At 39.8% G+C, this 243,793-nt stretch overlaps 2 protein-coding genes across 6 annotated transcripts in view; both read right to left on the bottom strand.

Moving 5' to 3' along the window:
* Positions 1 to 346: 346 nt before the first annotated feature.
* On the bottom strand, positions 347 to 122,172 carry map3k5 (mitogen-activated protein kinase kinase kinase 5). Of its 3 annotated transcripts, XM_041805066.1 has the most exons (31): positions 121,232 to 121,348; positions 89,722 to 89,853; positions 81,573 to 81,712; positions 73,992 to 74,015; positions 62,503 to 62,696; positions 57,986 to 58,154; positions 55,428 to 55,534; positions 47,245 to 47,415; positions 43,763 to 43,875; positions 40,841 to 41,000; positions 39,842 to 39,995; positions 39,626 to 39,733; positions 37,217 to 37,269; positions 34,280 to 34,375; positions 31,975 to 32,056; positions 27,510 to 27,643; positions 24,433 to 24,560; positions 23,754 to 23,890; positions 20,337 to 20,442; positions 15,121 to 15,278; positions 12,850 to 13,027; positions 11,511 to 11,528; positions 10,061 to 10,238; positions 8,162 to 8,330; positions 7,881 to 8,066; positions 6,879 to 6,984; positions 3,954 to 4,197; positions 3,745 to 3,857; positions 2,765 to 2,886; positions 2,491 to 2,567; positions 347 to 1,499 (listed from the first exon to the last, which is right to left on the bottom strand). In XM_041805066.1, exons 3-31 carry the CDS (start codon positions 81,693 to 81,695, stop codon positions 1,439 to 1,441), a joined length of 3,669 nt encoding a protein of 1,222 aa, XP_041661000.1. In that variant the 5' UTR covers positions 81,696 to 81,712; positions 89,722 to 89,853; positions 121,232 to 121,348; the 3' UTR covers positions 347 to 1,438. The 3 variants fall into 3 exon arrangements, with proteins under 3 accessions (XP_041661000.1, XP_041660999.1, XP_041661001.1); XM_041805065.1 differs by lacking the exon at positions 89,722 to 89,853 and having other exon boundaries at positions 121,232 to 122,172; XM_041805067.1 differs by lacking the exons at positions 347 to 1,499; positions 2,491 to 2,567; positions 2,765 to 2,886; ... (1 more) ...; positions 3,954 to 4,197; positions 89,722 to 89,853 and adding an exon at positions 5,340 to 5,520 and having other exon boundaries at positions 121,232 to 122,172.
* Positions 122,173 to 242,061: 119,889 nt separating this feature from the next.
* The window catches only part of tfap2b (transcription factor AP-2 beta), an 18,597-nt gene continuing 16,865 nt past the window's right edge, over positions 242,062 to 243,793 (bottom strand). For all 3 annotated transcript variants that reach the window (XM_041805493.1, XM_041805494.1, XM_041805492.1), the window contains exon 7: positions 242,062 to 242,890. In XM_041805493.1, the coding sequence (XP_041661427.1) occupies positions 242,599 to 242,890 (292 nt within the window). In that variant the 3' untranslated portion in view covers positions 242,062 to 242,598. The remainder of the gene's footprint in view (positions 242,891 to 243,793) is intronic.

Raw genomic sequence — 243,793 nt, 5'->3', positions numbered from 1 at the left:
TTTTCTTTTGTAGTAAAAAAAAATAATGACCCATAAAAAATAGCTTGGAGAACCACTGCCAAGAAAATTTCTGCTCCAATATAAATCCTTTAATAGGATTTTTATTTCATCAGGTTGGATGAGATGGCATGTAAGTGGCTGCACAACTATTTAACAAACAGAACTCAAGCTATAGTAGAAACTGTCAAGTCATCTTTTATGGAGATTAGCACAAGAGTACCATAGAGATCTATCCTTGGGCTACAATTATTTACATTGTATATCTCAAGTCAAACAGAAAAATCTCAGATTCATCTTTACATTGATGACACATCATACCCCATAAGAAAAAAATCTCCCACATTTCTTTCAGTTTCAAGATGAAAAGTTTTATTTGAACAATTTGACACAAAAAATCTTGAATAATTTCAGATATGAAACAAAATGGACGCACTTCCATGATTATTTCGCAAATTCTGACATCAGGTTTTAAAATAAAAAAAAGTCAAGGCTCCTCTGTATGAAACTTTTTTTTGCATTTCAAAATTTTCATCACAACATATTACATCCAATTGAATCATCATATCTACACAAGCGAGATTAGCACAATTTTGTCAAAGAACAACAATAAAAACATGATGTGAGAATTACTAACTCAATACGATGTCATTTGATTTGTGACACTACAAAAACAATATTTTACAATTAATTTCTAAAATGTGTTCATTATAGACTCGGTCCAATCCACATGGAGCGTATTTATGTTAAACATATTCTCTAGGTACATAAATGTCTTTCACATATTAGTCTGTATAACACAATATTTACATGATAAAATTAAAAAAAGATTAAAAAAGAAAATATGGAAAAGGTTTAAATAAGTCTGGATTAAAAAAACAGGGCATGCACTGACGTCCTTCAAATTATCATAGCGATTAAATTAAAAATACATTTAAATAAAGTAGTGATAAGACGTCTGTGATAAAAACGGAATAGTACAGATGGTTTTTGAATGTAGTCTTTGTGTCTCAGGCTTGTATCAGAAAACGGTCAGGCTCCAGTTTTGTAAACAGTAAATCTCATAAGAACAGAAGAAAAGTCTTGACTGTTTTCAAGATTTCATCCATAAATTTTCACACAAATTGTCCCATAAAGACAGTTTGACCTGTAACAAAATGCTGTGTAATGTCTGTCAGCTGTAGCAAAACTAGTGGCACTTCTCAGAAATAGTTGCTTTCAAAGTGGCCTTCTCTCCCAAAATCTTGTACTCCAAAAGTATCAAAATCCTCTGACAAGAGCAGTCGAATAGTTTCTCTTTCATGTTGGTTGAAGTATGCTCTGCATGCTCAGCAAACTCCTTAAAGTGTGGCTCCTTTGAATACTGAGGTAAAGAGGAGAATACTGAGCTGTTGGGAAAAAAAGCTTGGATGTCTCGGAGTGGTTTTTACCACGTAAGGCCTCAGGTTGGCTTCTGCCTGTAGTCGGTGATGGCCTTCCATAGTTTACACAGGATCCCACCTCTGACAAGACACCAAAAAGATGTTGATAGTTTTTAATAGACAACATTTTTATAGGACTCAATGAGAGTGATCTGGATTTCTTTTAACAAACCTTGTCATGGCTGATTCGGGTAAATCTTTAACTAACTGAACTTTATTGAAGACTTTTCTAAAACGGACATGCCCTTAATAGGTAGATCAGGCACTCATGGTTTCGCCTTCTTTAGTGCAGAAATCTCTTCCAATTTTAGCCCTTGCTGTGACAGAGTGCCACTTCAGTGCTGAGTTCTCTTTTATGAGCCAAGAGTAACAACAGGGAAACAGACTGATACAAACACAGCGGCAGGATTTCTGAAATGTCTCAGAATATTCATTTCATATTCATTAAGTCATGTGAGGGCAAAAAGAGCTAAGGACAGAAGCAGCTACCACTGACCACTGTGTGGAGCTGTAGCATCGGGAATGTTAATTTTCCTAAATGACACAGGTTTACATCACCCAACAATAGGGATGAGAATAGAAATCCAGTACGGACATAATATCCCTATCAACACAATTGATATCTACTTTACTGAATTACAACTTTTGAGATTTCTTTTCTTAAAAATGAACAGATTCACTTTATTTTTTATTTTATTTTTTAGAGTGGCTCTAATACACTGTCATCATAACGGACAGCTTATACATAGATCTTCTGGCAACAATCTGTTAAGTAAGTAGGTCTATTATGCTGGGATATTGCAAATGAAAAAAAAGATTGGGACTCACTGAGTTAGAGTCACATTCAGTTGAACTTCTTCATTCAAAAAATTAAATTAAAAAGTAAAAACATGTAAGTGGCAACCAAGGCTATCAGCTTCTCATTAGTGGACAGCAACAAGAAACTGTTCTTGACTACCAGGCTCCATAAGTGTGTGACATCAGGTGAAAGCTATGAATATTTAAATGACTGAATACAGAAGTGAGACCATCACTTATCTGTCATCTAAAGCCAAAAAGAAAAAGCCTGTACCTCAGTCTTAAACTCTTCAGGTCATCTCTTGTTACATCGTGGAGGATGTCATTCAGTGTGTACTGCTCATTCAGAATCTAAAAAAAAAAAAAAAACAAAAAAAAACAACACATGAAAAGAGGAGTGTAAACACATTGCTATGTCTTCTTTTACTGCAACTGTGCAATGCTTTACCATGTACTGGCCTCACGGGAATGCAGAAAACACTTAAACAACCATAATCTGCTGGTCTTGATTCATCATTACTTAAAAGAGACTCAAATCAGAGACTCACTCTATCTATGGAGTCCTGGTCAGCGCCGTAAAGCCTCAACCAGTCGGTCAGATCAGGGTCTTCATGTCTCTCTGCTGGTTGACTCGTCTGTCCCTCTGGACAATCTGATGATGAGGAGACGTCTGTATGGGAATACAATAAAATACTTCAGCCAAAGTTTACTCATTCACACAAGACACTCAAAGATTGACATGGGAACACATAGCAAAGGTCTTGAACAAAAGTGTAGATTTAAACACTTTAAACGTGAATACAATCCCTCAAGTACGACGATCAGAAGTTGTAATTGTTTGGTAAAGCCTTGTTTTTCAAATGTTTTTGACCATGGATTTTATGAGGTTTTGTTTACGTTTATATGCTTGGTTTGGAGATGGTTTTGAACTATTTCAAAAAGGGCAGCAATTCATTTGAGAAACAAGCCCCATGAAGTGTTTTAACATTGATCATGACTTCATAAATACATGTTTAACAGAGTATGTAATGCTCTCCTTTCAAACCAGTTAATGTTCTTAGCACACATTCATTTCTTTAAGAGACGGACTATTTGTTGAAAGATTTTGTCCATTTTTAATAATCAATATCATCAAATGAGAAAAGACGAGATGCATGCAATATTTTATTGGCCTTTCCACAATCAAAGCCTTAAACCACATCAGCAAATTAAAAATCACACATTTCATAATTATAGCTTTGCCAATATCCACCGGCCATTCCACAGCTTGTTTAAATATTCAGCAAGTCATCATTTTATAAATTATAGTGATCTTGAGGGCAAAAATGTGTTAGGCAAACTCAGTGAAAAATAGATATTATTTTGCACTGCCTGATTACTTAGTGATTTTTTAACTAGAGATCAGCCGTGGGAGAAAAACGAGCGCCCTCTACGAGCAATAGTGGATGTAAAATGTAAAGAAAACTGGTAAAAGTAACAGAAACTATGCTACAGTCCTGTATGTACTAAAAAGGAGAGAAGTTTCTACCTGCGGGCTCAGATCGCAGCCTCAGCAGTCTGATCTCCTGCTCTCTCTCCTCCAGCACTTGCTGCAGGATGGCCTGATACTCCCTCTCCTTCTCCAGCAGCTGTTCCAGCAGCCTGAGATAAAAACAAGGACATACAGGATGATTTATTCCTAAAGCTAAAAACAAATCCTCATGCTGCTCTACTTTATGTAAACTCAGGAAGTCTTACCTGCTGGTCTCCAGCTTCATCCGGCCCAGCTCCATGCTCACTGACCGCTGTGCATTATGGGATTCATGTGAGACAGTGGAGCTGAGTGTGCTGACTCCTGATGTTGCCACCGTGTCGTCATGAGCGGCGACAGGCAGCGGGCGGCTCTGGTGGGTGGAGTTCCTCTCAGGCTCTGCGTCGTCATCCACATCCTCCTGCTCGGCTGGGTCGCTCTCTGACGCCAGGCTAAAGTGAGGACGCAGCTCTGAACACACATAAAAACAAAACATGATTTCACAGATTCAATTATGGAGACAACCAAATGGATTTCAAACAGTTTACTGAATTAGAATAATTTACAACATAAATTTTAAATCCCATCTCAATCAATGTGTTTATGCTCACAGCAACGGTTAACTGAAAATTCTCCGTCATTGACAGAATTTTTTAAAGGATAAAGGGAAATTTTGAAGGCTGCCCATCAAACGGACCAACTGGAGTAATGAGGATGATTCAGTGTGTTAGCACACTCAGACAGATGCACATACCTTTTTTTATTTTGCACACATGGCCCAACATGGAGGTTATCAAATTTATTTTAAAATTACTACTGACGAAGTCTGTGGGCTCTCTAACTAACTTAGAGACCAATGATTCTCACTGTGTGGCTCTTGTAAGTCTTCCCCCTAAAACTTTAGAAAAGGGAAATTTTGATCTCAGAATTGATCCATAGCAAGTCACATGAATCAGCTGTTTTACAACACTTATATAGAAGGCTTTAAATGTAAAATTAAATTTTCAGTCTTTATTTGTGGTCTGTATTTTTCCATTGGGTGTGCAGAAAAACATGCAAAATTGAGAAAGGGGACAAAACACTTGACTTTCTGCTTTAACTTAACTACAGTAATTTGAGGTGGTGATTTGTGTAGGTCGTGGTCTCAGCAGTTGTGTGGAGAAGCAGATTTTAATTCAAGATTTTTCCAAAATATGTCTTTCTTTGCCCATCATATCTTGAATTTTTGTCAACTGTGTCAGATGCACTAAAATGTATTTAATTTTCATTTTATTAATTCAACACAAATGTAAAATATTCAGTGATTTTATACTGTATTCAGTAATGACATTTAGTAATAAAATGCTTTTTTAAATTTCTAAGTCACTCATCACTGAATTTAGGGTTTTCTAACTTAAAGGGGACATATTTTACCCTTTTAAGATAAGTTCATATTGGTCCCATTGGTCCCCAAAACATGCCTGTGAAGTCCATTGCTTCAAAAGCATTCCAGTATTGGATTTTTGCATGTATAAAAACCCCTCTATTTCAGCCCTGCTCAGAACGACGTGTTTATGTGTCTGTGGCTTTAATTGTTACAGAGCTGTCTGACTCCGCCCCTCTCAGGAAATGGATGTGGCTTAGTGGATGTGGCTCTCCTGATCCTCCTCTCAGATGGCAGCTGACAGTAGGATCAGGAGAGGAGGGCAGAACTTTCTTCCAAGCGGGGATGGCCAATTGAACCTTGGGTTGCTAACTCCCCACATGACATCATGAGGGGAAAACCTGAGAACGGCTGGTTTCAGCACACATTTTCTAAAAGGTGGAGAAAGAGAGGGAAGGAGAGAATGGATTTTTCTGATTCTTGGGGGGGTTGTGGACAGATCAGGAGCACATATTTTTGTTAGAAAAGCCTGAAAAAGTGATTTTTGCATAATATGTCCCCTTTACTCTCAAATTTTAACCTTATTTAACAAATCTTTTAGTAAATAAATTAGTCATTATAATATAAAGATTAGTTGGTATTTTAACAAATAAGTTGAGGATAATGTATTTTTTTGTAAATTGAACAAAACCATCACTTGACAGAGTTGACCAACCATCCAATGAGGTTGAAAATGGGGAACAAAAGTAATGGTATGAACTAGCTTTAAGACCCAAACAATCATCTGATCTGACTATACATAAAGAAAAATGATTAATTAAAAACCATATATGTAAACATCCCAGATTTTTATTTTAGCCTTTGCACAGATATGTTTTCAACAATTTAGCTGCTCAGTTGAACTAGGTTGAATAACACTATTGTTTGTTAAGACTATTGAACTTGCATCCCTATCAGTTCTGAAAGTGCACTGAGAGGCTGGAGCTACGCCACAGAGGGCTACAGCTGCTGTTGTGGTGCAGCTGTATATGCTTCAAACTGCAAAGTTTAAGTGATCAGCATATTTCACAAACTGTAGATTCAGTCTCACAAATGGCTCTTATTTAAGATAGAAGAAATGTTTTGTTTTATGAATGATTTTTTGTGCATCTGTGTTCAGCCGCTGCAAAGAATCATCCACACATAGAGGCTGAGCCATTGTGCAGCTGTTTCTGGGGAAAACAGTCCTCTTTATTCAATTAATTTATTATGAAAAGAGTGACCTCCTTGTGCAGAGTAAAATATGATGATGGTACAGTAATAATTATGAGATCACACAGCCAACCCTCCATGGATCAGAGGTCTGACTTCATAAATAATACTGACAGCCCTAGTTTTAATCCATGCAGATCTTTTGCCCCAACCTTCCTTTTTTGGAGCCCTGTTCACATTTTGCACTTATGATGCATTTCGGACTTTGGGGCACCAAGTGACTGTACTTCAGTACGTGCTTCATTGCCATGAATTAACATCAAGTTTCATGACAAGATAATGAGCAACAATCTAGAGAAATGTGAGGCACCTGAGCGGCATTTCAAGTGTTTCTGCAAAGGGTCCAAATAGCAAATTTAATATCTCAGTTTTTTTTCTCGTAAATTTGCAAAAAATAAAATATTCTGTTTTCATTTTGTCATGATAGGGTATTGGGTGTTTAAACATTGTAGCATCAGGCTAAATTTAACAGGCAGCACTGCCTCAAGGGAACACTGATAACTTATTTAAGTCTGGCTCCAGACTCCATTGGCATTACCTGGCACCAGGATGGTGATTGCTGTCTGAACAGCTTTCCGGATGATGTTGTCCAGAGCGAACATCCAGTGAGGCTTGATGTTGTGGTTTCGCAGCACTTTGTTCACCTGAAGACATGAACGGTTTCATAGTGAAAATACATTCTTACCACTAATTTTCAGCTTTAATGCCATATATTTAGTTCATTCACATAATCATGTTTGGAATATTTTTTACTTATAGACATTTGTCCTTTAGAGTTTAATATTATACATTTCCTTTCATATGCATTTTTTACCTTTGTTATAGATTTTCTCTGTGCTACCTGCTGCTCATTTGGATTCCCTGAAACTTCAGTTTTCTTGGAAATGATTCATCTTAGTTATTGCACTTTTTGATTCATGCACTGCTAATACATCAATGAAGAGTCCCGGCTGCATCACTCCTCTTCTTCTGCTATAAGATATTTCACCTGATGACCAGCAGGAGGCATCAGAGCTTCATCTTGTTGCACGATTATGCAACAGCCCTTAAACATGAAAACAAGCACTTGCTCTGAAGTCATTCCATCTGCAAAACTTCATTTCTGAGTGAGGAGAGCAGATCGGCTTTATTTTTACATAATGTGCATTAAGTCCTTAATAGATGCCCCTTTCAACACCTCTCCCAAAGGTTTAATATATTTCTCAGTTATTTCTGTGATCTCTGCAGGCAGAGCAGCAACATGGCAGCCTGCTGCTGCCTGCAGCTCCTGTAAAATGACAACAATTATCCTGAAGTGTTCTGCAGTTTATGCAAAGGGAAAGCAGCTCTGCCTGCAAACAGAGAAAGAATAAAAGATAGAAGATCATGTTTCTGTTGCAGGAGAAGTGAGCAGCATGTGAAGAGAGTATTTAGTGAGAGATGAAGCTTCAAATGAACAGCTTGGCTTTTGTTTGTTACTGCTGCTCAGCTGTTCCTGTGTCTTCCCTTTGTCTGCCTGATTCTACACTGTCAGTGTCAGTGTATTGCGTTTCTTACGTACAGCATCCTGAAAGCCGAACAGCACGACCTGCAGCTGACTGATCGCCGTGCTGTCAAAGTCCAGCTCCAGCTTCAGCTGAGACAGGGTGTTGGCAATGATCTTCCTATCCGCCATGCGAACAAAGTCAGCCAGACTGACCACGAGGGTGGAGATGTGCTGCGGCTTCAGCTTCATCTCCTCTGAGCCCTGGAGGAGGACATCATTGTGAAAAGGATGTGGAAGGCATACAATTCAGTTTTAATCTACACTACTAATTAGTGGTGGTGCTTTCCTTAACCCACCTGTGTGAGCGCCTCCATCAGGTTGGTCACCACCTTGTCCCGGTCCTCTGTCAGAATATGATGTAACGTCGCTCGTCTCTCGCTGTCTTTCCGCAGCATAAAGAAACCAGAATCCTTCTCATCAGGGGATGGAGGAGCGCTGTGGTCCTCAAAGTTCTCCACTGGGATGCTGCAAAGAAAGAAAAACCTTAAATCTGTGGATGTAATTTGAACAAATCATTTTCAGCAGCAGGAAGACGCTATGGTAAGGAGTTTTTATGCCTATAAACAAAGAAACAGTGAAGATTAATCTCGATTAACAGGGCTTGTTTATTGTTGCAGTGGAAACACCTGATATTACATGAAAGACAGCGATGTAATGCAGAAGGAACTGCTACTGGAGGCTGCCTTTCTGTTTCTGTTGCTCATTCATGTTTTGTGCTGCTTACTTGTGATGGACCAGGTTTATTCTCTGCCACCCTCATAACTCTCCTGCCCCACCACTGTAATGCTGTGGCGTCACTAAAGATTTGAGGTCATGTAGAGATTTGGCTTGCTGAATGCCCATCCCTACATCTCACTTATTGTTTGAATTTAAGGAATCATCATAAAGTTTATTTACTAAACAGTCAGTGGTTGTTGTGGTTTATTGGATTCCTTTTTTTTTTTTTTTTCCAAGTAGGAGAAACGTCGAAGAGAGGAGACCAAGAACCCAATGGTCACTCTGACTGAGCAACAGAGATCCTGTGTGGAGACGGGACAAAGGTCCAGAAGGACAACCATCACTGCAGCCCTCCATCTATCAGGGCTTTATGCTAGTGTGGCTGAATGGAAAACTTTCCTCAGTGCAAAACCCATGAAAGCCCGTTAGGAGTTCGCAGAAAAGTACTGGAAGGACTCTTAGACTGTGAGACACAAGTTTCTCTGGTCTGATGGAACAAAGATTGAACTGTTTGACCTTATTTCTAAATGTTGTATCAGGAGAAAATCAGGCACTTGCCTGATACAATCCCAACAGAGAGGCATGGTGTTGGCAGCATCATGCTGTGGGGGTGTTTATCAGGTGAAGGAACTGGGAGACTGGTCAGGGAGCCGAATGGAACAAAGTACAGAAATATACAAATTGAAATCCTGCTCTGCAGCACTCAGGACTTCAGACTGGGCTGAAGGTTCACCTTCCAACATGACAATAACCCTAAAGATAGCCGAGAAAAACAGGAGTGGCTTAGGGACTCTGTGAGAGTGGCCCTGCCAGAGCCCTAACTTGAAGCCTGCTGAACTTCTCTGAAGAGACTTAAAAATGTCTGTCCACTGACAGTCTCCATCCAACCTGATCGAGCTTGACAGAATTTGCAGAGAAAAATGGCAAAAAAAAAAAAAAAATCCTCCAATTGAGGTATGCAAAGCTTGATTCAAAAAGACTCCAGGCCTGACTGCTGCCAAAGGTGCCTCAACTAAGTACTGAGCAAAGGGTCTGAATACTTATGCCAGTGTTTTATTTCAGTTTTTATTTTAATAAATTCGCAAAAAAATTCTAAAATTCTGCTTTTATTTGGTCACGATGGGGTACTGAGTGTTGATTCATGCAAAAAATCAATTAAAACAATAGTGGCATCAACCCGTAACATTAAAAAAACTGAATAAAATGAAGATAGTCTGAATATTTTCTGAATGCATTGTACTTAATGATTTTTCAAAGGTTTTAACAATCTGAAAAGGACAGAAACCGCTGATAATTTGCACTTACAGGTATTTTCCTTCAGACTGATTATGTTAGGGGTCTCAACAAAGAGTAATTCTTAATCACAGCAAAATCATAAACAAGCACAGTGTCACTCTAATGTGAGGAAAAAATGCTGATTATTATAACATTATCATCCTGACCTTTTGACAAATTAACCTGAGTCTCTCTTGTCCTACCTAAGGAAGAGCGAGCGTGGCCCCTTGACATCCCTCTCGCTGTAGCACTTTACGCTGGGCTTGAAGATAAAGGGGTTGGTGTTGAGGTCGTTGTCTGGGGAGACGGAGCCATACTCACTGCTGCTGCTCGTGTCCTCCACCACCACTGGCACAGGCAGAGAGATACTCCGCAGATACTCTGATGGACACAAAACATGTAGAGGCATTAAAACCCAGTCCTGCTTGTTGCATTAATGAAGTGCTAACAGGCTAATGTTTGGCTTTGTAGCACAGCAGCAGACCAATCAGAAAATAGGAGCTATTGTTCTATAACAAAGAAGCCAAAGCTTTCAGGAGGAGGAAATTAGTGGAAATTCAGATGGAAAATTGCCTTCCTTTTCAGCAGGAAAAATCAGATAATTCCCTGTCATCAAAGTTAGGCGATGAGGAGTTTTCTTTGATGAATCAGACAGTAAATTACAGTCATTGTATATAAATTATAAAAGAAGTATTATGAAGACATTCAAGCCATGTTGCACAATGTCTATTTTCAGTTCACTGAATGGGTGAAGTCGTGAAAATGAGGCCACATGCAGGAAAAAACCTGAAAACTGTAACCTAGAAACAGTTCAGGTAATGTTCAGATGTAGAGATTATGAAGCAGGCAGTCTCAAGGTGAATGCATCAGGAGGAGGAAGAAGAAGAGGAAAGAGAGACAGAGAAGAAGAAAATGAGAAGGAAGAAGAAATGCGGAAGAAAAATAAATGAAAAGAAAAGACGACAGAAGAAGAGAAGTGGGAAAGGAAAAATAAAAGATGAGTTATAAGAGAAGGATGGAAGAATAAAAATACAAGGAGGAGGAAAAGTCAATGAGAAAAAGAAGTACCTAGAAAATTAAGATAAGAGAAATAATAAAAAAGTAGGAAGAAGAAAACAAGTGAAGAAGAAAATGATAGGAAAAAAGACAAGGAAAAGAAAAGTAGGACAAAGAAATATTAAAAAAAACAAGAAAACAGCCCACATACGTAGAAGAAGGAGATCACCAACAACAGAAAAAGACAAAGGAGGAAGAGGACAAGAAAGGAAAAAGAAGAAGATGAAAAAGAAAACAGAAGAACAGAGGACAGGATGTGAGAAAAATAGAAGAAAAAATAGACCAAAAAGGTGGAAAAAAATCATAACAAGAAGGAGAAAAGAAGACATAAAAAGAAGAGAAAGAAAATAAGAAACGGTGTGGATGAGGAAAAAATGAAGGAAAAATCAGGAGGAAGACAAAATAAATGAAGAAAATAAGAAGAAAAACAAACAAGAACAAACAAGATAATTAAGAACTAAACAAATACATTGATATGGTATAGAAGCAGAAGGGAATAGGAACAGTAGAAATGGGGAGAATAAAATAAACAATAATATGAAAGAAGAGGTGAAGAAGAACAGAAAAGGAAGAAGAGTAGAGACCAAACATCCTCACCTGACCCCGGTGACAGAGCTGTGGGGAACAAACACATAAAAGTGATGTCAGTACTGAAGAACAGAACAGGACATGATTTCATGTGAGAGATGCAGCAAAAACATTCCCAAGAAGAAAAGCTTTTAAGCTTTTTTATCTGATCCTCTGTTCCTGATCCAGATCACATGATAGTTTCACTTCAGCAGGCTGGAAAAAACAATGAGAACCAAACTAGTGAGAATATAGTTATTAACTTTTCCTCTTTCCACAGAGAGCAGGTACAACAGGTGACCCTGAGGACACTTCAGGTATAAACTAAAATCAATATAAAAAGTAAACTCTGTCAGTTTAAATGTGAACGTAATGTGAAGGGCTCAGTGCCAGTTCTTAAAAGTGGTTTCTAGGCAGATAAGATGTTGTCAGGTTTGGTTGCCAAAAATAAAAAGACATCACCTCCCCAGGTTTTATTCTCTGGTGTGATTAGGAGATTATGCAGTTAGTCTTTACGGTGTTGAATGCAATCAGTAAAATGTTCACACTTAATCCCTGAGACAACAGATTACCAGTATAAACTATTATCTATTTTCATATATAAACCAGGAATCAGTTATTTTATCAATCATCTTGGGCTTCGTGTTTTACACTGTTTGGTTGCATGTTTAAAGCTTGTTTTGAACTGGCTTGCATACTGTTGTTTTTTTTATTATTTCAAATGTCAAAATTTGGACTGGCATCTCCAGAGTTTTCAGAAACAAACATTTCTGACACATGAACAACATATTAATAAATGAAATTATAATTTCAACTACATTATGTATTTATTGCTTGTGTTAGTTTTTAACAGCTCTGTATATTCTTGAGATAATTTCACTAAAAAATATAAAAATCCTTCTATATACTTTGTTTTTTTTTTTTCAAAAAATTTTTTTCTAAATTTAACAGAACATTCTAGGGAACCTTTATAGAATTTTGATGAGCTTTCAAACAAATTTCAGCTGGCTTATTTTTTTGGAAATCTGCACAAAAACTTTCCAACATTTAAATGATTACTTTTGCTGTTTACTTTTAGGAACTTTTGTATGCTTACATGTACATTTCTAAGAAAACCTCACTTGGTACTATCCAAATCCTTCACTGTGCTTTTTTTTTTTTTTTTTTTTTTTTTGTGATATATATTTTTGGAAAATTTTTCAAAAGTTTTGACCCATTTTAATTTTAGAAACTTTTGACATTTGTTAGAACTGTTAATTTTAGCTGTCATCAGAAACTTTCACCCTAAAAAATCCAGCTAAAGTTTTATTGTAGCTGTCAGAAAACACCAACAGGGCTGTGGGGCAGATTTATAATGAACTAAACACACCTGTGAAGCTACTCTTTCCCTTCTTTTTGCGACTTGTGACGGTGAGGAACTCGTCAGTGAGCAGGTCGAAGGCGGTGGCACGTCTGTCCGGGTCGGGTTCAAAGCAGCGCAGGATGAAGGCTTTGGCCTCCAGCGACATGGACTCTGGGATCTCTGGGTGGATCTTAAACATGCCCACCTGCAGAGGAAAGACATTGATTTAGTTCACAAAGGACCAATGACATATTTAAACAGAAATTAGAATAAAAGTTTCACACAGAAATAGAGAGCGCATGCATCTAACTTGCAGGGCAAACCCTTAAGTGTATTGTGAGTGTTTACCTGGTGTGCTATTAGACTATGTTTCAAGCTGCAGCTTGTGACAGTACTTGTGAGAAATAAAGTTCAAAGTTCAAACGTCTTCTGACAATAAGGAGGGTAGAAATTCTTGTCACTGCTGTTGAGGAATGTTGACTTTAGATTAGCTCGTAGATGCCCCTCCCTCGAGACATTCCTCCAGGATGAGTGAAGGATCTATGAGGACAGTTTCAGTGTTTGGGAAATCATAGAAAGTGCACACACATCATGTTTAAGATAAAACTGATGTGATTGTATCTGTAGTTGTTTGTCAGTATCTGCTTTGTTCTGTTTCAGGAGGGTGTATTCAGCACAAAAACATACTCCTCCTTGTTTAAATGCACCGCCCTTTAATTAAATCACTTCTTATGGAAAATTCCATTTAATGCTTGGAAAGGAGGGTTGTAATGCTTTCCAGACAGCCTTTAAACATCTTTACTGTCTTTAATGAGCTGCACATGGCTTACAACAATATTTCATTGGAGCTCTTTAGGTTTTCATCCAGAGCAAACACACGGTGTAAAATGAGAGTAGAGAGTCAGACAGAGAAAATGGGATTAAGGACATGAGGGAGTCTCGGTGAGCTGAGCGTGTTTGTTTGTGTTCAAACAAATGTTCGTGCTGCGACATTATTTGGAGTTTCGGCTGGCCTCGATCGGCACGCAGGTGGCAACAAAAAGCAAGAGCAAAACAGCTGATTCACTTGGTTTGTTTACATAAAAAGGGAGACGTCAGAGCTGCTTATCATTTGTGTGATAGCGTTCAAAAGAAGCTTCTTTTAAAAGCATTAGGCAAACACTAGTAACCAATGAACTGGTTGATCTTAAAGAAGCAGGCTGATTCACTGTCTTATCACTAAAACTGCCTTCCTGTTAGTTTTGGAATTGATTTTTTTAGTTTTCTTGTCACTTTTAAAGCTGGATGCCTCCTGGTCACCTCTCTGTGGAGGTCTTCTGGGCACTGGAAGGAGACTTCAGGGTAGACTCAGAACTTGCTGGAGGGATTATATATCTCATCTGGCCTGGGGACAACTCGGAATCCCCCAGGAGGAGCTGGAAAATGTTGCTGGAGAGAGATGTCTGGGTTGACTTGCTTAGCCTGCTGCCACCATGACCCGACCCCAGATAAGCGAAGAAGATGGATGGATGGTGGTGGATTTTACATACAGTTCATTTAATGGAAATTATTTTGCATTACATTAATCCTGCATAGCTGCTTCACTGCTCAAAGTTTGCTAGGACAGGGAGATTAGACTTGGCAGACTACTTTTTAACAGGTTTTCTCCCCTCATTAGGTCATAATCCTGCGTTTAAGAAAACAGCAGTGTATCGTTTAGTGAATAAACAGAGTGGAATGCTGGTTTAAAGGAACTCCTCTGTAAAGACAACAAGCAACCTGTGGAAACGAGCAGTGTGACTTGAAGTCAGTTACTCCGTACTTCACAACTATTAGCAAAACTGTAGGCTGAGAGCTGAACTTCTGTACATGCAGACAGCAGGAGTGCAAACAACACACAGAGAAAACAGACGGTACTAAAAAAGTTACACCGACTGAACTTTGCTAAACACAGTGGAAATCATAACATGGGCAGACAATTGAAGTTTTTTTGATAGTTTGCAATGAAAACAACAAAATGTTCTGGCTTTTCATGTAAATGTCCAAATAAGTGAAATCAACAGGAAGCAGATGGCAAACTGAAATAATTTCAAAAACGGCAAAAATATCAGATCTCTAATAAAACATCAGGGGAGTAATTATCAGCTCTAGCAGACTGAAGCTGTCCTCATCCCCAGCTGCAGCTGTTCACTGGCTCCGTTCATCGACACTCTCTGAAAGATTTCACCACAGAAACAGATGTTCATTTCCTCTCCACGACCTGTTCCCTAAAATAAACCACATTACCCAGTGAGATGATGGGATTTTGGGGTCCCTCACCTTAAACATAGCAGCCTGTGGTTCTCCCAGTTCATAGAAAGGAGGTTTCCCAGTGGCCATCTCTATGATGGTGCAGCCTAGAGACCAGATGTCCGCTGGCTTTCCGTATCCACGAGGGCCTTTGTCTATGATTTCAGGGGCCATGTACTGTAGTGTGCCTGGACAAACACAAACATATGGACAGACGGTGAGCAAGTATTTAGATGTTTATAGTCTGAATATCTGTAATGGCAAAAAGCTAAAATATAATTGACAGTAAGTCAGGAAATTCAGGTGTTTTACTGAAGCAGGATTAAGGTGAGTAAAACTCTTGAAAGTCTTCCTATGCATTAAGTCCTACAGGTTCCTTTTCTGTTTACCAAAAGTTGAGCTCCACTAGTTTTATTTACTCATACTGCTGTAAAAACCGAGGCTAATTTCTGATGGAACAACTTATGCAAAAACATCTGGTACTCCCCCGTTTTAATTTAACACCAGTTAAACTTTGACAAAGGCCAGAATCTGAATCTGAATATGACAGTTTTTCTGATAATCATGAATATGTAGACCTACACATAACAGTTATATAGAACTGTCATCAAACTTTGTAATTCCAATTTAAAAGAAGTTGGGACACTGTAAAACCAAAATACAAACAGAATGCTATGATTGTCAAATCTCATAAACCCATATTTTATTCACAATAGTAAATAAGCTGGCCCAGGCCAAAGGCACTAATGCAACTGGATACCATCAGAGATGCAGGCTTTGAGCTGTGCACTGATAATGAGCTTGACAGCCCCTCCCCCTTCAGTCTGCAAGACACAGTGCCCATGGTTTCCCAAAAGAATTTCCAATTTTGATTCCTCTGACCACAGAACAGTTTTCCATTTTGACCTCAGTCCGTTTTTAAATTAGCTTCTGCTGCATTTGGTGGTGTTTCTGGATTGTGTTCACATATCCAGTGTTAATTTTGGCAGCTATTTTCAATTTTAGTCTTAATTTTAGTCTTTAAGAGAAATGCATTTTAGTTTTGGTCACATTTTAGTCATTTCTATCCTTTTTAGTTTTAGTCTAGTTTTAGTCGAGGAAAACTCAAAACATTTCAGTCTAGTTTTAGTCCAGATAAAGTCCTCACATTTTAGTCTTTACTTTTAGTCTAAGCATTTATTCTCTTGCCTAAATCTGGTACTAAATCATGTTTGCCCCCTGCCAAACCTGGGGTCCCTGCTTTTTTTACAGCTTAGAGGCAGAATAGCTACAGCTGCATTGTTTTTGACAGATTTACCCACAGTGGAGAAATATCACAGATTTTGAATGTCTGACGAAAACTACATTACATTTTAGTCTAATTTTAGTCATCTTGATAAAAACTAAGTTAGTCTAGTTTTTGCCATGGAAAAAAAGGCTGTCATAGTTTTACCTGATGAAATTAACACGGATGGCATCTTCTTTGCATGATACAGCTTTAACTGGTATTTGTGGATGGCACAGGGACCTATGTTGACTGACAGTGATTTCTGGAAGTGTTCCTGAGCCCACGCAGTGATTTCCAGTACAGAATCATGCCTGTTTTTAATGCAGTGAAAGCCCAAAGATTATGAGCATCCAATATTGATCCTTGTCCTTGTCCCTTGCTCTCAGAGATTTCTCTTGATTCTCTGCATCTTTTGATGATATCGTGCATGTAGATGATGAGATATTCAAAGTCTTCAGAACTTTATGTTAAGGACCATTTTTCTGAAAGTGTTCCAAAATTTTTAATTGTGTTTTTTTTGCAGATTGGTTCACCAACCTCTGCCCATCTTTTACGTCTATGAGAGTCTGCCTCTCTTGAATTCTCCTTTTATATCCAGTCATGTCAGTGATCTGTTGCCAATTAACCTATTTAGTTGCTAAATGCTTCCTCAGCTGTTTTCATTAGTAACATTTACTTTTCCTGCCCCTGTCCCGATGTTTTTGAGATGTGTTGCTGCCATCAAATTCAAAATGAGCTAATGTTTTTCATGAAATGTTAAAATGTGAGTTTGGGGCACAGATGACTGAGTGTTTTTAAGTGTGCCCCAGGTCGGCCTGGGTTCGAATCAGGCCTGTGGCACTTTCCCACATGTCTCTCCCCAGCTCTCTCATCTTTATTTCTGATTTTGTCCACTGCCCTCCTCTGTCAATAAACGCGTATAATGCCCCCCCAAAAATCTTTGAAAACAATGTCAGAGTTTTGACATCTGATATGTTCTATTGTGGACAAAATATGGATTTATAAGATTTGCAAATCACAGCAGTCTGTTTTTATTTACTTCTTAGATGGAATCCCAACTATTTTGGAATGGAGCTTTTACTCATTTTATCAGTTAAGGTGCCTTTGGTGTTTATTTAAAGCAAAAACCAATTTTTCTGTTTGATTGATGAATTTCATATATTTAGGAGGGAAAAGATGCACCTTCCCAGAATGCTTTGGGTGTAGCTTAAGTTATCAATCATTAGGGCGTTGCTACTTTTTGACAGCATTTCTCTCTCAGTGTGAATAATCAATACATGAAATGACAACAGTGGTTTACCAGTCAGTAAATGCACATTATCATTTTTTATTGAAAGAGTCCGCAGTTCAAAAGAGCTGTTAAGCAATGACAAGAAAGTGTTCTGCAAAGAGGTGAGTATGAATTAAGAGTAAAACAGCAAGAGTTCAGGTAAATGCTGCTGGATTTTTTTAGGAGTGCATATGTGAAACCGTTTCCTTGTATGAAAAGTGGAGGGACGTAAACACTGACTGAATTACAGGCAAAATATCTGCACCTTTTTTCTATTTGCATGTGAGATCTCAGTCTATGAAATTAGGGATGAAGTTGGGTCAGGTGTCTGAAAAAGTACTGCAGATTGTGTGCAAAAGAACTGAAAACACTTTCAAGGCCACAAAGTCCCTCAGTGTGAGTAAAGGTTCAAGTAATATCAATGGTGTATGAACTGAGCTGATGTAAATGCTCAAAGAATAGCTTGAAGCAAGTCTTTTTGTAAGTTCACTTTGTTCTGAGGTGATGACATAATTCTTACAAGTGACCAATCAGATTCAGAGAGCTTTCTTACAGCAGCAAAGAGCCTAGCCTATGTCTTGTTCTAATCACAGCTGAGTCCAAAGTAACATCTCAGCTCCCTGTTGAAAAGACTCTTTTGTTCTAATAATAGCCTGCTGGGCGGTGTTTGCTGCTTTTAGAAGCCTGTGTGCTGAGCTAAAAGCAGGGCAGGGGAGCGTTTATAGTCGGCCTGGGCTATAAAAAGGAGTAGCCCAGTTTCCTGACAGAGCTCCACCTATCAGGGTAAGTCCCTGTCTGTTCCCATCAGCTGACTGAGGGTGTTATCTGCTACAACTACTATGCTCCTCAAGGGAGAAAACCTGCCCTGATGTGACCGCAGACTCATGTCAAAACAAGAGTCTCTTTATAGAAACAGTCACCTATTAACTGTGATGTCACCTACAGGCCGAGGAGCTGAGAACAGATGACTGCTGTGAAATAATGACAACAGGAGATGAAGTAGTGTCTGTATGAGGTTATTTCACCACTAAGCCTAACTTGTGGCTACAACTGAGGAAAGTTTCGCCCATTGTTTCACAAAAAAGGGGATTTTCATGAAGTTAAAGTTGTTGTTTGGATTGTTTTTAGCAGTCACTGTTTAGATAAGCTCTCCAGTGTATCAACACAGAAGCTAAAGTATGAAAGACTGAGTCAGTATATAAACCTGTTTACAGTGCCCATATGAAGTATTCACCCCATTGGATGTTTAATTAATCAGGGTCAATGTAATTTGGTTTTTTGACAAAAAAAAAGTGCAAAAACAATTTCTACAAAGTTATATCGGTCAAAAAATAACTACAGTAAAATAAGTGACTGCATAAATATTCACCCTTTTTTAAAGTGATTGACCTAATTCTACAGAGGTCCAGCCAGTTGGTGTTAGTAGTCCTTGGGATCACCTGAGTGCGTAGTATAAAGCCACCTATGTTGGATAGTTAATCAGTATTCATAGCTACCATTACACCATGAAGACAAAAGAACACTCCAAGCAACTCAGAGATAAGGTTTGCACATCCCCCTGTGAAGCAAAGTGGTGGCAGTATCATGCCGTGGGGGTGTGTCTCAGCAGCCAGCCCTGGAAGGCTGAGGGTGAAATGAAAATGCAAAATATAGGAAAATCCCAGAGGACAATCTTATTCAGTTTGTAAGAGAATTATGGCTTGAGAGGAGATTCATTTTCCAACAAGACAATGACCCGAAGCATACAGCGAAAGCTACACAGAAATGGTTTAAAGACAACAAGGTGAATGTTCTGGAGGGGCAGAGTCAAAGCAAAGAGACTTCTGTGCAATATAGGATTTGTGGTTAGACTTCAAAGGGGCTCTGTCAGGTTGCTGATCCCTGTGCAACCTGACAGAACTTCAGCGGTTTTGGAAACAAAGAATGACGTAAAATTGCGGTGTCCAGATTTGCAAGCCTGATTTAGACCAATTCCCCTCAGACTCAGTGCTATGACTGCAGCCAAAGGTGCATCATCTAAAACCCAACCCATGGTCATGTATGACATTTATTTTACCCAAAAACATACAGTGTGTCAGTCTATGGTGGGGGTCATCATCTAAATCTTTACAAGGGCCAGCTTTTCTGAATTATTCACTTTAAGGGGCCACACTTTCATGAATTTAAAAAATGTTCTAGTTCACATATTTTTTTTTCAAATATTTTATTTTGTTTCAAATGCATGTCATTTTTCAGATCAGTCCCTATATCGCAGCCAGCCACAAGGGGGCGTTTGAGATATTTAAGTTGAGTATTTCTGTGGCTGTCATGTTGTCTGTCACTGGGTTTAATGCTAATAAGCTCTCTAGTGGTCAATGAAAAACCCAAGCAGAAAAATCACACTCTAAAACACCTGTTTCCACAGAAAACTGCAGTTTAAATCAAGAAAGGATGGACTGATAAATACATGTTTAACATGCATTATATTTGCTAATAAAGGCTGACAGGTGGATTTCTGAAAAATGGATGAAACAAAAAGCCTGAATAAACTGTTTCAGCCTTAATTGTTTTACTTTCATAGCTGTTGGGAGTATCAAAAAAAGAAAAGAAAATGATACCCGATATTTGAAATTGATAATGTTCTGGGGGCTGGATGGGAAGATGTGGGGAGCCTGATGTGGCCCTCGGGCCACCAGTTGTTTATCCCTGCTCTATGGCATCAGCGTCTACCTGTGAATGTCTCCGTGCAGGGGTTGATCCCAGCCAGCCTCTTAGATGTGCCGAAATCTGAGATCTTCAGGACGCCACTGTAGGTGTTGATGAGGACATTATCACCCTGCAGATTGAAAAAATTCATCAGTGAGAATAGATTCACCATTTCCCTCTCTGAGAATCTGAGGCTGTGATGGTTTTAATATTATATAACATGCTCACAAACCCAAACAGCAGGTTACAACACAGTGTGTGGGAGGAGGAGGGAGACATCCCCGCCTAAACAAGGTGATTAACATTTACTGATGATGCTTATATGACCCTGCTGTTAAAGCAGGTAGATGAAGGAGGAGGGGGCTGCTGACCCTAATCACTGTGAGTGATAGAGCTGTTATCAGTGGTTGTTATATGTGTGATGAAGGAAGAGGAGATTTTACATAATAATTCATATGAGAAAGACAGAATAATTGCTTCGGCTAAAGAGCTGTGAAGAAAATGTTAAATAGCAGTCCTGTAATGCATTCAAACCAAATTTAATTTACTGCACAGAGAGTCACAGGAAACGATTTTTAAACAGAGGAGGATTCAATTCAAACATTTAAAACAGAAATTCTGCAGTCCTTGAATTATTTATCTTGCTTTATATAACATACACTCTCTAGTCAATACAAGTGCAAGTAGCACTTCTTCTGCTTTGCTTACTAGTGTTGTTAACCTTGGGTCCACTCAGACTGGGAAATCTGTACTGTGCCAAAGCATGCTTGAGCTGTAAAGTCCAGTTTGTTTGACTAATGGGAATGCTCCATACCACCCTGAAAACAGTACATTTCCTTGGCCCTGGAATGGAGGGAAGATGTGGGCTTTGGCATGATTTTACTGCCTATGCATGTGACTGATATTTCAATCACAGTTATTTTAAACATGATCTGAACACACGCGACCCCAAAAGTCTGGTTCATTTGATCAGTGTGAGCACAAGCATACAGTACTAAAGACATTATGCCAGAGTTCAGTTGAAGACATGGTCTAAGGTAGTGGTTCTCAACTGGTGGGTCAGGGAGCAGTTGTCAGAGGGCCTTGAATGTGTCTGGAAAAAATGGAGTCAAAAGTCTATGAAAAACACGCAACCATGCCATTGATTTTACTCAATTTTATTGTGATAATGGGTAAATTTAAATGTTTTATCCATATTTCATATCATGTATCTCCTTTTCTTGCAGTAAAAGGGTGTTTTTACCATGTTAATGAAGTAATCTCTCAAGATCTCTGGAAAATTGGCTAAAATTTACACATTATCATGGGAAAAAGGGGGGTGTAATACATATCACTCTTGCCCTGTCTCTTGTTCCTGTCCTAAATTCTGTTCCATCTAAGATCTTACATGCAACATCTTTATTTACTAAATTTGCATTTTTGAAAATTTTTGGAAATTTGGGTCGCGATTTGTCATCAAAGATATAGGTGGGCCCTAAGGTTAGACCAGTTGAGAACGACAGGTATAAGGCACAATTCATGTGCACATGAGCACAGAACTCATTCAGATGTGAATGGAATCTGGCTATAATCTCTACATGTGAAACATCAGTGACTTTTAGCTTGTTTGTAACAGACTGAAGTTGCACTATGTAATTTGCATGGTCCCTGTCAAATGAATAAAAAAAAAACAAACAAAAAAAAACAAAACAAAAAACAACAAAGAACCGTGCTGGAGCACTGGGTGCTTGTCAGTGACGGGAGTGGCAGGGGTTATTCTAAATGTCTCCTGTCTCTTTATTAACTGTTGTATCTGTGCAGCGTGGGCCCATTTCATATTAACTCCAGATTAAAGTGCATGTATTTGACTGCAATATCATTACAGTCCCAGTTGGTGTAATGGCCAGGCAGCTGAATACTTTTTATCCATATAGTGTAAACTGATTCTTTGCCTTTTAAACCTTAAAAAAACTTTGTTTCATATCCCATGTTTCTGATGCTCTGTTGCATATTTCTTATTCTCATTTATGGCACACCTGGCTACATAGGCAGGTAGTGGGGGTCCAAGAGTACTCATGAAGCCCTGGATGAAGTCCATCTATGATGTTTTTATGGCCTTGTTTGCATAAAAGTAATGCATATCAGGTTTTATTTTTTAAAGAACTGCATCTGGGTTGTCAAATGAAGGTTGTAGGAAAGAAACGGGACCAGGATATGTCAGCGTAGCATGGACTGATGTAGAAAATAATTCAGAGGATGCTGGCATCCATGCTTGTACTGACAGTGAGCAACCACTTTTCATATTCTCTCACCGGACCCTCTGCGGCAGGTCTAGGAACCAGCTGTAATGAAAGCATTTCATCATATATTGACTTCTGGAGCAAATGCTGCAGTCTGTGAGAATTCAGGGATGAGTGGAGGGACAGTGTATTAAGATTTTACTCGATCAAAGAATGCCAGGTGCTGCTTGACTAATATTGGGTAGCCTTGGTCATGTTGTTGATATGAAATTCAATACCTGCCCAGGAGTTTTATTCTCCTGCTGGGTCTGAATTTTGGAGCAATTTACCAACAGAATTTCCTAGATAATTAAATTCTACGATGGAGTTAGATTGAGTTTAACACCGTCAAATATGGAGCAAATCCTAAATGTCTTTTAACCTTTAAACCTTAAGTCTGCCTTATGTTTTTCCAGTCAACTGTTAGGAATTTAAAGTGTAAAAAGGGATATTAGCTCCATTTCTAATACCTTTTCTGAAACAAATAAACTCAGCTAGTTTTGTTAGAAGGTTCCTTTTACACATGGCTGAAAGAAAACTCAACTTAGCCATAAACCAGTCTTTAAGCAAGACAATGAATAGGGGTCCTCAAATATTTGTCTCTTTTGCAGCTGTCTAAGTAGTTTTTCTCCCAGCTGGTTCCTTTTCACAAGCAAAAACCACAAAAAACAAGAATAACAACATTTTTCAAGAAATTAATCTAGCTATGTTTGCAGACAGCTGGAAATGGCAGTACTTAATACACGGCACAGTCTGTTTCTCTTAGTTTTTCTCATATTGTTGTGATTTGTTTGCAGCTAACCTCCTGCCAAAAACCTATAAATTAAACACGGATCCCTAGATCACTCTTGACAACTTCAACAACTGACAACTGGGTTTCCTGTTGACAAAGTTAAGTGTTTCACAGGTGGGCCCCATGCCCTTATAAGATCAGCCTCTGCAGCCTTCAGTCTGAGTCTTCTCTTTTAACCAAAAGTGCAAACATAAATGTATCTCTTATCAATTCAAGGATCATTCCTGTATTACTGTCATCAGTTCTGACTGAAACGGCTCCTAAATGCAGCCTAGTTGAGCATCCTCAGGCGATTAAAAAGTCGTGATAATTCACTTTGTGTAAAAAAAATGAACCTGAAAGAAGCTGCTGGAAAAAGGAATGCTGATTAAATTTATGATAGTCGTTCACCTTGATGTCTCTGTGTGCGATCTGGTTGTCGTGCAGGTATTTGAGTCCCTCCAGGATCTGTCGGGTGTAGAAGCCGATGGTGGGCTCGTTGTTTTTTAGAGGACCCCACTTTGACCTCAGCAGTGCAGACAGACTCCCTGAAGACCACAGACGGGACATTTTAAGAATATGAATGCACTCAATCTGACCTGAGATCAGTAGCACTGCATTGATCTTCAATCTGCTACTTAGAGCTCACAGTGAGTCTTTGGTGCCTGTCTTTGACTGTAATAGTTCAAATTAATCACGAAAAAAATCAACATTTTTTTCTGCTTTTGATCTAAAATACTTTAAATGTCTGGTTGATGAAAGAATGAGTAAAGACTTAGGTAGAAGAATATCTTACTTCCTTAGCTGTTAGGAATCAGATTTAGGATGTCACTTGCCTATTTTAGAGGGAAAATCCATTTTTCCAGAAACTTTAGTCAACTCTTTGATCCAATTCTGTTCAGTAAAACGTTGTAAACCATGATGATAAGCAGTTAAATCAATTCAAGAATTTTCTTAAGATGATATTGATACTGAAGGATTGCAGTATGTAACATCCAGCCTTGTATTTTTTAAATTTTCAACCTGTTTATATCAAACTATGCATTCCTCTCTATCATTTCCTTCTTTTAGGACCAAAACTTAGTCTCACCTCCAGGCACCTGCTCCATGAAGATCTTAATGAATCCGTTCTCGCTGATGGATCCGAGGTACTGGACGATGTTCTTGTGCTTTAAGTGCTTATGAAGAGCGATCTCCTCGTGCAGCGGCTGAGAATACCTGTGTTAAAAATACATAATGCTTTGGTCATTTTCAAGAATAAAAGACAATGACAAGAAAGTGGTTAGTTCTTACATGTGGTTGAAAAAGTTCTACTCAAGGTCCTCAGTTCTTTCCCTCTATACGGACACACAGGCTTCAGCAGCTTTTTAAAGACCTGCCATTCAGTGAGATTTTGGTAGCTTAAAATGAAATCTTCCTTTGACTCAGTAAACATGACTCATCTGTTGAACATCCCGAGGTCTCGTTTTTTTGTGCAGATGTGAGAAAAACGACTACATTCAGCTATTTGTAGGACAAACACTGGCTTATACAGGACAAATAAAAAGTATTCATCCCCTTGGATTTTTTGCCCTTTTATTGATTTTATAAATCCTATTGGATTGGGATCTGAGCTTTGACTCCGCCACTCCAGAACATTCACCTTGTTGTCTTTAAACCATTTCCATGTAGCTTTCTCTGTATGCTTCAGGTCATTGTCTTACTGGACAATAATCTTCTCTCAACCGTAGTTTTCTTACAGACTGCATAACATTGTCCTCCAGAATATCCCTATATATTTCCTTATTTATTTTCATCCTCTACCTTAACAAGCCTACCAGGGCTGGCTGAGAAGCATCCCCACAGCATGATGCTGCCACCACAGTGCGTCACAGTGAAGACATTTTTGTGGTGATGTGCAGTGTTTGGCGTCTTGTCTGATGGTCAAAAAGCATAATTTTGGTCCCATCAGACCAAAGAACTTTCTTCCACTCAACCACGGAGTCTCCCACATGCCTTTCGGTGAACTCTAGCCCAGATTTAAAGAGTTTTCTTCAACAGTGGCTTTTTCTTAGCCACTCTACCATAAAGCTTTGACTGGTGAAGAACCTGGACAACAGTTGTCTTATCTCATCTCATCTCATCTCATCTCATCTCATCTCAGTGTCTTGGTGGTCCTTCTCACTTGTCTTGCATGCTCACTCATTTTATGAGGACAGTCTGACCTAGGCAGATTTAAACATGTGCCATATTCCCTCCATTTTTTGATGATGGATTTAACTAAACTCCAGAGGATGCTCACTGCCTTGGAAATTATTTTGTATTCATCCCCTGATTTAAACTTGGGTGCTTGGAGTGTTCTTTTGTGTTCCCGGAGTAATGGTAGCCAGGAATACTGACTAACCAGTGACTGGACCTCCCAGACACAGGTATTTTAATACACATTCACTGCACTAAGGTGATCCCCATTTCACTAAGTGTTCCACTACTACTACCACCAATTGGCTGGGCTTTTGTTGAATTAGGTCAGTCACTTTAAAGGGGGTGAATATTTATGCAGTCACTTATTTTACATTACATATTTGTACTTAATAGACATTACTTTGTAAAAATCTGTTTTTACTTTGACATCAAAATGTTTTTTGGTAATTTTTGGGGGGACAAAAAGCCACTTTATTGACCATGTCTGATTTATAAAATCAGTAAAAAAGTAAAACATCCAAGGCAAATACTTTTCATATTAAAAATCTTGATACATAAGAAGCAGTTTACAACGAGCGCCTATATATGCAACTCATTCCATACTTTGAGAAAACTGCTATTTTTTAAATACCCAGGATGCACTATTACCTGATTACTGTCTTGTTAAAAACAGATGATATTTATTGAAATGGACCACCATCATAAACATATAAGGCACATTATCTACAGCAGATGTGTCCATCTCCATGTTAAGAATCACTTTAAATATGTCAAATAAGACAAAGACCTTAAGTTTAGGGTCTTCTTGTAATTTGTTTCAAATTTTGTAATTGGTAATATGCAGGAGAGCAAAAGAAATCTTATGAAGATGGCCATAAACTGCATTAATTTTAAAAGACTAGACCAGATAAACAAAGAGGTTCACTCTTGATGCCTAGCAGTGATTTCCTTCTGCATTCACCTTCCAACATGAATCACAAACTCTGTTTCTCTCTCTCTGTCTTCAGATTTCGATCCACATCTAAATTATTTACCCAGATTCTCAGCATTCTTTGCAGCCGAGCAGCCTGCTGACTCGCTGATGTGATTATTGGCAGAGGAATCATCTCGTCTGTGAGGAAGTCATGCAATCAGAGAAGAACGAGGATGATGCAAGCTTTTTTTCATTTCAGCAGTCATTTAGTTGGATACCAGCCCCGAAATGCAGAGACATTCAGAGACTCTGCTGCTCTGTGCTTTAAGCAGCACTTTTCTTAATGATGCTCAACATTAGTGCTGAACATGATGAGGCATTAGCAGCTCACACACCTGTTTACATTCAAGCTGTGATTTCAGCTTTGCACAGGAGAACAAACAGAGCATTTGCAAGCATTTCTAAAAATATGAAGCGAGTCCTGAGGGTGGCTTCAAATTAAAGGCGTTCATTTTCTTTAAAGCTTGAATGTACTCAGCTAATTCCAAAGCAATCTTAATAATACAATACCCTGTGACAAAATGTGCCATTTGGTGCATTGCTGGCAACAGAGCAAAAGCTGGCAAGTCACCACAGATTTTTAGATTTATCCTTTGGGAACACAGATTTTTCAGCAGTATTTGAAGACTTTGGACTAATGATTCAAGCATAAAGAACTGGTTTATTTAGGTTTATTCTTGAGTAACACCTTTCTCTTAAAAGAATTAAGTTTCACTTCCTCAGGATTTGTTGTTTTCATCTCTGTGTTCACACATGACAGCCTGGGATCAAAAAGGCCCTGGTATTTGCAACAGGCTTGCCATAACTTTTTTCTTTTGGTCATTTTCCAAAACATCTTTAAAAGTGTCCACATATATTCATATCTGATAAAATATACTTGTATTATATCAGTATTTATTTTACCCTACTGCTGTCACTCTTTAATTCTGCAGGTGTGTGCGTGCTGTGGTTCACTACTGGTAAAAAGACAATGGAGAAAATCTTCCGACTGAAATGCTGGTGCTGTTCCTCACCTGCTGTCTCTCTCTGGTATCTCTTTGATGGCCAGTCGGACCTGGTTGCTGAGGTCTCGGCCTGCGTACACGACTCCAAATGTGCCTTTTCCCAAAATCACCCTCTCTCCGTGCTCGTCGTACTCATAGTCATACTGTGAAGACAACAACATTCAACAGTCAGATCATCGGCTAAAGCATTAAAGGGATGCTGATGATTTATGTGACAGTACTGTAAACCTCAATTCCAAAAAAGTTAGGATGCTGTGTAAAATGAGAAAGCAATGATTTGCAAATCTCATAAACCAATTTTTATATACAATAAAAGATAAACAACATATCAGATGTTGAAACTGACATTTTACTATTTCATTAAAAATATTAGCTCATTTTGAATTTAATGGCAGCAGCACATCTTAAAAAAGTAGGAATGGGATCATTAAAGGCTGAAAAAGTGGTACTAATGAAAAACAAATTCGGGAGCATTTTGCAACTAATGAGGTTAAAATGTTCCTCAATGTAAAATTGTCAAGAATTTAAATATCCCATCATCTACAGTACATAACATAAAAAGATTCAGATAATCTGGAGAAATCTCTGTGCGCAAGGGACAAGGCTGAAGGTCAGGTCAGCTCAGGTGGCACTGGATCAAAAACAGGCATGATTCTATTCTGGAAATCCCCACCTGGGCTCAGAAACACTTCCAGGTATCATTGCCTGTCAACACAGTTTGCCATGCCATCTACAAATGTAACTTAAAGCTGTGTTATGAAAAGAAGAGGACATGTGAACACAATCCACTAACGACACTGTCTTCTCTGGACCGTCAGATGAACCAAAATGTGAAATTCTCCTTCAAAATCACAGACACCGTGTCCTGTGGACTAAAGAAGAGAGGGACAATCCAGCTTGTTATCAGCGCACAGTTCAAAAGCCTGCATCTTTGATGGTATAGAGTTGCTTTAGTGACATTAATGACATATGCAGCTTACACATCTATCACTGCTTTTATATTAGTATATGGAGGTTTCAGAGAGACATATGCTTCCACCCAGACAGGAAAAAACTTTGCATATGTCAGCAAGACAGTGCTAAAGCGCAAACCACATCCATCACAACAACATGGCTTTACTGTAGAAGAGTCTGGGTGCTGAGCTGGCCTGTCTGGTCTCCTCACATCCCAGACTTTCACAGACTGTTGTTAAAAGAAGGAGGATGCTATGAAATAGTAAGCATGGCCTTCTCCCTACTTTTTTGAAATGTGTTGCTGACATTCAATTCAAAATTAGCGGAAATTTTCATGACATTATGGATTTATGAGATTTATAAAGCATTTAATTCCGTTTTTATAAACATTTTACACAGCGCCCCAACTTTTTGGAATTGAGTTTGTGCATGCAAGTCTGTTATCATAATAAATGAAAAGCTCTGGTCCTTGTTTGCGCTCTTCATTTTCTTGTTATTACACTGAATTTAAATTAGTTAATTTGCTAATACAAACATCCTTTTTTCTATCCTGATGGGACCTCAGTTTAAGAGGCTAAACAAATGTACTTTTCTTCACAGGAAACATGCAAAGACTTTGTTTTCGGAACAAGTTGTGTTAAAAAGTGAAATGAAGTCTAGAGATCAGCCAAAGTAAACTCTTACTCATGATTCTTTGTTACATCAGACACAGATATACATAAAAAACCAGTTCGTCATCTGATCCCTGCTGCTCTGCTGAGTCAAAAAGGGTGCGGCGGCATTTCGGGATAATGATCTTTTCTTTTCCCGAGGCTCTGCTGGGACGACAGGTGAACACGGCAGCAGGTGCCTGCTCTGTGCTGTCAGAGCTGACAAAGCAAATGAGAAAAATCCAGGTCTGATCCCGGCAGGATACCGTACATTTAGGCGAGGCGTGCAGCTGAGTTTTGATCCAGTTACTGGAATTTAAATTTGGATGAAATCAACTTTAAAAAATTCTTTTTTTTCCAGTGTTGCCAAATCCTCATCATCTGTGATTGAATAATTTTTTTGATGATACTAATCAACAAGATAAAATTTTCCTCAACATTTTAACAGCAGGGCTCATGCACCGCAAAAGCCAACATGAAGTTTACAAAATAAAAGAGAGAAATAAAAAGGAGCACTGATTCTTGGCACAAATGCAAGAAAGTGTTACATAACTGCAGAATGAGGAAAACAAATATTTCGGTAAATCCTCTTGGGAGAAAGCCCCCCCACTGTTCTTTGATCCACATAAGGGGATTTTGACTGTAAGATGATTCAGCATTAAGTTCCTGTGTGAGAGGTTTTACTGCTTCAGCCATTATCAAAGGAATAATGGGAAGAATCTGCTGCACTGAAGGTTCCCAAGAGCACAGCGGTCTTCATAATTCTCCAGTGAAAGAAGTTTGGCACAACCAGAACTCTCCAAGAGCTGGTCATGTGGCCAAACTGAGCAATCAGGGGAAAGAGGCCTTAGTAAGAGAAATGACCAAGAACCTGATGGTCACTATGAAGATGGGACAAAGTGCAAAACAGGGAAGGCAACAGTCTGAAGTAAAGCTTTCAAAGCTTTCTTGAGATACTGTGTTCTGGTTATTGCTGGTGCAGAGCCATAAAAATGTACTTATTGGCTATGCCAAAAACTTACACCCTGTCCTAACAGCATGCAAGCACCAGATGTTGCTTTGCAACATGCAGCAACAGACGCTGTCTGTCCACATTGCATCCTTATATTTGATAACTGATTCTGTTATTCTAAAACTGAAGTGTGATACTTTGACAAGCCTTTGTTGGTGTTGAGCCATATGGTTTTGCGTCTGTGTTGACACAAGTCAGAGTATTCAAACACACGGATATGATTAATTCTGCACTTTCTCCACTGTGTAAAACAAGCTAGCATGCTCTGTTGAGTGACAAAAGGGACAGAAAATCAAGGAAATCTTCCTGTTGGACACTCCCAGGGCCTTGTTGATCTCATGTGTTCCTTGATCCTCATCAACGCAAGCAATAAGAAGGAAAATATAAATGGTGCACAGGTAAAACCAGGCTGTGGCATCACATCACGTTGCCCTGCTTCACACTGCATGGCTCATGACTCAAACAGGAAACAGTTGAATTAAGCTGATTTTGTTGGTGATGTTCGCTAGTTTCCCTTTCTGTTAGGGCATGCTAGGTGCAGATAAAGATGAAACATGCCACTAATAAGTTGAATTTCCAGCCATCTGAGGAATTAGAGCCAGCATATCTAGCTTCAGTTGCTCCAGATGGTTTAGACCACATGGACCGGCCTTCACCCTTCACCCTTCACCCTTTTTGTTCTCCGTCAGGAAAATCACACTTTCCAAAAGCCTGAAGTGAAACGTTGACACAGAAAAATGTGGACTTGATGAGATACGTGCTTATCATGCATCATATTTATTTGTAATAGCTGGCAGGTGGATTTCTGTAAAAAAAATGGATCCAAAATTGAGTCATTCCTGATAAAACTGTTGCAGCCTTGACTGTTTAGGGGTTGATTTGATAGCTGTAGAGATTTAAAGAAAAAAAATACCCTAAAAAACACCAAATATTTTGTCGTCCTCACATTTTTTTTTTCCTTCAAACATCTTTTGGGGACAAGATAGGGAACTTTGGGGCCTGATATAGCCCCCGAGCCGCCAGTTGATGATCACTGCCCCAGGAGATGCTCTGAATCCATCATTTAGACATCTGTCCTTAGCCAGGTTTTCCTGCGTCCAATACTTCAACTTAGAGATTCCAATTCTGAACTCCCCAAAAAAACATCCACCCACTTAAAAGTGCCACTGTAGAAATAGTCATTCTTCTTTATAGGGCTGGGCAATTAATTGCAAACTAGATAAAATCACAATATGGCCTGTTGCATTCTTCAAATCCCAGAAGGTGCAGTATTTTTTTAACCTTAAATTTGTGTCAAAATACAAGTTTAAAACTTTTTTTTTGCAGCAGAGACATTATGCGTAACCTTTGCAATCATTCTCATGTCATGTTTTTAGACTAGTGTCCAAAAAAATCCTATTTTCTTCTTTTTTGTATGTTTTTCTTTCTAAATACGATAAAATTATATCAAATTACAATTCCCTTTGATACACAGTTCATATCTAATTTGCAAAATGAGTCTAAACTATCACAATTAGATATTTTTTCAAAATTGTCCAGCCCTAATGTAATCTAATATTGTGTTTTTTACAATTTAGAATTAATTGTTGCTTGTTTTCGTTATAAAAAACAGTAGATAAGGAAGTTCATAAATAATCGCATATTAAATCGCAATCATAATATTGGGTAAAAAAATCGTAATTAGATTGTTTTCCCAAATCTTTCAGCCTTACTTCTTCACTTATCAGTGCTCAGAAAGTTATGGCTGACCAGTATAGATGCAAAACAATGAAAGTCAAAATAACATGCAAGTTAAAACATAACCAAACTTTTCTATCGGAGCTGATATCGGAGTAAACCTTGTCTCCAGTCCTCTCACCTCTAAGGCGTCGGTGTCACAGTCTCCCTCCTCTGGACCTTTCCAGGCTTCTTCTGTGATGCTGTTGACCAGATCACAAAACCTGACAAAGAAAAAACCAGATCAGTCTAAACAACAGATCAATACACGTCATATCCACTGGACTTTTTTTGGATACCTGGAAAGGTAGATAAATTGGAAATCTACAAAGCAGAGAAAGTAAAACAATTGTGTAGTTTTGGACATGTATCTTAAATAATGGCTTAAAGGATGAAACTTAAGTGTCTTTTCTCAAATTCTGTTTATATTAGAGTTTTTTTGAGTTTTAATGTGCCATTCTGCACGTTATTTGAGATCTATTCAGCCCATATTGTGATAGTGAGTGTTGGTATTTAGCTGATGGTCTTATCCAGACAGGGTTACAGTGTGTTTACATGCACACCTCCCACACACATACATATAATGACCTTTATCACGTCTCTGCACCAAGCTGTGAATTAGCACATCGCCTCGTCTCACTGTCACTCCAAGCATGCCTGCAGGTGTTCTGTCACACACGTGTGCTCCAGCCTGCATACATGCCGATCATACATATGCACAAAAACAATCAGGCTCCATCTCTTCCTTTTTACTACACCTTTCATCTACCTGCTTCCTCAGAGTTTTTCTCACCCCTCCCTTCCCTGCTGTCACTGCCCTGGCTTTGTGATAAAGGAGAGCAGCATCATGACAACAGCAGGCATGACTCACTGACTCTCACACGGCACATAATGGATCTGGAGCATCTGATGTTAGAGTCTGAACACTCTGTGCTTTTTTGAGCAGCAAGTGAGGAACACGGCCATGCAGGAGGGAGACAAGGTGTACTCGAAGTGACAAACAGTGCGAATGTCGCAACCTGAGAACAGCTGACAACAGTGTTTGTAGGGTTTGGTAGAAGTAAACTCACACCTGAGAGTTTCAGTCTGCATAGACAAAATAATATTTTGGAAGAAGAAATGTCAGAGAACCACATGAGTGAGTCTAGTTTAAGGAAATATCAATAAGAGGCCTAAAATAAAAGTAAAGGTAACAAGACTAGGTTGAAACCTAGTATATGGCTGTCTGCATCTATCTGGGATGCCTGCTGAAATGCCTGACTGAACTATGTGTTGTGGATGAGTGATTTTTTTAGGGGTGTGTAATAGTGCTGGCCCTAATGTTGTTGGATTGAGAATTGAAGGAGCCTAAAAGTTTAAAACTTAAATCCCTGTTGGCATGAAACAGCTAACCTGACATGCCAGATCGACTCATATATCCATTGCATGCATATGTTTGACATTCGTCTGGGAAAGCTCCCGTAGAAAGCGTTTGGGAAAGGGTAGGACTTTTCAGAAAATCTTCAGAAGGTGATTGGAGGAACGTTCTGTCCGTGTGATCCCTGCATGCGCTATTCCTGTGCAGGCCAACGCTGCCGTAGATGATTAATGGCAGAGCTTCATCTAAAATTGATGCCAAGGCCAGTCAGAAAACGTGCAAAAACATCCTCTCTGCAAAGACAAGCATTCAGTGTGGCTCTCTGCTCTGGATTTAAAAAATGTGGCCCAGTTCCGATTAAACTGGTGCTTTCCTACAGCTACTTCCGAGCTACTGCAGCAGCAGGCCCTGAATACACCAGAAAACCCCACTGTAATTATTGCAGACCCATGTCTAAGCAGGCCGGGAGAAGAGCGAAAACATCTTTTCTGTCACGGAAAGCTTTCAGCGTTGCCCTCAGCTCTTGATTTAATAAACAAATGTCCAGTTCTGACAAAAGTGCTGCTGTGGCTAAATCTGAGCTAATCACTTTACTAGCATTGTAACAATGTATATAGGCACTCACACAAGAAGTAACCCTTTCCCCCTATCACACACTCGTGCCGAAGCAGGTTGGCAGAAGAGTGAAAACATCTTTCACAACATGAAAAGCTTTTAGGGTTGTTTTAATTCTTTATTTCATACAGAAACTAGTAAAACAGATGCAATGCTAAAGCTATATCCAAGGTATTTACCACAGTGGAGGCAGCCATTACCGACAGCTTTCAGTACAACTAAACCCGCCCATAGCACAACTCTGTATGTATGGCTCTGAAAGTAGAGGCACTCACTCAGTCTCTCAGTCAGACACATGCAGAGCCATGTGTAGGGCTGACCTCAGCAGTCAGCCAAAAAGTCACTGGAAAAGCTCATCATTTTATTTCACACTACTTTACATAAAGATTTAAGGTCTTTACACCTTTATCAGTCTGTTAAAAGGAGCTTCATGATGTCAAACAGAAACAGAATGAAGAGGAACCGACAGACCAACCTTTTACAGTGCATCTCTGTGCAGAAATAAATCTGGAAGTCCTCAGCATTATGAAGGACGTAGAGGAAGGCACTTCGCTCATCAAACTTGGAGATGCTGTAAAGACACAGTTCATAATTAGTTGGACGATCATCACGTGAAAACAGATGCTCAAACAAATGAATGAAGTCTTTCGCTGGACTTATAAAATCAACCATTATGTTTCTGGCATAAAAAAGAGTTTCTTCCAAGCCACTGGACAAATACTCCATCAAAATAGAAGACCAAGGAAAGATTTAACAATGTTCAGTGCTTCAGGTAAGGACAGTTCGTAACAGGACAAAATCTTGATGCAGGACATTTTTTAATGCAAATTGAATTATGGAAAAAAACAGAGAGCTTCAACTCATAAACTAAATGGGAACTTCTTTATCCGCTGAAATGAGCACTTGTCCAATTCTGAGCTATTGCGCCAAGGCTGGTTATGCAGAGACGCCAGACAACAGAGCGACTGTATGTGTGGTCGATTCGTTGCTGGCAGAGCCGCTTTTGTGTCCTGCTGACTGTCTGCAGGCTGAGTGGGCACAGAGAATGAGTAGTTCCCTAGCAACATGTGAGTGCGGCCCTCCACTTCTCCCTCATCTGACTCTGAATTCCTCTGAGGACCGTGGAGAAAAAAAGAGGCACACAGAAGACATGATGAAGAGTGAGTGTGGCAGACTGTCTGTGGTATTAATGGAGCAGTCTGATACAGTCTGTGAGACAAGAAGTCACACTGATGTATACTGTAAGCCTGCATGCTCTTCTATTGCACTGAATAAAATGCATGAGTATACATGATAGTCCTTTTAGACTTCAAGTCCTCATTGGTTGACAAGTTGCAATAAACAAATACATACATAGCCTACCCTTTACTGTTTTTAGAAGCATTTTATATTTTTATTTATAAGATATTGTGGTGGGTCTTATTATGATTATTGTTACCATGTTTAGTAAAATACTGAAGGGTATGGTGCTATTTCATAATGTATCATATTTTATTTTATTCTATATAATTAAATATATATAAACTATAAACTACATGAACAAAGTATTTGGTCACACCTGTTTATCCTTGAATTCAGGTGTTTCAATCAGACCTGTTGCCACAGGTGTAAAAATCAAGCACCTAGCCATGCAGGCTCCATTAACAAACATTTTTGATACCACATGGGCCGTTCTAAAGAGCTCAGTGACTTCAAGCGTCGTTCTATCATGGATGCCACCTTTGCAGCTCAGCAATGAAGCAGAAGAACTGCTAAGGGGCACGGTGTGTAAAAGTTGCCAACACTTTGCTGATGCCATAGCTGAAGAGTTCTGAACTTCCACTGGCATTATGTAATGTAAACTCAAAAACTCTGGGTGAGAATGTATGGAATGGGTTTCCATGGCCAAGCAGCTGCATGCAAGCCCCACATCAAGTGTTGGATGGAGTGGTGTAAAGCACACTGACACTGGACTGTGGAGCAGTGGAAACTTGTGGTGAGTGACAAATCTTGTCTCTCTGCTTGGCAGTCAGATGGAAGGGTCTGAGTTTGGCAGATGCCAGGAGAATGTTACCTGTCTGGCTGCACTGTGCCAATGTGACATTTGGTGAAGGAGGGATAATGGTATGGGGCTGTTTTCAGGGTTTGGGCTAGGCCCCTTATCTCCAGTGAACGACAATCTTAACGCTTCAGCATACTAAGACATTTTAACTATGCTTCCAACGTTGTGGCAACAGTTTGGGGAAAGCTGTTTTCCATTCCAACAGGACTGTGACCCAGTGTTAATTTCGTCGACTAAAACTATGACTAAAAATGTTTGTCGACAGACTTTTTTCCATGACAAAAACTGAACTAAGACTAGCCAAAAACAGATCTTTGATGACTAAAACTGACTAAAAGTAAGTTTAGTTTTCATCAAGATGACTCAAACTAGACTAAAATGTATGTAGTTTTCTTCGAACATTCAAAATCCGTGATATTTCTCCACTGAAGGTAAATCTGCTAAAATACAGTGCATCTAGGCTATTTTGCCTCTCAACTATAAGAAGAAAGGACCCCAGATCAGGCAGGGTGCTTAGAACACACTACCATGACTTGGTACCAGATTCCAGCCAGAGAATAAATGCTTGTCTAGGTAGTCTAGTTTTAGTCCATAAAAAGTCCCTACATTTTAGTCTTTACTTTTAGTCCAAGCATTTATTCTCTTGCCTAAATCTGGTACCAAGTCATGGTAGTGTGTTCTCTGCACCCTGCCAAACATGGGGTCCCTGCTCTCTACAGCTGAGAGGTAGAATAGCTACAGATGCATTGTGTTGACTGATTTTTCCACAGTGGAGAAATATCACGGATTTTGAATGTCTGACAAACTATGTTACTTTTTAGTACAGTTTTAGTCATCTTGACAAAAACTAAATGTACTTTTAGTCAGTTTTAGTCATCACAGACCTATTTTTGTTAGCCTTAGTCTTGATTTGTCATGAAAAAAAAAGGCTGATGACAAACATTTTTAGTCATAGTTTTAGTCGATGAAATTAACACTGGTTCACACTGACCAATAATGCCATTTGTGTGTACAAAAGGCAAAAACACAATGAAAATGTTTTATAAAATAGCTGCCTACATATGGATTAGGCCTCAGTAAACAACAAGATCATGGAGAAAACAACAACAACATTGCATATTATCATGCAAAACTGAGCATAATGAGAAGTATAAAAAGATGCAGTGTTGCTTAAAAGAACTGAGACATCCTCATCTAAGGCAGAGAAGATTCTTCTAACTATTAGGGACAATGTGGAGCTTGCCAACTTTCTCCTAACCCCACTGTCTGATGATAAATCTAAACCAATCACCCTTTGGAGACAGGTGTGAGCTCCTTGTGCCATCACTCATCAGTAATATGAGAGTGTCATTAAAGACAGCACACACTGACCTGACGCCTCGCACTGATGTGGCACTGAAGTTCCACTCGTGAATCCCCTTGTGCTGCAGGACACAGAGAAACAAACATCATTACAGCTGCAGGGAGATGCTCAATCAACGTGCAATAGATGCTGCGCTGATTGATTGTAGCAGAATGATGATAACATTACAGGAGCAGCGTATTTAAATTCAATCTGCAGCAATAAAATGACATTATTGGTTTTATTAGATTGGCTGTGGCACTTGAATGAAATGCAAATATGAAGTCAGAGCTGCAGATGTAGCAGGATTAAAGAACAGTGTCTATGTGGAGCTGTTTTTATTTATGAGCAGCTTTGGCAGAAAACAAAAATGTAGAACAATGAGAAAATAACCCATACTTATGATAAATTATACTTCATAACAGCAAACAACAGCGCATAACCATTTAAGAGAAGCACACAAAAGATAACAAATGAGGAACACTGATCACCTTTACTCACACAAAGAGCACCTCTAATTTAATCACAACTTTTCACTAAAAAAGTTACAGAGTAAGCCTGCTGTATTGTTGCTATGGCAACATGCAGCATTATACACCGGATGTTTTAAGTGAACTACTGTAGGGTTTTATATGACTCACAGTGTAAAGACCTGCCAGCCAATCAGAGACAAGCATTTTCAGAGGCTATGCTGAACTCAGGAGATGCAACACTTGTAACTGATACAAGTATGGACAATTTACATCAATTTGACAAAAACATGCAGTAAGAAAATTAAAAGTATAAGATTTATAAACCAAAAAAATAGAGAGGGAAAGAGTTTGTATTTCAATGTTATAGAACTGATAAAGAGAATCATATCTGTTTATAAAGCTAATTCAGTTTCTTCATAAACATAAGAAAACGCGTCTGTGGCTCAGAAGGTAGCATCTATATGCCCTTAAGCAAGAAAATAAACCCTGGGCTGCCCCCACTGCTGTAACAGTGGCATGTGAATGAGTAAGAACAAGCATGAATCAGACAATACTGACAGCCTCTCTACAAAGCAACCTTCAAAATCCACCTGTGGATGTGGTAAGTGTGACTTGTGGTGTAAAAAGTGATTTGAGTAGCCAGACAACTAGAAAAGCACTACAGGTCCATAAAAATCATGATGAAATCTTGTTCTAGCGATGGGCTTTGTAAATTAGGTCAGGCTATAAATACTGTACTGTGGCAATGGTTTACTTGCTACATCATTCTCTCAACACAGATAAACATTTGATAAAATAAATAAATATCATGCTCAATGGGCCTCATTCACCAACTGCTCTTAAAAAGAAATTTGTTTCTATAAAGATTCAAAGAAGATTCAGACATTCTAACATAGTTTTTAAGACGATTCTGACAAAAGATAGTTTATTTATTCCATTTTACTGCATTTTATGGATGGAACGCTTTTATGTATTTAAATAATATGCAAAAATACATGACTTAAAGATGGTTAGTATGGACAAGCAGTGTGTGATCTTAGCTGCAAAATGTTAAATTATTAATCTAAATTTAGCACACATATAAGAGTTTTATCAGCAGACTTTTATCTATGACAAGCAGGTATAAATGTGTTTAAATGATGTTTCTAGCGACACTACATACATTAGAACTACTGAAGTATTTCAAAGTATTGTTATTGGGGGCTTTTTGCCTTTATTAGTTTGGAAAGCCAGAGAGAGACAGGCAAAGGGATGGACGAGAGAGGGGAAAACATGCACCAAGCATGTGCCAAGACTAGGAATCGACCCTGTGACCAGAGCGTTGAAGACTACAGCCTCAGTGTGTGGGCGTATGCTCCACCCCAGAGCCAAACCGGCGCCCTATTGTTTTTGTTTTAACAGTTTTTTTTTTTATTTGGACCTTGCTTCTTTGCCTCTCAGTCCTGTGTGCCTTCTGTGTTTGCACACAACCCTGCAGTCTCATGCCTTTATATTGACATAAAAGGGTGTTTCTCTGTTCTTATTTGGAGAAATGTACCCATGCTTCCAGCTGATGAGAGCCTGGCATTCATTAACTTAAGAACACAGGCGTTAATACTTCAGCAGTTCAAGAATGTGGCATGAATCCATAGGTTTCTAACTAATTACTATTTTGATCGTCGACTACTCACTGACTACTGAAACAAATAGTCGACTATTCCGGTGGGTTTTCCTTCATTAAATTTATAGTTGTTATTGAGGTAATGTGCCATGAAAAATCTAAATTCAAGCTATTAGTGTTGTAGTAATAGAGAATGGTGAATGATGTTTGATGTTTATCTCAAACACATGAAGCTAAAGTTAGTGGTAAACACTGTCATAGCTGTGATGGGTTCAGCTAAAGTTGACAGAATCTGGAGGAATTTAAGCTGTATGAAGCAGATCTAGAGATTCAAAGTTGTTTAAAGAAAAATAATCAACGCCCACCTTGTCATCAGGAGCAACATGCCAGATCGACACCGTGTTGTCATCAACATCTTTGTTTATGGACAAATATGAAGGCTGGTACACTTTGGTGGGCTCCAATATCAACACCTAGCAAAGACATAAACATATTAGTATTTTCCCCATCAAATTCTGTCATATTTTCTCCCATGATCTTGTTAATTTGTGTAAACAGGTTCCTTTTTGATAGTTATTTACAGGGAATCGGACAGAGGAGACGTCTTTTTTGGTTGCCTCCACTAGAAAGTCCATCCAGAAGTCCACCAGCTCCTGTTTGGGGGCAGGCTGCTCCGGGCCTGTTTTTTTAAACTGCTGGTAGATTAAAATGGTCTCTACCAGTGAGCGAAGATACCTGAAACACAGAAAATAAAACCACCCCCCCAATATTTGATCATAATTTAAGACATTAGAATCCTAACCCTTAATAACCAGATATCAAATTACAAACAATGGTTTTCCATCCAGTATCTCATTTGAAAAATCATCTGCTACAACAAATGACTAAAAATTTGCAAGTTGATTATTATGGTGTTTAAAATCCTTGGAAATAGAGTGAGAGTTATTACAGAAACAAGCAATGTCTGCTGCTTTCGTTTCCATGCAGGGGCTCAGTTTTTTCTTTGAGACATTAATGGAAACTTAAAGAGTTTCACAGCACTAAACAAACTGAGAACAGCAGGATCCTAAGCACTGCAGCTGCACACTTTTTACTGCACTCCTCCACATGTTGCACATCTGTGACAGAAAATCTGCACGAATGGGTAAAATTTACATAATAAGACAACAACTCAACCAAAGCAGAAGGAATGTTTTAATTGAAAATAGTGAAGAAAATCAGTCTAATCTCTTCATTTTAATGTCACATTGGCTGTTTTTGCATCCGGCATGGAAAAGCCTGTTTGAAGAGCAGATTATTCTCAGTTGTGCAGATATTAAACTGCTTGTAAATTTCCAAAACATCAGGCTTGTACATTCATCAAATCCATATACACATACAGGAGTCCTGTCCAAATAAACAAAGTAACTTCTCTGTGATATTTTCTCTTCTCATTGCATGTACACCAAATGCTGGTAACGTTTGCCACAGATGGTCAGTGTAGTGTCAGGGCACACCAGAGTACACAGATGGTAAAGGATGCAATCTGAAACGTGTCTTTTTGGCATGCAAATACAAGGACTTCTTGTCCGTGTTCTCACCAGATGGGGGCCTTAAGTTTGAAGAGTTTCTCGGAGGCCTGGATGACCCTTGTGTTGTCACAGGCCAGGATGCTGGCGCCCAGGAAGAAGCCCACATCCCAGTAGCTCTGGAGCTTGTCCAGGCTTCCTTTCTTTCCCAACAGACTGCTTAGCTTCACCCCTGGAAATACAAGTTGACGGTATCAAAGACAACCTGAGGGTTATTTTAAGCATAAGGCTCCATTTTTCTTTACCAATACAGATAACACATCATGTTCATTTTTAGCCACATTTTTAGAAAAATTTTACAAACATCATTAGACAGCCATTATAAACATTATCAACTATGATGTTAATAATGTGCCATTTATTTTCTTAATACTTATTTAGATTGCTAGGTTTTGGTATTGGCCAAAATGTAGGCTAGGCTATACTTCTGTGAAATAAATACATACTAATATTTTTTATTATGGGGAAGGTAACAGTCAAACTGAGACGTGTGATAACGGTAAAATAAAGAAGGAGAAAAAGAAACATGATGATTATTGTGAAACTATAAATTTAAAGTACTGGATAGTGGTTGAATAGCGTAATTGCTGATGCAGCCACATTTTAAACTGTGCTGTAAGCCTAAAAAGCTCCAAACTGAGACTGTGATAAGAAATCTAAAGAGCCAAGTGTGGCAAAAATAGAAATTAAACAACCAACAAAATTTATATCCACTTGTGGGAGTACAGAGTCTGAGCTTTCAGATTTCCCAGAGTTTAAAGGTACGGGCAGTAATCGTTTCTGCTGAGGGGAGTTGCTGCGACATGCCCTGCTGCAGTAACCAGCCATTTAGAGAGACTGTGGATGGAATTAGTACAGGGGTAAGCAGTGTCTGAGGGTGGGCCTAGTTCAGGGAGCTGCAGGCTGATTCCCAGGACTGTTTGCCTTGTTTCTCACATTCCTGAGCTCCTCTGGGTCTCATATTTGTGTAGATGACTTGGAAGGCTTGAAGAACATGTTTACTTGCCAAACAGGAGGGCATGATACCGTATACAATTGAATTAATCTCTTTTAAAGAGAGCTTCATTGAGAGCTTTAATCAATATTTTCGCAGGATGTGTAATGTGGGTTTGCTTGATAAACCCACAGTGCATTGCTATCTAACTCTGCAGCCCCTCATGGTTCTCTCATGCTGTTGTTTTGGCAGCAGACAACACGCGGAAAAAGTTCTGACAGCAAACTGTTATACTTTTCTCAGAAACGACCACAAACGGAAACAATGAGGGATAACATGGTGAACAGTTTGAAGCTAATTAAGAGACAGATATTTCCCATGAGTGTTTGGGACAACACTGTCACATTATCACCTATTAAAGCTGATATGGCAGAACTGTTAACAAGCATTTATCTGTTCAGATTTCCAGTGGACACTAAGCAGCATTATCAGTGTTTTGGACACATGTTTTAATCCAGCTGATGAACGCAAGCCCAATATTTATTCTCTTTTTGTAGCTTTTTTTTTGTTTTTTTTCTCTCTCTACACAACTAATTCACTGCTGTAGGTACTAATAAAGACCTCGAACCTGGAAGACAGCGGCCACTGCTTGATTACTAATAGGGGTCAGCTGATATTGACTTTTCAGAGCTCATCAACAAAAGTATAATTACATTTCAGATGCATATATACTTAGCACAAAAAGTAAGGAAATTTGAGTTTGGTAGATCAGTTTTTGTTGTAACAGCATGAGCAGGAGGTGCCAGGCTGTTGTTGATGTGTATGATTCTTCCATATGCTACTGAGGCTCCTGTTTGTTAAATGAATAAATTGTTAAATCACCAATCATTCTATTTTCCTCAGACTTCCATCACCCTGAAAACAAGCTTCAATGACAAAATAAGCTGTTTGGCTTTGGGAGAGAAGATTTGGCACATTTTTCATTGTTGCAACCCACATACTCAGCTCCGCTGCTCCCACAAATGCATGTTCCTTACAAATGTAGTACCATTTAAAAGGGAAATAAACAGGCTTTCAAAGGGTATAACATATATTGGCAAGAAGCATTGTTACAACAAAAACTAATCTACCAAACACAAATTTCCTTAATTTTTGTGCTGAGTTTGGTTGACAGTATTGTTTTTTCCCTCTACTCCTCAATTCGATTATAACAAAATCAAGTGAATCAAGTTTGGCATGTAAAGTATGAGGTTTTATTTTAGGCCACAACGCCCATCCCTACAGCTATCCATTTACAGTGTGGTTAAGACATTAAGTGATGCTGTGGAAAGTGAGAACACAGCCAGGGAAAGACACAGCATACAGCAGAGCCAAAGCAGTGTAGTTTTTAAGTTATTTATTCTGTCAGCGATCAGTTACAAAAAAACCCTGATACATATAGTCGGCCAAATGCCAATTATATGCATGAATGTCAGCCCTAATAACTGGCCAGGATGATAATCAGTCGACCCCTAATTGGTGAGAGAAAGAAGAGAGAGAGGAGTGCACTAAAACAGCAAAGGTATAGACTGTTAAACAAAAGCAAGGAGCTGAAAGGCAATAAAAAGCCTTGTTGTTTTCTATAAAATAGATTGATAGGCACTTTATTGTGACTGCGTGCAAGAACAGAACAAAAAAACTTGTTTGAAAGCATGACAAATCTTGCAAAAAAATGAAATGTTGAAAATGTATAAAAAGTTTTTTTTGCAGCTTTGAGCAGAAACAACAGCTCGGGTTAGTTGTGCTTACAGCATAGATAGATTAATTGAGATGAAGCTGTCCAGTCTGGCAGTATGAGGATACTGAGAAGTTAACAGCTGTTCCATGTGAATACAAAGAGAGTAATAATATTGGTTAGTCTGACTCTAACCTCCTTGCATGCAGCTTTCCTCCACTGATCTTATCAATCATAAAGGATTTCTGCAGATTAAGGACAGACATCCAGTCCAGCATCCACTCACCCACTTTGCGAAGCTCAAAGGATGTGTCAAACTGGTGTCCAGCAGCCAGCAGCAGAACGGCGTAGTTGATCCCAGAGTGTAGTGTCGGCTCTGACTCAAAGCCCTTTTTAAACCTGAGAGGAAGAAACAAAATGACTCTAATAAATATTATCCTCCAAGATATGCGTCATATCAAATCCCTAGTCCCTCGGAGATAACGGATGACTTTCTTGGGGCTCCCTCGCTTCCTGAGATACTTCAAGTTAGAAAAAACAATAAGAGCCATATTGAGTGGGGACCACAGAACGACAGAGCACAACACTAGTCCCCTCGCCAAACAAGAAATTTCATTTATTTAATGAACAATCTGCTGAGCTGAGGAAAGGGCTGTGAATGTTATTAGGGTTCCCCTTGCCAAGTTGCGACATGGATCTGAAAATAATCACCAGATGGGAGCGCGATAATTTAAGCAGCATATTCAATGGAGAGAGATACTAGAACTAAAGAGCAATTTTCAGACCGAAGCAATCAGACACGTGTTATTAAGTCAACCACTGTGAGCTATTGTTAGCCTCAGTGTGCCGACACGACACTTCTACAGCTGAAGCCAAGTGAGTCACCTCAGGACCGCCTCGAGTCTTGGACTGAAGACGGTGCTGGAAACCCTCCATGTGAGTCTCATTCTGTGCTGAGTCACTGGTTTAAAGCAGATTTTTCTGCAACTCTCTCTCACTATGAATCAATGCAGCCAAAACTTTGATACTTCCACACCTCTCCATCCCACCATCACCATCATTTCACTGATCATTAGTATCAAAAAGTTCCAAAGTTTTATAGGGGACATATTATGCAAAAATTACTTTTTCAGGCTTTTCTAACAAAAATATGTGCCCCTGGCCTGTCCACAATCCCCTCAAGTACCAGATAAATCTTTTCCCTCCCCCTCTTTTTCTCCACTTTTCAGAAAATGTGTGCTGAAACAAGCCATTCTCAGAGTCAGCACCATCCCCAAGTTCAGTTGGCCCTCGCAGCTTGGAAGAAAGTTCCGCCCTCCTCTCCTAAACCTCCTCTCAGCTGCCATCTGAGAGGTCAAATATTTCTAGACTTTTTGGTTTTAATCTTGATGATTACAGCTTACTTAAAAAAAATCCACTATCTCAAAATATTAGCACAACACAAAACATCGGTCCAAAAGAAAAAAGGATTTATAATACAGAAATGTTGACCTTCTGGAAAATTATGCTCATTTATGCACTCAGTAATTGGTTGGAGCTCCTTTTGCACAAATTACTGCATCTGTGTGACGTAGCAATGAGGCCATCAGTCCGTGGCACTGCTGGGGTGTTATGAAGCCCAGGTTGCTCTGAGAGCAGCCTTCAGCTCGTCTGTATTGTTGACTCTGGTGTCTCTCATCTTCCTCTTGACAATATCTCAGAGATTCAGGGTTCAGGTCAAGCCAACACCACAGTCAGCAGACCAGGGTCACTGTGGGCAGGTGCCAGGTCCTGACAGAACAAAAGAAATCAATATCTCCATAAAGCTTCACAGCAGATGGAAGCATGAAGTGCTCTAAAATCTCCTGGTTGACGGCTGACAGTGTTGACTCTGGACTTTATAAAGTGCAGTGGACCGACAGCAGCAGATGACATGACACCCCAAACCATCACTGACTGTGAAAACCAAAAACACTGGACTCCAAGCACCTTGGATTATGTGCCTCTCTGATCTTCCTCCAGACTCTGTGTTTAATGAGTAGCTTGACACCAGGAACACAACACTTGCAGCCTATCTACCGGACCCGTCTGTGTGGTGGCTCTTGATCCACTGACTCCAGGCTCAGTCTAGCATTTGTTAAGCTCCCCTAAGCTCCAGAATCTGCTTTGTTTGACAAACAATGTCCTCTGGACATTTGTCAATTCAGCAGTCTTCCTGATGACTGCAGTTGTGTGACTGAACCAGAGGGAGAGAATAAAGACTCAAGAAACCTTTGCAAATTAAACTTTTTCCCAATTTTCTAATATTTGATTACCTCTGCCAAGGAGGTTATGTGATTGGCAGGGTTTGTTTGTTTGTTAGTTTGTTAGCAACAGAACTCAGAAAGTTATGGACGGATTTTCATGAAATTTTCAGGAAATGTCAGAAATAGCATAAAGAAGAACTGATTAGATTTTGGGAGTGATCCGGATCACCGTCTGGATCCAGGAGGTTTTTAAAGGATTCTTCACTATTAGGAGATAGGGCTAATGGCGGAGGTCTGCGCTCTCCAAGTGCTTTTCTAGTTATATTGGGTTTGGGATTTTTGTGAACTGTGAGCTGTAATCATCAAGACAAAAAAACATCTAAAAATGTTCAAATTTATATGAGATCAATGGAGAACAGAGCTGTTCTATTTGAAAAGTACCTGGAAAAAACACAAATGAGTCAGTGCTAAATAAATAAAACTCACTTGGCTTAAAATGATGAAAAATACGGATTTTAAAAAGGGAAGACTTGTAAAACTGCAACTTGCAACTCTGTAAAACCTGTTACAGTCCCTTGGTTAGTTAATTATAGGATTGCCATAATTATGAGGCAGATTTTAGATTGATTTTTGTGTCAGTACAAATGCCAGGATCCTGGAGCATGCTCAGTGCACCTGTTTCCTCCTGTAACACACAAGGCACCAGTGAGCTGTTGTCCCAGTGTGTGAACATTTTCACATGATCAAATTATCAAGACTGACCTTTTATGCACTTTAAAAATTCTTAACTGTAGAGGCGTATTATAACAGATAATTAATCCACAATGAGATAACTCCAGTAAAAGGTGGTGAAAATGGGCTGGTCTGAGCCATGGTCGGGCAGAAACATGAAAACATAATGAAAAGATGAGGCTATAAATGCAAACAAACAGCAAAACAGCGAGAAGATGGTACCAAAATGTAAATAAATAATGAAAAAAATTTCACACTGCAGCAGATACAGAGCTTTGCAAAGCTTCGTTATACACAACTGAAGATGTGCATTTGTGTGTGTGTGTGTGTGTGTGTGTGTATCCTAATGAACACTACATCTCTTTAATTCATAATTTTGTATTATTTTGTGTATTGTATCATGTTATTTCTATCTCACAGAGAACAAGAAAATCTGCATTTTGTTCTCATGATGCTCCACATTTGCATGAAGTAACAGGTTGTGCAGCGTTGTTTACCTTGTTTCATGTCTGCTGTCATTTGCAACATTGGGGCCAACGTTATTACTTCAATGAGACTTCTAACTCTCCTCTCTGACAAAGAGCTTTATCTTTATAATAGTAGCTATTAAAAAAGTCCTTGATTCTTGGCTCCATTAACAGTTAACTATCTATACAGTATAACCACAATTAGGTGAGTCACCTTCAAGGTAATGTCTATTTATATGACCTGTAGGCAAAAGATGTGATGTGGTATACATCTCTTGGTTTTAGTTTGAAGTCCCGTGTTTTTTTACTTCATTTCCGACCGTGTAAATTTCAGACTTCCTCACCAGTGTGTGCCGCTGTCTCTGCTCGCAGTGTCCGTGAAGTGAGACTCCAGGAACATGTCCTTGTAGATCCGTCCCACCAGGCAGTAGATGTCCGAGGCCACCTGCTCCTCGCCCTCCACTAGTGGCAGCATGATGTCCAAAGCCTTCTGTCTGTCGCCCGGCAGATTCCTCCTACATTCACAGGAAAACAAAAACATGGAGAGTCAGAGAGGAGGTGAGGTACAGCTGGATAGATAGCTATATTGATCAATAGATATTTTTGCACTGAAATGTCTACAGTACTTAAAAATTATGTTTTATTCTGAAGTGGCTCATGCTGAGCTCCTACCAAACCACAGCGCATTGTTGTTAATAAAGGTTTACTTTGGGATACACAGTTATGACTGACTGAGGTGGAAAGATGAGAAAGGAGAGGGATATATATAGTAGGGATATAAATAGTGCAGATTTTAACACATGCTTTCATCAAGTGTCATTTTGCACCACTTTTACTGCCTGTTGCAGTTATCTCTGGCATTTGGGGATTAGGTGCTCTTTGTAAGAAGGGTAATTTGCACTAAATTTTAAATACTCCTCCCCCCACTACTGATTTCCATACATGTGGGACCGCACGCTGTTTACTCGGCAAACCAGTTTGCTTGCATTTTGTGTGCAGTTAGCGTGAATTTCCCCTTTCATGTGCTCTATGAATATGCAGTCTGTATTGCCATTTTTGGAGCTAAATAATGTGCAAAAAGCCATGCTATTCTTTAGTGGATCTGCCCCTAGGACACCAAACACTGCTCATCACCACAAACACATTCAACTGGTTTTACTTTGTGGAAATCTGTTTTCACTTTTGACAGTTTTTTTGTATTTTTTGTGGAAAAAAGTATATTGAACATGATTGATTAATAAAATCAATATATGAGTAAAACATCCAAGGGGGTGAATATATAAATTATTTGGCCCAGACAACAGAAATGCCATCCAGCTTGACCATGGCTGCTGAGTGACACGTGTTGACATACACTATATTGCCAAAAGTATTCACTCACCTAACTTGACTCGCATATGAACTACAGTGACATCCCATTCTTAATCCATAGGGTTTAATTTGACGTTGGTCCACCCTTTGCAACTATAACAGCTTCAACTCTTCTGGGAAGGCTTTCCACAAGGTTAGGAGTGTGTTTATGGGATTTTTTGACCATTCTTCCAGAGGCGCATTTGTGAGGTCACACACTGATGTTGCAGCTGCTCAGCCATGGAAACCCATTCCATGAAGCTCTCTACGCACTGTTCTTGAGCTAATCTGAAGGCCACACAAAGTTTGGAGGTCTGTAGCAATTGGCTCTGCAGAAAGTTGGCGACCTCTGCGCACTATGTGCCTCAGCATCCGCTGACCCCGCTCTGTCATTTTACATGGCCTATGACTTTGTGGCTGAGTTGCTGTCATTCCAAATTGCTCCCACTTTGTTATAATACCACTGATAGTGGACTGTGGAATATTTAGGAGCGAGGAAATTTCACAACTGGACTTGTTGTACAGGTGGCATCCTATCACAGTACCACGCTGGAATCCACTGAGCTCCTGAGCCACCCATAATTTCACAAATGTTTGTAGAAACAGTCTGCATGCCTAGGTGCTTGATTTTATACACCTGTGGCCATGGAAGTGATTGGAACACCTGATTTCAGTTATTTGGATGGGTGAGTGAATACTTTTGGCAATATGGTGTCTGTTGAGCATGACTCTGACTGGCTTTCCAATGCATTGCATGCTGCTTCAATTTTTCTTAGACTGAATGGCTGACAGATCACACTGTTAAACTTAGAATGAACTCTGGCTATGACCCATAGGAAAGTCTGCAGACGTGGACTAAAATAAAGTGTGTAATTTACCATTTAAATTCACATTAGAGCACAAAAACTTGACTCTACACTGGGACAGCACTCACACACTTCTTGAAAAACAGCCTCCAAGTCTGCGAGTCTTTAAGTGTGGAGTTTGGATTCAGCTGAAGACTAACTCCTGTACATGTGGCAAAAACAGCTACCACTAGGTCATCATTGCCTCAGGGTTAGATAACCTTCTAAAGAACTAATTCATCAGATTTGAAGCAGCTTCCTCCGTAAAGTCTCCAGTCAACACTAGTTCTCTAAATAGGTATAAATTAATGTTGGAGTGAAAAATTGCAGGAGTTCCACTTTAAGTCAATTAAGATGAATCATGATTGTTGTTATAAATCTTCCAAGCCTTGAGAAAAAGAAAAGCTTATTAGAGCAAAAATTAAACATTGTAATTGAAAGACAATTCTGTATCCAGTTAATTTAGCACAGCTAATGAATTATGAAGGAAAAATCTGTTAATAAACATGCATGTAAAACCCTGGATGTTCTTATGTTGAACCACTGTAGAGTAAATCAAATTAACAAACAGCAGCTGAGAGTGCATTTGGAGAACCTGTTTGTAAGTGCATATTTATGTGTTAAGGTGAATGTGTGTCTTTGTGTGTGTAGCTAGGGAACAGCTGCATAGCTTTTGTTGTGATGGAGTGATACCTGGCTCAGAGGAAGCTGTTTTCTTAAATCACAGAGGTCGCTGAGTTCATTTAAAGAGTCCCATCTTTTATTTTATACTCTGAGCTTCAAACTGTGCTGCTGAGGATCATTTTTGCATTTTTTTTATCTTCATGATGAACCTGACTGGAAACAACAGTTAAATGGATGACTCATCCATTAAATAATGGAGCTCTTCTCCAGAAGGTGGCCTAAAGAGGCCTTCAGGAGTTCATTAATTGATTTACATGAATATTAAAAAATAAAAGCTTTTACAAAAAGTATTGAAGATCAGATCGTCCTTCAGGATTTTCTGGTCGAGAGCTGAATTAATGGTTCCATCAATTATGGCAAGCAGTCCAGGTCCTGAAGCAGCAAAGCAGCCCCAGACTGAATGAGTCATCGATGCACTCTTGGAGTACTTTTGGTTGGCCGACCACTCCTGGGAAGATTCACCACTGTTCACAGTTTTCTACATTTCTCCATTTGTGGATAATGGCTCTCACTGTGGCTGCTGGAGTCCAAAAGGCTTAGAAATGGCTTTGTAACCCTTTCAAAACTGAAAGATGCCATTGACTTTGTTTCTCATCTGTTCTTGAATTTCTTCAGATGGCGCCAAGTTGTGTTGCTTTTTGAGATCTTGAATCCTACTTCACTTTGTCAGACAGGTTCTATTTAAGGGATTTCTTGATTCACCATGAGTTATCAGACCTGGGCGTGGCTAGTAAAACTGAACTCAGCGTTCCAAAAATGCAGTTAGTTAATTCATGATTCAACAATGTTAGCTTTTTCACATAGGGCCATGTAGGATTGGGTGGCTTTTTCCCTTAAAAAAATTAAATAATCATTTAAAAACTACACTTTGTATTTCCTCAGGTTATCCTTTTCTGATAGTGAAATAAGTTTGATGCTCTGAAACATTTAAGTGGGAAAAATATATATATAAAAAAAAAAGATATAATTTCATACTTTCAGTCAGTCCTATCTGTTCTGGTTTCCATTTGGAGGAGCAATTGTCCACTGGTCCTTGATTTAATGCAGGAACTCATAGGTGACCACCCCATTAAGATCAAACTGTGGATTATGTCTTTAACCAGACATCTAAAGCAAGATCAAGCTAAAAATTCTGTCCTCCCTCATTGCTTGCCACTGGCTTTACACGGAAGTAGCTAAAGGTAAGCAACCGATTAGATTTTGGAAATCACTGGTCAACATTTCATCAAACTTTGCAAAACTGTTTACTCTGACTCAAGGATAAACTGATGTGATTTTGGAGGTTGTAGGCCAAATATCAGGGTAAGTGGGCCTCACATACATTCCTTGCTGATGAACTTGGTACTTCAAAAACACTTTTAAAAGTCTTCTTCAAAACTTTGCACTAATGCCTACTCTGACTCACGGTTACTCTGAATACAGTTTGGAGGTCAGGGCTTTTGAGCCTCATGTTTATCCTTCGCTATTGAATGTGATTTCTCACAATTACTTTGAGAGATTCTCTCCAAACTTTGCACAAATCTCCACTCTGACTCAGTGATTAATTTCCAGACTTTTGACGGTCATTTGATCTAACATTTACCTCAAATTCAAGGATAAAAACAACACAACCTTTCATCTTGTTCCACCACTTTACTTTTACTGGAAAATTTGAACCTTGTCAAGTCATATTTCTGCTAGTTTTGTCAAACAATACAGTCTCTGTATGCACTGGACAAAATCAGAAAAAACTAAAGAGATACTGCTCTGTCCACAGGGGGCGCTACAATCAATATAAACCAAAGGTTTCACACAGGAGCTTTAGGAATTGAAAGTGAAAACAAAACAAAGTATACACCAAATCAACCAAAACCACTTGACAGGCTTAATCTGCCTGATCATGAACTACTATTGTAAATATGTAACACCATGTCAGAACTACATGCAAGCATCAGATATCACGTCGCAGCAAGCAGCATTGCACACTTGCTGTTCACACTGCATCCATTAAACATTTTAATTCTCTGCACTGTGAATTTTAGGTTTACCTTGTTAGAAAATGCAATCTACAGAATGCAGGGAAACAGTAACGTGTTTTGTATTAACGTGAGTCACATAGCAAATATGTCTTCTATCTGCAGACAAAATAAAAAAAAATAATAATAATGGTAATTTATTCTATATATGGCCCTGACAAGCCCAAGGGATAGCATGCATTTTAACCCAAAGGATAATCTTTTTCTGGTATACAACCTTGGCCAGTTCTTTAGTTAAAGCCAATCCAAAAGTCAACAGGAGTTTAACAAAGATGTCTTAAGCAGTCAGATTGTTAGACAGCTATGAAAAAGAAAACTCCTTAAAAACATAACGCTGCTTCTCTCAGCTGCGTGAAGGTTAAATAAAACATACAAGCTGACAGCTTTAACCATGGAGACAGTCCAGAGGGAAGAGCTTTGACAGAGACAAGACCTGCTCTCTTCTTGTGCATCTTTTTCTCTCGTTCTTCCCTCCAGAGAGCTGACGATTGGTATTTAGATGGAGGAGATTCTTCTCTGCTCCTGTCAGGCTCCCAGCAGCGAGAAAAACCTAGGATTCATCATCCCCCCCACCCCCACCTCAAGCAGCGTTCAACGCTCACAGGTCTGCTGCTGACATGAAGCTGCAGCCAATTAGTGCATTCACACTCCAACTTGAAGATTCAGCTCAGAATAATCATCAGGTGTTTGTTAAAGCTCAACATAAAAATGTCAGAGTGCTGCTGGGTAACCACACAGTGAAAGGAAGGAAATGCAGGGATTTATATTTAATAGCTACAACCCACGTATTAGAGTGTAATTTCAGTGATTTTGTACTCAGCTGTCAATGTGGTTATTATGTCAGTTAAACATGTATGGGAAAAATTCTCTTAAGATTGTCACCAAAGGTTATTATCAGGGCATTTCTGTCAGTGGGAATTCAACAGAGATAATACCTTGTTGTGATAATTCCATGATGCAAAACTGATTTAAATAATAAAAAAGTTAAAGCAAAAACTGCAGCATAGAAAAATTCCCGACCTCAGAAAGACAGAGCAATCTGTTATTTATATGCCACTCTCAAGCTTGACTTCATTATCACAATATCTCGCACTTCTCCTGTGACCTTATGACCTCTTGTCTCCACAATTCAGAAATGCATCCAGTGGACAAGGTCAGAGCATGTTGCACGCATGCAGCCCTGAAGACATGGGACTGTGTGGAATTTAAGGTTGATTTAGCTGCCCCATCTTTACTCACAACGTCCTGATTTAACCCTGAGGAAAGCATATCAAAATCTCACTCAAGGAAATCTCATTAGCACTTATTGCATGAATTTCACATGTCTGTGTGTGCTGCCTCAAGCTCACAAATACAGCATCACATGCTGGTAATTGGCCAGACAGTAATAGAGAACTCACACAGGTTTCCTGGCTCCCTGCAGAAAAATTTAGAAAACTCTGCCACATTACAGAGCAGCTTTATCGCTGTTTGAGGGAGTAGCACCATGAATACCACAGAGTTTACAGGAGAAGCAGCTGGTGTGAAAACAGGCGGGCCAGAACCTCCCTGTGTTTTACATCATTTATCCTAAGCAGATCCAAACATGTGTCACTACGACTATCAGCACTACTCAGTGGAGCTTGGTGGAGTGTTATTGGCAGCTACTTATTTCCTCTTTTTCTTTTTTTTCAAGGTTTTGGTTGACTATAAAAATCCCACCACAGATGGGTATGTAAACCTTTAAAAGATTTCAAATAAGCCAGAAAAATCGCCATCCAACATCTCGCTTATTATAAGAACATTATCAACTAGATGTGTGATGAATTTCTCTAGGCAATTTCTGACACTTTAGTGGAGTTTTTCTCTTTCCACTGGGTAAATTAAGCTTCAACTAGAGGCTATATTCCACAGTACTATTTAAAAGTTCAATGACTTTCAACAACTGAAAATATCGAAGTGCTACAATACATAAACATTTTTGAAAAAGATTTAAAAGTCAGTATAGATGTTCAATCAAAACACTAACAAAAGATGAGGGGTAGAGATGTACTGCTGAACTCTGTTCACCTCTTTCTCCTCTCAGTTGAGGACTCTGTTTGTTAAAACTCCACTGTACTGTCTACATAGCACACAATACAGACAAAAGTATTTGACCACACCTGTTAATTATTGAATTCAGGTCTTCATTTGCAAGAGCTCAGTGACTTCAACCGTGGTACTCTGATGGATGCCACCTTTGCAATTAGGGATGGGGATTGTTAATTTTTATTGATATTGATACCCTTATCAATACTCCTTATTGATGTGAGTCTCTATTGATACCACTATCGATACTTTTCTATAGTTTGGTGGAAAGTTTATGCTCACCTTGAAAGAACTGATGTATGTTTTTACACCAGTTGTATCTTGAAATTATGTTACATCACAGAGCTTGTGAGACTCGATAGCAGCATCGATAAGCCAAAATGTTATTGATTTTCAGGTATTAGAAATATACAGATCCCCATCCCTATTTGCAATAAGACAGTTTGTGAAATTTCCAGTCAGCTACAAGTGAGTGGAAGCGTTTAGGAACAACAGTGATTCAGCCATGAAACAGAGGACCAGGAAAAAAATCACAGAGCAGAGTCAATGACTGCTAAGGTGAATGGAGCGTTTAAGTCGCCAGCACTCAAAAATGTGCAGCGGGAGCCTCATGGAATGGGTTTCCAAGGCTGAGCAGCCGCATGCAAGCCTCAAATCACCAAGTCCAATGCCAAGCATCTGATGGAGTGGTGTAAAGCACGCTGACACTGGACTGTGTAGTAGTGGAAACAGCAGATGCTGGGAGAACGTTACATGCCTGACTGCATTGTGCCAACTGTGAAGTTTGGTGGAGGAGGGATAATGGTTTGGGGCTGGACCCCTTATGAGCAGTGAAGGCCGATCTTAATGCTTCAGCATACCAAGACATTTTGGGCAATGTTATGCTTCCAACTTTGTGGCAACAGTTTGGGGAAGGCCCTTTTCTGTTCCTATATGACTTCCCCACTGTACCGAGCAAGGACTATAAAGACATGGTTAGATGAGTTTGGTGTGGAAGAACTTGACTGGTCCACACAGAGGCCTTCTCATCCAGAAACCAGTGCCCGACCTCATAAATGATATACAGAATGAATGGAAACACATTCCCACAAAAACACTCCAAAATCCTGCAAAGAGTGGAGGCTGTTACAGCTGCAAAAGGAGGGCCAGCTCCATATTAAAGTGTGTTTGAATATGTCATTACAGTCCCTGTTGGTGTGATGTCAGATGGACGAATACTTTTGTCCATACAATGTACATGGCTCATAATGTGATATGCATCATGTAAAAGGTGTAATTTAAAAACATGCATCATGCAAAGTGTGTATCAATTTAAGCAGTTTTTGTTTGCTTTCCTGTTTCCAATTGCAAAATCTACACAGACCACAAATAATCAGAATGATAGCCTGATCATAATAAGAATGCTTCATGCCAACACCTCAGTTTTGTCTGATTTTAGAAGTATTCATTATTGAGCTTTCAGGTTAATTTGGGAAACTAGTGGGGAAAAAATTCATCTTCTTTAAATAACTGATCTAGTGTCCTATGTACGGGGTAAGCAAGCGTGAATTACCGTGTATAGCTTACCGATTCAGTGCAAAGGCGTAGTGGAACTTCACATGTGGATGTGCCACAGGGTCAAAGGTAGGAAGCTTCTTCAAAGTCTCCACCAGCTTCACGATGGACTCATAATCCTAAACAGTAGGGGAAGAAAACAGTCAGGTCCAGTTTAAATTGGACTAATACAAGAACTCAAACATCCTGGCTGATGAGCTGCAGTGCAGTTTTGACCCTGGTCATTGCTGAATGTTGCTCGACTGTTGTTGTGTCTGCACTTGTGACCTCCAAATACACACAGTGAATTATGAAGGTACTGTGCTGAGTTTAAAGCTTAAGGTGGTGGGTTTCTGATGTCCTTTTATTCATTCCGTCTGAGACTCAACTCTCTGAGTAACACCAAAAGCTCTTCAATAATTGAATGGCCCCTTCATCACATTTTGTTGCCCCCACGTCGTTACTATACCCAAAGCATGTTGAATAATTCAGCACGTCCTCAGTGCTTGTTGTTCTAATGAATGATTTATGAGGCTGAGCGCCGCCTGTGGTGAGAGGGACGAGCTGGCCGGTGAGTGCCATCACAATGCAGAGACTAAAGAGGGGAGAAAGAGCAGCACATTTAAGATGAGCAGACCAAAAAGCTTCGCCTGGAGCTCTCTACAGGCGGTCTGCCATGGAGTCTTTGAGAAAAGGAGGGATAATGCTGACAGATTCATGCTGGGGCAGTGACCTCTCTCTCACTTGTACAGTAAGGTTTTTTACAGTAACTTTCTCTGTCAAGGTCAGCAGCACACAAATCATCTGCAATTCTTTGAACTAAAGAGGGCTGACTATTATAGCTCTTAATTTATCCTAGAAACTTTTGGGATATTATGCTGCAAGTTTTTGCACGTCCTTGACTAAAAAAGTTTCTTAGATTTCAAAGAAGGGGAAGAGGTTTTGACTAGAGGTGTGAGCTCACTTAAACTGGATCACCAGCAAAATTTTTGGAAATCTTTGGAAATACCTGTTATTACTATTACATATGCAAACATAAAAACAAAACTTCCAACTTCGTTCCTGTAATTCTGCAAAAGCATTGTAACAAAGCCCCACCTGTCATTACAACCACGCCAATGTAATAGACAATTTGTGTGCTGTGTCTCCCTGCTGTCACAGCTTTGTCTCTCTTCCTAAGTTTTATAAATCTTCCTATCAGTGACTTGATTAATTAATAACTGAGCAGGGAAATATTCAGAACAGATGCACTCACACCTGATAATTTTGTATGCCGTTGTATCTTGCTGTGTTGTATCATATCTTATTGCTTCTTATTGTGTCATATTGTTTTGTAACGTATTGCATCATTTCATGTTGTGTCCTATCACACTGCATTGTAATGTGTCATGTTGTGTCACATCATATCCTGTCCTTTCTTGTTGTCAGGTGTTGGATTTTTCACTTTGTATTGCACTGAATATAATGTGTGTAGTTTTGTTGTGTTGTATCACACAGTCATATCTTATGGTATCTCGTTGTATGTTAGTGTTATTGTGTTGTATTATACGGTTTCAGGGCGTATCCTATAATATTGAATTGTATGGTATCGCATCTTCTTGTGTTATTTATATCACAATGTATTTTATAGTGCTGTGTTGTATAACAATGTTACATATTGTTTGGTATCGTATGTTGTCTTGTCATGTTGTGTCATAACGCACAGTATTGTTTCATTTCTTGTCTCATAACACACCTATCCCTGCTTCCCTCCATTGGCTTGAACCCTAGTGTAACTACTCAACCAAAGTGAAAAGACGCCACACATCAAACAAGATTTTAATCTGCAAAGAGGAACCAAGGCTGGGGGAGCTAGCTGCTAATGTTAGCCACACTTCACAAAGTATATCAGGCTCACATCGTACCAGTGACCCTGTGATGAATTTCACTATTTTCTAAGGATTTTCTCCTCTTTAAAGTTTGGTATCATATATCTTGTCATGGTGTGTCAGATTTCACAGTATTGTTTACTTTCTTGCCATATTACATAATGTATTGTTTTGAACTGTAGTATATTGTAGTGTGTCAAGTTATGTTGTATTGTGAGGCATCATATTGTTTCATATCATATCTTGTCATGTTTTGTCAGAGTGCACGGTATCATTTCTTGTTTTTGTTATGCTATATCTGATCGAATCGTATGAAATCATATCATATCCTGTTGTGTTGTGTCTTATAGTGGAGCATCATATTGCTGCATATAATAAAATCAATAATCAATAAGTGCATGTCATGCAGTTACTGTAAAATCAATGAATAATTGTGTTTATTAACTGTGATCTCAACATCAATCAAAGTCGTCATGATTACTATATTGCCATAATCAAGAAGACTGATCAAAATTAAGAGTTATCTTGCCATTTCCACAGCTAAAGAAAATCCCTTCAGAAGTTTCTGACACTCTTACAAAAAGTGAGATCAGGCAACATTATTCATTTACAAACACAACGACACCAACATCAAACTATAATCTGAATGTGTAATCTTCCACATAATTACACACATGACAACAACATGTTGATGTTCAGAGACAACACACAGAGCAGGTGTACCTGGATGTCCCTGTAAGTCAGCAGCAGGTTGATGACGATGTCGACTGAAAGGCACTCCACGTTGTCGAGCCGCTGCTGGATCCGGCTCAGCTCTGCCGCCAGCTCCATGCCGGTGTACAGCTCCCGAGCTTTACGGATCTCATTCAGGATTGTCTCTCGGAAATACTGGCTGTGAGGGAGTAAAATATAAAAGGGAGAAGTTATTTTTGCATTCTAGATGGAAATATGTTTCCTGTCATGCCTAATTAACATCCCACTGATCAAATTGTTCTAGGGAAATTAGTTCCTCCTTAAGGGGCAATTTAAAACCACTGGAGTTGAAAGTCATTTCCTGCACTCCTGTATGGTATTACATCACTTAAGAACATAATTTTTGATAACTCCCCTGCAAAAAGAGCTATTTTCTGCTAGTTTTTAATCAATTTTCAGTGGGATATTTAAAAGAATGACGTTTAAACAATGCTACAAAAAAAAGGATGATAATGACAAAATTTGCAGTTTCATTTCATAGATAGACACGATAGTAAGCATTTCCCACATCCTGTTAGATACATTAGTTACACACATGTAGACCACATATAGGAGCAATGATGTGGATTCTGGCCTGGCCTCAGGACAGTGGAATAACTCTTTATCCTTGCAGGGATTCTTGATGGAGCATGGGCCAAGGCTATGCTTTTTATATTTAGAGAGGAGTACAGAGTATAGGGTCAGAAACAGGGGTGAGAGAGTGGAAAATGACATGCGGGGAAAGGGCCACAGGCCTGATTTGAACCCAAGACGTACATACCACTAGGACATCTGCCCTCTGTATGCAAATATTTCACTGCTAAATGCTGCTGATTTGATGACTTACATAATTCTATTGTTATGGTCTGTTGCCTGTCATGTGTAGACCCTCTTGTGCTTCTGTCTTGGCCAGGACTCCCTTGTAAAATAGATTTTTCTATCTCACTGGGAAAACTTATGGTTAAATAACATGAAATAATTGTACCCTACTTTCACACACCTCTCATCTCTTGGACTTGAAATGTATCCAAATAATTAGTTATTAATCTTTACGCAAAAATGTCAAATGACTTCAAAGGACATACTCTACCTACAAAATAAATCTGTGTAATGTGAGCTGACTTTTAAATTCCATTTTCTACTTCATTTAATTTAAAATAAGCCAACAGAGAAAGAACTGCACGAGTCAGAAATCATACAGCGGCTTTGGATCATCTGTTACAGACTGTCATCACCTTCCTCGCTCTCCTGTCCTCTTGTCTATGCAAGCAGCCATGAGGTTAAGCCAGAATACCAGATAATGATTCACTACATTCTCATAATAAATCTGATCCATGTGAGCTAGATGACTAAAATTGAATTAAACCTCAGTTATAGTGGAATTTGGCCACAGTGACAGTGTATTTAAAGAAACAGCTGTGGACTAGAACTACCGCCTGGTGGTTCAACACCTCTGCAAGGTTTACAACAGCAAGATAACTAAAGCACAATGATTGGTCAAGAAGAAAGGCTGAGGAGGTTTATGCAGTGTAATTCATAGACATCTTTTAGCAAAGGATGAACATAAGACCAAATGCCTGAGCTTGAAAGTTTAATAAGTTCATCCTTGAGCCATAGAGGGCAATCATTCACCACGCTTAAAGTGAATGACCTAATTCAACAGAGGTCCAGCCAACTGGTGCTAGTAGTCTCATTAGTGAAATGGTGATCACCTGAGTGCAGTGAATGTGTCTCAATGGACTGTAGAATAAAGACACATGTGTCTGGAAGGTCCAGTCACTGGTTAATCAGTATTCCTGGCTACCATTACGCCATAAAGACAAAAGAAATCTCCAAGCAATTAAGAAAAAGGTTATTTAAACGTTTAAGATAGGAAATGGATACAAAGAAATTTCCAAGACACTTCACATCTCCCGCAGTTCAGTTAAATCCATCATCAAGAAATGGAAGGAATATGGCACATGTGTAAATCTGTCTAGATCAAGCCGTCCTAACAAATTGAGTGACCATGCAAGAAGGAGACTAGTGAGAGAAACCACCAAGACACCTATGACAACTCTGAAGGAGCTACAAGCTTCAGAAGCTGAGATGGGAGAGACGCTACACTCTGTAGTCCAGGATATTCACCAGTCAAAGCTTTATGGGAGAGTGAAAGAGAGAAAGCCACTATTGAGAAAAACGCATATCAAATATCCACTAGAGTTCACCAAATGGCATGTGGGAGACTTTTTGACCATCACCATGAAACACACCGTCTCCACTATGAAGCATGGTGGTGGAAGCATCATTCTGTAGGGTTGCCTCTCTGCAGCCAGCCCTGTACTGCTTCTAAAGGTAGAGGGTAAATTGAGTGCAGTAAAATAAAGGAAAATCCTGTAGGACAATCTTATTGATTCTGCAAAAGAACTACGGTTTGAGAGAAGATTTAATGTTCAGATATACAATGACCCAAAGCATACAGTGAAAGCTACACAGAAACAGTTTAAACAGAGGTGAATATTTTGGAGTGGCTGATTAAAAGCCCCGACCCCAGTCCAACAGAGAATAGTGTCTAGACTCAAAAAGGGATGTTCAAGCCTGATCCCGATGCAACCTGACAGAGCTTGAGCAGTTTTGCCAATTTTGAGCAAATCTTTTAAAGTGCTCCTGGGGTACTGAGTTTATATGCAAAGGATTAACATCTGACCTTAATCTACTTTTCATCACTGAGTTAACGTGGATATTTGTGCAAAGTTTGGAGAAAATCCCTGAAAGCATTCTGGAGGCATTGCATTCACAATAAAAGGATGAACATGAGGCTCAATTCTTAACCTCTGACCTCTGACGTCTGAGTGGATGTTTGTGCAAAGTTTGTAAACGGTCTCTAGTAACCTTAGACCTCCAAAATCCACAGTTCATCCTCATGTCTTGAGTGGATAATTGTGCGAAGTTTGCAGAAAATCTCCTAAATCTTTGTTGAGATATTGTGTTTAAAAGAATGGCCTGGACAGACTGATGTATGAAGGGATAACCCTGAAACATAATGCCTCTGGCCTTGACCATCATTGATGTGGAGAAATAAAAAAGAACACTGCCCCTGCATTTATAGCCCTGGTTCCAGGCTGCATAGAAAATAAATGTGTGCTCAGTTGGTTATTATTAATCGCTATCATAAATAGCAGTCGTCCTCCCTCACACAGTGTTCTGAATGTATAATACCCAGATACCCAGGATGGCTGAAGTGACAACTCTCTGCCTGTGGATTTATAAATGTTCTCCAGGAGATGAGTGCTGTATTGAAGCGCACATTTTTCTTACCAGCGAAAAACCCTGAGTCACTACTAACTGGCTGCTGCATCGCCTGTTGGCAGAAGAGCCTAAAATATTTCTGTAACAGCTGAGGCAGTGATAAATGTTTTTCTCTTTCAAAATGTGGAGCACCACGCATGTCAAAGTTGAGGGATGCACTCCATAAAAATGATCACAGCATGTAAAAATAGGAAGAGAGGGGCTGTAAAACAAAGACCAGTTCTGCAGAAGTGCAGTTCTGCTTAACAGTAATACCAGTAGATGACAGGAACTGAGAGAATTACCAGCATCATAGCTTCCTCTTCATATGGCGTATTACTCTGCTCTGGATCAATACACACCTCAGGTTACATTTTAAACAGTTCCTTCACCACTATTACCCTGTAAAATCCTGCTTTCAGGATCCACTTGGGTATTTTGCTCTGCAAAAAGCCTGGTAGTTTTACATGTTATCATTTCACACAGAATTCAGAGGAACTTTATTTCCAGGAGTAGCTTTTTATAGATATCCTCTTTTGCTTCCTTATTCTAAAGCCCATTGACTTGCTGTCCCAGTTGAACTTCTTCCTTTTAAAGTTGCAGCAGCAGAAAATCCATAATTGCAAGGAAATACCCTTCTAGTCAATCTCAGCTGAAAAAGCAAAATTTCTGCAACAAGATATTCAGTGAAAATCAAGTTACAGGGAGTGGATTTTTTGGCATCTATTTCATCAACATCAGTCAGACTTCTACAGCATTTTAGCTTATAAAATAACTTTCAAATCAGCACATAAAACCATGGCAGAGAGAGAGAGACTAGTAGGCTATTTATAAATAATCGTATAAATATCAGATATCAAATATAAAATCAAATATTGTGCATCCCCAGTACAAACATCTTCTGCAGGAGCATTTACTAATGCTTAACACTGTAGTTTGCTGGTGGTAAGTCTACCTTGGATGGTTAAGCTAATAATCAAATCTGCTATGGAGAAACTGAATGAGATTTTTACTTCCAGAGCCGCTCTGTTGAGCTCTGTTTTGCAGTCTTTTTGTTGGGGGGAGGTATTAATTAGCCGTATAAATTCTACAAATGTTATATAAGTAAGAATTAATGACAACCTTTAAAACCGTATGCTGTGCAGTTTTAATGCTGTGTTATAAAACAGTGCAGAATGAAACACAGAGAAGATAAAAAAAATCCCAGTTTTAAATCAAAGTTTATCCCCCGCTATACTTACTGGGAGTTTGCCTGTGACACTTTAAGCAGCTGGACAAAGCGGTCGAGCAGCGGCATGCAAATCGGTCCCAGCAGCATCTCAAAGCTGGGCTGCATCAGCTCAGTGAGACCCTTCATCAGGCTGCTCTCACAGCAGTACACCTTGTGATGAGGCGTCACCATGTATGGGATGAAGGTGTAGTTTGCTGAACATGTCTGCAGAGAAAAGAAATAAAACTATAAGTAAACTCAGACCTGATACTCTCAGTTTGGCTAAATATTGGTGCATTGTTTGGAAACCAAGGAGAAAGGTGCAATGTAATATTGAAGATGTACACCTGAATGTCACAATGCTGACAAAAGTTTCTCTAAAAGTTTGATTTAGCGACTCCTGTTGAGTTTTTCATGAATTCACAGTTAAATTCAAGACTTATATTCTTCTGCTGTCACAGAGCTTTCTGTGTCTCATTCATGCTGCATTAAATACAAGACTGACGGCTGATTCTTGAGCTCAGGTTGAAGAAGAATGAGTAAGATCAGTGAAACATTAGCATGCACATAGGCCTTGATATTTGAGTCAAATTCCAGCTGTGTCCAAGGTCTAGAAAAACTGTAAAGGCAGCTTTCACACCTTAAACTCATTTATTTTGTTCCAATGTAGATAATAAAATGACATATTGCTGCAATTTCTCTTGGGCCATCTATGTCAACATCAGGCTATCCTTACATCACAGCCTGGCATAGGTAAACAAATCCATACAATAGATGTTTCAGTGAGTTATATCTCACAGGCAAATTTAAAGAAGAAACTGGAGCACACAAATCCCTTCTACTTGTGGAGGAACTGAAGCACAAGAGACTCCTGCTTCAAGTCCTTGCTACAGTTTGCATTCAAAATGCTGCATGAGTTAGATAATCTACCAACAACATGAGACGTGGGCTGACTTGGAGCAGTGAGGAGATCAAATGCCTCATTGGCATTTGGGCAGATGAGCTAATTATTAAAAGTGTGACACCAATCACAAAAATAAAGAAGTTAAAAACTAAACAACATAGGCTTTCAAAGCTCTTGCGGGTGGTGTTACAGTCTAACCATGCTAACTGAGGTTAAATTAAGTTTTTCATGACCATTTCTTTGTTACGTTTTCATTAAAGATAAGCTAGATGTGATACATGATGATATATGAACAAAAAGGATTTGTCAGCACTGCTGGCATTTTTAGTTCCTATTGTAAAAGTCCTAACCTGACACACCAGATGGATTTGTTTCACACAGCCATCTGGAAAACCTCCCATAGACTGTGTTTGAAAAAGGGCAGAGCCTTTCTCATAGTAGGTGTGTGTCGCTACTGAGGAGTAAACTCTGTAGAGAACTACATCATATGAACCATGGTGACTGTAGACATGTCAGTACACTTTTGTTGTTTTTGCAAAGAGAAGAACTCAATGCTGTTCTTTGTTCTTGTTTTAAAGAAGAAATGTCGTCAAGTTCTGATAAAACTGGCACTATAGCTAACCTTGCAAAGCAGATGGATATGCCAGTTTCCTTGTTTCCCACTGGCGAATCCATCTTGCAAAGTTCCCGTCTGAACCGTTTGGGCCCTGTTAGAAAGTGACAGGACCAATCAGGGTTGAGGGGCAGTAATTTCAGTCACGGCGGAGTCGTGATGTAAGCAGGCAGAAACAAGAGGCCGGTACAATTATGATGGAAGAGATTAGCATGGATGCTGCAAAAGTGCCAGTTTTATCAGAACCTGATGAAATTTCTTTGTCAGTGAGTTGTTTTCTTTTCATAAAACGACAAAAGTCGTGTCCTGACATGTCTATAGTTGCCATGGTTTGCGTTATTCCTATATAGCTGCACAGTCGCGGCTATGTCACGTGTTTTGTTGCTCTGATTAGCCCGTAGAGATGTGACAGACAGAAGGTTCATCCGATCACACTCTGAGTTTTTTTCAAATCCTCTGCCCTTTCTCAAATGCTTAGTATTGAAGGTTTTCAGGTTACACTATAGCAGCATCTACGGTAATCTCTCCCACCATAATTCCACTGGCCTCTTGTCACTACTTGCTCTTGCTTCCCTCACCGAACACAGCAGTGCCACGGCCAATGACAATGCAAGCAACAACCCTTCTTGAAACGGAGCAAGGCAAAGTCGGTCAGTCAGATAAGGCAAAGCAACTTCTGTGTTTCAAGCTTACAGAACTTGCGAGGAAGTTGCAAATTTTAGAAAAGTTCATGAGAGTCAAGCTTGGTGGCGTTAAGGCTTTGGGTATATATTCAACTATCCAAATGAGCGGGATGGGACGGCATTTGTTCCTCTCTGGTTTGGGATTTGGACGAGACTGGATTGTCTCTGTTGGAGTCAAGTGGGATGGGAATGAAAATCCTTTCCTGTCACCCTCCAGTATGGGGATTGTTTTTCAGGGTTTGGGCCCCTTATCTCCAGTGAAGGACAATCTTAATGCTTCAACACACCAAGACATTTGGGCGATGCGACGCTTCCAACTTTGTGGCAACAGTTTGGAGAAGCCCCTTTTCTATTCCAACATGACTGTGCCCCTGTGCACAAAGAAAGGACTACAAAGACATGGTTCGATGAGTTTGATAACGAAGGACTTGACAAACCTCATACATGCTTTACAGAAAGAAAAGGCACAAATTTCCACGAAAAAACTTTAAAATCTTGTGGAAAGCCTTCCAAGAAGTGTTGAAGCTGCAAAAGAGAAGCCAACTGCAGAAAGACGACTGTAAATCAAAGCTAGAGAGTAGGGAATGACATGTGGGAAAGATGCTCCAGATGGGATTTGAACGTTTGCTGCTTCCCGCTTGAAAGACCAGCTTCCCTTCAAGTGGCATGACCTAACCTATAGGCCATCTGCACCCTACCTCATCCCTTATGAATACAAGTAAATTCAATTCAATTCAAAGCTTAGAGTGTGACATGTCATTCAAAATTATCCTGACAGTACATGGTGTGCAGTTAAACTAAAATAGTAATGTAAATGTAACAGCTGCCTTATCTGAATCATGCTCCTATCTGTTTAAAACCAGTTTTACAGATGCTGAGCAGTAACCATTACACTGAACAAAGAGGAAGCAGATTGCCTGGAGGAAGTCTGAGCCTTTTCCCTGTTTGAGAAGGTTTCAGGTAATGACATGAGGCCCATCTGCACTGAGTAGCGTTTATGTTGCTTTGTCTTTGCAGAAACAGCCCAAACAGACAGCAGGTAGGGTGGGAGATGTGCATCAGCGTTGACAGCCACATTAGCAGCTGCTGCCTTGTAACCACAAACACAAATTCCTCTTGTTCATGCAGCCTCATAAGCAGACTCACAAGTCGCTGCTCGGCGTCTGCACAGCTCTACCCACTTATATCCTGCAGCTGTGGTATTCAAGAGTCACTCATTTACGAGTCTGCTTTAGTTTCAGCTGCAGTAAAAGTGTGCTACTATATTTACTTAGCTCAAATGTGAAACATGTGTAATCTAGCAGGAGAGGTCTTTATTTTCTGTGTGTTTAAGTTTTATTCTCAACAGCGATGTGATGCTCCTGCTGCAGTGGGCCACCGCTGCTGAATAAACAGAGGAAGCAAGTGCATGTGGTGTTTACAGACAGTACAGAGAAAAGAGAAAGAGAGAAAGAGAGAGAGAGAGAGAGGCAGGAAATCCATGACTGCCATCCTCGAGGAGCAGGCGAGATGTTTTCAAGGCGAGCTATTCCCAGAATGTCAGATGTGTGGTGAAACAAAAACACAAGAGCGTCTGAAGGCGGTTGGGCTGCAACCCAGCTGCTTCCTGACTGCTTTAATATTCTATCATGGTTTAGCTTTTCAGCAGCCTCTTTGAGAAATGCTCTGACTGCCAGAAGAGAAAAAAGGAAGTGAAAGGAAGGCGCGGCATTGAAGAAATGAAAGCAGACTTCCTTTTAGTGCAACAGCGGTTTCATGACATCACCTGTTGCTGCAGAAACGACGCATGCCTTTAAAAATAAACCTGTGACCCCTAATGCTGCAAATCCTTTTGCTATTTTTAGCTCTGCTGTGTGTAGGTGTGATTCATCCTGTCATGCACAGGGATCACATGAACAGGTTTGTTTTCACAGGCTGATGCATATTTCAAAGCGGCTGCAGGTCAACCGAAAGCTAACCTCTGCATGTCGCCAACAGGTAACAAGTTCCTCAGCTCAAAGCGAAACACATGCAGCTGTTTTTAGCTCACATGGACTTTTTTGTTGAATGTGACAAAGTGGGACAGCAATTAAGTGAGTCATCTGGTCTAATGGTCCAGATATAGTGGGATAGTACTGGAGCAGCATGCCCACACATTTACCTTAACAGAGACCAGCATAAAGCTTGATGTAAGCACTTAATTTTTATGGCTCTAACTACAGCTATTAAGCAATTGAGGAAGCAGTCATCGCTAACAGCCACCCATGATCTCCTCCACGCATGCCTGAAGCTGTAGCAATCTGCTGCAGCTGCAGACAGTAGAGGAAGAAGGCTACACTGACACATGTATGTAATTAACATAATCATATACACACAAAGTCTAATCAACTGAATCTCTACTATCATAGAGGGTGGATAATGTGTATGGTAACATATAATTAACAACACATGCCACTGATACAGCAGATTATAATTCTTCATGTAAAAACCCATTTACAGAAATGCAGAATGCAATGATTTGCAAATCTCATAAACCCATATTTTATTCAAATTAGAACTTAAACAACATATCTGAAATGAAAAAAACAGACATTTTACCATTTCATCTAAAATATTTGAAAGTTTTATCAGGAATGGACAGATAAATTTGTGTTTAACATGCAGCATATTTGCTAATAATGGTTGACAGGTGTTTTTTATGAGTAAAAATGGATAAAAAATAAAGCCACCTTGATAAAACTGTTTCAATCTCAATTTTTTTTGGAGTTGTTTTAATGTGAGCTTATTTAAAAAAATACCATAACATATCTTTACTCTGCACGTGTTCTAAATTTGGTGATGCTCTGGGGGCCGGATTGATGATCACTGTATTAGCTCATCTTGAATTTGATTGCAGCAACACATCTCACAACACATCGCACCATGCACCACGAAGGTTCATGGTGCGCAAAAGTCGCTAACGCTCTGGTGACTCCATAGCTGAAGAGTTCTGAACTTTCACTACCAACAATGTAAACACAAAAACTGTGCAGTGGGAGCGTCTTGAAGTGGGTTTCCATGGCTGAACTGCTCCATGCAAGCCTCACATCAACTAAGTCCAATGCAAAGCGTTGGATGGAGCGGTGTAAAGCACTCTGACACTGAACTGTGGAAACATGCTATGTGGACAGACAAATCTTGCCTCTCTGTTTTGCAGTCAGATGGGGGAGTCTGGGTTTGATGGATGCTGGGAGAACATTACCAACCTGACTGCACTGTGCCAAATGTGAAGTCTGGTGGAAGATGGATAACAGTACGGGGCTGGGCCCCTTATCTCCAGTGAAGGATCATCTTAATGCTTCAGCATATCAAGACATTTGCTATGCTTACAACTTTGTGGCCACAGTTTGGGGAGGGCCCTTTTCTATTCCTGCATGAATGTGCTGAACTGCACAAAGACTATAAGGGCAAGGTTTGATGAGCAAAGAGCCCTGACCTCAACCCCATCGAGCACCTTTCAGATAAAGTGGACCAGAGATTGTGAACATGCCTTCTTGTCTAACATTAGCACCTGACTTCATAAATGATTGGGCACATATTCCTACAAAAACACTCCATAGTCTTCCAGAAGAGCAGAGGCTGTTATAGCTGCAAAGGGGAGACATACCATGTTAAGTTCATGTTTGAAGGATATGTCATTATAGTCCCTGTTTGTGTAATGGGCAGATGACTGAATACTTTTGTCCATATAGTGTATCTTTAAAAGAAGATGACAGAACAAAAGGGAACAGTGGTAATTTCTTGGCCCAGCTAAAATTGATATCATGGTGCCACTGTGTCACTGACCAACCATAAAGGAAATGTGCCAGTCAGTATGATTGTGTCACAGATAAAAACTCATTTACAGAATGAGTAGAGCAGAGACATCATCTGGGTAGCTGAAGGTTTCAAAAACACTCAGAACTAATACACTGATAAGGTATTTGTGCTTTTTAGTTAGAATGGTTGGGGGGATAACATCAATGTCACTGAATTATTACATGTATGTTAGAAGAATGTAAATTACCATAAAGGCTTAGTTCTGCTGTTTTCCTGCCTCCACATTGTGCATGCAACTGTTGTGACATAATTGTCAGGTCTACTCTGGTCTTAATATCATAAAGGCATTAAAATAATTTCAGGAGAGTCATCAGTGAAATCCTTCAAAAGTCAGCGGAAAAATCTTGGAGTTGACTCTAGCTTCATTGCCTCACTTGCTACAAGCTGCTAGCATCTGTCATTCCTGCCAGAGAAATGGAAGTTGGCTGCTTTTGTTTACTTGAGCGTAAAACTGGAAATTTGTTTCATTATTTACTACAAATTTGGCACAGTGTATCCGCCATTGTTTCTGAGAACAAAAAAGTTTGACAGGCTTAGCAACAGCTAGCGGGGGAAGAGCTAGCATGACTTGCATTTTTGATGGTTTCCTTCCTGTCACTGCCTGCAGTATAATTAAGACAATAGCACTGTTATTTCACTCTAGTTTGAACAATGAAAATAAGGGGGCTGAGATAGGCTTAATTTACAACCCCAATTCCAAAAAAGTTGGGGCGTCATGTTAAACTGTAAATAAAACAGAATGCAATGATCTGCAAATCTCATAAACTTTTATTTTATTCACAATAGAACGTAAACATCATACCAGATGTCGAAACTAAGACATTTTACCATTTAGTGAAAATATTACCACTTTTTGAGTGTGATGGCAGCAACACTTCTCTAAATAAGTTTGGACAAGGCCATGTTTACTATTGAGTAGCACCCTGACAGTCTGTAAACATGCTTGAGTTTTGGGAGAGGAATGCTGTCCCACTCTTGTCTGATGTAGGATTCTTGATGCTCAACACTCCTGGGTCTTTGTTTTGTTTTATGATTTGCCAAATGTTTTCTATTTAAAGGTCTGGACTTCAGGCAGGCCAGTCCAGTACCTCGACTCTGTGAAGCCATGCTATTGTGATGGACGTGGTATGTTGTTTAGCATTGTCTTGATGAAATATGCAAGGCCTTCCCTGAAAGAGACATTGTCTGGATAGGGGCATCTAAAACCTTGATATTTTTTAGCATTGATAATGCCTTTTCCAGATGTGTAAGCTGCCCACATCATTGACACTAATGCAGCCCTATACCATCAGAGATGCAGGCTGTGTAACTGTGAGCTAAAATCAAGCTGGCTGCCCCTCTCTTTAGTCTGCAGGACAGAGAGAGAGCATCCATGGTTTCCAAAAAGAATTTCAAATTTTGGTTTATGTGGCCACAGAGCAGTTTGCCTTTTTGCCACACTTTATTTCAAATCAGCTTTGGTCCAGTGAAGAAAATGGCGTTTTTAGTGCTGTGCTGTTTGAGGGCCCAAAGATCACGAGTATCCAAAGTGACCTTCAGCTTTGTCCCTTTTGCACTGAGATTTCCTCCAGATTATCTAAATCTTAAGATAATATCATATACTCGAGATGCCGGGATATTTAAAACATTCACAATTTTACATCAAGGAACAACAGATATTGTTCCAGAATTCTTAGGCAGTCTCTTAAATGCTCCTTACAGACCCAGTCATGTTACTGACCTGTTAGACATTCACCTAATGATTTGCAAAATGCTCTTCCAGCTGTTTTTCACTTGTACCAATTACTTTTGCAGCCATGTCCGTACTTTTTTAGAATGTGTTGTTGCCATCAAATTCAGAATAAGCTCATATCTTTTCATGAAATTGTAAAATGTCTCAGTTTCCACATCTGATATGCTGTTTATGTTTTATTGTGAATAAAATATGGGTTTATGAGATTTGCAAATCATTGCATTATCTTTTTAAATACATTTTATACAATGGAGTTGTATTTTCTTAAACCATAAAGTTTGATGTTATAAAATAGATGAAGTCCCATCGAATGTGTGTTGACTTGACTTGGGTCTTTGAGGAAGAGGAAAGCAGGTTTGCTGTCTGAAAAATCTCTGTAGATCTTTTTTATAAGTACCTGTGTATTTTCAAAAACATATAGAAATAATTTCAACCTACAGTAAATTAATGCAGTATTATTAGTATGATTGATTATGCTATTTTTTAAGCTGATATTGAAAAACTGTTATGGTGGCCCATGCTGAGAAAACCGCTTCAATTCTTCAAAGAAATGAGATCTTTGTGAAAAAACGATAGAAGACTCTGCCAATCTGAACTTTTAAGTGCACTTTGGCCAGCAAAAGAGCTGGTTAAGAGCACAGGCAGCAGAGCAGAGGGCAGTTAAGTGCCTTGATAGAAAAAAGGAAGAAAGGGAACAAAGACAGCGAGTGCATGTACCACACACACACTGGGAGAAAAAAAATCAGCCCTCATCACACTGAGGAAGTCCATGTCAGAGAGCAGTACGGCCACATTTTCCTTTCCTTTCACTGAAAATCCACTTATGACAGCTCAGCCTTTCATCTCCTACATGAATATGGACGCCTGGACTACAATCAGCTGGTTTCAATGCTGCTGCCTTAATCACAACTCATCCCAATGTTAAATAAGAAAATTAGTAATGATATTAGAGTGAGATTAGTCATTTAGGATTAGTCTGGGAGTGAAAAAATATATGGAAAAGGATAAAAATACAGGCATGTGATTAACAAAGCACAAAAAAAGCTGGAAAATATAGAGAACATATAAAAAGCCACAGTTATATAACAACATATTATATTTAGAGGAACATTTATGCTCTGCGTCCAATATGCATATGGACATGAATAGAGCCTTATGTTTGTTCTCTGCATTCAGCATGCATGTCTTCATTTCATCTAAAATTTTGCACGTTATCTAGAGGCTCACATACAGAACAAATGTTGCTGATCACTGGAAATAATGAGTGTGGTGTTGAGTAGTCAACAGTTCAAGCCAAACCAGAAAGATAACGAGGAAGAATTCTTCTGAAAATTTTTGGAACTTTTAGTGTGAAATTGTTGAGGAATTGTAAACAAACTGTATGTCTGATTTTACCTCAGGACAGACATGGGTCAGGTTGGACAGGAACCGAAGGTCAGCTGGACTGCAACAAAGTGAAGGTTCACTTGGGACTTGAGACATGCTCATGGCATGGGATATATTTCACATCTATCTGTCCATGGATGGTGTTAAGGAAGGGCAGAACCTTTCAAAAATAATCTCTGGGTGTGATTGGTAGGGATGAGTACATACCAAGCTAAATCCAAACACAGATTTCCAAACGTGGCCCCCATGCCACTCCAAATGAAAGGCACTAAACACTTCATAACATCAAAGTTATTTGTAGGCCTACACTCATTTTATTTCAGCTGTCATATCACTGTTCAGGGCAATGTCTCTGCTCTGTTCTCTCTGACGCAGTGCCAGGATATGACTTTGGCTGAGGAAGTCACTACGGTCTATTTTTCTCATGCCATGCCCAATTGGAATCTTTTAAAGATATTTCTCTTAAATATTTAGGTCTAGGATATAGAGACAGCTTTAATTCACACACTTTTTCCTCCTCTTTAGATGATCAGGGTGGATCTTTATTTATAGCAGTGATAAAAACAATATTGTTTATCCAGGGCCGATACCAGTGCCGGTTACTGGTAGTCTGTGAGACTGATAAGCAATAATGTGGAACCAATACGCCAAATGTACTTAATGTGGCAAAAGTAGAATTAAATGATATAAAAATGATTAAAATTAAACACATGTGCTCTAGCTCTATTGTATCAGCACGAGAAATGGCTAAGGGCATCATAGTAGCAGCAGGATAACAGGAAGTGATGGCATACACTCACTGTCAGTGGCACCCAGGCTGAAGTTTTGATTGGCAGGTACTCATGTGACACCTAGCCAATCAGACTGGGTTTTATGTGGGATATTTTGTGAGAATAGGGAGAGTAAAACAAAGCCAGAGGGGAAGACACACCTTGCAGTGCAGCCAAAGTAGCACACTTTTTGGTTCACTCATTTTATTAATCATCCGTGCCGATATGGATAATCAGGCAAACGCCAAATACTCGGCCAAATAATCGGCCATGTCAATAAAAGGGATTTGCTTAGGCCTTGTTCATACAGAGACAAAAATGATATATTTCAGTTTTGTTTTGAAAAGTTTTCCATAAATCAACCATTTCAGGAAATGTCCACGTGAGCACGGAACCACCAAAATGCTCAAGTATAATATGCCTGAGCTATCACCTCTTTCTCCTAAAATGACACCGATTGGTCCGTTCTCAGACTGGGAACAACTGTTTCACCATTAAGCTTTGCAAGGTGGATCGGCCTCTTGACAGACATGGAACCTGAACAATCCATTGGCTTTCCAAGGTGACTGTTTACACTGAGTGGACAAAAATTCTTTACCAGGTTTATAGAGTGAAAAGTTAAGTGAAAGTAAAACAGGGTTTTGAAAGGTTTTTTTTAAAAGCTAAAATAAATTAAATGGATAGTATGAAATAGGCCTCTAATATCTTCTTACATTGATTTGAGGACATTAAATCAACTCAAATCAGACTGTGGCAACTTCTGTTAGTTGTATTGTTGTCCAAAGAAATGCCTGACTGCATGGTGACAATGTGCAAATAACAGTCCCAGTACAAACTAAGCTAAATAGATCATTATTGGTGACTTCCAGCATAATAAACTGGATGATTTGATCATTTTCTTTAATTCTGTTTAGTCTTTTTTTCTGTTATCTAAGAGATGATGATAAAAAAGTTTACTTTGTATGTGTAACTTTGGATCCTTTTGTAAGATTTGGTACCTGTATAGAGCTGCTACTTGGTCTAAATTGAAAAACTTTTGCCTTTTTACTCTGGAGATGTGCTTAGAGACACTTAAACCAAATAGCTCTTCAAACAAGAATTTCTTTGAATTGGCTTTACTTAAAGTGTGCCGCTCGTAACTAAAATGGTTCAGTGGGTAGACATCTTAAAATATGTACAGCAGTGTCAGTAAAGAACAGGATTTCCTTAGTATTATTGCACCATCTTATTTGAATGCTGCTCTTTTTGCAAGTCAAATTTTTAAAATGCCAGTGAGTCTATATGCAGATCACACCCATGCAGCCGCCACAGCTCCTCTAACATCCGTGATCAGAGAAAAACATCTTTAGAAAAGAAGAGATGTTTTCATTACACTGTGAAACCAAACATTCATCACAGCTTCTCAGAGAAAGCATGCAGCATAAGAGAAAACCTTAATAACACCAGGAGGTGAAACATAAGGTGTTAGACTCTCTGCTCCCTGCACGTTGCAAAAAGCATATTCTTTGCACCACATAATGCGTGTGATCTGTCAGCAGTGGGTGTGAAAGGCAAAGGAAAGGCAAAAAAAAAAAGAGATAGCTTTGTGTACTTACAGTGTTCTTCTGGCAAATTATCTCCTGAAAGATGAGAAGAGAAAATATACTTAGACATTTTACAAGGACATCTTGTACTCAGGGCCATTTTGCTTTGGACTCTGTGCTTCTGATTAAAACTCAACTAAAAATTCAATACCCGCCTCTTCACTGCGACGTAGCATTTAACCAGAGGGACTTTTAGCAGCTTGTTCAATATCTTAAGTGTGTCTGATTAAAAGTGGTGACCTGAGTCCATGAAGTAGGTGTCGGTATTGATTTGTAAAAGCAGAAATCCAAAAGTGTGACGAGTATGAAAGAGGTAGAGTAGGCTTCAAAATGTCCAGACATGGATTTGCAAAAATTTGATGAGGAAGGAAATGCATTCAACACTGTGTTATCTTTGTTTGCAATTAAACTCCAGATTAAGAATTACATTAAGGCAGTACAAAGGATAAAAAGTACACTCAGTGCACAAGGATATTATAAAGTAGTTAAAAACAGTGATGAGTGGCAAAGTCAGAGGCCATCCTTTAGTCCAGGGGTGTCAAAGTCAATCACAGCAGGGGCTGGATTCTGGATTCTGGACTAACCTGAGGGCCTAACAGCGTCACCTTTTAAACCATAAACTGTCAACCTTGTTCCATCAGAAATAAAATACATAAAAAAAAAAAAAAAAACATAGCACTGATTATAAATGATTCTGATATTTATTAAGTTAAAAAGATAAGTTTATAGGCTCACAGTCTGAGAAAAGTAAATTTATTTGTTCAAAAAGGTCAAAACATGAAATTGAAATTGAAAAATAATGTTTTTAAATGGCAATTACATTAGGAAGAAAGTCAAAATCATGAGTTTAAAATGTCAAAATATGAATTAAAATTTGTAATCTGGAAATTTAAAGTTAAAATATGATTCAAAATTCTAAATTGTGAGTCTAAAAGGTCAAACTATGGGATTATAAAGTCAAATTTTGGAGTTGAAAATATGAGGTAAAGTACAAAATAACTGGTTAAAAAGGTCAAAATATCACTTAAAAATTAGAATTATGAATCTTAAAGTCCAAAACATACGAGAAATCAAAATTATGAGCTTAAATGCTCAAAGTATGAAATTAAAGGTCAAAATCCTACGTTCGAGTCCTAATTATGAGACGAAAAATTGAAAATATGAAATTAAACCACAAATTAATTTCTTTTCCCACATTCCTGACTTCTTATCTAAATATGTTTACTGCTTACTTTTTCAGATTTTGTGACTTAACAAGGATATCTTAAATCATCAAGGATAAGTTTATATTTTTGTACTTGAGGAAATCTGCAGATCTCATGCTGATGGGCCAGTTATAACAGAAATGTGAGATCATCTTGCGGGCCGGATTTGGCCCCCAGGCCTTGAGTTTGACACCTGTGCTTTAGTCCCTTTACAAGTGAAAAACAAACAACTATAATATATATCTAAATTATGATAGCATCACAATAAAATGATTGTGTGATACCCAGGACAAGTATATACTGATACACCTTGGTATCTGATTAACTGAAGGACATAAAATATCTCTAAGAAAGTAGAACGGAAGAACACCAGGCTTATTCAATACCATTGGGTGTCACTTTCACTTCTTATAATGCTTCATTCCTTAACCTATTTTCATCTTTCACTCTCAGATTCTACATTCTCAGTCAGGATAGCAATCTCCACTCCAAGTGCACCCCAGAGCAAATCCCTTCCTCTCCAATCAGTCTCTGCAATTCCACAGAATGTGCTCTGGTCTGTTTCCAGCAGAAGTGCCACTCTGTTCTACTTGAGATGTGTGCAGATTCTGATTTCAGCTCAGCCAGACAGAGCAGATCCACCAAAAGAGGGACAAAAATGCACAAGGTCTCTGGTCTAAGGATGTTCTGAGGCAGCTATTTCCCCAGTGAGCTTCACATGCATTTCAATAGTGTTAAACCAACTATTCTGAAGAGGAGAAAATGCTCAGTCAAATTCATCACAGGGCCAATGTGTCAGTGGGTATAAGATGTGAGGCTAGAATGCTGGGTAAAGTGTGGCTAAAATTAGCAGCTAGCTTCGCCAGCCTTCATTTCTCTTTGTAGATTGTTATTAGGGGGGTGCGGTATATGCGGTAGACAGTATAAATGATATAAGTTTGGCCTACAGTGGAGATTTGGACTCTACCGACCAATCGCGATAACGCTTTTCAATGACATCATCGTATCTGCCTCAGTGTGAGTTAGCAGGCAAAAACACGTGTTTTTTCCCCTCAAAGTCTGACAGCTGTACCGCAGCTAAGTGAGTGTGCTGTCTCTGTCAGCCTGTCTGGGGCTGTAACACAAGCTAGTACTGCTTTGGCTGGTCGCAGAGGCCAGCGCTGCAGCTCTTCTTCTTACAACGGCATAAACAACCGTTTAAAAGTCTATTTTAACTTATGACTTTCTTTTCTAAGTCCACAGTGAGTCAAAGATCCAGGCTGCCATGTTAAATGAGGTCAGAAAAGCTGCTGTAAACTAGCCGTATTGTCCGGTCCGGCAGCCAAAGCTAAGCTAACTCAGTGCTAAACACAGTACTTCTATCAAGCTCTTCAAAATAAAAGTCTGCGGCTGTTATTTTTCTGAAACGCTTTTATTGTGAACGCCTTCACTAGGAAACGTGTTCAAGTCATTAGCAGCTTAACACACCTCATCAGGTTAGAGATGAAATGCGAAAATTGGAGTGCAGTTAGACAGAAGTAAACCTAGAGAGAATAAAACAAAACAAAAAAAAAAACATGTTTTCTGTGTTCCTATACTCAGGGATAAATTAAGTATGCCATCAAAGGCTTGTTTTAAGGGGAGAAGGGGGTTAATAACACTTGAATTTGGATTAAAAAGCATTATCTCTTTTAATTTTGTAATACCGTGATATAATACCGTATCGTCAAAGGCAAGAAAAATACCACAATATGATTTTTAGGCCATATCGCCCAGGCCTAATCTATACAATCTCTTTACCCTATTGTACGAGGATTCATTAAAATAATAATCCACAACTATTATCATACAGTATCTATGAGTGTGAAGCAATGTCCCGCGTTCTTCAAAACAGATAAAGATCGGCCTTTATTATTTATATCTGCATTGTGCAGCCTGGTGAGCCTGGTGGCGAGTTCACTTTATAGGAAGTAATGAAAGTTACAGACTACTTTAGAGCTTGAAATAATTTAGATATCAATAAACTTCATCTGCATTTCCTAAAAAGGGGGCTAAGAAAAGTTCTGACTCTTTTAAGAATCTGTTGATGGGGTAATTATGCTTGACTTTGCTGCTGCAGCACACAGCATCTGTGGTTATTAATAGCCTAAATGTTAACATTTCTCATCTCCGATGTACACACAGAATGAAGAATTAGCGTGTTTTGTAAACTCACGATACCATGGATCACATGCCAGCTCCATACCAGGGAGCCAGGCCACTGCACTCATCACAAGGCCCTGTCTTAATGACGGTAATTGAAGCATACTGTGGCTGCTGTATTACCGTATTACCGCCTATTCCTAGTTTGAAGGGAATCCCTCCAAGCAGATCTCTCATATTTGAGATGTGGTGCTCTTAAAAATGGCCTCAACATGTGGATGAAAAACCTTAAAGTATAAGGCATTAGCTATCAGGGGTGCAGAGGCAAACCTTATAGTTTTTACCACTGAAAAAATGAGCTATAGTAGCCAGAGCCAGTGTCTGTACCAGGCTGTAAACATGTTTCTGCTGTAAAAAAAAAAAAAAAAGCATTTCAATACAAGTTATGACTGGGAATCTTTTTAAGATTTATTTTCTTGTGTTTTCTAATTCAGCAACATTTTTATTTGCAAATAGTGAAGGTCAGCACTTTGGCATAGTGTATCACATCTTTGTAATGATTAAAAAACTCTTTAATGAAATACTTCAGAAAAATCTGCAGGCCTTAACCTTCATATATCAAAAAGAAAAGGATGATATTCTTCTAGCTAAATAAAACAGGCTTGTATATCCTCTTTTATAGTATGCCAGAGAGCACCACAAATACTTGTAGCTCACTTAAAAATACAATAATGATTGAGTGCACAGCATCAATACCACATGACTCCTGAGTTCGTCATATCACGCTGAGACGACCTTTACAATCAGAAGAGCTGACTTCAAGCTGGCTGTTTTTTAAAATTGATTAAAAGTAAGAAATTCAAAGCAGGAAGCCACATAAATATGTTAACCTTTCAATTTAGACTGACTTCAAGCCAGATTTTATCACTCAGATAACTCTGCATGTTTGTTCAATTGAATCATTGATAAACTACTGTAAAAAAGAGCATATCCGGGACAAGTAGACTGACTACACAACAGTGTCTTTAGGGTATTGAGGGTGCAATTTTTACAGTATTTTAAGGCCAAACTCTGACATTAAAACAGCTGCCTGATGGAGGAAAAACCACCAGATAGAAGTGGTCTTTAAAGCAGGGTGAGGTGCACTGAGCCAGCCGCTCAGCCAGGCAGGCGGGCACCGAGACAAACCACAGGAAGTGAAACTCTTACTAGGATCAGTTTGCATTAAGGCAGGAAAGAATGGCATACAAGATAACCTTCTTTATACCTTTAAAAAGGCAGAAATAATGGAGCTGAGGGTGCTGATTAGCTTTTAATGTCATCATGTTAAATATGGAGACAAACCTCTCCTGGCAGTCTTTATAAACTATATGTTAAATATACACTGTGGTGGCTGGCCGAGGAGCTCTGTCTCCTTTAAAATCCTCCCACTACACAAACAACCCAGAATAAAGGCTCCTGTGTTCCTCTGTTACACGTCGCCTACAGCAGGAGTTTCAATGCGCTACGTTTGGGCCTCAGACTGTGCTAACTATGTCTGGTCTGCAGCTATGAGACTCACACTGTTGTCACATGCTGATTCAGACACAATCATGCACACAGGTTTGGGATTCCAGCCCATTAAAGTTGCAATGTTTGACACTGTTATTCAACACAGTGCTGTGACTCCAGTTGCAAAACTGATACTGTGCTGTAGGGATTCAGTGTTGTGTTGTAAACACTCACAGCATGGAGGCTCATTTCTCAGATAAAAAACTGTAGTTTTTTTTTTTAACTTTGGGGTAAATACACCAAGAGGGATCCACCATGAATGCAGAGAAGCAACATGAAAAGAGCTATTTTTAATATAACTGATATAAACTGGGATGGTCCTGGTTTCTGATAAATAACTGCAACTTCCCTAGGGCAAATCTTCCCTTGGACCTCAAAGACCTGTTCTCATTCACCACTGTTCATGCTCTCACTTCTCACTGAGATATAATCATTTAAATAAACATCTTATCTCATCTTAAGTCTTCACCAAAATCCAAATCTATGTCAAAATAAAAGAATAAATGCAGTAATTACTGATAAAAATGGTAAAAAATCTACATTCCAAATAGTTTTGGAGAAACTGATATTTAATTAAAGTAAACTACATAAAAGGAAAAGTCAGGAGTGGAATTAGCGGACCCCTGAGGAGGGGTCTGGCTGCAGGCGGCAGATATCGGATGCTTTCACTTGCAGACCATTACTGTCAGACGCCACAGCTGTCAGGACAAAAGTGGCATAATTTGCTGGCAACATATGCCCCTTTTAATTTTTTTTTCCTTAAAATCAATTTTTATTCATTAAAAAATAACATTAGCAACATTACAGACTAAGAAACATTTCATAAATAAAACAGAAGCTACATTAGCTTTAACTTTAGGAACATGAGCTTCAGGAAATGTTAAAGTAGCTAAGTCCCGGTAGATTTATAAGAAATTCTCATCTTTAAGAGGTGTACAGTTTTCAGCTATGTTAGCTATGTAGCTAACAAAGCTAAGTTAGCCTTAGTCTTAGCTATGTTAGCTGCGGTAAATTGTTTCATGAAGGACACGATTTTTTTTTTCCTGTAAGCAGGCTCAGTGCATATATTTGTCCTAAATTAGGGAGACCATATTTTAAATTCACCAAATAAGGTTATTTAAATTTTGTCACGAACCCACATGTGTGAGCTCATGGTAAGAAATCTTTTTTCAGTGCACTGTTTTGACACCACAGAAAGTTCCTCAGCAAATGAAACAGAAAACGCTGTGGACATTATAACTTCACCTAAAACACAAAAATGAAAACTAAAAAAATATTTTAGGTAAAGTACCTGTCCCTACTGTATAACTATGTGTCTTTATTTGCAAATGTGCTTTTCTAAGCAGTCTGTTTAAGTTACATGTCATTGGTGTTCTTACTTAAGTGGGTATTTTCAGCGCTATTTCCAGCTTGTACTATGGCTGCATAGACTAGTTGACTAGTCGAACAGTCATCTTTACTGCCTGAGGTCGACTCGTTACTAATCACAAGATCAGGCATTTACCGTTCTTAATGTGTAGCCCTTTATACTGATTTATCTAAGGTGTTTGACCCAAACAAAGAAATTGAATAAATTACAAGGGCTATGGGAAGGGACAAATTTCCATTACAGTTTTGTTGTGAGTTGGATCAGTCCTTCTAAATTAAATTGATTTCTCTTTGGAATTTTTTCATTTCTCTAACAAGTTCCAGGACTGCCCACAGAAATGGCTGGGCCCCTAAAGGCCCAGTAAATGAGGCCCACCCACACTTAGTGATATCAGTGTATGTGTATTAAATCAATCATGTAGTCGCTAGCATCCTTGCTAAAATTTGATACTTTGGACTGTCTCCAAAAACTTTTGGAGCTTGTAGTAAACAAGTTTCTACGCTACTTCAATGCCAGTTCAATTACGTTTTTGTCACTTTTAATACCTATCTATTTGTCTAGAAGAAGGGCTGCAGCTTGTATAACAGATGCAACTTGTATTCCAGTAAGTGCTTAGAAGAAAATGGAGAGTATACAATTACAGTCAAGTAAATACACCTTGTGGAGTGCTGGTTTTTAAACTGGCAACTTCACCAAGAAGTAAATGTTCTCAGGGACATTTATGGACTCTCAAAATAAATAAAGAGAAAATGTACAAAATCAGGACTTAAAGGTCCCCTTTAGAGCTGCAACATAACAAAAAAGGAGGAAAAAGAAAGAACTTCAAGGGCTCGTTTTACGCCACAGTACTTTCTGAGCTGGACTGGACCTCTACTCAAAAATTACATAGGTTCTTCCTTGACTCATTTAATGTTTGTCACACCAAGTTTTATGAAAACCAGGCTGGTATTTATCCCTAATCCTGCTGACAAACAGCACCAGAAACATGACCTCCACAGCAGCAGAGCTAATAAAAAGCATGTGCTAGGTCAGTGGTTTTAAAGTGATTCGTTCCTTATACAATCCAAATTGTCCCTCTTCTATTAAACCTTTTCAGCTGGAGAACAAATGTGCTTGTTATCCACGAGGCCACCATCTCAAACAGCTTCATAAATGCATTTCCTTCCATCAAATTATTGATGCATTTCCCTGCCTCTGCCACCAAATTACATTTCCGTCCATCCCCCGTCTTTCCGCCTAAATATAGCCTTTAATCAGCACCCATGGGAGCCTCTGTGATTGTTTGGTTGATGCGTTAAAGTGATGAAGGCAGGATTGTCCTGGTTTATGTTTATAATGACAGCTTACCTGCAGGGACTGGAGGGAGTCGGAGTTGGTGTCGCAGTACAGGATGATGTTGTTGGCCATGCTGAAGCTTTCTCTGACTCCCAAGTGATAAAAGAGCGAAGGCTGGCGGAAAGCATCTGTCATCTCCACAACGGCGATGTCTGAGGGTGAGAATTAGAGATGTCATGTTAGGTGTCACTGTGAACCTCTTTGTGAAGAGTTACACCAAGGCTTAGCAGAGTCTGTGATTTACTTCCTTATCAGGAAAAGCCATAAGATCAAGTTGTCCATAAAGATTTTATTATTTTGTTTTGTAATACTTGTACGCCTATTTGTTTCGTTCTTTGTATTTAACCCAGCATGTTCTGTGGTCTTTATTTCTATGTCCACTGATTTTCCTAATAAATTTATTTTTTGGTGTTTTATACTGTATGTTTACCTTGTTTAAAACTGACTGTTTTTACTGTTTTTATGAACTTTTGTGGGTTTTATGTTGTATATGTGTGTGTTATGTCTGCTCTGTTAATCCACTGTGCAGCATTTTGGCACTTTGTTTTTTAAAAAGTAAAATGTAAATGGCTGCCTCCTCTGAAAGGAACTTTTTGCAACCCTCCTCCACCCCAGCTCCTCCTTTATTGTGCATCTGAATTAATCAGTTTCCTTCTGTTGTCACTGATGCCAGCTCTGCTCTGGGGTTTTTTGCCGCATCTTTTCCTGCCTCAGGCCTCACTTGAAGGCACAGGCAAGGCAGGAAAGTGGGCTGTTCCTGCTTGATGCTTTCATGGAAGGGTAGGGAGATACTAAAACAGCCACACTGGCAAATATAAACAATGGCAATAAGTGCAAATGAATAACTGCTAATAAAGAAAAACATCTATCGCCACAAACTGACTGAACTAACACTCTACCCCCCTATCTTACTGCCTTTATATGTTCTAAATATGTTTTTATGCTTTTTTTTGGCATTTCTAGGACTAAAACTTATGTGATATTTATAGTTTATAGTTTTCAAGTTAATTTATTGAGTTCTGGTCCAAAAAAATGTCAGACAAAGGTGACAAATGAAATTCATTCTTCCCATTACCAAAGGTGTTGTTCTCAGATGTCTTGTTTGCCCCCAAATCCATCCATATTCAATGAAAATATTCAAATACATTTAAATGATTTCTCATATAAATTCCTGAAAGTCGTCAAAATTGTTTGAAATCAAATTAAAGTCTTGACAGCAGATGAATAATAATAATAATAATAATAATAATATTATTGATATAAATTTTCACTTTAAAACTGCTGATAAATGTTAACAATTTTAGACAACATTAATTTAAGCCTGAGGAATCAGTAAGTGTTTGCTAGTTAGTTTTCCTCCTTATGATCTTAAACACTGCTTTTCATCAATGCCTTCTATGTGTTTCCCCCACCAAAGCAAACATCGACAGCTCTTTATTGTTCAGGGATAGACCAACAGCTCTGAGGTCAAAGGATAATGGATAACATCAAATGCATCCTGAGTGTGCGTCACACAGGTGATGCACATTCCTCTTTTCCCACAGTCTCTGAACGATGAGTCTACTGTCAGATATAGATTCTGGTGTCAAAGGGACAAGTGGAGCTAATTCAGGAGCACACTCTTGAAAATCAGAATGTTTTCACAGGTGACAGAGGTTTGACCCACCTGTCTAACCTCATCAATGAATACAAATACACTCAATACTAACCAGGGTGAGTCCGGCTGGACTCCAGGATATTATTTTCTGGATCAATAGGTCATTAGGAGTAAATATTGCTTTGTGTCACTCAAGCCAGCAGGGACTAAAGCTTGGGGTGGAGGGTTGAGGGTTCTCAGCCTTGTGTTGAGAGGCTCTGCTAGCATAACAGACCGCTGTTAGCAAAGAGGCCATGCTGAACAATGAAAAACAAATTCCATCTGACATTACCAACCCCTCTAAACACCTCCACTACTGCCTGGCAGGAGAAGAAAGAGGATATGTTGGCAGTGAATGTGCTCATTAGTTTGCAGAAAAAGCAATACAATTGTCTGAATGCTTAAAATGCCCTTTAGGGACGCTATACGACATCCAAATCAAGAATAAATTATCTGCTTTCTTGCTTCATCCGCTTCTAGATAAATCTGGTTTTATCATCAAAATTTAGTCTTAACAATAGATAATTAGCTGACTAAATCAACAGTTTAAGAGGTAAAACAAAACAATGTGCTGCTAGCAAAGAGTATTATCTTAAGAGTTTGCTATCTTTAAGTCAACAAACAAAGGTTTCTTAACAGATTCTTTGTTAAAGCTGGCAAAAAAAACTGTACATTTTATGCAAAATGTTAGCTATATAGCTAATAATTGCATTGCTAGCAGAGGGTGAAAGTGATCAAACGTTAAGCTTTGAAAATGTTGACATGAAGCAGTTTCTGATCTCACATTTTATATTGAAGCTAACAACGCTCGGACAAATAATGGTTTCTGTAAAAGAACAGTGTGCAGCTAGCTGAGAGAAAAGTTTATCTTAAGTAATGCTAGAAAGAGAGCATTTTTTTCTTCCAGTATGGGGACCTAAAAGTAGCATTTTATTTGGTAAATATATTTTGCCTTTAATGTCTTTTTCTTGAAAATGTGCTGTACTTGCTAATACAAATTGACTTGCTAGCGAATACTAACGCCAGCTAGCACACTAGCATGCTAACAGCACAAATCCGCTATGGCACCAATACGTCATTCATTGAGGGTGTGAAGTGTTTGTTGTTCCAGACTCAATCCTTGGACATTTTTAAGTGCACCAGCAGTTTATTTCTCAGTCCGAACATGTTTTGCACACTTACTCAAAGTATTTAGCATGTTGTACAGAAGTATACGATTTGGGACACACTGTGGCCTTGTAATCAGGCATTTAAAAAGCTAGCAATATATTTTAGTAGGCCAGAGTGCAAATCTTAGACTAAAAGGAGTGGCTAGCAAACAGCTAACACAAAGTGTTTATAGCTCGTATGTACAACAGAAAAAGTGGCATTTCACAAACAGCTTTGCAAACATAGTCCTTGCTTAGACTACCAAAATATTTGTATTCATTAGTTTCTATGAAAAGATCATTGTGTAGCTAGCAGAATGTTAAACTAAGGCTAAAGTTACCACAAACAAAAAGTCAGAAACAAGGGTTTTTTTTAAACTACACATTTAAGACTTTGGCTATAGCATGGTTTCACGTTTGTATACACATTACATGCTAAAGTTAGCAATAGGCCAGATTAGATTAGTGTGCAGCTAGCAGAGGGTGAAACTTATGCCAAAGCTACAGCTAGCAAAAATTCAACATTCAGGGGTTTATAACACACATTTTAGACAAAAGTTGTGAAACTTAAGCTACAGTTTAAGTTAGCAAAGTTGTTTTTCCTGGGTTTTGAAAGACATTTCATGCCAAAGCTTACAATACGTTAGCAATCAGTAGATTCTAGAAAAAGATCAGTTTGCAGCAAGAAAAATAGGCTAAAGCTAAAGCTAGCAAATAGACAGGACTTATGCTGCGTTCGATTGTACTCGGAAAGATCTGGGTCGGAAATTCCGACTTCCGAGGTTTCATTGCGAAAGCTCGGAAAACATGGCCGGCTGCAGTAAGCTGATGTTTGTTTGGATGTTTTTCGAGGATCAAAAATTCCTGCTGGGGAAATATATTAGCTACTTGAGGGAGAGAGAGAAAGAGAAACATCGTATGATGTAAGTATGACTTGAACTCACCAGCGAGGGGAATCTTGCATGGGTCATTGAACTTAAACGGGCATCAAAGCGAGCTGTGCAGAGGCCTGTACTGTAGTAACACAAATGCTAAATTAGACGACACATATAAGTAAAAGTTGAGGAGAAAGCCGTTTTGCTATCATGTTACTCTGACCGACTCGGACTGCTTGGATCCTACCCGAAATCCCACGTCGGAGTCCTGAGCTCAAGGGCTGTTCTATTGCACTTTTTTCCGATTCCGAGGTCGGATTTATCCAAGTTCCGAGTACAATCGAATGCAGCATTAGAGGTTCCTAATCTCATATTTTAGACAAAGACTGTAAAACTTCTTGTTATTAATCAGTGGTTTCTTCAAAAAGATCAGTTTGTGGCTAGCACAAGCTGAAACTTAGTTTGAACCCAAAGTAGCTATAAGTCAGAACTCAGAAGGTTTTAATTCAGACAAAAGCTAGCAACTTGTTAGTTATACGTGGCTTTGCAAAAAGAAGATATCACTAGCAGAGAGAAATTTCAGCTAAAGCTAGGAAAACACTAGCAATAGGTTTCCAGGCATACGTTTTGAGTGTAAGAGTTAAGATGGACTATACACATGAATGTACAGGATCCTAATTATATCACATCCATTAAAAGTTAGTTAAACCCACTGAGGGGAGCTCAGATACTCAGATCCAGGTATGGAAATCGGTATCAGGAAGGAAAAAGTATTGTGTTAGAACACCTGTAGAAGTGGTTTAGTGTTTAAGAGGCCCACACAAGAGGTGGGGAGGTACACGCTGTCCCTGAGGCCGTCTCATGCTGCTGATAACAAAAACAAATCAGGCTGGGGACTGTTCTCCTCTAATGACAGAGGAGCTCAGGAAGTCACAGAGATAACGCTGCACCTCATCTGTTTCCAACTATCCCCATCTCTACCAACACAGACATTACATCAAGCTGTAGAGCAGAGAATCTCTCATCCAGCTGACTGAACATTTTAAACATAATGGGTCGTTTCACACGAGTGCAAACAGAAGAGTTAGAGGAAAATCACAGAGAGTTTCGTTCACCGTGACTCAGTTGTTTTGAGTCAATGGGGCAGTGTAAACAGTGTTCTCACTGCAGGCAGGTCAGATGACGGGTTGCTCTGTCCTGAACACTGATACTCTGAAACTGACGCAAATAGCATCTGATTGTCTTTCTGTGTTGTTCTTGTGTTTTCAAAAACAAGATTCATGCTATTATCAAGTGTTATTGGGTCATTTTCTATTGTGTACTCGGCAGATAGAACAAACAGTGAAGCAACACAAAAGGAGAGTAGAAAGAAAGCCAGCAAGTGTTAAATAGATTAAAAAAATCCAAGTTTCCTCACAACCACAAAAGACTTCATCCATGGCACAGAGCATAAACAAATGTTGACATGAGTGACTGCCACGGTTGTCTCTTCTTTATTATTCTTAGCGGGTTTACAAACCAACTACAGTACGTGCAAACTGCAAGCTATTGTGTCAGTGTGTGCATAGTGAGAGGAGAGGTGGGAACAGTCATGCTTACACATAGAGAACAATTAAACTTAATGAAAATGCCCTCATTCAAATAGTTAGTGCTATTGAAAAAGTATCAGCATAACAAAAATGTTGACAAGCTTCATTTTCTTGCATTTTCAATAAACACTACAGGAGTTTGATTCTATTAATGCAGTATAAAATCCGCCCTGAAAGCTCGATGCACCGTGGGACCAAATAACTCCAGCAACCATGTGAATGCTCAGAAATTTGAACCCAAAGTTAACATCAAGCAGTTACTTCCATTCACTGGCTTCTGAGGCTGCATGCCAACACAAGGCTGCAGAGAGAAGCCTATCAGAGCCTATCTGGATGTATCAGTGGAGAGCTCTGTTCAGTAATGAGGGGCCATGCAGCCAGTCACACTCTTCATCAGTATATGCAAATTCAACCGGGAAACAGGTACTTGTCGCTGGCCTCAGAAGTTCTCATCATCAACCTGTTCCTCCACCGTAGTTTTAAAATCACAGCGTCACATTCTCATTACACTGGACAGGATGGAAGGGATTTGAAGTTCTTCAGCTCTGTGCAGCCAGTGACGCGAATTATCAAGAGGGTTTAGTTCTCCGGATGAGCAGTCGGCATCTTCGCTTCAGGATGGTTTCTTTCTGATTGAGTGCATGTTAGGTTTCACTTTCTGACGTAGAAGATAGAGAGGGGAAAAACACCTTAATCCTCTCTTAGACTGACCTCTGCTTGACAGCCACTTGTTATTTCTGTATGACGCATTTCCATCAATGATACCATCACAAGAGATGTTCTAACATTTTTCCTTCCTGATACCTGAATGTCGAGTCGTCCAGGATTGATTACTAGTCCAGAACACCAGCTGTACTTATTATACTATCTAGTTCAGGTAATACCTTCTATAAACATATGCACTTACACACAAAAGAAGTCTGACAGTTGACAATTAATTGCCACTTTTTAGACATCTGCCCTTTGATTACAAGCCTATTGTCTAATTAAAATAGTCAATTGTGCAACAAAAGGAAGAAGGTGAACTGTTTCATTTGGTAATAGTGTGAAAATGTTTTGGAGAGGTGACGGTTTAGCTCCAAGTGAAAACCTTGCTAACATTTAGAAAAGCTCACATTACAAACAGCTCATGTTTTTGCTTATTCTGATGTTCTTCTTCCTGGAAAAGCTTGAGAGAAACTATCAGCTGCCTGACTTTTAACCAACAGGACTGTAAGGACATTTTATTCAAAAACATGAACTTTGATACAGACTTGTCCCCCATTTTATAGCTATAACAGCCTCCACTCTTTGAAGGCTTTCCACATGATTTTGGAGTGATTTTGTGCCCTATTCATTCTGTAGAGCATTAATGAGGTCAGGCACTGATTTTGGATGAGAAGGTCTGGCTCGCAATCTCGGTTCCAGTTCATCCCAAAGGTGCTCGATGGGGTTGAGGTCAGGGGTCGGAGTAGGCCGGTCCTTACCGAACTCATCAAACCATGTCTTTATAGTCCTTGCTTTGTGCACTGGGGCACAGTCATGCTGGAACAGAATAGGGCCTTCCCCAAACTGTTGCCACAAAGTTGGAAGAAAAGCATTGTCTTGGCTTTGGGCTCGGTGATGTGAGGCTTGCATGCAGCTGCTCGGCCATGGAAACCAATTTGATGGAGCTCCATTTGTGCTTACTGCTGTTGCTGTTATTCCAAAATACTTCCACTTTCTCACAATATTGCTCACAATTGACTGTGGAATATCCAGCAAGAGTGAAATTTCACAAACCATCTTGCTGCAAAGCAGTGTTAATTTCGTCGACTAAAACTATGACTCAAAATGTCCATCCACAGTCTTTTGTCCATGACAAAAACTAGACTAAGACTATCAAAAATAGATCTGTGATGACTAAAACTGACAAAAAGTCAGTTTAGTTTTCATCAAGATGACTAAAACTAGACTTAAATGTAATGTAGTTTTTGTTGGACATTCAAAATATATGATATTTCTCCACTGAGGGTAAATCTGTCAATAAACAACGCAGCTGTATCTGTTCTGCCTCCCAGCTGTAGAAAGCAGGGACCCCAGGTTGGGCAGAGTGCATAAAACGCACTATCATGATTTAGTACCAGATTTAGGCAAGAGAATAAATGCTTGGACTAAAAGTAAAGACTAAAATGTGAGGACTTTTTATGAACTAAAAGTAGACTAAAATGTTTTTGACTTTTTGTCGACCAAAACTAGACTAAAAAGCATAGAAATGACTAAAACGGGACTAAAACTAAAAGATATTTCGTCTAAAGACTAAGACTAAAATTAAAAATAGCTGCCAAAATTAACACTGTTGCAAAAGTGGCATCCATCACAGTACCAAGCATGAAGTCACTGAGCTCTTCAGAACGACCCATCTTATATCACAAACATTTGTAAATGCATGGCTAGGTGTTTTATATTAACTTAATTTCTATTTACATTTTAGAACAAATGTAATCATAATCATGTAAAACAACCAAAAACATCTATTAAACTAGCTTGTACTCAAAAATAAGAAAAACAGATTATTTAATTTCATTTACTCAACACATATCAGAGAAATTCTTTGTTTACTTCTTACTACAAGCCTTTAAAACTCTGTGTATACAGCAAATAAAAGGCTGTCTCGCTCCTTCTTTGCTCTCATTTTATGCATACAAGTTGTGACTGAATGTCAACAACCAGACGGCAGAGGTTGGCTGATGAATAAAAGATAAGCTCGTCTCATTTCTCTGCTGGTAAGAGACACCATCAATATTACATGTCAACCTGGTTTTAATGCAAAAAGGCCATTTAAAGGCAACAGACTTACATAGATGGGGGAAAAAAAGAAAGTTGCAGATGTTTTTTCAAGCAGCGATGAATTGGGTGGGGTGATTTTGCAATGTTCAGCTTGAAAAACCTCACCTGCTTCACGAGACTACATCCGAGCCAAAGAAAATGTTTGCTGTCGCAGGGCAGGGCTAATATGGGAGATGAATAAAGAACGCACACGACTGAGTGCAAATATGAAAAAGCACGACATGAGGGAGTCTTGTTCTGCTGGGAGAGAGGAGAAGAGCAATTATTTCTCATAAGTGCTTTGTACTCACAACAAAGCCCCTGAGAGCTAACAACACTTGACTGTTGGTGTATGATGTCGTCAGAGCAGAGAGCGTATTTCAGTTTCAATGCACACATACTGAGCATTCATATCTAACATCAGATTGTAATCTTTACAGCGTGTAGTAGTTTTAGTTGCAGTTCTTATTTTGTGTTAACGCAGGGTTGCAATAAATATGGAGCTTAGATCTTGGTCAGTTAAAAACGTATGTTTTGCCTGAGAGTCCAATAATTTATCATTTTCTCCAGCATGTCGGTACTACTGCTCAATGAATGACTAAATTACAGTCCTTCTGCCAGTTGAGTACTTTGGGCTGGAACCAGGACCAGAACTGAGCACACTTGACCCGAAAGTCCAGGTCCATTTGGTCAGTTTGTATGCTAGCTTGAAGAGGTGGTCTCAGACATGATTCAGGGGTACTCTAGCATGGTAGGGCGGATTGATGTATTGTTTTTTAACAACTGGGATGTATGCATTAGTCCCATTGCAGAATGCGCAATGTTAGTCACATTGTGCTGCTACCCCTGCGTTGTGTGATAAGAATCAATGCAACGAGTTTCCTCGTTTGCATGACTAATCTACACCAAACCCCTGCATCAGGTCAATATCAGTAGTCAGAGAACTGAGCACTGTGCAGGAAGAGTCTGTGTGTCTCTGCATGACTACAGGTGTCACAGATACACCAGTATGATGTTCAAGGCAGACACTTAATTCGGCAAAGCTGATAAGGGGGTCAGCAGCACGGATTTGCTCCTCGTAGATTTTGTGGTTTCAGACATGGCTGGAACACAAAAAAGGACTGGATTGGTTTATTTTATATTTTGTGGATCAGTATATACTACTCGTGATATCCAAATACCTCAACTCAACTGTATTTGTACAGCACCTTTCATTCATAAAAACATGCAACCCAAAGTGCTTCAGCAAGAACAGACAGCAAAATATATGAAAGTAAAAAAAGTAAATAGAAAATTTAGGAATGGGGTGAAAAATAAAAGAAAAAAAATCAATACAGTAAAGACGCTTAAATGTTAAGAAGTCTTTTAAATACATAAAACTGGTAAAAGTTAAAGTAAAAACCAAAGATAAAACAAAATTATTGTACTAAGATTTAAATCTGAATCTGAAACCTTTTCCAAGTCTGTGATGCTTGTTTGGAAGTAACTGCAAAACAACCGAACTGTGTTTGCTGTTTTATTTTTGCCTTGTCTCATCCTATAAGAATTTCTGTTTGATTTTTCATTTAGTTTAAAATTTTTTTTGCTCATCCATACATTAACGTCTGCAAGACAGGCAGAGGATGATGCAAGTGAAGTGGGGTTATCAGGGGAAACAGATATGTATATTTCGGTGTCATCAGCATAGAAATGATATTTGATACTATATTGTGTTTTGATATTTCTGAGTGGTAACATGTACTATGAAAATAATACAGGACCAATACCATAAGAGATACCATAATTAAAATCACGAGGCTGTGATGCACTAGCACTGTGGCTGACTGCTATAAATATATGCATAAAACTACAAAAAAGGGGGTTTCCTTTCCAAACTTTGTGTCTTAACACACTAGATATGTTGAAATTAGGTTGCTGTAAACATTCGAACAATGAGACATGTGACTACATGTGATTGATTTTTGATTTAGACTAATAGAAAGTTTTTTTTTTTTTTTTTTACCTCTTTCTTGGCTTGGTTTTATTTGGGTAGGGCAAATATCTGAGCTTATGACATCACCAGTCTTGTTGGGAATTACTCCACCCCCCTAATGCTACAATTATACAAATCACTGAGCAGCTTTTCTCAGTACAGTCTTTTGCAGCCAATTACATGCTGTGTTTTTGTTCATTGTGTGGTAAATCTGTCATGTCTGTCAGCCACAGTGGTCTATGGACCATAAAAAGTATCATAACAGAGAGATTTGTGCCAGAAAACAGTAAATCTAATCTGCAATTTCTGTCTCTATGCTCTGGCACAGTGCTGGGCAACTGTGCTCTGATCAGAAGCATTTTTTTATTTAAAAAGATCTTATTTCTCCTGAGTGGGCGTGGCTTCACCTCATTCAACTGACACGCCCACATCCCTACAGCAGATTTTCCTGCCTCATTTTTTATTAATTTGAAGCTTAATTTTATAAGCATAGAGATATTTTTCATGACTGAAATTTGGCCTGGTGGTTCATAGCACAGTGGTCTGTCATACAACAAACCTAAAGTACATTTTAGTACAATAACACTTTAGAAAGACTTTAATATAATCAAAACAGAAGATTTTTACCACTACTCCTGCAGTGTCAATAAAAGAATGAGCAACAGGTCCTCAAACCAGCATGCAAATGTGCTTTATTTATTTCCTAATTAAAAATGACATTTTAACATGGATTTAAGGACTTCTTGGGCTTCTGCAGCCAGCCATTTGGCTGACACTCAGGTGGTTACTCCTTGCTTTTTAACAAAGAGAAAAAAAAAAAACAGATCAAAACTTTTAATTTGTCCAATTAGTCCTGCTAAATATGGGCAAAATGTGTTCCTATAGCAGTACTGTCACTAAAGCCAAGTCACAGCTGTCTACATAATATAGTTTGACTAAAAAGTTTTTCTGTACACTGAGAAGCCCTTACCTCTGCCAAAATCATTACATCTCTGAGAAAGATGTTTGTCTGTGTCAGTGCCACTGCTGAGAGGGAGAGTGGGCATGCATGAGCTCTCATTCCTCGAGACCCCCCCACTGATGCCTTTTTCCCCCTGGCTGACAACTTCAAAAAAACCTTTAAACATATTTTGGTGTTGTGATGTTGAATTCTTTCTTAGAAAGGCTTGAAAGATTTCCATATTTTGACACAAATTAAGAAATCCAACTATGGAAATCCCTTATACTTTAAAGCAACATTTTGCGACATCTAGACAAAATCCATAGAAAAAGTCACCAAGGTTCTAGCCTACATATGTTTGAGTATAATAGTGCTGCTGTGGCAGGCTTGTTCAGGATAAAGACGTAAAAATCACAGAGAGAAACGGCACAGACACTGGAAACATCAAACAGACAGCCAGTGTTGTTTTGCCTGATTCAACTGCAGAGCGTCTCAATGTTTCTGGAGAGTGTTCAGATGTCGTGATTGCTTACCAACGCAGCAGCAGCAGAACAGCTGAGTGCATGTTACAGCAGACCTGCCAGTGTAGTGTTGACAGAAGGCTGAGGAGGAGAATAACTCTTCTCAGGTCCCTCCACCTGATGCCATACGCTCATTTCTGGTGCCACTGCATTCAGTACAGTTGCCTCAAATCAGCAGTAATCCTAGGCCTATCCTAACTACTGACAGATGAGACAAATTAGTACAAAACAAGGCCAGAACATGCATATACAGCCCTGATAATCCTTCTACACCTCCTACGGCTGGACCTGCTGCTGTTGACCAAAACTAAATTGATTCCCTCGCCTACAGCTCAAAGCAGAGGAGGAAAATAACTCAATACTCTTATACAGTGTCAGGCTTTCAGCTGCACTCATCCTGCTGCTGCAGGTTCCTCAGGCCCGGTGGTGTTTCTGAGGGGGAGAAAGGGGGAGGGGGAGAAGCTAAGAGAAAAAGGAGCTGCATGAATTTACAGCGAATTGTTCTGGTGTGGACTGACTCCTCCTTATAGATCCAGCTCCCTCTGCTCTCTTTGCTAGGAGAAATCTGCTCAGCGTTACAATCACTGGAGGATCTAAAGGCAGTGCAGATGGTGAGAGCGGGCATGGATTATTTCAACGTCTCAAAGTGTCTCTGCAGGGCTCAGAGCCAAACTGAAAGCATACGTTAGCACAGAAAGAGAGATCTATTTTAAAGAGCGTGAGCCATCGGGAAATGTAAACACTCACTCCAAACAGCCTTAAGCTATAAACATCATACACACCATCTGGATCTATACATCTCTGAATCTCTATTTAGTTCATGGAAATAAATAATGCACCACAATGTTATCATCCTATATCCATTGCACAGGATGTATTTCACATTAATTTGGGGCAGGACTTTTCCAGAAATTCTCTGGTGACTGGGCAAACATTCTGTCAACTTCGCTACAGACCAATCAGGAAGAGGACAAAATGATGACGTATGCAGATGCAGCTATGGTAAGCTTGGCAGTAAGGCGCTGTTATAGTGTACCAACACTGGAGCTTGTTGTTAGTTAAAACTCATGCCAAGGCCGGCAAGAAGAAGTGCAAAAACATCCCTGCTAAGTCCAGCTTTCAATGTGGTTCTTGGCTCCTCTTTCAATAAAAAAATGCTGCCCAGATCTGATAGAAACTGTCGCTAAAGCTGCATCTGAGTAAGTAGCTTTACCGGCATGTAATACAACTAAACCACACCTGTAACTACTGCATATTTGTGAAAAGCTTTCAGTGCTATTTTAACAGAATTATGGTTCAGTTCTGATAAAAATGCCACTCCTCTGTAGCTACATCTGAGATTAATGCTACATCGGCAGCAGACATTGCTATCAGCTTCCAGTAGGGCTGGACAATTAATTAAATTTTGATCGTGATATCAATTTTGGCTTCTCATGATCATGAAAACATTATAATTGAAGAAAAACTATTAATGTGTGCTTCAAAGAGTATTTTTGGGTTGTGTTTTTGGCTGTGTTATCAGTGTTTTTGCATGTTGAAAATTTTGCAAGTTTTACAAGAGTGCATATAGATTGGATATTTATTTTTATTTATTGGTTTTTATTGCTATTATTCAAGATATTGTTATTATTTTACTTATTACTAATTTACTTTTGATTGTTCTTTTAAGTTGTGGTTCAATAAATACTCAAATTTTGAAATCAATGAATAAACGTGTTTATTAATCGTGATTTCAATATCAATCAAAAATAATTGTGATTATTGTTTTTGCCATAATTGTCCAGCCCTAGTTTTCAGTACAACAGAACCCCGCCTGCGGCTACAGCCTCAGTCTGCTCAAATGATGCTGATTGGTGATGTCTGTTTTAAGACTGAATGATTTGGGAAAATAATCTAATTGCGATTTTTTTTTTACCAAATATTGTAACTGCGATTTGAAATGTTATTATTCCTTAAGTTCCTCATCTTATGTATTTTCCAACAAACACAGGCAATCAATTATTCTACATCACAACCAACCCAATATTAAACTAAATAAGGGCTGAACAATTTTGAATAAATACCTATTTGCGATGATCTTGACTCTTATTGAAAACTAGATATGAACTGACGCATTGCCATTTTCATATTTAATACAAAAAAACGTATAAAATGAAGAAAGTAGGATTTTTTTGTAGACTCTTCTAAAAAATACACTTGAATGATTGCATAATTATGTAATGCATACGTCTCTGCTGCAAAAAAGTATTACTCTGGTATTTTGACATAAATTTCAGGTTAAAGAAATTTTGCACCTTTTACGATTTGAAAATGGCAGCAGGCCATAATGCGATTTAATCTAATTTTTCGATTAATTGCCCAGCCCTAGTCTGTTTTCAGACCTGACACAATCCTTTCCAGTTGGAGCTTTGCAAGTTGGATTTGCCTGGTAACAGATGTGGAACTTTCAGATTTCAACAGATTTGGCCAACTCATCTGCTTTGCAAGGTTACAAGCAATAGCCGGAAATTAAAAAAAAAACTCAGAAATCAAAAACGTTTTAGCATATCGATACAGCTATGGAATCTCACCCGCTCTGTGATGTAATGTCATTTTTTTTGACCAATGTAAAAACTAGGGATGCATGACATTATTGACATGGTGTCGACAGATATTAGCTTATAAAGTCAATTCTCACTTTTAGTGGATATGAACATTTCTGCCAATATTTACATCTGATATTTGGGCGATAAAAATCTCCCTATCAGCTGCAAATATGTTGGTTGAGTTTTAGGGGTGGGACTCACTAGTGGCCCACCGATACGATATTATCACGATACTTTGGCCACGGTTCAATATTATTGCAATTTTAAACATTTGGCCATACATTGAGTACTGTGATTCCATATATTGTGATATATTGCAATATATACCATTTTTTAAACTGTTTAGCTGATTTAGTGTTAGTCTTACCCTCATGTTTGCAATATTTCAACAGTATTTTATTTTCATGTCGCACTTCTTGCAAACCTCATGTGTCATGTCCATCTCATACGTGCTCTCCTAATTCCCCCCAGTTTAAAGTCCACATATTTGAGGATTGGTGCTTTTATTAGGTGTCAGTTTAACACATGTGTTTACATGTGTTTGCTGTTGTTTGTTTACACAACATTTATTTGACTACTTTTCTATCTTTTGCACTTCAGCCAGCATAACTCTTCAGTAAGGACCAAAGGTAATTTCTCTGGCAGGAATGTGTTTCTGGTCATTTTCACACCTGATAGTCTGGGGGACTCTATGCTGTATATCCATCTCTTTTCTTTAAATATTTAACCACATAAAAAATGAAACAACACCAATTTTACACTATTCTGGGATTTCTGCTCTTGCTTTGGCACCTTTATAAGCAGCAAGTGAGGCAGCGAGCTGTCCAGCATGTCGTTCTTAACATGAGATGTATGAATCAGTATCGAAGAAGACAGTAAGAATGACAGCAAGACGATGACGTGTTGCCATGGTTACACAAATGCAGAGCAAGATACCCATATGTATTTAAATTTATTTAATCACACATGTATATCCACTTTGCTGCTCTCTCTGCAAGCCACTTCATGCAACCTTCCTCCACCCCAGCTCCTCCTTTTGTCTACTTCTGACTGTCATTAATGTCGTTCTGTTGCCATTGAGGCGTGCACTGCTTTGGGTTTTCTGCTGCTTCTCTCTCTAAGGCTCTCCTTGCAGGCACAGGAAAGGCAGGAACGTGTGCTGCTTGATGCTTCCCAAGCAGGCTCGTGGAAGGACAGGGGGATCCAGTACAGCCAAATATAAACCATGGCAATAAGTGCAAATTAATAACTGCCTATAATGAAAAAATATTCATAACCACAATCCAAGTGTGTTCCTTGACAAGTGGTCCTGACTGAACCTAGTATAATTAGAGTCTGGCTTACTTGGTTACATATAAAATGGCTTTTACAAACAGGTAAAATGAGAAAGGAAAAATGTCCTCTAAATTTTCTAATATTATAAATATAAGTTTTAATTTTTTTGGAAAAAACAAACAAGCAAACAAAAAAAATGTTAGCTATGTTGAATTGCGAATACTCGTATTGTGATAATGTATTTGCCATCACAGTGCAGCCCAACAGCCTGGTTCAGACCACAGATTTGTCTTGAGACAAGTGGAAACTTGTCCACTTTCCCTTTTCTGCCTTTCTTATAGGTGCATATGACTCCAGTGATTATAAGCACCTGTAGGATGAGAATGATAACAATCAGTGATAGTGAGTTATTTGCTACAGTTGCAATTCGGCTTCTGCAAAAGAGCAAAAACATAAAAATGAGATGATTCAGACTTTGAAGCCATCCATGGGAGCTTCAAGGGAATACCCAGGGGACCCGAGGACAATTTATGCTGTGAGCTTGAAGCCGGTGATGTCCCTTCTTTTGTCAGTTCCTCTCAGCAGTTTTGTTGTTGGTGTCGCCTCTAATTAGCAGAGCAAACACTAACTGAGACTGTAGTTCACTTTTAAAGTTTGCACCTTCCTCGCTGGGCTGTGATTGGCTGTTCACATGGCATGTCTTGCGTTCTAAAACCAGCTGTTGGAGAGTTCACAAAATGAATGGCAGGTCAGTCAGCCTGACTTATGAGCTGTAGCTGCAACCTAAAACACAATAAAACAGTCTCAAAACTCTGGGTCTAGGTAGCACAGAAGCAACAATTAAAGCTTAAAAGCAATGCCACACAACTGTACTGCTGTTCTTCCCATCTCACAGCATGATTCATCCTCTGTTCTCTCCAGCCGGTGAAGGGTAAGGATAAAATGTTTGCATGTGCCAGTATGTGCCCTTCTTTTGCCCTGATAGCACTTTAGATTTATGAACGTCACTGTGATTAGCGCTGGAAAATGTTGTTTACATTGGTGCAGCTGTAAAGGCCTGCAGCTCACTGTACTTGACTTTACAGTAATGGCACAGGTACAGCAGGTAAATACAGCACTCGTTACAATCAATTACATAACAGCCACAAATCAGATGTTGTAACCATGGACACAGCTGTTAAGGATGTGAGTGAAACCCTCAGTGTGCTGCTCTGGAGGCTCTTTTTTATCCCCACATCACTAATGGAGCAAGAGTGAGGCCGGTGTTAGTGGAGCAGAGAGCAGTGGGAGGATTTCCCTGGAGCTTTTCCCACACAGAGGACAGAAGGAGAGGAGAAAGAGTGGAATTACGGTCTCCAAGCTCCACTGGAAACCATTTCCCACACTCAAGAAAACATTTTCTCCCCCTAAAAAAGGGAACCTTGGAGAGCAAAAATGCCTGTGCCAAATTTCCAGGAAGGAGAGGATGGTTACTGCCACTGCGTGATTGCTCCACATACTCATGCCACAGACGATGTTTCACTACTGTCAGGTTGAGGCAACATGAAGGATGAGGAGTATGCAAACTGGAGACGACAGACGTGGGCTTAGGACAGACTTTTAAGGTTCCCAGTGGAGTTCTTTTGGAAACAAATACAGTGTTGTTTACATTTTGTGTCTCTTTAAAATGCACTGTTAAGCATCTTTAAAGCCTCACAAACAAACATGTTGATGAACTACTGTCCTCAGGTCACACTTCCTCCACCCATTCCTCACAGAGGACCCTGTTATTAAAAATGTTGAATAGTGTCTAGTAAAGAAACAGTATAGCTTTAACTTTGGCATAGCATTCCCAAAAACAAGAATTAAGCTAGCTAATTCAAAATATGACTTTGAAAACATACGTGTGCAAAGCCTTAACCAAAAGCATGCATTTATTCTTTACAGTGGATTTTTAAGATCACTGGCTCTCATTCTTTAAACTTTAAATGATCTTTTAGAGACTAAAGATTGTTTCCTTGGTCATCCTCAAACCTTAAAGTGTGTCCAAAAGGACTGAAATTTCTTGTCTGAGAAGTATAATTAAATATTTGGATTGGCCAAAATGGATCTGTAAATATCGGCATATCGGATTTTGGGAAAAATCCAATATCATGCATCCCTACTTCCTTATATGACTGATGTCAGTGCATATTAGGGATGTTCAGCTAGGGGTGTAAGAAAATATAGATACACTAATATTTCACGATATTTTGTGGTGCAAAACTGTATTGATATTTTATTAATTAATAATTCACTTTCTTGGTGCGGTAGTTTGTGGTGTAATTTCACCCCCTGACTGCTAGTTGGCGGCAGGCACCAACAGCTAGCAGCAGGTAGTTGACTCTTCCCTCTTCTCCTCTGCTTAGACGAGATCATGTGAGACTTCCAATCTGAGCAAGCTGGTTGCTCATGCCTACCGCTGCAGTGCAGCTTCTGCTGCATTCATAGGGGATATGTGGACTTACACATATTGTCCCATGTCACAAATAAATTAAAATAAAACAAAAAAACAAAAAAAACAAAAAAACAAAAAAAAAAAAAAAAAAAAAACCCCACCACTTTCCACATTATTATGCAAATAACATTTTCTCTTATTTTCCTAAATATTAATGCAAATGACAGAATAATTTTCAAGCCATCAGCTGTTAGAGCATAATTCAAATGTTTCTGAACAAACTTCATAATGATAACCATTTTTTTTAAATAAAAACCTCAAAATGCACTGTTCCACATTATTATGCAAAACAGAGTTCAAAAAGATTTTATAGGTTGTAAAGAACTGAAAATAGTCATTCATTGAATTTGCTGCATTAGGAGGTCATATTTACTGAAATCAAAAGCTTTTTCAATCAAAAACATCTTAACAGGCAAAGTTACATGTTAACATAGAAGACATTTGTGGCTGATTCAGAGTACAGACTGGTTCATGCAGATAAAGGCATAATGAGGAAGGTTTCTGACGGACAAATTCATCAAATTAAGACAGCAGATGCTAAAATGCCATTACAAAGCCGCAAACAGGTATTTGAAGCTGCTGGTGCCTCTGGAGTCCCACCAACCTCGAGGTGTAGGATCCTCCAGAGGCTTGCAGTCGTGTATAAACCTACTATTCAGCCACCCATAACCAGTGCTCACAGCAGAAATGGTTGCAGTGGGCCCAGAAATACATGAAGACTCATTTTCAAACTGTCTTTTTACTGATGAGTGCTGTGCAACCCTGGATGGTCCAGATGGAGGAGTAGTGAATGGTTGGTGGATGGCCACCATGTCCCAATAAGGCTGTGATGTCAGCGAGGAGGTGGTGGAGTCATGTTCTGGGCCGGATTCATGAGGATAGAGCTGGTAGGCCCCTTTAGGGTCCCTGAAAGTGTGAAAGTGACCTCGGCAAAGCATATAGAGTTTCTGACTGACCACTTTCTTCCATGGTACAAAAAGAAGAGCAGTTCCTTCTGTAGCAAAATTATTTTCATTCATGACAATGCACCACCTCATGCTGCAAAGAATACCTCTGTGTCATTGGCTGCTATGGGCATAAAAGGAGAGAAACTCAAGGTGTGGCCCCCATCCTCCCCTGACCTCAACCCTATTGAGAACCTTTGGAGCATCCTCAAGCTAAAGATCTATGAGGGTGGGAGGCAGTTCACATCAGAACAGCAGCTCTGGGAGGATATTCTGACATCCTGCAAAAAAAAAAAAAAATTCTAGCAGAAACTCTCCAAAAACTCACAAGTTCAATGGATGCAAGAATTGTGAAGGTGATATCAAAGAAGGGCTCCTATGTTAACATGGAACTTTGCCTGTTAAGATGTTTTTGATTGAAATAGCTTTGATTTCAGTAAATATGACCTCCTAATGCAGCAAATTCAATGAATGACTATTTTCAGTTCTTAACAACCTATAAAATCTTTTTGAACTCTGTTTTGCATAATAATGTGGAACAGTGCATTTTGAGGTTTTTATATAAAAAAAAAGGTTATCATTATGAAGTTTGTTCAAAAACATTTGAATTGTGCTCTAACCACTGATGGCCTGAAAAATATTCTGTCATTTGCATTAATATTTAGGAAAATCAGTGAAAAATATAATTTGCATAATAATGTGGAAAGCGGTGTATTTTGGCTTCCAAAACATTAAAGACATTATTGGACATATTTCCAATACTGGTATCAGAATCGGAACAACCCTAGTGCATATTTGGATCTTTATGAAAAACCATCAGCTCTCATTAATTTCTGACTTGTGCAGTAAAAGTAACCCAGCTGTCCTCCAAACCTCTCCATTAATTAACCATGACAGCCTGTTATCATTTCTGTATTTTATCTGTGGAATAACTTCTACTTATTTGAAAACCACATTTTTAAATGGAAGCATGTCTGGTCGGACATCTGTCAGCTGAAGTCTTGTTAAGTAGATTGAAATGTCAGATTTGAAAAAATGTCAAGAGATTTATAATCAATTAATGTAGGGAAAAAAGCTACCTCTTAAAAACCAAAGTATGTTAGTGTTTGTTTATGTTGTGCTTTGTCTGGTACACAAATGTACCAGTTAAAGTGAAAAAAGATTGGTAATAAATAATAATTTTATTACTTGAACTTTGCTCTTCTTGATTTTGACAAATATTCAGTTTTTGATTCTTTTGAAAGGATCCAAAAAATGCCAAACCTCTCTACAGGATGATGCCCTGGCTCCTCAAAGTTAAATGTGTTTTATTTACAACTTTGAGGAGCCATTTTTATTCAGAGCATTTAAGTTAATAATGATCAGATTTTTATCAGATGACATTACCCATCATCCTGTCCTGGAAACGTCAAAATCACAGAACTGGTGGTGCAACAGTTCCAGTAAAAACAAGGTGGTACATGTTTGTCCCTCAGGGAGATTCATCGGTGCTGCAGAAAGATATTTCTATAGTCACTTTCCCCTTTTAATTTGATTTATTACCATGCCAAATGCTGCTTCATTACCATCAGAAAACAAACACATAAAAAAAGAGCAAATTTAGATAAAAAAGCATTCAGACAGGATGGAAACTAAACAGAGTAGATATTGTGTGCTAAAGATGCATGTTAGGTCAAAAAGCTACACAATATAGAGATATCTTATGAAAAAGCAAACTTGGAAAAGCATGAAACAAGCTTTTAGTTGAGCACTTCTGATTACAAATACATCTACATTCCCAGAGGGAATCATGGGAAACACAAGACAATGCTTATTCTGTAGTTTAGATGCCCAGCCCTGCACGGAGATTAATGCTCCCTTTATTTTTAGTTTGCTCTAAAAGAATCAGCCCGAGTCCTGGAAGCGCCATGATGCAGGAAATGAGACCAGCCTGTCAGTTGCACCTTTCTCCCCTGTCAGACTGGCCATCGTGTTGTTTTTTACCCTCTGCTCCACTTTGTTGCCGTTTCACACAGTGAGATGTTACAAACTGTGTCCCTGAGGGGGGAAAGAGCTGAGAACAAAATGTGAATTCATCCGCGGCTGACAAGCATGCTGGGAGAAACCCGTGCCGTCCTCAAAGTTGCCCTGACTTGCCTTCTATATTCACTTGCTGCTTGCAGTTTCAGCGAGCAAGAATTCACTGGAAAAAGAGGTAGTTGTATTTATGCCAAGTAAACAGTGAGTCAACCTTATCTCTATCACTTCACATGATTGGATTAAGGAGAACTGTAGTAATGCTTAGAGCTTTTAATGACTACGCCAAGGGTTCAAAGTGCAAAAATTAGAACCATTAACAATTCTTAAGCTAGTTTCGTGTCCTGAAAGTAAGAAATGCTACAGAAAAAGCAGTAGGCTGGAATTTAAAAAAGCCTTAGTCTAAAGCCTGGATGGAGTGGTGTCATAAAACACTTGTGTATGGTCTACTTCCACAAAGCAGTCTGGTTTGATTCAGTTCAGTTTTGCCACATTAAACTCTGATCTTACTGAGTTTCCTCAGCTGATGTCCATCAGGAAATCCTCGATGTGATCGGAAATCTGTCTCTTTTAAGAGATCAAGATCATTTCGCTCAGCTCAGTAGAGCTGATTGTTTGTCTCCTAAAAGACGCTTTATTTGGTACCAGTTTGGCTTTTAAAATGTGGATTAAAATGGAGGAGAGAAAACTGGCACTAAAAAAGGAGATAGCAACCGTGGGTCAGACTAAAGAGCAGTTTCATAACACAGGCTTCTTCTTAAACGGCACGTCATTTCTCAGTCGCTCACCCCACAAAGCTTATTTGGTTGATTATCACCGTCTCAATTAAAGCAGGTTTATGACAAAACGAGAATTTTATTATTAAATGTATTATGATTGTGGAATCGATTATGATGCCAGAGGACAGAATCATTCAAAAAATATTCTTATGGAGTAAAGTAAATAATTCTCCATTGGCTAATGAGATTTACTCCATTTTTGAGGACGTGGATATGTCGTATATCTACAGGAATAATTTATGCTGTAATGTTAACTCACTGAAAGAGAGGCACTTGATTAAGTAAAAAAAAATGGCTTAAAAATGTTCTGTCCAAACCAAACCTAAGTACATATGTGCTGATTAAAAACACATTTATGCCTAAATTGCACATCATATCTCGATTATCTAGCAGCCAAAGATCCTTGGTAGCACAGTTAAAGTCTGGTATCCTTCCTCTGGCTACTGAGATTGGTTGATTCAAAAATGTTCCCAGAGAAAACAGACTCTGAGGTATGTGATGTAGCAGAAATAGAAAGTGAGTCTTGGTTTCTTTTGCACTGTACCAAATATGATGAGCTGAGAGAAGTATTGCTTCATGAAATGTCAAAATCCTGAAATTCAGCAGTCACCTGATGAGCAAAACTGGAATGGCTGTTTAAACTTGATGTATTTAAACCTGCTAATTTTGTCTTATAAGCTTAGAAAAGAAGACAAAATAGTTTAACTAATCAATTAATCTTTAGTTTGTCTCTATCCTCCTTTTCTGCACTATGATGACCAAAGAACTACTATGCACTCTGATCCTGGTTTGTTTACATTCTTGTTGTCATGTGAGCCCATGTGGATGGGGCATGTGATTGTATGAATTACACAAAAATAAAATAAAAACTTTGATTTTTATAGGTTTTAATAGATCAGCTAGCCCCTCAGATCAGTTAAAGACCCCTCAAGACTCTTGTCTCACTTTAGGCAATCTGCAGGACTTGGCAAATTGTGATATTTACCACATCCTTGCAAGGCAAATCAGTTAAACTGTGGGGGGAAAACACGTTTTTGTAAGTGTAGGGATCATACTCAATGTATGTTAAAAAATGTGAAGTACTAACTTTCCTAATGGCTGTCCCCCACTTCTGTCCCAACGGACATCCGACTATTAGAATCACAAGACTGCAAAGAACCTTTACCCATGAGAGTCCAAAGGCCAGACATGACTGCATATGTTTATTACTTCTGCCAAGGAGGTCATGTGATTGGCAGGGTTTGTTAGTTTGTTAGCAGCATAACTCAAAAAGTTATGGACAGATTTTGATGAAATTTTCAGGAAATGTCAGAAATGGCACAAGGAAGAACTGATTAGATTTTGGGAGTGATCCAGATCACTGTCTGGATCCAGGAATTTTTGAAAGAATTCTTTACTCTTGGGATATTGGGCTAATGGCGGAAGTCTGCGCTCTCCGAGTGCTTTTATAGTTTCATCATGATGTTTGCTGTAGATTCACTGTTAGCCGTTCCCTACTGGGATGTCACCCCACAAAATTTGCTTTACTTTGCAAAACCGTCCACACTTTGGGGAACACTGCTAGCAAAAAAAAAAAAAAGATGTGTACAGTGCCATTAAAAAGTATTTGCCCCTTTCTGATTCCTGATTTCTTTTGCATATTTATCACACGTTAATGTTTCGGATCATCAAACCAATTTTAATATCTCACAAAGACAACCCAAGTAAATAGAAAATGCAGTTTCTAAATGATGATTTTATTTATTGAGGGGGAACAAAATCCAGATCTATCTGGCTCTGCGTGAAAAAGTAATTGCCTCCCTTGTTAAATCATGAGTTAACTGTGATTAACCACAGTTCTTGGAAAGCTGAGTTCAATTTCCTTTGCCACATCCAGGCCTGATTACTGCCAGATTTGTTGAATCAAGAAATCACTTGAATAGAAGCTGTCAGACAAAGGAAAGTAGGCTACAAGATCTCAAAAACAAACGCATCATGCCACGATCCAAAGAAATTCAAGAACAAATGAGAAACAAAGTGATTAAGATCTATCAGTCTGGAAAAGGTTTACAAAGCCATTTTGATCTTTGGGACTCCAGCGAACCACAGTTAGAGTCGTTATCCACAAATGGAGAAAACTGGGAACAGTGGTGAACCTTTCCAGGAGTGGTCAGCCAACCAAAATTACTCCAAGAGTGCGACGACAACTCATCCAGGAGGTCCCAAAAGAACCCAGAACTACATCCAAATACCTGCAGGCCTCACTGGCCTCAGTTAAGGTCAGAGTTCATGACTCAACCATAGGAAAGACACTGTACAAAAATGGCATCATGGGAGAGTTCCAAGGTCAAAACCACTGCTGACAAAAAAGAACACAAAGGCTCGTCTCATATTTGCCAAGAAACATCTTGATGATCTCCAAGACTTTTGGAGAAATATTCTGTGGACTGACAAGACAAAAGCTGAACTTTATGGAAGGTGTGCAGTCTGTTACATCTGGGGTAAAAATAACACAGCATGTGATATTGGCTAAAATGAGTTTGAAAATATCAGCATATTGGATATAGGCAAAAACCCATCCCTACAGCTAACTACATATTCCTCAGAAACATGCAAGTGGAAAAATGACACTGCAGGAGAGCAGGGCTACAAAATGAAACCAGTGGTGGATCTTATTTTCTTTATTATCTGCTCAGTGTTGGCTGGCAGAACCCTAACATGATGGTCAGCAGTTGTCGGCTGTTGTCCTGCTCAGTTCAGCGCTGGGTGGTGTATGAAGTGCATCATGCTTTTGAATCACTCCTGAAGCACTTCACTTTCATTTAGCAGCTTTAGCATCACTGTCAGGTGTTTTCTCACTCGGGTGACTGCAGAATCCACAGTGCGTCTTAGCAGTTTTCTTTAGTCAACATGGGACAAGCTGGCATCTCTATAGACAGTACAGGCACATATGGAAACACACCATTAGAGTACCTTGACAAACAATGTTGTTAGTCATCTATACTGCCTTGTAAAATGAAACTTAACAAGGCAGATGCATGTGAAGCATCATCACCCTGAGACACATCAAAATAAAAACACATGTGAGACAAGAAAAATACAACATACAAGTTTTTCTAGTCGCTTTGTGTTTTCCTTTTTGGCTCTAAAGCAATGCACCCTTATGCTTCTTATTTTTCATACCACAGCTCTGTTTCTGTTCCAGCTATGACCTTACGTATCTCTCCCGTCTGCTCATACATCAGAATAATCCCATTAATCCTTTTGGTGGGTAAAACCACTGACTCCTTACTGGTATTTCAACAGTATACTGATAAATGAGTCACCTTAATTCACCCAGAACAGTTCTTCAAAGGCATCCTCTCTGCTGCTCTTCACCTCACATGAACCCTGAAAAGACCTGAAAGAAAGCTTTGTTTCTCCTCCTCCTGTCACCTCTTATAGAAACGCTTAAGAATTTACCCTGGGGTTTACAGTATAACACACATCTGACAACATGCTCAAGGCATAAGATGAATGCCATCTGACTGACTGAAATACTTAAGAGATGTCGGAGATTATTGTAATTACTCCGCAGAACACTCAAAAAATGTCAGGCAAGAAAAGCTGATGCCTCCGACTCTGTGTCGACACAGTACTTCATGTTGAGAAATATCTGCATGAGAAAGAGCTTTCAGTCTTCAGTCCACCTCTGCCGCTGTATGTAAGTCACATTTCCCCCAGACGCCAGTGTGTGACCTGCGGACTAATTCCCTCTGACCTTGTGCTCTCTAACCTTTCATGAGCAGCCAAGCATGCAGAGTAAACAGGAGGGAGGATAAACAACTTAGCAGAACGCCAGCTGATGGGATTTCTGAGCAGCGTGGCCTCACTGTCGGGAAGCTGGCCGTACGGTCTTATACTGGTGAAGCCGGAGACGCTCTCGACGAGAAGCTGTCAGCTGACACACGGCGGTGTTGACACTGAACACAGAGGGACCCTACCTGCTGTGACAGGATTACATCTCTGCACTGTTTGGGGCTGCTGGTTCACACTTTTTCCCCTCTAAGTATGTCAGAATAAGGTCACGCAATTAAAACTAACCATAACATCCATCCATTATTGCATATAATTATATCTTGGTTATTTCTTTGTTTATTAAAAAATCCTATTATATGTATGGTTTCAGAAAATAATCGAATTGCATATTTTTCATATATATTGCGATTGCAATTTTTTTTAACTTCCTCATTGTATGTATTTCTCAACAAACAAGAAACAGATACATACAGACATACATACATAGAATATGAATTTAAAATATCCAATTGTGATTATTCTGACTCATTGCAACTTCGATATGCATTGTTATATTGAAGGGAATGATGATTTTATGCCTCCCTCCTTTTTAATAAGAAAAATGTACACAAAAACAAGGAAAGAAGGAAACGTTTTTGCAAATTATTGTTGAGAAAACTGACACTTGAATGTTTGCATAATGTGTAAAACTTCATGCAAACACATTCTCTGCCTCAAAAAATGTATTTTACTGGAATTTTGAGACACATTTCAGGTTAAAAAAAAATGATTGCACCTTTTGCAATTTGCACATCTATTTAATGTTACAAAATAGTATTTTCCATTGCGTTATATTCCTAGCATTTTCCCACAACGCACTTAAAATGTATTCATGTTTACAGCTTTATCCATCTAATATTGCAGATATTGTGCATCCATCCTAATTTATAGCTTTTAGTCATGTGACCAGCGCTGAGGCTTGGAGGGCAAAAAGCGCTTAGCAGCAACTGCAACTGCACCCAAAGTGTCACTGTAGCAATGTGCACTTTGCTCTCCGTCTCCTTAAAAAGATGCATACTTACATCATCTGAAAAGCATGGAAACAGAGCTATTAATTGAAATGAGTTGTTTTTTGTCACTTTGATCCTTTATACCAGTGTTGATCAACTGGAGGCCCGGGAGCCATATCAGGCCCCCCAATGACTTCACATCTGGCCCCCAGAGGATTGTGAAATTCAGACAATTTGAGAGTGCAAATGAAACTTTCAACCTATCAGCTTATCAGACCAGAAAGACACTAGTAGTTCTGTAATTTGGCATGGTAAACACATACTTACTGTTATTTGGATCAAAGTTTAAATTTTCACATTAATGTTCCACATAAGGATCTTTTAGAGTGCTTTTATTAGGTGTCAGTTTAATACATGTGTTTGCTGTGTTTTGATTTACAGAACATTTATTTGACTACTTTTCTAACTTTTGCACTTCAGCAGCATAACTCTTCAGTAAGGACCAAAGGTAATTTCTCTGTCAGCTCTGAAATTCAAACCTGCTCAACTCTGCTTCTGTTACGTACAGAACTTAACGTTTGAACAGTTAAGGGCCAATTCAGATGTAATGTACTTGAGAGAAAAAAATGTGTTTACTCGTCCACACTCTCACCTCAGAGCTCAACAAGGTGTACAGCCTGAAAACAATTTGTGAGTTTTATCTGTGTTGCTTGCAGAGCTGTGAGAGCTGAGGTCGAACTCTTAGCGTGAAACATGAGGTAAGCAAACACTCAGACTGGAGCAAAGCTGCTTTCACAGTACTCAGGAATTGTTCAAAAAGCCATTGTGTTCTCTGTAAAACATGCAGTACTACAGCGGAACAAGAGAGATAAAGCTCTGCATACCTCAGCTCTGATCCAACAGCCCACCCACAAATACAGGAGGAAACAGCACGAGTCTGTGATATTGATCCCTGATAGGTTACAGTATTTGCTTATGTTTTTCTGCCAACACACACTCAGCAATTACAACAATCATCTTCGAGTGGATGTCGTTTTCATGTGAACTTGAGTATAAGTCCAAATCAAACAGGTAAAGCAAGCACTCCTAATTGTTGATTGCTGTCAGTCAAACAATCAGTGGAGGAAAACGTTCTTTACTGATGTTCTTTCAAGACAAGATTCACACCTTTCAGCACAGAGCTCTACCAATTTAACAAGTTCCATGTAAGCATGAGGGAAAAAAGACATTGTTTAACAAATGCCTTCAATATAATGTGTGCAAGATTCTGAGGTTGGCATTTTTAAAGATTAGTTTTGGAATTTATTGCTTTTATCAAGATAGGACAGCTGAAGACAGGCAGGAAATATGGCTGAGGGCCGAGACTACGGGTGTGCACAGTTAAATGTTTAAATTTGTTTATCAAATTATCTGGTGCGAGATTTACAAGCCAGTGAGACTAATTACTTATCATTTCTTATAAACACAGGCTTGAAATCCCGGTCTGTAACGCTCTTTTAAACTGTGACAAACCTCCCACCACTAGAGGCTGCTGTAGCTTCAGTGAATGGCCGCTGCTTTCCTGCCTGAGCTTTCCCACAGCACTTCACCAGATGTAAGCATGTTAGTATGTAGAAGAACAGCACAGTATGACAGTTTTTTAAGTGAATGAATGGAAATAAAGTAGTATGTAGGCTGTCCAGGGTTGAACTCATGTATAAATACTCAACCGAAGTGAAAAGGCCACGTATCAAACCACGATATTAATCTGAAAACAGGAGCAAAGGCTAGCGGAGTTAGCTGGTAATGTTAGCAGGTCTGATGTGAGCCTGTGATGAATTTGACTGTTTTCTAAGCATTTTCTAATTTTCAGAGGAGTCAGTTAAACACAATATAAATCAGCCGAATGTGGAAATAGATGCACAGGAACATCCCTAGCTGTGACCAGGATTTGAACTACCAACTAGAACACAGAGGACTAAAGCCACTGTAGATGGGCACTAGGTGTGGGAATCACTAGTGGCCCCACAATACGATGTTATCACGATACTTGGGTCACGATTTGATATTATTGCGATTTTAAACAATTCCAAATACAGTGAGTACTGCTGTACCATATATTGCCATTTTTAATACCATTTTTTCAACTATTTAGCTGATTAAGCTTTGGTCTTGCCCTCATGCTTGTCGTATTTCCGCAGTATTTTATTTTCACATAGCACTTCTTGCAGACCTCATGTGTCATGTCCATCTCATTCGTGCTCAGCTTGCATTCCTAATGTTCCTCCCCTGGTGCTGCCATGTTTGTTGTACTAACTTTCCCCTGCTCTATGAGCAGGTTAGGGTTAGCAATTAAAAAAAAACAATACTTGGTGGACGAGATGATACGATATATCACCAGACAAAATATCGCAATACTATACTGTATCAGTTTTTTCTCCCACCCCTAATGGGTACCCACTCCACCAACTGAGTCAAAAAGGCACTGGGTTAGTTTTTTTTTTTTTTTTTTTAAAGAATGATCATTACTATGAGAAGGCGAGGAATGCTTGACATCAGATTTTTACAAACTTCTGATATGCCAGTATTTACAAAACAATTTTAGGCCCCGTCCACACAGAGACGAAAATGATATATTGCTGTTTAGTTTTGAAAGTTTTCCGTAAAGACGGGATCGTTTCAGGAAATATCCATGTAAGCACGGAACTGCTGAAAATGACTGAAAACAACTGAAAACGCTGTAGTGCAATATTCCAAGCCTGTACGTTGCACTGTATAGCTGCCACGGAAATGCACCAAAAGAGAGAAGAAGATCGCAGAAAACTGACAAAAGCTTTCTTCTAGTTGCCCTTCTGGTTGCCCTCCATGTTGGATTTAAGAACATATGTGTGAGTGTTTCGTGGTGGTGGTAAAGGAGCATCAGATTTTGCTGTAAAAGCCATAACGAGCTCAGTAGCTTCTGCAGCACAAACACAACCCTCTAATCCCCAACTGATGTTTTGGCCGGACCTGCGCAGGTGTCTTAAGAGAGCTACGCTATGTGTGATGTAACCATTTTAAGAAAGATGCGGCTGGCCGTCCACATGGAGACAAAATGGTAGTCATTTACAGATTTGTGCACTCTGGGACCCATTTTCAAAAAGTATTGTTAACAGTCACCCAAAACGCCGTTTCCGTGCGGACAAAACGCTGATACGTCAAAAAACGTTTGCGTATACTTCTAAATTCATCTCCGTGTGGACGGGACCTTAGTCGATACTGTTGTTTAGATGTAGTTGAGACCTAAAACTCCAGTCCTTGAAGCACATGGTTTAAAATTTGTGGATTAACAAATGAACAAAGTTCAGTCCTTAAAAGAAGTTTTAAAGTGTAAGGAATGATGATGAATAATAAAGAGTTTAACTGATGTATGTCTTTCAGTCCAGTCTTAAACTCCACTGACTTATTTGTTGGTATGGCTAATATTTGCAGATTTTTAGAACCAAAATATTGGTGGTATATACAGGCAGAAATTCTCATTTTGGCGACACCAGTATCATGCCGATAATATCCTGCATCCCTAGTCTAACCACACGTGTCTGCTGTTTCATTACAAAGCCACACCACTAAATACAGCATTTTCCTGACAAGAACTGATGCTTTCACACATTGCACACTTCCTGACAATCTAAAAGTTTTCTCCATCTATCGTGTATGACCAGTGGACACTTGACTGCTAAAAATGTGCTGAGATGCACAGTAACAAAATTTAATAAAAGTTTTTCTCCTTTGTTAGGTCATGTCCTACATTCTAAGAAAATAGTGGAGCACTGTGAAGTGAATAAACCTTGTGGAGCGCTGGTTTGATTAGAAAAACTCCTCAAACAAAGAGAGTAAGTGACCAGCGGAGGCGGGCAGCACGACTTGCAGGCTGTAGGTGTGTACTCCACAACTATCCTTGTAGGCTGAGAACTCCACTACAGTGCCAGTTAGAAACAAGGCTGCAAAGGTTACATGGAGAAAACAAATGGCACTAAAGAGTTGTACACGAGCACAGAAACAGTACGTTATGAGCTATACTAAAGACAATTGACATCACCATGCAGGACGACAGTTTTCCCTAAAACAAAGTATGACAAAGATCTGTTGAACTTTTTAAAAATCCCATGTAAGCATCATGTACTTTGGACAGTAATTGAATGTGTGCAGTTAGATGAGTTCTGGGTTTCAGTCAAGGATGAGCTATCACCACGACTTACAATGTGTCAGGAGAGGTGGAGGAGTGATCCAGCAGATGCTCGTGAGAGTATCGATTTTTGCTGCTGCCTTCATGTGATGTGACCTAGAATAAAACCTTCTCTGAGAGCAAGCAGAAACAGTGAATCAGCAGCAGGTGGATTACATTGAGCTTTTTGCTTAATTAGTTATTGCCACTAGACTGATGAAACTATACAACATGTGTTTAAGTAGGAGAGATTCCTTACTGGCATGTCATTTGCCACTCTTTTATTCGTGTGTGTGACTCTGTCCACTATCCCATATCTAAGGGCCCAGATATCAATCTTAAAAAAGAAAAGAAAATCCAAACGGTCATGAAAACATTGATGAGTAACAAATACCCCACTAAAATGACAATAGCATCATATAGGTCTGGGCAATTCATCGCAAATGACATTAAATCGCAATATGGCATGCTGCAATTTACAAATCGCAGATGTTGCTTTGACTTGAAATATGTCAAAATACCAGTTTAATACATTCATTTCTTTGCAGCAGCAGAGATTTTATGCACATTTTGCAAACATTCAAGTGTCCTTTTTTATAAAATGGATGTCAAATTTGCAATATGAGCAACAATATTTGCAATTAGATATTTATTTTCTAATCCTTCTGCCCTAGTTCATTCTATCTAATATTGATAAAGCTTAGTGTTAGTTCATGCAAGTCATGCACCTAGCCACGTTGGCTAATAGCCAGGTGCCTCCCAACTCTTAACACAGCCGTCCATTCCAAGATGACGTACTGCTAACTAATCCCTGCTTGCAAATAATGCTGATTCATCACGCTGCTGCAGGTAAAGCTTCACCTCCTCCACCCCAGCCTCCTCATTTATAGCTTAAAGCTTGTTGCACTCTCCTATTCAGATTCATGCTAGTAGGATTTATTGCTTCTGAATAATTTCATTGTTTTCAATACACTTTGTGTTAAATGTATCTATCTCTATGGGTTTTTTAGCTGTGCACTCCCTGGAAAGTCAAAGCATGCTGCTTGACTAAATGTAGGTTGTAATATAGAATGATTTATTGCTTGAATTTGTTGAAAAATACACAAGATGAGGTACCTAATAATAATTGCATATCAAATTGCAATCACAATGCTGGGAGAAAAAATAGCAATTAAATTATTTTTGAAAATCGTTCAGCCCTAGTATCATACTGCTATTTTAGGGAAGAAAAAAATAGGTGTGATTGAATTAACATGGCATATTTATTCTTTATAGGCCATCGATCCAAAATGTTAGACTCTGGAGGAGAGAAGTCCTCTATTTCCACTCACATTTCTGTGAAATTAACAAATGCAAAGTAACTTAAAAAATGCAAATAACAGTGAGCTGCAGTCCTCGTGGTATGCACTTCTATGCTGATGATGCATTTGGCATTATGACTAAAAATGGAGCATTTATTTCATCCACTTTTTTCTTGGCCAAGTCACTAAATGACAAATTCTCCCCATATCCATAGCCAGCAGGGCAGCAGTTAATGTCTTTAAATGATGGAGCCAGTATTCCTATATAGATTGGCACAGAGTGTAAAATCACTTTGAGTGGTCAGAAAACATGAAAAATGCTAAATGAGTGTGGTCCAGTTTCAATTTCCTTGCACAATATTACTAAGACATGTGAGCAACAACTGCTAAAATTGAAACCTTAATGTGACTTCAGACCTGACTGTAGCAGAATCTGGGATCAATATCGAACAGTAAGAGACTAAACTTAAATTTATTAGATGGTTAGTCATCACTGTTGGCACCGGTTGCATCAATATTTTACCAAAATTATCCTGCGTCTGAAGGCTTTGTGACCAGCCTCTGTCATCTCTCTGCCAGCCAGCCTTTTAAGGACACCTGGGAACATGATGTCCTTCAATCTGGTAAAATCATCTTTCCAAATTTAACCAGCACCCACAAACTTTCCATCTGGCTCCTGGGCTCATTGTCTGAGAGTTTTTGTTGTCTGGCCTTCATCGCTGGTACACGCTCGTGCAGGAAGAGGATGAAGCAGTGTTTGAAGAGATAGAGCTGAATGTTTCTGGGAAAATACCTCGACCCTCCCATGTGAATTATGAGAAAATTCCACTATAGTAAAGAGGAAGACAAAAAAGGGAAAAGGAGAAGTTGTGTTTGTACAGCTAATAACATTGTGTTATGACAAGAAACAAGCCGGCCTTGTGTGTAACAGAAACTCTACAATCGTCTGGTTTCACTGGTGTGCTCTTATTGATGTGGGTACAATAAAACCTTTCAGTGAATTGTTTATCAGAGCACGGCACTTTAGCATTTTTGAATAATTTAAGCTGCATTTGAAATTTAAGATGCACAACCCTGCCTTTCCCAGTCCAAGCAATCAATGGTTTAAAGCCCCTATCTGAAGATGGCATGTTAATTATGCCATTAACTTAACAAATCAACTCTTCAATCTCTAGATAACAGCATAATTAACCAGTTATCTCCGGTTTCCTTCTTTTACTCCTATCAGAGTTAAGGAGTGCCGTGCCAGCTTAAAGATTTGTATCTTGACACAGCAGCAATTTCTTTAAGCTGCTGAGATGTTTAGGCAGAATTTGTAGATTTTTGCTGACACATTATCAAACTTACAAGTGCAGCAGAAGGAGTTTGTTGTCCTCTGGCATCCCTATAGCTTTTTCTGCACTCTTGTTTTTATTACTAAGCATTTACGGCTGCTTTAATTAATGACTCTGCACTTGATGGCTTATTGCAAAGTGAAAAACACTTGACCTCTTTTTAATGACTTAACAAAAGGCTGAAAGATTTTCTCACAAGATTGACTTGTAGCTGTTCTGTAAAGCATTAATACATCATATAAAAGTCCTTGTTAATTGGAGATTAATTACAATACAATTGGAAAGGGTGTCTTACACAAACATTGTTTCATCAGGCTAGACATAAATCCACTCGGGACAATAAATCTATGCGACACTGCAAATACTTTTCAATTAGCTTGAGCCAAGTTTAAACCAGGACACTTGGATGCTGTTAGACGGGCCTCCTTCTTTAATTTTCCACTACTAAATTAACTCTACCGCTAAGTCTCCACTGTCTGTGCTCTTCTTTGTTGTGGAAAGAAATCTAACTGTCTTTAGACTTGCTGGAAGAACAAATTCTTCCTTCCAAAAAAGCTTCACTTTTTCATTTATGGTTTTTAAAGATTCCCAGGTAAACGTGCACTTCTTTACTTTCACTACAAGAGTTGCACGCTTGGATTTTGTTACAGTTTACCAAAAATTGGTGATTTAAGCTGGTTATTTGAAACAATAAAATACCCAATATTGCATGAGCTCTGCAGGCATGTGCTGCCGTACTTTTATTAGAGTTGGATATCGTTTGGGTTCTTTCCAATACTGGTGCTAAATCAACACTTTTTAAATGGTGCTTGTCCCTGGATGGTGCCTGAATCGATACTTGCAGAGGGTGAATAAAAGTTGTCTTGTAGTCATAAATGATTCAAAGAAATGTCTTAAAAAGATGCTGATAGAACATATAAAGAAAGCTGTAAGTTATTCATATAATAGGCTCAATCATAACCTATTTTGTGCCCTTCATTTGGAGTTGCGGAGGGTCATGTCAGGGTGGAAGGGTATCAAATGAAGCAACAAAATCTGCAAATTAACTCGGTACAGTAGGTATCAGAGATGTTGGTACCAGTACCATGTTGACACTAGAATTTGACACTCATCCAGAACTTTTATGGACAGTGGGGCTTGTTGGTGAAGCAAACTCATGTCGAGGCTGGCTGGGAGAAAAGCAAAAGCATCTCCACCAAGAAAGGCTTTGAGTTTGGTTCATTGCTCCTCTATCAATAAATAAATGCTGTTCAAATCTGACATAAAAAATTGCCTCTAGCTTCATCTGAGCTAATGGCTTCACCAGCAGCAGTCAATGCTACCAACTTTCGATACAACTAGACCTCATAATAATCGCAAACTCATGGCAAAGCAGGTCAGAAGAAAAGCTGAAACATCTTTCTGTAAGGAAAGGCTTTCAGTGCATTTCTTCACATTTCTCTAATAAAGAAATGTGGTCCAATTCTGATTAAACTGCCCCTAAACTAGGGATGCACCGATCCACCTTTTCTGGTCCCGATACCGATTCTGATACCTGGGCTTTGGGTATCGACCGATACTGATACTGATCCGATACCAGTGTTTAAAGAATAACCTACATGCCCTACTGTAAGATAAGACTGGTAATTGTTTTAGGTAAAAGGCAAAAATGAGTACATATAGATAACTGAAGTTGATATCTATTAAAACTATAAAGTGTTTAAATGTTTACCAGCAGTTTGGTAAAAACAATGCTTCAGAACTTACAGAAACTACGATTCAATTATAAACTTTTATACTCTGTAGACTGGTAATGCAGCAAAATACAGAGAAAGTGCATCAGAGGTAGCATTCCAGTACAAAACTGTATTACACGTGTTTTTAACCACATTCTGTAAACAAAGTGACAATTCTGTGAGAAAATAGTGCCAACAAACTTGTAAAAAAAGGCTTAGAGCTGGTTGCCTAGATTGGCACCACGGATTGGCCCTTTCCCACCGATACCCGATCCAGCTTTGAGGGCCTGGATCGGGCCGATACCAGGATCGGTATCGGTGCATCCCTACCTTAAACTAAAGCTACATATGAGCTAAATGCTACACCAGCAGCAGCCATTGCTACTGGCTTCCAGAAAAACTAAATCCCGCCCATGGCTACCGCCTCATTCTCCTCAAATGGCTCTGATTGGTTGGGTCCGTTCTCAGACCTGGCATAGTCGACCAAGGTAATTGTCTTCTGGGCAGATAAGTTGGGGGTTAACTCGCTCTTAACACACTTCTCACCACAGACTCTTGTAGTGTATTTTAGTATGTTCCTAGGTGAGAACTATCACATCTCATTAAATACAAAAAATATTTTAGTTGACTAGTCTAAAGTCAAGTGTAAGGAGGTAAATATGGAGCTTAAAGGATTCTGAGCGCCCTCTATGGCAGAAATAATAGAACACAGACATCATGTCTAAGGAAAACTCAAGCCATATTCCCTGCACTTTATCAGTAATAAATATGTGTTAATATCAGCACCTATTGACCAACTTTTGGCCAATTAACAATTATTTTTAACAGGCTACAACTGTCTGATTAAATCATCCAGCAGATTAATTGGTTGGCGCTATTTTAAATCGCTTATGAACAACTTTATCACCATTTTCTATATCAACATAGTGCTGCAAAACTCTATTTTTTCTGTGAGATGTTATCAATGCTGTCAGTTCACCGTTGTTGACATTGGTCTAAAAAAATGGTTCCCAACCTGGGGTCTGGGACCCCCCAAATATCTTAGGGGGGCCATGAGGCTTTGTCTGCTCTGAGGCTGCTAAAATTAGATTTGCAAATACTGATTAAAACCATGATAAAGCTGTTATTAAGCAGTTTATACAAAGGTCTTTTGATAAGAAAAGCATGCATAAGCCTTTTTAGGGTTTTATCAGTGAAACGAATAAAATCTATGTTGATTTTTGACTGCAATGTGTCACTTTTTTTTCTCCCTTAGGTCCTGGGGGGGCTCTGCTTTTCATGAAGGGGGAGCTCCAAAGGAAATATGGTCTGGAAACACTGGTCTAAAAAGCATTATGGCAGCCTGGTAGTAGCCTTTAATCAAATCTACAGTGGCTACTAGTGGCAGGGGGCTGCATTATAGTTTAGCCCGCGTGTTTGACCAGGGTTGTGAGCCAGAACTAATAAAAATATGAGGAATTTGTTTAACAGACTCACTGCAGACATCCCAAGTGAGGACCCCACTTTAGACATTGCTTTGTTTCTTTCTAAAATGACAGAAGATCAAAAGTTTTATGACACTTTTGAACTTCTCAATACTATTGATGCTGAAAATAAAGGAAATTGCATCATTTCTAATGTGTAATTGAAAAAAAAAATCAAATTTAGGAAAACTGTGGACTCCTTACTTGTTTTTTTTTCCACCTCTAGTCAAAGGTGACAGAGTCTAGCTATGTAGGCTATATCCTGTATTCTAGTTTTATTAAAGGTGCTCTTTTAAAAGCTTTGTACTTCTTATTTGCTGCCACAGACATCCAGGTTATGTTGTTCCTGCACTATCTGCTGAACAAATCCTTCTACCACATATGAGTCAAAACAAACACTGGCTGCAGCTTCCGTCTCCTCCACATACTGACAGACCAGCCCTGTACATTACAGCTGCTTCTTATTCCACCACAGTCTTCTTTCCATAGTTTTTTTTTACTGTTTACTATACAGCTGCACATTTCCAGCAGGATTAGGAGCCAACTACTTCACATACAGTAGAAAGGAGAGGAGGGGAAACTGAATTCCAGTGGAAAGTCCAGCCTCATGGCTCAACCCATGATGACACTCCAGTACAATAAAGGAGGCACACAATGGAAGGGGGGAAAGTATGGGTGGAGGGAAAATAAAACAATCCCACTCACATATTTGTAGAGCAAATTAAACAACTGTAATGATGCTCTTTAGCTCTGCACAGCGTGGAAAGAAGTGGGACACGAAGGCTGCAGCCTCAAGCCCTGACATGCAGAGCTGTATGTTGTGTTTAGGAACCTCAGAGCAGCCTGTCCTGAAGGCAAACAGTTAGCAGCAGAGGTGATGCAATGAGTCTCTGACCTCGAAAGCTCGGATTAGAGGAATGGATTCCTGTGCAATGTCATGAATTAAGTAACTGTGAAACTGCTTTGTTTGTTTGCCTGCTTGCTTGGTTGGGCTGCCTTCACAGCAAAAGAAACTAGTAAAAATGAAAATGATCAATGCCTGTTCTGACTCAACAGCAACACATACAAGTCCTAGGCATCCAATACTGGATGATTTACAATTTTTATGACCAAAAATTGCAGGCCGCCAACTATTCATAGTTTTCAGTCAGGTTACCTGTGCAGAGGCCTCTAGGGCAATTAGAGTGGCTGTTACCAATAACCACTATGTGGAACTGCAGCACCAGGCATGTTATTCTTCATTGGTTTAAACAATGAATGTTTAAATCTCCTGACAACCGTAGAAAATCATTGATATTAACCTGAACTCTATATTTTGTCATTTTGGACACCTAAACAGCACCTGGAACTCTATTTTAATGGCTAAAAGCAGAAGAGTCCCAGCCAGAGCTTCACTTCAGCAATGTTTACTGGTGTATCTATGAGTGGTATATGTGGCGAGGCACACATATACACACTTGTATACACTGTGAGGCAAGTTTAGGTGTGCTTTTGGAAACAAGATGCACCAACATCATGCATCCCTTAATAAAACATGATTTTAGGTTTGGTGAACACATGCTGTAAGCATACATTGTGGGATAAAAAAACTGCAGAATATGCTCTTATTTAGAAGTTTGATTGCATAGCAACAGCTTAGAATGAATTCTTATGAGTTTCCACTGTGCCTATGCTCAGAAAAATTAATAGAGAAATACATCATCCCATGCACGTGGGCAATACTTGGATCAATACAACTGCTACAGAGGCAGTTTTAAATATATACAGTACACCCCTCATAGTGCAGTTAGCAATAATACCAGCAGACACTAAACTGCATGATGCAGTGCACGCTTCACACCAAAACACAGCTGGTGGATCATAGCTTCTATCTACAGCCATCAAGACTTCAAGCAAAGATACTAGACTATTTCGGGTTTCTTCAAACACCAGAGAGCTGTGCAATAAACCAGGTAAAACACTGCAGCAACACCAATCTTCATCAACACACAACACCAGGCTAGTTAGCTGTACGCAACAACAGCTAGGTTCACCTTGCCGGTCTGACTGATGCCGATAAGTCCAAATTTCCTTCATCTTCTAAAAGGAATCAGGAGATAATAAGCAGCACTTTGTATTCTATTTATACAGACATAAGATGAACAGCGGTGATAAGGAAGGCTTTAGATAGGGTGTGGCATTGAGGAGTGTGAGTACTGCTGTTTTAACATCACTCATCAGTTCATTTAGACAGATATATAGATGAATTTTCAGTGTACACACACACACAAATAAATATATATATATAGTATAGTAACTTAACCATTGCATGTTATTGTGAATATAATTATTTACTAAAATGTTCTATGAGCATATATGTGCCATTTTAGTTCTAAAAAGTAAGAAACACAGGTGCACCTCCAGTTGCAGTATATTAATCCTTGGATTATCTACATTTGTTTTGGCTCTCTGATAGTCATTTTGAATAATTTCATTCACAAAAAATATACCTGTAAACCACTTTATATACAAATGACTCATTACCATCACTTAAATGTAAACGTGTGTTTTTAATCAGAAAACCCTTGCATTTGTTTATGGAACGGTCTTGCCTCTGGCAATATGGCGGACACGTTGACGTATAGCGGCAGCGGGGAAACACAGTCTAGTATATTATGTCTATGCCTGAAAGTACTGCCCCTCATCGCTGATTGGTTCTGTCACTTTCTAACCGGGTCCAAACCAAACCATCTGCTTTGCAAGGTTAGTGTGGTGTAGCTTGTTCACCAAAAGCTAGCTCATTTATTTATTTAAATGTTTTAGAATATTTGTAGCTTACTATTAAGAAAGTTGAGGTGTGAGGCCTAAAATGTTTACTTTGTACATGTATGATGTCTCCTTGGCCAATCTGTTTCATCTGTCCGTATATCTATCTACTTGCAATAAGCTCTACTAAAATACGTTAAAATTAGTTAGTTTTTCTCAGTAAAAGTAATATTTAACAATTAAGTGCGTTTTAAGGAATCTCCAAAATCAATACAAAACATTTCTGTGGCCATTTTATTATGTTATTTTGAGTAACTTTGGCTAACCTTGTTCTTGCTTCCCTAGCTAAAGTCGTAGAATAATCTCCCAGGTGTAGCATGCTAACCAAAGGCTAGCTTTTTTTCTCAATGTTGATCATTTTTAGGTCTTATTATTACAAGAGTGGCTATGAGAAACCCAGTATGCTTCTGTTGCCATCAGTATAAACAGCGTGCAGGTGCCAACAGTGAAAGTTTTTCTCGTCACACAACGCATGAGAGACACAACCACTACAACTTGATGGATAAAGTTTTTTGGGTAGCATTTGGAGTGGTACAAAAACGTTTTTCCTCGCAGACTCACCTGCATTGTAGAACCGGTCCAGCACTGAAGTCTCTCCAAAGTCCAGTTTCCCAAAGTTGACCGTCTCCAGTTTGCTCCCCACTGTATCACAGGCGTCCTTTAAACACTGCAGCGCCATGCTCTCCGCGTTACACTGCTGGCTCGCCTCTCCATTCACCACATAGGCCACTGTCACCGGCCTGTTTTTGCTTGACTTCCCGGTGGAGAGCAGCCCCCCGCTATCCATCGGACACCCTCCGGTTGTAGGACTCAGCCCTCCTCCTCCGGAGACCACCGAGTCCTGCCAGAAAGTTCCAGCTGCGGGGATACCGGGGTTGCCTCCTCCGCCTCCACCGCTGCTGCTGGTGCTCTCCACAGCGAGGCTGTCTTTGCCGGGACAAGCCCCAAAGCAAGGCACCGGTAAGGATATTCCATCATGCTCTTGACTCATCTTGTTTCAAGCGTCTCTTACTGTCTTAAACTATCGGGTTTAGTAAGAGGCTCCTCCAGCAGTCCTCCATGGAGAGCCAGCGTTACGCACGGCGGTTTCCCATGGAGCCTTTGCACAGGCACGACGTGCAACCTCGCTCCGATCCAACGCAGGTAAACACTGTGTCAAAGCCTTGGAAGCAATTACACATCATGCTGCATGTCTGCTATCTATGCACGCTTATGCAAACACCAGATAACACCGAAGTTGGCCAATGTCACGACACTGATCCGAGGAGAAAAACAAGAAGAAAATCCACCAAATCCGCGCATTCCTACTCAGCTCTCACAACAAATCCTCATACTTCCAGAAGTTGAGCAACGCCGCCGGTGGCAGCACAGCAACGCCCACAGGGAACACGAACGGCACGGCACGGCAACGGCAGCTGCAGGTCCGAGTTTCAGATCAGACAGAGTCGCGTACGGCGCAACGACTGCTTGACATCTACCGAAACAGAAAGCAGAGTGCGCACGCATCCAGGCTGCTTTCATGTGAAAACAGACCCTGCCCTGTTTCCTCGGTTATCTCTCACTACACACTCTCAAGCACGCACACACTCACGCGCTGGGCGGGGAGACAAACAGTGGGAGCCTCCTGTCAGCTGGGCGGAGACATCATGACCATATGTGGAGCTGTGTGGGCTCCTGGAAAGGAGCAGTTCACCGAAAACATGACTATACAATCAGCAATATTTAGTTTAATGTCACAACATATTGGCTGCTCATGAATCACACTTTACTGACTCGGACACCAGTGAATCAACTGTTATGATAAAAAACCCTGGCAGAAAATAAAAGAAAGGAAGATTAATCTCCATAATGATTCATATTTTCCCAGTGCTTCGAGCTGGAAGCGGTTCATAGTGTTGCAAACTTATTTCATCCATTAATCTTTTGTGATCGAAACTAATTATGAACCAATTTTGTAGGGTGGTAATTCATGTATTGAAAAAGTTTTTGGCAACGATTCTGGCTGTAACCCAGCCTGAAAGAGCAATCCAATTCAGGGTGGAAAACTTGGCTTTGTGGTAAGGCCCCTTAAAAATATTAGTGTTTATTAAGCTTTCACTTGACTATATCAACACAGAGAGAAGTGTTTTCCATGTACATGTGCTGTCACCGGTTGTTAACCTGATGGTCAATGTCTTTTTAAATCGCAAGGAGGACCTCTAGTGGCGAGGAGAGGTCAGTGCATGGTGTAAGCCATAGAAACACGTTGGTGAGTGAGAATATCTACAGTAAAAGCATAACATAAATAACTCCCTGCTGTCTGGAGAGGTATTATTCAAAGAAAAGTATGGAAAAATGTGAAACAATTTTTTTCTTACATTTTGTGATGTTTTCTTTACACTTACAGCTGTCAGCATTTACAGTTATTAATTAAGATCCATAACTAGTGCATATTTTTTTAAATCATGGTTGATTATTATGTTATTATTCTCCACCACTGCTCCTCAGTGTCTCATTTCAGCTGATGCTCCTTATTTTCTTTCAAAATAAAAGCAGGTCTATATTTAAGCAGTAAGTCAGTTAGCCTTAGTTTAAAATAGAACACAAACGAAGCTGAAACAAAAACAGATTTAAATACAAAATAGTGTAATTTCAAATGAAAAAGGAGACAAATGTTGACTAAAATTATTAACTGCTTATAGTGCTACTAACAGTTTCTTTCATCATCAGATTTTTACATTGTTACTTTATTGACATTTGCATACTCTTAAACTAAATGCTATAACTAACATATTGATGTTTGTACAGAGTGGAAACCGTGGAAAAGAAAAAAGGACTGAAAAGAAAGACTGGATAATTAACCCTTAAAGCCCCAAAGTCAATAACCAGACACGCCAAATAGACTGTTTCCTAGACTGCATGGATATATTTTGACATTCATCTGGGGAAGTTTCCACACAAAGTGTTTTTGGAAGGGCCTGAAAATTGAAGCTTTGCAAAAAATTGCAATACGGCAATGTCCACTTGAGGCTGGCAGGAACACCGAAAGTCCCGTCCGAACACCTGTTAAACAGAGTTTTTTTTACACTAGAAATAAACCAGTTTACAGCCTGGTTCAATAACACAAATGTGTCTTATTAGCTAATGTCTTCATGTGCTCTCACTGTACAGGGGGTGGATTTTTTTTGTACTACAATTGTTTAGATTATATTTAGGAAAAACCTCATCGTGCACTGATTGGCGAGTCTCATTTGATTGACAGATAGCTCAACAGACAGAGGCCACGTTTCTGTCAACCACAAGCATTAGGATGATCAAATATTCGGTTAAGAAAGTGAATTCAATATGGAAGCCACCATGGATTGGCTTCAAGAGCAGTTTGAGTCGGCCTATTGAAAGCAGACGGCTGACATCACAAAGGCTTTGTGAAATTCTTTCTACAGTGTATGGTTAGGACTTGCAAAAACATCGTTGCCACTCTAATTTAGACTTTTATTTCTTGTTTCAAAGGAAAATGTGGTCCAGTTCTGATTAAACTGCCGCTTACCTACAGCTGTATCTGAGCTAATAGCTATCGCAGAGCGACCATTGGCTACACCAGCAGACCCCAACTGTAACCATCGCAAGCTCATGCCGAAGCAGGCTGAAAGATGAGCAACAATATCTTTTCTGTCACGGAAAGCTTTCAGAGTTGCTCTCTGCCCTTGGTTTAACAAAAACATGTTGTCCAGTTCTGACAAAACCACCGCTAAGTCTGAGCTTATCACTCCACTAGCTGCCAGAGTATACAACCAGTCACAGTATAACTAACCATCACCCTATCACCCACAATCTCATGCCGAAGCAGGCTGGGAGAAGAGCAAAAACATCTTTAACATCATGAAATGCTTTAAGTGTTGTTGTAATCTTTATTTCATACAAAAGTACGGTCCAGTTCTGATAAAACTGCCACTATGCTGTGGCTACATCCTGGCTAATTCCTGCACTAAAGGGCAGCCATTGCATTCCCCTAGTAGAACTAAACCCCACCCGTAGCTACTGCATTATTCTCCTCTAATGATGCTGATTGGTCTGATCAGTGTGCTGTTCAGCACAAACAGTGTGGATTGGGTCATTTCAAGATGGATTTGCCAGATGACAGTGGTGAAGTTTGGTAAATTAATCTGCTTTGCAAGGTGACAAAGTCCAGGCCGCACAAGACGATCAAGACTTTTGAGATGTACAGTAAGCAGGGTCTGCATCTTAACTGTTGTGTCGGCTCCTTTTACTCGGGTTATGGATAGTTGTCAAATCAGAATAAATGTCAGTAAAGGTTCTCTTCTGTTTTTATTTCAGATTTCTATTTTGCATAACTGTAATACAAACAGAAAAAAAAACATTGCCTTCTCTCTCTTTCTCTCTCTCAGAATCATCAGAATCAGCTTGTCATTGCACTGTGGGACACAGTGGAGAAGGGTTGGGGTTTGATCCCCAGCTCCTGCAGTCATTTTTCAATGTACCCCTGGGAAGAGACTTAGATCCAGATGGCTCCCTCTGCTGAATCAGTGTCATCTGAATGCATATGGATGGGGTTAATACTGATGGCCGCTCTACATAGCCCTCAGCAGCAGCATGCGAATGTGGAGTACACTGCAGTATAAAAAGTGCTTTGAGTAGTCAGCTGTACAAGCTCCAGTGCATTTGCCTTTTAACATTTGGTAAGTTACAAAAAATGTTAAGGGCACCAACTACAGGTGTACAAAATGTCATGATGCATAATGAAGACATGGGGAACCATTAAGTATCGAATCCCTTTGATACAGAAAGAGGCCACCTAATTTCTAGTGCATATGGCAGCTTAGTACTGCATCATATCTCAACTATAGGGGAAGTAGAATAATGAGGACAAATATTTCTGGAGTCCAAGGTCATCATCATACTTTTCTGCTGGAAGAAAAAACTGAGGACACTCCAGCAGTAGCAGAATCAGTGGATCTGAAAGTCTTTGAAAACCCGAATTAGTCATCAGTACTTTTTAGATTTGTTAGAAGTTAGAGCTGACAACACATAAACAAATCCTAAATCCCTGGTTTGTACAAAATGGCATTGTAAACAGTAATGAGAGAAGTTTTTCTCTCCATTTTATAAATTAATCTCTCTCTTTAAACTACAGAAACGGTATCCTTCACTTATGGAATAGCCTCACTGTACTTAATAACTATGATAGTATTTATGTATTCATACAAATAGTGTACATATGAAAAAGTGTAATTTATTAATAATATTATATATAAACATAAAAGTTTTTCTCTGAATTTAACTTACAGTTGCTTTTTTACTGTAAATATCTGTTACATTGAAAATATAGTGTCTTTACACAGCGCTTTAACTTTAGTGTGTTACAGTTGCAGGTTATTATAGTTTTGGATTTTTCATTAGTTTTTATTTTTATTTAGTTTTTACCTTTTGTTTTAGATATCAGTTTGATTTTTATTAGTTTTTCCTGCTGGTTTCTTAGTTTAGCTTAGTTTTGATTTTGAAAAAAAAACTTCGTTTTAGTTAAGTTTTTATCAGTTTTAGTTTTTTTTTTTTAGCAATATGAGACACCTGTCAAGAGCCAGACCCAAAAGAGCTCTTCACTTTTCATTTTATGTATTCATTTTTTATATTTGTATACAACTCAAGACCGAAAATTTGCCATTGTGTGAAGTATTCTGCAAGCAAATAAGGCCACTTTACTCTCCGGGCCTTAGTGTTCATGTCCGACAGTGTGCTGCTGCCAAAGACTAAAACTAAGGAGATTTTGTCCCTAAATTTATTTCATTTTAGTTATTTTTGTCAGCACATAATTCAGTTTTAGTTAGTTTTTGTTTCTCTCGTAAAGCTCAGTTTTTATTAAGTTTCAGTTAACTACAATGATTTTTACCTTTTAGTTTTAGTTATTCAGGTTCCATTGGCCCTCCCCGCTTGGAAGAAAGTTCCGCCCTCCTCCTGATCCTCCTCTCAGCGGAGGAACAGGAGAGCCACATCCAATAATCCACATCTGTTTCCGGAGAGGGGCAAGGCCAGGGGCGGAGTCAGACAGCTCAGTAACATTTAAAGCCACAGACACAGAAACAGCTCGTTCTGAGCAGGGCTGAAACAAGTTTTGTTTTAGACGTACAAAGTACTGGAGTGTTTTTTTCGGCAACAAACTTCACAGGCATGTTTTAGGGACCTATGAGACCAATATAGACTTGTCTTAAAAGGGTAAAATATGTCCCCTTTAAAATCAACAAGCACCAAACTACCATGTAGAGAGATGTTGGGTCTTAGGCCAGAGATATACTTGCTGTTTTACCTTCTATTTGCATTTCCTTCTGGCTTCCTTCCAAAAGTGGGTTGCAGAGCAGATTTCAGTGGGTTGCAAATAGGTCTCTGTAAAAAAAAAAAAAATGGTGGAAAAAAGTCCTGAAGTCCTCAGTGGACATGCATCGTCACCTTTTCTTTTACCCTGTTTTTCTGTGGAATTGGTTAAATTTAAATGTTTTTTGATTATCACAACTTCACAAATTTCACAATATCACAAATTTATCTCCTTTTCTTGCAACGAATAAAGCTCGTTTTCCATGATTATGAAGTAATTTCTCAAAATCTCTGCAAAATTGGCAAAAATGTACACACAATGATGGGAAAAGAGGGTATAAAACCTGTCAGTTTTGTCCCTTCTGTTTTTCATATCATGTAATTTGTTCAAACCAGGCTCAAAACTGCAAATTATTGACATTCGTTGTTGACATTTCTTTGGAAACTTGGGTCCCGATTTGTCGTAACAGAGACTGGTGGGTCCTGAGGCTAGACCGGTTGAGAACCACTGCTCTAGAGGACGACAGTGTGATGTATTGGATGTAAACTACAATCATGGTGACATGCGCAGAAGTAATCAATCCTACTCAATGATAACATCAGATCAGCTCATACCCATGACTGGTGATCAGAGCACATCCCCAGCAATCTGTTTCTTGAGCATTTTCCTCCGTGGATTGACTTTGCGGTCCCATTGCTTCAGTTTAGTGACTGTTCACTGGTGACCCTCGGTCGACAGTTTACATAGATGTTGTCATTCCAGCAGCTGATGAAAACAGAAAGAGTCCTTGTGAATATTACTTTGTTTTTTCATTTTAATTTAATGACTGCACTTGATTGATAGTCAGTTTTCATTCACTTGTTGAACTGTAATATCAACCCTGTTTTCAGTATTTTTACAGGTTTAACCATTGACTCTAAAACAGAATTTTTCTGTCCCCATTTGGCTGACAGGCGTGTTTGTCTCTATGCAATGACAATGACACATCATGCTGATTTGTAGAATTGTGGATTTGGCTTATAAGTTTGTCCCTTAAACTTTCAGCTGCGCTTTGCTGCTGTGTTGACTGTTACACCCCTTTTGACTCTACAGAGACTTTACCACACATGTGAATACTACATCACACAACCACGCAGCCATTTTTGAAGACATGCACAGTTAGCAAGCTGATGCAGGTGACACAAGGCAGCCATGATGCATAGGTGCATAAAAGTTTTGAAAGAGCTGGGTCTCTGGATGGAGTAGAGTGGGGTCCTTAATTCCAGAGAAGAACAGTGTTGCTAGTGATTTAGGGCGCTGTTGTGGTGGAAGCATTAGATGTCTTTCACTAGCAGAGCGTAGAGGGAAAGAGGGAGTGAAGACCTGGATGAGTTGGTTCCAGGTAGGCAGTAGTGGTTTCAGTTTGTAAGCAGGAGATAGAATTTTGAATTTGGTGTGAGCTGGAGACAGATGATCTTCTGCAGAGGTTTGAAATGTGCATGCAGAGAGGCCTGCCAGTAAGGAGTGGCAGTAGTCAGTAGTGATATTTTCAGAGCCTGATGCAGGAGGACAGGTTATTTTTGGGATCTTGTCGTGCAAGCATGTGAGAAGTGTTTCCAGGGCGCGCAGATAGCCTAGCGCAGTGGTTTTCAAACTTTTTTTGCCCAAGGCACACCAAAAATCAAGCCGACGTCTCAAGGAACACCATATTAATGTCCTTGCAAAATAGCCTTTTTAGCATGTGTGGCAGCATTTCCCAACTGCATGCAATGTGAGTGAGCACCAGCTACAACATCAGTTTGGTTACAGTTTCCTTTTGTAGCATCCTGACACCCTGCAAGTGACGCACTGCAGCTCTCCAGGTTTATCCTCAGTCACCCTGTTCCTATTTTCTCTCTGTCGCTCCTATTAAGATGGACAAGTAACAAGGGAAGAGGTTGCACAGAGGATGACAAGACACCAGGAGTATCCCACCAGAGGATATTCTTAATTTTCTTCCACTTTTCTCACTCCCTAAACTTGATAGCTTGTTTTACAATGTGGAGTGTAATGCTTGGATATTCTTCATAACCACTTGTGAAAAGTTAAGATCTGACTTGTGCTAACATGGAGACAAAACTATGTGGCTCACAGCCGTTAGAGGCACCATACCTCAGATTACATTTGCATATTTAACAGATAACAGATGGACAGTGAGCATGCAATGTGGCATGATGCAATCCAACATGTAATGCTTGCATGCAGTAAGGACATTGATTATGGTATTTTAAGTTTTGCACAGTTGTAGTACTAATGTAAAGTCAGATGAATTCCCAAGGCACACCTAGCCTTGTCTCAAGACACACCAGTGCCTTGGCACACCATTTGAGAACCACTGGCCTAGGGGTCTAAGGCGTGACTCTTGTACACGGGCGGCCTGGGTTTGACTCAGGCCTGTGGCCCTTTGCCGCATGTCTCTCCCCACTCTCCTCCCATTTCCGGCTCTATCCGCTGTCCTCCTCTGTCAAATAAAGGCACGAAAAGCCCAAAAATAAATCTTAAAAAAAAAAAAAAAAAAAAAAAAAAAGAAGTGTTTCCTGGCAGATAATGCCATTCTTCTGTAACTGCATGTTCAACTCGAAATTAATCTTTGACAGAAAAAAACTGTTGAAAAAGTCAGTCCCTGCACCATTCTTCAAATAGGTTGTTTGCAGTCACATGATCCATCACACGATGATGTGCAACGGTCAGATTGGGGCAGGAAGTGAAGAATATCAGTTAGGAATCAATGGGAATGGAGGAAAGTTGAACAGTTGGCAGAGCCATAAACACAAAAATATGGCATTTTGATAGCGTTTGTGCAGAAATTACCTGCTGCCCCCCATCAGGAATGCTGACATGAGATTATCTGCAGACAAACTATACTAGTAGTTTTATTTGATCCCACTCCAGAACAGTGTTTATAAGCATAATCCATAAATATGTATAGTAAATCCTCTCTCTTACCAGCTGGGTTGATATTTTAGCCCATAGTGAGGCCTCAGTATTCTTTCCAGTCTGTTTTATAACCAGAGAAGCCCTGTACATCGGGGGCTTTAACTTGCAAGCATTGATTGTGATGTAGAAGATGTAACAGCTCTCCAGTTAGATGCTTACAGAAATGTTTTTTTTTTTTAATCCCTGAAATAGTTTTTCATAACAGTGATTATGTTTTGCAACAGTTTTAACCTGTAAAGAAACATAATCTTGTTTAATAAATGTTGAAAATAAGACACCACAAGCTGGGTACAGCAATGTATTTCCCCTTTTCACCACTAGATGTCTCACACTGACTGCACATATTCTCTCCAACAGCAGCAGCTCTCCATGTTGACACTGTCACACCAACCCTGTCCACACGGCTGTGTTATTGTGTCACTTCTCTGTCTGCTCTTCCCCGTTTTAGCTGAGGGCACATTACACATAATCACAGCCAAACTAGTTATGCACCACTGTGCCTCTTATTGACACTGAAATCAAGTGCTGTGAATGTTGTGCTTACATTACTGTGAGTCAAATGACACCTTATTGAATAAGATGAACATTTACATTTTTATATGATAATCCAAATTTTATTCACATCTGTCCTCTCTCTTCCTGCTCACACACATTTGAATCGTAGAAACACAAAATGCTTTCACGTGAATTTTTAGACTTTATTTCTTCAATGAAAAACCATTAACAGCATACAAATACTAGGTTATTATAAAAGTAAATGACAGCAATGTAAAAAAAAATCATTGATATTTGCTTTGTCTCTTCTAGCAAACGCTGTCCGACACATCTGGCACACAGAGGTTGATCTTCTGATCCTCCACATCCTGCAGTAGATCCTCTGAAAGTTTGTGTCTGCAGGCAAGTAGAGTTTCTCCAGCAGCTGTGAGCTTTTCATGTGATCATCTCAACATTTTAAAACAGTGGAAAGAATCATAGCAAGGTGTTGCAGAAACCCAAACCTGGATCTAAATGTGCATAGTTTTGTTCACTCTAGTGTTGGACGAAGTATTTCGGTATTTTAATAAGTGACATTATCACAACCACAATGTCAAGATACTCTTGACTTCAAAATCAAAATCTTAACAGAAAAACGCTACCTAAAGCTCCAGTGTCCAACATTTTTGTTTGGACAAAGTGGTGAGTCCCATATCTTTGCAGACCTGGTTGTGTAAATGCACTCTAAAAGGATTTTGCCTGTCATAAGTTTTATAAAAAGACATGTACTTAGATTTACTCAATTACGGATATTTTATTCATAACAAATAAATTAAATCAATATGATCATCTTTCTAGTTTAGAGTGAATTCAAACGAAACAGAACAAAAGAGACTGTGTTTTACAAAGGTTCAGTCTGCAGGTGGTGGCGTGTTTCTTTTGTGGTCAGCAGATATATTCAAAGTGCACTCATGCACTTTGCCCCTTTCTCTTACCTTATTTGAAGCCGCAGTCTTGGTCTTTGATTTATCATGAACCTAATGAGTTAAACACGCTTTAAACAGTTGTTTAAGCTGTTATAAGATGAATCGCTGCAGCGCTGAGCTTTACACTCACCAAGCACACTCAGTGCATGTTGCTGTTATTACAGATGTCAGACTTGAAGAGGAGAGAACACACATTTTACCTGTTTACTGTGCTTGATAACAACAGCATGAATAGGATATTCAGTTACTTAGCCAGATGTTTGTAATGCCAGAGCAAAACATGCTGATGGCAGGACTCAAACTGAGCAGTTGTCTATCATATATCACTCTGTAACGCCAGCGGTGGCATCGGTTGCACCTCCTGTGTGCACTACATGCATCTAAACTGGTGATGATGCTGCTGCAAAAATCCATTCTGTGGCAGAAATTATACTGGTGATGGTGTTGATGCTAGTTTACTGCCCACTTCCACTGAACTGTTGTTCACTAGGTAGAGTCGGTCTTCTTGTAATCTGACAGTCATGGGTTTGAAGCCCAGCTGATGCAGTCACACGTTGATGTTTCCTTGGGTGAAACACATTACACATGTGTTGGTGGTGTGTTAATATGTATGGATGTGTATGAATGGAGAGGGTGGGGGTTAATTCTGATGTCCATTTCTCTCCAATTGATTGGTGTCCCCATTGTAAAAGCACTATAAAAGCTGAAGTACATTTACCAAATGACATAAACCAAATTTAAGTAAATTCTATGAGCCATATTTACTGACATTCACAGTCATTTCAGCCTTATTCAATTTAATTACAAAAATGCTATTTATTAGTTTAAGTTAGAATTATTTAATTCAATTCGATGGAATTTTGTCATGTAATCGAAACACATAAAACTGACAGTAATGCCCAGATTTTTTTTTTTTTAGTGTGCCAAAGTAGGTCCTTTTACAACCCCCCAGTAGCGTAACAGCCCATCTGAGAAGGGCAGAACCTTTCTAAAGAATCTTGGGAGGTTGACTGGACAAACGTTCTGTCTGGCACATTCATCAAGGGCCGGTCAGAGCAACAAAACACGTCTTAGAGCAAATCCCACTTCTACCCCTTAACCCTTCCCCTTCATCTACCCTTGCCCCTCAAATCAGAGTGGTAAGGGGTAGAGGTGAAAACACTTCATTGCTGTTCATCATCGCACATTGCTGATAAACAGCTGTGTCATCAGAGGTGAGGGTAAAGCTTCCACCATCTCGTTCATACTATGGATCTCCATGTTGATCTTCTCCATATACTTATACAGTTAATAGTCCTTGTTTACATGCATAAATACTGAAAATACAACAAACTCCCATCCCTAGTAGTTAAAGATTGAAAATATGAGAAAACACACCTTAGCCCTTGATTCAAAAGAGGATTGGGATACCCCACCACCTGACATGACAGATGGATTTGTTTCACACATCCGTCTGGGAAAGCTTCAATAGGAAACATTTGGGAAAAGGCAGAGGCTTTAAAAAAAACTCGGAGTGTGATTGGATGAATGTTCTGTCTACGGGCCAATCAGAGCAACAAAACACACTACATAGCCGCTATCAATGAATAACATGGCGACTATAGACATGTCAGTACTCGACTTTTGTCGTTTTTGAAAAGAAAACAACTCACTGCTGTTCTTTGTTCCTCTTGTAATGAAGAAATGTCGTCAAGTTCTGATAAAACTGGTACTTTAGCAGCATTGACACTAAGCTCTTCCGCCATAATTGCACCGGCCTCTTGTTGCTGCTTGTTTACATCATGACTCTGCCGCGCCTCAAAGTACTGCCCCTCGTTGTCGATTGGTCCTGTCACTTTCTAACCGGGCCCAAATGGTTCAGATGGGACTTTTGCAATATGGATTCACCAATGAAAAACAAGGAAATGGGCGTATCCATCTGCTTTGCAAGGTTAGGATACCCCATCACCTAACATGAACACGCAAAACTAAAGGATAGGGCTAAGATAAGGGCTAAGGGGTAGAAAAGGGGGCCCTTGGTGTGCTGGCTCTAATGCCAAGGAGTAAACTGCGTAACACAAGCTTAACAGGCAGCAGTTTGTGAAGCATGTTTTGGGACTTGAACTCTTTCCAAAGCTGATCGAAAGAAGAGTGAAAACATCTTTCAGTGTGGCTCTCTGCTCTTCTTCTAATAAAGAGATCATGTGTAACTCTGATGAAACTTCCACTAGATTTCTCATGCTAAACCGCGGCTGTAACAACTGGCTCCTTTTCCTCAGTTGATGCTGATCGGTCTGATCTTCCTCTGACCAGGAATAACTGTTTCAGCTTGAAGTTTTACAAGATGGATCCACCTGGTGACAGACGTGGAATCTGGCCAGCCCTTCAGCTTTGTAAGGTTAGGGCCTGTTTGCACAGTCAGTCCCACTTTTAGTGCTGGCAGCGCTCATTTTCAGTATGAAACCAGTGTAGTCCAGTGTTTTCAGTGCTCAGAGCCCTGAGCAGAATTACTCCCCAGTGTTTTTCTCACAGCACTCAGTTGAAAACAGCTCAGTGCTGCATTTGTCACTGCCACTTCTCCCTCACTGGTCAATCAAAATCAAGAAGGGGTGGGACTTCTGATTGACATTGACCACAATTATAGCACTTCTGACACTGATGAAAATCTGTCCTAGCAGAGAGAACTTGAATCCATCTGCACTGAGTTCAAACCCAGCCTGTGACATGTTTAGTCTGAGACAGTCAGAAAGCTGAGGTAAACTAAAAATGTAATGCAGAGGAATAGTAAGAGACTTGTTGCTCGTCAAGGACAGTGTTGATGTCTCTGAGTGACATGACATTTTCTTTACAGTATGTGGCAGCGTGTTTTTGTGTTTTCATGTGGATGAAGTTGTTTATGAGAATGCAGTGTATGTGAATGAGATTCTTTTTGAAATCAAGTGAGGAAAACTTCTTTTCAAAAAACCCACTTGTATGTGGTTTAGACTTGAGTGAGCTAAGGGGGCAGAACTTAGCAAAAGGTCAATTGCAAAGCAAGCTGACAGAAGAAGGTAGCACAAAAACCCCAGAAAATCAGTGTTTACTCTCTTTGCAATGTGTGCAGTTCATGTGTATGCCACCTCCATGACCTTGCCCGTAGTTTTCTCTTTTTTTCTTCATAGATTTTCAGTAAAGTAGCCCAAACTACCACCAGTGCTTTCAGCTGAATATCCATCGTGTTTTTTTTTTTTTTTGTAAATTTTGCCTGAGAGATTTTGAAGATTTCCACTTCTAGAGTCAGGAGACACATTTTTTTTTCTTGTGAATAGAATCTGTTAGTGTGAAAGGATGCTTTTAAACTTTCTGGGGCCAGCCATATGGAAAGGCCCATGGAGGTCAGCAAAATCCATGGTCCATCGAATTTTAAAGCAAAGACTGCCAATTTTTTTTTTCAACTGGTAAAGCATCATTTATTATCAATCAATCAACCAATTAATCGACCAATCTAGCTTTGTTTGTATGGCGCCAATCCATAACCAAAGTCACTTCAGTAATAATAATAATAATAAACTTTATTTGTATAGCACCTTTAAAAACAGAGGTTAACAAAGTGCTTTGACAATAAGCAGAATCACAATCACAAAGCATCAAACATAAAGAGACACTTCACAAGACACTTTACAAAGAGGGCAGGTCTAGACCATACTCTCTGTTGTGGCCTATTATAAAAGACCAGTGTTAATCATTAATATTATGATAAAGACTATACCCTATTATAGTAAAGACTAGCGTTAATTACCATTAGCACAGCCCTAACAGTATTTAGCCCCACAGCGGCAACATAAACATTCCCGAACTATAGGGCAGGACTGTCAAGCAGACCAGGCTCACGTTGGCCGTTCTAAGCTGAAGCTGCATCCGGATTGGAAAGGACTAGAAGGAGGGTAGGGGTGCAGAGGACAAGAGAAACAAACACTAAATGAAAGACAGATTCATGGCAGTTGTGACCATGGACTTACCCATTTTGTAGGAAATTGATTATTTATTAGAGCAGTGGTTGTCGACCTTTTTTTGCTCAAGGTACACCTAAGGCTAAGCCAGAATCTCAAGGCAGACCATTCATATTCATATCAATACAGATTCTTTGAATAATGTTACAGTCAAGGCCGCCCATAGGGGGGAATAAAGGGAAGAGCTTTCAGAGTCCCAGCCAACTGGGAGAACATGGAGGTCAGCAAAACCATGGTTCATTGTTGAGTCAAGTTAAGCCGTGATAACCAATATATTTGATCTGAATAATAAACACTTATCAAAGAAACAAAATCTATTTTATTCATTTGTGCTTTGGTACAATATAGCTAAATATTTAAATCCTTCAAAACTGGGCAAAATTGGGCAAAAGGGGCCAAACAATGGCAAAAATGGGTAAAAAACTGATTAAAAAATGTGGCAAAATCAGGAAAAAAGTAGCAAATTTGGTTGAAAGTGGCAGGTTAGGGTAGAGAAAAACTAAGAAATTTGGTTTAAAGTGGTGAAGAGAAGAGGCTGAAATGGGCCACAGTTGGCAACAAAAGGGACAAAAATGGGTTGAGTGTGACTAAAAAAGTGGAAGAATGGCAAAATGGGTTAAAGGTGTCAGAAGAATTGACAAAAATTGGTAGTAAGAGTGGTTAAATTGGTTAAAAGTAAAAAAGTAAATACTTTCAACATCTTAACTCAACCATATCTTGTAACACTTTACAGCCCCAAAATGAGGGAACTGTTAGCCAGGATGCTAGCACCAACGCCACTGATCAAACACATGCACTGATGTCATCAATAAATCACAACTGGGGAGGGCCCATTCTCTGGGGTTTTCAGGGGATCAGCTTATTCTTTGGGCAGACCTGGTTACAGTGCTTTTCATAAAGTTGTAGTAATAACGTACAGTTGTACAAATTCCCAAGGCACACCTAGACTTGCCTCAAGGCATACTAGTGTCTGATGCTTTGTCACACCATTTGAGAACCACCGTATTAGAGCATCAAAACAGCTATTTTATCCATTGTTGTGTCATTGAAAATATAGCCTGTATCAAAATATCAGCCCCTGCTCTATGAAATGGTATGAGCCTTTTATTTATTTAGATGTAACATCATGGGATGGCCTGTTGAACTTAGCTGTTAGACGAGTAATTTTGGACTATGCATTGCTGTGCCAGGACCTTCAAAAAGGTCGAGATGAGGGAAAATGTGTTGAAGCAGTGAACAGCCTTCTCTAAAGTGATTTGTTTTATATGAAACGACTCATTTTGAAATGAATGTGAGAAGCCACAAATTCAAGCTAACTAGAACGTAAGCTTTATAAAGGAAATATCTATCTTTTATTATGAATCAATAATTGATGATTTTGTTTGACACCACATATCCTTTGTAGAAAACATAAACCTTTTAATTTTCTAATCCAGTGATTTTCAATTGATTTTTGCCCAAGGCACACCTGAGATCAAGCCAGGATCTCAAGGCACACCATCTTCATATCCATGCAAAATTGCCTTTTTAACTTTTTTTTTCAGTATTTTTAGTTGATGCGTCATTGTAATAAGAACCCACTGTTGTTCAAATTTCAATTATTTGGGAATCATTGAATTGCACAAATACAGTACTAATATTTCTATATTTGCAGCATACATTTTAGCCAAATCAGCCGTTTTCACAGTTGCTTGTTAAAGCAAGCTATTGTAAAAGATCCAAAACTTTTTGTACCTGTTATAAGTCATTTTTACATCAAATTTTCAAAAAAATATGCATATGAAACAACGGTGCAGTAAGAAAACACCAGAAATACTACAGAAAATGTTGTTTTTCTAAGTGTTTTTGATAGTTGTATTGGCTTAGTAATCACACATGACTGTACAAATTGCTAAGGCACACCAGTGTGCCTCGCCACAGCATTTGAGAACCTCTCTTCTAATGTATTCACCCATGGTGGAAGAAAACAAAGTCACTTTATGATATTGAAATGAACTGAACATTAACTTCAGACAGGGGAAGTTATCTGTTGATTACATGACATCTTCATGTTGGGCTTGTTATGATCACATGATCCCACAATTCTCCCGTAAACTCGTGGTTCTTCTGTGAGCTGCTCAGAGCCACACTGCACTGTGCATGCTGTCAGTCTGAGCAAAACTGTGGTGCACACACACATGCAGAATCAGAGTATGTGGAATTTGTAGATCCTTCCCCTTGAATTGCACTGATTGGTCTGGTCATTCTCTGATTAGCTGCAAGCATATCAGCTTGATGCTTTGGAAGATGGATCCACCTGATGACAGACGTGGAACTTGGCCAACCCATCGGCTTTGCGATGTGAGGCTTGTGCAACAGGCAATAATAAACTTTTTTTAATGCTGATATGAGGCACATGCATTGATATTATGATAATTCATATTTCACTTGGGAAGCGTTCGCCAAGCCTCTCAGGGTCCCAACAATTTCTTTAGGTTATTTTGTGGTGAAATGTTTTGGACATATCATTGCTCTCCATGTATTTTAGAAACAAAACAGTAATATCTCCCGTTGTCGTGTGCCAAATGACTTCAGATCTGATAGTTTCAGACTAAATCCCGCAGTTTGGAGTAAAGGGTGAAGTTTGTTAGGTTTTGAGTGTTAACCATCAATAGTCTGTCCATGCTGCACCCTGCAAATAAAGCTCTCCATTCTGCTCTGCCACAGACCATGAAATAGTCACTCAGCTCTGAAATGGAGGGAATCACTCACATGGAGAAACGGCGAGAAGTTGGGTTAGTTCTGCCGTGCAGGTAGGAGATAGATACTTGGAGGCACAGACTTATTGCAGCCCTCCATAGATATCTGCCAAAGTCTACACAAACATTAGAGGGGAAACGGGGAAACAAAATTACAGAAATCTGCTAAGTTTGACAAATGGCAGGCCTGGCTTTGCCACCAGCTATTAGCCTGCAATGATTAATAAGTGAGAAAATAATTGCACTTCATTGAGATTGATGACGCCCCATTTAACCTCCACTCTCATCCCGACTGCGCCACAGAGCAGCGAGATGAGCCTCGGACACACTGCTGCTCCGCCGGCCTCATTGGCGACAAATAGATCCGCACAGACACACAGAGAGGGTCTGTAATGATCCTGCGGGGCTTTTTTTAAAAGCCTCGCAGCACTCTGATCATAAGTTCATTGTTAGTAAGTGAAAAACAATGATCTCAGTGCTAGGAGGCCTCTGGGAATCTCTCCCTCCACCAATATAGAAGCATTTAAGTCAAACACCATGGGGAATTAATGACAGCCGAGTCACCATTAGCTCCTACGCTAACGAGTTTGTGAGCCCTGGCCCTCTTGTTAGACACATCTCATGTGTTTATGTGTTTGAGAATCTTGTTGATCTCAGGCACACTGTAAACGTGTTTGAATTCGGTAAAAATGCAAACAAATCAGTGGCGGCGGCGATCACAAGGAGTGCGGCGGCGTCTTATCCTCTCAGCCTGCAAAGAGACGCAGCCAAGGTTATTAAAGAAGGATGTAGCAGAGCAAGATGGCCGCTGTTGTGACCAGAGGCAGTGTGGAGAGATAAATGGTTGACCCAGCCTGGTGTCAGGTTAGGATTGATGCCACTATCAGCCCCACTGCTTTCCCAATGATTTTCTCAAATCTCTGATAGAGTGTGTTATCTAGTTACTGGCATGAGGGCAACGGCCTGCAGGCACGGAGAAGGTCAATCTATGAGGACAATCTTTGTTGGACTAAATGAGAAAAAAGAGCTCACAAAAAAAAAGAATAAAAAGCAGCTGCTAGGTCTCTGGGATAAGATAAGCCAAATTACTTCTCTTTAGTAGGATAGGCCTCAGGCAAAACATCAAAAAAAAAAGAAAAAAAAGGGAAAAATTAAGTGAGGCGGCTGGCGTGCTCTCTAACTTCAGTGTTGTAGATTTCACCTGGAACCTCTGCTTCTTTAAACTAATGTTAGATCAGCTTATCAGCATGAGGAATAGGCAAAACAAGCGTGGGTTTGACTGTGGTAAATTCTGCATTCATCTTATAAACATGGGCGTAGTAGCAAATGGGACCAAGAGGCAACCTCTGGTGTTGATAAAAGAAGTGCAGACAACTGCAGCTCCTCAGGTGTGCATCAAAGAGTAAAAACATGGGTTATTATGAGGCTCCATAAATGTCATACTCTATGCCAGTGGTTCTCAACTGTTGCATCAGCACCCACCACGACCACCTTCACACTCAAATCTATTTAATAAAAACTTTGGACCATAAATGGAAAAAATAATTTTACTCCAATTTCCAGAGACAGCTTGGGAATTTGGTATGATTTGGATAAATTTCCTTGTCATCTTAGGAACACCAGCAGTGTTATCCATAGACAAGGAGATAAATAAGCAGAGAGCTCGAGATAAACTCTGAAACATACTTATAATTAGGGGTGTAAGAAAATAGCAACACACTAAAATATTGCAATTTTCCACGCAATACCATGGTGATCTTTTGAAATGCCCTATCAATATTTTATCAATTAATAATTTACTTTGTCGGTACGGTAGTTTTGTGATGTAATTTCAACCTCTACCACTAGTTGGCAGCAGGTATTTGAATCTTGTCCTCTGTTTAGAAAACAACATCAGCCTTGGGGTCTAAACCAAGCGGCAACCTCCGGTCCTGAAAAATGAAGCCAGTAGGAAGTGCAAAAAATTGCAAAACAGCGAATGTCCACTTGAGGCTGGCTGCCGGAACATCAGAAGTCCTGTCTGAACACATGTTTAAAAGCCATTTTTTTACACTAGACATAAACTGGTTTACAGCCTGGTTCAAAAACCCAAACGTGTCTCATTAGCTGATGTCTTCATGTGCTCTCACTGTACTGGGGCGAATTTTTTTGTACCACAGTCGTTTTGATTATATTTAGGAAAAATCTCACTGCACACTGATTGGCGTGTCTCATTTGATTAACTGATAGCTCAACAGACAGAAGCTACATTTCTGCTCGGCGTGTATTTTTCACATCGACCCGCATTAAATGTGACACCGACCTGCATTTCACACTTGTTTTTCCACGTCAATACTTCGCATACCCTTCACCAACATGGCATACTCCTCTTCCTTGTCTCTTGTTGCATTTAATGTCCGTACATACCACAGTCTCTTAATTTATTGCTTTGCAAAGCCAGCAGGCAGAGCAGCTCCTCTTCCTCGTCGTCCGTGTAGGACGCCATGACAGAAAAATGTAAACAACATGCAAGGATTGTGGGAAATGTAGGATTTCATTGAAATTTCACAGGAAACTACTACGAGGCAGTGCACTCAAAGCTCTGATGACTGCGGACATTTGGCGGGGAGTCCGCTCCGCTCACAGTACGCTCGAGTATGTTCGGGCCTTAAGATTGATCCAAAGTTCGGTTGAGACATCGATTTCAGTATGGAAGCCACCACGGATTGGCTTCAAGAGATGTTTGAGTCCACCTATTATAAGCAGACGGCTGATGTCAAACAGGCTTTGTCCAATCCTTTCTACAGTGTGTGGTCTAAACGAACCATCTGCTCATGCCTACCAAGCCGAGCAGCTTCTGCCGCATTCACAGCGGATGTGTTGATTTATTTTGGCTTATTTTGTTAATGACAAACTTAGATGGGAGTCGAGTCATTTGTAAGATATGCCACACCAGAGTGAAATACTCTGACATCATGACAAATCTGCAAGCTAGACATCATAGCGATAGCATTACAGCTAACAGCTAACATGAAACAAGCCTGTTGAAGCTACCGCTGGTCTATACCTGTGCAAGGCTTACCTGAGACCAGAGTGCACCAAGACCAAGAACAGACCAAGACTTTTGGGGGTCAAGACCAAGACTGAGACAAGCCGAAACTGAGACAAGACCATATAAAAACTGGTTTTAAAAAAACCACAACAAGGTTGAACAGTTAAAGAGCATTCTCTCTTTAATTTTAGTTTTCTTTAAAATAAATTTGGCAGATATAAACACTCAAAGACTTACAAAGATACATGTAGGAATTTTCCCTATGTCCACATGTGCCACACTTCTTTTTCCCTGGCACACACTGGGGAAAGTTTCGTGACCCACTCACCAGTCCCAGCTCACCAGTTAAGAACCACCGCTCTACACCTTTTGCTTTTTTTCCACTTATGCATGGTTACAGAGGTGAGTCAACAGGAAGTCCATTCATTCCCATACTTCTCTGTGATACTCGATTTTTTAAGATTTGCCTACAAAATTTCTCCCTTCTCTAATAATTTCTGTGGAATGTGCCTTTAGAACGTAAATAGTAATAATAATAATAAAAAAACTGTCTTTGTTTCATTTTGGATTAAGGCGCAGTAGTGGACTTTTTTAACATCACTGTGGCTGCAGAAAGACGCTGCAGTGGCTTCATGAAAAATACACCAAAAAGGACGATGAAGGGTTTTTGGATCCTTAATCTGAAAAAATATCACACGACCTTGAAGACTGAGTCCAGTGCCTTTTATTTACATTTGCGGACAAAGTTTGTAGCATGTGGCAGATGTTTTCATACTGTAAAGATGAACAGGGTAAAGAAGAATCTGTGACTCTTTGACTCCTAAAAATCCACACTGGATGCATCCTGACGGAGAACTTCACCTGGCACCAGCTTGCACGTCATAGCGCTGTGCCAAGTCGTGGAGCTAACGGCAACAATGTTTTTACCTCGCATGTGCACTGAAGCAAAACATAAGTGTTTGAACTGGCGATGAAGATGTGGCAGAAATTTACCGCTGACAGTACTGATACCAGTTTACCACTCACCACTAGTCCAGGTCAGGTCAGGCTTTATACTGCCATGTCCTGTCAGACACAGCAGCATAACTAGACTGTACCCTAGAATTCTGAGCTTTGTCTGTTTTTCTCATAACAACTAGATTGAAATTTTACTATTTTGATGCCTATTTTGATACAAAGCCACAACAACAGCAAAAGAAGTTCCAGACTGGCATTATTGGGTACTTTTTTGTTTTCAGTTATTAAAAATACAGGCAAACTCCTGCACAATCTGCTATTTATCTGTGTTTTACTGGCTTTTTTTTTTTTTTTAGCACTGAAGCATTGCCAAGGTGTTTATATAATTCAGACAGTGTTTGCTTTCAATTTTTGCTAGATTTATTCACACACCTGTCATTTGTACAAAGAGTGTTGTGTTTTTTTTTTTCTTATTTGGCTCTTCATCATCAAAATGTGACCAAAACATCAAGCAAAAGCAAGAATCTTGCATTTGCATTTTTGGGCATGTAGATACAAAGAAACTGCACTAATAAGTAAATCCATATAATGCTCAGAGATCACTTGCCTGTCTGTTCTAAGAACATAAGCATGTACATCATTTCTGTGACTCTCATGATGTGGCTCAGTCTTCCTACACCGTGATCAGTGAAGCTACTGGCAGTAATGGTGAATGAGGGCCAATTGGCTACAAGCTAACATGGTAGAAATGCCTCTTTAGCAGCTTTTCTCCCTCATTTTGTAGTAAAGACGCTTTAAGATGGCATTGATATACTAAAGATCAACTAAACCTTGTGAGTTCTAGTTAATTAAGATGACAGTTATGAGGGAGCTGTAACATTGGTTTACAAATAAGTCAGTTCTGAAGGCCTTTGCACACCCGGAGCAATGTGAATAAATGGTAAGAAAATGGGAATACTTCAGAGATTACTTTTGATTGGCCTTTCTATGAGCAGCAAAAGTGATGAGATTTTCCTAATGAACTATGCACATTCTTAAAAACAATGGCGCTGGGGTCTGCGGTGTATTTTGCACTCTCCTCTGGTAAACTGAGATACATTAGAGCTGAAGATGGACTGAGGTTTCTGCCTCTTTTCTCTTGGTCTGTGTGTAACAATGCTGCTATGCACAGGTAGGAGGTCAGTGCAGTTTCATGATCAGCAATCTTCTGTGTCTTCAATAGAGTTGGCTGGAACGAGTACCGGCTTGTCATTCTTCTATAAATTAAACTCTCTGAAATAATAATAATATTAATAGCCTAACAATATTACCAAATGTACATCTGAGAGTACAAGGAATAATGTTTGTCACATGTTTGTGTCAGGACTGGGCAGAGGAAGATTAGACCTTGTTGTAAAATGTATCATGGGACTAAAGTTCCTTGAATTGCTCCAGCTGTGTGCATCAGGGGGTCAACAGTGATTCAAACTGCTAACAGATGATCAGCTGTGTTCTGTTTCTTTACTAGCTGCCACACAAAACTATTTGAGAGTGTTAGAGGCAGTTGCATGGGCAAGCTCCAGTTCAGTTAGAGTCCTTCATGGGAGCTGCTGCTCTGACTCCATGCAGCCTGTAAATCTCACACATTTTCATGTAGATGAGAAATCTCGTGTTTCAGACTTGTGAGATCTCATTATGTGCCTATTTACTTAACATAAAGAAAGAAAATAAAGATACTGGCTCAAGAAAAATAGAGATATGAAGAGGGTGAAAAACAATCATTCTGTGTTCTGGAGAGGAGGATGTTTTTGATCCTCTGTCTGCATTAAAACTCTTTTATTGGAGATAATAAGGAGTGATTTGATTGGTCAGATGTGTCCGTGTTTGAAGGAAAAATGGATCATGGTGAAATAAAAAATTATAATCCCATATTTTGAACAATAAAATTACATCTCTGACGAGAAAGCTTGCATTGACTCACTACATGCTCAAACAAAAATGATGATGTGTGAATAAATTGCATAAAAAAATTGGCCTCAAGAGCTGGCTCCTTTGTGAGCCATGGGAGTCACCTCCCATTTGAGAGGTGGGTTCCAATTTTTTGTTGTTTTCGATATATAAAGAAAGCTAATTGGTACCAAATTTAGCGCCATTTTGGAGCCGAAAGACTGGCTACTCCTGAGCTGATTCAGATTTCCGAAAAGAGCCATAATTCCAATCACTGTGAGTAAGGCTGTACCGACAAAAAGTGCCATGCTTTTTGTTTTATAGTGGATCACATCAGCTGAAGGAGCGACCTTTAATGTGTGCCAGTACAGGTTGTATCTGTTGACCAAATGCTAATTTTACACACTGAGGTGTATCCAGACAAAATACTAAGGATTGCTACCAGGTATCTGAACACCTAGTACGGATATAAATCCCTGCAGAGGCACAGCAGAAACATAGCTTCAGTGATTGCATCCTTTTAAACCCCAATGTAGTGAAAAATTTGATCCTATTTAAAAATATTTAAGAGGTTATGTGTGAAATGGAGGTGTGATTATATCAAATTTTCAGGGCTGACTGAGGCTGTAGCAGCAGGGCCCAGAAATCCCCCCTGTTTATAAATGACCTGAACTGAAGAAAACCAAAGAAATCCAGAGCAAATATCACAATCTGGAGATGGAAAAAAAAAAAGACTCAAAGACCGTCAAGCTTCTCCATAATCTCACTCCATCAACCTCTCCCCTCTCCACTCTTTTCTTTTCAAAAGCGGGGGAAAGAGTTTGACTAATAGGTTGTAATTTAGCAGCCGAGGTCCTGATCAATAATTCGGTGTCAATAATGATGTAGAGGTCTGTGCGAGGGGGGAAATGATTCCACTCATTGTCTGAGAAAAATGAAGGTGTGGACATCACCGCGAGCTGTAGGCAGATGTCCACAGGTGCTCGGTTAGTATGATGGTGGAGTTGATGAGTGGGAAGACAAATAACACACTCACGCACAAAGACACACAAAGAGCACTGAAAGAGTTTGCCTTGTGTTGCATAGGATCTAAACTTTTCAAACACACACACTGCACCCCTGATGGATGGATTTTTCAGCTCACTTTTTTCGGTGAAGTCTGAGTCGACGAGTTTTCTCATGACAGAGTCGTTATGAAGCTATTCTTCTGACACGTTTATTGACCAAACTGCCGTCAATGAGGGAAAGATCTGTTTCTTTATGAGCCAGAAAATTGCTAAAATGCTTCCCAGGAGATAAATAACCAGTTTATGAATCCTTTTTTGATGTGTCAGGAAAATACAACACCCTTTAATCTGCGTCTTTATAACAAAAGAAGAAGAGGATTTCAAGTTTGGACAGAAAAAAAGATCACCTACATACAAATGCAAAAACAGGCTTCAGCTAAAGTTAGAAGTTATCTGCTATTGGTCAACTGATTGGCTACTCATGGCTATGGCTCTTGTTTCTTGTTTACAGGCATGCATTGCACAAAAACAGAATGATAGGAATATAAAGTGCAGTGCAAGGCAGGCTGGTATGGCACAAATGTGCAGCACTGTGCTTAACTTTTAGGCTTGCTCGGGCCAGAAGTTGAGGCAGCAGTGAGGCGTAGATGTGGGGAGTAAGCCCACACAAGGGCACCACTGGGTGGGAAGGAGGATTGACACAACCTTGGTTGCCCTCTGGATGTCCTTGCATTCTACCACGGGCATGGGAAAATAATCTGTCAAAATAGACTTCACCTCCAGGGCAGAATAAGGGGTGGGTGCAGTGAGTGACCATGGTCTAAGGCAGTGGTTTTCAAACTTTTTGCACCCAAGGCACAGCTGAGATCGAGACAACATCTAAAGGCATACCGTATCTGCTTTGGCTTTTTAAAATATGTGTTTTGCCATGTTAATGAAAGGCATTTTAATTACACATAAAACCTGCAGTGGAAGGACAGCTGCAGTTTTCCTGATTTTTTTTCCATATATATTTGTGGATTAAACTCATTTTTTTCACTCATGCAACCACCACTTCACCAGATGAACTGAGCAAATCAAGCCCAAAGTTTCCAAAGAGCCACAGAGACCCAGCAGCACTTCGTTTTTGTCTTCAAGCACACCATATCTATTTCCATGGAAAACAATATCTTCACTCACAGTTATAGTAATGCTGCAATGTTATACAAATTCCCAAGGCACATCTAGACTTGCCTCAAGGCACACCAGTGTGCCCTGCCACACTATTTGAGAACTACTGGCCTAAGGTATAGCCGAGGAGGGTAGCAGGGTTGTCACAAGTGCCTGGTCATGCTGTGGATGTCCAAAGAACCCAGAAAGGCCTGAACAATGACTGTGGCCATTAACATCTGGTCCATTAACATGGTCATGTCCATTAATGTGCACTCTCCCCTATAATTAATGAATGAATAAATAAAAGATGCCGTTGAACTTGACCATGGCTATCGAGCCACACGTGCATCCCCCACACGCCCCCTCTAGCCCCTGGTTGTGATGCCCCGTGGTTATCCTTAGCGCCCTGCATGCCTAACACTTAAGGCCATGACAATGTGTATGCACATGCTGCAGCAGTGAGTGCAGGTTGGATTTTAGTTTTGAAGGTGGTGTATGGGGGTATTCCCATATTGCAGAGGCTATATTGTTCCAGGTCATTGTTCAAAGGTGGTGCTTCTGAATGGCACCTCACAGTCTCCTCTGGCAGTGGTCCTGGTGGTTGTGCATGCAGTATCTTATAAGCAGAGCAAGCATATTTTATGTTTTTACAGCTGCCAAACTTTGAAAAAAATATTTCTCAAGAAAACAGCAATGATGATATAAGAATGGTTTTGTCAGAGATTTTTAAAGCCTTCTTATATGGGGATTCTATCAGTTTGAGAGTGGTGACACCAGTAAGTAACCTTTTCTAGTTGTGCTAGATTTCACTCATCTTTGCATTTAATCTTGGGAACTTTTTGACCCAATAAACCAAAAGTAGCTCTTTACCCTCCAACCTATAACCCGGCCTTCATCCTCACCGGCCGCGCCTCCTCTGAGCCGGGCTGGGTTGTGTTCCTGAGCCGACCTGAACAGTTTGAACATTGCGCTGTGAGTGGATTGGGTTCCTGTCACAGCTGAGCGTTTGGACATTGATAAATTTCCTCCTGTGTGGGATCGATAACTCTCACCTCTCAGCCCAGGGCTCCTTCAGAGTGGGACGTCATAATTACTCTGTCAAAGTGAATGCCTGTCTGTGTAAAGACTGACGACCACACTGTGTGAGTGTGTGTGTCAGGGTGAGTGTGTGAGAATGATATAGAGTCGGTCAAAGTGTTGGCAAAGCAGAAAGTAGTGTTTTTATGTGCTATGTTAGGTTTCAGGACGTCTGGATGGAGATTTATGGATTATGTTTGTACGTCCGGCTTTAAATGCAGTGTGTATAATTGTGTGTTTCTGCGTGTGTGTCGGCTCAGGTGATGCTTTGTTGGTTGAGTGGGACTGGAGACTGGCAGTGATTGACAGCTGAGCAGCCCGCCTCCTCCTTTCTCCTCCCACGGCGCTTTTTGATGCCTGTCACATTGGCCAATCAGCGTTGTGATCTGACAGCTGTCTTGACAACAACACACACCTTGAAATACACCAAAAACACACACATACATTTACACAGACCAGCCTGATTCTTATCTAAACTTATGACCACATTCCTAGACTATTCCTAGTCCTCAATGAGAGTAAAAAAAAATGCTATAAAATAATTTAGAATTGTAAGATTCTACTCATTTTTATAAAGAAACACACTGACAAGGCTGCTCACATTGATCATTTTAACTGAATTATCATACGCTCTTTACAGCTGTTTCTTCAGATCTGTTCTGTGTCCAGATGTGATGATGATTTATTAATTCTGTTTAATGAAAAGCAGGGAATCGCCTCCATCTGCTCTCAGATTTTCCTGCTTTGCACATGCAGGGTTCAGATTTTTGTGCATGAGTGAGGCATCGAAAAATTTTAAACTTGTGCATGATTACATGAATGCATTTTTTTGTAATTACCACAATGTTCAAAATGTACCACAAAAAATGTTCAAAATGCTCAGCTCTTAGTGGCCTATACCCTTGAACTTACTGGAAAAACCTCATGCCTGAAACAAGTGTGAGGGATGTGAAAATATGAAAAATGTCACTGTTATCTAATGTAGAGAAATGTTTAAAAAAATGCGGGGATATAAAATAGACTGACAACACATTCTCATAAGAATGCTTTGCATTTAATACTTCCAGTACAGTGTGTAAACCTGCTTTTCCTCTGTTGGCTTTTATTACATCTGTAAGCATGTGTGTGTGCATGAGTGTGTCACAGCGAACATGTGGCCCTGCCGTCTGTAGAAAAGGCAGCCTGTGGAATTAAAAGTGAATGAAGCGAGGCGGCCTGCCCCTCATAACGCAGCCACAAAAATAATAATAATAATAATAATAATCATGGCAATAATAACCTCAGTGCTCATTTAGACATCAATACTAATCACTCTCATTTGGGGGACAATAATAATAATCAGGCTCATTTAGAGTGCCGCTTCTCCACAGAGGCTTTCACTGCCTTTGGGGTCTGTTGGTGCTTAACCTAATGATAATAGTCATGATTCATGGCTCAACTCTCCCTCCCTGCATGCCGCTCCCACTCCACAGGAACACAAGGAGAGTATGAGAGAGAAAGAGACACTGAGAATCTTTTGTTATATATACAAGTGTACACTTCTTTTGTAATTTGTAAAGAAAATGAAGTGCAAACATTGCAGCAAAGTTCAACAGGTTGTCCGGGATGGATGTTTTCTTTGCTCATTTTGTCCGTTTTCTTGTCTTCTCTCTTGTCTGTTGCTCTGCAGGTGATGTTAATCGCCCAGCAATCTTTAATCATACATTTTTTAAAATCTTGGCTCAGGAACATAGACACTGCTTGAAACACATCCCATTTCTGTGCTTAACATATTTAAGTACACCTTTACCTTGATTGTATTTCTCTAACTGTGCTTTTACATGAGCTGGAGCAAAGATGCGAGCTGAAGGCTTACCTCAGATCAGATCAATCTAACATTCACATGCGCCAGAGTCCTCTTCATTTCCTTTCATACAAACTTTTACAATCTGTGCATCCATACACCCCAGCGCTCCAGACTCTCACATCATCAGGCATCAGACCACCCTAGCCTAAGATGGCAGTCCAGCCACTGGTGTGTCCTCCCCCTCCAGCAGCCAAGGTAAAGATCCGGTCATTGCCAGCTGTTCCACCTGCCTCTCTCTCTCTGACCATCTCAAGACACAGGCACCTGAAAGCCAGACGAAGCCAAACTCATGGCATCACCACTCCAACCATATCCGAGCAGACAGCTGCACTTGAAGCCCGCTCTCACAAAGCCAAAGGCACCTAACCTGACACACCAGATGGATTTGTTTCACACACCCATCTGGGAAAGCTTCAATAGGAAACGCTTGAGAAAAGGCAGAGGCTTTGAAAAATCCTCGGAGTATGATTGGGTGAACGTTCTGTCTGTCACATCTCCACGGGCCAATCAGAGCAACAGAGCATGCGACGTAGCCACTAGCAAGCTGCGCGTACGCAGCTACTGAGGAATAACGTGAAACATGGCGACTATAGACATGTAAGTACTCGACATTCATTGTTTTTGAAAAGAAAACAACTCACTGCTGTTCTTTGTTCTTTTAACAAAGAAGTCTCAAAGGTTCTAAAACTAGTGCTTTAGCAGCATCCACGCTAAGCTCTTCCTTCATAACTGCACCAGCTCTTGCTGCTGCGTGTGTACGACTCTGCTGTGCCTGAAAGTACTGCCCCTCGTCACTGATTGGTCCTGTCACTTTCTGACCGGACCCAAACGGTTCAGATGGGAGCTTAACAAGATGGATTCGCCAGTGAAAAACAAGGAAACGGGTGTATCCATCTGCTTTGCAAGGTTAAAAGGCACCAAAATTTTTCATAAAAATTCACTTTTCTGACTCTCTAAATTCATAGCAAACTCTTATCTCTCAGTCTGTACTTCCAGATCATCAGCAAAGCCTACAGCATCAGAGTTGATATTATTACACATCTGACAGCAAAAAAACCCCTCATGAAACCCTCAAGTAGCCCTCATCAGCTCTCGCAGAGGGCCAGGTTGTATCAAACCTAGTACAGTACAATGATGTTTACCATGTAGCCAGTAAACATGTAGCTAAACTAAAGCTAGGCAGTCTAGCTGCAGACTGTTGATTTCTGAAGGCCACTTTAACAGATCCTTCATCTGAGATGCTATATATGTCAGAACGCTTAAACTTTCAAAACAAAATTGAATTACACTTATATTTAGTGTTAGGATGAAGGTTAAGGTAACAGCTTTTATACCAAAAGTTTAAAACATGACCTGCAAAGCCTAAAATGTTTAATAAAGCTGAGTAAACAGTCTGCTAACAGGAAAAAAGTGTGTCCTCCATGACCCATTCTAACTCAGCCAGTGTAGCTATGTAGCTCCACTAGCTGCATAAACCTTGGCTACATTTGCTAAAGCTCACGTTGCTAAAACCAACTTAGCTATAGCTAACTAAGCTAAAACTAAACTCACAAAGCAGCTATGTAAGCTACGTAGGTACATTAGCTACATAGCTACATTAGCTTTGGCTATGTTTGCCAAAGTGCATGTTGTTAAAGCTAACTTAGCTATGGATAAAGGAGCTACATTTGCTAACATAGTGAAAGCTCAGCTCACAAAGCAGCTATGTAAGCTATGTAGATACATTAGTACCAAAGATACTTAGCTTTGGCTACATTTGCCAAAGTACACGTTGCTGAAGCTAACTTAGCTATAGATAAAGGGGCTACATAGCTAACATAGCTAAAGCTAAGCTCACAAAGCAGCTCTGCTAGCTCTGTAAGTACATTAGCCCCAAAGATAAATTAGCTTTAGCTACATTTTCCAAAGTATATGTTGCTGAAGCTAACTTAGCTATAGGTAAAGGAGCCACACAGCTAATATAGCTTAAGCTAAGCTCACAAAGCAGCAATGTGAGCTATGTAGAAATGTTATCTATGTAGCAATGTATGCTTTAGCTATATTTATTAAAGCTCACTTGATAAAACTAACTTTGCTATAGATCATGGAGCTAAATAGCTTCGTAGCAGAAGCCAAGCTCACAAAACAGCTGTGTAAGCCTTGTAGGTATGTTATCTTCATAGCAACATGAGCTTTAGCTATGTTTGTTAAAGCTCATGTTGCTAAAGCTAACATACCCACATTGGCTTACTACATACAGTAGTTACCATAACTATGTAAGCTTTAACTTAAGCTAATAAAGCTGACGTGGCCTGAAACAAGAAAAATTCAACATGTAACCTTTATTATCTCACAACCTCTACATTTTTTCAAAAGACAGTCATTTTTTTGTTAATCTGAACATTATGCACATGTGTTCCAGTGTTCATGCATGTAGCTAAAAACAGTGATGTAAAATTTGAGGTTGGTGCTCAGACCCTAATCAAACCTGCATTGTGATAATGAATATTAATTCTAGGGAAAGTGACAAGTTGCACATGGTGTTAACAGGGGTGTTTGACCATGGTGTTGCAAAAGCCCATTGCGATGAAAAGGAATGTGCAAATATATAATATAGACCAGTATTCAAAGGAATCCCTCAGTTAACAGGTAACAAAGCTACATTTATAGAAACAGATGACATATGCCTTTTTTAATGTCGATGCGGTTAAATATGTGTGTCAGCTGCAGAGGTGTGTATTCGCTCAGTGTCAGAGCTGCAGGTTATTGCTACAGGAGCTGAGGTGTTGCAGTAACCCTCTCTGCGCTCTTTACAGCTCTATATGGTCATCTGACAGACATGAAAACGCTCTCTGCTCTTTCTGATGTATTGCGTGCCGGCACATGGGACAGTCAGACTCAAATGTAATTCCTTGCGAGTGGTGCTCATCTCATCTGGGCTCCAGCTTTGAACTCTCGGCTCAGCGGCTTTTTTACAACGAGACAGAAAATGGGGACAGAGGGAGAGAATTGTCCGGCACTGATTCGCTGTAAAAAACTCGGACAGAAGATCATTTCAGCGCCGCTCGGGAAGATCAAAAGCTGTGCTGGCAGAGAGCGGGCGCGAGGGGAGATGGTATCACCGGGCTCTCATTTCATTCACAGACGAGTGTGAAATGACTTCATCTGTTGTGTGGACTCACACTAGACACCATTATACACTACTGTACCCTGACCCTCCCTTCCTCTCTCACTTTCTGCTGCACGCCGCTGGCTATAGGCCAAAACCCGCTGCAGCTGGGTGCTAATAATACATCTGTAAGGTGCTGCTTTGTGTTTCTATTAGCCACACTATTAGCCTTTTCTTACACTGATATTAAGAGTATAAAGAGCCTGGTTTTTGAAACTAAACAGTGGTAATTTGTGTCCTTGACTAAAGAAATCCCCTGTTGGCTATTCGACTCATGCCTGTTTAAGCCAGAAATTGATAAATAGAGCAGTGAGTGAAAACACACAGCCATGATTGGTTGGAAACTTCTTTTATAACTAAACTAACTTCTTTAATGCTCCGGAAGTAAGGTCGTCTTGTTGCTCCTGCAGTTTATGTTTTGCTGATATGCCTTTTGGCTGAAGCCATGCTAGCACAGGTGACAGCTTTCAAAAACAGGGTAAGGTGTACGCCACGTTCCAGATTATTATGCAAATGATTTTTTTCTCTGATTTTCCTAGTCGATGCCAATGACAGTCAGTATAATTTTCAAGTCATCAACCATTAGAGCAGAATTCAAAGTTTATTGATTAAACCTTTTCAAAAATACAAAAACTGAAAATGCACTGTTCCAAATTACGCACAACAAAGTTTCAAAACATTTTAAAGGTTGTAAAGAACTGAAAATGGTCATTTGTTGAATTTGCAGCATTATGAGGTCATATTTGCTGAAATCAAGCTATTTGAATCAAAAACATCTTAACAGGCCAAGTTCCATGTTAACATAGGAGCCTTTCTTTGATATCACCTTCACAATTCTTGCATCCATTGAACTTGTGAGTTTTTGGAGAGTTTCTGCTTGAATTTCTTTGCTAGATGTCAGAATATCCTCCCAGAGCTGCTGTTTTGATGTGAACTGCCTCCCACCCTCACAGATCTTTAGCTTGAGGATGCTCCAAAGGTTCTCAATAGGGTTGAGGTCAGGGGAGGATGGGGGCCACGTCATGAGTTTCTCTCCTTTTATGCCCATAGCAGCCAATGACACAGAGGTATTCATTGCAGCATGAGATGGTGCATTGTCATGCATGAAGATAATTTTGCTACAGAAGGCACAGTTCTTCTTTTTGTACCATGGAAGAAAGTGGTCAGTCAGAAACTCTATATACTTTGCCGAGGTCCTTTTCACACTTTCAGGGATCCTAAAAGGGCCTACCAGCTCGATCAAAACGTGACTCCGCCACCTCCTTGCTTACGTCCCAGCCTTGTTGGGAAATGGTGGCCATCTACCAACCATCCACTACTCCATCCATCTGGACTATCCAAGGTTGCATGGCACTCACCAGTAAACAAGACAGTTTGAAAATGAGTTTTCATGTATTTCTGGGCCCACTGCAACTGTTTTTGCTTGTGAGCACTGGTTAGGGGTGACCGAATAGTAGGTTTATACACGACTGCAAGCCTCTGGAGGATCCTACACCTTGAGGTTTGTGGGACTCCAGAGGAACCAGCAGCTTCAAATACCTGTTTGCTGCTTTGTAATGGCATTTTTGCAGCTGCTCTCTTAATCTGATGAATTTGTCTGGCAGAAACCTTCCTCATGCCTTTATCTGCACAAACCCATCTGTGATCTGAATCAGCCACAAATTTCTTCACAGTACAATGATCTGGCTAAAGTTTTCATAAAGTATCAAATGTTTTCATACCTTGTCCACTATACCATCCCTAGCTCACACGGACAGCAGCGCGTAGCATCCCCTGCTGGACCAGGTGTTTGATACCAGAGTTGAAAGGATGCTCAGGGCTCACCACCTCGGGAGTGAAAAGACAAGAGCAGTGGTATTTCACCAGCAGCTGAAGCCTCCCACACACCTTGACCAAAGGATGGTGCGAGTTTTTTCTTTTTTCATGCTCTTAAACAGAGCTACTACTACAGCAGCCGAGACGGACAAAACTCAAGCATCAGGCTACTGCTGGTGTGGGTTTGTTCATAGAAAATAATACAAGCAATCATTTGGACGACGCTGACGTGTTTTGGGCTTAAGAGTTGCCACATTATGTGAATGAGAGTTGGTTAATAGACTTAAAAAAGCCAAAATGGTGCCACATGAAGAGGTGTTAGAGAGCCAAACAACTAGGAGGAGAACCAAATAATCCAGGAGTTTAACTCCCATCACTATGAGCAAAGCTTGATGGACATTAGTGGTGGACATGCAGGCAAGATCAGGATTTTCTGTCTGAAAGTGTGCTAACCTAAACTGGTGGAAACACTCATTACTGACCAAAAACATGGTCAACTTGGGCTCTTTTCTTTGACTAATGAGTGGTCAGTGATCTGGTGGCTGTCCTAGTTTGATAACATCAGTTGACCTAAGGCTTGGTGTTAATTGCCTGTTTATAGGAACTGGAGATTTCACCCTTAAAGAACACTAAAGGCTAATATAGGAGCACTAACAAGAGGAGAACAGACCTTGAGTCAGGGCCTGTAGTAGCTTCTTTCAGGCCTGGTGGTTTGGATCGTTACTACCCTGCCTCCTGCACTTAAAGCAGGAAGAAAGCAGCAATTTGCTCCAACTTCTAAGCCTTAAACACTTGAATAATTTAGTGCAGAATATTATGAATCCTCTTGATTATTTCAGGGAAGACAACAAACGGGTTTTAACACCACAGATCTCTCTTTCTCCCCCTCTTAGCGTTGCTGCTTATGGAGATCGCAGCACACTTTGCAGGCAGAAAGAGAAAGAGAGAGAGGAGCATAATGAGATAATAAGAGTCGACTTAACACAAGGATTTTCCTCCACTTTCTTCCTCTCCCCTTCATCCCTGGTCTTCATTTCCTCCATCATTAAAAGAGGAGTCCAGCGCCGAGCCAGGCAGCGTTAGCCATGAGAGCTTTCTTCTCCTATCTCCGTCTGTCTCTTCCTCCTCCTCACCATCCCTCCTCCTGTCTTCCTCCTCCTCGCTCCCTTGAACAGCCTGTTTAGCTGTTTAAGCTGATGACACAGAGAATATTGCATGTTGAAAGGCACACTCACACACACTCTGTGATTTACACGCTCTCACACACTCTAGCCCAGAGCGAAAGGCCCCAGGCAGTCTCTCTCCCGCTAGCCAGGGGCGATCGTTCTGCCTCTATGATACTTTAACTGTGAGATGTCAGGAAACATTAGGGCCTTTAAAAACACAGTTAGGATGCAGCACAGACTCACTCTGACAGCACACACAGACACACACTCACAGCCGGTATCCTATCCAGTTTTCTCAGAGGATTTATGCAATCCTCCTGCATGGAAAAAGTTTGTTTAATAGTAATTTTTGGAGTAAATGTTTTACACTCATTTATCATTTCTTCCTGATCAAATTTATAACAGTAGCAACAGAAATGCTAGTATTTCGTATATACTAACTGACCTTTAATATGAAAATGTAAAAATTGTAATTTATAAAACTCCAATCCCAAAAAAGTTGGGGCGCTGTGTAAAATGTAAATATAAACTGCAATGGTCTGCAAGTCTCATAAACCCATATTTTATTCACAATTGAAAAAAAAAACAAACATATCAGATGTTGAAACTGAGACATTTTACCTTTTCATGAAAAAATATAAGCTTATTTTGAATTTGATGGCAGCGACAGATCTCAAAAAAGTTGGGACAGGGCAATAAAAGACTGGAAAAGTAAGTGATTCTAATGAAAAGGCTGTTTTGCACTATTTAGGTTAATTGCAACAGGTCAGTGTCATGACTGAGTATAAAAGGAGAATTTTAAAGAGGCAGAGTCTCAGAACTAAATATGGGCAGAGGGTCACCAATCCAGGAAAATCTGCATCTAAACATTGTGGAACTAGTTCATGAAAATGTTCCAACAAAAAATTGTAAAGACTTTAAATATCCCATCATCTACAGTCAGCCCTGTGGCTAATGGGCTCTCCCCAGTGGTGACTTACTGGTGATATCAATGGATGTTGGATGCAGCATTGGCACTAGCGTCCTAGCTAGCAGTTCCCTCGTTATGGACCTGAAAACTATTACTGGCTTCTGATGATGGAATTATTGATTTTCATTACTTTTTAACCCCTTTTCACCATTTTCCTACACATTTTTGTTACTTCTTTGTTGCCACTTTACCCACATTTTTGCTGTTTGTTGCCCTTTTATGCCACTTTTACGCCCACGTCTGCCACTATTTAGCCACTTTTTATCCATTTTTGCCATTTCCGGCCATACCACATCATTTCTATGGGTTAATTTAAGTATTTTTTTTCTAGGCCTCTGTCTTTTTTTTTTTCATTTTTATATTTATTTTTTAAAGATTTAATTTGGGGCTTTTAGTGCCTTTGTTCGATAGGGGAGGACAGTGGATAGAGTTGGAAATGGGAGAGAGTGAGGAGAGCCTGCTAGGCTATCTGCGCGCACAAGTCCCTCATCTTTCTTGTCTTGTTTTTCCTGTTTTATTTTATATACTTACCTTGTGTATCACTCCTTCCTGCCCATCCCTACTTGTTCCAGTGTCTATGATTACCTCATTTTTTTCGACTGTGTGTAATTGTCTCCCTTCCCCCAGCGTATTTAGGGCCAATCCCATTTCTACCCTTTCTCTTCCCCTTGTCCCTCGATACAGAGTGGTAAGGGATAGAGGTGGAAACCTTCCCTTAATAAATGGGATGCCACATGACTGCTATATATAAAAGTTTGACTGTTTCGTTCATACTATGGATCTGTTTATACAGTGTATAGCCCTGGTTCACATGTGTACACCGAAAATACCATAAACTCCCATCACTAGTAGCTAGAGATTAAATATATATGAAAAACACATTATAACAGTTTTATTCAACTTTAATGTCATAAATCAGTTCTTGTGTTTATTTTCAGCCTCATCACTGCTTAAATTCACTTAGTTATTCAATATTTGTTATTATTTACACATTAGTTTGTGTTTTCAACACACTGGACAATTCTCCAGGCTAGAAAAGGCCCACAGCCTTAAAGCCATGCACTAAACCATTGTGTGACTCACATCTCATTGGAGAAGAACTTTATGAGGAGTTGTTTCCCAGCATTCTGCCTCCATTCTCCTTCTTTTCTTTCTTTTGTTTTTTTTTGGGCAACTGATTTATAGTGTTTAGGTGCCATCTCTCCTCCAATTTACAGTCACCTGTCTCCTCTCCTTCAGGCTCTGCTCTGTGGAGCAGCTCTGGGGGTGGATTATGCCTTTTGAACTTTTAAAAAAATAATTTATTTTACACTATTCAATACAAATTTCAGTCTGTTGAACAATTAATTTAGTTGCTTTTGATCCAATGATGACAATAATGACTAAGAAATAAAACAAAATAAAAATACACTTTTCATTCCAGGTAATACCCCTGTGCTACATCCATGCCTGTAGGAATTATAAGATAGAACTGGTGCTACCACCAACAGTATTCTGAAGTGTGCCTCTAAAAACGTCAAAATCTAGAGGCAACCTCATCATGTGTTGTAAAATTAATGTTTTGTTTTAAAATATTTTTAATGTGCAAGTAAATACTCATTATTATCATGATATGTGTTTATTTCAACTTATTACCATTTAAATACACAGACACTTTATGTACGTTGTTTTCTTTTCTTTTCTTTTTTTTTTACCATTAACGTGAAAGGAACTATAAATGAGAAATTTGTTGATCTTGATTTTTTTTTTTTCCATTTAAAAAAAAAAAAAAGCATGTTAATGGCAAAAGCATTAGTCCTGCAATTTCCACAAATAATATCTAGGGCTTAAATGTTTGAATTCCCAAGTATTTTAATGGCTGCCTAATAAATGGGCTTTCAAACATTTCCAAAAATGTACTGTCGGTCAGTGAAGTTCACCACACCATCCAAAGAAGAAGTCATATGTGAACAAGATCTAGAAACATTGCTGCCTTCTCTGGGCTGAGGCTCATTATGATGGACTGAGCCTAAATGGAAAACTGTTCTGTGGTCAGAGGAATCAAAATGAGAAATTCTATTTTGGAAACCATAGACGCCGTGTCCTGCAGACTAAAGACGTTAATATCATCATCTTTAATAAGACATTAATATCAGGAGTGATGTGACATTCATACCACATTGCCACAAACTCTAGAAACTCAAGGAACCCATCCCCCTGTCTTCTCTTATTTCCTGTTTTTCCTCTCTGCTGAAAACTCTCAAATGAAAACAGAGAGGTTTAAAATGCTTTGATCATAAAGAAACACAAGGTACCGCTGATGGAAACTTTTTATTGCGACTCTTTTAATGAATGAATGCTAAGTGTTGTTGTTGGATGATCAGTTAAGACGTTTTTGTTATACGTGGCATTACCATCGACTCCAGCCTGTCCGTCTCTCAGACTTTGAGCCTCTGAGAACTGCAAAGAGTGTCCTGAATGTTTCAGAGTTTTAATAATAAAACATCTGACATCAGGATTTAGAGGGCTCTGTGCTGGAATACTTCATGGATCCTTGCAATAACTCCTGTATTTTCCTCCAGAATCAGGCAGAGATCTCTGTGAGAGCACAGACACAGTCACAGAGACTCCGCTCAACTCCTCTCACGTATATTAGCATTTAATCAAAGGCACATTTTTCTGATTTAGTCTGAAACGCTTCCAAATCTGGGGAAATACAGGGATGACCCATGTTTTGATTTGCTCTTTATTAGTTTGTTTTCTTTTCATTCATTCTCTGTTCTCCACTTAAGGTTTCAATCTGTCTACTTTGAGCCCTGCGTGCCAAGCGTCTGAGAGGACGGCCTGTGTTTACTCTGTGAATTTGGGACCAATGGACCCAGTTGGACTTTCAACGCTATCTGAATTTTTCCTGTCTCAAACTTTAACGACATTCTAACCGCAACTTCATGCTGTTTTCTCACTTTTTAAAAGTAGGAATAATATAAAGGTTTATGAATTTGTGTCCAGTTTTTAAACTGGATTTGTGTCTGAGACTTTTCTAACAAAGCGGATTCAAGCATTACCAAGTTTTAATGTGGGGGGGTTTACAGTGCCCCCTTCCTGAGTTCTTTCTCTCCTTTTTTGCATGTTTGTCACATTAAATGTTTCAGATCATCAAACAAACTTTAATTTGATACTTTAATATTTTGTAGTACAGTATAGACTTTTCAAAATATGAACTTCTTTTCTGAAAACAATGACCTTAGAGGGTAATTTTAACAACTAAACTAAACCACTGGAAGGAAATGTTTGACTTAAGAGCTGGGCCATGATGTTCACAAACATCAGGATGCCAGGAAATAAAATAGAAGGAACTACAACAACTTTGAGGGGTAAAAATTCAATTAAAAACTGCAAAAACTGGCAAAAATGGGTTAAACCTGGCAAAAATTGGTGAAACAAGTTGCAAAAACAGGTTGAAAGACAAAAAAAATCATTACAAAAATGCAAAAATGGGTGGAAAAATGGTAAAAAAGTGGTGAAAAAGCTGTTTTAAAGAGGTAAAAATGGGCAAAGAAGGGCAAAAATTGGTTACCAAGGCAACAATAGGCAACAGCAAAAGGGGGCTAAAAGTGGCAGAAAGTAGTAGTTGTGGCCTCATAAAGAAGTAAAACCCATGCCAAAAACTGGTTACAAAATAAAAAAAGGAGGAATTTAGGTTAAAATGGGGAAAAAAGGTTGGAAAAAAATGGCAAGATTGGCTAGAGGTGGCTAGAAGTGGCAAAAAATAGTTTAACAGCACCAAAAATGGGGCAAAAATTGACAAAAAAGATAGAAAAATAAGTTAAAAATGGTAAAAAAAAAAAGCTGCCCAGCTAGAGTAGTTAAGAGGGGTTACAAAGTGGTAAAATGTGTTACAAGAATGCGAAAATGGGTGGAAAATGGTGAAAAGCATTTAAAAAGTAGCAAAACAATTATTTAAAAGTGGCAAAAGCTGGATTAAAAAATCTGAAAAAATTGGATAAAAGTGACAAAAAGTTGCAACAATGACCAGATAAGATAGTTAGAAGGGGTTAAAAGTGGCAAACATAATAAGAAGTGGAAAAAAATGGCTAAAAGTGGAAAAAACAGGCAAATATAGACAGAGCAAAGACAGAGAGCGATTAATAAGTGGAAAAAAATGTTTAAAAGGGGTAAAAATGGGCAGTGGGAAAAATGGAAAAAAGTAAAATATGGGATAAAAGTGGCAAAAAAGTTGCAAAATTGGCTGGATAAAGTAGTAAAAATATGTTCAGAAATTCAAACAATAGATGGATAATGGTGAAAAGCAGTTAAAAAGTGGCATAAACAATCAATGAAAAAAATATATTAATGAGGCAAAATAATAATGAAAAAAAGATTTTAACAAAAAGGGTAAAAGTGGCAAAAAGGTTGCAAAAAAATGACCAGATAAGATAGTAAGAAGGTGTTAAAAGTGGCGAAATGAGTTAAGAGCAGAAAATATTGGCTATAAGTGTGAAAAAGGGCCAAAATGAGCAGAAACAGAGGTGAAAAGTGGTTAAGAAGTGGCATGAATAGACATCAGAGCCCAATAATAGCTTCTGCTTCCAAATGACTGATCCAACACACATGCATTGACCAATGAATCCAAACTGGGGAGGACCCATTCTCTGGGTTTCTCACCAGTTCTGTGGACAGGCCTGCTCCTAGTCAAAGTCCAGACTAAAATCTGATGGAGATGCTGTGGCATGACCTTCAACAGACCATTCATGCTGGAAAACCCTCCAATGTAGCTGAATTAAAACATTCTGCAAAGAAGATGGGGACAAAATTCCTCCACAGCGATGGGAAAGACTCGTTGCCTGTTGTTGCCACATGCTTGTTTGCAGCTGTTGCCACCAAGGATGGCACAACCAATTTAAGGGTTAGGGGGTGATGACTTTTTCTCACAGGGCCAGGTAGGTTTGGATGATTATTTTCCCTGATAAATGAAATCTTCATTTAAGAACTGCATTTTGTACTCAGGTTATCTTCAAAATGGGTCTGATGATCTGTAACATTTAAGACAAATATGCAGACAAACACGAAATCAGGAATCCCTGTCATTGGACTATTTCACATCCCTGTAGTTGTGTTTCCTCTCTGCAGTCTGTCTGTCTTTAGCTAAAACTAGAGCAGCGGTAGAATAATCAACATTTACACAATGATGAGACTGAATTTATAAAGTAGAACGTATCAGCAGCTGGCAGCAGAGCTAAAAGTTTCCTTCAACATTTCTTATTTTAACTTTGTTGAAGCCCAGGTATTAACACACACACACGTACGTTGAGTTTATGTGTATGTGTTTAGCCGCGGGCCCACATACTGTTAATTGGATAATGAGGTACAATGACAAATCCCTGTTGCTGCGACAATAAGGTGCTGCTGTCCAGGTTTAATATCACAGACCCCGCTCTAATGCTGTTTGGACACACACACGGCTCAGGTGTCTGTAGCTTCACTTTGGAATCTAATCTGGCTCTTCCTCCCAGCAGCCAATCACAAGCCTCCATTGCTGCCCCAACAACCAATCAATTATCTTTAATGCTGGATGAGCTCTCCTCTTCTTACCATGCTTCATCCCCTCACTCTCTAATTCTTTTCGTTTGTTGGCCAGCCTGTGTCTCGTTCCATTTCTGCTCTTTTTCCTCTCATTCTCCCTCTACTTTTCTTCTCTTTCTCTCATTTTCTTTTCTTTTAATCCTCTCATTTTCTCTCTCTTCTTTTTATTTTTTCCTCTCATATTCTCTCCATGTGCTCTCCTCTTTCCTCTTTTTTCCTGCCCATCTTATCATCGTTTCACTCACATTCCCTGGCTGAATGCTGCTTACTCTCTCAGTGATAAAAACAAAGTTTCAATTAGAGTAACTTTAACATTCATTCACAAAGTGAGCACACCTTAGAGCCAAAAGAGAGCATCAAAAATATTTATTTAAATATTTAATACATGGGCATTCTGTAAAATGTGAATGAAAACAGAACAGTCATCTGAAAATTCTTCTCACCCTATACTCTATTGAATACACCACAAAGATCAGATATTTAATGTTCAAACTGATAAACTTTATTATTTTTAGAAAAAACATGCAGTCCCTCATGTTTGCTGTGGTTGTCTTCCTGCCCTTTTGTTTTCCCTCCACCTCCTGGCTTCAGCTGAGTCTCATTTTTTCTGCCTCTTTATGCCACTTTTTGCCTAGTTTTTTTTTTTAAGATTTATTTTTGGGCTTTTATTAGAGATAGGAGGACAGTGGATAGATCTGGAGACAGAGAGGAGACATGCAGGAGATGGTGCCACAGGCTGGATTTGAACCCGGGCTGCCTGCATACATGGTGCATGCCCTGACCACTCGACTACTGGCGCGCCCTGCTTTTTGCCTAGTTTTACATTTTTTAATCCCACTTTTTGCCCACTTTTAAATAGTTTTATGCCACTTTTTGCCCATTTTTACATCGTTTATTGCCACTTTCTGCCCATTTTGCATTGTTTTATGCCCCTTTTTGCATTGGCTTATGTCACTTTTTACCCATTGTTGCTTTGTTTTAACCCACTTGTTGCATTGTTTTATGCCTTTATGACACTTTTTGCCAAATTTGTCATTGTTTTATGGCACTTTCTGCCTGTTTTGCATAGTTTTATGCCCCTTTTGCCCATTTTTTTCATTGTTTCATGCCACTTTTTGCCCATTTCTTCATTGTTTTTTTCTCACTTTTTGCCCATTTTTGCATTGTTTATTGCCACTTTCTGCCCATTTTGCATTGGTGTATGTCCCCTTTGCCCATTGTTGCATTGTTTTAGCCCACTTTTTGCCAATTTTTGCATTGTTTTATGCCACTTCTTACCCATTTTTCCCTACTTCTTTTTACCACATTACACCATTTCTGCCACTATTTTGCAGTTTTTCACCATTTTTTTCCCCACTTTTAACCTGTTTATGACTTTTGTTTGTTATATCAACCCATATTTGCCAGTTGCACTCTTTTGCACTTTTTTTGTCTCATTTCACAATTATCCAATTATTCATTATATTTCTCAAAAAGATGTCTCAGTTTCTTCTATTTGATTTTCTGGCGTCCTGACATTTGTGCACATCATGATCTAGCTATAAAGTCTGACATGACTTTGCTAATAGTTCAGTGTGTCCATCCACACTGTTAACATTACTAATTTAAAGGTCATTCTGTTTTGATAAAAGAGGTTCATGTTTTAAAAAAGTTGTATTGCACTATAAAAAAATAAATTCAAGTTTGTTGCTCTGATCAGAGTGATTATTATTTATGTTAAAAATAGAATAGGGTTACCACAGCGTAACTTTACAATGACCATGATTTGGCTGACCTCTATGGGCCCCACATTTTGCGGGGCACCAGAAAGCTCTCTCCTTTATCCCCCTTATGAGCGGCCTTGATATGGATATTTGATTAGAATAAATACAGTACATATTTATGCAGTTACAATCATCTGTTTCAGCTGATGATCAGCTGGCACTGTCATCAGAAACTGACGTCACTTAATGAGACACTGCAGAAGGAGAGACGCCTACCGAGCTCCAAAAACAGATTTCCTCGGTCTTCAGTCCTCTGCTTCGATTCCTCCAGTCTCTCCATGAGTCTCTGGTGGACTAAGACTCAAGGAAACGACTCAAGCCAGAGAGTGAGGACTCAGGAGTAAGACACTGCCATTCTCATTAGGTTAACTGGTGACCTTTAATTGTGTAATTAAAAATGCAGGTGTGGCTACATGTTTGTATGTCTACGTCAGCCCTGTCATTGGCGACCAGTCCAGAGTGGACCCTGCCTCTCATGTAATGACAGCTGGGATCTCCCCGTGACCCTGATCAGGATCAGTGGTGTGGATGGGTGGATGTCAAGCCCTCTGGGCTGTGGAGGAAACAGCAACATTCAAAAGCCAGCATCTCTGATAGTCAAGGGGTGTATTAGTAGCCATATCATGGGTAACTTGCACATCTGTGAAGGCACCATTAATACTGAGACGTACATACAGATTTTGATGACCTTCAGTCGTATTTTTAACCAAACAAGAGCGAGATAACACTGTCTAAATTGCACAAATGTGGCGGCAAAATTTGGAATGTGGGTATGACTGGCAAGACAAAACAGTGAGGGCTGCTCTTCCAAATGCTGCAAATAAGTGTACACTGTTTATTACTATTGCTTTATTAGACAGTGTTACAAAGTTTGCCCGTCATTCTGAAAAACACAACATTGAAAAGTGGCCCAGCATTGAGTGTGTTAGTGTTTAGATTTTGCTGCTGTGGCATCAAACAACTTATCTTATCTCAGCTTTAGTAAATTAACTGGCAAGCCAAGCAACAATTGTGTCATTTTTACAAATCTCTCTGCATTTAAATGTATCTTTGAACCATAATTTCCCCATTTATGGACAATAATTTTACCATGGTTAAATTAAATTTACTTGCATTATTTTGCAGTGCTTGACATTTTTACATTTTTAAGGGAGGAGCAGCCCCCCCCCAGTGTTGTATTTTACTCTATTTGATATAAATTTCAGCCTATTGACTGATTCATTTAGTCACTTTTAATTCAATAATGACTCTGATTACTAAGAAACAATAAAGAAAAACACTTTTCATTGGAAGTCTTCTCAAGGGCCCCTCCCTACTGTGGGCCCAGGTAATCAGTACCCCCCCTCCTGTGCTACACCCATGCTGAGCTCCCAAATAATGTATTTGGAAGTGTGTCCTGCCCTTATACCCTCTGCTCTCAACCCTGGTCTAGTCTCCATACACCCCCCCCCCCCCTTTATTCTGATACTTTGTGATCTTATCTGGTTTACTTTCCTTTGCTTATTGCTTCTTCTTAATTTTTTCTCTCCTCTACTCATCTTCTCATTTCCTTTTCTTATTTCTATCATCTCCTCTACTTGTTTCTCTTCTCATGTCCTTCCCTCGCTTCACCTCTTCTTCTTCTCCTCGTCTTCTTACTCTCTTCTCGCCTGTCCTCCTCTCTCTTGCCGAGCCATAACTGAAGAGATGATGGGCTATAACTCACGGGGATCCGGGCGGCCCCAGACGCGCTCACATTAATTGGATGTCCATATTAAATGGAAAATGAGAGCGGTGCTGAGGGAAAAAGTGAATGACTGACTCTCTTGGCTGCTATTGACCTATGAGGAAGAGATGCTGCCCTTTTCCTCGGCGCTCTCCCTCGCCCAGTTTTCTCTGCTCCCGTCAGCGTGATGGATCTCAAAGCATTCATTTTCTGACCCCTCACCTGGAAGCAGATTAAGCGCTCTGATTCAATAGGGCCGTTAATGGGGGCGCCAAAAGTTTATGAGGATTTCTGGAAAAGGCCAGGGAAATTAGATTGTAAGCTAACAGATTTATTGCTCTGTTTCAACACATTGTAAAAAGATTATAGGACCTCCAGGCAGGTTGGAGGGACCGAGGGGCCGCGGCGTGTCTCTCCGAGTGAAGGAGAAGTATAGAAGAGAGTGAGACAGAGTCGTGCTCTCACGTTTAGCAGCTTTTCCACTCTGACAGGCACAAGACAAGCATGTCAGTGAGCAGAGGATAAGCTCATGTCTGACCTGAAGGACGGATGTTTAGACAGCATGAAGCTCAGCTGGAGGCCTGCTCCAGGTGATGTGACGGGAGCTGGTGCTGTTTAGTCTGTAGTCTGATATCTTCATGCTTTTTGTTTCAAACTCCTGCTGCAATCAACAATAATGCTAATGTGTGTTGCACTAAATTTAACAAATCATTTCTATATTATCAAATACTTTAAAACTGGGGCTGTCTGTGTTGATTGTGTTGATCAAGTTTATTAAATCACACTTATCTGTGCAGTTATGGCAAAAATCATAATCATTATTAATTAACTGACATTAAGATCCTGATCATTAAACCAAATAACCGGTAACTCATAACAGGTCAGGTCAGGAATGGGAGCATACGCTGGTTTGGTGCCGGTTCGACCTGTACGGCTCTGGCCTCCTGATGCCATCCTCCAGGCCTGTGCCAGGCCCAAGCCCCGTCTCGCCAGGTATCCTCCCAGCTGACCCCTCATGTAGCTGCCCCTGCATTCGAACCAGCCCAGATGCACTGAGCTGGATCAGGCCTGAGAAGTCATGCCAAGTCCCCAAAAAAGTGTAGCTGCTATTCCCAAATTGAGCAGCTGACCCTTCTGAAATTTGCTCCCCTGATCATGTCAGCGTTAGACGGTCTTGCCAATGATACCAAAAAGGAAGAAGAAGAGAAAATGTCACAAAGGAGTCCAGCCGGCGAATCTGACCATCTGACAACGTCCAGGCTTCACAAGTGGAAAGCGAGACTGGGAGGAGCAAGGAAGATTTTCATCCACGCGCCCAGACACCAGGAATGCTTCACTGTCATGCTCGGTGAAACCATGCACGAGTCCAAGTCTTGGGTTGATCTCAGGCTCGCAGTCAGTAGATTGACGGATTACTGCCAAGGTAGGTGAGCTGCTCCATAACTTCCACAACCTCTCCTTGCACAGATTCAATGACAATCTTTGTTTTGATCAAGGACACCTGCGTTCCCAACTCTTCAGCCTCCTCACTCAGCAAGTGAAGAGCGAGGACCACAGCATCATCAGCAGAGTCCAGACGTCACCAAATAAAACCCCACAGTTGGCTGCTGCTGTTACCAGCTCCATTATGCAGTCTATATAAAAATAAATTACCCACTTCTATTTTATTGCTCTAGTATAAAACAATGTTTGATTTTTGACAGAATTTTTTGGACCTTTAAGAGTAACACAACAATGTGGCATCTTTTTAGTGTGTTCTGTTAAAACCCAAAAATGAACTAATGTGCAAATGTGTGTTTAAATGCCAAGAGTAGAAAATGTACAACATGAATTTAAGATCAAAGAAAAAACCTAGCAGTTTGTTTCAGGACAGCCCAAACTGACCCAACCATAGTTCCTGCATCTATCAAGACAAACAGCCAAACATAAATCAGGGTTTTGGTGGAGCAAGGAGTGACTGATTAGATTTTAAGGTGGGGCTCATGCCACCCTTGGCCACCACTCTGGACAAGACTTCATAAAAGTGGAATTTGTCACATTGTATTTTAAAATGAACCGACATTTTTCTGTGGACTTTATTAGACAAAGAATGTAAACCCCTTCATCTCAGTATTCAACTAATTTCACTAAGAATTTTTCATCTTTTGTTTTATTTTGATTGTGCTTTTCATGAATCTTGATGTCATTTCAAGTGAGTTTTCAAATGTTTTCCAATGTTGAAATATTATTGCATGAAACACAAATATACTGTATACTCAGACTACTTGGGATTATCTCAGTGGCACTCAACTGTTGTACTACTTTCCCATTCTTCCCAATCTTACTTTCCTTAAAAATATTTAAAGTAGTTTAAAAAAGTCTAATGAGAAGCTATTTCTACCTTTGCTTTCAGAGCTAAGGCCATCAGAGTTAACATAACATCAGGATCGTTTCACTCATCTTTGTCATAGAAGTGTAGAGATGCTGTTCAGATGACATTTTTGCATCACCATGTTTGGTCAGGAAGAGAAACAACTTCCTTTAAGTAGTCTGAGTGGACTGAACCACTGATGGGGTGGGGTGGGGGGACTTTAAACACTGAAAAAATTGGTAATCCTTTTAATTTAACATTTTTTCCGCACATATCATCCACTTCTATGAAAAACCAACACAAATGTTGTCAAATACCTCTCAAGAACACACTTTTGTTCACAGCATACTTAGAATCAACCCCACCCCCTCTGCAATTCAAAAATGGTGGAACCAGGAAGTATATAAACCACATGAAATCCACACAAACCCTTTTGTTTGACCAGTGGAAAGCAGGATGGTAACAAAGGGAGATTAGTGCTAGCTTGTTAGGGCTTAGCTTAGCAACCATGCATGGCACAAACACATAAATGTTAGCCTTGTAGCTGCAAGACAAGCTTTTGGCATTTACTACCAGTACTGAAGAAGTTCATCAAAGAAATACGACTTCATTGAACCAGAGGGAAATGGAGTAGTGAAGCTGCACTACTGCATGTAAGTTAATACACTTTTACTCATTGGTACAAACTAGGGTGGCCATTTCCACAGCACCAAAAAGGAGGACACTTTGCAGCACTTAGTGAAGCAAGAATAATCACAACAAATAGGACTGTAGTGTGTTCCAATACAATACAATGTTGTCCATGATAGCGATGGTATCATGATACAGTGATTCTGAGATCCTCTTTTCATTGAAGGACAATTTGATCCAGGACCACACCTGGCCAAAGTGAGGCCCTAAGCAGACTCTGATATGAGGCCCCCGAATACTGCAGCCACTATCGCCCCAACATACACACTGAGCAATACTCAAAGGTATCTTAAAGTAACTTAAATAACTAAAGGATATATTACTACAATAACAAGAAATACAAAGTCTTTGCAATTTAGCCAGAGTTAGTTGCATATATAAGACACAGTTCTTAGTAAAATTATCATTGACTTTTAACCAATTTTCACCATCTTCCTGACCATTTTGACCACTCTTTACCCATTAAGCCACTTTTTAAACAATTTTCACCACTTTTTCTCTCCATATTTGCCACTTTTTTCCCATTTAGGCCACTTTATAACCAATTTTGACCACTTTTTTCTGCCCATATTTGCTACTTGTAACCCATTTAACCACTTTTTAACCAATTTAGCCACTTTTTAACCAATTGTCCTCACTTTTTCTGCTGATATCCGCCACTTATACCATTTAGGCCTTTTTTAACCAATTTTTCACCGCTTTTCCTGCCCATATTTGCCACTTGTAATCTATTTAGCCACTTTGTAACCAATTTTCCCCACTTTTTCTGGCCATATTTGGTACTTGTACCACATTCAGGCCACTTTTTAACCAATTTTTGCCACTTTTTCTGTCCATATTTGCTGCTAGTACCCCATTTAACCGCTTTTTAACAAATTTAGCCACTTTTTAACCAATTTTCCTCACTTTTCTGCCCATATCTGCCACTTGTACCATTTAGGCCTCTTTTTAACCATTTTTTTTACCACTTATACCTACCCATATTTGCCACTTGGAACCCTTTTAGCCATTTTTTAACCAATTTAGCCACTTTGTAACCAATTTCACCCCTTTTTCTGCCCATATTGGCCCCTTGTAAACCATTTAGGTCACTTTTTAACCAATTTTGTCACTTTTTGTGCCCATTCTACATCTTTTTTTTTTTTTTGCCAGTTTTGCTTCTTTTAACCAAGTTTAGAAGTTTTTATCCATTTACCTCTTTTACCTGTTTTGCCACTTTGACACATTTTGCCACTTTTCAACACATTTGCACCACCTTTTGTGCCCATTCTGTCACGTCTAATTAGTGTATCTTAAATTCTTGTGAATACCCTGATCTTAAAAAGTCCTCTACTTCAAAGTTTTTTTACATGTCGATATGGTTTAGCTGGGATTCTAAGGCACTCAGATCCTGCATGTAGTTGATAACCGTCTCAGAAGTCATGTAAAATCTGATCATCCATGTTAGCGGGGCGCTGGGTTTAGAGAGGGGAAAACTCCACATGCTTGGTTGAGAGTTGAGATAAACTCACCAGGGCTGGAGCGTCTCTGTGGGCTGAGCTGCAGATTTTTGGGGTTTAACCCTCTGATGTCTGTAGTTGGGTTGCACACCATCGCCTCAGGATCTCTTCTGTAGTAAATTAATTTACATTTGGAGGATTTTCTAAAGATGCTGGCTTCCTGTGGAGCCTGGCAGATCAAAGTGTCTCATTCTGTGTGTTTGATGATGTTTGATGTTTGCTTTGAGTGTGAATGTTGCTGACTTTCTGCTGTCTTTTTCTCGCCACAGCGGGAGGTGCTCTTTCCTGCCTTTTTACTTTCTGCCCTTCCTCGCCTCCGAAATACGGTAAGTTGCGTTTAACTTTTTTTCCGGCTCTGGTTCAGATTCTCTTTGCTGACATGTTCTTAATCAGCTGCTGATATCTACTCAATAAGCATTTGAAGGATGCTGTGGGAGCAGGAGGCCGAGTTCAATTCTAGCCCAGAGAAGCGCAAAATCTTTGAAATTTAGGATCCGGGATGGAAAGAAAACAGCTCTAGAAACTTCTGAGCTGACGTTTGTGGTATTTATGAGATGACTTCATGTAAAGACGCTGGTTTCCTGGTTATCTGACAGAGCTCCTGTTTGGTTTGGACGTTGCTGTTTTGTTTGGTGTCATTGGTTCATGAGGGGAGGATTCTCCTCAGAACAAACATGTTGGCTGATGTATCATCCAATCAGTGTTATTCTCAGAAGCTGTGGTAGAGAGTTACCGAGGGGAGCTTTCTTGGTATTTGTGTGGATTTTGTCTTTTCTAGTTTCTCCATAATGCTGCAGAGTGAAGCTCTGTGTGTGTCAGTCCCTACTATTAAAGCCTATAAACACATCATGAACATCCTTAATAACTCAAGATTCATGATCATTTAAATACCATTGCTGTGCAGACTGCAGTTCCAAAAAACTTGGGACACTGTGTAGAATGTGAATAAAACAGAATACACTGATTAGCAGATCATTACAGCCTTTTTTTAACTGGCAACAGCACAAATCAACACACACCCATGATCAAAATTTTAAGACCAGTTGAATAATTGCAAGAATTTGCATTCTGCACTGTTGGATCTTAAGAACGTCCTAAGTAGAGCTTCAAAATGCAAAAAGAAGAAATGAGAGTGAGATTTAAAAAACTGAGTAAGCAATTTATTGAAAACAACTATTAAACTGAAATAAGCTGTTCATCAGCTGATCAAAAGTTTAAGACCACAGCCTTTAAAAGCCAAAATCTGCGCAAAAATGTGGATTCAGTGTCATTTTCTGTCAGGAATTCACACTGTCATGACTTCCTGATGGCAAAGGCAAAAAAGCTTTCTGTCTTTGAACGTGGTCGGATTGTTGAGATGCATAAGCAAGGCCTCTTGCAACGCGCCATTGCTGCTGAGGTTAGACGCTGTAAGATGGTCATTTTGAATTTCTTAAAAGATCCTGAGGGTTATGGAACAAGAAAGTCAAGTGGTAGACCCAAAAAAATTTCAACAGTGCTGAGCCAGAGGATCTGATTGGTTGTACGTCAAGACACGGGACGATCCTTGACCTAAATTAAGGCCGTTACTGGTGCCGACTGCAGCCCAATAACCATCAGACAGCATCTGCGAGGGAAGGGCTTAATAAACAAAAAATGTCTTCAAAGGCCTCATGTCCTTCAACGCCACAAAATTGCCCATTTAGACTTTGCAAGGGAGCATCAAGCATGGGAAATTGAAAGGTAGGAAAAGGTTTTATTCTCTGATGAGAAGAAAAGACACCTGGAACATCCCACAGGTCAGCAGATTAATCAGTAACAGGTGATAGTGCCATGATTGTTATAGAAGGAGCAGTGGTGGACAAAGTATTCAACTCCAGTACTTGAGTCAGAGTACTGATACTCGTGGTCAAATCTTACTCAAGTACAAGTAAAAGTTGCTCGGTAAAATTTTACTCAAGTTAAAGTACTAAAGTACCTACTTTTAAAAATACTTAAGTATTCAAAAGTACAAAGTACAATTTTTAATATCAGTACATTGCTGTATTGTTTTCTCAGTGCTTTTAGGGAACCTTGTAACTCTCTGAAACCTCCTAATGATGTACTGACTTACACGTAGAACCACTCTGCTACAAAAAGTCTATGAAAACTTCACCATAAAAATGCAATCATAAACAATAAGGACAACTTGACAGAAAGACACGTAAATCTCACCCTAACCATAGTTGTTAGTCTGTCCCCTCTTCCAACAGCCATCACCTCTGGTTTGGTCAAAAACAAATCCTTAATTCACCATGTGTAAAGAGTCTGACTCTGCAGGCTGTCTTCCTGTCACTCGTCACCAAGCTTAGCGCACTAATGGTCGGCTGCATTTCAATCATCGGTCATCGCATTAAATCGCAACCACTTTGACCTCAGACAATTTCATTTGAAATGTTTTTTGGAGTGAAAAATAATGTCTGTTTACATACCTCAGTGCGCTTTCTCAGGTTGGACGGTGAGTTCTTGAATGCAGAAATGTAGTTTGTTCGCAGTGTACACAGAAGATGTTTGAAATGATATGATTCATTCCTCATTTCTGAAATCTCAAACATCGAGTTGAGATATGGCCATGGGTGCACTGGTTTTTCAGCTTGAGTTTCTCCTGCCATCTCCATTGCTGAGTTTTGTTTGAATGTAGGCAGGAGAACTTGCTACACATACTAGCGAGGATGACGTAGCCTATTTTCAAATCCATCCACCAACATCTGTCTACAAAACTATGCTGAACCTAAAAGAAACGAGTAACGAGAGGCTTCCTAGAGATGTAGTGGTGTGGAAAGTACAATATTTGTCTTTGAAATGTAGTGGAGTGAAAGTCATAAGTTTTTAAAAAAACAAATACTCAAGTAAAGTACAAATACTGAAAAAATGTACTTAGGTACAGTACTCAAGTAAATGTACTCCGTTACTGTCCACCACTGAGAAGGAGGACTTCTGAAAGCCTCAGTCATTCATCATTGATGATGGTGTGAGGTTCTCCACTTTGTTGCCATTTAGAGATTTCACCATCTCCAGTCCATATCATCAAAAGATTTAAAGAATCTGGAGAAATCTCTGCATGTAAGGGGCAAGGCTAAAGACCATCTGCCATGCAAGGCCAAAGCCATTTATCAACAACATCCAGAAACACTGCTGACTTCTCTTAGACTGATCTCATCATAGATGGACTGACCTGAAGTGGAAAAGTCATCTGTCATCTGATGGGTCTACAGTCAAATTGTTTTTGCAGTAATAGCCATTGAGTCCTCGAGGCCAGTGGTTCTCAACTGATTGAGTCATGGGACCCACCGTCAACTCTTCAAGGAGAATTGTGACCCAAATTTGGGGGAAGTTTTTGGGCTTTACGACCCACTTTTGGGTTCTGACCCACCAGTTTAGAGCCACTGCTCTAGACCAGTGGTTCTCAACTGGTGTGCCCTGAGGCAAGCGTGGGTATGGCATTGGATCTTGTACAATATCATTGCTAAAACTATACAACATAGTGAGCATATAGTGTTACTTCTGGCAGACCACAGTGTCAAATACTGCAGTTTCGTTTGAGATCAGCTGATCTCACGCAAGCCCTCATCAGCTGACTACCAGCAAGTCACGCTAAGCTTCCTATTGGCTAAATGCACTCATGCTGCCATATTTATGCTGCTCTGGCTGCCTACTCTTTGCTGCTCCCTCTGTAAGCTGTTTTTGCAGTACTCCTCCACCCCAGCTTCTCCATTATGCCATATCTGACTTAATCAGTGTTATTTTGTAGTCATTGATGCCTGCTCTGCTCTGGGTTTTTTGCTGCTTTTCTTGCTGCCTCAGACTTTCCTTGTAGGCACAGGAAGAGCAGGAGCATATGCTGTTCCTACTTCATTCTTTCCTGAATGGCTTGTGGAAGGGCAGGGGGATCGCAGAGCAGCCAGACCACCAAATATAAATAATAGTAATAAATACATAAAAATAGCTGCTTATGAAGTTAAACATCATAACTGCATGACTGAGTGGACCTGGCTGAACTGAAGACACTGTAACATGTATTTAAGGGGCTATTTTGAATGGAAATAGATATGGTGTGCCTTGAGATTTTGATTTGATCTTAGGTGTGCCTTGGGCAAAAACCACTGCTGTAGGCTAAAGAGGAAACAGACCATCCAGACTGGTATCAACACAAAGATCAAAAGTCACCTTCTTTGATCATCTGGGGGTGTATTAGTGCTCTTAGCATGGGTAACTTGCACATCTGATAAGGATCCATAATGCTGAGTAATGATCAGGTTTTGAGCAACATATGGTTCCATCCAGACTTGCTTTTTTCAAGGATGCACCTACTTATTTCAGCAAGACAATGCCAAGCCACATTCTGCAAAAATTACAACAGCATAGCTTCACAGTTAAAGTTTGCAGACACTGGACTGGCCTGCATGCAGTTCTGACCTGTGTGCACATTATGAAGTGCAAAATGCAACAATGGAAATTCTGCATTGCTGAATAATTTGAGGTTTAAATCAAGCAAAAATGGGGAAGAATTCAATTTACAATACTTGAACAGTTAGTGTCTTCTGTCCCCAGATGCTTGAGTGTTGTTAGAAGAGGAAATGATGGAGCTTGGAAGTTAACAATTTAAAAACTGGTGCATCATAATTCCAACTTTTTTGGTTTGGGATTCAGTGTTATGGCACACAACCTAGGAGTGAAAGAACCACAAAATGATCTACTCTGCTTTTTGTCCTCCAAGTATGAGACAAAGTGGTTCAATACTGCAATATTTCACTGAATAGAAAATTAAACACATCAGACTCTGCATGCAAGTTTGTGTGTAAATTTTTTTTTTTTCATGGCATGCTATGGAACTTTTTCAGTCCCCCTGAAAACCCTAAAAGGAAATGTACTCACACTGTGCCGAGTATTTACCCATAAAATCCATATTAAAACATCATTCTCAGTACTGACAGGATAAATAAACAACCACTTTATAGAACATTCAACACAAATAGAGTGGTGCTAACCTGACATGCCAAATGGGTGTGTTTCCCACACTTCTGGTTCCCTCGTCTGAAAGTCTGAGATTTTTTAAAGAGTTTGCAGTTAAATGCCTGAAATAAGGTCTGTGGTGAACACAAGCGCAAGAGAGTTTAACGTTTTATCCTACAACATAAAATACATCTGAAACGTGCCCCACCTTTAAACTGTCTATCTATGATGCTTATATTATCAGTTTATGATGATTATCTTTATGAATAAAAACATGTAAGTTTCATAAACTTTTATTGGACACACATCTTATTTTCAGCAATAATCCAAAAACCCATTGAAAAATCCCTTTGGCTCAACGCAGAGGGAACCCATGCGACACTAACTTCCACTAACAAAATTATGTCACAACTGCACCCCTTTACACCATCCAGTTGGCCTTTTCCTGTTTTCTCACTCTGAATGATGGCTGTAGTATTTGTCAAAAAAGAATCCTTTATATGAACCCAGTAAAATCGAGTTTTCACCTAAGCTCGACCTCGACACCCACTCTTTTATTCATATGTATTTGTGTTTGTTTAATCATACGTGTTTGTGGCTTTGACACAGCTATTGTGGTTAATCTGATTTGGTTAAATGTCTCCAGGGCTCACACAAAGCAGGCCCTCTTCACCTTTGACCTCCTCCTCCTCTTCCCCTCCTTCACAGTTAATAATCCCCGCACATTTCACTCATTGAAGAGGCTAATCAGTTTAAATACTCTGATTCACATAATCATTGGGGGCAAAGGACCATATCAATGCAAGCCAAGCATGCCAATAATTCTATTCTTGGACTGAATAATTATTGAAAATAAAATATACTACAGTAAAATACAGGATCACCTCTACAAGCCATACTCGGGCACGGTGTTCAAGACTGCTACACAGATAGAATCAGGCTGGGCCCTCAGTCCCTAAGGTTTTCCACACACTGCATGATTTTAGGCCTTTCAAGCCTTTCTGCAAATGGTGATTTTTTCCAAATATCAATCATAATGTATGTTGTCCTCCCTGAAATCATAAATATCAAACCTGACTTGAAGTTGGACCAACTCCAAGTCAGACTCCATAACAGCCAATGAGAGCAAACAGACTGGGTAGCATCACTAATCAGATGTTGCATTCATTTATGGCTCACAAACACAACTTTACCGTCATTTCAGCCAGGATTTGAGCGGACTTACTTTGAGATCTTGAGTGGAAAATTCTTATATGGTATTGCAAAGTTGACTCGTGTGAGCATCAAAAAGATTATACAGTCCCTATGAAAAGTATTTAAAGTAAAATAAGTGACTGAGTAAATATTCATCCCTGTAAAGTCAGTATTTGTAGGAGCCCCTTTGTCTGCAATCACAGCACTGAGTCTGTGTGGATAGGTCTCAATCTTGAACGCTGCAATTTCCATTCTTTTTTGCAAAACTTCTCAAGCTCAGTCAGGTCGACAGGGATCTGGCGTGAACAGCCCTGTTCAAGCCAGACCACAAACTTTCTGTTGGATTGAGTTCTGAGCTTTGACTCGGCCACTCCAGAACACTCACCTTGTTGTCTTTAAAACATTTCTGTGCAGCTTTTGCTCGATGTTTCAGGTTATTGTCTTGCTGGAAATAATCTTCTCCCAAGCTATAGTTCTCTAGCGGACTGAATAAGATTGTCCACAAGGATTTTTTCCAATATTTTCCTGCATTCATTTCATCTTATATCTTTCCAATTCTTCCAGGGCTGGCTGCCTAGAAGCACCCCCACAGCATGATGCTGCCACCACTTTGCTTCACGGTGGGGATGATTTGTTGTTGGAGATGTGCAGGTGTTTGGTGTCGTGTCTGATGGCCAAAATGCACCATTTTGGTCTCATCAGACCAAAGAACTTTCTTCCACTTGACCATGGAGTCTCCTACATGCCTTTTGGTGAACTCTAGTCCAGTTGTAATGAGTTTTCTTCCACAGTGGCTTTCTCTTTGCAATGCTCCCATAAAGCTTTGACTGGTGAAGAACCCTGCCAACAGTTGTTGTATGCAGAGTTTCTCCTATCTCAGCTGCTGAAGCTTGGAACTCCTTCAGAGTAGTCATAGGTGTCTTAGTGGCCTGTCTTACTGACTCCTTCTTGCCCAGTCACTCGGTTTGTGAGGTTGGCCTGATCTAGGCAGATTTACACATGTGCCATATTCCATTCATTTCTTGATGATGGATTTAACTGAACTCCGGGGGATGTTGAGTGCCTTGGAATATTTCTTTCATATCCACTCTTTGACTTACGCTTGTCAATAAGCTTTTCTCTGAGTTGCTTGGAGTGTTCCTTTGTCTTCATGGTGTAATGGTAGCCAGGAATACTGATAAGCCAGTGACTGGAGCTTCCAGACACAGGTGTCTTTATACTACAATCACATGAGACACATTCACCGCACAGGTGATCCTCATTTTACTAATTGTGAGACTACCAGCACCAGCTGGACCTCTGTTGAGTAAGGTCAGTCATTTAAAAGGAGATGAATATTTATGCACCTTTTATGTTTTCCTGCTTTATAACTATAGTATTAAATGAATTTTGCACTGTAGGTAGAGATTTTGATTTGAATATTGTGTATAAGCTAAATTCAGCAGTGCTGATCTCCACCACTACATCACTCCTCTCTTGTGACATTACTTAAAGCAGCATGGTTTCTGTCTCTGATAAACAAACCTGCAGCATACAGTTACAAAATCTGCCATGTTTGCTCCACATAATCCACATTTAAGTGTGAATCATGGCCTTGAAGATAACAGTGTTTGATTGGTTTGTATTTTCAGTGAACTCTCCTCGCCGCTCCGTCCTCTGAGTGTTTGACAGCTGGACTGACAGCGTGCAGACGTGTGTTTAACATTCACCGTGAGCCTTGTGGACGTTTGACGTCAGCTCTGTAGACTTTTCTCGGAGACGTCGCTCGTGTTGGTTTAGCCTCATTATCCTCACGTTCTTCCATCAGACGCGTGTTTACTCGTCTCTCTCTCCATCTGAACTGTGATATTCAGCTGACCTCAAAGCTAACAATCGCCCGGTCTGTGTCTCTCCCTCCTCTCCTCTCTACCTGGGGCAAAGTCTTATGTAAAACACATTTATTTTTAATAGATTTTTTAATGAATTTTTTAGCTGCCTATTAATAATGCCATTAGTGGTGGCAGAGCGGCGTCAGACAGCAGCCCGGCCTGCTAATCCTGCCCCGCAGCTCTGGCAAACGCGGCTAATCCAGGCCCCTGCTTTTGGCTCCGAGAAGGCCTCACACACATTAAATCTCACACATACACACTCTTCGGTGTGTGCAAACACGTCGTGTATGTAAAACACTCTGACACACACATATAGAGGAGTGTTGTTTAATCTTCATGGTGTATGTGCTCAAAAAGTCGCTCTTATTCTCCATCTTTAATTTCTGTACACACACTCCCTTCCCTCCTCTTCTTCTCCACTCCTCCTGCTCCTTTTAATCCTCCCTCCCTCATTCATGTCTTCCCTTTGCCTCCCACCTTATTCCTCCCCCGCTCCCCTCCCCTCCTCTTCCATCTTGACCTCCCTCCCTCATTTTTTTCCTCCCTCTCTCTCCGTCTTCGCCTCCCTCCTCTCCTGCCTTTCTTCTTCTTCTCCCCTGGGTGCCCAGCAGGCCTGGCCTTGGTGCTCGACTCCTCACGGAGGCTCCTTACCTGGGGCCCTGTGTGTTTGCTCCCACACACACATTTGTGGATGCTGCAGAAAGTCAGGGAAAGAGTGAGCTGCTTAAAGCCTTAATAGAATTTGAGCTGGGCTCAGAGCACGTTGGAGAAAAGGTGTTAATTACTGCTGGTTTTAATGCTAATTAAATGTTTCAATTAATGGCCTGTTTGTTGCCAAAGTGTGTGTCGGTAATTGACGAACGGCAATAAGGTGTTTGAAGGCATTAAAGAAAGAGACAAAGAGGGAAAAGAGAGAGAGTGCTCTACCTCCTACATGTGCCAGAGCCTGGAGCAGTGCAGCATGGGAAATTTCATTCATGAGGTGAAGAGAAAAAAAAAGAGCTGGAACAGATTCAACACAGCTGCTTTCCATAAAACTGTTCACGGCCTCCATCAAATGTTATGTGTGTCTGCGCTCTGCTGCCGGACCATCAGGGTGGATAATGTTCCTATCTCTGACAGGAGGACAATACGAACAGGCAGACAGCACAGCGCAGTGTTTTTACTGCCAGAGAGCAACTTTAGATATGTAGAGGAGAATAAAACCCAGCAAACATCATGACTGAATCAGACAGAGAAGGGAGCTCGCATCTCTTCTGCTCATATGTGATTGTTGTTAGAGGTTTCTGTCAGTTTTTGCTGAACTATTTTGCACCAAGAGTTTATTTCCTCACACGTCTGCCACTTTTAATTTGCTTATTGTTTCCAATACTTTTATATTCCACAGACGGATGTAGAAAAAGAAGGGAAACAATTAAAGGAAATTAGACAGTGCTTACAAAAATAATCACCCTCTTGGATGTTAAACCTACCATATTGATTTTAAAAATCAATCATAGGCAATATCATTGACCTTTTTTGGAAAAAAAAGGAATTGCATAAATATCCACGCCCTTTAAAGTGACTAACTTTATTCAGCAGAGGTCCAGCCAATTGATGCTAGTAGTTTCACAGTTAGTGAAATGGGGATCACCTGAGTGCAGTGAATGTGTCTCAAGTGGTTGTAGTATAAAGAAACCTGTCCTGGAAGGTTTAGTCACTGGTTTATCAGTATCCATGGCTACCATTACACCATGAAGATAAAGGAACACTACAAGCAACTCAGAGAAAAGCTCATTCAAAAGTGTGAGTCATTGGGTTGGAATGAAAAAATATTCCAAGGCACTCAACATCCCCCGGAGTTCAGTTAAATCCATCATCAAGAAATGGACGGAATATGGCACATGTGTAAATCTGCCTAGATCAGACTGTCCTCACAAACTGAGTGAGCGTGCAAGAAGGAGACTAGTGAGAGAAACCACCAAGACACCTATGACTACTCTGAAGGAGTTACACGCTTCAGTGGTTGAGATGGGAGAGACTCTACGTACAACAACTGATGCCCTGGTTCTTCACCAGTTATTCAAGAGAGGCAAAGAGAAAGCCACTGTGGAGAAAAACTCAGATTATATCCGGACTAGAGTTCAACAAAAGGCATGCAGAAGACTCCATTGTCAAGTGGAAGAAAGTTCTGTGATCTGATGAGACCAAAATGGTGCTTTTAGGCCATCAGACAAGACGCTGTATTTGACAGTCACCACACACCAGACCATCACCACGAACACGCCATTCCCACTGATAAGCATGGTGGTGGCAGCATCATGCTGTGGGGATGCTTCTGAGCAGCTGGTCCTGGTAGACCTATCCATACAGACTCAGTGCTGTGATTGCAGCCAAATATACATCTACTAAATACTGAATAGAAGAGGGTGAATATGTATTATATCAACCGACAAAAACCAACAACCAACAAAAGGTTAAAACATCCAGGGGTTTGAATGCTTTTATTTGCACTGTATATAAGCAAAAATGTTGAGTTATACTCAAATAAATCTGCATATAATCTCTGTTAGATCAGTTTAAATGAGTCCTAAAAATGTCAATATCTCTGACTCATCTTCCATCTTTGCCTCCTCATGGAGTCGACTTTACTTAATTCTTATGTACAGTGCTGTGAAAAATTATTTCCCTCCTTCCTGATTTCTTTTTCCTTTTTTCTTTTTTTTCTTTTTTTTTTTTTTTTTAATATTTGTCACACTTAGATGTTGCTTTTCCACAGAGTGTCAGGTGAGTTTGGATGTCTTCTTTCCCTTAATAAATGAAATCATCATTTAGAAACTACTTTTGTATTTACTCTGGTTTTCTTTGTCTAATATTACCATTTTCTTTGATGATGTCAAACATTTAAGTTTGACCAAAAAAAAAAAAAAAACCTAAAAGAACGTACACAGAGGAGCCTTTGTAACTCAGGTATGTTCCCTAACTCTTGCGAGACTTTGTGCACCAGTCCCTCCTGAATATTCAAAAGCAAAATGATTGGGAACATTTTAGTTCCAGTGTTTGTGGTGCATTAAAAACTTCTTGATTTAATTATTTGGTCTGATTTGATGGGGAGAAAAACATGCTCCAGATGTCAGAGGTCACTCACCTCTTTGCAGGCTCTCCTTAATACAGAAAGCTGCAAAGACTTTAATTATAAAACTTGTTTTTTGCCCAGAGGGATATGACCACCGACCACGGCCTGACCAGCTGCTCCAGACTGGTCTGAGGGATTTCTGGCATATTTGAATCATGAATTATGAATTCTGAATGCCTGACTGAAACATTGTGACATTTGACTCTTGTTTTTGTCATCTTGATGAAAAAAGGTAGTCGACAAACATTTTTAGAAGGGCTGTCAAGAGATTACATTTTTTAATGGCGAGTAATCTCACAACTTTCATAGATAACAGTGCGATTAATCGCAAATTAATTGCACTGTTTTGATCTGTTCTAAATGTACCATACAGGAATATTTCTCAAGATTTAAACACCCTTATCGACACTTGATATGATACAGAAATGCTTTCTGTTCATGGCAACAGCCCAGTACAATGATGGATAAAGCTTCTCTAGATTAAGCTCACAGATACGGGATGCTGACTTCTAGAGGTTAACTCCTCTGTTGTTCTCAGCAGCTTAACACAGAACAGCAGATCTCATCACACATGTACATGAAGAACATGGTCAGTTAAGTTTTAAACCTCTCAAAGAATGTTTCCTGGATCCTTCACACTTAAAGCAGAGAATTTCAGCCTCTCATGGGGGGAAATGAAGGCTCACAGAAACATCCCATTCCACCAAGAGGGCTCAAAGCAGGATGATACAAAAAAGAGATGATAAATACAGTTAGAGAATTACACTACAGATTACTGACAGAAGTGAAGACTCTGGTTAGAGCATGAAGACCAGAGAGCCTTTTAGTATTTTACTTGCAATAATGGCTCTCGAAGAGAGTTTCTGAGTGCAGCCATTGGATGCAAATTATTTCCAGCAGAACCTCATCCTCCACCTTGTCTGAGCATCTCTGTTGGCCTGCCTTTTTCTGGGGTGGGGGGGGGTATTTAAGACGCTATGAACTCTGGGTAACTCAAATCACATTGACAATAAGTGAAAATAACTTCAGTCTTATCTGGTATGATCCTAAAGCTGAAAAGTTTCTGTCCTTTATCCATTTCTCCTGGTTACACGGCATCAACACGGCACCACTTCCTGATCTCACAAGCTACGGGATGGGTTGAGGGTCATACAGAATGCACATACTCTAATCGTGCGTCAAAAAATAGTGGTGTAAAAATGAATGTAAGTAAATGCATTACTAATCATGTTAACTTTGACAGCCCTAATTTTGAGCACATGAATTAGCTTTCAGTGCTGCTGTTTGGATAAATGTGGTCCAGCTTTAGTAAACTGCTGCTATACTATGTCTACATCTGAGCTACACCAGCTGTAGCCAGTGCTGTTGGCTTCCAGTACAACTAAACCCTGCCCCTAGCTGCAGTCTTATTCTCCTCAAATGATGCTGATTGGTCAGGCCCTCAATCAGTTCATTTGCCCATACAGATGTGGAATCTGGACAATCCATCTGCTTTTGCAAGATTACGAGTTGACATTTGACCTCATTTATAGTTTAATAATTTATAAATATAAATAGAACAACTTTCTTTTTAAGCATGGTTGGGGAATGAGGCCTCCTACTATTAAAAGCCTTCTCTGTTTCTTTTTCTTCCACTGTGCTGTGTATTTGCGATCCTCTTCATGTTGTCTGTGTAGAGACCACAGGTTTGTGTTTGTGTGTGCAGCCCTAGGTGATACACTGCAGACACAGACGGTCCATCACGCTGAATTATAACCTCAGTGAGGAGCTGATGACGCTCCCACAACTGCTTTGTGCTCACTTTACACACTCACTGTGTGTGTTTTTGCTTGTGCATACTCTTCTTCATGCTCATGTGTGTTTGTGTGTGTCACACTTGCTGCACACTGATATGAATTCCATCTGACTCGGTATGCAAATCAAAAAGACTTTAGGTGGGGTAGTGCTAATCGCCCGGTGGCTCTGTGGGCACTGAGTGTGTGCTGCATCTGTGTGTGTTTGAGTCCTAAGGCTTTTGGGATAAGGATGTGAAATTCCAGATCAGCGTTTCAGTGCTGAAGCCCGTGGGCTGCTGTCAATCCAGCAGACACACACACTTTCCCTCTCTCACTCTCACACACCCACTCGCTGAGTTTGTGCTCAGATTAGCATAATTAAGTCATTTGTTGTGGTTGCAGCTGATAAAATCATTGAATTATTCAATACCAACAATATCACACCTTAGGTAAATCAGTGCGCGTTTGTGTGTAAATGTTTGTGTGCAGGTGTCACCGTGCGCCCCATCACCTCCTCTCCATCACCCACAATGCACTGTGCTTCCGGCAAAGATCCGGCAGCCCTAATCAATTGTTTCTCCACCCGGCATCGCAACAATCCATCAACAAACGCACACAAACACACTCATTAATTTGTTTCCATGGCAGCAGCATCTACCCACAATTCATTGCTTTTAAGACCCCTAAAACATCAAATTATTACACTTGGAGAATATTCATTTCCATGTGGGTTCACTCCTCTCCTACTGCATCTGAAACACAGGGATGAGCGTCTCTTTGTGTTGCTGCAGTAAATTAGCGTCAGCATCTTCTGCAGGTCTGAAGCAGCCAGAAAAGTTGTAGGGGAGATAGAGGAAGAGGAGGAGGAGGAGGAGGAGGTGGTGAAAGTACTTTGAAGTACAGCAGTTTTAGTGCCAAGGACAATAGACAGAGTTAGACGTTAGCAGAGAAATGTTGTAATTGTGTGGGTGCAGGGTGTTTCAGTGAATATAAAACAAGTAGAATTACAGCTCTGCACAGACACGTTGTAGGCATTGTTTACACGTCATTTGGGAAAAAAGAATAAGATTTAACTTTACAGAGCTTGTTTGAGTTTGGATTTGTTCCATAACTTGTTGATTTTGTCCTCTAAGGCCTGTGTCCACTACCACAGTTAGTTTGCACCAGTAGTGCACCATGCTCAGCATCCTGAGTGCAAAAATGCTCATAGAAAGGGGCGTAGCACGGTGGGGGGGTACTGATTCCCCGGGCCCACAGTAGGGATGGGTCCCTTAGAAGCCATCAATGAAAATGTGTCTTTATTTATCTTGTCTTCATAATTAGTGTCATTATTGAATCAAAATCAACCAAATGAATCAGTCAACAGACTGACGATTTTATCAAATAGAGTAAAATGAAACCCCTGGCCAGGGGGTGGGGGGCACTGCACGTCCCTTAAAAATGTCCAAATGGTGCAGTCCAGCACTGAGAAATAATGCATGTATTATATAAATATTGCTCATAAATGGAGAAATTATGGGTCAAAAATGCCCAGACTTTTTAAAAATATTTGTTGCTTAGTTCACCGGTTAAGGGGGGCCCTGTGTGATATTCTTTCTGGGGGCCAAAAATACCTAGTTACGCCTAGTTAGCTTTTTTTTGTAACAGCACTCTCAATTGAAAACAGTTTAACTTATGGGCCACTACTGCGCTCATCAATGACACTTCTCCCTTCTCAATCAATCAGAATCAAGAAGGGGCGGGACTTATGAGAAACTAAGGCCTAGCTCACATTAAAAGAGTTGAGTTAACTGAATTGTAACTGATTTTTTTCAATGTAAGAGACCCCATGCATGATGAAATGTAGTATCAGGTTTAAAGGGATATTGCAGTATTTTTTAAGTTAGGTTGCATACGGTACCTGGCAATAGTAGTGACATTAGCCTCAAGAGATTTTAGGATGCATTGTCCCTTTAAGCAGATTGTGCTGGTGGCACCAAGTAGAAGGTAGGCTATACAGCGCTGTAGATGGGTACAGTTGCTTCATGTAATTTAGCAAGTTTAGCCCTCAGATACCCTAAAAATTTTTACACAAAATGACCTGGTGTCCAAAAATGGACCCCATACATGAATAGCAGTAAAAACATTATACATCAATATTTTTTTCCACTTCTTGCATGAATTTTCTCACCAGCAGTAGGCCTAAGGATTGATATCACATTTTGATTAATTTTCAGCAATTTAAGCCTTTAAATACCAATTTAAAAGCATAAAAGCCCCTTGTTTTAAATGTGTGAAAACACAAAAAATGTACAGAGACATCCATGTAAACTCTTAAGTCTCTTATTGGGCACAGGGTTATAAGAAATTATGTAAAGACCCCAATTTTGATGATATTTTTCTTCATCTAACACAACTACTAATGTTAAAAGTGAAGTTTTAGTTACAGTAGGTGGACACCAACGATTTCATACTGACCATAAAAATGGAGTGACAGTAAATGTTAAAGCAAACAACTGTAAGACTCAAAAACTGAGACTGTTTTCTCAGTATGAAGCTCGCTGAGGTCGTGTAACATTATTTTCTAGCTTTAAAATTCCGCACGGATTACCCAGAGTTCATATCTATTCAGTTTGCCGTGCTCGTCGTCTGGTTTGAGCTGGTGTGAGCTCTCTGGCAGAGGTGTAAATAAGGAGGGTGATTAAAGGGAATGAAGCGCGAGCCCTCGTTATGTTTACGTCTCCTTTCTTTCTAATCAACATTAGTTCAGACTCATTATTCCTCTGAAGCAATTGAAGGCTCTGCACACTCATAACCTCGACCATTACTCTCTCTGCAGCCAGGCAGGAGGGACGAGGCCAGAGGAGGCGGTGGAGGGAAGGAGACAAGTACAGTAGTGAAAAAATAACACAAATGTACTGTTTTATTCACCACTTGTTATTCAATCTTTAAGAAGCTGAAGGAGAAGATATTTATACTATCGGCACATTGACAACTGAGGATGGGGATTATTAATTTTTCATCAATATTGACGCTTTTATCGATGCTCCTCATTGATCCTAGTCTTTGTTGAAACCTTGAGCAATACTTTTCTATTGTTGGTGAAAACAACAGAAGTGTTCTCTGGTGTATGCCAGAATCTTCTTTTTCTTGATGTGACATTTGAGCACATCATATTTTATTTCCACTCACCTAAAAGTCGTCTTACTGATCCGACCACATGTGCATCTTAATAAAACAATCTGCCAGCTCGTTGCACCCACCACTTAACTTTTATTCTGCTGGTTTCGACAATGTCAAAAATGGATTCATATTTTCAAGTAACGGGACTTGCTACAAGGCTTTAGAGCACTTTTCAGTGCTGAAATAGCAAGCCTAAGATAAATGTCATTGGTTTTTATGTTTTGAAACACACAGAATGGTTTATCCCTCTGATACGGACGTTGTTGTAACAGGCTGCAAAAAGTTAGAACCCCTAATCGTACCTACTTATTTTTTTCCCCTGGAAGCCTTCAATTTTGCTGTTCTATTGACGCTATCCACGCCTTCGTAGTTCTTACAGAGGATTTTCCAGCAACCCTGGAACTTTGGTGACTTTCTACTGTCTATAAAGATTAAATAAACACCAGTTACTCTAACATTGAATATCTTTTTATCCTTTTGTAATCCATTTTTCAGTCATTTCTGCTGCAGGCAGCTAACACTGTCCAACATTTTGTATCCCACAATGCATTGTGACGGGCTGTGATAACCAATAGCAGGCTATGCCGTTGTTGCGTCATGCTTTTTAAAACTGGGAATGTTGTTACACTGGGATCATGGATGAGACAGCCTGAATAGATTATAATGGAGAGAAAGAGAGACAGAGAGCCCGTGATGTGGCTCTGCAGACAGGAACCGCTTTGAATAATGGCACAAATAGAGCCAACACAAAGAATGCAAGAACTTTTTTGTAAATATTTGAATATTTTGAAGATTTTTTAAAAACTTTTTGGTCCCTGAGAGATGTGGGATCGAGTTTGTGCAAGCCTGCTCTCCCATTTAGTTTTTTCTTTCCTCTTAATAGTCCTGTAACTTTTTAAAAATTAAAGTGACATTACTGCAGCACACATACTCAGGGTGTTTCCATTTCAGGGTTTGCATTGTATTTGCATTGCATATTTTTATGTTTGGTAGGTTTTGGTTTTACATGACATCTTCATCTTTTATGTGGGTTGAGTGTCTCTATAGTTTACATTGATTGGTTAGCTGGCTGACAGGTGTCTGACATCAGCACATTGAATAACACTCGACCTACATCACTGGTTCCCAACCTGAGGTCGAGGACCCCCTGGGGGGGCACGAAACCATGATAAAGCAGTTATTAAGTAGTTTATTCAAAGGTCTTTTGATAAGAAAAGCATGCACAGGTCTTTTTTAGGGTTTTATCAGTGAAACAATTAAAATCTTTGTTGATTTTGGTGGCAGTGTGTCACTTTTTCTTCTCTCTTGGGTCCTGGAAGGGCTTTGCTTTTCTTTGTTACATGTAGGGGGCGCCAAGGGAAAATGATTGGGAAACACTGGCCTATATGATATAACAGTGAATGTAATAGTTGTTCTCCACCATCATATTTGTTGATTTACTTCTGCCAACTGTGCCAACTCATAGAGCAGCTTAGGGCTAATCTGAGTTCTCTTTAAGAGCTTCCTCTTTTGGTAACAACTTTATGCCACAGTTTCTTTATCTTCAGGTGGCACTGTTCTCCCATCCTCTTGTATCCTGTCTCTTTCATTCTCAGATAACAGTTGGAAACTTTCCATATTTTGAAACTTCTTTTCCATTTGGCCAGTAAGTCATCTGATCTCTTCTCCACATGTGCTTCTGTGGCTCATTTTGTTTTGGCGATTTCCTTTTTCTGTTCTGTTGTGCCATAATTTGCTGCCATTGATACGAAGGTGGGAACCTTTAAAAATAATGCTTTCGCACTGGGCATGAACCAGACCGTGGTTCAGTTTGGTCCAGATCGAGAGCACCTCTTTTGGCCGGTCCAAGGTTCAGGGGAGGCTTCGTACCTGTCATTTAGGTTCGGTTCAAATTGAAAGTCTGAAAGTCCAGAAAGAAGAATGTTTGATGTGATGTTACCCAGAATTAAAAAAACTAAAAAGCACATTTTTGAGCCCTGACCATTCTTTTCTTTTCTTTTTTTTAACCGAGCATTCCTGTTGGAAAAAATATCGCCAGCTCAATCTTAAGTTAAATAAAATCTGACACCCCAGATAGACTGTTTCATTGGATGATAAATCTCATTCTTCTGGGAAAGCTCCCATTCAAAGTGTTTGTGAAGGGCAGGGCTTTTCAAAAGAACATGATTGGACAAACATTCTGTCTGTTACAGAATTTTGTTTGACCCTGACGGGCCAATCAGAGCAACCAGACAAAATAAGGTGGTAGGCATGCCTAGCTCCAGTCAGAAATGTGAGCCAGGCAGGCAGGTGCGGTCGTAGTTTGGGAACGGTGGAGCTTGTTGGTGGATAAAACTCATGCCGAGGCAGGTCAGGAGAAGTACAAAAACATCTTACCCGTTATGATTAGCAGTTCTTTCTTTCTTTGAGATGCTGTCCAGATTTGATTAAGACTTCGCCACCAACAGCCATCTACTGGCTTCCAGTACATCAAATAAAGTGTTACTGGAGCTTTCTGTTACCACCATGCACCTTGGAAGTTGGTAAAGTTGTGCCAGATATTACAACTAAATCTGACCATAACTATTGCAAAGTCATGCTGAAGAGACGGAGCATGGCAGAGGAGCAAAAGCATCTTTTAGCTGTCAGTTGCATTCTTTGCTCTTCTTTTGATAAAGAAAAACGATCAAAGTCTGATAAAAACTGCAGCTTTACTATAGCTACAGCTAAGCTTAACGCTTCACTGGCAGCAGCCATTGCTGCCAGCTTCTAGCACAACTAAACCGCTCCTGTGGCTTTGTTCTCCTTAAATGATTTTGATTGGTCAAACCCATCTTCAGATATGTCACAATCCTTTCTGGTTGCAGCTTTGCAAGATGGATCAGCCAGATGACAGACATGGAATCTGGACAGTCCATCTGCTTTGCAAGCTTACAAGATAAGTGCAGCACTTGATTTAGTCTTTTTATATTTCTATTGAAGCTATACTAGCCAAAATATATTTCTAGGCTGACTTTTTAAAGTTTTGGCTGAACTTGGGAGGTATGATTTTTAATCTGTTGAGGACTGCAAGTGCATTCATGCGGGTTTGTGGTAAAAAATAAATGTCTGCATTTGGGAGGTTGAACATATAGTCACCCTAATTTCTTCACATTGTGGCCTTTCAGTCCTATAAGAAAGTTGAAGTGTAAGCAGAGGTCAGCTGCAGCAACTTTTTTGTCCCCCGGTCTGCACTAACACAAAAAGTTCAGAGCTGTCTTTGTAAACAGGACAATTCAGAAAAAGAAAAGTCCAGTGATGAACACATCAAGACTGTGACAGCGTGGAGTTTACACTCACCTGAAGCTGTTTGATCCTGTAAGAGGAAGAAAAGAAACAGAAATGGAGAAAGAAAAGTTGAATTAAAGAGCAATAGAAGCAGGACGAATGATGTTAGGAAGAAAAAGGAAAATATTGTCACAGAGCAGCGAGGAGAAAAGAGCCGCATGATGACAAAAGTAGAGAATTAGACATCCTCCTGTGTGTGAAATCTGGAGGTCAGGACGTGTATTTTAGTGGAATTCTGTAGATGATGTGCAACATGGAGAGGAGTCCAATCAAACAGATAAAAAATCTCCAGTATCTCTCCATTCGTCTTACTGATTCTCATCTAAAAGTCTCAACATCAGTGGATCTGGAGATCAAATCGCTGTGAAATCACGTGAAATCAGCTGTCCAATCAGAGCAGCTTTCTGATGGTCGGTGGAGGAACTGCAGGCACACACAGAGGCGTACACACACATGCGTGGAAAAATAAAACAGTGTTGTGAGCTGCCACTTTAAGGAAACAGTAACAGTAAAGTGAAAAAAAAACTTTAGCAGCAAAAACTAATAATTGCAAAGCAGCCAATTAAATTGTGCGGGAGAGATGAAACCGCTCATATTTCCCCTGGTAATTTCATGCTCTAAACTCGCTTCCGTGCGCACATAAAAAGAGGAGAGAAAATATCATTTCAGAAGCTGACAGAACTCATTGTTCGTGGAATTTTAAATTCAAAAAAGTTAATAAAGGCGAGTGCGAGATGAAGGGAATTTGCATTTCTCAGATTAACAGCATGTAGAGCAGCGGCGGCGCGCGCAGCCTCGGGTCATCATTTAAGAAACCTTTGCATATTTTATTTAAGAGTGGCCCGGTTTGGAGCGTAATAAGACAGACAGATAATGATTAGAAGGTCGGGCCTGCAGGGCACAGCCGGGCTGGGCGCTGTAACGCTCTAATACCCAACACACACACTCACACACAAAGCATGGCTCAGGCTGTGCAGCCTCCTCTAATTGGCTGCTGATGGTTTATGAAATGTTTTCCAAAGGTTTTATTATTGTTGTTGTTGTTGTTGTTGCTTTTATTGCTTTCATTATTTTAATGGAGGGTTCTGCTGCTGAGCATTGGTTTAGCTCACATTCACCTGGTTCTGCTGACGTTTTTCCTTTAAATCAACGGGGGAAAAAAACCCAAAATGGTCCAGGGATGTCACGCTGTGATCACATGTCAACATAAAGAAGAGTTAAGTGGTACAGGGCAGACATCTGGAGGAATGGGTCGAGCTTTTTAAGCTCAGATTTCTTTGACCATCAGACTTTAGACCGATGAGAGCCACTGCTGCTGAAACTCAAACTTTCACCTTTCAACTTAGAGTGTGACTCACACAGATGCAGGGACTGATGAGGAATCAGCTGACTAAGAAGTCTTTGCTATCGCTGATTTATTTTGTCATGTCATCACCGTCATAATGAGGGCCTGAGCACCCTTGGAGAGAGGTTCCTATTGAAACTGAAGAAATGATCATTATTTTTCATTTTTATTCCAGTAAATTCATTGATAATTTGAAGCCTTTAATGGTCAAATTTAACATGTTCTTTTAGTTTCAGGTAGTTGTGCTGCAAAAAAGCTCCACAGCTCCACCTGCATAGCTCTAAGACCCACTGATCATCAACTGGTGGCCCGAGGGCCACATCAGACCCACACATGTTCCCATCCGGGCCCCAGACCATTATTAGCTTAAAAAATATGCAGAGAAAAAAAATATGTTGGTGTATATCAGGTTCTTTTTTAATTACTTCTAGCTGTTAAAAAACATTTGAAATTGAAAAAAATGTCGAGCTTGGTTTAATTTTTTTTCCATTTTACAGAAATCCACCCAATAGCCATATATAGAATCCCATTTTCACCAGTTAAAAACAATTTAAAAAATTAAAAATTTTAAATCATAATTCTGAGATAAAATTCAAAATTCTGAGATAAAAAGTCAAAATTCTTAGATAAAAAGTCAAAATTATAACATAAAAAGTCAAAATTTTGAGATAAAAAGTCGAAATTATGAGATAAAAGTCATTATGAGATAAAAAGCCGAAATTATGAGAGAGAAAGTCAAAATTATGAGATAAAAAGTTGAAATTTTGAAATAAAAAGTCAATAATGAGATAAAAAGCCAAAACTATGAGATAAAAACTCGAAATTATGAGAAAGTCAAAATTATGAGATAAAAAGTTGAAATTTTGAAATAAAAAGTCATAATTAGTGAGATTAAAAAGTCAAAATTAAGAGATAACAAGTAAAAATTATGAGATAAAAAGTTGAAAATCTGAGATAAAAATCAAATTATGAGATGAAATGTAAAAATGATGAGAAAGACGGTCAAAATGATAACATAGAAGTTGAAATTAGATAAAAAGTTGAAATTATGACATACAAAGTCAAAATTATGAGAAAGTCATAATTATGAGTTAAAAAATCAAAATTACTTAGCCATAATTATGAATAATAAGCCATTATTATGACTTGACAGGACATAATTCTGACTTTTTAATCTCAGATTTTCAACTTTTTATCTCATAATTTTTTAATTTGGCACAAATGGGCTTCAATAGCCAAAGGTGGTGGGTGTATCAGTAATTAAGTGTCCATATATGGATGTTTATCAAGTATTTTGCTTTCAAGTATTGATATTAAATGAGTACTTTAACAGAACTCCTTATCCACTTGTTTTCAGTCATTCTCACCTGCCTGTTGTGCCGAGAGTCTGCTACTGCCAGCTTTACGGGTCACATGACTGTGGAGACCAATCAGGCTCACAGTAGCAGTGAGCCTTCTTCTAAATGTGGTCCTCTTCATTACATTAGAATTAAATGGAGTTTAATCATGTTTTAAATACCCTTTAACCCCTGTAATCCTGTACTAACCTATGGGGGGATTAGACTTTTCGATGCATCTTTCAGTCTCAAACATTTCAAACCTACCTGTCAGAGTGAGGGCACCTTTTGTCACGTTGGCAGCTGCAGCATTCAGAGCAAAGCCGATAAAATATGAGCTCTGTTAACACAACAGTAACCTCGACTGTTTCTACAAAGAAGAATCATCAGTAAGAGCAGCGTCCCTGCTGAAGACTTTGACTTCACAGGTGAAAACAGAAGCTCAGTAATGATCTTTTTGTGTTTTTGTTCTCTCTATCTGGAGTCCTGAATCAATGCATCTTTTTGATCTCTCTCACACTCAGATGTGTGTGTTTGTGTGTTGCGGTGCCCCCGGGGTTGCCGGTATAATGATAGTATCTCTGAGGCCCCTCCATGGGTTTGAGGCCTTATTATCGGCGCAGGTAAAGTAATTTCTCAGTTAGACCAAATGTTCCACACTAATTCCTCCTCTATATGTGTGTCTGTGTGTGTGTGTCTGTGAGTGCACACTTCAAAGCAGCTCAGAGAGATGAGGCAGATAGTTTTTCTCTGATTAATTTAGTCATTTGGGATACTCTGTTAACTGGATTACACTCAGATGTGATGATATGGCCACATGGCCCAGGGTTCTTTGTGTAAGTGTACATTCACACCCGTGCTTTTAACAATTATCAAGAAGCTTTTTGTTTTATTCCACTTGTGAGGTCCAGAGATCTACTGACACATGGAGGCTCTGACTGATGAAGGGAGCTATAAAGGCTCAGACATTTCTAAGTTTCACCTCTACACCTTGATTTTTAGGGGACCCTTGGTACTCTCAAAATAAACTGAAGCATTTTTCCCTTCCTGATGTTTTGTTTTTTCTCCAAATTTGTCTCACTTTAATGTTTCAGATAATCAGACTAATTTTAATATTAGACAAATACAACCAGATTAAATACAAAATGCTTTAATTAAGGGAAAAAAGCCATCCAGACCTACTTGGCCCTTTGTGGAAAAAGTGATTGCCCACCTCTAATTAAATCGTGAATTAACCACATTTTCAGAAGGTTCAGCTGATTTTCACTAGCCACACCTAGAAGCTGTCTGACACAGTGAAAGCTAAAAGATCTCAAAAATCAACACATCATGCTGCAGTCTTGCTTAAGAACAGATGAGAGGAAAATCATTGATATCTATCAGTCTGGAAAGGATTACAAAGCCATTTGTAAGACTTTGGGACTCCAGAACACGATGGTGAGAGCCATTATCCACAAAGGGGAAAAACTTGGAACAGTGGAGAAAAGTGGCATAAAGATAAACCAATCTGGACTGGGTCACCGTTTATAATGGCATTCCTTTGGAATGGCAAAAAAAAAAAAAAAGGCCTTCCTAGAGCTGTAAGCAGTCACTTGACTGACGCGAATGACAGGAGATTTTATCTGGTTCAAAAACAGGTTTAATGACAAAAAATTACAAGGTAGGAAAAACTTTGTGCGCCCATGCTTAAGGCAGCTCTCTCTCGCAACTCTGCATCAAAACCTGTGATGTCACTCAGTCTTAAAGGGAACATGTCACTTGAAACTTTCGAGTTCTCAACGTTCGTATGAATGTACCCGAGCATCTGTAAAACTTAGGAACAATAACATATAAATGCTTAATAAAGCTGGCTTTAGGTTGTGGCTCTTACACCGATCTTAACATCAGAGGTTTGAATGCATCGGGCCGCAGAGCCCTGGACTGGTAAAAATGTAGCTTAAATTGGTCCATTGACTGGTTTTAATGTTAGAGATCAGTCTACGGAGGCTCTGTTGCTTGTTATCAGAGCCCGTTCTGCCACGCTCTGGCTCGGCACCTTTAATGAGAGTTACGTTAGCCATAGGTGCTCGCTAGGTACCTGGATGTGTTTCACTTGGATTAATAAAACCAAGTAATTACAGGTGAACAAAGATTTATGTCCCAGTAAAAACTCATTATGATATTTATCTCCCAACTCACTGAAAGTCAGACACCTTGACATAAGTGTGATGAAAACTTCCTTTTTTAAACATGATTTCAGAGTGTTTGATAGGAGGTCTGCCCCTTCTCTCATTACATAATTATTTTGTACTGGATTGACTTGAAGTGAATCGTTCTGTATTTTAATGAATCGTCAGTGAATCAAATCATAGCCTGTGACTGTGAACCGTCTTGAAAAGAAGAGTTTCACACCCCTAGTGCTGAACCTTCTCAGGAGTGGCCGGCCTACCAACATTACTCCAAGACCGCATCGACGACTCATCCAGGAGGAGCAACGTCTTAAAAGACCTGCAGGCCTCACCTCGTTCATGATTCAACAGTAAGAACAGGACTGGGCAAAACGACATCCATGGGAGAGTTCCAAAACCCCTGCTGACCAATAAGACTACAAAGGCTCGTCTCACATTTGACAAAAACATCCTGATGATCCCCAAGACATTTGGGAAAATATTCTGTGGACTGACGAGACAAAAGCGGAAGTTTTTGGAAGGTGTGTGTCCCGTTACATCTGGCGTAAAACTCAACATTCAAACATGTCAGACGTGGTGGTAGTGTGATGGTCTGGGGCTGCTTTGCTGCTTCAGGATTTGGACCAACTGCCATAATTGATGGAACCAGAAAGACCTGAAGGAGAATATCTGACCTCAAGGTCAAGCACAGGGGAGAGTTTGAGTGGCCTAGATGAAGTCCAGACTTAAATCTGACTAATGTTACATGAGCTTAGACAGTTCTGTGAAGAAGAGTGGGCCAAAATTCCTCCACTGTGATGTGACAGACTCATTGCCGGTTATGGCAAATGCTTGCTTGCAGTTGTTGCTGCCAAGGGTGGCAAAGGTAGCACTTCTTTTTTTGTTTTTTAAAGATATTTTTGGGGCTTTTAGCCTTTGTTGTGTCAGGTCAGCTGAAGAGAGACATGAAACATGGGAAGAGAGAATGGGGGAAGATGTGCACTAAACAGCGCTGAGACTGGGAATCGATCCAGAGCGCATCATGGGCGCCTGCTCAACCAACTGAGCTAATCTTGCACCCAGGTAGTGCAGTTTTGATCTAGAAGACAGGGTTGAAATTGTACATAAGCTGTACCAGGTTATACTAAACTGTATGTGAGGCATTGAGTGATGGAGTCAAGACTCTGTTGTTCAATGGAATTGTTCAGCCAAGGTCATAGGGTCAAAGACTGATATGAGGTTTAGGGATTTCTGTGCTGACAGTCAACCATGTCACTCATTGCCTAATCTGGCATACTAACTATCACAACAGATGAAAAAAATCATGTAGTCTGACCTTGGCTTTGACGTGAAGTGTGCTGTTTTGCTCTGTTGTGAGGTCTCATACATTTTAACATCGACGAGGATTTCAAAAATCTTGAATTGCCAGACTTTGCACAGAGCATTTCTATCATAAATAGAGAAAAATAACAAGTAGGGGGAGCTTAAATTTCTGGTTCAGGCTGGTACTGAGTTAGATCAAACGCTATTGGACCACAGAGTGAAAAGGGGTGGGGCTAAAGAAGAGTCAAGTGTCAGTAAATGTGTGAAAACAAATGTTGTGTGTAGGACTGAGTTTGTGTGCAGCGTCAAGATGCATCGTGACAGACAAGCAATGAAATGTAAAGAAAAAGAGCGGGGGGGGGGTGTAACAGAGAGAGAGAGAGAGAGAGAGGGATGGCAGAGTGGCCAGAGGGCAGTGTGCATTAGAGTAAGAGCCTGATTGGCTCTGACCTTCCTCACAGCCAGCTGTCAGCCTCTTAGATACACACTCACACACACACAGAGCACAGCCTGTTACGGCCCTGCAGGCTCTGATTACCATATCAGCACCGTCTCATTTGCATAAATCCCAGCACTCTTAATTAGGCTTCATCTCTCTCTTCCTCTCTTTACCTCACCCTCATTTTCATCTTTCTCTCTCTCTCTCTGCTTGCAGATACAGGCCGGGGTTTAGGGTTAGAATTAGCAGATAGGAGGGTCCATGACTCCCAATTAGTTTAGCGCTGATTAGCCTAATGACAATTTCTCTTCATCTACATTTATTAGCACACTTTATTCTTTTTTTTTACCACTTCTGCTCACATAAACATTATCTAAAAGGAATGTTTCTCTTTCAACTTCTCTCCCCCTTTCTCTCTTTTCCCTCCCTCTCTCTCTCTTTATTTTACAGGTGTTATGGTCAGAGAGGACAATGAGCTAAGTATGGCTAGAAGTAAGCTCTTATACCTCTGTTAAATTAATGTGCAGGGCCTTTCAGCGTCTCTATACAGCTGTGTTGAGGAGAAATACATTGTTTTCTTCCTGGTTTTCATCAAGGCCAATAAGGATCTATTTTCCAGTTGTTCAATCTTTTATTGAGGGTCAGTCAGGAGGAGTTAGTGGACCATATGTCAGAAGTAGTCACATGATAGATCTGTTTGGGGTTTTTTAAAAGTGTGATGAAGTTTGCAAATGTGTAACAAACAGTGGCATTGGAGGTATTTTGCAACTATGTTCTTTTGCAGATTCCCAGAGTGTCACGAGAAACCAACAGGGCTGCAGGATGCTTTACAAAAAATGTAAACTGATTTATAGAGGTGTATTTTATCTAGTACTGTAAAAATATCCTTAAAATTTGTTCAATTTTAAACAAAACCAAAACTATTAAATGGGATTAGTGCTTAAATGAACACAAAAACTCCTTAAATGTAAACTTCTATATGATCCTTTGTCCAGCTTTGTATGGTATATTCATCTCAAAGGATGGCAGGGGTCACCGGTGTCTGGGTCTCTAAAAAGTTTAGAAACTGCTGTTTTATTGTTTAATAGACCATACTCCCACAGCAGCCATGTTCCTGTGAAGTCCAGGTCAGGTCATGTATGGCAGCATAAGCCGGTTTGGCACCTCATGCCAACCTTCGTCCTGTAATGCTCTGGCCTCCTGATGGAGGCCTGTGCCAGGCCCATGCCCCCAGCATCTACTTGGTCCTGGGCACCCACTATGTGGTGAGCTGGATCAGGCCTCAGGTGCCAATAAAAGCGCAGCCACCATTCTCGTATCAGGCAGCTGACCCTTCCCATCTTTGCTCTCCTGAGCACATCAGCATTAGACACACGGTCTTGCCAACGATACCCAAAAAGTTGTTACAAAGGAGTCCAGTTGTACCTCTGGTCATCAGTGAATGTCCAGGCCTCACTAGAGTATAATAAGACTGGGAGGATCAAGGATCAAGACTCTGACTTTCATCTGCATTCTCATCAGGAATGCTGCAGTCTTGCTCAACAAACCCATCGCCCCATTCGCAAGGCAACACTCTCACATTTATAAAAATATTGATGACAGCATCTAAGGCATCCCTAAATGTCTGGATCTTTGTTTTGGTCCACTAGACATACATTCCCAACGCTTCAGCCTCCTCACTCAGTAAGTTGAGAGCCCCCACAAGGACATCTACAGTCTCCACAAGGACCACAGCATCTTCAGCAAAGTCTAGACCAGTGATCTGGACATCACCAAATGACACTACAGTTCACTGCCCCTGTTACCCGCCTCATTATCTGGTCAGTACTGGTACTGAAGAGCGAAGAGGCTAAGACAGACCCCAGAAGCAACTGGGTAGAAGTCAGAGATGGAGCCACCACACTTCACAGCACTCTCTGTACCAGAATGTAGGTGTAAGGTCCGTTTCCAAAAAGCGATCCAGTTTGGTTCAGTGCAGTTTTGCTATGGTTTAAAACATTAAACTCTGATCTTATCTGTGTTTCCTCAGTTGAGGTCCGTCTCACCAACCTACAGTCTCACTTATGGTGATGGGAAATCTCTTTTTAGAGACCAAGATCATTTGGTTCAGCCCACCAGAGCTGCTTGTTTGGCTCCAAAAAAACTTCATTTGGTGACAGTTAGCCTCTTTATATGTGGATTGAATAATGACAAGGAATGAAGGAAAGGAAACTGGCACTCAAACGAGAGCTAGCACCGTGGCCAACATCAAAGAGACGTTTGTAGCACAGTCTTGTTCAAGAGCTGCTAATCATTAGTTGGTCGCTAGTTCACAAGGTTTATTTAGCTGATAGTACATTTTAATTAGAAGCATTTTTGTGAAAATATGTTGTTTTTTTAAATGTTAAAGGGGCTCTAAGCTAAGTATTAGACCCTTCAAGACTCTTGTATCCCTTTATCTGGCTAGAGGACGCTATGGGGTCTGCAGGACTGAGCAGCTTATGATATTGATCACCGCAACGCCAGTTAGATCAGTTAAACTGTGGTGAGAATCACTGTTTTGTAAAGTGTAGGGATCAAAATCAATCTATGTAGAAATTCTCTGATGATTAGTGCAGCATACAGGTCCATTTAGAGCTGTTAAGTACTAACTTTCCTCTGTTCCCATTCATCCTTATGGCCGTCCCCCACTTCATGACCCCAACAGACACTCTGGATCATGTGATTGCAAACAACCTATAGGTGATCAGTTGATAAGATGGTCTGAATGCATGCCAATACTTTTGTTTAGACAACCAATCCAATCCAGATCAAGGCTACACAGCCACCTCTGTATGCAGTCTGAGCAATGAGACTGTTTTCAATAATGAATATAAATCCTTAGTGCATTGTCTAAATGGGATCTTTTAAGAGTTTCTGTGACCTCCAGCATGTGAAAGTTCTGGTGTTTTCTATGTCATACATCACTACCTATGGAAAAGAAACACTAAGACCCTTTAAATTAACACTAAATTTGTTATTGGCAGTTTATTCTCTTCATATTATCCTGAAAATCAGTGTGCACTCTGAAAGTTTCATCTATTTTTAGACTATTTGGATTGATAGCAGTCTGGCTAGCATTTCGGCTAATATCCAGTTCTTTTAAACAATAAAAGAACTATTCATGACTCATGACTGTTCTTAGTGAATGTGTTTGCAGAAACACAAAAAAAGGACTGAGGAGAACCAAATCACATTCAGTTCTGGGGCCTCTCTCAGCCCGGGGCCACTCTGATCTCTGGTATCTGCTGCAGGCCGTGTTACATCACCTGGGTGCCTCTGAACACCTGAAGTAGACCCCGTACCGAGTCATGAGCCCGACTAGAGGACCTGAGAAGATCCAGTGGGACGACTTGGACTGGATCGTGTGTTAAAAGTTCAACCATATCTAAATTTTAAACTCTGATTCAGGACCAGATGGTTTTTAGGGGGTTGGTTGTGAAACCAGGAGGTGCAGTGGGAGGCTGTTGAACCCCCTAAAAACACTAAACTGTGAGTGTGTATGTGTGTTGTCAGAGGGAGGTGTGTTGGGGGTTAAACACAGCTATATTCTGTAGATAACAGGATTAGCTGGGAAGCGGATAATAAGTTAGCATTTCCTCCCCGCGGCGCTCTCTCCTCTCTCCTCTCTCTAATCCTGCAGCTTTGATGTCCCTGCTCCCATCAGGTATCTGGGCTGCTCTGGCCCCGGGGCCTCGGGGCCTCCAAATGCTCAGACACTCAGTTGTGTGTGGATGTGGGTGTGGGTGTGGATGTCTGCCTGTTTGTGTGAGCGTGTTCAGTGTCCTCATTAGTTCTGCCTGTTTACTAAAGTTGGCTTCTTGGGATGAAATCTGCTGCACGGCCGCTCTGCCAGGGATCTGCTCTCTGTTTACATCACTCTCTCTCTCTCTTCCTGCCAAGTCTGACCCCACAGAAAGCTGATCAGGCATCTTAGTCTGGCCATGAAACATCTTCACAGTAACAACATGTTAAAAACGGATCCACGATCCGGTTTAACAGCAAAGCAAAGAGCAACACAGGAGAGTTTTCACTTCAAGTGAATATTCACTGCTGAATGAACAGCGTTAGGGTTGATCTACATTTTCTCTACATCTAGATTTAAAAGTTATTTATAGCAGTGGTTTTTGAAATGATGGATCAGGACCTGAAAGGGAGTCTGAGAGCAATTTGAAGCGGGTAACGGATGCAAAACAAATTCATAGGTCAATGTTTCATTAGTTGGTGACTGAGACGAGACACTCAAGTATGACGCAAGACTGCATTTTCCCTCTAAGTCCTCTTCTTGTCAGGGCAATCCCGCAGAGTCCTCAAGTGTCAGACAGTTTATGTCATCAGCATCTCAGTTTCTATCGTTTGTCATCACACCTGTTAATCATTGAATTCAGGTGTTTCAATCAGACCTGTTGCCACAGGTTTATAAAATGAAGCGAAATCAAGATGGTTTGTGTAATTTCATCCCTGCTGGATATTCCACAGTCAACTGTAAGTGATATTATTTGAAAGTGGAAGCATTTAGGAACAACAGCAACTCAGCCACAAAGCTGAAGACCATGTAAAATCACAGAGCAGGTCAACGACTGCTAAGGCGCATGGTGCATAAAAGTCACCAACGCTCTGCTGATTCCATAGCTGAAGAGTTTTGAATTTCCACTGGCATTAATATAGGCACAAAAACTGTGGCAGGAGCTTCATGGAATGGGTTTCCAAGGCTGAGCAGCAGCATTGAAGGCTCACATCGCCAAGACCAATACCACGTGTCAGATGGAGCTGTGTAAAGCACACCGACTCTGGACTGTGGAGCAGTGGAGATGTGTTCTGTGGAGTATAGAATCACACTTCTCTATTTGAGGGATGCATGAAGAAGGTTACCTGCCTGACTGCACTGTGCCAGCTGTGAAGTTTGGTGAAGGAGGGATAATGGTGTAGGGCTTTTTAGGCCCCTCATCGCCAGTGAAGGCCAATCTTAATGCTTCTGCATTCCAAGACATTTTGGACAATACTATGCTTCCAACTTTGTGGCAACAGTTTGGGGAAGACTGTTTTCTATCCCAACATGACCGTTGAGCATCTTTGGGCTGAACTTGAGATTGCGAGCCAGGTCTTCTAATCCAACACCAGTGCCTGACCTCAGAAATGCTCTAAAACCCTTTGGAAAGCCTTCCAAAAAAGCATGGAGGCTGTTATCAGTGGGGTCAACTCCATATTAAAGTACATGTATTTGAATACAATGTCACTGCAAGTGCTGTTGGTGTCAGGCGGCCAAATACTTTTTGTCCATACAGAGTCCTAGTCTAAGAACTAGGGGTGCATAGATACCAGTATTATTGGGTATTGGTGTGGATGGTATTCGTGCTCATAAAACATCTCAGGTCCTGTACTCGGTTTATGAGTAAGGACTCAAAGATGGTGTAGTCTGCAGTTTGGTGATATTTTAACATAAACAAGAATGAAAAAGGTAGAGGAGAATGAAAACAACAGCATTGAAACTGTGTATACATTGTCAAGAGGAGAGGTGGAAAACATCTCTGAGAATAAAACAGACTTTCAAAATTATTTTTAGAACAGTTACTGCCACATTAGCCTGATCTTTCCGTATCATGATTTTATGTCACTAAGATTTACAACAAATAATGAAAGACGGACTCATTGACATGACTTCACACGAGAGAAGAACTTCATGCAGGTCTCTCTTAAATTCTATCATTTCATTCTGATGTTTATAAGATACATGCTTGGGTTGTCTCCAGGTACTCCAGCTTCCTCCCACAGACTAACATATGCTTGTTAGGTTAATGGGTGAATCTAAATTGCCCATTGGTGTGAGTTGGTTGGTTTGTTCTTTATGTCAGCCGTGTGATTGACCATAGATTGGCTCCAGCCTGCTGTGAGCCTGAGAAGGAAAAGCAGTGTAGAAGATGGATGGATGGAAACATAAAACACCTCACAGAAATAAACATACACACTGTTTCAAGATTTTACATTTTTGTGATACTGCTGTTTTTAACTTCTTTTGATGAGGTCAATTTTATTTCAAGTGATAACATACAACTTTGGGAGGTCTGGAAAGGTGATAAGACGAACTGTTTGTCTGTCTTATTCATTACAGGCTAGTCAGAGCATTGGAGCCTGTGCAGCTCTTGAAAGTGAGCTTGACACAGTAGTTATTGTTGCTAATTATCAGTGGAGCCTGTTGGTAAAACAAACTGATGCTGAAGCTAGTCAGGAGAAGAGCTAAAACATATTTTCCACCAAGAAAACCAGTGCGGTTCTTTACTCTTAGAAAAAGTTGTCCAGTTCTGTTCTTCTATACTGTTGCTACATCATAGCTACTGCCACACCAGTCGCCATAGTAGCTTGCTGTACAACCATATCCATAGCCAGAGCTGGACTTGCAAGAAAATGTGGCCCTGGCATTTTTTGGTGCAAACTGGCTCTTTATCTCTGGCTGAACACAACATAACTACACTGTTTCTTCTTCTCCTTTAATAGGTCAGCTGTAGACATCCAATCAGAGGCAGAGTAAGGTGTGTCCTCTCTTTGTAGACAGGGAGGGGGGATGTCAACGGGAGAATTAGGGGCTGTCCACGTGGAGACGAGTTTGGGAGTATCTACAAAAGTTTTTTTTTTTTTTTCAATTGTGTCTGTTTCTCATCCACATGGATCAGGCATTTTGGGAGCCTGAATACCCTGTTTTCAGGCTCTTGGTGCCAGTGTGAACAAATGCATCAATGCCGCCCTTGTGTCTCCATGTGTACAACCTTTTCTGAAAAGATCACGTCATAGCCCCCCTTAATGGCAGATTACATGATTGTGTTTGTGCAGCAGGAGCTACTGAGCTTATTATGACTTACAGCAAAATCTTCTTCTCCTCTACTACCACTGTGATCAACGAATGGTCATGGAGAGCAATATGCCACATGTAATAGATCCACCGTGGAGTTCAACCAGAAGGGCAGCCAGGAGAAAGTTCTGGTTAAGAGTTTGGCTAAAGTTTTGTGTGTGCATGCTCCACAGTCTTCTGTTTTTGGTGGATTTCTGTGGCAGTGTTACAGCACCACTTACATGCCTGGCATGCACAACAGTGTTTTCAGTTAGGGCTGGGCAGTTAATTGCAAATGAGATTAAATCGCAATATGGCATGTTGCAATTTATAAATCGCAAACATTGCAATAATGCGTTGACTTGAAATATGTCAAAATATCAGTTTAATACATTAAGTTTTTGCAGCAGCAGAGATTTTATGCACATATTGCAAACATTCAAGTGCATTTTTTTATAAAAATGGTTTACAAAAATTGTCTTTTTCATGTTTTATGTATGATTTTCTTAATTAAGACGAGTGACATGAAAACAATAATGCCCATTCAATAAATCAATTGGTATCAAATTTGCAATATGAGCAACAGTAATTGCAATTAGATTGATTTTTTAAATCATTCTGCCAGTTCATTCTATCTAATATTAATGAAGCTTAGCGTTAGTTCATGTAAGTCACACTCCTAGCCATGATTGGCTGATAGTCAGCTGATACCAAGTATTGCCTTCCAGCTCCAACAGCCAATCACAGCTCTTTCTCTTAACACAATTTAAAGATGACGTACTCCTCACTAATCCCTGCTTGCATCAATGCTTATGAATCACGCTGCTCCTGGTAAAGCTTCACCTCCTCCACCCCAGCCTCCTCCTTTATAGCATAAAGCTTGTTGCTCCCTGGAAAGTCAAAACATGCTGCTTGACTAAATGTAGGTTGTTATATAGAATGATTTATTGCTTGAATTTGTTGAAAAATACACAAGATGAGTTACCTACTATAATCACAAAAAATCGCAATACTGGGGAAAAAAAGCTCAATTAGATTATTTTCGCAAATTGTTCAGCTCTATTTTCAGTGGTTTTGTGCCTACGCACATGTTTTGTAACAATGCCATGTTGTTAAAACTTTTTTAAAATGAAAAAGGAACAGATTTCGTCTCTGTGTGGACAAAGCCTCAGACACTTGGATGCAAACAAAAGTGAGTAAAAATCCAAATGCCGTATGTGCTTTCAAGTGTTTTTCTGTGGAACACAGTGGCCTGACTGCCATGAAAAACATTTCCCCCAAAGAGTAACACAGACCTAAATGCAGCACCCAAAGGAGCCAAACTGTGGTATCGCAGTTTTTATATTCCTTAAACATCTCCTGAGGCCGATACAGTAATGACAGCTTTTTAAGCCAGTTTTGATGGGAGTCTCATTTATTGGACATCATGAATCTTAACATACTTCATGAATCACAAGCTTTTTCTGTTGTCAGTCTGAGAAGCAGCACAGCAGCAGGGTGTGGCTTATGTGTCTCCAAGTGAAGAAAACTGTGATATGAAATTATTCAGCCAAGCTGATAGACAGCACTGTCAATGAATCAAACAGTCATGAGTGAAAAATATTTTGCAAAACATTTTTTGCCCAGATTAAAAAAATGTTTAAGAGATTTCTGTGCATTTTTCATAATAATGCAAGTTTTAATATCAAATAAAGTACTTACATATTGATCCCTACATTTAAATTATTAAAGATGTAACTATTATTTATCTTAATGCATAAAATAGACAGATGGCAAACTGTGCTTACACAGCTTCATTGGGTTATGATTTAAAGGGGAGAAATGACTGAAAGAATATTCCATTCTAGTAGAAGTGCTGTCTTTGAATCAAATTTACTCCAGTAGAAGTTAAATTACTCGGCTCTAAATCTACTGAAGTAAACTAAAAAACAGATTAGTTCAAAGCTTATTTCAAGGAGAAATAAATTGTTACTTTTAACACAAGTTTTAGCACAACTCTAAAAATATATCGCAGTGTAACTGCACACTTGAATGCACGTAGACGTCATTCTCTGTGTTTCTGATTGTAGCACATGTGGTGGCAGCAGAGGTCGGATAGCTGGCTGCTTTCATGTAAGTAATGGAAAGCTTTAACTACCAATTCTTTAAAATTTAGTTTTTATTATTTGACTGAGTAATTGATGCTGTGTAATATGATGCAAAGTACGATCATTCCTTCAAAAATTAACCAGATTAAAATGAGTGTTTTTAAAAACACTGAAAAAAGTACAATTAGGTCATCACAAAAAAGCTAATCAACTATGGTGAAAAGAGTAGTAGGGGGGAGAACGGGGTTGGTTGTAACACTTTTTACTCTTGTGTGAATTGCTCATCATCAAAACAGCTTTCAGTAGTCATTCTTACATCAAATTGAAGTTTAAGGCGGCTTGAAATGTGTATCCTCTCATTTTCCAACTTATTGTGGCAAAATGGTGATTAATGATCAAAGACACATTGTGACAACCAATCCCATCACAGACTGTCACATACTATAGGGTTGTTTGTCACAATGTCATTTTAATAGGAAAATTTTAAATGTTAATTGTATTGATAAGTTGACAGATACATAACTTAATGCACGTCAACACAAAATGAGCAAAGAAAATTAACAGGAACATCTTTGGGCTGTCCTGTGGGCCTATAGCAACATAAAGAACAAAACAGATTAAGCAGCTTAACAATACTAGCCTCCTCATCTAGGCAACATGCATTCACATCTGAGATAAAGGGGTGGGAAATGTGGGATCCGTGAACTCCAACTAAGCAAAGCTTGTGTGCCCACTGGTTGCACATCAAACACTTCTCCCATACCTCCCGAACGGCTGTGAATTGTGCAGTAGTTATACGCATGTTCACGTCTCATTATGTGACAACCAACCCCAAAGACAATGTGACGACCAAACCCAACTGAAATTTCTTGCTAGCATCAAGGCTAACAAACGTCTACCAACTTGTCGGCTAGCTAACAACAATCTAAACTATAGCTTTCCCTTCACTTTTTAGGGTAACAGTTGTTTTGATATTAAGCGACTGTGTAAAGCCAAGAAGAAAAAATACGTACGAGCTGAATATTTCACATTAAAAGTCCTGTCACCTCAAGCTCCGCTGTCCTATGCCAGAGAAGACTCTGTAGGTGAGCTCTGATCCTGGTTCTGGAAATTTCTAAACCAAATTCTGGGAGACAGTGCCCTCTTGTGGCGAGACACAAGAATGTGACAACCAACCCTGCTCTCCCCTAATAGAAATACTGGCAGCCCATTCCTCTGGCACATGTTGATTGTGGTCCCAAGTTTTGGGCATTCTTTATTTCTATGCACAAAGGTGGTGACCCTAGCATGACACAGCCTTTAGACAACTTTATTAAAATTTTCTGGATCAAAACAGTGCCCAACTCCACTGCTCTGATGAGATGCTATCGATGCTATGAATTAGCATTTATCTCTATCAGAGTAGAGAGCATTGTGTCAGCAAGGCAGGACTCATTAAGAACAAGTATTAAAGTTTAGACAGAGTGCTTGACTAGAATTGTGGCCTTAAAATGATAAGAAATGACTTTCCCTTCTGTGTTTTTACATCTGCTCACCTTAACTTAATTTGGAAATTTAAGCGAAAGCTCTTGAGTGTGTCGTTTTGTCACCTGTAAATTTCTGGAGTTGTGTGCATTGAAAGGGGCTGGTTTAAGCTTAAATTAAAACTGCACCACACAGGGAGATAACTTCTTCCCCACAAGGAACATGTCACTATCCAATGGGACGTCCCTACAGTCTAATCAAGAGATAGTGATAATATCCATCATGATATTAGTGAAAATCCCTCCTCTGAGTTGTAAATGCAGAAAATCTTGAACCTTTAGCGTGGGTCATAGACGTACAGACGGTATAAGGTCTCTATGCTGGGGTGAGGATGTTTACTGAGAGTGTGTGAGTGTATATCTCTCTATGTGTGTGTGGTGGGAGGGGAGAAACAGAGTCTAGGAGTGTGTGAGTCTAATTAAAACGATGAAAATAATTACTGATACAGGCTGACAGACAGCCTCGCCCTCAGACATCCTCAGTAATTAGTTAATTAACCAAACGCAAATTAGCAGCAAGAATTAGTCAGCCAGGCTTAACGGAGAAGATGCTGAGCCCTCCTCTCGCTTTCTGCTTTGCTACTCTCTGCTCCGCCTTTGCTATCAGAGCGTGGATGTGTAGATGTGAGTGTTTGTGTGTGTGTGTGCTTGCACAACTACATTAAACAGTTTTAAAAAGTTAGAAATAGGGCACTGCTGCTTTATTACACTTTATCGCTACTTTGCATGACACACTCTCCACGTTATATGTAATATTTTTATGCCTGAGTCAATTCATTTAAATTAAAAAGTGATTTCAGGATAATGAGGCTGTAATTTTCTCACTTCTTTGCCTAAAATAACAGGAATAAACGGAGCGAGTTGTAGCATCTGCTCTCCTTCAAATCCCCTAAACTTATATTTGCTAATAAGAGTTCTAATTAAAAAATTCGGAGGCATTTTCTTCACCAACTCAGAGTTAAAGTTCAACAATAAAGTCATCAAGGACAGAGCAGACTCCCTACATAGAAAGAATGTAAAATAAATAAGAACTTCCCAATCCCTCCAGCTCACATGGTCCAAACAGGCCACTGTAGTTCCTCTGAAGCCCTGCAGGTCTGAAGAACGAGCCGTCGGATCCACCACACTGAAGTCAAAATGATTTAGCGAGCCGGGTGAATATTCGCCCACTGTTGGCTCCAGCGGGCGAGTCGAGGCTGGGCGCTGCGAGCGGCTCATCTCCCTCTTGTTAACACTCACTTTGACTCGCCTGTGGCTCATTTTAGGGAAGATCTGAGCAAAAACAATGCAGCAACTGCACAACAACCCCCAGTCCTGACACGGTATGGCCAAAGACAGCATGTATGTGAATAAAGGGTCAGTCTGCTACTTTAGATTTTTTCTAATTGAGACAAAAATCAATGTTGAGCTGATTCTGACAAGTACAGTATTCAGAAAAAACAGTAGTAAATATGATATGATATGTAAATATGATAGTAGTGAAGTACCGACCCAAAGCCCTAAAGTCATGCCTTACATTGTTTATCATATGAGATGTTAAGGTGAATCTCAGAGCAGCTGGCCTCACTGCTATACATACCAATATCATTTTCTCCACTTCATCATCTTAGCTGCTAATGCTAACATAAGAATCCAACATGGCTGCCAATTCTTCACACTGTGGCTGTGTCCGAAATCACTCCCTATTCACTATATAGTGAACACGCCATTTTGTAGTGGTGTCCAACTTCTGAGTGAGCATTGTTATTCACTATATAGTGCACTCATTCTATCCCACAATGCATTGTGAAAACTAGTGAACAAACGATGGTCTCTAGCCCAGCAATATTTACCATCATGCATCGCGGTTGCTGCTCTCAAACATGACGGACGAACGAGATGAGCACAGGAACATATATAAAAACATTTTTAAACGCTTTTTTGTTTGTTGGTTTTACCAAATCTGTAAGAAAATATTAAGGATTCAAAACGGAGTAACTTTTTCCCCCTATGATGATTACAAGACAAGTGACCATCATCTTTTTGCAAAAATAAGGGATAATACACACAAAACATATATATTATTTTGTCACTATAGAGACAACTTTTTTATCTATTAGAATATTTATTTTTTGTGAAAATACGTTACATTTTGTAGCAGTTTTCATTTAAATTATACTGTTAATTTCGATCCTCAGCCGTTGTCAAGGGAATTTACGAGCTGTTGCTGCTGAACGTTTTAATTGTGAGATGGAGATGACGTCATCGCCTGCGGCCGGAGTAGTGTCCGAAATCATTTTAGTGTTTTGCAGTTGAGTCTACTATATAGTCCACTATATGCTGCTCTCTATAGAGTGGATAGGGAGTAGAGAATGAGTGTGTGGTTTTGGACACAGCCATTGTTCCCTTTATTACTGACATTAGAGCCATATGTAAGAAATCTGAAGATGGATTTATGGCCTGGAAAGCCATAAATCAAGTGTATAGCATTAATTCAGGCAGCCCACTGATTTGAGCACCGCCATGATTGAGATCAGCTGATCACTCGCAAACCTCCTCCACCCCAGCTCCTCCTTCATTCTGTTCTGACTTAATCACTGTCATTCTGTTGTCACTAATGCCTGCTCTGCTCTGGAGTTTTTGCTATTTCTCTCCCTGCCTTATGCTTTTTTTTTTTTTTTTTTTTTTTATCAGTGTGCTATGCTGATTATTAAATGCTAAGAAAGAAATATTTACAGATGGAAATGATGTGTTTTTCTTGACTAAGTGGTCCTGACTAGAAAGTATAAGTAATTGCCTGCTTACATTTTTTTCTGTCCCCCTGTCTTGTCTTTTTCTGCACCTCCCTCTTTCATTTTTCGCATCTCCCTATCTTTTCTCTTCTTCTGCATCTCCCTCTTTTCTCTTTTTCAGCATCTCCCTCTCTTCTTTTTCTGCATCTCCCTCCATTTTCTGTTTCTGCATCTCCCTCTCTTTTCTCTTTTTCTGCATCCCCCACTATTTTCTCTTTTTCTGCATCCCCCTCTCTTTTCTTCTTTTCTGTATTCTCCTCCTTGTGTTTCTGCACCTCCCTCTTTTCTCTTTTTCAGCATCCCCCCTTTCCTTTTTCTTCACTTCCCTCTCATCTCTTTACATCTCCCTCTTCCTTTTTTTATCTCCTTCTTCTCTCTTATGCATCTCCCTCTATTCTTCAACAACCCTAACCCAAAGTCATCATGGAGATAACTTTAGTCATCAATTGCTGCCATTCAGATAAATATTGATTGATTTGTTGACTTCATTTAGCAGTGGGCTGGACTTACAGCATCCTCCATGTCACACAACTTAAACTGAACTCGGGGAAAGTCCAGTAAACTCATTTGGCTTTAAAAAGTTCACATGAAACTCCTGAGAGCTGGTGATTCCAGGACGAGACAGAAGTAAAAACTCTCACACTTGAGGTTAAGGTCTGTGAGTGTGAAGCTTGTTGTATTCAATAAGATAAGCCAAGATCAGGTGTGCTGTCATGTCCCTATGTAGAAATCTGTTTTGAATGCTGGCCTGAGTTACAGAGAAGAGATTTGAGATGTTGAGATGAGTAGATCCTACATAACCTGTGATAACTCAGGAGAGGGCAGTGTAATTTCAGAGTAGATGTAAGCATTAAAAGTTGTCCTGTTGGAGTCACAGCCTTGTGAAAGCTGTAAATGTAGAAAGCTCCAGAGCTGTATGAAGCGCTTTAACAGACTGATCTGAGCCCTCACCGTTCACCCAGCAGGTGATTGACTTTTAAAAATGTCAGAAAGGATATCAATGAAAGGTGAGTCTATAGTCTGTGATAATTGACATCATGTTATAAATGTTAAATTAACTCTTTCTGAAAGGCAGCCAGAGAGTGAGAGAGTTAAAACATAATGAGAGCACATGGAGCACATGCAGAAACACGCAGATAGACGTGTTCATATGAACACAATCTATGCATCTACGGAGACTATCAGTGTTCATAAAATCTTCTTTCATGATTCTGTTTATGGAGTTCAAACTATCAGGGCTATCCAGGCAAGAGTCAAGCTTCAAGAAATGATTAAATCTAGATCAAACATGGATGGAGGAAATGTAGTAAGAAGGCTGAACTTAAGACCTAGTTTTCATATTTGTAACACTTTACAGAAATAAAGAGACTCATAAAAACATGCATCAGAATTCAAATGCATATTCAACACATCTGCACTCACAGATGGAACATTTCATGGTTTTGTCACTGGACATATGAATGCAAACATGCAAGCCTATATCCAGTGTGTGTGTGATGGCGTGTGTTTGTGTGTGTGCTGCCTCATAGCTTCAGGGTAAGGAGGCCTGTGCACATTCAGGTCAGAGCTGTCAATCATGTCCAGTCTGTTAGTTGTGCTTGTTTTTGTTTTTGTCAGTGCAGACTTGTAAGAATGACCTAAAACCAGTTTTAGCAGAAACCACTAGAAGAGTCGCCGCTGCAGGATTTTTCTCACACTTCCTGAGAGGAGGAGCAGTGAAGAGTCCGGACACAGACGGAGTGTTCTGTCGTTTTCCTTTTCACACTTGAAGAAGTCATCAGCAGCAACATGGGGCTCTACAGACGCAGAGAGGATGATGGTGCATGATGTGGACAAAAGTATTTGGACACATCTTTCAATTATTGAATTCAGGTGTATCAGTCCAACCCAGTGGCACAGGCAAGGCTGCCTATAAGGGAGCCCATGGAGGTCAGGAACATCACACTTCATTTCAGAGTTAAGCTGTGATAACCACAGTCTATTTAACCTGAATAATTACCACTCTTATCAAAGAAACAAATGATACATTTTTTTATTTATGCTGTTGTATAATATAGATATTTTCACAATATAAACCCCTTTCTTAAAATAGAACCTTTTCATTGGTAATAATAACACTGTGGATGGGCATACTGCACCAAACTATTAGAAAGTAATGCCAGACCTCACACCTGAACCATGATGAGCACAAATGTCAGCATGCTAGAGGATTAAGTAGAGGGAACTGACATCACTAAGGGAAAAATAATTGTGAAAAGTGGTGAAAAAATGGGCGAAAATAGGTTAAGAGTGGCAAAATTAGCGGAATAAGTGGTCAAATGTGGTGTGAGTGGTGAAAATGTGTTCAGAGAAACAAAAAGGGTCAAAAAATGTGTGTAAAAACGGTGACAAGTGACAACAAATGGTTAACAGTAGAAATAAGAATAGCAAATTGGGCCGCTAAAGAAATCATAATGGTAAAGCATTTACAAAATACGTTAAAAGTGGCAATAATTGATTTAAAGTGGCAAAAAAGTGGCAAAATGGGCAGATGAGGTGATGAAAGTGGTTTAAAAGTAACAAAAATAAGTTTCAAAGTGGCAAACTGGGCAGCTCAAGTAGTGAAAAGAGGTTAAAAGTGGTGAAAAATGGGCTAAAATAGGTTACAAGTGGCAAAATGAGCAGAAAAAGAGGTAAAATGTAGTTATAGAGTGGCAAAAATGCATTCAGATAAACAAAGGCAACACAGGGTCAAAAATGTGTGTAAAAATGGTGAAAAGGTGGCAACAAATGGTTAAAAGTAGGAATTAAAAATAGCAAACTGGGCAGCTAAAGAAATCATAATGGTAAAGCATTTACAAAATACGTTAAAAGTGGCAATAATTGATTTAAAGTGGCAAAAAAGTGGCAAAAAATGGGCAGATGAGGTGATGAAAGCGGTTTAAAAGTAACAAAAACAAAAATAGGGAAAAAAGTAGCAAAATGGGAAGCTGAGGTGATAAAAGGTGTTAAAAAGTAACAAAAATAAGGTTCAAAGTGGCAAAATGGGTAGCTAAAGTAGTGAAAAGGGGTTTAAGGTAACAAAAATAATGTTAAAAGGGTCAAATTAGGCAGCTAATGTAGTAATAAGTGGTTAAAAAGTAACAAAAAAGAAAAAAGGGGGCAAAAGTGAGTGACAAGTGCCAAAAATTGGTCAAAAGAGACAAGAAATGATTGGTGTAAAACAGTGGGTCCAAACTGGCAGTGCTACCTTTACACCACCCTTTCTCTCAATAGTAATCATCCATCTAAAAACCCTTGCCACCTCATTTCTGCATCTGTTTATGGATTTGTGGCTCTTGCAGAATTGTAGTTAAAGTCATACAGAGTCACTTCAGAAGCCCGCCTCAGCTGAGACTGACGTGTACTGACGGTGTGGTGGTGCCAGCAGAAGTAGGTGTGCTCTTTATGACACATCCTGCAGAGGATAATGGCCGATGTTATGAAGTGCTCCTGCAGTGTTGGGAAAGTTCAGTTTCTACATGAACTACTTCAAAGTTTAGTTCAAAAATTTTAAAATGAACTTTTTCAGTTCATAGTTCATAATTCAAAATTTTGAACTCAGTTCACAGTTCTAAAAATGAACTAGTTCATAGTTCTTTTTTCTTTTTTTTCTCTTTTACCCTTAGAATACTGGCATTTCCCCATTGTTGCCACCCATTCAGTCCACACTTGCACCCATTCAGTCCACACTTGCACCCGTTCAGTCCACACTTGCACCCGTTCAGTCACTTGCACCCGTTCAGTCCACACTTGCACGCATTCAGTCCACACTTGCACCCATTCACTTGCACCCATTCAGTCCACACTTGCACCCATTCAATCCACACTTGCACCCATTCAATCCACACTTGCACCCATTCAATCCACACTTGCACCCATTCAATCCACACTTGCACCCATTCAGTCACTTGCACATACGTTGAAAGGCTAGCCGGCTGCTTTAGTTCAGTGTGCTGTTTCAGGTTTGCTGTTGTCGTTGTTGATATACAGAGATGCTCTTCAAACCCAGCAGGCAAAGTTTCCACAAAAATCAAAGAATAATCAATCAAGATTCCAAGGAGTTTTCTCACCCTGCCTTCTTCTAACAGTTGGTTTGTTTTAGACAGAAAGACAATGAACTTTAAAATCTTGAAGTTGAGAAGTTTTAGTTGCCCAGACTTTGCCAAAACTAAACTTCAGCCCCAGAATTTAAAAAAAATGTGAGTTTTGGTTCTCTTGTTTCTGACTAAACTGTCAAATCCAGAACTTTCTGGTGGAGCTTCATGGACTTGTTGGACTGAGAAGCTGATCTAAGAATCGATGTCATCTCTACGTGGTGTTGTTTCACATTTATTTGTATGTTTAGTTTCTGCCATGTTTCTGTTGTCGTCCCAGCCTTCCCGTCACTCTGGGCTCTGTAAAGCAGACTTTTTTTAAAAACACTCGGTAAACACTTTCTCTTGTGGGAGCGTCTGCCTGTGTTTCTATTCGCTGAGCAGCCAGCAGCCACAGAGCGGCACAGTGGGATTCAAACTTTTTCTCCAGGGACCCTCACTGGAAGCTCATCTTCCCAAAACACAACAGCAACATCTTAAAAGTAATAATTTTTGACAGCAGCTAAAAATATGAGAAACATCCCCAGGGGAGCGAGAGTGTCAATATTTTTTCTGAGCAGGAAAGAAATGATTTCAGTTTCTCAGACTTTTTAAAAAAATCTTTTTTTTTCTCTCAACATTTGAACAAGAGCAGACACACAGGCACATCATTTAAACTGAGGTTTTATAGATAGAATTGTATTTGGTAGCTTAGAGTGGTAAACACACTTTTAAGAATCAGGAGTCAAGCTCATATAGGACATAGATGTGATGGAACATTAGTTTTTGTCTGTTTCATGGAGAACAACACTGTTCACACATTTTTTGTGTTTTAATTTTTGGCTTTGAGTCATGATATCTCAAAAACACCTGAAGGATTTTCCTCAGACTCAAGGATGAACTGTTGAACCCCATGGACCATGAACACAAACAATAATGCATTGCAGACTGTCTATAACAGGGGTCATCAAGTACATTTGCTTAAGGGCCAGATTTAGTCTTGACAGAGACTCTGGGGGCCAGACTTTCAAATAAACAGAAATTAAACAAAATTTTTGGTCAGGTTAAACATATAATTATATGCGTATTTGTATTTTCACAAGGAGACAGGTCCGCACGCAGAATTGGCTGGGCCCCTGAAAATATCGGAGCATGGGCCCTCCCCAAATGTGAGTTAACAGCAATATTAACTCATTTTTTACACTTTTTAGCCCCTTTTTCACGTCTTCATTCTGACATTTCTGCAACATTTTTGCCACTCTTAACCCATTTCTGATCATTTTTGCCACTTCTCACCACTCTTTAACCCCTTTTCACTATTTTTCCAAACTATTTTTGCTATATTTTAGCACTCTTAACACATTATTTAAATTTTTTGCCTCTTAACCCATTTTTACCATTCTTTAACCTCTTTTAAATCACTTTTCCTGCTCATTTTTATCTATTTTGTGCCATTATTTTATCCATGTTTGCCACTTTTCATCTATTTATCCACTATTTAACCCCTTTTCATTACTTTTTTTTCACAATTTTCACCACTTTTAACCAATTTTTGATATGTTTTGCCCCTTTTATCCAATATTTGCAACATTTTAACCTCTTTCACCACTTTTCCTGCCAATATTTGACCCTTTGTGCCACTCCACAACCATTTTTGGCTCTCTCTAACCCCTTTTTTGCCATTTTATCCAGACATTTTTGCAACATTTCTGCCAGTCTCAACCCATTTTTTTATATTCACTTATAATGGATGACAAGTGAATTTGTGTAAAAACATATCAAATGTTAAGTCATTCTAAAGCTATTTCAATATTAACTGTTTTTGGGGTCTAACAGCTGCAGACAGCTATAAAACCACATTTTTTCCTCTTTTTCTGAATGTAATGATCTTCTGGGGGCCAGACTGGAAGCTTTGGGGGGCCTGATATGGCCCTCAGGCCTCCAGTTGATGATCAATGGTCTATAAGATATCTACAACACCACAAAACCTAGAGGGGTCTAGCTGCAGACCATAATACAGACCAAGCAACATTTCATGTATCAAAATGAGAAAAAGATCTGGTATTTGTGGTATTTGAGGGGACTGTGGATGGGCAAGGGGCACATATTTCTATATTTTTGTTAGAAAAGCTAGAAAAAGTGATTTTTGCATAATATGTCCCCTTTAAGTGGTTGCTGCATACACAAGCTTTGGTTTTTAATCTGCTGCTGCTGCTTCTATGAGCTTTTAATCTTTTTTTTTTTTTTTTGCCTTTATGTGCCACAACTTTCAGGACTTCAGTAGTTCTTCTTTTTCCTGATCCAACATTTGGCACAGTCAGAAACAGCTCAAAACTCTGGCTTTTTGATAGCGCTTCTCTATGCAGGAGTCACTTCTCGCCTCCATCTGAGGTTCTTTATGTCAGGGGTTCTCAAACTTTTCTGCCCACGACCCCCAAAATAAAGGTGCCAGAGACTGGGGACCCCACTGTAGCTGAAGGGGGTTGAACACAGTCATGCACAATTTAAAATAGTCATGTGCAGACAAGGCCGTCCATAAATGGGGATAAATGAGAGCTTTGAGGCACCCAGCCAAGGTGGGGTCCCATGGAGGTCAGCAAAACTATGGTCCATTGTAAAGTTAAGCTGTGATATCTACATTTCATTTTTAACCCATAAAAAAAAAACAAAAAACACTCTTATCAAAGAAAAAAAAATTGTGTAGTAAAAAGCCTCCTTAAAAATGTAAATCCCCTTTGTTAATAAAAGTACACCATTTTTTTTAAATTGCTACAATGGGTTAATAATGGCAAAAAATGGTGGAAAAGGGTGAAATTGGATTTAAAAAGAAGCCGAAATGGTTTAGATGTGGCAAAAATTAGGCAAAAATGGCAAAAATTGTTTTAAAGTGACAAAATGAGCATAAATATTTGTAAAAAAAAAAAAAAAAAAAAAAAAGTTAGAGTTAAAAAGTGGCTGAAATGGCTTTAAATTGGCAAAAAATGACAAATCAATTAAAAAAAATGGCAAAAATGGATTAGCTGAGAAAGAAAAAAAAAGGCAGGTACTGGCAAAACTTGGTTAAATGAGAAAAAATGGGCATATCAATGGGGTTAAAACTGGAAAAAATGGGTGTATAAAGTGGTAAAAAGGGGTTAATAATAGCAATAATGGGTCAACAGAGGCAACATTAAGCTTAGGTGGCAAGAATTAATTTAGAAGTGGAACAAACAGGCAGAAAAGTGGTGGAAAGAGTTTAAAACAGACAGAAATAGGTGTTACATGACAAAATGTGATAAAATTGGTGGGGAAAATGATGAAAAGGTGTAAGAAATTTTACAAAATTGGTGTAAAGTGGCAACAGTGTAATTAAAAAAATATTCATTTTTTAGGGCAACTGGAGACGCTCTCCCAGTGTCTTGCAACCCCAAGGGGGTCCCGACCCCAAGGTTGAGAACCCCTGGTTTATGCTGACATAACCTATTGACCAATTAGGATCATGTATTTTCTTGCATTCCACACTGCTGTACATTTACACATTATAACAACCATCTCTTATATGATCTTATACCCACTGTTAGGCTCCTGATTTAAGCACACTAAACACTGCACATCACCACTAACACACCATCCCTACTGTGAAGTTTGGTGGTGGCAGCATCATGATGTGGGGATGCTTCTTGGCAGCCGGCCCTGAAAGGCTTGTAAAGGTAGAGGGTGAAATGAATGCTGCAAAATACAGGAAAATGCCGTGTAGTTACACATTCTGCCAGCCATCTCAGCTGACATAGTGGCAGTGTATGAACTTATACCCACTGTCAGGCTCCTGATTTAAGCACACCAAACACTGCAATGACAAAAATCCCAGCAAAAAAAATGCTTAGTATACCACCTTACAGTTTGCTTCACTGCATTGTAAATGTGCAACACTTTTCTGAGACAGTGATAAATGAACATCAATATGCATGCAGCACAAGTCTGAACATGGAAAACCAGCTGAATTAATGAGAAACTTCCTGCTGCATCATATTATTAGTCAGAGTGAGGGGTTCTTGGTGATATTATTGCATTGTCCCCTCTTAACCCTTCCATTGCTGCAGGGAAAGTCATGAAAGACAACTTGATTGGCCCCCCCCCTTAAGATTCAGCGTGTATTCTAGACATTACTACGTAGTTATTTATAATGCAGGAACAAACCGGCCAAGATGAAAATAAAACATGAAATTCAGGGTGTTTCGTCTTCATCCAGCTCCCTCCCTCCTGCTTGTTTCTCTTTGTTGACTTTGCCCTAATGTCAGAGATATGACATGACCTGCAGGCAGCTGTTCTCCTTCCCTAGAAGCTCCACACACACATCAGAGGCATCACACACACTCGTGCAGCACACACTCCCCACACCCCTGTCTTTTGGTGTTTCTCGGGTATCCTCTCCTCTCCCCGCGTCCTGCGGTGAGTGTGTCCTGCAGAGGAGTGTATGTTTTCTTTATGGTCAGTGACATGCACAAGCACTGTGGGGCCTAACTGAATGTGAGCACTGTCACATGAGATTAGAGCGGCGCGCGTGTTGCTGTTTGTGTGTGTGTTGGTTCGTTGACTGGTGGGGAGACACCAGTACAGATGGGGGCTTCAGATGAGATGATCGTCACGGCCGGGCCTCCTCCTGTCCTCTTCGTTCAGCGTCAAGAAACGCCCCGCCGCTGCTGTCCAAACTGACCCTGGCAGCCCACCGGCCTCTCCGCGTCTCCTTTGTCTCCTTGTGCCTCTCTGATACACACTTCAAATCACACAAACCTACATTCAGATCTTTATACTGATACACACCACAATTCAAAACCCATTTTTGTGGATGGATGCTTCAGAGTGTTCTTGCTGATATTCGGTATTTAAGTGTTTCTAGTTCTTACAAATTTTCATCAAGAAACTGATTTTAAGAGTTAAAACAGATGTTTAAACCTTTTTCCCTTAGATTTAAGTCATTCGAGCAGCACTGATTAAGATCTTGAAGTTAGTACTGGCATGGATTTACCTGCAGAGAGCCTCTTCTTATTCCATTAGTTTGAAGAAACTGAACAAACTATGGAAGCTCTTAGACAACATACATCCACATTGTATTTTACTTTTCTTATGACAACCAGACCAGACCAGACCATGTCTGTCATCAGGTGGATCCATAGAGGTTCTCAAATGGTGTGGCAGGGCACACTAGTGTGCCTTGAGGCAAGTCTAGGTGTGCCTTGGGAATTTGTACAACCACGTTATTACTGCAACTTTATCACAAGTCCTGAGAAAACCCTGAGAAAGGGCCCTCCCCAACTGTGATTTATTGATGATGTCAGTGTGTTGGATTGGTAGCACTGGCGCTCGCATCCTGATAAACTGTTACCTCATTTAGAGCTGAAAAGCATGGCAAGCTATTATTGGGATGAAATTATTGATTCGTGCAACCTTTAACCAAGTTGACAATTTTTTTCGACCCATTTTTGCCACTTGTTTGAGAACTTAAACCCTTTTGCTGCTTTTTAGCATTTTGCCACTTCGGATTACTACTTTTGAACCACTTTTGCCACTTTTTGGGAAATGTTGGCCACATTTAACCCGTTTTTGCTACCTTTTGCCCACTTTTGCTATTGTTTGGCCATTTTTTTCCAATATTTCCATCATATTTAACCCCTTTTTACTACCTTTTAGCAACTGTAACCCTTTTTGACTATTTGTGATCTATTTTGCCACTTTTGACACTTAGAAACCGTTTTTGCCACTTTTGTTATTGTTTGGTCATTTTTTTTGCATATATTTCCATCACATTTAGCCCCCTTTTTTTTCTTTTTTTAACCAACTTTTAGCAACCTCTTTGACACTTTTCTGCTATTTATGATCTATTTTGCCACCTTTTTGACACTTACAACCCATTTTTGCTACCTTTTTGCCACTTTTTGTCCACTTTTGCCTTTGCTTGACCACTTTCTTGCCCAATTTTGCCCTTTTATATCACTTTGAACCCATTTACCACCTTTTTTAAACAATTAACCCTTTTAGACCACTTGCAACCCATTTTTGCCACTATTTTGCCACTTTCAACAAGTTTTTGAATCTGATCTTAAATGACCGTTTGCCAATTTCAACCCATTGTTTGAAATTGGCAAACGGTCATTTAAGATCAGCCCTAATAATAAATCTCAAATACTCATTCATTCTATTTTTTAACCCTTTAAATGCCATGTTTTATTGATGATGCCACTGCATTTTAGATGCAAAATACACAAAAAAAATTATTTTTTGCAGGTTACTACATGAAAATTAGATAACTTGTTTTTTGATTATTGCAGCCTTGCATATGTCATTGATTAGTAGCATCATTGGTTAAAAAACATCATTAGTTTTTTTGTGAGGTCAGTTATTCCAAAATACTCACGTTTTTCACCCTGCTGTGCATAAATGCACACATTAAAATCACGTTATTAAATTTCATACATTTCAGAATTGTTTTACTGTTATTGACTTATATTTTTCTCATTTAAGGTCAGCCCTAATCATAAATGTCAAATACTCATTCATTTAACATTTTATAACCCTTTAAATGCCATATTTTAATCCTGGTGTCACTACAGTTTTAGATAGAAAACACACTATTTCTTCTCTTTTCTTTTTCAGTATACTGCATGGAAAGCAGATGAATTCCTTTTTGATTATTGCACTACTCACACACTGATCTGCACATAAACAAAACCTCAGAGAGTTAGTGAGAAGTGGAGCAGAGGGCAGTATAACACTGAAATCTGGTGGAAAAAATACGCATTTCCTGCCCTCACCCATATATGGTAAAAGTGACACACAGGGTAAAAAATGGTCCAGGTGCAAATGTAAAGCCCCAACTCTCAAACGAAGCCCAGAAACCAGAAAATGCATGACTCATGCCTTAGTGGCGTATAGATCAAAAAAAGTGGTTTGAATGGGTTTCAATGGGGATTTTTTTGCACACCGGGGATTTTAACGCTATAAAAGAGGTTTACTTTATTTATGTTGGGCTGATTGTTGTGGTTGGGATGGAATTTTGAAAATTGTGCAAAACTGAACAAAAAATACAATACATGATAATATTAATTGTGAAAGAGGGCAGAGCTATCTAAAAAAAATCACAAAAAAGTGTGCATTTTTGGCTCAAGGGGTACCTGAGGGTTAAAAAATGGCTGAAAAGGCTTTAAATTGGCAAAGATGGGTGGAAATCTGGTGAAATGGGAAAAAAATCAATATAAACTGGCAAAATAGTGCTAATTGAGAAAGGAAAAAAATGGCCATATCGGATAGTGAAATGTGGTTAAAATGGGAAAAACTGTGCATAAAAAGTGGTAAAATGGGGTTAATAATGGCAATAATGGGTCAACAGAGATAAAATTTGGCTTATGTGGCAAGAATTAGTTTAGAAGTGGCAAAAACAGGCAGAAAGGTGGAAAGGGTTTAAAATGGCAAAAATAAGTGTGGAATGGCAAAAATGTGGTAAATTTGTGGGGAAAAACTGATGAAAACTGGTTAAAATTTGGCAAAATTGGTGAAAAGTGGCAACAGTGGAATTCTTAAAATATTCTTAGTTTTTTTTAAGGGATTCTTGAGATCCCCTCTCAGTGTCTTGCACTCCCAAAGGGGGTCCTGACCTCAAGGTTGAGGACCACTGGTCTAGACCATGGTCCAGTGGGGATTTCATACCTGTCATTTTGGTTTGATCGCACTGAAACGTCTCAAAGTCCAGTCCAAACGACATAGGTGTAAAAACACCCTTAATTAAATCTGTAACTGAGCTGGGAAGAATTCAGACTTACAGCATTCTGTACTCCATGGAAATGCTATACCAGGCTTTTACTTTGAAAAGCACAAGCCAGAAGTGTCATTGTCATGTTTATCTTCCCTTTGACATATTCTACTGAACGCTCCGGCATTATTTGAATTTTAGAGAGCAGCTGCATTAGCCTGGCTCATCTCAGCTTGTGGTACTCATCATGGTAGATGGGGCTCTGTCTATTTTGGCCGAGGGTAGCATGCGGCTTGTGGTAAAGATAGGTGAGCCTTCTGTTCTCAAGATTCTTGGCCAGGAGACACAGAGCTCAGTGAAGCCATCTTAAAGCTCTGAATTGTGAAGATCAAGCAGTAACTCGGTGGCACCGCAGTTACCATGCACTCAGTGTGACGTGGGCTTTCTATTTCTTTGAGTTCTGATACGACTGTATAAAATGGTTGATTTTGCACTTATCAGCAATCAAACATGCTAAATGAAAAACAAAATATCCTATTTGAGTTAAATTTTCTACATTTGTTCACTTTAGCACTTTATATTATTGAAAAATATGTTCAAATACATGATTCAATTTTGGTTAACTTTCTTTTTTTAAGATTTCTTATTGGGCTTTTTCCGCCTTCATTTATAGAGGATGACAGGGATGAATAGTTGGGGCAAGACATGCAGGAAAGGAGCCACAGGCCAGGCTTGAACTCGGGCCGACCATGAACATGGGTGCGACCACAAGGCCATCTGAGCACCACAGTTTTGGTTTACTTTTAGTTTAACCATGCAACATTTAATTTCAACAGCAACATACAAAACTATGGAGGCAAACTCAGCACGTGTTGGAATTTTAGCATTAAACATTTACAGAAAAGAATAAAAACTTACCTTCACACGAGTATGCAGATTATGTCATTATGTCATTATTGAGCAGCACATGTTTTTGTTAATATTCTATTGTTTCCATCAAATCAAATTAATTTTGGAGACAATGGCTCTACCAGCTGGCTCCACTGAAGCATGTACTGACATGACAGTAGCTGCCTGTCAGGCTCATGTTCTGTAGTTTACTCCTAGGGCAGTTCTGTTCATCCAATCACCCTCTGAGTTTTTTTAAGGTACTGTGTATGGGCTGTTGTCCAGATAGAAACTCGCTCTGGTTTGTCAGCTTGAGATAACTCATTTGGGAGATTTTTTCTCAGTCCATCATCATGCACATTCCCCATCTCTCCTAATCCATTTTGTTGGTCTTACTTCCTGTAGCATCTTTTTCAGCCCCTCATGACAGAAACCCAGGCAGTGACGACAGTAACTCTGCAGTATTCTACATTTAAAGCCTGCATACGTTAGATCATCATCTGAACTGTCGCTGAAATGATGGCTGTATCTGTCACTCGCAGGCGTTCTGCCTCTCTCTCTGCACTCATAAACACTCCCAGTGTTAGACGTGTGTTGTGTAGTGAGGGTGGGTTGGATGCTGTAGGGGTGGAGGCTGGTTCACGGCCTTGCTCACTCGATCAGACTGGGCATTTTGTTCAGACACTGAACAGAGACCTCCATCGCCCTGAGGCCATCTCTCTCTGTCTCTCTCTCTCTCTCTCTCTATGAGCTGAGGCTGAATTTATTTTATCATATCTGTAATAATAACAATATACAGCCGGTTTACTCCCTCATCATCCTCCATCAGTTTAGACCAGCAAACTCTTTTTTGTTTGTGATACTTAAAAGTGCATAGATACACGTTATGAAGGCTGCTACCTCGAGATCAGATGCTCAGTATTAGAGCAAGATGAGCAACACAGCAGGGATGTAAACCCCTCACACAACTCTGAGGGTGCAATGAAACAATCAGACTAACAACAGTCTAAGAAAATCCAGAAAAACTCTGACTTTATTTTGACATCAAGGGTCGAAAAGACTGGATTATCTTTCTTGCTATTCCAATTTTGAAGAAAACATTCCCATGACTAGCTGTCATTTTATTTATCCTTAAACCTACAATATGTAGAATTTCCCCGTGTGAATTTCATACTAATTTCAAAATAACTTCTCCCATGTGGCATATACAATAGTTAAATTCTTACATTACCTTGAACATTGGCCTCAGTTTTCAAAGACACATTTTTGATAACGCTGCCTGCAATTCATTCACCAAAGCAAACAGCTGTTTTTGGATGTTGCAAGTGAATAAATTAGAATTGGAAATATTATTTTGATGGGCTATAAGCACCATCAAATGTGTTCAGAGTAGATTATATCATTTCATAAAGTCATGCTGTGAATTTTGGAAATAAGTACGTCTGTCTTACTCAGTTCCATACCTCCCCCGCTTACTTCTCATTAGTGGGGATGCTGAGCGTCCACATAATTGATATTCGTGCCGGCCATTTTGTTTATTATTCTTCTTCCGCACTGGCTATCTCCTTCTTCATACTTTGTTATATCGACACTGTTTCAACTTTAAAAAATTCAGTGTCATTTGACTGCTATGACTTTTCTCACTCCTAACTTTTATAATTTTTAAAATATAGCTATTTTCAACTTTTTCTATGCTTTTTCAGCCATTAAATGTGATTTTCAGCTACTTTTAGGCCAAAATCAGCTATTTTTATACTATTTTCAGCTATTTTTATAATATTTTCAGCTATTTTTATACTATTTTCAGCTATTTTGAGGCTACTTTTCAGCAATTTTTAGGCTATTTTCATCTTTTTTTAGGCTACTTTCAGCTTTTTTTAAATTTTTATCCTTTTTGAGCTATTGAATGCCATTTTCAGCTACTTTTATGCCTTTTATGCTATTTTCAGCTATTTTTGTGCTTTGGCTATTTTCAGCAGTTCTTCCACAATTCAGCTCTCAGCATCCCCACACAATTTTGGCTGAAAATACATTTTTGATTTAGTTTTAAAGTGAGGACAATGTTCAGTAAAATAAAAGAATAAATAAATAAATGAAAATAAAACAACTGCACTCAATTGTTGTGCAATTGTGTATTTCCTGTAAAGTCAACCACTGTTTTGGTTTCATGGATGAATTTTACATAATGAGGAAGAAAAAATGTTTCTTTCCTGGTCTGTACTGTGAGCTATACAATTTGGACAAAAATGTGTACAAAAGTATTTGGTCGCCTGACCATTACACCAACAGGGACTGTGATGACATTGTATTCAAATGCATTTACTTTAATATGGAGTTGGCCCCCCTTTTGCAGCTCTAACAGCTTCAACTCTTCTTAGAAGGCTTCCTTCAAGATTTCAGAGTGTTTCTGTGCCCATTCATTCTGTAGAGACTTGCCAAACAGAGAAGCATGATTTGTCACTCCACAGAACTCACTCACTGCTCCACAGTCCAGTGTTGGTACCTCAAGGTACAGCCCCACCTGATCAGTCTATCCAGTGAGCCGATGGAGAGTTATGCTCCGCCCACCTCTGTTACCTACTATGTTTTTTGAACTGAGGTGTCCTTTCAATAAACACTGACTCAAACTTGATGCAACGCAAGGCTGTAAGGCAGCAGCACTTTACAACGTGTTCTCTCCTTTGAATGTGAAAGTCATCCACAAAAATTAAATGTTGGTTTACTGTACCACTGTATAGTATGAATGCCTTATGGAGTTCAATTTTTAATGAAAAAAGACCTCAATTCAAAAATTGTATCAGGCAGCGGAGGTGGGTGGAGAACGATGCCCTGTCGACTCGTCAGAGAGACAGATTCAGTGGGGCTGTTACTCCACTCCATCCGATACTCTGGACTTGGTGATGTGAGGCTTGCATGCAGCTGGACCGCCTTGGAAACCCATTCCATGAAACTCCTGCCACACAGTTTTTGTGCTTACATTAATGCCAGTGGAAGCTCAGAACTAATCGGCTACTAAGGGTGCTTTCACACTAGGGGCCTGGTCCTGGATCTGAGTGCACCTGAGCCCAAAGTCTGTTTTTTTTTTTTTTTTTGGTAGTATGAATGCAAATGAACCGCATCCGGGCACTGGGCCCGGGCCCACATGGGTAGGTCAGCCATGCTCTCATCTGTACAGCATCACGAGTTTCAATGACGTACATGGGCGTGATTCAAGTGGACTCTGGCTCGGTTCGGATGAGGTGTGAATGCAACCGCGCCCAGATACGGGATACGGGATCACTTAGACATATTCCATTCCTTATATCACTCAGCCATGCTCTCATCTGTACAGCATCACGAGTTTCAATGACGTACATGGGCGTGATTCAAGTGGACTCTGGCTCGGTTCGGATGAGGTGTGAATGCAACCGCGCCCAGATACGGGATAGGGCGCCGTATTACTTTTATGATGTAATCATAAACGTTAAACTTCTTTCCAGTGTGGCAGTTTGTCCACATTTTTCCTTAATAAAGGGTGGAAATCATCAGGATCCAGTCAATAAACGGTCTGTTGTGACTCACCTTACAGATGAACACAAGTTGGAGTCAGTGAGAGGAGGTGCAAAGGCAACCTCAAAAACCACTGTATCTGTGCAGCGCGAGCCCATTTAATCCTCTAAACTGTAGTAGATGTGCCGATACGAAGAGTGAAGTTGCTGGCATCTTAAAAAGTGATTTTAAATCTTCCATGGCTGCAGGATGGACTTTTTGCCAAGTCAAAACAAAACAATCTTCGCTCAGGTCATGACCCCAGTGGTTGCCATGGTCCCTTCTTCTTCTTTCTCCTCCTTGGCGGGGTTGTAAACCAGCTAAGTGCACACCGCCTGCTGCTGTTTCAGACTGAGTACATACACAAGTGGGCCAAAGCATGGATCGATGTTGCTAGTGTGAAAGCAAGCCAGCAGTTGAGTTGACAGTTGACTGTGGAATATCCTGCAGGAATGAAATTTCACAAACTGTCTTATTTCAAAGGTGGCATCCAATCACAACACCATGCTTGAAGTTACTGAGCTCTTCTTAATGACACATTTTGTATCACAAATTTTGCAAATGGAGACAATAACTAACAGGTGTGGCCAAACCAGGGGTGCCACTTTTAACAGCTTTTCTCCCTCATTACATGAAATTCATTTGATTTTAACAAACAATATAAAAGTGACTCATCCTTTTTCCTGAATTGTCAAACAAATGTGTCAGAGTTTCATGCACTGCAGGTCCATCATCTTGAGCTATATTCTTCAGTTCAGCTAGGTTATATGACATACAGTGACAGGTCAAAGCCTCAGTGTATGGAGTAGTCATGTGAAAGGCCACATGTCCCCTTATGACAATAGTTAGGTCAGCCGATGGCATGGAAGCATCAATCAACCATGACTTGACAACGTGGTGAAAGTCACAGTAGAAGTAAGGTTGAAATTCTTCATGCTTCGACACTTTTTGTTACGTTGTGTTCAAGAACATATTTTCATGTTTGTATAATGAGAAGAACTGAAAACTCATCAGGTCAGGAGTTTTATTTTTAACCCAAACTGTTGCCATGATATTCAAACATTTATCAATATTGTCTAATTTTTGCATGTTTTATAAGTGATGACTGTAGTTCTACCACCCTCCACCTTTGCACCAGACTTGAAAGAATTAAATCATCATATATTTTGCCTCATAGTAGACAGAAGTAAAGTGTTTGCTTCCACAGCCTCCGAGGATAGAGCATTAATTTCTTCATATTTCTGAGTTTGCCTGTGTCTGTGTGAGTGTCTCTGCAGCAGAGGAGTGCTCTCCTCTGTGTAACCTTGACCCGTCTGGAGTGGCAGTCCTGCCTCAGCAGCAGCAGCGGCAGCAGCAGCTGTGTCACTTCAACTCAGCGTCTTCAGACCAACCTTAAGGGACCGGGACTGCCCGTGTCCCTGCCCACACATCCAACAACCCCCCTGAAACAACAACCAGCCAGCCCCCCCTCCTCTCTATTTTCTCCTCTCCTGCCCTGAGCGAGCAGCAAACACACATCCGTGCACACAGTCCGTCATGCATACTGATAAACGCTATCAACAGCAGCAGACAGAGGCCTGGCTGGCTGGCTGCTCGGTTGCTGACAAAGCCCAGACTCAGCCCGCCTGCCTGCCAGCCCGCCTCCTTGGCCCTGTAGACACAAGAACAGCGGCGGAGACAAACACTGGCCCCAAGCCACTTCCAGTCAGCTCTACATATGTCACATGTTAATGACATCAAGTCTGCGGCCACCCACAGACCACAGCCGAGAAATAAAGTCGTTTCTCCTCCGATCGGCGGTCTTATCCTTTCGCTGTGGCATTCAACGCCAACACCAGGGGGCTTTAACCACTTACTGTCCTGCAGGACTGCTGTCAAGTCTCTGCTGCACCTTCTCTAGCCTCAAACCTTGCAGAGTGCCATGGTAGCTTTGCTTACTGAGGGATTTGGCATTGAAATTACCCATGCACTGCAAAAACTAACATCTTTAAATGAGTATTTGTCTGATTCCTAGGCAAAAATATATCAGTTTAGCACCCAAATATCTGTCACTATAGCATCCACATACAGTGCGTTCAGAGGTACTGAGACCCCCTGCACTTTTTAAAAATTTTCTTATGTTGCAGACTGACTCTACTGTCAAAAAGCCCCATCACGACAAAGTGTAAACATAACTTTAGAATTTTTTGCAAATTTATTGGAAATTAAAAAATATTACTCTTGATCATTACTGAGATTTTTCTATACCTTGATTGGAGTCCACCTGTGGTAAATGAAACTGACTGGACATGATTTGAACAGAAGGCCTTACAGCTTATAATGCACATCAGAGTAAAAACCTAGCCATGAGGTCAAAGGAACTGCCTGCAGAGCTCAGAGACAGGATTGTGGCAAGGCACAGATCTGGGAAAGGCCACAAAAAAGATCTTCTTCACCAAAAGTTCCCAAGAGCACAGTGGCCTCTATAATTCTCAAATGGAAGAAGTTTGGCACAACCAGGACTCTTCCAAGAGCTGGTTGCCCGGCCAAAGTAAGCAATCAGGGAGAAGGGCTTTAGTAAGAGAGCTGACCAAGAACTCAATGGTTACTCTGACTGAGCTCTGGAGATCCTGTGTGGAGATGAGACAAAGTTCCAGAAGGACAACAATCACTGCAGCCCTCTACTGATCTGGGCTTTATGGCAGAGCTTGGAGTTTGCATTAAACACCTGAAGAACTCTCAGACTGTGAGAAACAAGATAAGATAATACTTTATTGTCTGATTGCTTGAAAATTTGTCTTGCATCACCAGCTCATCAACACAGTACAATTACATCACACGTAAAATAAGAGCATATATTAAAAACATCGTAAAAAGGTTAAAAAGTCCAACTATCCGACAACAGTCCAAATGCAAGAATGAGAATGTCCTAAGTCAGTGTCAGGGGTGTGTGTGGAGCCGTCCCACCTCCACTCTACTGTTTGTTCAATAAAGAAATGAGCGAGGAATAAAAGAGAGCTTGTACTTATTTTTCTTACAGTTTGGCACCCTAAAACGTCTCCCTGATACTCCTCATGGGGGACATGAGAAGGGTCCTTTGTGATCTTGTCAGCCAGTCTGAGGGTTTGCTTGGTGCAGCTGCTAAGAAAACTGTTCTCAACACTCTGCCCCATCATTTTTGAACAGATACACAGCAGCCTAAGAATCCTTGCTTTGAATGGTGGAGCAGAAGAACAGGTGTAGACTCTCCCTACTGGCACCAAAAGACCTGAGTCTTCTCAGAAAATAGATCCGCTGTTGGACCTTGTTACAGATAAAGTCCACATGGGGTGTCCAAGAAAGAGCACTGTCCACATTCACTCCCAAGATATCTAAAAGAGGATGACTGTTTGATGGGTTTGTTGTGAATGACTGGAGCAGATGCAATGTTAGTATTTCCAAGAATGACCTCTGTTTTCACAGGGTTTATTATAAGGGCATCACACCACTGGACCAAGATGTTCTGGTCTGATGAAACCAAGATTGAAGTGTGTGTCCTCAGTTCTAAATGTTATGTCAGGAGGAAAGCAGGCACCAGTCATCACCTGCCTGATACTATCCCAACAGTGAAGCATAGTGGTGGCAGCATCATGCTGTGGGGGTGTTTTTCAGGTGCAGGGACTGGGAGACTGGTTAGGGTTGAGGGAAAGCTGAATGGAGAAAAACACAGTGATATCCTCAACTAGATCAAAATTGCAATTTCAGCTGAAATTGCGTGGGGATGCTAAGAGCTGAATTGTGGAAGAACTGCTGAAAATAGCCAGAAGCATAAAAATAGCTGAAAGTAGCATGAAAATATCATAAAATGGCATAAAGTAGCTGAAAATTGCACTCAATGGCTGAAAAAGCATAGAAATAGCTGAAAATAGCATGAAAATAGCTATATTTAAAGAAATATAAAAGTTAGAAATGAGAACAGTCACAGCAGTTGAATGACAAAGAAACTGAATTTTTAAAAAGTTCAAACGGTGTCGACACGACAAAGTATGAAGGAGATAGCTGGCACAGAAGAAAAATAATAAACAAAATGGCCAACGTGAATATCAATAGTGTGGATGCCTAGCACGCCTACTGATTAAAACCTGCTCGACAGCACTCAGGACCTCAGACTGGGCTGAAGATTCACCGTCCAAGATAACAATGACCTTAAGCGCAGCCAAGACAACACAGGAGTGGCTTAGGCACAGCTCTGTGAATGCCTTGGTTAGAGCTCTGATTTGAACCCTGTAGAACAGGGGTGTCCAAATTATGGCCCTGGGGCCAAATGTGGCCCTTTGTCCATTTTTAATTGACCCGCAGCAAATGGTAAAACATAAAGAAAAAATGGCCCACATTAGAGCTAGAAGCTTGTGCTTGACTGTATATTTTATCTGTTTTCTGATTGACAGAGGAGAATATTTTTGTGTCAACTTGGGGGCTCGTCCGGGAAGGTAACACAAAACTATACTCTCCAGTCAATAAGAAAACACAAAAAATATTGGCTAGTTTGTGAAGATGGTATGAATTACCTACTGTGCTAATTCTGTAAACAAACATTTTGACACGACAATTTATTGATGTGCATCTTTTCGTGACTTAAAATCTTGACCTAAATTAGACTTGATTGACTAACTTTGATACCATAAAGGAGGGGTATTTGAAAGTGGCGCCACCATCCTTCAGATTTTTTGTATATGACCCTCAGTAGAAAAATTTTGGATACCCCAACTGCAGAACATCTCAGGAGAGTCCTGAAAATGTCAGTCCACTGACGGTCCAGGTCCAACCTCACTGAGCTTGAGAGGATGTGCAGAGAAGAATGACAGAACATCTTCCAATCCAGGCGTGCAAAGCTTGTTTCATCATTCAGAAAGACTGGAGACTGTAACTGCTGTCAAAGGAGCTTCAAGGTGCTCACTTTGTCAAGATGGGGTACTGAGTGTAGATTCATGAAAGAAGAAATGAATTTAAATGACCGTAGCATCAGGCTGCAACTTAAAACTGAAAAAGTGAAATTTGCATGCTGCATTGACAAATGCATCCTAATTTTTTGCTTCAAGTATCATGAATTGAGATATTTTTCTGGACTTGTGTGCAGAATGTGGCACAAATTCTGTTCCACATGATGTTTTTTTTACCTGAATCAGACAAATATACTTGCCCAGATTTGCGTTTTTGCAGTGTGCAACACAAATAAATCATTACAATATTTATGATACATGTTTTTCTTCCTGTGAAGTAATGAATATTTGTAGCCTTGGGGCTTCCTCTGTTAATTAATTAAGTGAACTAGACTGAAAAGGGAAAGTAAAAGTCATTATTCTAGTGTGTGAGTTCATCATTTTGTACATATTCCACTGTTTCATGCAGCACCGAGAGTTGATACTCCTTTTGTTTTTGCAGGGATTTGAGCCAAAAACAAGCATGCATGAGCCAGAAACCCGTTCACAGCTTTAATCCTGATCCCATTAGTGGACTCAGGAGTGAAAACAGTAAACAGCAGCCATGCTAGACTCCTCCATGTGCAGAGAGGAAACAGTGCGGCGTCTTTTTGTCAAACATGACTGATTCACTTGCTTCTTTTGTGTGTGTGGGAGCGTTTGCCTCTCGTATCGATCACGTTTGTGCCAACTGTTTGTTTTGTCTTTTCATATAATGAACCCTGGGCCCTGGGTGAGGCCCCGGCGGAGCTTTCCCTCCACGCTAAAGGGCTTTTTGTGAGACGGTGTCACGCTCCCTCGTTCCGGCGAGGCTCCGCGTTTCTTATTATTCATGGCTCTCTCCCCGTTTGTTGAGGAGGCCGGGATCAAACAGGCCGATTTGCCACGCCTGACACCCACTGCTGCGAGTGTGTGTTTTGTCTATATGTGTGTTTGTGTGAGTGTGTGCGTGTGGAGCGGGCTCGGGCTCTCAGTAATGACAGGATTTGTTAAACAGTAAATTAATGAATAATGAAATATCCAGCACGCGCCTGCCTCGCCTGGAGCACAGTGCCCCGAGCAGGAATTACTCCCGACCAACACTCTGCTGTCTGCATGCTGGATAACCTGTGTGTGAATGTGTGAGTGTGTGTTGGATAAGCATTTTTACAGCCCATTGCGTGACAGAACGCTCTGGGGCTTTTGCTGATGGGGGCCTGCTCTCTCACTTTCTGGCAGAAGGACCGACGGACGAACAGAGTTAAAGACAGAGCTGCTACAGAACAAACTGTCTCTCATAGTTTAATATCACATTTTATCATCAGACACTCAGTCCAGCTACATAACTGCATTACCTTCAAACCAGCCTTTTATTACAGTAACAGCCTGAGACGTTTTCATTAAGACACACTGTGCTTCCTTTCATCAAACATGAGTAATTTAAATTATACCCTGCTCAATGCATGTGCCACTGTAAACTCTCTGAGCCTGCTGGATCTTTGAGAGGGGTCTGGCCGTAGACCATAGCTCTCAGATGCCCCCCACTTGCAGACCGTTACTGTGAGACAACGCCTCTGCCAGAACAGAAATACACACTAAAACATTCAAAATAAAGTCAAATTAAACTTTCAGTGAGGTTAGGGTAAGGGTTAAGTTAAGGGTTTGGATACCAAAAGTTAAGACAAAAACATGACCCGCAAGATCTGATTCAAAGCATTCAACAAAGCCGACTAAACAGTCTCCGCATACGCTGGTTCAGCTGCTCTTGATGCTCTGGTCTCTGCCCCGTCTCGCTAGGTATCCTTCCAGCTGCCCCCTCTTCAACGCACCTGGTTGCCGCCGGTGTCTGGACCAGCACGCCAGGTACCTGTAAAAGCACAGTTGCTTGTCTGTTATCAGGCAGCTGGCCCTTCCCATCCTCACTCTTCAGCATTACCCACAATTTCCACATAGGATGACTGCACCGCACACCAAAGTGCTACGGGATTGCTCCGACTGAAGGAAAGGGACCTAGATCGCTGCGCAGCAGTGTGCAGCCCTAATCAGCGGGCAGAGATCATGGAAGAACTGTGAGTTCACGCAGAAATAGTATGCCAAAAGCGGACAATTTTACCTTTTGGTAAAAAAGTAAAAAGTGCGCCCTGCGTACGCAGACGGCCCAGGTTCCAATCCGGCCTGAGGTGCTTTACCGCATGTCTCTCTCCCGCTCTCTTCCCTGTTTCTGTCTCTATCCACTATCCTCCTCTATCAAATTAAGGCACAAAAATGCCCAAAATAAACCTTAGAAAAAAAAAAGTTAACTTTTCCTTGTCAATGGCGCCGTTGTTGCTCTGTGACCCACTGACCTCTCTGTGACCATTTGCTCCCCCTGCAGGATGAGACATAATGTTGATATAATGATGATTTACACTCTGGAGTTCATGCATTGTGTTTTGTTTTGAACGAAGTGGATATTCTATGCTTGTGACTTCCTGTTTGGAAGTCATAAGCAGAGTGCGCTCCAGGGACGAGTCAGCTGGGGAACTGCTCTGATAGACTTTTGAGGGAGTGATTTGCTCCACAGTGCGATTTGCCGGCGGATCGTGGCGCGGTTGCTGTATGTGGAAATTGGAGGTCAGACCCACAGTCTTACCAACAATACCCAAAGATGCCCGAAAGAGAAGATGTCACAAAGGAGTCCAGTTGGCACCTCTGGCCATCAACCAACATTCAGGCCTCACAAGAGTATAGCATGACTGAGAAGACCAAGGATCCGACATTCACCCACATGCTTGGTTACCGGGAATGCCACACTGTCTTGCCCAGTCAACCCGTCATCACATGCACGAGTCCAAGTCTGCAGTTGATCTCAGCCTCACAGTCAGTGGATTGATGGATTAGGCTGCGAGTGGTTAAGGCGTGCCATGTATGCAGGCGACCCGGGTTCGAATCCGGCCCGTGGCACTATTTCCTGCATGTCTCTCCCCACTCTCTTCCCTGTTTCCGACTCTATCCACTGTCCTATGAAATAAAGGCAAAAAGGCCAAAAATAAATCTTAAAAAAGAACAAACAAAAAAAAAACACAGCTTGCTCTCCTTGTGTTGTAGGCCAATCACCGCACACACGCACCAGCGCACAAATATGCTGAGCCATTATGCAGTTATTTGGGGAGTAAGACCCCTTTCCATGCAAAGTGGCCTTTTTGCATTAAGCATCTAATGATGAGGACAGTCTGAGACTCCCAGCTGTTTTTAAATCCTGGAGTAGCACTGTTACACATGACAAGGATGTGGTTGTTTAAGAGTTTCCTTCATTCAGAGAGGAAACTTAATCAGGGTGGTGCTAAAGTGAAAATATCCATATTGCCTTTAATTAAACGCACACGTCTGTTATTCTGAATATCAGTCATGGATTGTCAGAATCTGTGTGGGATGCAGGTGGGATTTGACACATCTGTTGCAGGTGCGAGTGGATGAGATGCACTGCAGGAGCAGGCAGTAATGGTCAGAAATCCAGTGGGATCCAGTGGGTTCCATGCAGGGCTCTAATCCACAGTCAATGTAACCTTGCAAAGCAGATAGATTAGCCAGCCACAATGTCTGTCATCAGGCCAATCCATCTGGAAAAGCTCCAATCTACTACGTTTGTGCTGAACCAAACACAATTCTGACCAATCAGTGTCCTTTGAGGAGAACAAGTGGTAGCTACAAGTGGGATTTGGTTGTACTGAAAGCTGATAACAATGGCTGCCACTTGTGCAACAATAGCTTGGCTGTAGCGATAGCATAGTGGTAGTTTTGTCAGAACTGGACCACATTTCTCCAAGAAATAAAGAGCATTTAATGTCGGAAAATGTGTTTTTGCTCTTCTGCCGACCTGCTTCAGGTCCTTTGTCAGTTGTAAGACTCATACTTTAAATAATTTTTTAGGCTGTTCTGCAGGCTGTTTATCGCTCTCTTTGTACGGCACATTTGCTTTGTTACTACTTGAAATCGTGCATTCTGGCATCTTTTTTAAAAGTCATTCAAAATGCAGTTAAGAGGACTTTAAGTATATAGAGGCATTCTGTTGTGTTACTTTAAGATTATGAAACATATACACACAGAATAAAATGTGTAGGTACTTTAAACAAATTTAGATATATTAAGTAAGATCAGACAGGGTCAATAAACTATTTAATCTTGTACATGAGTGCACAAACGTCAGGCCACCACTGCGTCAGTCACTGCCACAGTTGGGCCGCCCTAGTCAACAAAGTCTGGTTACACCACTGTTGGCACGTCCCTACTGCAGAGCAGGAAAAAGTATGAGGATCCCAAAGGCCACTTGGTATAGACGACACACATTCACTCAGGTGATTTCCTCAAAATGGTGCAACTTCAACCTGTCACCATTCGGTGCATGTTCACCCCGGTATCCCCCCGTCTCTCCTCAGTTGTCAATAGAGGGAAATCTTAAACAACAAAAGCACCCCAAAGAGGAGTAAATGCAGTGCCACAATTACCGCAGTCCACAGGTGTCCGTTACGTAACAGCATTGCTTGAAACTGCTGATCAGCTTCCACCTCCTCAACCTTGACTGCTCTGCTTTTTCTGCTCCAGACTTTTAATTGCTCTGACCTTGGTTTTTGTCTAAACCCACCTTGTGATGTTGTTGGTCTTTGCTGCAAAATTTGGAAAGATTTCTTCAAGGCAGAAACTCACAGACAACTGGGAATTAGTGCCTTCTTATTAGGATATCAGAAAGGGAATACTCACAAAATAGTTGCATGAGAATATTCCGCTGAGTCTTATGTAAGCCAAACACTCATTTTTTCTGTTTAATACATTTATTCTGTGTTTATATTGACTGGTGTTAATGAAAATGAGACTTTTCAGGCGCTGCTGAAGAGAGCAGGTGAACATTTACCTGTTAGTTGTTATTTGTTATGGAGGCCCTAAGCCGGCAACCATCCATTTTATTTATTTCATTTCCTCATGGTAGTGACTTTTGTTTGTTTCCTCTAGATATAGGCCTATTTTTTCTTGTTATCTAGTAAGACGCTGGTAATAATAAGTAGCTGGTTCTCTCTGAATAAAGAGATCATTCTGAATTGATCTAGAAAGCTAAACTTTCTGATCACAGTGACAGTCCACTGTGACATGCCATGCTAATGAGGAAAGTCAAGACTACTTCTGTTTCTTTTCTGCTTTTGCACTTCTACAGGGATGCATGAAAAATAAGCAAAAATCTTGAGTCCATCCATTTTCTTATGTGGAGGTCAACCCAGATATCCCTCTCACACAGGGACATGTTCCAGCTCTTTCTGGGGGATTCTGAGGTGTTCCCAGGCCAGATGCGATATATAATCCCTCCAGTGAGTCCTGGGTCAACCCCGGGTTCTCCTCTCAGTTGGATGCGCCCGGAAGACCTCCCAGAGAGTCGTCCTAATCAGATGCCTGGTCAGATGCCTACTTTGAGCTCCCTCCAGATGTCCAAGCTCCTCACCCCATCTCTCAGGCTGAGCTAACCATCCTGAGGTTTCTTGTCTGAAGGCTCATTAGAGAATAATTTAAGGACAGTATTATTTACAGCCCCCCCCCCCTTCTGATGACTGTGTCAGGTCCCATCTCAAAATGCACTTTTACATGTTGCTTCTCAGTCCTCAGCTCAGTGACTCAGACTGTTTAATTCACAGGTGGAGTGAGGTGGAGGCCGAGCTTCACTCCTCTGTTTCCTCAAAAGCCCTGAATCTTTTGGGTGGGTAAAAAGTTGCTACTGAATGTTATGAAAGAGAAATAGATAAGGATCGACAAATGGTTCACTTGTCAAACCTGTACACTCAATACCGTGCCTGTTTTGCAACTGAAACTATGAACAATCAGGCCGTTTCTACCCTTTTTTAGGAAGCAGAAGAGGACATTATTGATCTTTAACCTCTTTTTTAAGCGTTTCAGAATGATAAGGAGAATGATAGGATTTTTAAAAAATGATGCTGATTAAAATGATTGCTCTTTTTTTCTAAAGACAAACTGCGTAAGTTTTGCCCAAAAGACTTTTTCAGTATGTTTTAAATCTGTTTAAAATTGCTTGAAAGTGCTGCTTACAGATGCCTGATAGGCAAAAAAATCTGTTGAAGCATGTCCCTGACCCTGATTTACTCATTATCAATAACTTTCTATAATCATTATTTTAATTCATCTTATTGCAAACGCTTTCATGTGTGTGCATGTGTGTTTTCTATGTAGTCGTTCCTTCCCCTCTGTAATGAGGCTGCATTGCTCTTGAAACATTTATATGATTATTTTTCATGTGTAGCACTTTGTTCAGCTGTTGCTGTCTTCAAATTTGCTTTATAAATAAATCTGGTTGGTTAAAATACACTGACTGACACTGACAGCAGGCTCAGATTAATTTCATTTTACATTTATGCTCAATATAAGCACCCAGGACTAATACCTCACTTAGCTGGACAATGAAGTCAATCTGGATCTTGACTAAAAATTTAAAGATGCACATTTTGAGTTGAAAAAAAGAATCCTTAGAGAATTTCAGCACTTATTATTTTCTCACTGTTATGAAAAAATAGGAAAATTTGCTCCTTAAATAACTGGATTATAGTGATTACGTTCATGTTGTTAGCCTTTATAGATGTACATTATTAGACCCTACTATTCTATAAGTGTTGGGATAAAAATGACCCCTATTAGACTTAATACTTTTATATGCATTTTTCTATCATTTTGGATAACAATATTTACTTGAAATGAGTAAAAGATTTTCAAACTTGTGTATTTGGTTTGGTTGATCTCTTTCTGCCAACCTATACGCTGTTTTAGTCAGTAATTAAAATCGTACAGCCAACTTGTGCATCATTTTATTTGATTATTATCATTTTTACTATTATTATACTATAGTATTATAATGAGTAGGACTATATTTTCTTTTACTTTTCTATCATAATTATATTATTTTAAAAATTATTATAATGATCACTGAATGGACCTGCAAACAATTTCGTTGTACCTAGCATAATGACAATAAATGATTCTGATTATTAAATGTTGAGGAATGAATATCGATATTTATAAAGACAATGAATAAAAACATCATCATCATGTCCTTATTGACCTGCTTTTCCAGGACATTATAACATTTTATTGACATTTCTACCAATATTAATGAATTAAATCTACTTTTTGGTCACACTTGGCTAACTTTTCCCCTTTCTTTCTCAAATGAAGAAAAGTATTGTCCTGGATACAGCTGTGTTAAAGCTAATATTAATAACGCAGCCTTGTTAGCTAGTTTTAAATAGAGTTAAAAACAGCCAGTCTGCCTCGTCGTCCTCTGCTCCTGTCCTCATTCCTTCATTAGTCGCCATGTTTCTCTCCGTGTTTGTTGTTGTTTTATTGTTTGTTTATCGTAGCAGCCAACCTGTCGTTGCTCCAGCCGCTTATGCTCAGCAGTTTCCTGTCTTTGTTGAGCGGTGCATCGCTCGCGGACATGCGGGTGCTGAACTCTGCACCTGCGTCACGCGGCGTTCCACTCCACGGGTCACGCTGAGCCCGCGGGACACTTTTTACCCCTCTCTCTCTCTCTCTCTCCATCTCCTGAGCTCCCCATTTTCTCTCTCTCTGCCTCTCTCTCATTAGCTTTCTTTCTCTGTCTCCCTCTACTTTTTTCTCTCTGTGTCTCGCGCTCTCTCGTCATTAGCACACCGGCGGTAGATCCCCACCGCAGAAGCGGGCCCGCGAGGCACGATTCTATTCCCCCCGCGCGCGTGCGAGAGAGAGGGAAGGCTGTGTGAAACGAGGGCCTCACTGTCCGGAAAATACAGCCAATTATCTCTGTGGAATAAGACCGTATCCATCATGGTGTGTGTGTGTGTGTGTGTGTGTGTGTTCATCTCTGAGGTTGGGAATATATAGGCTGCACAATCCTGATATTTTCATCCTTATAAACCGGTTAATAGTTTTGCGTTTTATTCTCAGGGATGTTTTTAGCCTCAACAATTTCAGAGCATCAAAAATGTTCATATATCTGTATTAAGGCCAGTTTAAAGAACTGTTCAGAAGTGTATTCTTTGTAAACATAGCATAGGTCAGAGCTAAGACAGTTGACTTAAACTTATTGAAAATATTTTTAATTAATATTATTGAGAGAAAAATGTTGAGTCCTCTTTAAATATCTAAAATTGGTGCCTGGCTAAAATGTGTTTATCCAAGCTGTTTTAAATTTAAAGTACATTCAAAAGTATTTCTTCATCGAAATATCCAATTCCTGCAAAATGATTAGGGCTTAAAAATGTCTAACCATAAGGAAAATGTTTTCTGATATTTAACTGGATTGTAATTCTAAGAATAATTCTGATAAAAAATCTCCATTTCTTCCTTTTTTCCTTGTACACTGTAAGACCAAACAGTTAAAGGTTGTTAAAAAGTCAGTTGTGTTAACTTTAAAGCTCTTATAGCTATACCAGCTTTATTTTTCTGAGTCCATCACATTTTTAGTTTATGTCATGGCATTTTTGTCAAATGCCTTTGGGTATTAAACACTTCTGCAGCATGAGTGAAGTCAACTGTCTGAGTCAGAAGTCCCTTCTGTGGGGAGCAACCACAACATCCTACGGATGGTTAACTTATTATGAAGGAAGAGGACTTCCTGTCAGAGTCATTGACACTTAGTCGCCTAAGTTGACCTAACTCGAGTGGCATAAATGTTCAAGATTAAAGTATGTGATAGACATAAGGGAAAACTGCAGCATGAAGAACATTTAGATATACGAAAGGTACTTAAACATGTAATCTTGTTTAGGTTTACACTGAATTTTTAAGTATAGGATGGTGTAATTTAACTTTAAAAGTTGTTAATCCAACATACATGTGCAAGTAAAATGGGATTGATGCAACCTAAAATAACTGTGACTAAACAAATACAGATTTTTCAGTATTAGTTTAAGTTGTCGCATAATCAGTTTTCTCTAATGCTGATAATAACTATAAGCATATGAGTCAAAGGGGAAAGAAAACTTGCATTTAATGTATTTCCACAATGTTCTTTTTCACTCATTCCTAAGTCAGTGACTCATTGGTCTTCAACACCATAATTGTCAAAGATATTGAGCCTTCAAATCTGAGCCATGACATAAAAAAAATCACATAATTTGCAGGATTGTTGCTCTGTCTGATTTTAAAAGTTGCAGTTTCTTCCCAATTTTCAGGATTTTACTCCCAGGCTTTCCTTATTCTTCAATGAAATGAGTAAATTGAACACCCCCAGCTAATGAATCCCACATCTTCATTTTGAATTGATTGCACTGAAAGTGACTCCGACCTCTGACCCTGATCGTGGCACTCTTGCCCTGCAGGAGAAAAGGCTCAGGCTGCACTCCTCGCATAATAAAACACATGTTTTATTATCAATGTGATAGAAATGAAATCACTGGACAATTAGAAGCATGTCTACCCATCATCATCATCATCATCACCATGACAACAGCTCTATAAGAACAGAAAAACACTGGATGAGTCCTGCCCCCCACCCCGCCGGTCGAATTACAGATAAATAGGCCTACTCCTCCAAAGTAGCTGGTGCACCTATTTACACAACCATTCATTTAAATTAATATAAATAAATATTTACACACATAAATTAAGACCCTCCCACCTCGTACTCTTTAAGGAACCAGACAAACCTGTTTGACAGACACAGAACTCATCACCCAATCTTAACCACACATTTCCTCTCTTTGTGAGGACCATCAACTATATATAAAGATGGACGATACCCCTCCAGCTCATAGCTGTGCAAAAGTGAAGCCAAATTATCCACAAATGGGTGCAGACATCTTGTATTTGGAGCCAGTGGGTGTTAGACTTGTACAGTTTTATCATTCTGCCCCTTTTGCGAACTAAAACACACATTTACCGTATCCACAAGCTGTCAAAAGTCTTCAGCTTTGTGTTTCAGTCTTTAGTAGACATTCACATTTATGCACCATGAAAGTCTGGTGATGTAAGTAAGAGCAAGAGTGCACAGAAGTGATCAGCTGGTGGAACCATGGTACTGTCATCCTGCATCTGCCTCAATCGAAAGCAAACATTTAACCAATAGACGGACTAACACTGATCCCTCAGAGGCTGGAAAAGCCTACGACAGAACAGACTCTTGTGTTGGTCTTCAGCAAACATTCATCATTAAAGACAATGAATGCCTGCTAGCGTCATTTGGAGCCAGAGAATGCACAGTAAGAACTGACCGGTGAGGCCAAAATATAGCAGCTCCAATCCCACTGCTTACAAAAAACACACATCAAACTGACAAACAAACTCAGAAAAGATCCCTTGCACCAGCAAGATCTACAGCAGAACAGCTTCTTGTGTTGGTCTGAAGCAAGGTTAAAGACTGTTAATAACTGGTGACACCATTTGGCAGTTCACATTGTACAGCTCAGCAGGACAAGCTAATGTTTTGATGTCCTGCAGCTACCTCCACCAAAGACACACTTTTGACTCGCCAACAATCAGGATGAGATCTCTCAGCCTGGCAAAGTCCACACTAGAACCGCTTCTTGTGTTGGTTTGAAGTAGATATTCAGGGTTAAGGATCATGACTGATGTCATTTTGGTAGAGTCTTCACAGTAGGGATGAGCTGGATGCTCTGGCGCCACAGTAATGACTTACCAACTAACTGACAAAAAAGAGGCCAGAAAGTCTACAGCAAAACTGCATTTTGTGGTGATCTGGAGCAGAAATTCAGTTATGGACTCTGAAAGGTGAAGTCTTTTAGAGTCAGAGTCTGCATGGTTAAGACTGGCTGGTAGAGCCGTGGCATTACCATTCTAAAAACCATGAGGCTGGCTGAATCTACAGCAGGAATATTGCACTGCTGTGATGCAGACATTCATGGCTTAGGATTGTGACTGACTGGAGCCGTCAGAGCAGTGGTCAGCTTGTGGAGCTGAAGTATTGCAGTCCCTCTCACATCACAATATTTAACTGACAAAACCCCCACAAAGATCTCTTGGGCTGGCAAAGACGACAGCAGAACAGCTTCTAACGTTGATCCGACATGAGCACTTATGAACTATGAATGACTGGGGGCATCATTTAAAGCCAGTTTTCATAAAAGAGCAAAGCTGGATAATGCACTGTACTGATGTCCTGCAGCTACCTCTGCCTACAACACACTTTTAACTGACCAATAAACAAAGAAGCATCCCTTGGGATCCAGCAAAGTCTATAGCAGAACCACTTCTTGAAATTGTAGTGCACAGAGAGATCAGCTGGTGGAGCTCCAAGGTCTGCCCCTATTGCTACCCAAAATACAAAATTTTACTGGTAAACAATCTGGAAATGACCCTTCAGGATGCAGACCCCCCAACAGCCAGCACAGTCTACTCTAGAATGGCCTTTTTGTTGGTCTGAAGCCATGATTATTGACTTTGTGCTGAAGAGATTGCTTCATAGAGCTGTGACTCTGAAGTCCAACCCCTCCCACTCCTTAAATATGCATTTCACATATCTGCAAACCAGCAAAGACCCCCTCTGGCCAGCACAGTGTATGGTAGAATGGCCTCTTGTGTTGTTTAATGAATGACCGTATTTGTGCTATGTGTATCTCTTCTCACAGTTCCACTTCCACCTCAGTGCCTAGGGCTGCAGGAGACAAATTTGCCAAAAGAGCTGTCAATCATGAGGTTGCATCCTCTTTCATAGCATCAACTTACTAACTAAAAGAAAACATCCCAGAAAAATGAACAAATATAAGTCAACACGGTAAATCTAGGGGTCAACAGACTGATTTTTCAGGGCTGATACCAATTATTATCAGTTCATGAGACCTATAACCGATATTTAGAACTGATATGTATCTGTGATCCTTAGGCTTCAGCTTTATTCAGCTGTTGAGAGGAAAAAAAAGATCTGGAGGGCATGCCAGACCTTGCAGCGGAGCCAAAATAGTGCCTTTGCAATTACTTATTTTATAAATGTCAATTAAAATAAAATATAACACAGATAATTAGCCAAATACTGAGTATCAACCCAGATATTCAGTGTATCCCCATTAACTGTCCTCATCTATTTGGGTTGTAAATTTTTGGACCATGTTCCATCTGCTTACATGGAGGAGGCAGACATTATGACCCATACTGCAGCCAGGGATCACTCGAGATACTTTGGCTTCACTTTTTATGGTGCTGTCCATCTTTTTACACAGTTTATAGTGGGCACAAGCACAAGCGCACACTCACTCAGGCACACACATACACAAAGTCATTTGTCGGCTGCTCACAGAGTCTCAGTCTCACAGGATGCAGGCAGGGGGAGCGAAATGGATGTAACACAGTAACCACCATGTCCTCTGGGGAATGAAAAGAACGTAACACAGATGAAAAATCCCTCTGTGCTCTCTGACACTGGCCCACGGGTGTCTTCCTCCTCCTCCACCCTGTGTGTGGCAGGTCAGTGGCAGTGGTGTAAAGCTAGAAGTAACGCTGTAACGCCTCTTCATCCCCCCTGCCTCATTTCCTCTGCTTCTCCTCTTTGTCACCGGTCTTGTTGCCGCCGTCGCCGTGCCTGTTGTTGGTCGGGTTGTTGAGAAACATCTTGTCGAGTCCTTTGAGAGCCTCGGTGAGGTAGTTCTGGAGGGTGGTGAGCGCGGCGCAGATGGCGGGTGAGCCGAAGCCGTGCGTGATGAAGGAGAAGTGGGACAGGCAGCTCTGGATGCCAGGCTCCAGGATGGGGCTCGGCCGGGAGTTGCCCAGGGGAGTCCGGTCCTGGGCCAGCAGGTCTGTGAACTCCTTACACAGCTGTCTGCAGGGGAGGAAACACAATGAGATGTCAGGAGGGAAGTCTGCCTTGTCTCAGGGTTTTCTCAAACAGCTTTAAAACTGCTGATGGAGGAATTTTCAGCTACATTTTGGTGCATCGATAGTAAGCATTCAACCCCTCAATCTCTTTAATTTCATGTTACAAGGGCAAATGTAGAAATACACTTCTGGGGTTGATTCTAATGAACCAACACTAAATAGTCTATTACTACAAAGAGCAGGGAAAATTTAAATGCATACTAAAAGATATTTGCAAACCAAAATACTTAGAGCAATGAAAAAGTAATTGTTAAACCATTAACTAAAATTTGATGCAACCAGTTGCCTTTAATTTAATACTTTGGATCAAGCAGATGTCTGTTTTCTAGGCTGCTGTTGCTTCTTAATCACACAGTAACATCCCAAAGAAGTCTGAGAAAAGTGTAAAATGGGTAAACTTGTGTGACACCGTGAATGCCCAGCACATGTAATCTGTCTGCATGTTTTAAGTGAAAGGGTTGAATTTAAATTTTTACCACAAGATACCAAAATGCTTTAAAAGCAGTGTTAAGCTGTTTGATTTTTACCTGTTAATGAAACAAATACGCATTTCTTTAATTTCAAAGCATCTAAAATGTTATCTGCAGTCAATCTATGCCAGTCCCTATCCCTAAAGGGAGAGTAAATGGCCCAAAATCCCAGCAACAATTACAACCATATGCAGTATATATCCTGTTGAATACTTTTAAAAGCCAATCAAAATCAGCCTTCAACAACTTTATGAATAACTGTGATAGAAAACAATGTCAAGGGCCAAATATTCTGCAACTGCATTTAAATTTAACACAACCTGACCAAAGAACCACACAAGTTTACAGGCTGTTTACAGGTTTACTTTGGTAGATGT

This window comes from Cheilinus undulatus, linkage group 14, assembly GCF_018320785.1.
Source record: "Cheilinus undulatus linkage group 14, ASM1832078v1, whole genome shotgun sequence".
Lineage (NCBI taxonomy): Eukaryota > Metazoa > Chordata > Actinopteri > Labriformes > Labridae > Cheilinus > Cheilinus undulatus.
Note: the sequence above shows the minus strand (reverse complement) of the source record. Positions and strands in the feature narration are given on the sequence as shown.

What these genes read in the sequence shown, in the direction of transcription:
- map3k5 (XM_041805065.1), bottom strand. Translation starts at nt 121,661, where the DNA reads ATGAGTCAAGAGCATGATGGAATATCCTTACCGGTGCCTTGCTTTGGG. An exon ending in GGACCGGTTCTACAATGCAG is followed by an intron (nt 81,713 to 121,231) that starts GTGAGTCTGCGA and finishes TCTCACCCTCAG; the next exon opens with ACATCGCCGTTGTGGAGATG. An exon ending in TGACTTACAGGGACATCCAG is followed by an intron (nt 55,535 to 57,985) that starts GTACACCTGCTC and finishes CCTACTGTTTAG; the next exon opens with GATTATGAGTCCATCGTGAA.